Consider the following 277377-nt stretch of genomic DNA (forward strand, 5'->3'; position numbering starts at 1 on the left):
CTCTGACTGCTGTTTACTACCTCTGTAACCTTGCACTGGGGCTCTCTGAACCTTTGTTTCCCCATCGGCAAAGTGGGCAGATTAAGCCCCATTTCACAGGCACGTGGATGCAAGGGGTGGGGTTGAAAAATAATCTGTTAGTAGGTTCCAAATACTGAACCTTGCACAGGGGCGAGTCTGATGGAATGTACATGTATCTTCTGAAAAAAATAACTATGTAAAGTTGCCAAATGTCTTTTCCAGGGGTAGAGACACTGTTCTTTTTTCCCCCTGAGACTGTGTGCTTCCTGCTTTCTGTGTAAAAATTCCTTTTTAACGAAGTGTTGATGATAGTTAATTTTTTCTTAAGTTTGATGATAGGGTGTTTTTTTTAATGTCCTCATTTTGGCACAATAAAACATAAGCAGAGTTAATTCCATCCCAAATTTTATTTTATTTTTTAGTAAAAAGACTTTATTAAGAAGGCTTTGAAGTGGGGCACTTGGATGGCTCAGTGGGTTAAGCCTCTACCTTCGGCTCAGGTCATGATCTCAAGGTCCTAGGATCGAGCCTTTGAACCCCACCTCGAGCTCTCTGCTCAGCGGGGAGCCTGCTTCCCCCGCCCCCCACCTGCCTAATTGTGATCTCTCTCTCTCTCTCTGTTTCTGTCAAATAAATAAATAAAAGAAGGCTTTGAAGTAAAAAAATAAAACTCTTGATACAATTTTCTGAACCCTTAAGTCAGCTCAGCAAATATATAATCAGTAATTTAGCTATGAGATTAAATATCCATTTTTATTTAAAATAAAATGTATTTTAGTTTGGGTTTATTCCATAAAGCAATATTTTCCTATAAATTCCCTTCCTTGATGTGGCCTCTTCTCTCCTTCTAGTTGTGGAGGTTTGTTCTGTCAGTCCTCCAGTTGACTTCTTGGGTATTCAGACTGATTTGATAGTTATCTAGTTTTGTTTGAAGGATAAGCTAGTCTAGGTTCCTCCTACTAAACTGCCATCTCTCCTTCTCAAATTTTAAAACAAACTTATGAGGTTCATGAAATGAGCTCAACAGTTTGGGCAACTCAGATCCATGTGAAGTCATCTCATCTGAGCACAGAGTTCTCAATAAATTTGGTTTCCCCTTCCACTGGCTCCTTGCAGAGGGCATCCTGGCTGTTTCCTGAGAATCCTAAGATCCTGGAATCAAGGGGCTGAGGAGAGAGTATCATTCTCGACCTTCCCCCCACTGCACCCCATCTTGGCAGCTGGAGAACAGAGGCCAAAGAGGGGACTGACTTGAACAAAGATGTGTTGATTCTGCCAAGTAGACTGATCAGCCTAATCCATTTGTACATCATGCAGTAAGTAAGGAAATGTCTCCTGTAATGTACCAGCTCAACACTGCTAGCCCTGGGATGAGATGGTAGGTAAAACAGATGTGGTCCCTCCCCTCCTGGAGCTCACAACTTTTGGGGGAGATAGAAGGTGCTAGGAGGAGGGATCAGGGAAGGGGTCATCCTCAAAGTATCCTTCTGTGGATACTCCTGGTTTGGGTACTATTCTCAACTTAAGTTACTGGAGCCAGAAGCTCCATCTTTTCTCCTTACTCTGCCATGAATTATCACCTTTTTTTTTTTTTCCTATCCTGCTCTGTGAAACCAGGCAGTCTGGGGGGGGAAAAAAAACCTATACAGAAGCCCACTTACCACTCTCAAGGGAAGAACTGGGATTCTTGCAGAGTTGGGCCCTTAGTTCCTCACTGGTTTCTCTATTCCAGCTCTGCAAAGCAAAGCCACCCTGTAGAGATCTGTCCACCATCCATACCGCCTCTGACATTGGTACTTCTTTTCCCCTCATTCAGTCCCTATGTTTGGTGAGATTCACCCCACCACCACCATTATACTCTTCCCCAGAGAGGGGCAAATGATCAGGCCTGGACAATGAGAATACTCCATTGTTCTAAACACAATGATTGGTTCAGAGGTGGGCCCAGAAGCCAACCCAAATAGTTGAGATTGATATCTGGTCATTTGTTAAATTTGCAAGAAAGAGGTGTTGTCTCTCTGTTGAATTTGTTGAGCTAAAAGAATGATAAGCTTCAGCTACTGGGGGCTGTCTTTGACACCCTAAGCAGAGAATTTGTCTAAGAATAATGTGAACAAATAGGAAGGTAAGAAATGGAGAGAGATGGTTCTGATGACACAGTTTGAACACCTGGATCCATCCATGCCTGAAGACCTCCTTCCAGGTTGTTCTGTCTGGTGAGCCAATACATTCAGGTTTTGCTTAAGCCAGTTTGAGTAGGGGTTTTGTCCCTTCCAATCAAAATAGTCCTAAATAACTTAACTATATCTCCCAAAAGAGAGCAGAGCTGGTTTAATGGATTGCTTATATTGTAGAAGGATGCCTGAATAGGGGAGCTACTCCTGACATAATGGAATAAAAAGCCAGAATTTGAGGCCCATCTCTGCTGCTGGATGATGATGCTACTCCTCAGAGCCTTATTTTCTTCTTTTGTAAAATGGAGAAAAACATACTTCCTACCTACAGATGTATTGAGAATTAAAAGAGGTAATGGATGGAAAGGAGCTTTGTAAACTGAACATGGCTTTATAAATGTAAGTGATTGTCATTAAATTTTAATAAGTGGCTTGCCCAAGGATTAGAAATAGCAGCAGTATTGGAAAAGCACTTGCTGAGCTGTGAGTAGGTGGCACAGAATGTCTCCTTGTTTTAAAAACTAACCTTGGAGCAGTTACAGAAAGAAAGATTGAGAACGCTCTACAGAAAGAACCTCTCTTTGACCCCAGGGAGGGGCCGGATCAGAATAGAACAGCTGGGGGAGTAAAATGAGGACTATGGATTATAAGGCAAGGGTGATGCTGGACTGAGCACCTGGATGAGAAGAGAAGACCCCAGGGCACTTCCAGCCAATATCCTAGTAAGAAAAGATAACTTACTGGATACTCTTATGCCCAAATTAAGTGTTCAATTACGTCAAATGTTGGATAAGCTCTTACAACATTCTAAGTCTCCTGATCTTTCTTGACATGTATTGTTTCATTCGATCTTCACAATAGCCCTGTGACATAGTGTTTTGACCTGACCTGAACTATATACCCTTCTCCCCCCAAAATTCATATGTTGAAGTCCTAACCTCCAGTACCTAAGATTGTGACTGTATTTGGAGACAGAGACTTCATTTTTTTTTAGATATTTTGATAACTGTCATTATTATTATTTTATTTCTTTTTTAGAGAGAAAGAGAGAGCAAACATGTATGTGAGGGGAGGAGGGCAGGAGCAAAGGGAGACAGAATCTTTTTTTTGTTTTTGTTTTTTTTTGAGACAGGAGACTTTATTTTTTTTTTTAAGATTTTATTTATTTAACAGAGAGAGATCAGAAGTAGGCAGAGAGACAGGCAAAGAGAGAGGAGGAAGCAGGCTCCCTGCTGAGCAAAGAGCCCGATGCAGGGCTTGATCCCAGGACCCTGGGATCATGACCTGGGCTGAAGGCAGAGGCTTTAACCCACTGAGCCACCCAGGAGCCCCTGGATTTTTTTTTAAAGATTTTACTTATTTATTTGACAGACCGAGATCACAAGTAGGCAGAGAGGCAGGCAGAGAGAGAGGGAGGAATCAGGCTCCCTGCCGAGCAGAGAGCCCGATGCAGGGCTCGATCCCAGGACCCTGAGACCATGACCCAAGCTGAAGGCAGAGGCTTTAACCCACTGAGCCACCCAGGCGCCCTAGGATTTTATTTTTTTTATTTGAGAGAGAGAGGCCAAGCAACAACGGGAGTGATGGTGGGGGAAGCAGAGGTAGACTCCCCACTGAGCAGGGAGCCTGACATGGGCTTGATACCAGGACCCCAGGATCATGACCTAAGCCAAAGGCAGATGCTTAACTCACTGAGCCACTCAGGCATCCTGAGACAGCAACTTTAAAGTGGTGATGAAGGGACGCCTGGGTGGCTCAGTTGGTTGGACGACTGCCTTCGGCTCAGGTCATGATCCCGGAGTCCCGGGATCGAGTCCCGCATCGGGCTCCCAGCTCCATGGGGAGTCTGCTTCGCTCTCTGACGTTCTCCTCGCTCATGCTCTCTCTCACTGTCTCTCTCTCTCTCTCAAATAAATAAATAAAATCTATAAAAAAAATAAAAATAAAAATAAAGTGGTGATGAAGGAGGGGCACCTGGTTGGCTCAGTCTGTTGGAGGAGCATGCAATTCTTAACCTTGGGGTTATGAGTTCGAGCCCCACACTGGGTATAGAGATTACTTAAGAATAAAAAAAAAAAACTTTGAAGAGGTGATGAAGGTAAAATTAGATCATACAGGCGGACCATAATCCAGTATCACTGGTGTCCTTATAAGAGGATATTGGGACACAGACAACACAGGGACCACAGGATGACCGTGGAGGACACAGCAAGAAAGTGGCCATATACAAGCCAAAGAGAGCGGCCTCAGAAGAAACCAAACTTTCTGATGTCTTGATCTTGGATTTCTAGACACCAGAATGGTGAGAAAATTCATCTGTTTGTTTAAGGCACTCAGTCTGTAGTATTTTGTTATGGCAGCCCTGACAAACTAATACAGGTAGGTACTATTATATGCCCATTTTACAGAGGGGTACACTGAAGTTGAGCAATTTGCCCAAAGTCACACCTCTAACAATTAAGAGAGCTGAGATTTCACCTCAGAAGTCCTGCTCCAGAGCCCAGATTCTTAATCAGTTTCCTCATCTGTAAAATGGGGATGATGATAATAGTAGATTCTCCCTCTGAGAGTTTTCAGGAGTCTTGAACGAGATATTGTGCACAAAAAGTGCTGATCACTTGCAGAACATTCAAAAGTGATTTGTCATTATTACCGCATAGCATAAAAGTGGGAGTTCTAGGATTCAAACCTCGGACTACCTTGGTCAATACTCATGCATTTAACACTCGCATTGAACTATCCAAAGTTCCTGAGTACCTGCAGAGAGGCACCAGAACTATGGAGTCAGACAATGGGTAGTGGTACTCTAACCCTGATACCCAATAGCTGTGTGGGTTTGAGTAGTATGTTATGTAAATTCCTTGAACCTCATTTTACTAGTCTATAAAACTGAATAACTCCTTAGCCTCACATTTTTTTAAAAAGATTTTATTTATTTATTTGACAGACAGAGATCACAAGTAGGCAGAGAGCGGGGGGCTGGGGGGGAAGCAGGCTCCCTGCTGAGCAGAGACCCCCCACACACACACCTGAGCTAAAGGCAGAAGCTTAACCCACTGAGCCACGCAGGCGCCCCTTAGCCTCACATGTTTTTGTTTTTCTTTTTGTTTTTAAGATTTTACCCATTTATTCGACAGAGAGAGAGTGATCACAAGTAGGCAGAGAGGCAGGCGGGGGTGGGGTGGGGGGGTGGAAGCAGGCTCCCCGCTGAGCAGAGAGCCCAACGAGGGGCTCAATACAAGGACCCTGAGATCATGACCTGAGCTGAAGGCAGAGGCTTAACCCACTGAGCCACCCAGGCGCCCCAATAAATAAATCTTAAAAAAAAAAAACTGGGGCGCCTGGGTGGCTCAGTGGGTTAAGCCTCTGCCTTCGGCTCGGGTCATGATCCCAGGGGCCTGGGATCGAGTCCCGCATGGGGCTCTCTGCTCAGCGGGGAGCCTGCTTCTCCTCATCTCTCTCTCTGTCTGTCTCTCTGCCTATTTGTGATCTCTCTCTCTGTCAAATAAATAAATAAAATCTTTAAAAAAAAAAAAACTGAGATAGACTAAAGAAAAGGAAAAAATAAAGTCCATTTTCAGATGTGGAGATATTCAGACCTTTCTGCCTTTAAAATCTTACTAATCCGGGGCACCTGGGTGGCTCAGTGGATTAAGGCCTCTGCCTTTGGCTCAGGTCATGATCCCAGGGTCCTTGGGATCGAGCCCCACATCGGGCTCTCTGCTCAGCGGGGAGCCTGCACCAAGCCCCCCCACCCCCGCCTACCTCTCTGCCTACTTGTGATCTGTCGCTCTGTCAAATAAATAAATAAATAAATAAAAATAAAGAATTAAAAAATGAAAAATAATTTTAAAAGATAAATTAAAAAAATAAAATCTTACTAATCCTTTAAAAATGAGGGATATGTGGAAAATTGCAAAGAATTCATATTTACTTGTAGAATTTACTCTTCACTTATCAATAAAGTCTCTAGAGCATTACCACACAAAATAGGTTAATTTATGCTTGTAAAGAATAAAATAAATAGTCAGCTCTTCAGCAGTCAATCCTTAAATGTGTATATAAAGCTTAATGGAGCCAGGGGTGTCTGGTTGGCTCATTCAGAACGGCATGTGACTCTTGACGTCGGGGACATGAATTCAAGCCCCATGTCAGGTGTAGAGCTCACTTGAAAAAAAGAAAGAAAGAAAAAGAAAAGCTAAAATGGAAAATCTGTGGGGTTTTTCTTTTTCTTTTTTAAGATTTTATTTCTTCAAGGAGAGGTCACAAGTAGGCAGAGAGGCAGGCAGAGAGAGAGGAGGAAGCAGGCTCCCTGAGTAGGGAGTTCAGGGAGATCGAGTCCTGTGGCAGGGCTCCATCCCAGGACCCTGAGATCATGACCTGAGCTGAAAGCAGAGGCTTTAACCCACTGAGCCTCCCAGGCGCCCCTCTGTGGGGTTTTTCAGTCGGTCCAGCATTCCCTTTTTCTTTTTTCTGATAAAAGTACTCAGCTTCTTCTTCTTTTTTTTTTTTAAGAGATTTTTAATTTATTTATTAGACAGAAATTGAGAGGGAGCACAAGCAGGGGGAGTGGCAGGCAGAGGGAGAGGGAGAAGCCGGCTCCCAGCCAATCAGGGAGCTCGGTGTGGGACTTGATCCCAGGACCCTGGGATCATGATCTGAGCCAAAGGCAGATGCTTAACTGACTGAGCCATCCAGGCGCCCCATTATTCAGCTTCTTTTAAGAAACTACCTCTCCTCCCGTCTCTGGGCAGAAGTAGATATGGGTCCCAGGCCAGCCAATTATACTGTCTGTTTTAGTCAGCTCAGACTGGTATTACAAAATACCATAGACTCTGTGGCTTAAACATGAAACATTTCTTTCTCAGTTTTGGAGGCTGAAGATCAGGGTGCCCGCATGGTCGGGTTCTGGTGAGGACTCTCCTCCTGAATTACAAATGGCCACCTTCTTTCTCTTTCCACATGTGGCAGAGAGAGAAAGTGAGGGGTAGTCTCTTTTTAGAAGGACACTAATCCTATCGCAAGGGCTCTACCCTCATGACCTCATCTAAATGTAACTACCTCCAAAAGGCCCCACTTTTGGAGGTTAGGGTCTCAATATATGAATTTGGATGGGAAAGCAAACATAAAGTCCATAATACTGCCCCACCCAGCAAGCTTTAATGATTTTGCCTCAGGATGGGCAACTGAACCTATCCTGGTCAAAGGTATTCCCTGGGGAAGTAGAGATGGGGGAATGGGGATGGGCAGAGAGACAGAAAAAGAGATGTTTGGTTCTCCCTTCCTTGGATCATACGCTGTAAAGATGCTACCTTTTGGGTGCCTGGGTGGCTCAGTTGGTTAAGTGACTACCTTTGGCTCAGGTCATGATCCTGGAGTTCCAGGATCAAGTCCCACATTGGGCTCCCTGCTCAGCAGAGAGTCTGTTTCTCCCTCTGACCCTCCCCCCTCTAATGCTTTCTCTCTTTCATTCTCTCTCTCTCAGATAAATAAAATTTTTTTAAGATTTTATTTATTTATTTATTTGACAGACAGAGATCACAAGTAGGCAGAGAGGCAGGCAGAGAGAGAGGGAAGAAGGCTCCCGCCGAGCAGAGAGCCCAATGCAGGGCTCGATCCCAGGACCCCAGGATCTTGACCCAAGCTGAAGGAAGAGGCTTTAACCCACTAAGGAACACAGGCACCCCCTAAAATATTTTTTAATTTGCAAATTACTTTTATTTTTTTCTCTTTATTTTTTTTATTGTGTTACGTTATTCACCATACAGTACATCATTAGTTTTAACCAACAACCCGGGTGTCCCTGGCCTTACTTTTCTCAGGCTCCCCAGTGGGATGGTGAATGTGACCATGTTCAACCTAAAGGCAGCATCTTTTTTTTTTTTTTTTTTAAGATTTTATTTATTTCTGAGAAGGGACCCTGACAGACAGCTCCATTCCAGGACTCTGGGATCATGACCTGAACCAAAGGCAGAGGCTTCACCTTCTGAGCCACCCAAGTGCCCCAAATACCGCCCCCAGCTGCTTTTTTGTTTACAATGGTATGAATTAGCTTTCTCTCCAATGTTCCCTCCCGCAATAATCCTCATAAAAACCCTATCTTGGGGCACCTGGGTGTCTCAGTTGGTTAAGCTTCTGACTCTTGATTTTGGCTCAGGTCATAATCTTAGGGTGATGAGATTGAGTACTGTGTTGGGCTCTGCACTTAGTGCAGAGTCTGCTTGAGATTCTCTCCCTCTCCCCCTATTTGCACTCTCTTTCTATCTCTCTAAAATAAATAAATAAACCCCTCTCTCTGTCAGATAGATAAATAAATAAATAAATAAATGTCTTTATTTATATATATATAAAGATTTTATATATCTTTATAGATATCACAGATATCTATTATATATATAATATAATCTGTGGAATACTCATATTTTGAAATTCATGAAAAATCCCTTTGTAGCCTTGTACATGGTCTATTTTCATAAATGTTCTCTGTGTGCTTGCAAAGAATGTGCATTCTCAGTTAATGGAAGAAAATTCTCTGTATGTTTATTAGCTACAGCCTATTAATTGTCTTGTTCACATTTTATAGATCATTAGTATTTTTTTTTTGTCTAAGAAGTATATTAAAATCTCTCATTATGACTGATTGTGAAAGGACATGAAAGAACTTAATGGAGAGATGGGAACATTCTATATCTTGCTGGGAATCTTGGTTACATAGGTTGGTTTCTCAGCAAATGTACACTAAAGATTTGTGCATTTTATTGCCTGCAAAATTTATTTCAAAAGAAAAACTTGCAACTAGTTAGTCAACTTCAGTTAATAAAGTCTTTAAGGGAAAGGAAACTGATTGCAAATTACTTTGGAATGCATAAAAAATAAGATGGGTTAATCCATGGATAGAAAGACAGAGGGATGGATAGTTACATGTAAAAGACAATAGAGAGGGCACCTGGGTGGCTCAGTGGGTTAAGCCGCTGCCTTTGGCTCAGGTCATGATCTCAGGGTCCTGGGATCAAGTCCCGCATCGGGCTCTCTGCTCAGCGGGCTCTCTGCTCAGCGGGGAGCCTGCTTCTTCCTCTCTGCCTGCCTCTCTGCCTACTTGTGATCTCTCTCTCTCTGTAAAATAAATAAATAAAAAATCTTAAAAAAAAAAAAGCCAATAGAGAATAAAATTTACTAGTAGGATTTGGATATTAAGTACAGGCATGCCTTGTTTTATTGTACTTTGCTTAATGGCACCTTGTAGATAATGCATTTTTTACAAACTGAAAATTTGTGGCAACCCTTTGAGCAACTCTATTGGCACCATTTTTCCACCAGCATTTGCTTGCTTCATGTGTCTATGTCACAGTTTGCTAGTTCTCACAATATTTCAAACTCTTTCATTATTATATTTGTTACAGTGACCTGTCATCAGTGATCTTTGGTGTTACAACTGTAACTGTTTTAGCACCAATGAACTAAGAACCTTTAAGACAATAAACCTAATCAATAAATGTTGTATGTGTTTTGGACTGCTTCATCAACTGGCCATTCCCCATCCCTCTCCCTCTACTCAGGCCTCCCTGTTCCCTGAGACACAACAATATTGAAATTAGGCCAATTAATAACTGTACAAAGACTTTAAAGTGTTTAAATGAAAGGAAGAGTCACACATCTCACTTTAAATCAAAAGCTAGAAATGATTCAGTTAGGGAGGAAGGCATGTCAAAAGCCAAGGCAGGTCAAAAAGCTAGGCATTTTATACCCAACAGTTGTGGATGCAAAGGAAAAATTTTTGAAGAAAAGTCCTACTCCAGTGAACACATGAATGATAAGAAAGTGAAACAGCCTTATTGTTGATACGAGGAAAGCTTTAGTGGTCTGGGTAGAAGACCAAACCAGTCACAACATTTTTTAAACCAAAGCCTAATCCAGAACAAGACCCCATTCCCTTCAATTCTGTGAAGGCTGAGAGAGGTGCGGAAGCTGCAGAAGAGAAGTGTGAAGCCGGCAGGGGTGGTTTGTGAGGATTAAGGGAAGAAGCTGTCTTCTTAACATAAAAGTACAAGGTGACGCAAGTGCTGATACAGAAGCTGCAGCAAGTGCTCCAGCAGATCTTGCTGAGATCATGAATGAAGGCGGCTGCACCTAACAAATTTCCAATGCAGATGAAACAGACTTCTCGTGGAAGAAGAGGCCATCCAGGACTTTCATAGCTAGAGAGAAGTCAGTGCCTGGCTTCAAAGCTTCAAAGCACAGACTGACTCTCTTGTTAGGAGCTAATGCAGATTGTGACCTAAAGTTGAAGCCAGTGCTCACTTACCATTATGAAAATCCTAGGTGCTTAAGAATTATGCTAAATCTACTCTGCCTGTGCTTTATAAATGGAACAACAAAGCCTGGATGACAACACACCTGTTTATAACATGGTCTACTGAATGTTTTAAGCCCACTGTTGAGACATACTGCTCAGAAAAGAAAGACTTCTTCCAAAATATTCCTGCTCGTTGATAATGCATCTGGTTGGCAAGACCACTGATGAAAATATATAAGATTAATATTGTTTTCAGGCCTATGAACACAGCATCCATTCTGCGTTCCTCTCCCTCTCCCCCTCCTCTCTCACCCCACTCATGCTCTCTTTCACTCTCTCTCAAATGGATAAATAAAATCTTTTAATTATTTTTTTAAGATGTTATTTATTTATTTGATAGAGAGACACACAGCAAGAAGGAACACAAGCAGGAGGAGTGGGAGAAGCAGGCTTCCCACCAAGCAAGGAGCCTGATTCGGGGTTCGATCCCAGGACCCCGGGATCATGACCTGAGCTGAAAGCAGACGCTTAACGACTGAGCCACCCAGACACCCTTTTCTACTTTTCTAAAAAAAGATTTCATTTAGGGGCACCTGGGTGGCTCTGTCAGTTAAGTATTTGCCTTCAGCTCTGGTCGTGATCCTGGAGTCCCAGGATGGAGTCCCACATCTTTGGGCTTCCTCCCTCTGCTCCTTCTGCCCCTCCTCCTGCTCCCTCTCTAATTCACTCTCTCTTTCTCAGATAAATAAATAAAATAAAATAAAATAAAATCTTTTATTTATTTATTTGAGAGAGAGAGAGAATGAGAGCGCAAGAGAGAGTGAGCAAGCACGAGCGAGGGGTGGGGGGCGGAGGGAGAAGATCATGACTTGAGCCAAAAGTAGATCCTTAACTGACTGAGCCACAGGTGCCCCTCCAGTAAATTTTTAAAGAGGAATTGATTTTATCATTTACAATAGCCAAGATATGGAAGCAATCCAAATGTCCATCAATTGATGAATGGATAAAGAAAATGTGGTATATTTGGGTTATGGACATTGGGGAAGGTATGTTCTATGGTGAGTGCTGTGAAGTGTGTAAGCCTGATGATTCATAGACCTGTACCCCTGGGGCAAATAATACATTATATGTTAATAAAAAGAATTTTAATAAATAAATAAATGGAAATAAAAATTTTTAAAAAAGAAAATGTGGTGTGTGTATATATATATAGAGAGAGAGAGAGAGAGAGAGAGCAACATTACTCAGCCACAAAAGAGAAAGAAGTCTTGCTATTTGCAATGACATGTATAGAGCTAGAGGGTATTATGCTAAGTGAAGTAAGTCAGAGGAAGACAAATACCATATGATTTCACTCATATGTGGGATTTAAGAAATAAAACAAACAAGCAAAGGGAAAAATAAGAGAAATACAAACCAACAAACAGACTTTTAATTATAGAGAACAAACATGGATGAACTCATGATAGGGATTAAGGGATGTCCTTATCGTGATAAGCACCTGGTGTTGTATGAAAGTGGTAAATCACTGTATTGTACACCTGAAGCTAATATTACACTGTATGTTAACTAACTTGAATTAAAATTAAAACTTTAAAATGATTAAAAAAAAAAAAGAAAGAGGAATTGATTTAACCAGATCTGTGTTTTTCTGGTGCCTGAATAGAGAATGGCTTGGGGAATGGGAGTCAGGCATGAAGTTACAAAGACCAGAGGGGTTTGTAGTCTTCAAGAGAGAGATGATGGGGGCACCTGGGTGGCTCAGTGGGTTAAGCCTCTGCCTTCGGCTCAGGTCATGGTCCCGGGGTCCTGAGATCGAACCCCGTGTCAGGCTCTCTGCTCAGCGGGGAACCTGTTTCCCTTCCTCTCTCTCTGCCTGCCTCTCCCTCTGCCTGCCTCTCTCTCTGCCTGCCTCTCAGCCTACTTGTGATCTCTCTCTGTCAAATAAATAAATAAAATTAAAAAAAAAGAGAGAGAGATGATGGAATAAATGTCTTCTATTTGTCTCTCTGGAGCCGCTCCTCCTTGCTCTCTAGAGCCCTTAGAGATTGACTTACATAGACTACATTAAAGTTCCTGTATCATCTACCCTCTGGTGGTGTTCAGCCAATGGCAGGGGGATAAATGAGAATATGTTGGGGTATTTATTGCTCCAGTTCAATTTCATGAGGTCACCCAGGGCTGGTCGGGCCCCTTAACAGAGATCCTGCCAAGACCTCTCTAAGCAATTCTCTGTTTTGCTCAACCTATTAGCTAGGGAAATGGCAAAAGTTTCCTATCACTAGTCTCAGGGACTACTTAGTCCCTGTATTTTCCTTATACCATGCCCACACCTTTGTAACTAGTTCTTTCATTAGGCTTTTCCCAATTTACCCAGATTTGATGTTCTATCCAGTTTCTACTGGGACCCTGACTAATATGGGTGACAAGGGGCCATTGTTTCAGTATTTACCTTTTTCACTAAAATTTTTGTTTGATTGCTCTTTTATAATATTTCTGTTACAGAATAGAGGAAACTTGCCCTTCAGTGCCCCAAAGGAGAAAGGAAAGTGCTAACTGGATGTCACCTCTGTCACTCATCTTGGGATGTAAAAGGAAGCAGCCACTTCAAAGGGAAGAAGCAGGAAGCTGGTGCAGTTCAGAGTATAGTGAGGAAGAATTTTTCTGTCTAAACATCCTTTAAAGTGTTGAATTGTACCCGTGCAAAAGATACGTTGAAGTCCTAATCCCCCAGTACCTCAGAATATGACCTTATTAGGAAATAAGATTTTTACAGAAGTAATCAAGTTAAAATCATGAGGTCACTGAAACCATAAAACTTCTAGAAGAAAACATAGGCAGTAAGGTCCTTGGCATTTGTCTTGGCAAGGATGTTTTTTGGATTTGACACCAAAAGCAAAGGCAACAAAAGCAAAAGTAAACAAGTGGGACTCTATCAAACTAAAATCTTCTGCATAGCAAAGGAAACCATCAACAAAGTGAAAAGGCAATCTATGGAATGGAATAAAATATTTGCAAGTCATATCTGACAATGGATTAATACACAAAATATATATAGCATTCCTATAACTTGAGAGCAAAAAACTATGCAAACCATTAAAAAGTGGACAGAAAATCTGAAAGGACCTCTTTTTTCAAAGAAGACATACGGGGCACCTGGGTGGCTCAGTGGGTTAAAGCCTCTGCCTTCGGCTCAGGTCATGATCCCGGGGTTCGGGGATCGAGCCCCGCATCGGGCTCTCTGCTCAGCAGGGAGCCTGCTTCCTTTCCTCTCTCTCTGCCTCTCTGCCTCCCTGTGATTTCTGTCTGTCAGAGTAAATAAAATCTTTAAAAAAAAAAAAAAAAGAAGAAGACATACAAATTACCAAACGGTCCATAAAAGGTGTTCAATATGACTAATCATCACAGAAGTGCACATCCAAACCACAATGAGATATCACTTCACACCAGTGAGAACAGCTAGTTAAAAAAAAAAAAAAAAAAAAAAAAAAAACAGGAAATAACAAGTGTTGGTGAAGATGCGGAGAAAAGGGAACCCTCATGCACCATTGGTGGGAATGTAAATTGGCTCAACCACTGTGGAAAACAGAATGGAAGGAGAAGGGCACCTCCCAGTCCAGAAACATAAAATCTCTCTTCTTTAATCTGAGACTTTCTTAATTTCTCAGCACGATATTTGTTGTTTCCAGTGTCGGCAGATTTTCTTGAGGCTCTTTGAACAAGGCTTTCTTCTCCCTGGTACTCTGCCCCCTAAATCCCAGCCATTTGCTAGCCTCAAACTCCAGTCTTTATTTTCTCTGCACATTCTATGCTTGGGTTCTATACCATGCCTCGCAATTTGAAGTGTCCTCAGGGAGAGGACCACTGTGAATGCGGGGATCACGTTGTAGGCTTCTGTCTTCAAGAATCATTGCTTGCAGGGCCCCTGGGTGGCTCAGTCAATTAAGCATCTGCCTTTGCCTCAGGTCATGATCCCAGGGTCCTGGGAGGGAGCCCCATGGTGGGCTCCCTGCTCAGTGGGGAGTCTGCTTCTCCCTCTCCCTCTTCCCCTCCCCCACCTCATGCTCGCTCTCTCTCGCTCTCTCTCTCACTTTCTAGGGGGAAAAAAAAGAATCATTGCTTGCATTAGCTACTATCCAGTGCTGCAGCTAACATTGCCTAGTTTTTACAGTTATGAATGGTGAGAAGCTAAGACTTAACACCAGCTACTCCATCACAGATGAATAGTTTAGAAATGTTGCTGTAGCAGCTACTGTCAGCGCACCGCCATATCTCTAGGTACTCATTGTTCCTTTTAATGCCAACAGCTTCCTACTGAAAGTCCATGGGCTTCCTCTGGGCACAGAAGCATGCCTATGTCTGTTCAGAAAGTTGATGTGCCCGGGAGTTAGTACTCTAGAAGCATCCTTCATCCAATTTTGACATGGTCTTCCAGAAGTCCCCGGAAGAACTGAACCTGTTTCCCACAGCAACCATTTGCTCATTAATGCATTCTGAAATGGCCTTCTTCTTTTATTTCACTTCTCTGTTTCTCTATAGGTTCTTTTTAGGGATCACTTCCTCATTGAACTACTTGCACTCAAACCTTTGTCTCCTGGACTGCTTCTGAGAGAACCAAAACTATGGCATTTGGTCCTGGAAACAGGCCCGGGAAACAGATCTTCAGGATAGTGTTAACAAATTGTATGCCGAGGAATACCCCATTGTTGATGTGAAAGGATGCTTTGTCATGCGGTAGCACCATGATTATACTTGCCTGTAATGAATTGAGATGGAATTCTAGTGGAAGGTAGTGCACTAGCCTAGACAATAGCTTCAGTACTTGGAAGATAAAAGGTAGTTGTAATAATAAGGACCAAGATATTATTTGGCTATTTTTCATTTCTATAGAAGCTCTGAAGAAAGAAAATAACAAGCTCAAGCCAGATAAGCTTTGATACATGCAAAAGCCAGAGGGCCTTCTTGGTAGTACCTAAAAAGATCCTCATTTTCTATAGTAAGAGGCCAGACTGTGTGATTTTGTTAGGGTGGAAGAGTTAAAAAGAAGCTAAATTCCTATCTCTGAAAAATCACCTTCACTGAAGTCAGGAAACTTATAGGAAAGGGGTAGACATTAAGATGTAGACATTTAGGGGCACCTGGGTGGCTCAGTGGGTTAAAGCCTCTGCCTTCGGCTCAGGACATGATCTCAGGGTCCTGGGATCGAGCCCCACATTGGGCTCTCTGCTCAGGAGAGCCTGCTTCTCCTTCTCTCTCTCTGTCTGCCTCTGCCTACTTGTGATCTCTGTCTGTCAAATAAATAAATAAAATCTTAAAAAAAAAAAAAAAAGATGTAGACATTTAGGTACATTCATGCTATGATCTTTGTCCCTCCAAAATTTATATGTTGAGGGGAGCCTGGGTGGCTCAGCGGGTTAAAGCCTCTGCCTTCAGCTCAGGTCATGATCCCAGGGTCCTGGGTTCGAGCATTGGGCTCTCTGCTCAGCGGAGAGCCTGCTTCTTCCTTCTCTCTCTGCCTGCCTCCCTGCCTACTTGTGATCTCTGTCTGTCAAATATATTAATAAAATCTTCTAAGAAAAAGACAAAAAGAAAAACAAAATTTATATGTTGAAATTCTAACCCACGATATGCTGGTATTAGGAGCCTTTGGGAAGTAGTTAGGTCTTAAGAGCAGAACCCTCATGAACAGGATTAGTGCCCTTATGAGACACCCAGTGAGCTCCTCTGCCCCTTTCACCATGTGAGGACACAGCAAAAAGATAGTCTCCATATATACCATCAGGAACTGAGAGAACATGTCAGAGAATGGATCTTGAGGTTTCTAAACCAGGAAAAGATGACTATTAATATAGGAAAGAGAGGCATCTGAGTGGCTCAGTTGGTTAAGTGTCTGCCTTCAACTCAGGTCATGGTCTCAGGGATGGAGTCCTGCAGTGGGCTTCCTGCTCAACAGGGAATCTGCTTCTCCTTCTCCCTCTGCCTCTCTCCCTGCTTGTGCTCTCCTCAAATAAATAAATAAAATCTTTAAAAAATATATAGGGAAGAAATTATAGGTAAGAAGGCACTCTCCCATGATTTAGAAGTCAATATCCTAAAGTCTATCCCACTCATTCCATGGGATCCAGAGAACACATCAACCCCTTCATGAGCATAACTATGACAACTCCCCTCCCTTTCTAGCGCATAAGCTTCCTGAGTTCACCCCTTCCGGGAGCACTCAGGGACTATCTTCCCTGACTGGCAAATAAATACATTTGGCACTTGTCTTGTTGATCATTGTAATGAACTTTGTTTTCCATCAATAGTTGCCTCGACAAAACTTAGCCATCACTGCCCTAAACACCTTTTTCAGGGGTAATTGGTGGCCCAACCAACTTTATGAAGTTTGGGGGTTTTTAGATGAGAAAAATAACAGAAGGATGTATTCTGAGGCAGGAATACAGAATGAATTTGTAGGGATGGGTTGAGTGAACAGTAATCAAGAGAGACAATGGCCTAGAAAAAGTGAATGGGACTCGCACCTGTCAGGAGAAAGCTCATCCCTATTTGAGCTAAAATAATTTAGATTCAGGATTCTGGGTGTGTTTAGCATAGTCCTGTGCCTAGAAAACCCGATAACCCCAACTTGTTCTTTTTACTACAATAGCACTATTTTCAGCCCACTAAATTCTGAAAGAGCCAGGCAATCTCCAGTGGGGATGTTAACTGGACCCTGGTTAATGGCAGTGTACATCAGGGACACCCTGGGAGCCTAGAAAAATGCAGGCTCTTGGGACCCAATCCTGGGCTCCGTTTGATTGGCCAGGTGTGGGGTTCAGGAGTCTGCAATTTTTTTTTTGACGCAGAGCTTGAACTCACGACTCTGAGATCAAGACCTGGGCTGATATCAAGAGTTGGACGCTTAACCAATTGAGCCACCCAGGCATGTCTGGCAATCTGCAATTTAAACAAACTCTCCAATCAGTTTAATACAAGCATCATGTTTCAGAGAAAATTGCTTTCACATACCAATCAGGCAGTAAGTTGTTCCAGGTTGCTCCAATGTAATCTCATCGAGAGGAAGGAGAAGGTCTTATTGATCCCTGTATCCCAGCCTCCGCACAAGACTTGTCATAGATCAGAACTCTTGAAGAATGTTTGATGAATAAATGAGCTGTGGTCTCTGCTCAGTTAGCCACAGGATTGGCACCAAGGCAAGATAGTGCCCAGAGAAAGAGCGTGGGCCCAGGTCTAGCCTCCTTGGATTCAGAGTTCCACTACCTTAGCTGTGCACCCTTACTTCATACTTCATACTTACTTCATACTTCATACTTTTCAAGCCTTGGTTTCTTTAAATAGCTTTCCTTAAAAGCAGAGTCAATTAAGGAGAAGCAAATGAGTTACCCTATGAAAACATTACAAATAGTGCCTGACATGACACATAAGTACGTACATTCTAGATGCAAGTATAAATTATTAATATCATGATTAGTACTCTTTCGGCAGCTTCGGCAGGCACCACATATTGGACACCACTTACGTTTCGGGCACCCTGCTAAATGCTTCACATACATTGCCACATATTGTCTTCCTAACCCTATGAGGCAGAGATTACTATATCTATTAACCAGTGAGGAAACAGCCTCAGGGGAAATAACTTGTCCACAGTCACATATTGATGGAGCCAGACATCTGCCTCATGGTTATGCTATAGCAGCAGTTTTCAAAGTGGCGTTCCTCAATCAGCAGCAGCAGCATCACTGGAAATTTAGAAATACAAACTTGGGGGTCCAACCCATCTCCCCCGCCCTCTTCCTTCTAAAACCCTCAGGTTGTTTCCCAGAGTCCATAGTCTCTTATGGTTCGTCTCCCCCTCTCATTTCCCACACCTTTCATTTTTCTCTTCATTCTCCTGTCCTCCGTGCTATTCCTTATGTTCCACAAGTAAGTGAAACCATATGATAATTGACTTTCTCTGCCTGACTTATTTCACTCAGCATAATCTCCTCCAGTTCCATTCATGTTGATGCAAATGTTGGTTATTCATCCTTTCTGATGGCTGAGTAATATTCCATTGTGTATATAGACCACATCTTCTTTATCCATTCATCTGTTGGAGGGCATCTCGGCTCTTTCCACAGTTTGGCTATTGTGGACGTTGTTGCTCTGAACATTGGCGTGCATATGGCCCTTCTTTCCACTACGTCTGTATCTTTGGGGTAAATATCCAGTAGTGAAAAAAATCTTAAAAGCTTTCTTCAGAAATATTACTAAAAATTTCAAGTCATCTGAATAGGTAACCTTAACTCATTCCATCTGTCAGAAACCAATTTGGTTTCAACTTTTCTTTATAATGTGAGTTTTGCATTATCACACCTGTCTCATGACTAAAATTTTAAAAACAAAAGCTGCAAGATCTCTGTTTCCATATACATGGTTATGCATGTCTGTGTAAGTATGTTATAGATGTGTGATTTATCTATCTCTGGATGGTATTGACAAAATTGATTTGTAGACAGTTCTATTTAATTGACTTAAAGAAAATCAAACATTTATATAAATCAGAAATCTCAGAAATATAGAAAACTAACCCAAATGTTTCTTTCTTTAAATATTTTATTTATTTGAGAGAGAAAGAAAGCACAAGCAGGGTGGAGGGGCAGAGGGAGAGGGATCCCAGGACCCTGAGATCATGACCCAAGCCAAAGTCAGATGGCTAACTGACTGAGCCACCAGTGCCCCTAACCCAAATGTTTTTCAAGTTCACATGATCTAGATAACTTTGGGGAGGCTAAACTAGTTTAAATTTGTTGGTTTAGGGGCAACTGGACAGCTCAGTGGGTTAAGCCTCTCCCTTTGGCTCAGGTTATGGTCCTGGGATCGTCATGGTCTCAGGATCTTGGGATGGAGCCCTGCATCGGGCTCTCTGCTCAGCAGGGAGCCTTCTTCCCCTTCTCTCTCTGCCTGCCTCTCTGTCTACATGTGATCTCTCTGTTAAATAAGTAAATAAAATCTTTAAAAAAATGAGTTTGTTGGTTTAATTAAAAGGTATCGCCTTTAGAGTTATGAGCATTAAAAAGAACGTAGACATATAATTTTTATTCCACGTAGGCTTACCAAAATCAAATAAGCTCATGTTATCTCTGTTACAGAACTTGTCAGCAAGAAAGATAACTGGGGCACCTGGGTGGCTCAGTTGGTTAAGCAGCCAACTCGGGATTTCAACTCCAGTCGTGATGTCAGGGTTCTGAGATCAAGCCCCATTTAAGATCCTCTCTCTGCCTCTTTCCCTGATCCCCACTCACAGGTGTACACTCTCTCTCTTAAAAAAAAAAAATTGAAATCCTGCCATTTGCAACATGGATAGAACTACAGTACATAACGCTAAGCAAAACAGGTCAGTCAGAAAGACAAACACTGTATGGTTTCACTCATACTGTGAAATTTAAGAAACAAAATAAACAAAGGAAATTTAAAAGTGAGGGGGGGTGGCAAACCAAGAAAAAGACTCTTAATTTTAAGTAGAGAACAAACTGATGGTTACCAGAGTGGAGGTTGGTGGGGGGATGAGTGAGATAGAGAAATAGGGTTAAGAGTATATTTACGATGAGCAGTGAGCAATGTATAGAAATTGCTGAATCACTATACTGTATACCTGAAACTAATTTAACAATGTACATTAACTATACTGGAATTAAAATTTTAAAAATTTTAAAAATTTAATATAAAATAAGTATCTGGTACAAAATAAGTATTTGGTTTTCTCTCTATTAAAAGAATAAAGTTTTGTTAGATTACTGGTCTTTAGTAAGAAATCACAGAGGTTTTTCTTTTTCTTTTAATTTTTTAAAAAGATTTTATTTATTCATTTGATAGACAGAGATCACAAGCAGGCAGAGAGGCAGGCAGAGAGAGAGGAAGGGAAGCAGGCTCCCCGCCAAGCAGAGAGCCCGACGTGGGGCTCGATCCCAGGACCCTGGGATCATGACCTGAGCGGAAGGCAGAGGCTTCAACCCACTGAGCCACCCAGGCGGCCCGAGGTTTTTCTTTACCTTTTAAATAAATCTACCTGGGAAGCAAAGATTTTGTGTCTTACCAAAATAATTTACTGTGTTTCATGTCATCTCTATCAGGTCTTTGATTACTAAAGAAAACCTAGTTTTCTCAATATTAAAAGAGCTAAGGGTGTTTTTTTTTAAATATATAAACAACTATGTAACTTTCTGTATTTGCCTTCAAAGTCTTTAATCGCCACATTGATTAAATGGATTTTTCTCAAAATAAAGCTTTACTTGGAGTACCTGGGTAGGTCAGTCGGTTGAGCATTCGACTCTTGATTTTGGCTCAGATCATGATCTCCTAGGTCCTGAGATGGAGTCCCCTGTGGGGCCCCACGTTCAGTGGAAGTCTTCCTGAAGATTCTCTCCCTCTGCCCCTCCCCCTCTCCCACTTGCATGCTAGCATATGCTCACTCTCTCTCAAGTCAATAAATAAATAAATATTTTTTAAAAAATAAAGTTTTACTTATTTAAGTAATCTCTACAACAAAAGTGGGCTCAAACTCATGACCCAGAGATCAAGAGTCACATGCTCCTCTGACTGCGTCAGCCAAGCACCCCTAAAAGGATATTTTTTACAAACTTCCCCCAAATCAAATTCTAAAGGAAGTTTTTTTTTTAACCTTGAACTACCTTTGAGAATTTCAGAGTTCCCTAGAACATCTCAAAAGATTTGTTCACTCTTCCTATAACAAGGGAAAATGTTAAACTAGGTTTGATTTATTAAATTACGAAGGAAGAATGCCAAATAGGAAGTGATGTTTAATCTGCTTAGTTTATATTTGTATGGGTATGTTACTAACGTAAGTGTTTTGGAGCTTGTATAAAGTTCCTAAAAATCTGATAAGCCCTGGCTTAAAGTTACCAATTGAAATTTCAGGTGTAGGTGCACCTGGGTGGCTCAGTCCATTAAGCATCTGCCTTCAGCTCAGGTCATGATCGCAGAATACTGGGATGTATCCCCATCCCCAGTATCAGGCTCCTGGCTCAACAGGGAGTCCGCTTCTTCCTCTCTCTCTGCCCCTCCTCCCTGCTTAAACAACTGAGCCACCCACTCACCTGGGAGCTGTTTTTAAAGGGGGAAGGTAAGGAAGTGTGGCAGCATATGAAATTTTCCCTTTTTTGGTAACTGTGTGTGGTTTTAAGCAGCCCACTGGTTAGTTAGGGCACATGGATATTTTGAGGTGTGTTCTCTGATGGGCCTGTCTGTATTCTGTCGGGGGGTCCCTGTGGTCCCTTTCTATATTCCATTGCTGAAGCTTATTTGCCTAAAAGTGGCCTCTACATTTTATGATTCTTTTCTCCATCTTTTCCCTTCCTCTGACCTGTAAAGGTAATGCCATTGTGCACATATCTCAGGCCATTACAAAGGAGGGTGAATCAGTTGCCGGGTTTGCTATGCTGCTGGTAGTCCTACAGTTCTTTCTGTTGTGACCCATTTCTTTTTTCTTTTTTTTTTTTTTTTAAAGATTTTATTTATTAATTTGACAGAGAGAAATCACAAGTAGACAGAGAGGCAGCCAGAGAGAGAGAGAGAGAGGGAAGCAGGCTCTCTGCTGAGCAGAGAGCCCGATGCGGGACTCGATCCCAGGACTCTGAGATCATGACCTGAGCCGAAGGCAGCGGCTTAACCCACTGAGCCACCCAGGCGCCCCTTGTGACCCATTTCTTTCTGATGTCCAGTGCCTCAGTTTCTCTGGAACAAGCTTGCTGGATAAACACTTCCTGGGAAGTGGAGACATAGTTACAAAAAATACAACAAAATACATAAACAAGTCAACTGGCTTAAAGAAGTATTCTCAGTATTCTAGTTGGTTTGGATCATGGATATTGTTTTGGGGGTGTTTAAAAGATTTTATTTATTTATTTGACAGAGAGAGAGAGAGATTGCAAATAGGTAGAGCAGCAGGCAGAGAGAAGGTGGGGGAAGCAGACTCCCCGCTGGGCAGAGCCACTTCCCGCTGGGTTGAGCCACCAAGGCGCCCCTGATTTTTTTTTCTTTTTAAATTCAAGAGGGGGATCAAAAGGGGGAATAGGTGGGGCACCTGGGTGGCTCAGTGGGTTAAACCTCTGCCTTCAGCTCGGGTCGTGGTCTCAGGGTGCTGGGATGGAGCCCTGCGTCAGGCTCTCTGCTCGGCCGGGAGCCTGCGTCCCTCCCTCTCTCTGCCTGCCTCTCTGCCTACTTGTGATCTCTCCCCTGTGTCAAATAAATAAATAAAATCTTAAAAAAAAAAGGTGGGGGAACAGGTGAATAAATTTTTAGCCCCAAGATAGAGCCATTCCTGACTACCAGGTTAACAAACTGAAACACAGATAATTTGTAAATGCTCTGCCTGAGCATTTACACAGAAGCTTTAGTCAGCCAATCCCCAAACACCAACCCTGAAAGAGGACTTCAACTCTCTCCATTGTGACCTCAAACTTTCAAATTGATTAAGTTCTTCTTTCCTTTTTTTTAAAAAGATTTTATTTATTCCTTTGACAGACAGAGATCATAAGTAGGCAGAGACGCAGGCAGAGAGAGAGGAGAAACCAGGACCCTGGGTTCATGACCCGAGCCCAAGGCAGAGACTTTAACCCACTGAGCCACCTAGGTGCCCCTAAGTTCTTTCTAGCTTATTTCTTAACTTTCAAGCAAAAGATCTTCAGGACAAAGTATCAGATGGTGGGAACTGAAACTATCTCCTCAAGCCATGATGACTGCCCTAGCCAGCCAGACCCCACCCATGACAATGATTGACCACACCTTTACTGTCTTAGGTACCCACTGACCTTTGTCCTACATTTCCTTTATATAAACCTGGAAGTATTTTTTTTGGCATTTTGGAGAGTCTTTGAGATGTTAGTCGGCGGTCTTCCCTGTGTTGGCCTCGCTGAAACCAATTCCTCTCCAGTTTCGCTACCACTGTTCCTCTGCCTTTGGATTTTGTCAGCAGGGAGTGGCTGATCCTAGTCCGGGACCCCCAGAGTCCCGCGCTCTTGCATCCCTATGCCCTGGCTACAAGCCAACTCCAGGCTCTATACTTATTTCCCTGTTCCTTATTCATTTTCGATTTTCCTCTCTTCCTATAAAAGCGTCCTGTCTCCCGCCCCATTTTGCAGTTCTTTCAAACTTTGGACCAGAGACTGCCTGCTTCAGGAGGTATTAAGTAGAGTTTGTTTTTTTTATCACCTGTTAAAAAGAAACAACAGGCCCCAAATGGGGTCACTTTCGCTAGGCACCTTCAAGACTTAAAACCTAAAGTAGCTGCAGTTTCAGCCTCTCCCAGGAGTGTAATTTTAAACCAATTATTTAGGAATTTCCTGATTAGCACTAGTGAGGTAATCTGCACTTCAATAAAAATCCCTGTTTCCCCTATGGAAAGGTAAACTAATGAATGATCCAGTCTTCTAAACTTGTCTCACCTTCCCACCATAAAATCCTTCCATTTTGTACAGTTTTCCAGAGCTCCTTTATATTTGCTACCTGGGATGCTGCTGGGTTCATGAACAATTGATTAAAGTCAAATCTACTTGAATTTTCCTTAACATACACAAACTGACTTAAAAAAAAAATCTTAACCCTACTAATCTTTTAGAGATAAATACTGAAATATTCACAGATGAAATAATGAGATTTGCTTTAAAATTATTCTATTGGCTGAGGTAAAGACTGATGAAGATAGATTGGCATATGTTGAAATTTACTAACGGATGCATGAGGGGATCATTATACTATTCTCTCCACTTTTGTGAATTTTTGAAATGTTCCAATAACAAAAAAGAAAAATATGGTGCTTTTTAATCATAGAATTTCTACAGAAATTCTCCCATTTCCTTCTTTGATAACACAGGTTTACTATAAGAGTACTATAATCATAGGGATGTTGTAAGGAGCAGTGTAAAAAAAAAAAGTGCCTTATGAAATGCTGTTTTATTTTTACTTACTATTATTACTATGATTGCCGACACTAATTAGTTGCCTCCAAGCGTTCCCTTCTTCTCTCCCCGTAATGGTTTATTCCACTCTTCCTCCGGTTATTTCCCATAGTTTCTTCCTCCTAGTTCCTGCACTAACACCCCTCCCGCAGCCCCAATGGTTTAGCCCGGCTTCCCCAGGGGAAACCCCGAGGGGCGGGGCAAGAGTTCTCTGCTAGTGGCCCCAGCTCCCTCTCCCCGGACCATTTGGATCGCTCCACATTTGGGGGTGGGCCGGTAATCACGGGGCAGGGCGCGAGTCCCGTGCTCCGATTGGTCAGGGCTGAAGTAAACATCCGGTAGGGTGGGGCGGGGCCGGAAGTGGAAAGGGAAGGCGGTGGCTGAGGCTGTTCCGGAGGTTCCGGACTCGGAGTCGGTACTCCAGGTGCCATGGGCAGGGGTGGAGCGCGCTGAGGGAGACTTCGGGTGCTGAAGGGGACGTGGGGTTGGGCCATGGCGGGTGCTAGGGCCGCCGCCGCCTCGTCGGCGGGGCCGTCGGCTTCTTCGGGCAACCCGCCGCCGCAGGAGCCGGGGCTCGGGGAGCTGCTAGAGGAGTTCTCCCGGACTCAGTACCGGGCCAAGGACTGCAGCGGGACGGGCGGCTCTAAGGTGAGTTTGGAGTTGAAATGAGCACAAAGATAACTCCTTGGCTTGAAAAGTTACGGAAGAAAGGCGGAGATCAGGGGTCAGAGAAAGGAGAGAGGGAAGTTTCCAGGGTCTGGTCCCAAAGAGTAAGGGTCGGGTTCAAGAACCGAAAAAGGAAGAACTAAGGTCCGAATGAGCCAAGAAAGGACGTCTTTTGGTTTGAGACAAGGCGTTTGGAGGTCAAGGATCAGAGCTGAGAGTCCATGTTCAGACAGTAGAGAGGGGAAGCTGAGAAGTGTTATTCCCGTGCATCAGGTTGTGGGTACAAAACCCCCCAGGTTGAGATGATTTTAAAAAAAAAAAAAGTCTAGATGATTGCTCTAGGTCAGAAGTCAGAATGGAACCAAGACATGGACTGAATGTGTTGCTTCCTTCCACAGTGTGAGTGTGACTTTAGACTAGGCCCATCTCTTTTCTTCCCCTACAGATCAGGAAAAGAGCCCACATCTCCCTCTATTCCTTTATCAAAGCAGGTCTTAGTTCCGTCAGTCTCCTTATTGCTACACCTGGAAGGCAATCCAGCCTGGTAAGGCCATTCCCTAGGCACTGTTTGGCAGTCAAATGGGAATCTTGCGGATCCTCCTATTTCTTATTCCCATGTGCTTTTGGCAGGTTAGCATCAGGCTTTCCAGTGGGATTCTTTTCCGTTCTGGGCCATGAACTCTGGTGTGGCTCCAGGGGATACTTGCTGGAACATAACTGCAGTTGGCATCCTGCTACTCTCTGGAGTAACCTAGGGAAGACTTCAGTAATGATGGGATTTCCCCACTCTCCAAACAGCCAAGTGATTTTCAGATCTTAGCCTGAGGACCACTGTTTCAGCATTGTCTGGGATGCTTGTTAAAAATAAAGGTTCCTTGATCCCATCCAGTTCTACTGAGTCAGAATTTCTGAGGTTGGGAACCTGAAATTTGTATTTTTTAATAGGCTTCTTAATGACATTCATGCATCTTAAAATTTGAGAATTCCTAGTTTAAGCCACTATGAGTTTTTTCCTCTCCATTGGTCTTTTGAGTGGCTGTGAAGGGTTTGCTGATCCCCTCTTCCATCTTACACCCCTGAAGATTAGGGTTGTCTTAAGTTATAGCTGACTTTCACTGTAGCCAGCTTTAAAGCCTCTCCAGGCTTCCTGATCTCTTGTAGATTTCTCAAGATATTACACGTCTTATGCCTTTTTTCTAGTGGAGCTTTCCCTGAATTGTGAACCAAATACGAGCAATGTTAAGGGGAGTTCATCCTTTTATTTGATAAATAAATGGAGTGTGGGGAGACAGCCTTGTCTGCATCTTTTACTCATTACACTAACTAGAGTGTCTGGGTATTTGTGACTAGAGAATGGGGAGTAATCTGGAGCCAGGGGAAGATAATGGATTAACCTAGAGCAAGAATTCATAATATTTTATGGATTGTGGACTGCCTTGAAAATCTAATGAAACTTGTAGCCCTTTCCTTCAAGTGCTTAACAGTTCACTGCAACACTGAGGGGTTCAGAGACCTCCCAAAACATACTGCATATAGATTAATGAAGTACACATCTAGGGCCTGTGTCCCAGCAACGTGTCTCTTCCTAGCATTGCATAATAATCACAGAGGCCCATGTCAATTGCCAGTGACCTCTGAGGTCACGAACTGCCTAATTCTCATACTCAGAATCCCAGAATCTTCTTTATGCTCAGGTCTCCTCCTCTGTGCAGGTTGAAGCGCATTGAGAAGAGATGTCTGGAGCTGTTGGCCGAGACTACTGTTACAGTGTGATCCAAAATGTGAATGGGGATATCTGTGGCCACTACCCCCAGCACATCGTGTTCCTGGAGTATGAAAGTTCTGAGAAGGAGAAAGACACGTGAGCATCTTGTAACTAGAGTGGTGCCTGTCTGGGAGGCTCTGACAGCTCATCCCCAGAGTCAGGAAGTCTGGCAACTGGGTGGGGAACTGGGTGGGGTAGACTCATTTTCCCCAGGTGTGGAAACCTTATCAGACTTTTTGTTTCATTCAGAGTTTGATAAGTTAGATTGACAAAGTAGCCTTGGCATAGAATGAGCGGTTGGAAGTCACTATCCTGGACTTCTGTTTCTTCCCTACCCTAGGGCTCACTTATAAGCCTAAGACAGCTTACTTTACACCTCACCATTCTGAACCTTAGTGCCCTTTTTTAAGAGAGTGGGGTGGGAGCTATGCTCTGTTGTTGACATCTTACAATCACCTAACCATTTATAGGGCTTAAGAGCCTGATGTCTGGAGTCAGACTGCTTTGAGTAACTTGGGCAAATTATGTAATCTCTTTGTCTTTTGGTTATCTCATTGGTCAGTCTCTGTCTCTGTTTAGAAAAGTGGCTAGTGTAATTCCAGATGATAAGTGGGGCTATTACAAGCCTGGCGTGGGTACTGTAAGATAGAAGTAAGAGCTACCATTTATGGAGGCCCTCCTAAGGCCCAAGTACTTCTCTGGGTAACAACAGGTCATATACGAGAATTATATGGATACAACTCAAAGGTAGTCAGTAAATGGTGGCAGTTGTTTGATACTAATAAATCATCACAGCATGGAGGCTCCAGTTGATGCTTTATGTTGATTTCAAAGTTTGTTCCCTTAGTTTCCATGCTTGCTGGTGATTTTAAGAGAACCCAGGAGCTCTTGTCCACAGTGTCTGTGAAAGCACGGCCCTGGGATGTGATATTATGATGAGTGCAGCAGGCCCTCACAGTTGAAGTATGCCCATCCGGAACCAGCTAGAGATTCTGAATCTCTGGCTCCAGAGCCACTGAATCAAAATCACAACCTAACACAATGCCCTAGTGATTCATATGTACATTAAGGTTTAAGAAGCGCTGCTACAGACAAACCAGGGAGAACGGTTAATTCTGCTTGGAGTGTGTGCGTTTAGAAGAGCCTGTGGTAGAAGTCCTCTTCAGCTGGAACTGGAAGGATGAGTAGCAGTCCTGACATGTCCTAAAAGACCAGTTTGTATATGGTCTTGATCATTAGGCCAAGGAGTGTGGACTTGTGGGTGTCAGTGGTTTTATTGTGCTAGTATCCCCTGAGCATTCATTAAAATCACAGATCTTAGGACTGCTGAAGCAGAATTTCCAGAATCTACATTCTTAGAGAGCTCTCTAGATGAGTCTTAACCTACAGTATAGCCTGAGGACCACTGCTGTAGGCCACAGGGAGCCAGAGAAGGCTTTGAAGCAGAGGAATAACCAGATGAGAGGAGTGTAAGAACTAAGCCTTGGATACCTTATCTGTAAAATGTAATTTCTGGAAGTGTGCCATCTCATGAGGTTGTGGTGGGGTTCACTGAGAAAAAGAAAGGGATTAGAAAAACAAATTGTATGTGGATCATAGAAATTATATCATATCCTCAATCATATAACTTAAGAACTCCTGGGATCTCTAACCCTAAAGATTTGGGGTTTGTTATACCTCCGTTATATATGGTTTCTAGCTCTTCCTGACTTCTTCCCAAATTAGGTAGACTCAGCATCTGTAAGCCCTTAAATAAAGTTTCTGAAAAAGATCTCTTCTTCCTTGCCCTTGCCCTCCTGTCCACCCTCTTCAGTGCTGGCTGATGGTTTTATGTTGGTGCCCTGAAGGCATTCTGATACTAAGCTCAGCTGTAGTTAAGATGGTGCTGCTTCAGCTAGACTATGAGTGAATCACCTGTGTTTTAGTGACAAAATAAAATCTGACTCAGTAGGTCTGGAGTGGGGCCCGAGCTTCTGCATTTTCTCACAAGCTCCCTGCTGCTGCCACCCAACCGTATAGTAGAAGTACATTAATGGACTCGGTCTTGGTTGCCCCACAGAAGCTTTTTCCTGGAAGGAAACCAGCTCAGTGCTGATGCAGTCGAGCCCTTAAAGAAGGGAAAGGAATGTTTGCCAAGGGCATACCGTTTGGCGGGTGTTTAGGGTTTCACACACTAGCTCCCTCAAGTCCTGCAACTAGCCAGTGACGTAGGTGGTATCACTCCCATTGTAACAAAGAGAAAGTGAAAACCCAGGAAATAACTTGCCCTTTCATGAAGATCACAGAAGTAGTAAGCAGGGTGGGTTTAAAATTGGAATCTTTCTCACTCTGCTCTGTGCACCTGTTTGTCTTTCTGTCTGTCACCGTCACAGTTCTTCCACGAGCAGGATCACAGCTTCTAGGCCAGGGCCACAGTGGCATATTCGTCACCCTAGAGGAGTTATTGAACTTTTTTTTTTTTTTTTTTACTTTTTACTTTTTACTTCTTGTTAGGCCTTGAAGTAATTCTGAGTGGGCAGTGCCTTTCAGTTGAAGTGAAAGTAGTATATGCATGTGGGAAGAAACAGAACTTTTTGCTTCTTTACATGCCTGGCTTTGGTGTTAATAGGACACTAATTAGACCACATTACACAGGATAGAAGTGGATTCAGGAAGTGGTTTAGTTCTGTTAATCCACCCCCCAACCCCAGTTTAGCCCATCATCTGGGAATAGAAGTCTGGATGGGGTCTATGAACAGCCAAGAGATGTGTTTATTTACAAGCGTCCATTGAGCTGCTGTCATGTGGCAGTCCCGGTGGATCCAGGTGGAAGCCCTACCAGAGAGATGAAGTCCCTGCCCTTAGGTCTTTTGGATAACACAGACCAGTAAATAAGCAATGACCGTGTAACAAGAACCAGAATTAGGGGAAGTACAGATGAGGCACTGGGGGATAATGGTTAAGTTCTGCACCCAATTCCAGCACAGGAGGGGTTTGAGGGGTTCCCTCACATCACCAATTCTCAGCCACCAGCGGGTGTCCTACAATTCAGCTCTATTTTGACACTGTCTACCCAGAGATAGCATCAGATTCCACAGGTTAACAGCTCAGTCCAATAAGACAAACATAAATACACAAGCCTACGTTTATTCATTCAAATCTGAGTATCGTGTCAGGCATAGCTCCGCGCTTAGCACTGTAAGAAAAAGAGCCCAAGGCAAGAAATAATAAAAATAAAAACAGGAAACTACTAAGAATGGAAGCTGAATTGGTTCTCTGAGTAGGGGAACTAGCAAAATAAACCACCAACTAGCCTAACCAGAAGTATGCCTGCTGCCACATTAAAAGACTGCCAGAGCCCCTAGACAGAAATACTGGCATGTTTTCCATCTTGGTTTTATGGAGTTGCCGAATGGAAGCTCTCAGCCTGGGAGAATCAAACACAGTTTCAAGGCATTTAGAACTAGAGGGAGCTGCTTGTGTGACTAAGTGAGATCCTGTTGCAATAGATGATGCTGACCAGATCTGTGAAAATGGCCCGGGGCCACCAAAAGGGCAGAGGAAGAGTACTGTGGACAGTATTGTGTGCACTCTCTGTTTTTATTCTCCTGGCTATCTGAGTTGAATTAGGAGATTATTTTGTACTGAAGTGTCTTTATTTCATGGAGAAACTGAGTGAGGGGAAATGGCAGAACTTGGTGTTCAGTGAGCCATGGACTTCCTAGGGCATGGCTAGGTGAACAGTGCCACTCTATAGGCACCTTGAAGAGGCACTCCAGCCTCTTTTTGCCATTCTTCCTGTCTTAAAAAAAAGAAAAAAAAATTGACTACAAAAGTAACATCTTAAATCAGACCTTTCAGAAAAATATACCATGGAAGTGTAAGATCTGTTTTTTATCCCCTTGTTCTCTTTCCAGATTTAGCAAACCGTTGGTCCAGGTTTTTATTTGAAAATCTCTTTTTAACTTCAATTTCAGCTCCCCACTTGGTAGTAATTATATTTTTAGTAACTGTGGCTTATGAATGTATCTATGAAGACTACTAAGAAATCAGTATTTTTCAAAGACAGCATCCAGGTAGACTTATTTATTTATTTATTTATTTATTTATTTGACAGAGGTCACAAGTAGGCAGAGAGGCAGGCAGAGGGAGAGGGGGAAGCAGGCTTCCCGCTGAGTAGAGAGCCGGATGCGGGGCTCGATCCAGGGCCCTGAGATCATGACCTGAGCTAAAGGCAGAGGCTTAACCCACTGAGCCACCCAGACGCCCCAGCATCCAGGTAGACTTAAAAAGTTACCACAGATGTGTAGGAGTTGCCGAACGTACTCATTTAGAAACAATTATTTATATGTATTTCCTGTGCAAGAACATATGGATACCTAGAAGGATTAAGATGTAGAAGAAATTAAATGCCCTGTAAGACTTGACCTAGAAGCTCAACCTTATAAGGAGGGAACATGAGCATCTTCCCTCTCTTCTGCTCATTTAATCTACATAGTTTCCCACCCTTTTAACTTTCCTGCCTCTCCTTTCTCATGCAACCAGAACCTCTGCCTGGCTGATTTGGGGCATTTTGCTCAGGACTGGTAGGTGAGTCTATAAGAAAAGCCACTGTATTTAGGGTATACTGATTTGATTATGGCTTTGACTTGCTGGAGCTCATCTCTAAACCTGACTCTTTCATGTTCTGGAAGCTCCCTTACCAAACCCAGTGCAGTAACTACTATATTTCTCCATGCCATGAATAGCTGCTTTTTTTTTACCTCATTTGCTCCAGCATTCCTGCCCCTATTTGCTGTTTGGACTGTTAAAGATAGTTGGAATGTTGATGAAATATCAGAAGCTTATCACTTTCTTCTTAGCCTGCTCCCTGCAAGATCACAAAAATGGCCCTGTGATTTCCATAGGGTCCCCAGGGCACCTATCGTCTTACTCCAGGAGTAAAAAAATGTACACTCCAGACATGGTCAGCATCCAGTTTGCTATGTATATTTCTGTATTTTACATACCATGTCTTCAAAGTAGCTCACTTGCTTTTTCATTTTAAGGATTCTAAAATCGGGATGACTTAAATTTTATTACCTATAATAGAGCATTTTTTTTCTTTTCCCGAAAAGCTTAACATATCCATGATCTAGAATTTAGGGATTAAAGCATTTCCTAAATTTCAAATGAGTATTCACGCACACATCTGTAGACCTCTTATGGGGTCTTTGTGAACACACACACACACATATATACAAAATGCCCACTTAGAAGCCAGCCTGACCTGCCTCTTGTCTGTGCCATAGGTTTCAGAGCACTGTGCAGGTGAGCAAGCTGCAAGGACCTCGTCAACCGTAGCAAGACGGCCAGGTGCAGAGGACGGTTTGTCTGTCCAGTGTATCCTGTTCAAGGGCAAGGTAAGAATATACCATAGCCTCACACTCCCTGAGACCCTCTTCTGGGGTAACTGACTTAATGCAAAGTGTGTGGTCATCTTCTTCTCGGCGTTTGCCAGCCAAGTGTTGGGTGATTACTGGGTGCCTGGTGCTGTGCAAAGCAGGCCAGGGAAACAGACCAATTCTTATACCAACTTCCAGGAAGTCTCTCCCCTTCCAGGGGATAGTCACACTGGAGTACCCCACCCTGTGTGTGTGTGTGTGTGTGTGTGTGTGTGTGTGTGTTTTAAGATTATTTATTTATTTGTCAGAGACAGAGAGCAAGCGAGCACAAGCAGGGGGACTGGCAGGCAGAGGGAGAGGCAAGCTCCCTGCTGAGCAAGGATCCTGATGCAGGGCTCCATTCCAGGACCCTGGCGTCATGACCTGAGCGGAAGGCAGATGCTTAAACTGAGCCACTCAGGGGTCCCACCCAGCCCTGTGTTCTGGAGCCAGTCTTCCTACGTTCAGATCCTGGCCCTGTTACTTCCTGCCTATACAAGGCCTCAGTGTCCTTCTCTATAAAATGGGAATAATAATCATGCCTACATCAAAGGTTTATGAACTAGATTAGATCAAGTAATTTAATACATTATTGTTTGTTCGTTCTTTCAGTCTTATAATTTACTGTTTACTGAATGTGTATTATTTTTCAGGCCTTAAATAGGCCTAATACATCAGTGTGTAGACAAAAATCTTTACCTTCATGGAGTTGATACTCTAGTGACATTCGTTAATTTGGCTCCCCAGTGTGGTCTCATTTACCTATCTTTTTTATAATCCTTTGATGTAACTGATGTTCCCATTTTGCAGATGAAACAAAGTAAGTAACTTTCCAAATTTACCAACAGAGCTGGGATTTGAACTGAACCTAGAATTCCCTCAGGCTACTACACTGAAAGATAGGGTCCTCCGGTGTGGTGTAAGAGGAGCTTGGACAACAGTGTGGAGTGACTCACCAGTGGCCTAATTAAGTGAGCAGGCCATGGCTTGAGAGCACTGGAGGAAAAACAGAAACGCTCACTGGCAGACAGGGGAGGGTGTTCCTAGCAGGTGGTGCAGCATGGGAAAAGGCATGGAGACAGGAACCAAAGGGGCCAGGACACCTCCCTGGCTGGTGTGGAAGGTATGTGCCAGGCCAGAGACTGGAAGGGATTGAAGACAGGAAGCCAAATGCTGACCAAGGTGCTCGCATTTGCCAGTAGAGCAGTGTGATTTTTGAGCAGGGAGATACAGGAGGAAAGTAGCTTTTTCAGGAGGATTAGTCTGTGAGGAGCAGATGAAAGTAGGGAGAGCCTGGAGAATGGGAGGGGAGCAGATGCGGTCTCTCTCTCTTTGGTTGGCAGGTACACGAGCATGTGTGCTGTAGCCCCAGTAACATGCAGAATCCAGCTGTGGTTACCCAGTGTGGGTTGTCGAGTGTCCGGGCAGTAAGGAGGAGAGATATGAGGCTTGCCCCCTTTTGCCTTTCTTTCTATAAAATGGGAGAAGGGCAAATGTGAAAGGGGAGTTAGGAAACGGGACTTGAGTGAAGGCTTTCTTGGAGAGGTTGATTGTAGGGAAGAGCTTATATGGAAGTTCCTGTAGCTGATCATCTTACAGCTTTTCTTTTCTTTTCTTTTTTTTTTTTTTTTAAAGATTTTATTTATTTATCTGACAGAGATCACAAGTAGGCAGAGAGGCAGGCAGAGAGAGGACGAAGCAGGCTCCATGCTGAGCAGAGAGCCCGATGCTGGGCTCGATCCCAGGACCTTGGGATCATGACCTGAGCTGAAGGCAGAGGCTTCAACCCACTGAGCCACCCAGGCGCCCCATCTTACAGCTTTTCTTTTCCCCTCCCACTTTGGAAACTTTTCGTGTTCCTGCAAGTTATTGGAACTCCAGTTTAAAGACCACTGCTCTGTGGAGCAGAGTGCTTGTCACTAGAAATCATATAGGTAATACTCAAATCAGTATTTGCCCAAGTGTGTTCCATAGAACAGTAGTTTTAAGGATACACTTGTGTAAAGCATTCCCTGTCCATGAATGAGAAATTCTGCGTACCTGAGTTGGCTTGACCACAGGCCCCACTTTCATAAAGTCCATTGGTACATGTACACTGATCTAACAAAGGCTCTGGAACGTCTTAAAGCAGAGACACCTGTGTAGCTTTGTCAGGTCCGCTGTTTCTCCTTTGTCTGTACACTACAAGTAGGGAACTTTCCTGAATGTGTTTGAGAAGGGCCACACTGAAGAGCTGAACAAGTGGGGTTGCTAAATGGCAGATTGTTCACTTACAGACTAGGCAGGCCTGTGAGAAAATATCCCTAAGCCACTTGATGTCTGAGGAAGACCAGTGAGTTAGAATTATTCTGAGGAGTCCTTGGCATTCATAAGTGTTTATGAGGACTTTCCCATTAATCCTGCTTTCTTCTCCTTTTACACCTTCTTGTCCAGGCAGCATGATACCATTTCATACCTTTTGGCTTCCCCTGACACAATCGGTGTTCACTCACTTTTTACCTCTCTACATGTGCTTCATTCTAATTGTGTGTTTGATATCTGCCATTTCCTCTCTCCCCTAATCCTAATCCCTTTGAGGACAGGGGCCTTGTCTGACTGTTGTCCTGCCAGCACCTAGCAAAGTACCCACCCGGCTTAGAAGTGGAAACTCAGTTCCTGCTTTTGGATAAAGCAGTAGTGGGCCCTGTGCGAGTGTCTGGGGTGACAGAGATGAATAAGGCGGTCCTTGTCCTCATTGAGCTCAGTGAGTGGCAGACAAGTGAACAGGCAACAGAGAGGGAGATTAGAAAAGGTGGGAGAATGTGTTGTGTTTTGAAATGGGGATCTCATCCTTAGATGTGTGGCACACGGCAGGCACTTGGTAACTAGTGCGGTGATAGCGGTGTGAATTACCAATACTTCAGAGGCAATACCTCTGCTAGGTTGGGGAAGGCAGGTGTGTTAGGAAATGCTTGCTTCTTTCAAAACTCAGTTCAGTATGGCTAGTGCGACTGAGGAACTAAATGTTTGATGTTACTGCAGTTAATTATAGCTGTAACAATGTGGAATTTTTTTTGTTAAACACAGGGCTACTTTTTTTCCCCTTTAAATGCTAAAAGTAAATGGGCACCTGGCTGGCTCAGTCAGTATAACATGTGGTTCTTGACTTCAGCATGAGTTCGAGCCCCACATGGGCACAGAGATTACTTAATTTTAAAAATCTTTTTTAATTAGTTAAAAAAAAAAAAAAAAAAAAGGCTAAAAGTAAACCATTCTAGTTGAGATGATGTGCTGAAAGTGTAAAATACAGATAGAATTTTAAAGATTTAGTACAAAAAAAGTTAACTATTAATGATTTATTTTTTATTTTTTATTTTTTTAAAGATTTTATTTATTTATTTGTCAGAGAGGGCGAGAGCGAGCACAGGCAGACAGAGTGGAAGGCAGAGTCAGAGGGAGAGGGAGAAGCAGGCTCCCTGCGGAGCAAGGAGCCGGATGTGGGACTCGATCCCAGGACACTGGGATCATGACCTGAGCCGAAGGCAGCTGCTTAACCAACTGAGCCACCCAGGTGTCCCAACTATTAATGATTTTTAAAGTGATTATATGTTGGCATAATATTTGGGATATAATTGGGTTAAATAAAATATAATATCAAAATTCTTTAAAAACTCAGTTCAAGCATTTAAGGGTAAGGTGTTCTCCTCTGCCATTTTCTACCCCTTGTATTTAACTTTCAGATGATTAAAATTGGGACAGGTCATCTTTCTTTTTTTTACTCCCTTAAGGGATGGAGAGTAAAGGTCTGCCACTTTTATTGGTGTGTCCAACTTGGTTACTAGATAGGCAAATCCTACAGAGCAGTAGTCCTCATGCAGAAGTAGAGGCCACTCACAATTAGATAAATGGAGAGCATTCACAGTGCATCCTGCTTTCTCAGTCAAGAGCTCAGCTTAAAGAAAGAAATGATGGGGCTCTGGTTTAGAGCCATGAGGCTAAGGAGCAGGTCTCAGGAGTTCAAGTCTGTAGTACAGTAGAGCTTCTGCCAGGTACTGCCTGAGGACCTTGCTTCAGAGGAGGCTAGTGCCTTACTTGGGGAATTAGCCAGCTTGCCTTTTCAGTCTCATGAGTCCTCTGGGCTCATGTCTTGCTGCCTGACTTACCAAAAAGGCGGGGCGGATCTAAGGAATATGGGAGGTCTGGGACAGAAAGAAGTATCTGAACCTAGGAAGGAGTTCAAGAAACAGTCTCAAAATCAGGAGCCAAAGATAGTGTGTGTCTCTGCTCTGAAAAGATTTAACAAAATAAATAAATAAGTAAATAAATGCAAAGAGTGAGATTTGGTGTTAGCAACTTAGATGATGGGAATGGGTGGGCATGATAACACACTCCAGTCAAACTCAAACAAGCTTTCCCACATGGATGCTGAAGATGGCGGAGGGGCAGGTCCCTTGTTCAGTGGCAGAGGCTACCTTCTGGGCTGCTGGGTGGCATCGTGGCCAACTAAGTATGGCTAGACTTGAAGTCATGTGCTGTGAGGGCATCAACGTATCTGGCAGTTTCTACAGAAAACAAGTTGAAGTAGCCGGACTTTTCTCTTCAAGTGGGTGCACATCAACCCATTCTGTGGCACCTACCACTTTGAGTGCCCTGCCGCATCTTTTGGTGGACAGTGCGAGGCCTCCTGCTCCTTCAAGACCCAGTAAGGCCAGGCTGTTCTGGACCGCCTCAAGGGATCCTGCCACCTTATGACAAGAAAAAGCAGGTGGTGGTTTTTCCCTGCTCCCAAGGTTGTATTGGAAGCCTACAGTAAAGTTTGCTTGGTTGGAAGTACCGGAGAGTAGCAGCCACCCTAGAGGACCAGAGGAAGGAAAAGGCCAAGATCCATTACTCGAAGAAAAAGCCACTCCTGAGGCTATGGAAACCGGCTGAAAAGAACCTGAAGAAGAAAATTGACAAACGCATAGAAGTCTTCAAGACCCACGGACCACTGGTCTGGTCCCAATAAAATTGATTATTTATTTCAGGGGTTGGGGGACCTCAAAACAAGCTGATGCACCTCTGTTGTCTTGCTGTCAGAAATCAGACTTCCCTCTTAACGGGAGAGTTTCTCAGGTCTAACCCTGGGGATTGACACTTCCCTGCTATAGTTTTCCACTTCCCTGCTCCCCATTCCTGGGATGGTTCCCTTAGAGCAGCTCTTAACAGGGGCTTGAGGTGGGTCCATGGATGGACTTGGGAGAGTCCAGGAACCTCTAAAATGTAAGTTAACTGTGGTGCATACATTTTTTTTCTGGAGATAGTTGATCATTTTAATCAGATTTTCAAAATGCTTTTGGACCCAGAAAAAATTAAGCAGCTCCCACCAGAGTGCATCCTTCTCAGGCCAGCAGGAATCCCAGCCCACATCCTACATCACAGGCTGCTGGGACAACCTTCCCACGAATCTCTTCTTGCCCCCAGCCCTGAAAAAATATCACACCCTGCCTTAGGTTGTATGGAGGTTCCTTTTCTGTTATCCACCCCTCCCCCAGGCTGTCATTACTTCAAGAGAGCTAGAAGGTGACCTGGTGATGCCCACTCACATCCCTTTCCTGTAGCAACAAAACCTTGTTTCTCTTATTATCTAACAGATAGAGAAGAAAAAGAAGGCCTCAGGCAGTATTTTGCACTCTTTCGGGGACCTGCTTTACATTGCCGGTCTGTGTGACCCATTGAGAAATGAACTTCCCCCCTCTCTGTCATGCAGCTGCCCTCCTCTTTAATATAAACTCACAGGCACCTCACTGCCATCCCTAGACTTTAAACTCTGGGTTAGTTGGCCTACCCATTACCACCTATCTCCTCCCATGCCCCCAACCCTACTGGATCTCATCACAGTTTAAAGATACATTCTTTCTTTCTTTCTTTTTTTTTAAGATTATTTATTTATTTACTTGACAGAGAGAGAGAGAGCACAAATAGAGAGGCAGGTGGGGGTGGGGGGGGGAGCAGGCTCTCCTCCGAGCAGAGAGCCCGATGCGGGGCTCAGTCCCAAGACCCCGAGATCGTGACCTGAGCCAAAGGTAGAGGCTCAACCAACTGAGCCACCCAGGCGCCCCTAAAGATACAGTCTTAAAATTAGATTTTGAAGTTCAGTCCAGTTGCCTGGTTTCTAGGAGTCTAGCTCTCAAAGTGATCTTTAAGTAATGAGGCAAAGAGTGAAAAAAAAAAAAAAAAAACTCAGTTACAACTACAGCATTTCCTTGTTGAGGAGAGAGATGTAATGTAATCAGAACAAAACTAAACCAAACCCGAAGGTTTCTCCCTTAATTGATTCCTGCTTCCGAGGTTGCTCATCCCAGTGCTGAACAGTTCCAAATGATGATTAACACAGGCTTTGGAGGTAGATGGGTCTAGATCAAATCCCAGCTTACCCCTCCTTGTATGGCCTTACATATCATGTCACCTCCCTGTGCCTTCTGTGAAGTGGCAGCAGTGCGTGCCACCTGCCACATCTACCTCATGGGCTCGCTGAGAATTCACTGAGAAGGTAGTGTAAATGTCTCAGTGCCATGCCCAGAACACACACGTAGTAACATCGAATCCTACACACATAGACATGGGACAGCCCCTCAGTCTGACTGGTATTCTTAGTAGCATTCTGGTGCCTCTTGTTTGGGAGAGATGCTCCCTTGACAGGGTGTAGATTAATCTGCAGAGTCCTGGGCGTTTCTTCAACTGTGCACACTTAAGAAAATCATCTTGGCCATTGGCCTGAGGGTACAAACTTGAGGATCTCCTGTACAGCAGAGTGATTATAGTATTAATATTGTATTCTGTGCTTGAAAATTGCAAAGAGAGATGATCTTAAATGTTTTTACCACATGAAAGAAATGATAATTGTGATAGAGCTGTTAACTAACGCAATGGTGGTAATGATTTTACAATTTATAAGTGTATCAAATCAGCATTTTGTAAACCTTAAACTTAGACATTTGTATGTCAGTTATATCTCAATAAAGCTGGGAAAAAGAAGAACACAAAAAAACCCAGAAAAGCATCTGAAAATGCTGTTTCTCTCCCAGCACATTTGCAGGTCGGCTACCCTGGCTGGATGGGGGGAGCTGTATGGACGCACTGGCTACAACTATATTTTCTCAGGTGAATATTGAGCTACCTCCTCTGACTAAGAACAAGAGTCCAGATACCGAGAATAGCCACCCACGCTACAGTGGCATAGGTAGAGAGTATGAGCAATCTGGGGGGAGACCGGGACCTTTCTCTCATCACTCAAGGAGATTCTGGGGTAAAGAAGACTGCCAGGCACACAGGACATCTGGTGCCAAAGAGAGGAGGGCTGTCCTTGGGGGTGGTGTCAGAGTGGGGTGGGAGGAGCCTGGTCAGGAAGCCCTGGGGGTGGAGCCCTGTGCAACAGCCTTGGTGCTGACAGGTTTCTCTGGCAGGGGGTGCAGATGATGCCTGGGCAGATTCAGAGGACATCACCGAGGAGGACTGCGCTCTTCGGTCAGTGCCAGATTGTTATGGATCTGGGCTTGTATGGGGGTGGGATATCTGACCAGTGATGGGCATTTTCATACTGTGTTCGCAGTGGTTGCAGGTGAGTGCTTTGGCTCCTTTCCTTCCACTGCTAACTCCATGTCCCGGAAATAGGGTCATTAAGGTCCATCCCATAACTTCTCACCAGAGCTGATTTTAATGGCTGGCTAAGCAATCTCTCTCCCTCCTGGGCAGTCTCTCAGCCCCAGGGTCAGCAGGTCTGAGACAAGGCTCAGACGTCTGTTTGTGTGTTCAAGCCCTGTTGGTTACAGGGTGTGACCAGGATGCTGACAGCCAGCCTGCTGGGTATCATACAGCACACCTGGTACCACGGCACAAGGCAAGGGCTGTAGTCCCCATGGGGAAGCCTAAAGACTATAGATGTTACACAATTCATCAAGTTGTCATTGATTCCATAATAGAACTTGATACAGAGAAGTATTTAGGCCCCCTTAAAGGGAGGAAATGGGTTGGTTCACACTCTTCTACCTCCTTTCCAAACGTTTTTAGAAAATGACCCTCTAGGATATTTTGGAAAAGCTCCTTTGGATGGTCTGTATGGTGGAAAGTCTTTAACTAGTGTCAGGCATCTCTGGAATGCTCACAAGCACCTTAGTAAGATCAGTTGCCCCAAATCATGGTTTGGTGCATGAAAAGGCATCTCACTATGCCCAGTTCTGTCTGTTCCAAGAGCTGCAGGCCTGGCTTGTGCTCAAGAATGTTTGGCTCTTCCCCTGAGATCAGACAACCTCTGCCTCAGCCAGGCCATGTTCCATAGCATGCACTGTTCTTGGCGAGGAGACTGCTGTGGACAGCAAAGCAGTGGGCATTGAAAAATTAATGGTGACTGTGTATTTGTTCCGCTTTTGCCTTTATCTGTATGACTGATCAAAAGACAGCCTGGGGGGATTTGGAAAAATTTTACCTCCTTGCTTCTTAGACCTGCTAAGTAGAGGGAATTCACTTGCTAGTATTTCATGATCAGTTGCTAAAACAGCTCTAAAAAGTCCATCTCCAAACAAGCATTTCACTGTTACATTATGAGCAAATCATGTGGCTAAAAGTGGTCAGAAATGGGGAAAAAGGGGGGGTGGAGGAAGATAAACTCTAATGGAAGCTCAGAGACTCTATCAGCCACCAGCTTGCTGCTTTTTAGAACTCAGATTATCTAGTCTTCGGGCTTAATGTCAAGCAGTGCCAAAAAGCTCTTTCCCAGTTCCTGGCTGCAAATTGCTCCTCTTTGAAATATGTCCCAGAGAGCAGGGTAATCTCTAGAAAGTCACCTTCCCTGAAGCCAGCTGTCCTGTCTTGGCCCTCCCTCCACCTTACAGAGAAGGGAAACAGAAGTTCTTGCCAATGACATCTGTACTTCCTTGAACACGTTCCCTACCCCTCAAACTTCTCTGAATGAATGTGCAGTATAGCTTCTCCCTTCGGCTCTTTGTTTCAGAAGTTCCGACACACATCTTTTTGATAAGGTTAGAGGCTATGACATCAAGCTGCTTCGGTACCTGTCCGTCAAATACATCTGTGACCTGATGGTGGAGAACAAGAAGGTGAAGTTTGGCATGAAGTAAGTACAGGCCACCTCCTGAAATAGGCAGAGGTGATACGTTCATCACTCTTCAGGTCAGTGATGGTATATAAAGTTACCAAGGGCTTGCCACATGCCAGGCCTCGTGCCGAGGGCTTTCTGTACATCTTCTAGCTGTATCTTCAAACATTCTTGCAAGGCAGGTTCTACTGTGCCCCTCTTGCAAATGAGAAACTAAAGCACGGAGAAATTAAGTAACTTGCTCAAAGTTATGGAGATAAGTAACTGAGGGGCCGTGAGTCTCTAACCTGTGCTCTGCTGCCTCCTCCTCTTAGATGTTCTTGAAGATTCATCCCTTGGCTCCAGGTTCTGTACCACGTCTGATAGATTAGAGTCTCCTTCAAGTAGAAAAACAAAAACAGAAATCAGTATATATATACCCAATTTTTACTTTACATATGGATCAGATCTTGATATTTGATAAGGCAAAAATTGAAAATAATGGAAGCTGGGTTGAGGGGATGAGATTGTAGAAGTCCCCCCCCCCCCAATTTTTTTATTTTTTCATAATATTGGCGTTATTTATGCTGAGGTTGTCTTAGAAAATAAGGCATACTGTGGCCTTACAGCTCAGCTGTGTGTAGATACCTGAATATTCCCTTCATCTATCAGAATGTCCTAAGTCTTTCCCTTTCAGATGCCATTTGTCCACCCTGTTTAGGAGTGTCCTCAGTGAATATTGGAGAAGACAGTAGAGGCGACAGTCCCCCTGAAGCCCCCTTTGGACAGTGTCTCAGTTACTTGCTGTCGTGTCATTCCACCCTCTGGGTTGGGGTGGTTGTGCTGCCTTCAATTGTGGGACTCAGCGGGAAGGTTGTTGTGGGTGCCACGGAATTGGAGGGTAACCTCTCTTGCTTGATAAGTTAGAGTAGGGGGCAGAGAAGTTACATTTCTTTTCTTTACTTTTTTTTTTTTTTTTTAAGATTTTATTTACGCACTTGACAGAGAGAGATCATAAGTAGGCAGAAAGGCAGGCAGCGAGAGAGGAGAAAGCAGGCTCCCTGTAGAGCAGAGAGCCCGTTGTGGGGCTTGATCCCAGGACCCTGAGATCATGACCTGAGCTGAAGCAGAGGCTTAACCTACTGAGCCACCCAGGCGCCCCCAAGAAGTTACATTTCTTAATTGTTCAAAGTTAGCACTGCTACAGGGAATCATTCCTAGTTCTGAAGACTAGTTTCTTTAGCAAGAGGTTCATTTTACGTTGTTGTAATACTCATTGGGGAATGGTGCATATGTGTTGTGATGCCATAACACATTATGTCCTGTCTTGTAGTGTAACCTCCTCCGAGAAGGTGGACAAAGCCCAGCGCTATGCCGACTTCACTCTCCTCTCCATCCCATATCCAGGTAGGGAGCTTTTTTCAGGGTCTAGTCTAGTGACAGGTTTCCTAGGACTGGGGGCTCTCAAGAGGCCATCTCTACTTAGGTACATAGGTATCCTAGAGCTTTCCTGGAGGATCTTATGTTTTGTGTTGTCTTGTTTTAAAGTTTTATTTCTTTGAGAGAGAGAGAGGGGGAGAGAGAGGGAAACTAAGCAGACTCCTTGCTGAGCACTGAGCCCAACATGGGTCTCAATCTCATGACCCTGAGATCCAGACCCGAGCTGAAACCGGGAGTCAGACACTTAACCAACTGAGACCCCGGCACCATGCTGCGCCACCATCTGCCCTCTCCCCCAGTGCCCCACCCCCCCCAGAGTATCTTATGCTGATCAGCATAGGACACCATGGCTCTCAGTTTTAAGCTTTCACACTTAGGGTAGGACACTGTCCTGGAAGGCACTTTCTATTTGGGGTCCAGGGATTAACTCCTGGCTCAGGTATTACTACTGCTATAACCCTGAGCAAGTTACTTCACCTCTCCAAGCCTCAGCTTTTCTCAGGTGTCATTTGGAACTTGGAAATGCTTAAACTCAAGGTTTTGTTGTGAAGCTTAGATGGGATCATGTTTGTGAAAGTACTCTGTGCAGATAAAATACTATTTCAGCATAAAACATTACTGGCTACTCTGTGTCAGCAACTAATGATGTTGCGCTGGCCTTTGTGGTTGTGAACCTTTGAATGTCTGTCTTGGGGTGATCAAGTTATTTATGGAAATTGCTCTAAGTGAGGCCCTAGGTGATGAAGAACATGATTGCCGTGTCCCCAGTTGTACACCGTTGGTGACCTCACCATGTTGTAAACACTTTGGTGTACACAGAGCTAGCTGCATTTGTCTCTGGTGCCCTGATATGTGTGAGACCTGTGGCCAGGGCAGTACTGAATGTACTGGATAGTACATTAGTCCAGTTGGTAACATTGAAGCTTTCTGACAATACCTGCTTGTTCAGCAAGGGAGGCCAGAAGAGCCCTAATGTCAGCACAAGACTTTGTCAACAGCAGGAAGTGTTCTCTCTCTCCTTGACATCTCTTTTCTGCTTCTCAGCATCAGCATCCGGCTTCCATCCTATGCTGGACCTTGTCCTCTTATATTGGCACCATAGAGCTAATAGCAAAAGCTGGCCAGTGACAACAGGTTGTTGTACAGCTGGGTCTTCTCATTAGAACTACAGGGTTATCAGTGCCTGGCAGGAGAGGGTATCCTCCCCATTGTGAGCTGGTGGTATTCAAACCATGACCGTTGATAGCCCGGCACTCTTACCGTAGTGGCCTCTCCTGGAATCTCTCTTCACTCTTCTTTGCCAGCTTAATGGTTAGTGCCATATAGAGCAGGGCAAGAGTCTCAGCCTTATAGTTCTGTGTGTCTTTGAACAAGCACCTCAGCCCCATCTCGCAGTGGCTTCATCCTCCATAAAAATGAAGATAATGGTGCTTATTTCAAGGTAAAGTCCCAAATTTATCCCTAACACATGCTCAGTAAACACTAGGCTAAATGATGGGTACACAGGGAGGAAAGGCTCAGGGAAGTTCCTCTTTCCTGAAAGCTGCTGGGGCAGAGGCAAACCATGCTGCTGCTGCTGTGGGCTTGACAGTCTCAGAGCCACATTGTGACAGAGTGCCCCCCCCCCCGCCCCTGGCCCCCCCCCCCCCCCACAGAGTGTCTATGCTGGAGCAGTTAGATTTTCAGACCCAGCTCCCAACTCCCAGGAGATGTTTTGGGGGTCTGCAGGCCAAAGTACTCTGCTGAACAAGAAGAGTCAGTGCTGTGTGAGGAACCACGCGTCGCTTTCTTTATTTATATTTACGTTTTAAGTAGAGCTTGGTTTAGAAAAAATAGTTTTGCTAGAAGTTTGAATACCACTGCCCCAGAACTGTAGCACCATATCCTTTCTGCTGTAGTGTGGCAACTTGCCAGAAGACTCCCCAAATCTTTTTTTTTTTTTTAATTTTTTTTTTTTAATTTATTTATCAGAGAGAGAGAGGGGGAGAGAGCGAGCACAGGCAGACAGAATGGCAGGCAGAGGCAGAGGGAGAAGCAGGCTCCCTGCTGAGCAAGGAGCCCGATGTGGGACTCGATCCCAGGACGCTGGGATCATGACCTGAGCCGAAGGCAGCTGCTTAACCAACTGAGCCACCCAGGCGTCCCGACTCCCCAAATCTTAACACCCGTTGACCCTGTGATGCAGCAGGCCTTAAGGCAGCCAATATGGGGCTGAACATGTTCATCATGATGTCTGTTCATACTAGCAGAACATGAGAAGAAGCATTCTCATTAGTCAGAATGGTGATTACATAGTCATAGAAAAATGCTTAGACTTTTTGATATAGAAATATGCTTAAGATGTGAAGCAGGACACAGAATTGTATAGTACAATGTCAGTGTCAACAATGTAAGGGAAAAAATGCTTTCACAAAAGGGCCAGCAGGAAATAGCCAAAATGGTAAGATGCTACAACCTGTGAATTTTTTTCCCTGTTCTTCCCAAGGTTTCTATGCACTACATCTGATAGTTGTGTGTGTGTGTGTGTATTAGTGGGAGGGAAATCAATAGGATCCAAATCAATAGAAACCATAAAGCCAGAGGTGGGGGAGATGCCATCACACATCCGGGTAAGGGGATGGGGAAGCACTTTTTACCTGCTATGCTTATGTTCTTGAATTTCTTTACAAGTCTGGATTACTTCTTCTCAAGGAGAAGAAACAGTTCGCATTACTGAAACCCCAGTCATGAGCCGCGCTTTGTAGCTGTTCATGGCATCTCAGCTGAGTCCTCTGAAGACCGTGAGGCCAGCCAGGTGCTCTGATGCTCTCAGTTCTAACTCTGTCAGATGAACTTGGATTTGGACTGGCCCTTGACACGGAGAAGTGTTCTGGGAGCACTTCCTTCAACATACCAAAATAGCCGAAGACTCAGCTGCACAAGTCTGATTGGTTTTTTCCTTGAGCCAGTGGCTCTTTTCACCCCCGCTTTTGGTCTTATCCCTCTTGTCTCTCAGTGGGTTCAGGAGCCTGTTCAGGTAATGAATGTCAGGCATTTCCCTGGGTACTGAATCTATTTTAAGTCTATCCATTTCTCCCAAGAAATTGCCTCTGCATCACAGGCTGGCCGGAGCTCAGCCCTGAGCCTGCAGTGTTGATTTGAGCAGGTCGAGTTTGGGGAAAAAAACAGTCCTTCAAAGGAGCTCTGATCAATAATTGGTGGCTTTTCTAAGTCTGGGCTCATAAGCCCAGGGCCTCTGTCTGATATTTGTATTTCTTCTTTCTGCCAGGAGGGCACCCTAGAATAGACTGGAGTGTTAGAGCTGAGGATGGTTTCCTGACTTCTCAGTCAGCAGTGAGGCCTTGAGGGATTAGAGTGCAGAAATGTGTGTGGAATGGAAGCCCAGGATATAGGACATGGGCTGCATTTCCAGACCTCCTTCTCCAAAGGAACCTTTCCTATCTTCCCTGGGGTGGCCTCACACAGGAGGGGAGGTTGGCCCAAGAGTAGCTGGGGAAGTTTCATGTGAATTTCTTTGGCCTGTGGCCCCCTCCCCAGAATTCCAATAGCTCTTTATTGCCATTGGGTGGGGACCTCACTAGACTTGGACCTGTGGCCAAAGGCATGTGGCCTCCAAAGTTTGTATTGGTTCTGGTTGAGGAAGTGAGAATAACTTCAAGAAGCTACGTTGAAGTGCCTTCTCCCACTCTTAAGGTCATAGCAGCCCCAGGATGCTCCCCGTGCTATGGTGGATGAGTGAGCCTCATTGTCTGTGAGGCAAGCAGTTGACCATAAGCAGCAGGGCTGGCTGTGTGGGCCCTTCCTGCAGCAGCAGCAGCAGCAGCAGCATGGTATAATCAGCCACCATTATTTATAACACTAATGGCTGTCATTTGAAAGACATCTGTACCTGTGCTTGCTAGTGTTTTATATGTTATTGTTTCATTTTTAACCATTTCATAAATGAGAAAATCAAGGCTTAGGGAAGTTACACTACCTGCTTGCAGTCACAGAGCTAAGTGAAAGGCTGAGATTTGAAGCCGAGAATGTTGCTGAAACCCTTTCTCTCCACAGTTCCTCTCTGTATTCCTGAGGGCCTACTCTGGCAGAGTTTCTTACAGTTTTCCTAGAGAATGAGACAGGAAAGCACCTCTCAGCGAGGTCTTTTGGAGATAGATATGTCTCTTGAGCACCTGTCACATTTCAGGCACTGTCTGTGGTCTTTTCCACTATGTCACCAGAGGCCTGTGAGGTTGGTGGTAGGAGGGAGAATGATCCTCAGTTACTAGGGAGGTGGCTGAGAAAAGTGCTGTTGACACTCAGATCGTAAACCACGCTTTGTTTGCTGGCCGTTGGCACTTCAGGGACAAGTAAGACAAAGGACCTGAAATCAGGGAGAAGTGACCAGTATCCACTGAGCCCAGATGGAGAAAGATACAAAGAGGTCTGCAGGCTGACAGTACCTTATCAGGAAGGCTTGTAACTGGAAACCTAAGGAGCACTAGCTCTGCCCTGTCCATGCCGGTCCATAGCCGTGTCAGCTGTGGTCACATATGGGGCCCACCAGTATGGAAAAGCTTATGACTTGGTAGCTGCTTTGGTCCTTTAGCACTGAGAGGCATCTCAGGAAACTGGGCTAGCAAAGGTGATGTCTTAACTCTGCCCTTCTTTTCCAGGCTGTGAATTTTTCAAGGAATATAAGGATCGGGATTACATGGCTGAAGGGCTCATTTTTAACTGGAAGCAGGTATGAGCAGTAACAATCATCAACTCGGGTCTTAACATTTCTTTGCAAAGGGAGGGCATGGAGAACAGCTTGCAGTCTTTTTGGGGAAAACAACTACCTTTTCCTTTCTCTTCTCTGCCATGGATGAGTATCATTATTTTCCCTCCCTCTTGTCTTTGTGTGTACATGTTGAAGTTCTCATATATGCTTTCCTCTCCCCTTTTAATTTATCCCTTTCTTCAAAGGTTTCTTTTTTTTCAGGGACAGGATAGGAAATATCCTTCCTCTCTGCTCTACCATCTGCGTAAAAAGTGGGACCAGCATTCTGTTCCTTTCCCAGTCAGCAGAAGCCGGCCACGGGAGCCTGCTGGATGCTGACTATAGATTCATCATGTCTGTTTTGGCAGCAAACGCTAGACTGGCCCACTGGAAAACTCCACTTGGAAGCAGTGTCTAGTCCCTTTGATTTTAAAACTGTCCCTCCGAGGGCAGCATATGTTTCTGGCCCAGAGAAGGCAAGCACTGTGGAGGGATGTTGTGCCTGCCTTTGGTGGCCACAGCTTCAGGGTTATGACCTGCCTGTCACCATGGCTTCTCCTGCTCGCCTCTTGGCATCTCATAAGTGTCTTTATACCCCCAGGACTATGTCGATGCCCCACTGAGCATCCCTGATTTCCTGACTTCCTCTCTGAACATTGACTGGAGCCAATATCAGGTGAGGGGCCTGACTGGAGCAGGGCAGGATAAGGGAGGGGGATGGAGGGGATCCCTGATGCCTGCCCCAGAAGTCCTTCATGCAGATACCAGGTGCCCTGTGACCTCTCACACACAGCCTAGGAAAGAAGGAGCTGCTTATCCATTTAGCTCTCTCCCGATTTGCTCTTGGCCCAGAAAATCAAAGCTTTCTGATCATGACTCACTCAAAGATTTATGTCTACCAGCAGCTTCTGTTTCCAGAGGACCTCATGGAGTCTGTTTTTCCAGCTCTGGGCTTTAGTGACTTTTTTCATTTTTCCTTTTAAATGCATGTTCTGCCAGAGGAAGTGCAGAGCTGTCTGACCTCGTTTGATTATAGGAACTTTAAAATTATTTCTGTGCTCCTCTCCCCTCTCCCCATGGAAGGAGCCCCAGTCTTAAGCATGTTTAGCCCAGTGTAGAAACCTAAAGGCCATCAGCAGTTTCCTTGTCACTTGACTCAGTCAGGACTTGCTCTCCCCACTGCCTTCTCCATGTCTCTTCCTTCTGCCTGACTGCCACGTCTCACCTCATCTTATCTGGCTGCCGCACTGCCTTTAGGATTCAGCTCCAATGTACACTCCAGGTAGACTTCTCCAGTGTACCTCCCTTCCTCTCTCTCCAGAGGGTTGGATGCCTATATCTGCATTTCCATTGACCCTGGGCATATCTGTCATGGAATTTTCCACTGATTTGTAAGCACTGATGTAGAGATCTGCTTTTCCATCTCTGGTAGACTGAGCTCCCAGAGGATGGGGAACCATGGGTTGGGCATCCTCAGCATAGAAACTGGCACGGAGCCTAAAGCCAGACAGGCCAAGCCAGCGCCTACTTAGGAAACAATCTGTTTCCCTCCCTTTTTTTGCCCCTGGGTTTGGGCAGTTCCCATCCAGCCTTGAGGTCTCCCTCTGGCAGAGAGGCCAGGAACACCGATTAGGCAGCTGTGTGCCCCCATATCCCCTTGAGCTTTATGTCCTGGTCTGGTCTGTAAGTGGTCTGTAAAGGCAGAGGCTGTGCTTATCTTTTACACCAGCCCTTGATTACAAAGTTGATAACTGCGTAACTATTCGAATGAGTTAGAGTGATATCAGATGTTCTCTATGCAGGTACTTCTGCAAGAGGGAACTTAGGAAGAAGAGCAAGCCAGTTTTTTGTTGTGCCCCGGAAGCCTAGAGAAGAAATGGTTTAGGGGACCCTATCCCCTGGTCTCAAGTCCTAGGTAGTAGACAGATTGAGTGGCCAAAGGAACTTGCAGATTTCCTTCTTAATTTGTTGTATGCAGAGGTGTCAAGTGGGCCCGACCCCTGGCCACCCTTACTCTTCTTTCTGGCACCATTCTGGTTTTTTTGTTTTGTTTTTAAGATTTTATTTATTTATTTGACATTGACACAGTGAGAGAGGGAATACAAACAGGGGGAGTGGGAGAGGGAGAAGTAGACCCCCCCCCCCAGCCGAGCAGGGAGCCCAATGTGGGGCTCCATTCCAGGACCCTGGGATCGTGACCTGAGCCGAAGGGAGATGGTTAACAACTAAGCCACCCAGGTGCCCCATGTTTTTTAAGATTGATTTATTTTAGAGAGTGCGCAAGCATGTGCATGTGCACACAGGGGACAGAGGGACGGAGGAAGAGCGAGAGGAGAGACAATCTCAGGCACTCCCCACTGAGCACAGACCATGACACAGCATTCAAGCTCATGACCCTGAGATCATGACCTGAGCTGAAACAAAGAGTTGGATGCTCATTCCGGCCAAGCCACCCAGGAGCCCCTCTGGCACTATTCTTCTGATGCATAAACTGGGCTTGATGAACTACTTCACTAAAGGTGCGAATAGGGGTTTAATATGTTGACACTGCTTAGGATGTCTATCTTTTTAGGAAGGAGTCCTGTGCATATGAGGAGTAGTTCTGCTTAGTATCTCAAGGCCCTGGATCTAGGCCTGAGCTTGCTTGGCCCTTCTCTCCAGGCTTTGTGGTTTTGAGCAAGTGGTCTCACTTCCCTCTAAAAGTAGAGTTGACAACACCCATTTCGGAGTTGTGCCAAGGTTCAAGTATGGTCATTCTATGAAAGTGGTTCTTAACTGAAATGCCAGATCAATTTTAATTATGATAATTCAGAAGTGGGCTGCTAGCCTGTTAACTCAAGGGCATGAACACTAATAAAATTCTAGGCACAAAGTAGGAAGGCAGGGCATTGCTCAGCCACGTGGTCTCACTGGGCCTCCTACCATCCTCTTCCTCAGCCAGGTATGTGTTGCTCTGCCTTGTCAGCCCCTTCAGCGTGAGTGTCCAGGACTCCCTGTTACTCCTCCTTATCTCCCCCAGGTGACCTCATCTACTGTCCACTCCGTCAGCCCATTGCTGTCACCTGACCCAGGATTCTGGGCCAAGCCTTTCTTGGGGATCCACATCTACATCACCTCTTACCAGTGTCCCTTCATTCATCCACTTTAAACTCAAGCTGTCTGAAATGGAATTGACCACAACTGACAGCATCACAGGCCCTCAACCTTTTACCTGGATGCTCAAAGTCAAAACTTGAGTTTTTCTCCTCCCATATCCATTGCCAGGTCCCATCAGTTCTCTAAATCTCTGCCCTTGGTGAAACTCTTCACATCTTCTTGCCTTCATTTCCTGTACCACCAGCCTAGTCAGGGCTCCTGTCATCTGGGTGCATCTCATGTCTGAACGGGCGCCACATTGAGGAGGAGCTGGAAACTGTGGATGTAAAGCATTTGAACAGGCCCTGGCAGATAGGAATACTCAAGTGATGGAACAAGATCATCATTGTCACCCCTTCCTGAGATTGCACTGACTGACTTTCCTGTTTTCCTCAGAGTATAGCCAAGTGACCCTTAGTGAGCCACTCAGCTCCACACAGTCCAGCCTTGTGCTTGTGACTAGCCGTCCTTTCCCTCTTCTCCGGCCACACTGACCTCCTTTCAGCCCCTTAGGGAAGAATGCCCTCCAGGTTTGCATGTGCTGTTTGTTCTCTCTGCCAGAAAAAGCTTTTCTCCTTTCCCTCCCCTCTTATATGGATGCCACTACCTTCAAGAAGCTCCCCTACTGGTCCCTGTGGTTCATAATAGGCTCAGCTTGCTGGTTACATGATCCTACAGGATCCCACAGGTCTCCTTTTAGTCAGCACACCTGCAGAAGTTCACTTCTTCCCTCTCCTATGGCCTTTTTAGGCTGGGGCTATCGTGGACACTGCTGTTTCTCAGGGCAGGCCCTCAGTGATGTTCACGAGTGCAGGAACACTTCTGGCAGTACTTGTATGTGTTGCTGCCCTCCATGTAACTGGCGTGAATTTCTTAGAGGTTTGCTCATTCTTTCGGTGCCATAAGACCCGATTCCAGTGTCTGCTTCTCCTCAAGCTGGCCCCTGACCGTGAACAGTCAGAGAAGTAACATCCTACACATGCCTTCTAGTCCCGAAGCTCTAGGCCTTGTAGACGCAGAGATTCTGAAACAGCCTCCGCCCTCACTGAGCTCAGTTTAGGAAAAAAGGCAACAGCATAACCATCGCCTGGGTAGTAGAGGTATTGACCAGTGGCTTCTGAAGTCTCAGTGGGAGATAATGGGGCTGGGCGTTTGAAGGATGAATAGGAGTTTGCCAACCACAGGGAAGAGTACTCTAAGCATAGACACGTAAGCAGTGGTGTGGTGCTGAGTTCTGTCCCCAGAGACTTGTTCGTGGAGCACTTAGGAAGAGAGAATTAGTGCTGAGTCTAGATTTTAGTGCATTTCTCAGATCTTCCTTACTTTCTGCAGTCCCCTCAAACTTTAGTTTCATACTCTGCTATCAGAGAAGTCCCTTTAGTATAGCATGTGACTATAAATGTGAATCTCACAGTCTGGCAGGGCTGGATTCTGCCCCAGGTCAGATTAGCTATATGACTTTGGGAGCCTGCGGTTCCTACCCCAACACTGGGCACAGTGTATCTGCTGCCTCTCCTTGGTCCTTGATGTCCCCTTCCAGTAGCCACCATGGTTATTGGAGCTCTGCAGGCCACAGCTATTGGTCACTTCCTGCCCTCTCCTGGCTGCTGCAGCCTTTCCCTGGCTTACCTGACCTCCCTGGGCTTTGTGCTGCTGCACAGTTCCTGCCTCCCCCCAGTGTCTGCTCCTGCTTTTCCACACCTGCAAGAATCACAGCTCAGAGGAAATTTGTTGGCAATGGTGTGTACGACAGGTTGAGCCAGATGAGGGACAAGACCCCTGTGCTACTATGGGTAATGACTTTATTAGTGCAGTGCTGCAGCGGCCGTCTCTAGAGCTGCTGAAAGTAGGTCATAACTCTCCAGGGACTGTGGGAGGGTCAGGTAAATGAGCCTGTTTTAAATTCCTGGGAAAACCATTCCAATTACAGGTGCCGTGTTCACCTTCCCCCAGGAAATGCTCTCTCACTGGCACGTGCTATCGTGCTATCGTCTCCACATAGCCCCAGGACACTTATAAGCAGTTATGTTGGGAGGCTGTCCCCAGATGGGGGTAAAGGAGCCTCAGAACTGGGTCAGGCCCTTCCATGGAATTCCAAATTCCAGTAGACTTTTTCAGAGCATCTGGTTTAGACTTTTTGTTTGGGCTAGAACAAACTACTATACTATACGTTTTTTGCAATTTTTCTTATTTTTCATTCTCCGCCCCCACAACTCATGGGCCTCCTGTTTTAAAAGATTTTGTCTGCCAATCAGATTGCAATTACTGTTCATTAAAAGACAAGTACAACGGGGCGCCTGGGTGGCGCATTTGGTTGAGGGTCCTATTCTTGGTTTCAGCTCAGTTTGTAATCTTGGTCATGAGATCAAGGCCTGCATGGGGCTCCATGCTTGGGATTCTCTCTTCCTCTCCCCCTCCCACTCATGCTCTTCTCTCTCTCTCTCTCTCTCTCTGTCTAAAATAAATAAATCTGTAAAAAAAAAAAAAAAAAAAAGGAGTATGTAGTGAATAGCAGTAAAAAGTGAATGAAACATGGTTGATGAGGAGGTTGAAGGTTGGTATTTTCTGTGATGTGATAGCAGGTAAAAGAATGGCTCTTTCCATTTGGCACCAGTGGTCACGGGCTCAGGACTCTCTGTTTGCCTCTATCAACTCCCTAGACAGCCTGCTGGGAGCCCAGGGCTTAGATGAGGCTAATGTGTGTCTACTGCTGCTGGGTGTGGGGCTCTGAGTTGCCCAGGCCCCTGCATGGCTTCCTACTCCACCATCACATCATGTTAGAATGCAGGGTAAGGGTGGTCTACAGGGTGAGGGTGCAGAGAGAGGAGGGAGGAGCTCTTGAAGTGGGAGTGAAATCTCAGATTATCTGGGATTTGGGGCCTATGGCTTGTGACCAAGATGCTGGGGTACTTGGTGCCCAAGAATAACCCTTGGATTTTATTTTTTAAATACCTTAAGTTCTCAGTCTGAGTTACATATTGATTCCAAGACCCCTTTTATTGTTCTTTAACAGAGTTGGGACCTGGTGCAACAAACACAAAACTACCTGAAACTGCTGCTTTCCATAATTAACAGCGATGGTGAGTCTGCCTGTGCCTGAGGCCTCAAGTATTGGATCTTCTGGGTATTCCCAGGTCGTGATACCGTGAATATGTTTTTGGGGGGTCATACACCTACCTTTTGCTTTATGGGAGAAGGATTTAAGGATTCCCTTGTCCATTGGCAGCTTTATTCCACGTCCTCAAAACCTAATAAAAAAAAATTGTGAGCTCATTACCATCTGAACTATGCATGGTGTTTCTACAATAGGTCAGCTGACCTTTGATCATCAGTGTTGTGTGTGGGGCCAGAATTGCCTCTTCTAATTCAGGAAGATGAGAGAAAAATCAGTTCTGGTTTCTTAATGGGCATATACAAAAGTCCCTAGAGGGCCTGATCTCTGGCCCAGCTGTTTTGGGTGTTTTGATTGGATGGGTCCATCATGCTCAGGGTCTCTAGGGTGGACTGACTAACTCATCGATACCAATCAAGACTTCTGTGGGGTTGCTCTTGCTTAAAGAAGTGGAAATGTATTAAGCTTACATAACCAAGAAAGCCCCAAAGCAGAGCCAGGTGCCGAAGAAATTTCACAAAGAATCTTCTTGTTTCTCATACCCACCGTCTCATTAGCTTTGTAACCATTCTAGATTTGTTTCCTGCCATCTGACCTCCCCCAGAAGAGAGATAGAGCCTCTCCCAGAGCTCATGCTCATTGACCCAGATTAGGTTAAGTGCCCATCCTTGAAGCTGTTGCTGTGACCAAGTACAAAAAGGGCACATGCCTACCTCTGGGGTTAGGCAGTGGTTCTCTACCTGGGGTAGTACTGCTTCTGGGGAACAGGGTGTTGTAGGAACTAGAGGAAGGGGGCTTCTGGAAAAATGGGTGTTGTAGGAACTGGAGGAAGTCTGCTAACATTTGGTTCATGTTAGCCAAGAGTCCCAAATGTCCTGCAGTTCCTGGGACAGCCCTGCACACTGAAGAATTGTCTTCCTCCAAAATATCTGTAGGGACCCCTGAGAAATGCTGGGTGGGGATGTACATGTCAGCCCCACCTAAATGACTTGGGCAGTACTATCCAAACAGTACTGCTTTTCTAGAAAGTAGCCAGAAAGAAGAAATGTTGTGCACAGAGACAAGTGCCTTCTATCTACCCCTTTCTGGGAGTAGGTGGGAGAAGACTTGTGGGGAGGCCCACCAGGAGGAGGGAGACTGAGGGTGGTATGGCCCTCTGATACCAGACCAGGGTGGTGGCATGCCCTCTTTTCATGCATCCATATTTGCTTTTCCTCTGGGTTTCCTGTTGCGTGGCTCCTGAATAGATGACAGCGGGCTGCTGGTACACTGTATCTCAGGCTGGGATCGGACCCCCCTCTTCATCTCTCTCCTACGCCTTTCCTTGTGGGCTGTGAGTATGGATGGGCTGGGCCGTGGGGTCAAGGATCTACCAAGATCTACTCTGGGAGCAGTAGGACTATCTCCAGAAGTTAAGAGATTTGGAGTGAGGAACCCCAGGTGTTCAGAGCATGTGTTAGGTTTAACACTATTTTGGGGACTGTTGGGCAGCCCGGTTGTCACTGGGTCTGTAGTTGCAGTTCAGCTCATGGGACTAGGAGAGGGCTTTGTCATGGGGAGTCATTTTTCTAATCTTAGCATGTCTCTCTGGTCTCTTCCAGGATGGACTTATCCACACATCCCTGAAGCCTGCTGAGATCCTCTACCTAACCGTGGCCTATGACTGGTTCCTCTTTGGGTAAGCCTTCGGGGAATGTTAGGTTGTTGGGTGGGCACAATGCCTTGGGAACAGTGTTTCTGTGTGTATGTGGGTGTGGTGGCTCCTGTGACAGGGTTAGAGGTAAAGACAATTCTACCTCCTTGGGAAAGACAGAAGGTGCCTATCAGGCCCCACCTGAGATTGTGGTGCCAAAGCCATGGTCTGTCCTCCCTTTTGTCCCCTTTTGCCCTCCTATCTGGTGCGCTGTTCGCTTTGACCTCCTTGCATTCTTGTTGCAGGCACATGTTGGTAGATCGGCTCAGCAAAGGAGAGGAGGTGGGTACCATGAGCAAATGCTGAGGCTCTGAGAGCAACAGCACGACATCCTGCTTGGCGTTCACACATAGTGGGCGGTTCCTTGCCTAGTGCGTGCAGGGATCAGGCAGCATGGCCACAAAAGCATCAGCACAATAGCCCCCTTTCTGAGCCTCTGTTCCTCTCCTGTGCAGTAGAGAATAACGCTTTCCCACATGGCTGCCTTGACCTCCAGCTGTCAGTCCTCTTCTTCTTGGTTTTGCTGCCATCTTTCTCATATGGATGATCTTGTTTTCTGCACTCAGTTATGGAATGAAATTACAAGCCTTTCCTGGGCTCCTCAGCCCTACAGTTACAGCCCAGAGGCTCTTCCCAGTCTCTCTTTCCTATTCACACCATTCAGCAACTTTTAAGCCCCAGGGCTAGCCAAGCAAGCAGGGTCCTGCCCAGCTGCTCCCCGTCGGCCCAGGGAGCAGATCCACACCAGTCACAGACCCAGACCAGGCACAGCCAGCCAGCTTCCAGGATCTCCTTACTCTTTGGGCACTGTCCCTTCTTCCTCTCTCTGCCTTCTCTATACCCCATCCTTTTCTACTTTTTGCAGTCTTTGCCTCTTTGGTATGCTTATTTTTCAGCCTGTTTTCCTTGCATGCAGACCTGGACTCAGACCTGAGTTTGAACCCTGCTTGTCCCACCTATTACTTGGTGACCTTGAGTAATGTGATTCACCTTGAGTCTCCTGGTGTTGATCATGCTTCCTCACAAAGAAGAATGAGTCTAGGTGCCCAGAGTGGGAGCTGTCACATAGCATTAGTGCTTTCTCTTCTGCCCCCTGTCCACACTCCCCCCCCCCCCCCGCCCTGTTTTCCTGAAGCATCTTTCTCACCCTCCTAAGGCTGCCTTCTTTCCAAGCATCTTATCTTGTGCCTCCTCCTTTTGTTCCTCCCTCTCAGCAGCTCCTCTCCCCTTCTAAATCTCTTCTTCTGAGTGCTTATCACATCTGCCAGGGCTGCAGAGCTCATAAGCCTGTTCCTCAGAGGCCTCCATGAACTCTGTCAGAGGCAGTGACTTTGGCATTGAAAACAGCACATAAAGCCCCTTTTCAGCCTCTCATTTGGAGACTGACTGGCACTCCAGAACATTCTGCCCTCCATACCATCTCCCCGACTCTCAGAGCCAGCCAGATTCTGCCTTCAGAAACTGGACAGAGGATGAGGCCAAGTCCATTGGGCTCTGGATTCAGACCCTGGCCACCTCTCAGCATCAACAGGAGGGTCTCCTCAGCTGGAAGGGTTGGTTTTCAGGGTGTGGGCTTTTCTCTTACCTCTACCAGACACCCTAGACGCTGATGCTTTAAAATAAACAAACAAACAAAACAGTTAAATGGCACTCTGTCCTCTTCCCCAGCCCTTGAGGTTCACAGCACGCTAGCATATTAAAGATTAAAGAGTGGGAGAAGTGTGGTGAAGACACCTATTTAATTTTATGTAACCCAACATTTTCATACTGACCTAACCTGGGGTACCCTCCCTCCCTTTTGATGGTGGGGGTGGGGGGTTGGTGTTTGTTTGAGGAAATCATATGGGGTTCTGCGATACCATGTTTGTGTTTATCCAAGTGAGGGTTTGATGGACCACACCTTTCAGAATCACTGGGAAGTTCGTTTAAAAACTGTAGAGACTGCTTTGTGTGCACTTCATGGGGGCCCATTTGATAGGGCACTGGCTGGAAGGGAGGAGAGAGGTGGTGGGACTGCAGCTGGAGGTCAGGAGCCGCCTCTTGCGCCTGCCCATCTCAGACTCTGAGCCAGACCTTGGCTGCCCCCACCCCTGGTTCTTCTGAACTACTATTTCTGGGTGTTCCTCTTAACAAAATCTGATCCCTTTCCTTTCCATCATGTTCAGTGCCCATTAATCTCCTCACCCCCAAATAATCTCTCTCCCAGCTGTTGTTCCCAGTTAGCCTCTCTCCTTGGGATTCTTAGGAAAGGCTGAGCGGGGAAAGCTGCCTTCTCTTTATCCTTTTCAGTGGCTTGAGAACATGCATGTTGAATTTGAAGATGTTTGAAAACTCACTGGCTTACCCTTGTATATTTTTCCTTCCCTCCTTGCCCTAACCCAGGCACATTACCCTGCCTGCCAAACACTCTCCCACCCATTTATACCATTTATAGAGCAGAGCATCCATCAGGGTCCCTGAGGCAGGGCTGTTGTCCATCAGGGGCTGACCAGGTGGCTGGCTCCCCTCTCCTGGGAGCTGAGTCACCTAGATTTCTCTCCTTGGAGAAAGCTGTCTTCTCATGTGTGCTGCTTTTTGGTTTCTTCAGATTTTCTTCTTCTGCTTCAATTTTTTGAAGCATATCATCTCTGAGGAGTTCTCGGCTTTGAAGACACAGAGGTGAGGAGACACCTGTTCTCTCCCACTGGGCAGGGTACTCTGGGAAGGGCCACTATGGGAAGAGTAGGCAGGGTCTCACTCACAGTCTGATTCCCTGCCGGGCTTCCCCGCATGCTTGGCAAGTTAGCGTCTCATCCCTGCCTTCCCTCTGAGGCCAGGGTAGGGATTCCTGGTGACAGCCAGTGGGGAAAGAGGCTCTTCTGCCTGTGAGGCAGGGCTGGGGCCAGCCTGCACTCATGTGAACAGAAAGGCTTTGGGACAAAGGAGTGGTCTCTGGTGACTAGGAGAGCAGGGCACATGGCTGCAGTGAAAAGCCAGCCTAGGGATAGGAGGACTCCCAGCACCCCAGCTCTGGCTGAGACAGCAGATTCTTCTGCCTGTCCTCCTGCTGGTCCTGCAGAGGTGTGTCTGCATCTCTTTGCAGCCCACCACCATGGAACAGAGTTTGCCTCCAGCCTGGGAAACACAGGAGTCTTGTCTGGCAGTTCCCTTACAAACTCTCTGAGAGTTGGTGTCTTTGAATTGACTTGCCTTCCAAATCCAAGCTCCTAGGTGTGTTGGGCCAGATTGAATGCCGAGGGGCCAAGGTGAAAGGAAGGAGTCAGGCTTTGCTGGCCTTTCAGTAGTGGCCTGACATTTTGCAGCACTTTAGGTAGGACTTGATTTGCCAGTGAGTTGGAGCTTCTTTCCCAGGCATGCAGCATGCTGGGCATGGAGACGACAAAGAAGACCCCAGCCCAGAATGTAATTCAGTATTCTGGTTTCTGTTTACAGGAGGAAGAGTTTGCCAGCCCGTGATGCAGGCTTCACTCTGGAAGATATCTGTATGCTGAGTGAGTTATAGGCCCCAAGAGATTTTCTTGCGTATGTGCATCTTTCTGAGTATAGACCATGCAGGAACTGTTTGTTCTAGAAACTTCTCTTTCCAGCTGTATGGTGTGGAAGAGCTAGGGGACCAGTAGTTTGAGAAGATAATGTGATGACTGATGACACTTGCTTCTTTCAGGACGAAAGGACCGTGGCAGCACTACCAGCCTTGGCAGTGACTTCTCTCTGGTCATGGAGAGCTCCCCAGGAGCTGCCGGGAGTTTCACCTATGAGGCTGTGGAGCTGCTCCCTGCAGGAGCACAGACTCAGGCATCTTGGTGAGGGGCCAGGCTGGAACTAAGCTTGCTCACAGCTGTGGCCCAGGGCCACGAGCTCCAGGGAGCCCCAAGTACAAAGGGAGCCCCTGACAGTAGGGCTGAGAGCACAGCTCCATGCCCTGCTGTCTCTCCTAGACCTCAGAGGCCAGCCATCTGGTTGGTGAGGGGCACTGTCTGCGGTGGCCTGGGAACATAAAGGGCTGGGGCTCCCTGTGGGATTAAGAAAGAAGCCTCAAGGCTGGGCAGACAGGGTGGGGTGAGAGGAAGCTGGTGTTAAAAGAGATTCCCTGGGGGAGCTCCCTTGTATCATTTGCTTGGGGGTGTGGGGCCAGTTAGAAAAAAGAAGAAAACAGTGAGTTCAATATGATGATTATGAATTGGGAACTTGTTTGAGGGTGAAGTCCTCTGAGAATCTGATGACTCTGTCTCTAGACAGATGATTCAAACTTTTGTATTACAAGGAGAGGCAGTTATTGAGCTGTTAGGAATCTAGTGTGTTCTCCGAGGCCAGTAGTATAGCGTTTTATTTGGATGTAACATTCCCTCTTATGAAGACCCAATCCTTGCTGCTCATAGCTGAGCCTGAGGGAATGCTAATGTGTACCCATCTCCATATGGCATTTTCCCAGTGGAGGTAAGGACTGGGCCCTGACATTTGGTAAAAGTGGGCAGAGGGCTTGCCTGGGGTTGCGCCTTGGCTAACAGCCCTACTCTTTCTACTGCAGGAGGAAGAGCCACTCATCCTCTCCACAGAGTGTGCTCTGGAATCGGCCACAGCTCTCGGAGGACCGCCTGCCTTCCCACCAGGGGCTGGGGGAAGCCAAGTCTTCCAGCTCCTCATCCTCAAACCATTCTGACTTTTTCAGGATGGGTAGCAGTCCCCTGGAGGTCCCCAAACCCAGGTGAGGAGCTCCAAAGCCTCTAATGGTGGAAGTGGTTAGCCTTTCCCTTTTAATAAGCCTGGAGAGTGGGGTTCCGGCCCATGAGCTGGTGTCTAAGATGGTGTCTTGGGACAGAGTTCCTTGGCATGCAGCCTGGTGGGGAGTGTACCTAGGAGGCAGAGGGGTTTAACAAGCTTGCAGGCCTACCCCTGTCCAGAGGATGCATTAATGTTTGAGTAAGAGCTGGTTTGTAGAATGATTTGAGACTCCTTCCCAGAGCCCTAGCAGATGAGGAATCTAGAAGGTGTACTGATGGCAGTGTGATGGGCAGAGGGTGAGGGCTGCCTCCCCCTATTGCCTTTGATGGGTCTCAGCCTTCATGGCCCTCACATTCTGCTTAACAAGATGGATCCAAATCCTCAAAGTCCTTGGTTCTCGAATTCCATGTCTGGATTGGCGAGGCAGTGAGGAGAAAAGACAGGGAGTTAGGCTAGATATGTGTGGCTCAGGCAAACCTTGGGAGACTCTGTACACCTGAGAAGTGCTCAGTCAGATGGACAGGTGTGGCTGGAGTGTACTTCAGGAATAGTGTTCCCTAAAAGAGAGTAAAGCTGAATACTGGGCAGGGCCTTAGGGTTGAGGGATGGTCTGGCACTTGGGAAAAGCATTTCCTGGCTGACCCTGTACCACTTTTTCTATGTGATACCCACAAGGAAAGAATCCTGTGAATTGCTTTGTTTTCTCAAGTCTTGAGAATGTCTGCCCCTTCTGGAGAGAACAAAGCAGTCTGTGACTTATGAGTCCCTTGATAAATTCCAAGGAGAAAGAAGCATTTAGCATAAAGAGTATGAGCTGTGGAGTCTACCTCAGTTTGAACAGGCTCTGAAATGGACTGTTCCAAAAGTTTCAGGTCTTTTCCTCGTAGCAGGTCTGTTAACGGTGAGGAAACTGAGCCCCAAAGTCGTAGGCCTATTACAAGAAAAGACCTGAAATTTCTGGAACCCTCTCCCTATCCCTACCTTCTGGCTTTTCTCCATGGGTAAAAGCAGGCAGTGGAGGAAGAGCACCCTCCCCATGCTAGCAAAGCAGTTCAACTCTAGGCCGGTAGGAGTCCCACTCAGTGCACTGACCAGGGGAGTCCTGTGTGCTCACCTCTGAAGGTGAGCCCTTCAACCTGGAGTGCTGCTGTGTCTGCCAGTGGTGTAGCTGAGTCTACTAGATACTAAACAAAGACCATGACCCCTCTGGCCCCACAGGGGGTTTGATGAAGACAGCTGGGTACATATGGTGCCAGGCTAACAAGGCCACATGCCTGTGCTCGGTCCTGTCCTCTGTGTGTGCCGACTGCCATGCCACCCTTGTCTGCATGCCTGGCTTTCCTCAGGGCTACCCTGGGGCTGGGGCACCATGACCTAACCCTCGCAGTTCTGGGCTGGAACTCTTGTTCAATGTCCCCACCTCCTTTCCTGCCTGAGCAACATTGCTGAACAGTGGGGAAGGAGTCCAGAGAGTCCTCCTATCCTCTTGGGTCCTGCTGTAGCCTTAACTGTCCAACTGCTAGGGCTTCCCGCTGAGGCTGTACTCACCTCTTTGCGTACCCCAGCTTTTTATTATCACCTTCTTCCTGCCAAGAGATCCTACTTCCCAATCTTGTGATCATTTCCTTCAGTCTCACCAGTGGTTCTCTGCCTGCACTGGGTGGCTCAGACTCCTAGGGCTGGCCCAGGAGAGCTACAAAGGGCCCTGCCTAAGAAGACAGAGGAGAGTTGGGGGTGTCCTCTGGCCTTTCAGCCCTGTGTGCTTAGCCTAGTCGAGGCTGGGATAGCTGGACCAAAGTGGGGCACAAGGCCTTGAAGAGGCGTGGGCTGGGCTGCTTTGAAGTGTTTGGCTCTGCCTGTCTATTCTGGGAATGCCCGCTTGGAGCCCGGCTGGTCTGGCCAGGCAACAAGGTTCTGGACTGGCTGCCTGTTTGCCAGAGCTTCTGAAAGACAAGATTATTCAGATTTGGAGCATTCTAATTATGTATTTCCATTAACATTAAAATTAATTTAGTCTCTTTTATCTTAAAAGTGCCTGAGGGATCCTGTCATTAGCTTCCCTGCCTCTCTTAGGTAACAACAGCCAATCAGCTTTTTAATGCAGTAGGGGGAACTGTTATGGAAAGAAACCTTTTAGTAAAGCTATCTGTGACAGCTGAAATTCCCCTCATTATGTGAATTCTTGGGGTTTTGAATGCTCCAAATTCTATAAGCGGATCTCTCTTAAAGCAGGACTTCCCTAGGAAGGGAGCCAGTAAAGCTTTATTTGAAGTTAAGAAGTAGGTGTTGGGCTGGGAAAAAAGTTCTGTGGGGTGCTAATTCTTACGAGTCCCAAGCTCATCCTCCTCTATGAGAAGGCTGGTGGCTTTTTGCTTTATTAGCTGCTACTGCGACAGCTTCTCATCGAGCTGCATTTCTGGACCATTTTAAATCTCTAATCAGCTGCAGGGCTGGGGGCTGAGAAGAGGCAGGGCCAATGCTCTGAGCTCACATGCCTCCCAAGGTCCTGGTTAGTAAGTGGCTCAGCCCCGTGTGGCCTTGGTCTCTACTCCAGAGTAGACATCTTTAGGGGTGGGAGGTTGCTAGCACAGCACTATTCTTGCCTGAGGAGGGATGGTGCCACCACTGAGCCCAGCTTGAAGCTAAGCTGCCTAAAGAGCAGATCAACTTGGCTAAGGGACACCTAGCAGTCTGGTTGAATAGCTAAGTAGAAACACAGGAACCAACTTTTGTTGCCCAGCTAACTTCTCTTTCCCCATCTTCCACCACATATCAACTGCTAATTATAAGCAGTGATCTCTGTCCTAGGTTGTGTTTAATGAGGCAGAGAAACCAGATTGCTTTCTGCAACACATAGGGTTCCTGTCCCATGTTTGACATTGTCTTGCATAGCATCATGGCTTCAAACCAAGGGTGAGTGGTAAGAAGCCTAAAGGCATTGCTAGCTTAAGACCCAGAAAAGGACACTTAGAATCCTAAAATATTTCTTGAGCTGCTGTGGGAATGCGGATGTTCCCTACCTCTTTCTCTCTCTCCCTCCCTTCTTTCTCTCTCTCACACACACACACACCAGTGTTTAAAGGTTTAAAGTCTGGGCTGGGGAATACTGACATTTTTTCCTTTTTTTTTTCTTCCCAAATGTGATAAGAAATCCTGTCCTAACCATCTCTGAAATCAGTTGCTCTGTGAGTTCAGGAACTTGTTGAATTGAAGGAATCTTCCCTAAAGCCCCATTCCTGGAAGCATTCACTTAGGCGGAAGTTACAGGACCATCATCTAAAGGCTTGGGGGTTGGCAGGTATAAATGTAGATTAGAGGTGACATCCAGGCCCCCTCAAAGTTTGGGATTTTAGGTCTTGGATCAAACATTCATTCCTTACATGACTTCAGACATGTCACTTGATGGCTTTGAATTTTTGTTTTCTCATCTATGTAATCAGAGGTTTAGACAGGCAACTTCCACGTTCTTCCTAGTTGTGTACCTTCAAGCCTTCTGTGTCAGCTCAGGTGCTTCCAGATGCAATTAACAAAAACCCCATCTCAAGAGGTTTAAGTAGTAAGGGAACACTGTTGGTTCTTATGGAAAAGTCCAGTGGAAAATACAACCTTCAGGTGTAGTCTGGTCAAGGTTCCAGCTCCATTTTCCTGTGGTTCTTTTCCCTTGCCTCCTTCCACATGCTAGCTCTGTCATCTGCCCAGCTTTCCTAATGGTGAACAGCCACTCCTGAGCACCCTGCTTCCTTTCTTACATCCAGGGATCACATGAGGACCTCCCTTCCAACCACGAACCACAAGTTCTGTGCTTTATGCCAGTTGAAAATTATGTGCCCATTCCTGAACCAGTCCCTGAAGCCCCTACCACCCCTTATCAGGAAGGAAGATCAGTATACTATGGGGCTAGTTTGGGCCAAGTTTCAGTCCTAGCTTTGCCACTCCTAGCTATGTGTGACTTGGAAAAATCACTTCCCTCCTGAGCTCAGTTTTTTCATTCCACCTTCAATGATCAAATGATTGATGATCCTGGCTTCCATAAATTTGGGTGTAAATGAGTTAATAGAACTAAGTATCTGGCACATTGTAAATACTCATCCTTTCCACAAATGCTCAGTAAACTGTAGTTGTAGTGAAGGACCTGTCCTTATTCACCTGTCTGAGGGCCATTTCAGGGCACTAGGCATCTGGGTAAAAGGCCAGGCCAGGCACTGCAAGACAGACCTGTTTATTCATGCCTCAGCTCTGTGGGTTGGGACAGCTCTGCTTGTGTGGGTATTCTTGTATCTTTTTCCATAAAGGACTAACTAAAAGATAACCTGCCTGAGTCCTACCCACACTGGGTATCTGGCAGAACATGGTTTTGGTGGGGGGGAGGGGAGTGGGAGTTGCAGCTCTTTTGGTGCTATAAAGAGGGGCCTAAGTAGTATCCAGATAAGGGAATGAAATGTTGCCCAAAATCCAGTCTCCTAGGCAGAAGTGTGAGCCCTCCAAGCCCTGGGGATGTGGACAAATGACCTTGGAAGCACCATCAGCTCCACAGTTCTCCAGTTTGAGGGAAGCTTGGCCCTATGTTCCCTCTGGCTCTGTAGATATATTTAGGAGCTAGAACTCAGACCTCTCTCTCTCTCCCTTTTCTTTTTCCTGCCTTTTTTATACTTGAGTAAAGACACAGGGCAGTAGAGTGTGGGGTCTTAAAAAGCTGATGAAGTTACCTATGTACTGAGAATATCTTGAAAGTATTCCTTCTTTCATTTGGCAGGTGCAGGTACTACTTCTGGTGACTGTTGCTTTCTTTCATCTTTAGGTGTCCCCTCCAGACAGCTAATCCAGACTGGCACTTAGGAGCACCTCTCTGCTTAGCATAGTCCCTTGCTGTCAAACCCAGGAGCTGAACAATTGTTTTGCAGCCCTTTCTTTGACAAAAGCCTCAAACAGGAAGATTTGTCTGCAGCCAGTTGCTTGCTGAGATGGCTTTATGTCCCCTGGGATCACACACCCTGTTGCTATCTGTGCTGCCTACTTCATTCCACAGTATCCCCTGGCTCCCCCAGATGCATTTCTTGCCTGGTGGTGCTAACTTCTGGATGCTAGGGAAGCGACTAGCCTAAGGGGACCAGGAATCCTCATATCCCATCTTTCTGTCCTTCTTCCATTGGTAGTTTGAGTCTCTAATAGCCTGGGCAGGGGTTGGCTGGAGAACATAAGAAACCTCTATGTTCCCAGCCCCAGGAGTGCCCCATCCTACTCAGCATCCCTTCCATTCCCTCAATACTCTGGTGTTTAGCCATTGTTTTCCTACAGACTGCTAAAACTGGAAGAGGAAATCTGCCCTTAAAGTTTGAACAGTAGATGAGATTTGGGGAGCCAGGGTGACCTGGGTCGAGTTATGGGGACTGAAGGCCCAGCAAAACCTGGAGGAAGCACAGGGAAACTACCAGGCTGTGGATGTGATTTGCCTTCTCCTGGGCAGCTGTCTCTTTGATTTACAGACTGCTTAAGTCCTGCCAAGTTTAGAAACAAGGAAATCCTGCTTTGTGGGACCTGAGGGGGCTTCCACCAGGTAGCAGACCATGTCCTATCTTCCTCCCTAATGCTGCTGTTGCACACCTTCCAGAGTTTAGCAGGAATGATGAATGTGGAAGTCTCTGTGTTGCAGGGGGTTCCTATTCATGGCAGCTTTAACATAGAAAACCATCTGTTTTCCCGGTCTCAAGGTGGTTCTGTTGTAGGACAAATCTGTAATCAAACTTGGCTTTAAAAATCTCTTCTTGCACTCACTAGCTACGGGACCTTGAGTAAGTGTCTTCACCTGTCTGGACTGTCATTTTTCTCTGTCTCTAAGATAAGGGTGGTTAAAGATTACCAGAGATGTAGTACTTGGTCAGAGCATCACTCAGGTGGCAGCTGCTTGAGGATGAGGCTGGGATGGCTACTCATGAGGGCTGTTGCCTCAAACTTGGAGACATTGATGCCAGCTAACTGGGTGGGCCAAGGTCAATGAATGTCTTTCTCTATTTCCGACCCCCTGTACCACTCATGCTTCTGTGTTACTGGGTTCCTATAGAAGTACTTTCTGCTGTTCTTGAATTAAAGAATAAAGGGTCAAACATCAAAGATGCTTTACCCCTGGGGATGGAGACCTGGAGTAGCCGACCAGAGGGCCTTGTTTGATGTCTTACTATCTCCTCCCTTCCTCCTCCACCCCCAGTGACTGGGCTACTGCCCTGAGACAGTAGAGAGAGGTTAGCTATCAGCCAGAAGGTGATGGCAGCAGTAGATTGCCAGTACAACTTTCCTCTCCCTGCACTGCCCAAACCTCCATCTGAAAAAGGCCTAATAAAGCTGTCAGGTTGCCTGCCTGATTCATCCCTTCCCTTTAGGGTATAACCATTAAGGTCACTGGGTTGATGCATGTGAATACAAACTATGGCTCCTGGAAGGTGCTGCAGAGAAAGCATATGTGTGTGGGGTGGGAGGTGCCTTAGGGCTCCCATCACCTCACTTTTCAGTCTAGGTCACCACCCTCCACTGTCCCCAAGAAGCTTATTCTCCCATTGCTCTGATAAGAGTTCAGTGGCCCCAGGGTTGTGCCTTGCCCACCCAGCCAATCTGCATGCCAGGGGGTATGCGGTGATCCTGTCTCCCTGTTTCCTGGGGCATCCAGCCTTGTTCCTCCTTTTGGTGCTGCTGAGATTGTACTTGCTCTGTCAGCCACCAGGGCAGGCTTGCCCTGACCTGAGGCTTTGGTTGATGGCTCACCTCTTCTCATTCTGCTTTGCTCTTGTTCTTTTGCTTCTGTAAGTCTTTGCATAAAGCATTGTCCTCACAGCTGAGCCTGCCTTATGGTCTATACTCTTCTTTCTCAGTCACAGCCTATCCAGCCTGTTTTGGTACTTTTGAAGAAAGTGGTTGACTTTACAGAAGCTCCACCAACAGAAGCTTGCGGCTATGGCCCAGGACCACCATAGCCCCACCCCCAGCCCTCCAAAGGGCCTCCCCTGTCAGGCATATGACTGACTGTGCATCATCTCCCTCTCTCTCCTCTCTGCCCCAGATCAGTGGACCATCCCCTGCCCGGATCCTCTCTCTCCACAGACTTTGGCAGCTGGCAGATGGTAACAGGCTGTGGCAGTATTCAGGAACGGGCTGTCCTGCACACAGACTCCTCTCTCCCTTTCAGCTTCCCGGATGAGCTCCCTAACAGTTGTCTGTAAGTGTCTTGCTTGAGAAGGCAGGATACTCCCCTGCCCATATCAGAAGCTGGTGAGCAATCAAGAGTGTTGGTTAAGGAGTGAAGCAGCAGCTGGCTCGGGATTCCTGCCCCTCCCCAGTCTCAGCTAAGTATACCTCACTGTTTCTGGACTCCTGAGGTATGGAAGAGGCTTCATGGGCTGTTCAGGATGTGTGTTGCAGTGTGTGTTCACTCCCTTGAGCCTCCAAAACTCATCCACAGGTGCCTTGGGGCACACCCTGAGGGAAAGCTGTCGGACTGTAACTATAGAAGGTTCTATTTCTGTCCAAGGCTTTGCCTGACATGAGAATCCTTTGAAATCAGAACAGTGGGGTAGTGAAGGTAGGTGTATGGTCGAGACCACAGCCAGAATGGAGCTGGGTCAGCTCAAGGGATGTGCTCCTCTGAGCAGAACCAAGGGTTCCTTGCCATCCCCTTCTTCCTTTTGTCTTCTGCTTTTGCCTCTAGTCAGGAAAGAAAATTGGATGGGGATACCAGATCTCAGGCCTGTAAAATCCTCTTGCTTTAAGGCTCCAGTACTGGGCTTCCAACTCTTAAATGTATCTGCTTGAGTGGCTGCCTCTGTGGCAGCCCCCTGCCCCCTGCCTGCTTTACTGCTTCATGGATGTCAGGCAGGGTAGAGCCTCTAGTGGCCTGGGGAGCAGGGCACGCTCCTCCCCACGATGGGCTGAATGAACTTCAGGTGCTGGGGGTTCATTGTCACCACCAGAATCTGGCTTATAGCCACCAGAGCTGACTGGTCAGAGGTGAGTTGCCCTGGGGAGTTAGGAAGGATCTGGGGCACCTGGGTGGCTCAGTTGGTTAAGCAAATGCCTTTGGCTCGAGTCATGATCCCAGGCTCCTGGGAGGGAGCCATGTCAAGCTCCTTACTCAGCAGGGCGCCTGCTTCTCCCTCTCCCTTTGCCTGCTACTCCGCCTGCTTGTGCTCTCTCTCTATCAAATAAATAAAATTTTAAAAAAGAAGAAGAAGAAGAAGGATCCCTACTGAGGGCAGACAGAAGCCAGACCTTGGGATTACAGGATGGAATAGGCCTAAGAGTCATCTCTGGAGGACGCAAACATCTCTGCCCCTGCTTGATAGCACCCCTCACTTAACTGGCATTAGCCACTGAAACAGGCAGCTCTCTGAGCTCCCAGCCAACCCTCAGGATCTGGCAGGTTGCCAGAGGAAAGCTAGGTTCTCTGCGATCTCAAGACCTCCAAAATTGCAGTGTAGGGATGGAGTCAGGGTTGCTTCCTGCTGAGGTCATACAGTATGTGGATTTAGTGCTTGGACTTTGTTATCAGAGAAATTTAGTCAAACTCTTGGCTGCTCTGCCTTACCAGCTATGTCTTGTGGTGTCAGCCCTGACTTCTCCGAGCCTGCTAATTCATCTCTTTGAGAGGGAATGGCACTAGAGTATCTCTGACTTCCTACTCCTTACCTGCTGTGTATCCTCAGGTGGATCACTTATCCTCTCTGGGCTCCAGTTTTTTTATCTCTAAATAGGCTGATTCCTCCTCCTGCCTCCCAGAAATAAGGGGCAGTGAGAACACACACGTATGGACCTTTGGATATTCCCTGTGAATGAATACAAACTACTAATCTGAATTTCTCATTACATGTTCTAAGGAAAAGCAGAAAAATACATGGCCTCCAGCCTATGTGAAATCCAGTTAGAGAGTAAAGAAGATCTAGGGCCATGTGTCTCCCCCAAATGGCAAGAGAGACTTTGGAGTTCTTCATGGTATTGCAGCTGATACTGATCAGCTCCATTTTCCTACTGCTGCTGCGAGAGCTGCTCACCCTAGTACCTGCTGCTTCTCTCTCTCTTCCACACTTAGTCACCCACTCATACCCACCACTCCCACCAGTCTACTTCCCTTCAGTCTGTTCTCCCCATACCTACCCCAGGACTGTCATTTATCCTCATATCTCCATCTGTTTCCCCCAGGCCCTGCAGTACAAGTCATTTGCACTGGGGAATTAGAGACATTGCTGCTACTTTGACAAATTCCCAGGAGGGATTACACAGGGATTGGTCTGTTGGGGGAAGTTTCGGTATAAGTTAGTGGTCAGAGTTAGTCTTAATTTTTAGGTAGATGGGAACCTGAGGGCCTGAGTCATATAGGTTTGTGATCCCTGGAGAAAGCCCTCCAGGGGACAGTTAGGAATACCATGTGAGTTCCTGACCTGTCCTCTGATTCCATGTCCCTCTCACCCCCAGACTGTGTACCTTTTAGCCATAGGTTGGGTGTGGCTGGTATCTCAGGTCTCTTCTCCTCTTCTGTTAAAGACCTTTCAAAGTGTCAAATAGCCTCATGGAATTCATTCTTTGATAAGCCTGAGTTTTCATGCACTTGTCACTTTAGGGTTTGTTTGTTTGTTTGTTTGTTTGTTTTACTTGCTCCCCTTCACGACTTGTATTTCCAGGCCAAGGAGAGAAGAGGGACTTCTCGTCTTCTGTGATCAGTTTCTGTAGAGGCCAGGGAAGGAAAAGCAAATAGAATCAGATCAGGAATCCTGCTAGAGAAGTCAGAACCCTCATAGCTGTTTCCCTAGGGACGACAGTTGACTAAAGATGTAGCTGGACCCTCAAGGGTTTCTGGTTGAGGACCCTGGCCTCTTTAGGACACTGCCAAGAACTTTCTCCCTGAGTGCTCCAGGTCCTGGCCTCAAGAAGGTGGAGGTCTTTGGTCAGCCAAGGCTTGATGTCTCATCTTGTGGCCTCTCCGTAAGTCTCAGATTTGTGCCTCACATTATTCTCACGGAGGAATGGAAGCCAACAGTTGGCAAACTCCTTCCTGCTCACCTTCTCCCCCCACCCCAGTGTGCCATTAAAACATGCTGGTTCTAGGTAGGAACAGTAGCCTGAGAGCTGAGAGGAATGGTTTTTTGAGGGGAACAAAGCCAAATGTTTAGGACCTGAACTGCAGGGGTAGTATGGCTACAGGACATGTGCTGGCCTATGCTAGCAAAGGCAGAAGGATAGGTAGTATGGTGAGGATGAGGATGTTGGATTCTGCCCCAGGGTAATGCATTCATTCCATTCTCCCTCCTTCCCTTCCTCCCCATAGGCTTGCAGCCCTGAGTGAGCGGGAGACTCGGTTGCAGGAAGTACGCTCAGCTTTCTTGGCCGCATACAGCAGCACAGTGGGGCTTCGAGCAGCAGCCCCCAGTCCCTCTGGTGCCATTGGAGGCCTGCTGGAGCAGTTTGTCCGTGGTGTTGGACTCCGAAGCACCAGCAGCAACAGCACCTTATGAAGTAGCCAGCCCACAACAATTTCCTGTTCCTCTCACCTGAGCCCTGAGCAGAATTAAAGCCATGCCCAGACAAGGGTGCTTCAAGATAGAAGAGAAATCTCCTCACTTCTCCTTTTCCATCATGCACATGGCCAGCCCCAAAGCAGAGCAGGTCTAAGGACAGGGTTCTCCAACCCCCAGCTTCCTGACTGGTGACCACCACCCCTCTTCACCGACCCTAGTCTTTGTTGGGATTCCCATCAACTTTCAGAACTGTTGGGGTTTCCTTAGGGCCTTGTGGAGGCTGAGACCTCACGAAAGACTCCCCTCTTTCCATTCTTGTTTCCTGGAGAGGAGGGATCACCTGCACTGAGAATGAGGCAGTTTGACACAGATCACAAAATAAAATCTTTTTGAACAACTGCTGTCTTGCATCCTCATTTGGTTGCTGTCTTTGTGGAATTGTTTGGAAGGTTCTTAATGTTCTTCCTTGTGCCAGAAGGGGTTAGGATGGGGGTCAGATAAAGCAGAAAGACAACTGAAGACTGGGTTGTGCCTCTTACCTCTTGAGCCATGACAGTGAGATGGTGACAACTAGTCAGAGGTTGTTAAGGTGGGAGCAGTTGTCCTCCTGTGTCAATGGGCCTTAGTCACCTAGGAACCTACTTATTCACACGGATTCCCAGGGCTGCCTGAAATTTAGACCTCAGGTTGCTGAGATCTTCATTTAGCTAAGAAATGGCAGAGGTGGTGGGGGATACTTCATTTTTAACAAGTTCTGCAGGTAGCACAGTTCTGGTACAGGTGACTTGCAGCCCTTAGCTATGGAGCCCTGACTTTGGTGGAGGGACTGGCTTCTGGGGCTTTGGAGGCAGTAATTGGTGTGGGGAGAATGGATCTGGCTGACTACCACCCTCATCTGCAGTGTGACCTAGATAGGACAGATTGCATCCTCACAGTATGTCTGCATCTCTATCACCATAAGTCAGAGTTCAAAGACATGGGCAAAGGGCTTTTCAGAGTGCTATCACAGCTGCCATTTAGTGAGTTCTGGCTCAACACAAAAGAGGTCATCGATGTGATTGCCCAGAGGAAGGAAATAATACTGGTGAACATTTCTTTAGTACTTACTGTGTACAATCTCCCTGAGCTAAGCCCTTTATGTGGATTATCTCAAAATTTTACAACACCTCAAGTAGATGCTATTCTGGCCTTTCACTGATGAGACTGAGCCACAGAGATGTTGAGTAACTTGCCCAAGGTCACACAGCTAATAAGAATAAACGAAAAACTCTTTCTATTTGGAGACCTAGGTGGGGCGGAAGTGGGAAGAGGAAAAAGCAGATTGTTAAGGGAGCAGCTCAGGAAGAGGAAGTGTCCCCAACGCCCACCAGACGCCCCAAACCCTTCAGCACCGCGGACAGTTCTGGGGGGGTGTTTGTTTGTTTTCGCCAGGGTGAAACGGGCTGGGAGGAGTTTCCCAAGGTATGGGCTGGATTTAGGGTTGGGGTAAGGTTCCCCGCCGGCTGAGGCTGCTCCAATGGGGCGGGGGCCGCCTGCAGGGCCGGGCGGGGCTAGGTTACCATCTGGAGTCGCTGCCGCCCGGCGGCCACAGTCAAGGCGCAATCCGCGGGAGTGCAAGCAGGGCTGGAGGAGTGCAGACGCCGCCGCTGCCGCCGCCACCGCCGCCGCTACTGCGGCGGCACCTGAACCAACCCCACCGCTGCCGCCGCCCCTAGCCCTGGCAGCCCCTGTCTCACAGCCTCCAGCAGCTCCGGCCACTCGACCAGCCATGTCTCTCAGTGGAGCCTCTGAGCGCAGCGTCCCGGCCACCAAGATTGAAATTACCGTGTCCTGCCGGTGAGCCACCACGCTGGGGAGGGCGTAGGCACTGCCCCTGCCCCAATCGGCTCTGGGGCTTAGAGCGGGCAAGGGCCAGATCCCAGGGGGAAAGAAGCATCCAGGGCCGGAAAATCTCAGATTCAGACTTAGGGGAGACTCTGGAGGGTTCAGGGAGGGGGTTTCTTTGAACAGCTCCACCCGCAAATAAAAGCTCAGCCTGCGGGTTCAAGGAACGGGTCGCGGGGATCCAATAGGATCTAGGTTCCAGGAGGACAAAGTTCTGGGGCTAACCCTCTTTCCTGGACCCTTGAAGACAGTGCGGAAGCATAGATAATAAGTCTTGAGCCGATATTTTTTGGTGCTGTCCAGGGTGCTGACAACGCGGACCACCTCCCCATCCCACCCCTAACAACTCTCCACTGGGTGTAGTAATGGGGGAAGGAGATGCGATTTGAGCCCCATGTCTCCCTCGGGTGCCCAGCTCAGGTCAGAGTCCAAGCACTGGGCTCCAGAATGACCCATCCTCTGTCCGTCTGTCTGTTGCCTTTTCTAGGAACCTGCTGGACCTCGACACCTTCTCCAAGTCTGACCCCAGTAGGAGGCGCCAGGGAAGGGAGGGGGAACTAGGGTCCGGGCGCGACTGAGGGGTGGGGAGAGGTTCAGGCCAACCTGACTTCCTACCTTCCCCGCCTCCACTCTCGCCTGCAGTGGTGGTGCTTTACACGCAGAGCCGGGCCAGCCAGGAGTGGCGAGAGGTGAGTCCAAGAGCCCTCTCTTAGCCAAGAGCTGCCCCCAACCCACCCCATCACTTGCCTGCTGGTTGGCCCCATGCTTACTCTCCGCCCCCTATCCAGTTTGGCCGGACAGAGGTGATCGACAACACGCTGAACCCAGACTTTGTGCGCAAATTCGTCCTCGACTACTTCTTTGAGGAAAAGCAAAACCTGCGCTTTGATGTGTGAGCCCCGCCCAGAATCCTGGGTTGGATTTCCCCCTCCCCCGAAACTGGATCTACACAAGATTCTGGCAGGCTCCTCCCCAACCCTGCCTCCCAGCCTGGCTCCTCCACCAGGCCTTTAGTCCCACTCTGAAGGCCTTCACTCTAGTCTTAGCTCTGTCCCCAACTCTAGCTTGGCCCTGTCCTTAGGTCAGATCCAATCCAGTTCACTTCCCAAACCTGGCTGGGCCCAAAGCTTTGCACCCTAATTTAGCTCAGGCTCCATCAAGAGGCCCTGGTATAACTCCACCCCCAGCAGGCCCCAGACTTAGCCTTGTCCCTGACTCTCTGTGACCCTGACTCCTGCCCTAAAGGAGAACCTGACTGAATTTGGATCCAAGGCTGCCCCTCACAATTTTAAACAGGATTCAAAACTCGACCACTTTTCTAGACTGTCTCTCACCAGCCCCGGCTTATGCTGGTTCTACTCTCTTCCCAGATACAACGTTGACTCCAAAACCAACATCTCCAAACCGGTGAGCGAATATCCCCTCGCAGGCTGGCCAGGCACACAGGAGGCGCTCAGTGTGTTAAACGACCTTCCTTAGAACCCTCCTACACCTCAACCCCAACTCTAACTTCTTGGGCCCCAAATCCAGCTTCCTGCCCTTCCTCCCCTGCTCTTGCCTCTTGGTTTCCCACCCATGCCTTTTACTCATTGTTCCTCTTCCCTCTTGGCCACCTTTGGAACGCACAGAAGGTGAGGCTGAACGGGGCTGGCTTTGGGAGGGTGGGGTGTGGAATGGAAGGTGAGGTGTGGGATGGCATTGTGGAGAGCAACTTAAACTGACAGCAGAAACAAGAAGCAGAATTGGCCTGGGGACCCCCTTCCCCCTTCCCTCTTCTTTAAAGCACGGGCAGGGTGATGTTTCTAGGGTTCTGCCATCCTGGAACACACTGGTTGGTGCAGCAGTATCACCAGGGCTAGGCTGGGACTCTGCATCCCCAGCCCCTCCTGGCCTTCTTGACTCCATGTCCTGGTGCAGGATTTCCTGGGACAAGCATTCCTGGCCCTGGGAGAGGTGATCGGAGGCCAGGGCAGCCGTGTAGAGCGAACCCTCACGTAAGCTGAACAAAAAGGGGTGCTGGGGAAAGGGTGGGTACCTCCAAATTTTCCTCCCAAAGATGCTGCTGACCTAATAGCAGTGAAGGCTGAGATTCCCCCTGGTCAGGAGCCTTCAGTGGCTCTCATCACCCTCCTGGGAAAGACCAATGTCCAGGGTTCCATTCAAGTCAGTCTCAGGACTGATACGTCTTGTTTTGTCCTCTCTCTGTCTCTGTCTTTATCTGTCTGTCTCTGTCTCTGTCTCTCTCATCTCAGTCTTTTTCTACGTCTGAATCTACCCTTAAGGTCCACTTCTAAGCTTTTTTCCTCTGGGAAGATTCCTCTCACTTAATCAATACCCCTGGAATTTCCATTACATTTACTCACTAAATATTTATCAACATGTTTTGTATGTCATACCCTGTGCTAGGCACTAGAGACTCATCCATTCCATAAATACTACTGGGCATATACTCTATGTCAGCGACTGTTCAAGGGACTTGGTTTGTAATGATGAACATAACAAAGGTTCCTGCCCTCAGGGAACTTATACTATAGAAGGTGGGGGAGAAACTGTACAAAATTGACACAACAAGTGAGTAAATTATATAATATATTGGAAGACATCAAGTGCTATGGGAAAAAGGCAAAGTAGAGCAGAATTAGGAAGATCGTAAAGGCTGAGTGGTGGGACTTGCAATATTCTGCAGAGTGGTTGAGTAGGTTTTATGGAGAGGTAACTTTAGAGCAAATACCTGGACGAAGTAAGGAAATGAGCTATGCAGATACCTGGATATGGGATGTTCCAAGCAGAGGAAGCTGCCAGGGCAAAAGCCTGATATGTTCAGAGAGCAGCAGAGAGGCCAGTGTGGCTATACCCAAGTGTGAGCAGGAGGAAGGAAGAGATGAGATTGGAGAGTTAACAGTTTAGGGCCTTGTGGCCACTGTAAGGATTTTAGCTTTTACTCTGAGTTGGGAGTCACTGGAAGGCTCTGAAGAAAGGAGTGACATGATCTGACTATGTTTTCAAAAAATGAAAATGCTGGATTGAGAATAAACCTTGGGCAGGTGAAGAGAGTAGCATGTATCCCACTGGAAAGCCATTACAGTAATCCAGGGTGGCAGCAGTAAAGGAGAGAAATGGTCAGATCTGGATATAACTTGAAAGTATAGCCAACTGATTCCTGGCAGGTTGAATATGGATGTGAGAGGAGAAGAGGAGTCATGGATGACACCAAACCCTTTGGCCTGAACACCTGGAAGGATAGAGTTGCCATAAATGAGATGGTTAAAAAAAAAAAAAGAAAAGAAAAAAGGAGGGAGATGTATATTGTGGGGGGATTTAATCAGGAGTTCTGTCTGACTCCTGTTGAATTTGATAATTTTTTTAGACATCCTGTCAGATATGTCAAATAGGCAGTAAAATACATGAGTTGTAGATGCTCTTTCAGACCCGGAGACTAGATGAAATCACCAAGGTAGTGAGCAGAGAAAGAAAGGACCAAACACCAAGACTCCATGAAATGGAACTAGAAAAGAAGACTGAGAAGGAGCATTTATGAAGTAGGAGGAGGACCAAAAGAAGGGGTGTTATCTTAGAGGCAAAGTGAAGGTCGTGTATTGAGGAGAGAGTGACCAACCATGTCAAATGCTGCTGCAGGTCTGAAGGAAGAGGTGGGGGTGATCGCCTGGTTGGAGAGGTTTAGAATAGAGTGGAAGAGAGGAATGAAAGTCAAGAAATCTTTCAAGGGGTTTTGCTGCAACGAAAAGAGAAAAAGAGGTGTGGTTAGGGAAGGAAGTGAGGTCAGAATAGGTTTGCATTCTTTTTTTTTTTTTTTTCAAAGATTTTATTTATTTTTCAGAGACAGAGGGAGAGAGCGCGAGCGAGCACAAGCAGACAGAGAGGCAGGCAGAGGCAGAGGGAGAAGCAGGCTCCCTGCCGAGCAAGGAGCCCGATGTGGGACTCGATCCCAGGACCCTGGGATCATGACCTGAGCCGAAGGCAGCTGCTTAACCAACTGAGCCACCCAGGCATCCCTTTTTTTTTTTTTTTAACGATTTTATTTATTTGTTTGACAGACAGATCACAAGCAGGTAGAGAGGCAGGCAGAGAGGGAGGGGAGAAGCAGGCCCCCTGCTGAGCAGAGAGCCCCATGCAGGGCTTGATCCCAGGACCCTGAGATCATGACCTGAGCCGAAGGCAGAGGTTTTAACCCACTGAGTCACCCAGGCGCCCCTAGGTTTGCATTTTTTAACATGAGAAAAATTATACCACATTTGTATGTTAAGGGGAATGACCCAGTATAAACTGAAAAAATTGACATAATAAAAAAAAAAAAAGGAGAGAATTGCTGGAATGATGTCCATGTACAGGCAAGAGGGTGTAGAATGTAGCACACAGTAGAGGGATAAATAGGCACACGGATAGTCATTTATAGCAACAGTTGCGTGGGTGAAGATACTGAAGGCAAGGTAGGTGTGGTGGTAGGTCTGTGGACATTCTCTTCTGGTTGCTTCAGTTTTGTCAGTGAAGTAGGAAACAAGGTCATTGGCTAAGTAAGGATGGGGGAGGAGGCTTTCCGGGTTTGTGGAGAGAGGAGGAGTGAAACTGCCCTCTAGCAGAACTGGAGAGTGAAGTATGATTAAGGACCCTCTTGAGGTTTTCGGTCATGCATTTAAAATGAGACCAGTTGGGGGCACCTGGCTGGCTCAGTCAGTAGAGCATGTGATTCTTGATCTCAGGGTCATGAGTTTGAGCCCCATGCTTGGTGTAGAGATAACTCAAATAAATAAGAAGTAAAAAAAAAAAAAAGAAAGAAAGAAAGAAAAAAGTGAGACCTGTTAACAAGATTGTGTGTTTTCCTCTGGCCTTATTCAGCTGCACATGTGCAGTACAGGTTAGGCAGAGAACTGGATTTAACTAGGGCTGTGGTTCTGCCAATAAGTATACTGAAGTGACAGAAAGGCAGTAGATAAAGGGTAGGTTGCAAAGAAGCAATTATAATCATTGACTGGAACTCACACTGGGTAAGGAGGTGAGGGAAAACATTAGGGAGACAATAGAGAGAAAGCAGTAAGACTTGGTCCTGGGTGTGCAGGTGAAGAGTCCCTATACTCCTCACACTCTTTTTAAAGCACAAGGAGTCAAAAATTAAAGTAGTGAAAGAAATAGTTCCACAATTCATGTCAAAGATGAGAAAAATCACTTAGTAAGTTGGAACCAGGTCTTGAACCCAGAACACTCCTGACCTAGCTTCCTCTCTGCCACACTTGGGACCCTTTGGAGTCAGGATTCACAGGCTCATATCAGCAAGGTCCCTGACCACTTGGAGATCCAAGGCAAGGCAAGTTGGGGATGAGTGTCCTAATATGTACTTTTCAAATACATGGAAGTGTCCCTTCTTGGGTCAGGAGAGGATAAGGCTTCCCTTGTCTTTTTTATTTCACTCTTCACATTTTATTTCACTCTTCAGAAAGCACATCATCTTTGATCTAACAAAACAGCCTTTTGCTCTGGGTCTGATTAGAAATTCTTCTCCCTCATTCAGCACTGCTACATCATACTCTACTTGCCTATTGCCTTTGACATCCCACCTCCCTCTGGAAGCTCCCTGAGGAAACAGTCTAGCAGAAATAGAGAGAGTGCCAACTAGCTAGTTCATACCTAACACAGTGCCTGACATATAGTAGATACCAAGGTCTGCTTTGAGAAATTTAATCACCTTCATATCAATAACACTTCCCAATTGCTTGTCCTTCCATGCACTCATTCAAATCTTTTCACAACCCCAAGAAGTTGGCGTGATTCCCATTTCATAGTAGAGGGAACTAGGACCCCAAAAGAGGAAATAAATTACTCAGGACTTTAAATCCTATGTCTTCCCCACACTACCATTATAACATATCCACCTAGGCCAGATTAGCCCCTGTCTTTCAGACTGCAGACCCCTTCCCTATCAAAGTCAGGCCCTTCCCCACAAGGAACCACACAGGGCAGAAAGAGATACATTTAGGAAACTGTTAGGAAACAGCATAGTGAATCCCCTGTCCCACCTAATCCCAGATTGGCTACCCCATTCTTCATTGCCTACTCTCCCTCCCCTCACAAAGAGGCTTTTTCTGCTTCCAGGGGTGTACCAGGCAAGAAGTGTGGGACCATATTGCTGACTGCAGAGGAGCTTAGCAATTGTCGGGTTAGTAAGGGCCATATGCTAGACCCACAAGGCTTCCTTCTCTCCTAAACTATCTTCAGTGGACTGTTTGAGGCTATGAACAATTTGGGTGTCAACAGCCAAATTTCATCCCTAGGACATTGCCACCATGCAACTGTGTGCAAACAAGCTGGACAAGAAGGATTTCTTTGGGAAGTCAGACCCTTTCCTTGTGTTCTATAGGAGCAATGAAGATGGCACGTGAGTCGATGTCTTCTCCAGTGGCACCCACCCCTGCCCTACTGTGCCCATGGGCCCATTATGGCTCTCAGGCTGGAGGTGGGGCATCTTAGGACCTGAGTTCAGAATTTACTCAAGGCAGCACACAATATGTGCTCAACAAGTGGGGAAATCCCAGGAATCTCCAAGAGTATGAGGTCCTATCTCTGGGCTCAGTCCTGCCCCCAAGGCAGGTTCCAGTCCTCTTGTTCCTCTCCAGGTTCACCATTTGCCACAAGACAGAGGTTGTGAAAAACACACTGAATCCTGTGTGGCAACCCTTCAGCATCCCTGTGCGGGCACTGTGCAATGGAGACTATGACAGGTCTGCTTCAGTGTAAATTAGGGAGTAAGGGAACAAGGGCATGAGAATGGGATTCCTGAGGCCCAATATGCTGGCAGAAGTGTCACAATAGTTTTGGAGGATCCTTCTTGGTGAGACAGAGTTTTGGGCATAGAGATAGGTAGATGGGGAAGCAAATGGATGGCCACATAGATGGATAAGATGGATGGGTTGATGGGTAGATGAAAGGGCAAATGAACAAAGGAATACACAAGATACATGGATGGAGAGTCAGATGGTTGGATAAGCTGGTGAATGGATGGATAGGTATATGGAGGGCTGTGTACAAGGACTGGTGGATGGGTAGAAGGGGAGATGGATGAATGGATAACAGATAAGTGGATAAGTGAACTCATGGGAAGATCATTACATGGACAAATGATGGATGGATTAATGGATGAACAAACAGATGGATGGGTATATGAGAGATTATTAGATGGTTGGAGAGGCAGAGGGATGACTGAAAAAGCAGGAGGATAAATAGGTAGAGCAAAAGGTAGATTTGTAAATGGATGGTAGATGGATGGAAGGGTCAGTAGATTAATTAGTTGATTAATGAAAGTGAAGTAGATGGATAGGCTGACCATATGAATTAATAAATGGACAGTATGAAGACAGGTGAGTAGGTGGAAGGATGGATGGGCACACAGATGGATGGTTATTGTAAATGAATGGATGATCATATGGACAAATGTGATAGATGGGTATTTGGTTAGAGAGCTGAATGGACACAGAGATGGATGCTTGGGTACATCAGTAAGTCAGTGAATGCCTGGACGTATAGTTAGATGGGTAGATAAAGAAAGGGATTAAAAGGTTTTTAGATTGGCAAATGTATGGGTAAATGGGTGGCTACATGGATAGAGAGTTGTAACTGCAACACAGATATATGGACATACAGGAGGACTTAGGCATAGTACTTTAGAACAAAGTCTTTGGAACCAGGATATCTGAGTTTAAATCTCAGCTCAATCATTTACTAGTTATGGTCCTTAGTCAAGTTACTGGTTTTTGGTATCCCAGTTTCCTTATCCAAAAATAAGAATAAAAGTACTTACTTTATAGTAAGTACTTACTTTATAGGATGGTTCCTAAATCAAATGAGTCAATCTACACAAGCACTGGTAGCAATGCCTAGAATATAGTAAGACTCAACAAGTAGTAAAGAATAGTAATAGTGGTACAAAGAGCAATAGAAGAAACAATGGCAGCAGCAATATAGTTGGGTATGTGCAGGGACTGATGAATGAATAAATAGGATGGATGGACTGGTGGGAGAAAGGTTAAAGGAAAAACAGGTGGGTGTATGGAAGGATGATTTGTGTGTGTTTAAGTAGGTGAGGGTGTCTCTAGGATTTATCATACACGCTAGCCTATGTTTATCTCCTGCATTGCAGAACAGTGAAGATTGATGTGTACGACTGGGACCGGGATGGAAGGTAGAACTGCCCCACATAGTACTGTCTTCTCTTGCAGTTAATTCAAACTGTTTTCTCTAATACATAGTACATTCATTAGGAACCCAAAGTGGCCTTAGGAGTCAAGAAGGGTGATAATAGATGCCAGGACCTTGAGTACAACTGACCCTCTCAGTTGCATCTTCCTTCTTTCGCCCTTAACTTGGCCTCTCTTCTGGCCCCAACCCCAGTGCCCTGAAGCCCAAGTAGAGGCAGGAGATAGTGGGAACAAAAGACTAGTTTCAGGGCTGGCTCCAAGTCAACAGTAGCTACTGCTCACCCACCCCTGGCCTCACTGCAGCCATGACTTCATCGGTGAGTTCACCACCAGCTACCGGGAGCTGAGCAAGGCCCAGAACCAGTTCACAGTGTATGAGGTGAGAACTCCAGCCCTGTCCAGGTTGCCCAGGCCTTCCATTCTGGTATGCTTAGTCTGTAGTTCCCTTCCTCTGTTTCCCACCTTCACTGTTCTCTTCTTTACCTAGGTACTTAACCCTCGGAAGAAATGTAAGAAGAAGAAATATGTCAATTCAGGAACTGTGAGTACTCCCTGGAGCTCTGGCCCTCCCTAGATTCTTCTGTTTCTATTCCCATTGACATTACATATGACAAATGTTGGGGGAAGGCTGTGAGCACAGATTACTTGGATATAGTAATGTTGGGTCCAAGGACTTCATTTAAGTTTCTTTTTTCTTTTGATTTCTCACCTGAGGAAAACTGTTTGCTTATTACTGTTTTGCAGAATTAAAAAAAAAAACTTAAGTTGTATTTCCCAATTTAATACACTTTTGGAAATCAAAATCTGCTTCTGACAGCTTCCTCTTTTTTGCCCTTTCAGAAATTAGATAGGGTTGGGGAGTGTGGGGTAGGGGGTGGAATCATGTGCCTCTCTGCCTTCTGCCACCCAACTGCCCTTTCCAAAATAGCAGGGCTGTCTCTTTGTTCCAGGTGACACTGCTCTCCTTCTCTGTGGACTCTGAATTCACTTTTGTTGACTACATCAAGGGAGGGTGAGTCACAGGCCAAGTTCTGGGCTGAAAGATCAGCATTGAGTTACTTCCAGTTCCAAGCCTCAGTTTTCTTATTTATGAATGGTTAGGGTCCGTGGAGATAAACTTTTAAACGTTTGGCAAACTATAAAGTGCTCTGTAAAATGAATAATGTTCTCCCTCTTAGTTTTCTTCATGAGGCTGACTTTTATACCTAGCTTCCAGTCCTCTTCCCTCCCATGGGAAGATGCGGGACAATGGCCCCAAGAACCTGATTGCAGTCCAGATAAAAATCATGGCCAGGCAACAGGAAAAGTGCAAGAGAGAGGGAAAACCCAAGCAGACCAAAGGGGACATTCCATTTGGCTCAGTAGTGGTAGGCAGGCCTGGCAAAAGTACTTTGCTTCTCTGAAGCTCACTTTTCTCTGATGCAAAATGGAGATGTTAAATACTACTTCAGGGCTATAGTAAGGATTAAGTTAAATGACATAAATTACAGATACTTGTCACAGAGTAGGTTCTGCTACTGATAATGTGTGCTTTATGGACCATAGGATCTGCATCATCTGGGAGTTTGTTAGAAATGTAGAATTTCAGGCTCCACACAGACCATCCAGATCAGAATCTGCATTTTAACACTATCTCCAGGTGATTCATATGCACACTAGTGTTTGAGAAATCCTGATATAATATGTATTTGTCCCTCACTTCTCAATCCATCTATTTCCCCAACAGGACACAGCTGAACTTCACTGTAGCCATTGACTTCACAGCATCTAATGGTGAGGCATGGATGGGGGGGATGGCGTATGGAGGAATTCTAAGGAATTCATTAGAGATTAGCCTGGATTCTGACCTGGGGATAAGAATTCACCTACCCAGTGGCACCTGGGTGACTCAGTTGGTCAAGAGTTCACCTACCCAGTAAGCCCAGGCTTAAGGCAAAGCCTAGCCAGGCTGGTACTGGGACAGGAGTTTCAGGGAGAGATTATTGGGTATAATAGGGGATGGAAGGTAAAAGAAAATAGGGCTTCAATTTTAAAAAGTTGAAAGGAGAAATACCTCAGGAAGTGGATGAGTAAATGAATGGATGGGAGATAATAGAGGTATAAGGAGAAATGAAGCAGTAAATGAGTGAGTAATAACTGGGTAGGTAAATAGATGAATAAAACAAGTAGGTAGATGGGTTAGTGAGTGAGTACAGTAGGTTGAACAAGTGGATGAATGACTAGGTATGCAGGTGGACAAATGGACTGATGATTAAGTTGGAGAAATAACAGGTAAATAGAATAATGAATGAGTGGATAGGTGGATGAATCCATTTGAAGACAGAATGAATTAAAATGAATAGTAATGATGGGTGGGTGGTAGTTGGATAGATACTGGATATGAGAATGGAGAGGAAGATGGACAGAAATAGGTCAGTAGATTGAAAGATGAATTTATGCTCAGTGGATGGGAGAATGGATATGTGTGTAAGTGGATAAATTGATGGATAGTTATAGGGGTTGGTAGATGGATGGAGGGGAAAATGAACATACGGATGACTGGGAAAAATAATGAGGGAGTACATTGGGTAAAGAGTGAGTGAATGGATAGGTGGAAAGATAAATGATCAAGGTGACCATAAGGCTGGGGGTCCTCTGTCCCTACAGGGAATCCTCTGCAGCCCACCTCCCTGCACTACATGAGTCCCTACCAACTCAGCGCCTACGCCATGGCCCTCAAGGCAGTAGGAGAAATCATCCAGGACTATGACAGTGACAAGCTCTTTCCAGCTTATGGCTTTGGGGCCAAAGTGCCTCCAGAGGGACGGATCTCCCACCAGTTTCCCCTGGTATAGTATAGGCCAGAGTCTACACTCCATGCCTTGGCATCTGGTCCACTCAAATTGGTGAATTTCTTCTCAGGGTCAAGTGCCTGCAGAGGACCAGGAAACTATGAGAGGGGAGCAGAGCAGGGAGGGGAGCAGGACTGGAGTTTGGAGGGGAGCATGAGAGAGAAAGATGGGGAAAAAAAGGAGTGAGTTGGGATCACAGTACTCCTGGATATACCCTGCATGGCTCAGCCCAACAAAGCATCTTCCCCGACAGAACAACAATGATGAGGATCCCAACTGTGCAGGGATTGAAGGTGTGTTGGAGAGCTACTTTCAGAGCCTGCGCACAGTGCAGCTCTATGGGCCCACCTACTTTGCTCCTGTCATCAACCAGGTGGCCAGGTAAGGAAACTGGGTGGGGGCTGGAAGGAATGAGGGGACCCAGGCAGGGGACTGATTTTCCAAGGACAGTTAAGACCACTCTTGGGTGAACCTGGGCTTTGGGGAAAGAGTAAAATTTTCAGTGTTGTCCAGGCTCTGATAATAAAGAGATAAATGCCTTATTCTGGGGTAGTAAGGTGTCAACAAACTACACCAACCCCACTCTCTGGCATCAACAATTGAGGCCTCAAGTTTGGGGCAAAGAAAGATGGTCCTATAGCACAATGGTTAAGGCACAAGCTTTGGCATCACACCTGGCTCCACCCCTCACTAACCATGTGACCTTAAGCAACTCAGCCTAAGTCCCCATTTTATCCCTATAAATGGGTATAATAATAGAAAACAATAGCACTTCTTCATAGGATTATTGGGAGGTTAAAATTAGATAACAAAGTAAGAATTATTAGCACAGTGTCTGGCCCATAGTAAGTGCTCAATAAATGGTAGATTTAAAAAAATAGAAAAGTAACTTCTAAAAATAGAAGACTAACTCCAGGGTTCCTGGATGGCTCAGTCAGAAGTATGTGACTCTTGATCTCAGGGTTGTGAGTTTAAGCTCCACGTTGGGTGTATAGATTATTTAAATGGATAAATAAATAAAAACTTTTAAAAAACTCCAAATTTTTAGAATAAAAAAAACAAGATCACATATCAAGTCACTTTTTTAAATGCAAATAAAATAAAATGACAGAACTAAAACTAAACATATGTCATTAAATATAAATTGGGTAAGTTCACCTATTAAAAGAAATAGATTCTCTGATTGAATAAAACAATGAAATAATAACCCCTACAAAATGCTGAATGGAAGAGACCCAGCTACAACAAAGTACTTCAGAAAGCTTGAAAGTAAAAAGATTAAACAAAAAAAGAGAATACAAATGGAAGGATTTCAAGGAGATTTATATGCCTATAGACTTCCCTTTTCCCTAATAAAGATTGTTTATGTAATTCATAACAAGGATAATAGTTTCTTTCAATTATGAAAGTAACATAACATTGCTGTAAAAAAATTTCAAGGATGGAGAAATGAAATAAGAAATCACCCAGAATATGGCTCATGGGAATAAGGATGTATATACAGTTCTTGACAGTATTTTTCCTTATGAGTCCATAATTGCAGTCAAGTTACATGCAAGGGCGCCTGGCTGGCTCAGTCAGAAGAACATGTGACTCTTGGCCTCTGGGTTCTGAATTCAAGACCCACACTGGGTGTAGAGATTACTAAAAATGTTAATTAATTAAAAAGTACATTTAATATTTCACTACTGATCTTTTCACTTAATATTGGAGATCGAGCATATTTTTGTTATTATCAAACAGATTTCTTAATTTTATCTTAGTTCATTCATTCGTTCATTGAATAAACATTCAATAAAGAGGCAATGTAGCATGAATGTGGGCTGTGGAGCCAGATTAGCTAAGTCAATATACCCACTCTACCACTCCCTAGCTGTGTGAATTTGAGCAAGACCCTGAACCTCTCTATGCCTGTTTCCTCAATTGTAAAATGGCAATAATAATAGCAATATCATAGGGCTCTTGTGAGGGTTAACTAAGTTAATATATGTTAAGCACTTAGTGCCTGACACATCATAACTGCTATAACCGTTAGCTGTTACTGTTACTATTATTATCATTATTACTATTCAAAGGGCATCTGCTGTATGCTCAGTTCTCTGCTGGGGCACTGGAGACTTACAGATGAATCACATCTAGTCTCTGCCCTTGGGAGCTCCTGCCTTGGAGCAGGAGACAGAAATATAAATAAATCATTACTTTCCATAGGCTAGAGCTTCCCAGACTTTTCCACCAAGTTGCCTGTTGGCAAAGGCAAGTGATTGCTTCCCTCAGGGGACTCTTAGGGGCACAGCTGAAAGCAACAAGGCTGAAAATGTCTTTGAAGCCACCATATTTATCTTAAAAATCAGGCAAATTTTACATTTTCCTCATTCTGTGTCCATGTGTGCTTTAATTTAGAGGGGGGAAAAAAGGTGTTTTAAGTATATGTCGAGTCATCTAGCTTTATCCACCAGATCATACAGCAGAATGGATGCTCCAGGTATCCTGTGAACTTGGGTCTCCCTGGGCACACGTGCTGGTACCCTCATGGGTGTGAAAACCCATGTGGAAGGGCTGATAGCCTATCTTGGTGGGTGGTATCCTAGAAGGCAGAGGGAGAAGAGGGGTGGGTATAACCTAGTCTGAAAGACCCAAGGAGCCTAACTTTCAGAGGGGAATGGGTCTAGAGGGCAAGTTGGACTTTATCAGAGAAAGAGATGCAGAGTAGGCCTGGCAGAAGGAACAGCATGTGAAAAACACAGAGTTACAGAAGGGCAAGCTCAGGAAACAGTAAACAGTATATTACAACCAGAATGTACAATGTCTATGGAGTGTATCCAAAGAAAAGGCCAGGAACCGAGAGTGAAGGAATCAAGAGCGCAGGCTTTAGGCTTAGTTGTGTTCTTTTACTGAGCACTTGAAATGGAGCTTGGGTCAGTAAGAAACCAAATATTTACTTCTATTTTTTTAAAAGATTTTATTTATTTATTTGACAGAGATCACAAGTAGGCAGAGAGGAAGGCAGAGAGAGGGGTAAGGAGGCTCTCTGCTGAGCAGAGAGCCCAATGTGGGGCTGGATCCCAGGACCTGACTTCATGACCTGAGCTAAAGGCAGAGGCTTAACCCACTGAGCCACCCAGGTGCCCCTATTTACTTCTATTTAATGTAATTTAAATTTCAGTAGTCCCAATATGGCCAGGGTCTGCCTTACTGGATAGTGCAACTCTGTCCTTTCCAACCTAAGGGCCTAAGACTAAAAGTTAAGAGACCAGGAGGTACCATGACCTTTGTGCTCTCTGAAGGTCTCATTTTTCTTATATTTAAAATAAGGGACTGAACTCAATTACTTCTGAATCCTTTTCAGATAGACAAATCTTGGATTCAAAGATTAATGGTGAGAGAAGGAAAAAGGAGCTTAGGAGCAGCTGTTAGTCTGGCTAAGGACCCAGCAGCATAGGCAATGGGAGGTGGCCAGCAGAGAGGAGAAGGAAGAAAGAGGAAATGGGTGAAAAAGGGAAGAAAGAAGGCCTTTAGCCTTTGGTCTTGCCCTTGTATAAAAACCAAATCTTTCTAGGGTCTGTCAAAGCCCTGTGTGATCTGGCCCCTACCCCATCTCAGCCACATGGTCCACTTTGCTTTCTGGGCTCCAGACACAGTGGGCTTCCTTCAGTCCCATCACAAGGCCCTTTTCTGTGCTGTTCCCTTTGTTTTTCCCCTTTGCTTAGCCTCTCCTTCATCCTTAGACATTATTTCCTTAAAGACACCTTCATTGACCTGCTGGACAATGTCAGGACCCCCTACTAGACACTGTTACAGCAGTGTTCCTGTCCATTACAGTATTCATCACAAGAGTAATTACAGCTATTTCTGTGATTCTGGGATTCATGTCCTCCCTCGAGATGGCTGGGATGAATTTGTTTTTTCTCATTGTGTACCTCTGGTGCCTACTATAACACAGTAACTACCATAGTAAGTTCTCCATAAATGTTACTGGAGGGATATCAGATAGGGGCAGGCGTCCATGTCTGGGGAAGGAGCATGAGCTTCAGAAACCCCAATCCTTGCCTACTGCTTATACACTGGTGGTGGAAGGTTTAGGAGTAGGGTGTTCCCTTGGCCTGTCTGGGCTTTCAGCTGGATTCTGATCATGGACTCTCAACCAGGGCTGCAGCCAAGATCTCTGATGGTTCCCAGTACTACGTTCTACTCATCATCACCGATGGGGTCATCTCTGACATGACACAGACCAAGGAGGCCATTGTCAGTGTGAGTCTAAGGAGGAGGGCTTGGCAAAAAGGGGCACTGTTAATAACTGTGAACAGTTTGAGATTTTACTCTACTTGCAAGCCAACAAATTAGCCTTTTAGTTTAATGGATGCTAGCAGAAGACATAAGACTCCTGGATCAGAGACAAAGAACTGTGTTATTCTCAGACATAGTAGTAGCTCAATTATCAGTATTTACTTTGATTGTAAGTCCCAGTTCCCACAAAATGATGTGAAGAGGGTTGAATGACACCTGGACCCACAGTGGGATGCATTATAGGTCAGAAATCCTAGCTTAGGGTATCTGAATCTTTTATAATGGGCAGTAAGCATGCCTGCCTTTGTTCTAGTGTGAGAAACAAAACTGCCCTTTGTTCCAAAGGAAGACACTATATCTTTCAAGGCTGTTTGATATGCAGACATCCTTGAAAAGATACTTTGGAAAAAAGGGAATCAGTGCTTCCGCTTGCAAGATGTGCAGAAACATGATACATGCACAGAGAATTGTCCCCAGCAGGCACCTCCATTGTTATGACTGTTCACCCCAACCATTCAACCTCTTTCCCTCACAGGCCTCCTCACTGCCCATGTCTATCATTATTGTTGGTGTGGGACCAGCCATGTTTGAAGGTGAGTAGGATCAATGGTGTCCATGAATGAGACCAAGAACTGGGGAAAATATGGGAGGATCTGGGCACCCAGGTCCAAATCACATAAAGGAGAAAATGGGTGCCTGTGTTGGACCTTGGCCAAGTCAAAGACCTTCTCTGAACCTATTTCCTTATTATAACCAAGGCTGTTGATATGAATACTTCCTTCTTGGGGTTCCTTGGTGGGTAGAATGCATAGTAAGGCATAGTAACAACTCCATAACAATGCCTAAAATTTGTTAGCACTCAAAAAAACCCACGAACTATTCCATGATGACCCCAAAGTAGAGCTAACAAGGAACGGGGTAGCATGGGCAGGAATGGGAGAGGGCGATCAGTTAAAGGGTGTCTTCTCTGCAGCAATGGAAGAGCTGGATGGCGATGATGTGCGCGTGTCCTCCAGGGGACGCTATGCAGAACGGGACATCGTTCAGGTAGATCTAACCAGGGAGAGGAAGTCATGGAGCCAAAAGGCACAGTGGGAAAGACAGGCTAAGTTGGAAGCCACTCTTCCATACTGTCTCCTTAGTCATCTACCTTTCTCCCCATTACTCTTTCAGCCGTTCTGCATTCATTGAACAAATTGTTTTTGAGGAACAGGCAGGTTGCTGCAGCCTTTCTGGATCCATAGTATTGGAGATCCTCAAAGCCCCCGCCCTCTAGTGGAGACAACTAATAATCACACAGCTAAATAGCTTACTAGATTGTGTTAAGTGCTCCAGAGGAGCAGCAAATGCCAATATGAAAGCCTATAACAGGGACCTGACTTAGCAGGGTAGTCAGGGAAAGCTTCTATAAGGAAATGACATTTGAGCTAAAACCTAAAGGAGAGTTGCTCTACCTAAACATTGTAGGTAGAGAAGGAGCACATGCAAAGGCCCTGGGGCTCAGAAGAATTAGCCCAAACATGGAAAAGGCAATAGCCAGGGTGGCAGGATCCCAGGAAATGTGAAGAAGAGGGGGCCAAGGCCTTGCTGGTTATGATGAAGATTTGTAGTTTTGTACTAAAGAATTAGAAACCTCTTGAAGGATTTTACCTAGGGGACTGAGATGGTCAGACTTGCATTTTAAGAGCTCTGCTGCATGGAGGATCAACAGCAGCAGGTTGAGAAAGAAAGCAAGTAGACAGACCTGTCAGTGAGGAAACCTCTAAAATAGTAGAGGAGAGATGACAGGGATCTGGACAGGAATGGAAGCAGTGAGGATGGAGAGAAGCAGTTTCAACAGATTGTTTAAGAAAATTTTAAAAGAGTTGATGCGTCGATCAAATTGTTATGGGGAGGGAGGAAGACTGCAAGGATGACTCTGTTTTCTAGCTTGAGCAACTGACTGAGTGATAGTCCCACTTAATGGGAAAGGAAAACCTTCCCTTGGGGAGGGGGAGGAACAGATTTGGAAAAAAGGGCCAGAATTCAGTTGCGAACACATTGGGTTTGAGATATCTAAGACAAGTGAATGGAAATGTGATATGGGCAACTAAATATGTGGCTCTAGACCTTTAAAAAAAGGCCAGGGATGGGAGTATAAATTTGGAAGTCATCAGAGTACAGTTTTTAAAGTCATGGAAGTATATGAAATCACCCAGGAGAGAAATGAGAGAAGTGACCAGGTTTAGGATCAGGTAGACCCAGAGGAATGGGGGTGAGGGGGAGGAGCATCCAGAAAGGAATGAAAAAATCCAGAAGAGTGTGGTATGTCAAGAGTGGGATGTGTCTAGGAAGATTATAGTCAAATGTAATGAAAAGCTAAAGAGGAGTCAAGCAAGACGAAGACTGACAATTATTGCCCACTGGACTGATTTGGTAACATAAGGCCAATTACATTGGCGAGAGCAGTGTCAGTACTGTGTGAAGCCAAACAGGAGTGGGTTGAAGGTATATAGAAGGTGAATAGAAAAGGGATGGGGAGAAAGCAAATGTAGAAAGCTGTCCGAGATAGGGGTGGGAAGAGATAGTGTTATATTTGGAAAGAGATGTTAGGAGTCAAAGAGGAAACCTCCTTAGTGCTCCCCTTCCCATTCCTCTCTTCCCTGGCCATTACCCACACCTGATTGTCTGTGCCTGTCCCAGTTCGTCCCATTCCGAGATTATGTTGACCGGTCAGGAAACCAGGTGCTGAGTATGGCCCGACTAGCCAAGGACGTGCTGGCTGAGATCCCAGAGCAGCTGCTGTCCTACATGCGCACCAGGGATATCCAACCTCGCCCCCCACCTCCTGCCAACTCCAGCCCAACCCCAGCTCCAGAACAGTCCTGAGGAGCCTACCTATTCAGTAACTAGCAGTCTGCCTACCTGCCCACCCACTGCTTCTGCTGAAAGCCAGAGGCACCTGGAGCCCTGGACCTTACTGAGTCCAGCTTGAAGGATCAGTGCTAGCTAGTTGAGCCTTCTGTCCCCTCACCCACAGAAGGGCCTGGCACTGTCACCACTTCCCTGCCTTTGTGCCAATAATAAAGTTGATCTTTACTCCACTTCTGTCTCATGGTTCTCAGGGAAGGAGCCTGGGGGAACTGGGGAACTGGGGCCATACCAAGAGAAGTGTGCAAAAACTGCTTCAGTTAAGGTTCATCCCCATCCTATCACCCATCCATCCAATCACTTCTTTTTTTTTTTCCCATCCAATCACTTCTTCAGACATTCTTCAAGCACCTTAAGAAATGATAAATGAAACTTTGTGCGCTTGTTTTTTTTCTGAAGAGAGGCCCATAGCTTTCGTCAGGTTCTCAAAGGGGTTCCTGACCTCAAAAGGGGTCAGCTTTACAATGACTCTAACTCTGTTCTGATCCATGTATTCTGAATATTTTGTTTTGTTTTTAGATTTTTATTTATTTATTTGACAGAGAGAGAGAGAGAGAGAGAGAGAGAGAGGGAGCATGGGAGCAAAGAAGCACACAAGCAAGAGGAGAGCAGACAGAGGGAGAGGGAGAAGCAGGCTCCCCACTGAGCAGGAAGCCCAATGCAGGACTCAATCCCAGGACTCCCAGATCATGACCTGAGCGGAAGGCAGTCGCTTAACAAACTGAGCCACACAGGCACCCCATTCTGAATATTTTAATGAGGATAATAAAAACAGCTAAATACTTGAGTATTCGGTACATATGGAGGTGATTTACAAGCATACTCTTATTTAATCCTCACAAAAATCCTGTAAGGTAAGCACTATATTTTATCTCCACTTTATAAATCAGGAAACTGAGGCTCAGAGAGGTTAAATCACTTTTTGAAAAGAACTCATCAGTTTCACTCCAGATCCCAAGATCTTAACCAGCAAACAGCTTCCTGGAGTGTTGCTTCTATTAGGATGTTTTTCAAAAAACATTATTTATGAAAATTCATACATTATAGTAGGTCGAATGCAAGGTTTGCATTAAGATATAGTAGAAGCTTCCACTTACTTTGAGCATTGCCCCAGAACCCTGGAAGACCCTTTCACGCTCTTCTTTGGATGGCAAAGCTGAAGAGGCTCAACAAGCATTGCTTAACAAGTGGACTCTTCCCAGGACACAAGTTCACCAAAACCCCCAAGAACTGACAGTAGTTTTTGAGATCTCTTTTATAAACATGGAATTTTACGTAGGAAGAATCTTACAACTTGCTACTTGTTCACATAGCTATCAAATGGCCCAGTCATATTAAAACCAATAATCTGTATTGAGTCTTCCAACTTTCCACCCACAGCCATGAGCATTTCCCCGCCAACCCTACAGGGTTCCCAGCATCTGAATCCCATTTTACCGTGCACAAGTCTTTTCACCAGCCTTTTACACTTCCCCAAATTCGGTCCCTTCCTTCAGATCCATACCTTTCCTTCAGTCTGCTCCTTTGCCTTGCCCAAGCTCCTTCCCTTTCTTTCAGCCACTCCCGTTATACTTAACCTGGTCCCGCCCTTTCCTTTCAGCCCCGCCCCTTTACCTTCTCCACGCCCCGCCCTTTCACTTCAGTCTCGCGTCGTTTTTCCCGGCTCCGTCCTTTCTCCCCAGCCCAACTCCTTCCAGGCCCAACTAAAGCCCCTCCTTTTCTTTCCTGAGGCCCACTCTTCTGTTTAGCCCCACCCTTTCACCCCTGTTCATCCTCTCTTCTCCTTACCCGGGCCCGCTTTACAAATGTCCCCGCCCATTCCCCGCAAACTCCGCCCCATGGACTGGTTTATTCTCTGCTAGACCCGCCCCACCCCTACCCATAACTCCAAGCCCTTCCTCTGGCTCCAGCCTGCGTCCCTCTTGCTCCCGGCCCTGCCCCCGGCCCCGCCCCGTGGCTCCAGCCCCGCCTCGCCGCCTTTCTCGGAGACCAAGGCCAGGTCCCTACTGCAGCCGCGGCGCCAGCAGGAGGGAGGGAGGAGGCAGAGGGGGAAGGGAGAAGGGCGGGCTCCTCAAGCCCAGCCCCGTGCTCACCGTCCGTGTCCGCAGATTCGCCACAAACGGCCCGACCACTCCGGATCCCGAATATCGCGTCTTCCGTCTACCGAAACTCAACTCTAAGATGGAGGTGCTAGAGAAGCCATGTGGGGTGTCCAGGAGCTCTTCTGAGTCTCAGAGAATGGCCTCTCGAGACTCAGCAGACGGGCGGGGATCTGTGGCGAAAGTGCAGCTTGACAGCGCCGAGGCGCCGAGTTTACCCTGCGCAGACGCCGTCGCCGCCGCTGCCGCCGCCGCCGCTGCCACTGCCTTTGCCGCCACGGTCTTCGCCGCCGCCGTCCCCGCGCTGCCTCCGGGAGGCTCCATTGTTTCGGCGGTGTCGGGTCCCGAGGCCGGACAACCTAGTGGCTTTCGAAACGGGCGGCGGCCGACAGAGTTGAGACACCAGGGCGCCGGCGGGACCGGGAGCGGCAGGGGTCAGCGCGGGAATCCCGGGGAGCCGGGGCCAGAGCGTGGGGCGGCAGGGGGCCGGGGTGGCGAGATCTGCGGTCTCCGGAGTTGGGGCTCTCTCTCCCCGGCCCGTCTTTCCCCGCCGGCCTCCCCAAGTGGGGTCGGAGCCCCGGCGGGCGCCCCCGGCGATGAGCCCGGACTCGAGGTGGCCGGTAAGTGCGGGCCTGGGACCAGGGCGGGAGTGGCCAACGGGAGAGGACTAGACTACTTTCGTGGGGCGTGCACTGAGCTGCCTGGCCCGGCTGCCCCTTGGGCTACTCCAGCCGGGAGAACTGACAGTGCATTAGCTCCCAGCCCGCGTCCCAGGGCAACAGAGTATCTTCCACGGTTGCCTGGGCCAATAGCAGGAGGGGAGCCTTGTTTAACATGTTACACTTCGACAAAAGGGAAACGTCGCCGCATCCGGGAGAGGGCTGCGGGCACAGCCTGGGCCGGGCCTGATCGCTCCGGCCCCCGCCCTCTACTTCCTCCAGCCCCCTGAGCTCTGCCGCCATACCCCTGTGGGCCCTGGGGCTTCCTCACGGGCTTCCAGTCTAAGTTCTTGTCTCCACCCGTGTGCCTCTGGCGCTTAGTCCCAGCGGGACATCTGCCCGGGGCTCTGTGCTACTTTGAGAGCCAGGGCCACAGAGCAGCAGCATACACCAGGGACCCATCACTGAAAAGGAAGAGCTTGCTTGTTCCTCTGATTGGTTTGTGTTTAAAGACACAGCTGCAGGTAAAGGAAGTAAAAGTTGGAGTAGTTTTACCAGTGCAGAAGTCAGGGGCTTTGACAGAGGCTGGAGCAGCCCACTTGGCTTGGCTAAGTAGCCGGAGAGAGGCCAAGAGGGGTCACTGTTTGTCTGGGAGCTCAGGGTTGCTTTGCCTGGAATGATGCCAATACCCTAGCTGAATTGTTGAACTCAACTAGGCCTGGAGAAACTGGGGCAATCTCTGACCAAGCTGGGCTTTCTGGGGGCTGATGCCATCGGCTGTCACTACTCACCCAGGAACACTGGAGAGGAGGAAGGGGAAGGCCCTGAGGACCATCATGGAGCTGAGTGTGCCTAGATTGTCATGTTCCTATTTGTATCTTAGTACCTAGTATCATTCCCAGGGTCAGGGTCTGGTACCTCTCCCAGAGCCAGGGCCAGGGCATAGCCTTCCCCTAAAGACCTCAGAAATGAACCGCTTGTTTCTGTAATGGAATGATTTCTGCTGGTGCCCAGGATTAAATTGCAGGCTGCCCATTCAAGCAAGCTTCCATATGGGTTAACACTAGCCTTCATCCATCTGTCAGCTCCAAATCTGATGATCCCCTCATTTAGCTATTTATTCAATAAGTTCTTCATTCATATGCCAAAAACTGAGTGTCCACTACATGCCAGGTACTGAGGATATATAGAGGTGGGCAGGCTCTGATGTCTGCACCGCATAGCACCTAGTCTAGTGGGAGGAAACAAAGAACGTCCAGTGTGGTACGTGCCATGCCACTATGATGGAATGATGAGAATGGAATGCTGTAGAAACATAGCTCCCCATGGGAAAGACAGATCATAACAAGAAGTGGTATTTGAGTTGGGTTTTGAAGAATGAGTAGGAGCTCGCCAGTCAGGATGGAAGCCATTTCAAATAGAGATCATCTTGCAGGAATGAGAGGTTATAACATTCAGGGAATGGCAAGTTGTCCTGGGTATACAGAAGCACAGCTGTAACTAGTAAGAAGAGTCTGGAAAGGAGGACTAGGGCCAGAAAATGAAAGGAGTACCTTGAATGTCATCATAGGGAATTTGGATATTATCCTGAAATAAGTGGGGAGCATCAGGAAGTTTTAAAGCAAAAGACTGATGTGATTGTTCCTACTCTGGCCACATTATGTGAGATTAGGCTAGAAGAGTCGAGATATAGGGCAGGATGATCAGGCAGGAGGTGATGAGGTCCAGACTGTGGCCATAGTGTAGAGCTGATGGTATTTGAAGTTACTGTAGAGGTGAGCTGGCCAGGCCCCTTGAGGAGAAGGAGGGCTGGAGAGAATAGAGTGGATGGCCAGGAGCTTGTCCTCAGGCCTATGCTAACTGATCTGTACATTCTAGATGTGACAGCATGGGGGTGGACTTTGATGTGAAGACTTTCTGCCACAACTTGCGGGCAACTAAGCCACCGTATGAATGCCCTGTGGAGACCTGCCGCAAGGTCTACAAGAGTTACAGTGGTATCGAGTACCACCTATATCACTATGACCACGACAACCCACCGCCCCCCCAGCAGACTCCACTCCGTAAGCACAAGAAGAAGGGGCGCCAATCACGCCCAGCCAACAAGCAGTCACCCAGCCCCTCAGAGGTATCCCAGTCACCGGGCCGTGAGGTGATGAGCTACGCACAGGCCCAACGCATGGTGGAGGTGGACCTGCATGGCCGTGTCCACCGCATTAGCATTTTTGACAACCTGGATGTGGTGTCAGAGGATGAGGAGGCCCCTGAGGAGGCTCCTGAGAATGGCAGCAATAAGGAGAACACTGAGACACCGGCTGCTACTCCCAAGTCAGGCAAGCATAAGAATAAGGAGAAGCGCAAGGACTCCAACCATCACCATCACCATAATGCTTCTGTGAGCACCACTCCCAAACTGCCAGAGGTGGTATACCGGGAGTTGGAGCAGGACACCCCGGATGCCCCGCCCCGGCCAACTTCCTATTACCGGTAAGGCTACCTCTACCTGCCCATTCTGGAAAACTGCTCAAGCAGGGCTTAGGAGCTGGAGAGGTAATGGGCACCAGAGAGGAGAGTGGCAGAGATAAAGGGTAGCAGAAGCACACTGGTCCTGTCCAGGCAATAAGAAGAATAGTGCCCCAGCTAATGATGGTGGCACTTACTATGTACTGCCACATGCCAGGCCCTGCACTGGGTACTTTACAGCCAGTCCCTTCCATTTTATTCTCACAATTCTCTCAGGCAGGTATTTTTCTCATTTCGCAGATGAGGAGCCCACAGTCCAGAAAGGGGACCCAAAGTCACATGTTAGTGGATTTGAACTGGGATTCAAATCCAGGTTACTCTGACTCCAAAGCTATACTGTTTCCACTGTATCAAAACATCATGTGTCTGGTTGCTGACCCTCCACTCCATCACTGTGTAGCCTTGAGAAAAGCTTCAGGCTTTCTAATGACCTGATCTGCAGAGCATGTATAATATTCCTTTGTCAGCCTAGAGGAAGAAGACTAGGCACACTGATTTTATAAGGTCCTGAAAGCAATTGGTAAATCTGCAGAGGTAATTTCCCCATTATTCTGTTACTGTCACCCATCCTTTAGCATGTATAAGCAACATTTTCATCACCTATGTTTTGTACTCTTCTGTTGGCCCTTTTATTTATTTCATTTAATTGTTTTTTTGGCAGCCCATTTCCTTCCAAAATTAGTCACGGTGGCTCCTAACAAAGTCACGGGCATAAAGCTAAATTCCTTTAACACAAGGTAAAAAATGAAGGGATGGGACAGTATGGTGGTGAAGCTACACAGAAACCTTAGCTGAAGGATTGTACAAAAACAAAATGTAAAGCTTCTGAGTCTTGGCATTCAAGGTAAAGAAAGCATTTGGAAAAATTAAGGAACAGTGTTCAGTGTCCGCTAATCAGAAGGCTTGATCTCTTATAAATGTTTTTATATAAATGTTTTTATATAAAAGGTGGTTTTTACAAAAAATGCAATCATGTGATGGTATACTGAGTCTCAGTTCTTTAAAATCAAGTCTGTGAGGGGGTGGAATATATATATCTAAAAAAAATAAAATTAAGCCTGAGGGAACTCAAGCAATTTGGCCTAGTAAGACACTTTGGTCTCACCCCTGTTCACATGTTAGTCAGTCTCCTCTTCCTCTCTTCTTTTATTTTAACTGTCCAGCCCAGCTCCACCCCCTTCTGGCTTTCTACTGCTTCTCTTTTATGTTAACACTCACTGCTGTGCCCGTCCCCCAAAACACAGACCCCTACCTGGGCTCTTCAGCACTCTGCTCTGATAGGCAGTTCAGACCAGTTCATCCCACCCCATTTCTTCCTCCCTCTGCTTTTTCACTCTTCTTCCTGGCGTTCAAATTTGTTCTCCAGGGGAGCAGTTCTTAGGTGCACTGCATCATCTGGGGAGTATTTTCCATGTCATTTATTACTACTGTTGGCAGAACTGTCCAAGTTTTGTAAATGATATATATATAGTTTTTAAAGATTTTATTTATTTGACAGAGAGAGAGATCACAGGTAAGCAGAGAGGCAGGCAGAGAGAGAGGAGGAAGCAGGCTCCCTGCTGAGCAGAGAGCCTGATGCAGTGCTTGATCCCAGGACCCTGAGATCATGACCTGAGCTGAAGGCAGAGGCTTAACCCACTGAGCCACCCAGGTGCCCCTGTAAATGATATTTTTTGTATATAAATTTGAGAAGATTTGAGGTCATCTCTCTAAGAACACCATTTTCTCTTTCTTGCATCTGATATGCTTTCTTGAGGGGGAAAGCGGGTGGAGTGTAGGCTGGTGTGCCAGGAATTGTACATGACATGCAGCCTACATTATCTATCTGTGCCACAGCCTATAATCTGGGTACACTGTGGGAGTGTGTTATGCACCATCGCGTAATGTCACATGTGTTGTGGCAGAGAAAAGGTTGAGAACAGGTGCAAAGGCCTGGAAGTGGCTGGATGGTTCATACAAGCTCTGAGCCACACCCTTTTTCAACGATGAGGACATTGTGGTCACTTTGGGGAAGGAGTAAAGGGCTAAGAAGGAAACTGCTTCCTGTAGACACAGTATTTTAGTTTCTCTCCTCCATTCCACCCCCAAAATGCCTTTGAAATGAACAACACTGTGCCTATTTCTGCATAGTGAATCAGACATGGTCCTTGCCTCTAGCCTAGAGTGGAGGAGTTAGATACATAAATAGTTAGAACACAAGGCAAGATAGGTCAGGGCTGTACAAAAGCTAATACTAAAGCTAATGTTTATTGAGTACTTGCATCATGCCAGGTACTGTTCTAAGTTCTTTACCTGTATAACTCATTTAATGCTCACAACAGTTGTGTGAAATGGGTTCAAGTTAGCATCACCACTTTTCAGATGAGGAAACAGAGACCAGGGAGGTTACCTTATTTACCTACTGGCATACAGAGCATGACTCCAGAGCCTGTGCTCACCTGGCCTGCTCTTAGCATCCAGAACCCCACTTCCCTTTGGGAGAGGGGAGGAGAGGGATAGAAACTAACATTGATGTAGGGCCTGCTATGTTGTGCAACTTCATTTAGCCCATTCATTTTTTAAATTCCATTTAATCCTGGTAAGTGTCTTTGGGAGAAAATGGTAGCATCCTCATCTTATCATCAATAATACTGAAGTCAGGAAAGAGCAGTAATGACTTGAAGATCACAAAGTGGTAGAGCCAGGCTTTAGATCCATGTTTGTCAGAAGTTAAAGCCCCATTCTTTCCATTGTAGCTCCCTGTAGCTTTGTAATACCAGAGTCCAGGCATCCTAGAGCATAGCAGGGGGCATGGGAGCCTGCTCTGCGTGCCAGGAACCTGGAGCAGCCCTCGGCTCTAGTCCTGCCGGTCCAATGAGTGCTGTAGGGTAGAGTATGAATTGTAGCTTTTCCACTTCTGGTTGTATGATCTATTTGCGTTGGGCAGTTAATTAACTTCTCAAAGCTTTGTCTTCCTCATCGACAAAATAAGGCCAATGAGAACATTAATACTATGGCTATGGTGAGAATATATGTGTAACAGTAAATGCTCAGTAAATCTTAGTTCTGTTATCTTCCAAGGCTATCCAGAGAACAAACACAGTACCTAGAGTCTAAGGGAGTCCTGAGCTGCACCAGCTGACAGAAGGCCCATGGCAGCTTGATTCAGGACACTGCCAGCTGGTGCTAAAAATGATATATAATTTGCAAGTGACACATGAGGACCTTCCTTCAGACGCTTTGCACCATCATCCAGACCAATCCAGTAGATCCTAGCTGCCTCACCCTCCTCCCTTCAGGAGTTTGATTGAGCTTGTGCACCTCAGAGGAGGTGGTGTAGTAGCTAGTACACAAGCTTCCTAACTCACTAAACCTTAGGTTTCCTTTTATGCAAAACCAGAATAATTATAAAGCCTGGGGTTAAGATGACAGTGGAATGAGACAGTAATAAATAAAGGCACAGGCCTGGCTTTGAGTAAGTATCCAGCAATTGTAGCTCATTGTCTTCAAAGGAAGAAAGGCTCAAGCATATGCTGAGCTGCCTATGTGCACTGCAGGTACATTGAGAAGTCGGCAGAGGAGCTGGATGAGGAAGTAGAGTATGACATGGATGAGGAGGACTACATCTGGTTGGATATCATGAACGAGCGGCGGAAGACCGAGGGTGTGAGTCCCATCCCACAGGAAATCTTTGAGTACTTAATGGATCGGCTGGAGAAGGAGTCCTACTTTGAAAGCCACAATAAAGGTGACCCCAATGCACTAGTGGATGAGGATGCCGTGTGCTGTATCTGCAATGATGGTGAGTGCCAGAACAGCAATGTCATTCTGTTCTGTGACATGTGCAACCTGGCTGTGCACCAAGAGTGCTATGGTGTCCCCTACATCCCTGAGGGCCAGTGGCTATGCCGCCGCTGCCTCCAGTCACCCTCCCGCGCTGTGGACTGTGCCCTGTGCCCCAACAAGGGTGGTGCCTTCAAGCAGACAGATGACGGGCGCTGGGCCCATGTGGTGTGTGCCCTGTGGATCCCTGAAGTCTGCTTTGCCAACACAGTCTTCCTGGAGCCTATCGACAGCATCGAGCACATCCCGCCAGCTCGCTGGAAGCTGACCTGTTATATTTGTAAACAGCGGGGCTCAGGAGCCTGCATCCAGTGCCATAAGGCCAACTGCTACACAGCCTTCCACGTGACATGTGCCCAGCAGGCTGGCCTTTACATGAAGATGGAGCCTGTGCGGGAGACGGGTGCCAATGGCACCTCTTTCAGCGTCCGCAAGACGGCCTACTGTGACATCCACACACCCCCGGGCTCAGCACGCCGCCTGCCTGCCCTGTCCCACAGTGAGGGTGAGGAGGATGAGGATGAGGAGGAGGATGAGGGAAAGAGTTGGAGCTCAGAGAAGGTCAAGAAGGCCAAGGCCAAGTCCCGGATCAAGATGAAGAAGGCAAGGAAGATCCTGGCAGAGAAGCGGGCAGCAGCACCTGTGGTGTCAGTGCCTTGCATCCCACCACACAGGTATGTGGGGAGTGGATGGATAGGCTGGTAAGGAAAGAAGAAGCCTGCATAGAGAATGGATAGTCCTGAGTGGAGTGACAGGGCTCGGTTATCTTAACAGGAGCTATAAAGATGTTAAAAAAAAAAAAAAAAAAACACACCAGATTCCAAAAGAAGTTAGCTCTAGCAGGTCACCTCACTTTTACATTAGGAGCCAGAAATGTCAACTTTTATCTGGTAGATCCAATAAGTGTTTCCAGCTGCCGTTCATTTTGATGGTTTGGTTTAAGTTAGGAAGAAAGAAGATGGAGTAGCAACCAGCCATAGTAGCAGAAATGGTCTGACCCAGAAGGGAGAAAGGGAACGAAAAATGGGGAAGGAAATGCTTAAGAAGTTGCAAAGTGGTCACTGCCCCTAATGACTCCAGATGAGGGCTACCATCATTAGTTATTTTTAACTCTCTTGTGCTATCTAGTTGATTTTCTATAGTTTACTGCTTTACAATTGTACTTTGTCCTAAAACCTGCCAAGGCTCAATCTGAGCAGGTTCTCCAGGGTCAAATAACACTCCAGGCTGCAGTGACAAGAGCATTCTTAGGGGCCAAGCTTCCTGATATCCCTCCCCCACCCAACTTCATGAACAAGGTTGGGATCTGGCTTCATGCTGGGAGCTTGGCTTCTTGTCTGGTACCATTTGCTCTTCTTTGCATTAAGCCAAGTGTCGGGCCTTTTTGACGATAGACTTATTCCCGATTCAGCCCCATTCAGGAATTTTCCCTAGCCAGAGACCCCTGTTCTGCTTAAGAAAAGCATGGCTCAGTGGGTTTTTCTCTTTATTCCCCACTTTCCAGGCTCAGTAAAATCACCAACCGCCTGACCATCCAAAGGAAGAGCCAGTTTATGCAGAGGTTACACAGCTACTGGACGCTGAAACGGCAGTCCCGAAATGGAGTCCCACTGCTACGTCGTCTACAGACACACCTGCAGTCTCAGAGGAATTGTGACCAAGTTGGGGTACTGTATCAGATTCCCTGTGGGCTCTGGGAACATGGGCCAGGAACACAAGGACTGAGATTTGTGACTACTGCTTTCAGCGTCCGAGGACTTAGGCTATTTCCTCCTTTAAGCTAGCCCTCAAACCAGGCTCAGGATGAAATCCTTATAGATTATCTGCTCACAAGAAGGGCACTGTTCCTGTGTGTTCATTCATCCATTCACTCAACAAGCATATACCAAGCATTGATTCTGTACCAGGTCTGGGGTCACATATGTTGAGGAACTCCCACTTTAGCTAGCAAGCCTGCCAATAAATGACTGTGCTCCCTCTTTAAGCTTTAACTGCCCTTGACCCAGGCTTCCTGGGCTCTCCTCTTTTTGGCCTTTCTTCTGGCTCCCTCATCATCTCCTGATCTCCTTTTTGCCTCTACAGAGAGATTCTGAGGATAAGAACTGGGCCCTCAAAGAACAGCTCAAGTCTTGGCAGCGACTCCGGCATGACCTGGAGCGAGCTCGGCTGTTGGTGGAGCTTATCCGCAAGCGGGAGAAACTCAAAAGGGAGACGGTGAGTGCTCCTCGGCCAACTCTATCTTACATAAGAAAAAGCAGTCCTGGGACGAGGAAGAGCATGTATCCCCTGGCTAGAAAGTAACAGGGCTGATGCTGGAGTCAGGTTTCCTGGCTCCCAGTGTGTTCTCTAGCTCACTACAAACAGAATGTCACAGAAGAGTATGAAAGAGACCCTAGATTATGTGATATAGGTAGCTGGCACTGGAAGTTCAAGGAAAGGAAAGGCCAGCCAGAATAGATGGGCCTTTTTATAAGTTGACTTGAGTGAGTACACCCAGCTTTCGGCTGGAGAAGGAAGGCAATGTCCCAGACCAGCTGCTGCCATCCCCTCAGACCTCTGCCAAGGGACTGGCACGGGCCTGGCTGATTGGGCCTTTATGTGTGTCAGATCAAGGTCCAGCAGATCGCCATGGAGATGCAGCTGACCCCTTTCCTCATCCTTCTTCGCAAAACTTTGGAGCAGCTCCAAGAAAAGGACACAGGCAACATCTTCAGCGAGCCGGTCCCTCTGTCTGAGGTAACCGAATTGGACGAAGTAAGAATCCCTTCCCCTCACTCCACCTTCTTTCTGTTCCTCTCCCAGTTGGACCCCTGCTGCAGGTCTGGGCCAGGGACTAGGAGGGGACCATGAAGAGAGGGGCTGGTGGCTCTGGGGCTCCAGGATGAACTGGAGCCATATGCATCACCTGGACTCTGTCTTGTCCCTGTCATATCCCAAGGGCCCAGAATGGGAGGCAATCTGCACTCCTTCCCCAGAGGCAGGGACTGAGTCTGCCAAATGAATAATCCCAGGGCAGGAAGACACTTTCGGGGTGCTGAACCCTAGAACGGAGACTTTAGAAGGCTCAGCACCTAAAGAACCAGCTCTGAAGCTCTAGGTCCTGACTGGCAGTCTCTTCTCTCTAAAAGGTATAAAATGAGAGGCCTGAGGCAGTAGCCTTCTTAAAAGTCTTAATGATAGGTAAAAAGAACTATAGGAATGCAAGATGGTGTTCTTTCCAGAGGATTGCCGTAGCCATTTTCTTACTGAAGCCTCAGATGGCTGTAGGAAGTAAATTTGACTGTAATTTCATCACCGTTTTCCAGGCAAGGAAGAGAAGGCCCACAGAGGTTAAGAGACTTGCCATGGTCACACAGCTTGTGACTGGTAAAGTCAAGACTAGAATCCAGCTTTCTTTTCCCCTGTGTTATATGCCTGCCTCTAACTGTGGTGGGAGGAGATTGCTGGATGCATTTCAGGGGGTGGGGGTGTTAGGAGCAAGGGTTCAGGGGCAATGAGGAGCATATTTCCACTTAGCCACACCTATCCTATTCTCCAGGTACCTGACTACCTAGATCACATCAAAAAGCCCATGGACTTTTTCACCATGAAGCAGAACTTGGAGGCTTACCGCTACCTGAACTTTGATGATTTTGAGGAGGACTTCAACCTTATCGTCAGCAACTGCCTCAAGTATAACGCCAAGGATACCATCTTCTACCGGGCAGCAGTGCGGCTCCGCGAACAGGGTGGCGCTGTGCTCCGCCAGGCCCGGCGCCAGGCAGAAAAAATGGGCATTGACTTTGAGACGGGCATGCATATCCCCCACAACCTGGCTGGAGATGAAGCCCCACAACACGCTGAAGATGGTGGGTGATAAGTCATGCTACACACATAGAGGCCAATGCCAGGGATGAACAGCTTTCCAAAAGTCCCCTACCGGGAACAGGCAGTGTAGGCAGGAAGTAGCTAGGCTGAGCAGTGGCAAGCTATCCCCAGGAATGCTCCCCAAGAAGCCAGACTGGGTGAATGGATAGCAGTGCCCGCCATCCCACATCTTGGTGCTGCTGTTATACAGCTGTTCCTGGTGAGAAGCCCAGGGGAAAAGAGTGGTTTCTTGCTGCCTCTCAGGTTCAGGAGGCCCAGAGGGCTGCACTGAGTCTGACCTTTCCCCAACCCCCATGTCCATCCCTAGCAGCAGAGGAAGAGCGGCTGGTCCTGCTGGAGAACCAGAAGCACCTGCCAGTAGAAGAGCAGCTAAAGCTGTTGCTGGAGCGGCTGGATGAGGTGAATGCCAGCAAGCAGAGTGTGGGCCGTTCACGGCGTGCAAAGATGATCAAGAAAGAGATGACAGCACTGCGGCGGAAGCTTGCCCACCAGCGGGAAACTGGAAGGGATGGGCCTGAGCGGCACGGACCCACGAGCCGGGGCAGCCTGACACCTCACCCAGCAGCCTGTGACAAGGATGGGCAGACAGACAGTGCCGCTGAGGAGAGCAGCAGCCAGGAGACAAGCAAAGGTCTGAACCCCCTAGCAAGGTGGACTCCAAAAGCAAGCCAGACTTGACTCTGCAGCACACATTCAGCCCCTGCCATTCCCCAGGCAGAGGTTTCTCCTACACAGCTAGCTGTACTTTCTCCCTCATTCCCCATACAGGGGCCTCTCAGCTGCCTCTCTGGCTATTTGTATAAGAGATGATGTTCCCAATTCCATACCCCCTAGATCATCTCCCAACTCTAGCTGAAGTAATGGTCCTACAGATCCAGGGCATACCCTGGGCATCTACCCTTCCCACATCAGGCCCCTCACCAACTCTCCTTCTCTCTTTCTCTGCTCCAGGCCTGGGTCCCAACATGTCCTCAACCCCCGCACATGAGGTGGGCAGGAGAACCTCAGTTCTGTTCTCCAAAAAGAACCCGAAGACAGCTGGACCGCCCAAGAGGCCGGGCCGGCCCCCCAAAAACCGGGAGAGCCAGATGACCCCCAGCCACGGAGGCAGTCCTGTGGGGCCCCCCCAGCTCCCCATCATGGGCTCCTTACGTCAGCGCAAGCGGGGTAGGAGCCCCCGGCCCAGTTCGAGCTCAGACAGCGACAGTGATAAATCCACAGAAGACCCCCCAATGGGTGAGCCTCACCATCACCCAGCACCCCTGCCCCAAGAGAGTGAGCTAAGCTGCCATCGTCCCCAACATAACTCTCACCTATCCCTTCATTTGCCCAAAATATATCAGAGCTGGAAGCGCCCTTAGGGATCCTTTAATTCAGTCCCCTCATTTTACAGATGGGGAAACTGAAGTCCAGAAACACTGACCCAGCTAGATTCCTGTCCAGGATCCCCTCCATTATATCACTTCACTTTTTCTCTTCTCCCCCTCCTTGGGGATTTCCTGCCCTTTAAGCCATTTGTGTCTTAAGGCCAGTAACTGCCAAGGGAAGTACAAGGGGTGGGGCAGGACTATGGCCAACTGTGGCAGACACTGCCCAGAGTTGGCTCTGTTGACCATAGTTGGGGGAATATTCCAGCATAGAAGGGAAAGCTAACTAAGCTCCTAGTCCCCCTTACCCCCATGCCATCTCTGATCTACATCTTCCTGACGGATTCCTTCCCTCCTCCCCCTCCCGCCAACCAAGACTTACCAGCCAATGGCTTCAGCGGTGGAAATCAGCCAGTGAAGAAGAGTTTCTTGGTATATCGTAATGACTGCAGCCTTCCCCGGAGCAGCTCTGACTCTGAGTCCAGCAGCAGTAGCAGCAGTAGCGCTGCCTCCGACCGAACCAGGTACCAGCCCTCCAGATCAAGGCCTGTCTCCAGGATCCCCTTCCAGGTTTCCCAATGGGAAGTGGGGTGGCAGCCACCTCAGCCTAGATTAAGATGGCTCAGACCCAAGGTTCTCTGCAAAATAAATGGCATATATAAGAATGTCACCGTAATGGAATAGTGGGAACCATCCTGGGTTAAGCTGACATAGAGCAGAGTATAAACTGATGCCTTGGGGCCTGGATTTGGCCTGCATACATACTTTGTTCGACCAGCATGGTGTTTTTAAAAAAATGAATCTAGTACTACCACATAAAATTCCTAGTGTCTGTATTCTCTTTAAAAATCAGATCTGGTAAATCTAGCTAGTGCTTCCTTTAGACGGGGTGTATTCATCACTACCACAGCTAAATCCAGCCCATGTCCATTATGTCACTGCCAACCCCTTGAAGGCATTTGGGTTTGAAATTTTTCAAGTGACCTCAGCTTTCAATGATTCTTGGACCCCGGGGACCAGTTTAAAAGAGGACGTCTACCATGCCATTACCTACTCTTCCCCTCCTTTAAGCTGAGTTCTTATTGTCTTATCCATAGCACAACACCCTCAAAACAAGGCCGGGGCAAGCCCTCCTTCTCTCGGGGCACATTCCCGGAAGATAGCAGTGAAGATACCTCAGGCACTGAGAATGAGGCCTACTCCGTGGGCACTGGCCGCGGCGTGGGCCACAGCAGTAAGTACCCTCACCCAAGGCCAGGGATGCCGGGGGCCCAGTGTCAGGGCCTTGCCAGCCCCCTGGCTGCTGATCCGCCTCCTCTCTCCCATTCCTGTGAAGTGGTAAGGAAGAGTCTGGGACGGGGAGCTGGCTGGCTGTCAGAGGATGAGGACTCGCCCCTGGATGCTCTGGACCTGGTGTGGGCCAAATGCCGAGGGTATCCATCATACCCAGCTCTGGTAGGCTTCCCCTTTTCTTATCATACCCCTTGTCTCCCAACACCAGCTGGCAGACACAGTTTGTACTGCAGAGAACAAGGGTCTTTGGCAGATAGACACTTAAGAGGTTCCTGGTTAGTTGTTCCATGTCTCCTTTTTCCTTCCCATTGCACCCTGGGGTCTCAAATAGTTCATCATTAGAAGCAGCCAAGGGTCAGCATTGCAGCCTTGTGGCATAATAACCTTTCTCTGTCCCCACTTTAGAGATAGCTCCCAATTCTTAGGTAGTGTAAGCTGTGCAGAAGAAGGGGACTGAACCAAACAAAGGTCTTATTACACCCTCAGATAATTGATCCAAAGATGCCCCGGGAAGGTATGTTCCACCATGGGGTTCCCATCCCTGTGCCCCCACTGGAGGTGCTGAAACTTGGGGAGCAGATGACCCAGGAAGCCCGAGAGCATCTCTACCTCGTCCTCTTCTTTGACAACAAGCGAACCTGGTAAGGGAGGAGGGAAGCATCTGGTGTGACTCACAGCCACAGATGCAACCCTGGGTATAGGGGCAGGCTGCCAGGAAATTCCAGCAACAGACAGACTGGGCTATCACAAATCAGAGGGGGAGGGACTTAGATCTTTGAGCAGAAGGGTTGTGTTGACCATGAGTCTGAGTGGGCAGAGGCTGACAACCAGCTGTAGCTAGATGTCAAAGGGCCGTTAGTGACTGTGACAAGTGTGCTCCCCACCCAGATTTAGATGGCTTCTAGACTTCATTTTCCTACCTCTGCCTTCATGGTGACAAGATGGAGATAAAACAGGCATGAATGTTCACGCCTGAGTCTCTGTTCTGTCACATGTGGGTAATATGTTTTTGTGCATTGTCTGCAGAGGATATTTAATGTCAAGTCTGCCAGGAGCCTATGGGACAGGGTACCTGTTTCAGGTTAGGTTATGGCTCTGCCTATTTTGCACTCAGAAATACCCTGTTGTTACCCCGTAGTAGGTCTTTTGGCTGGACTCTTTTCATCACTAGATTATGAGCCATTCCTTGAGGGCAGGGATTATTTCTCTTAGTCTCAGTAACCCCACTGCCCACAAGAGCCTGGCTCAGAGTGGGCACTCAAGAGGTGTTTTTGAATGAGTGTGTGATGAAGGCTGCTGCTTTCCCAGAGATGACTTATGTGACCCTCACCTTGTCCTACAGGCAGTGGCTGCCGAGAACTAAGCTGGTTCCTTTGGGCGTGAACCAGGACCTCGACAAGGAAAAGATGCTGGAGGGCCGCAAATCCAACATCCGGAAGTCAGTGCAGATTGCCTACCACAGGGCTCTGCAGCACCGCAGCAAGGTGCAGGGCGAGCAGAGCAGTGAGACCAGTGATAGTGACTGATAATGCCCAGCACAGCCCAACCTACAGTGCCCTGCCACCTCTCTCCTCCCCCTTTGCTCACTGTCCTGGAGTGGCACCGGCCTCTGCACTGACTCATTCCTGGTCTTGGGGCCAGTCTCAGGGGAAGCTGGGTGGGGGAGGTCCCTCCCGCCCTGAGTGCAGCTGGACTGTACAGAACACTCCAAGGGCCCATAGTGGCTCTGTGCAAGGAGAGGGGAGGTCCCACTGGCCAGAAAGCTCCAGAGACCTCACAGCATTGTAGTGCAGGATGGTGGGCCAAGGTTAGGACACTGCATAAAACTGGCCATCCCACCACCTCTGCCTGCTCTGCTTGTTCCAGGAGAATCTGTAACTGCCTAGTGGCCTGAGGCCCCCCGCAGGTGGTGAGGTGAGCGGGCATCTGCCCAGCCTAGCAGTGGGATTGATGTCTGTCCAGCCTGGAAGAGGGGCACTAGGTGACCCCCTCCCCTGCTGTTGTAAATACTGTAATTAGCGGAGAATTTAAATTATTCTCATTTGTAACTGCGTTTCCGGGTCGCGCCAGAGTCATTTGGTACTAAAAAAGACTGGGGCCTGTCCCCACTTCCCTTTTTCCCATAGATTCCCCCACCTTTCAAACTGGTTTGTATTTATTTCAAAGGAAGAAAATATATTGATTCTTAGAAAATAAATGTCTGTTTGGAATTCTTGGGTTCTTACCTCCTGCCAGGGAGAGGGATAAAAAGGGAAGCTTCGTCCCCCAGGAATGGTAAATAATTGGGCTCGAGAGGTTGCTGGTTGCTGTGCCTGCTGCATTTGTAAGACAACAACAGAGAGAATATAACAGCTCCCATTTCCGAGGCACTTAACTGAGTGGCAGGCCTTGTTCTAAGCATTTTTAGATAAATAATTTCATGTAATCTTTGCAGTAACTCTGGGGCAAGTTAATAATAGGATGTTTATCTCCACAAGGACACTAAGGTTAAGAAAAACTAAGTAACTTGCCTAAATTTCCACAACTAGGAAGTCGCAGAGCTAGAAATGAACTCAGGTTATTTGTCTGCCAAGCTGGCTCTTTAACAAGTATGAACTGTTGGAGGAAGAGTCTATACTGCCCATCCCTTCATCAACTTCAGATGCTTCAAAGTCTTTTGCCAGTACAATAGTCCCAAGTGTTTCAGAGTCACTTCAGCTGTGACCTTCACCCAGAGCAGGCCTGTAGAGGATTGTTCTTCACTCATTCTCAACCTTGGCACCCCCTTTACAGATTCAGACAGTTATTGAACGATTGCCTTCCAAGTGCTAGGCACCTGTGGGCTGGACTGTCTAGAGAGGAGACAGGCACAGGCGGTAGTTGCCCAAAGGGCGCTGCAGCTGTTGAGGAGTGGAGCAGACAAAAATACCATTTGATGATAACCATGCTTCTGGTGCTCCCTACCAGGTACTGTGGGTGGGACACAAAGAAGTCAGCTGCAGATCTTGCCCTTGAGGAATCTGCAGTCTATTCACTCAGACAAAGTAACTCCCAATCACTGCACTACAAGGTAAAAAGTGGCCCAGATAAAAGTTCCTCCTAGCTCCTTGCTCAGGTCTTCCTCTGCAAGGAAGAAATGACTTAAAACATTTTTCCTCGGCCCAGGCAGCCAGCCCTGGAAACTGGGCGAGGCAGACAGGCCACCTGAGGGCCACAGACCCCACTGGGCACGAGTGTGACATGACGGTGTGCTGCTGAAGGACTGAAGGGAGCAGCTGGGAGGCGCCGCCGGCGGGCTGCGGCCAGGGCGCGGCAGTCCGAGGAGCCCGGCCTCTGACGGAGTGAAGTCTGTGGGGAGGCCTGCGGAGTCGAGGCTCCGTGAGGCCTTTTGGAGGGGAGCGGCCCAGACGGCGAGTGCGAAGACAGAATCCGCAGGCGACAGACGCTGTGGAGACGCCTCACGGGGCCTCGCAGGGCCCGAGCTGTGTTCGGGTCGATTCTCGGTCAAGAGAGCGAATATCTGACTGGAGAAGCTCGGTGGAGAAAGGCTTTCTGAGGACGGTGAGGGACAGGATTTGGCTCTGCGGGCGGGCAAGAAACCACGGGGCTCTGAGGAGATCTGGCCGTGAGGATGGGGCCCGAGGGCGCATTCTGCGACCGGTCCGCGGGGCGCGGAGATTGGACACCCTGGCTTGCCGAGCGCACACATCCACAGAGCAAAGGCCGAAAGCGGGCAGCGAGCCCAGCGCGCGCCAACCGCTGCCGCGCCTCGGAGAGGCCCGCCCACCCGCCACCACACCCTGTTCTCATTGGCACCTCTTCTCCGCGGATTGGCTACCTCCGATCCAATAAACCAGGCCTGAGTCTTACTTCCGGGGAGAGTGAGGTCGGCCTCCTGAGAAGCCGGAAGAGTGCGTTTGCGCGCGCTTCCCAATGTGTCGCGGCTTCCTGGAGGTCCTTGGTGCGCGCCAGGAGGCGGGGGCCGGGGAGGATACGTAAGGAGGAAGGGCGGAGGGTTGGGGGTTCCCTGGCGGACCGTAAGGGGCGGGGCCTACGGGGAGCGGAGGAATTAAAAGAAACTGGGCGGGCCTTAAGTAAACTTGGGAGCTTGGGTTTGGTGGGCGAGGTCTTAAGGAGCGAGTAGCAGGTGTGGGAGCGGTCTTTTGGCCGCGGGAGAGCTGGTACCGAGTGGGCGGGGCCATTGTGAGGGGAGACCGGCGTGGAATTGTTAGCTCGCTCACTTATGCTGTGCAGCATGGAGCATCGAACTCTAGCTTCTTTCCCGGCACTGTGGGCCTCCATCCCCTGTCCACGTTCGGAGCTGCGCCTGGACCTGGTTCTGGCTTCCGGACAGTCTTTCCGGTGAGTGACCCTGACTCCTGAACCCTCGACACTGCAGGTCTGGAGTGTAAAGGAATGTTGGGGGTGATGGAAGAAACCTCAGGGTACAAAAGAGGAAACTGAGGCACGGGTGGTGAGCCTGTTTACCTCCTTTCTAAAGTGGAGGTAAAAAACCAGTGCAGGGGCACCTGGGTGGCCGCGTCGGTTAAGTATACGGCTCTTGATTTCTGCTCAGTTCTTGATCTCAGGAACGTGAGTTCAAACCCTGCGCTGGGCTCCACGCTGGATATGGAGCCTAATTTTAAAAAAAAAAAAAAAAAAGCCAGTGCAGTGTTGTGACGATCAAATGACTCTGCATTTCCTAAGTCAGTTTTGTGTATGAAGCTGTTGTAGAATGGGAGGGCCCCAAAGGGTGCAAGAAGGAAAATTGAGTACCGGGGCTGCTGTGTGCCTGGGGACTCAGGTGGAGGGAACAAAACCCGGCGCACTGGACTGGCGTGCTGGCGAACCAGGTATGGACACTGACTCAGACTGAGGAGCAGCTCTACTGTACTGTGTACCGAGGCGACAAGGGATGGGTTGGCCGACCCACACCAGAAGAGCTAAAGACTGTGTACCAGTACTTCCAGCTGGATGTCAGCCTGGCTCAACTTTATCACCATTGGAGTTCCGTGGACCCCCACTTTCAAGAGGTGGCTCAGAAATTCCAAGGTGAGTTCAGTGTTGGAGTTCTTGCAATTTGGTTAAATTACACAGTTTCACCATCTATAAAATGGGGATTATATCCACCTTATAGAATTTTACAAGGATTAAAGGAGCTAATATATGTAAAGCTTTGCTTACAGTAGTGCCTGACACAGTAATTATTATTACTATTATTGTTCTGCTGCTTACCACGGTGTAGTGACAAGGATATTGAGCCAAATCCTGGCTATGTGACCTGGGGCAGGTGACATCATTCATTCTGTAAATATTTACATAGCATCTGCTATGTGACTGGGGATATAGCAGTGAACAAAACAGACGCAAATCCCCATCCTCATAGTGTTTACATTGTGGCTTCTATATCAGTGGAATGTAATGTTAATCCAGACCTCACAGATGCTGTGAGGAATGAGAGCTCTGGTGTTCCCCTCTCTAACAATGCTGTCCCTCATTCCCTTGGGATACTTCTAGATCTTTGGTGCCTAGGATCTAAGAGGCCACTCCTGACAACAGGTCTGTATCCTATTCCCTACCTTTCCTCAGGTGTGCGACTCCTACAACAGGACCCCATCGAGTGCCTTTTCTCCTTCATCTGTTCCTCCAACAACAACATTGCTCGCATAACTGGCATGGTAGAACGACTCTGTGAGGCCTTTGGACCTCGGCTCATCCAGCTTGATGATGTCACCTACCATGGCTTCCCTAGCCTGCAGGCCCTGGCTGGTGAGTAGATGGGTCCCAGCCCTCAGACCCTCCAATAGCTTTCAGGGTCTCTTCAGTTCTCCCCTGGTCACCATCTTCCATCTCAAAGCTTTCTGCCTTCTTTTTTTTGTGTGCGTGTGTGGTTTTAAATTTTTTATTTTTTATAAACATATATATATATATATATATATATTTTTTTTTTTTTAAGATTTTATTTATTTGACAGAGATCACAAGTAGGCAGAGAGGCAGGCAGAGAGAGAGGAGGAAGCAGGCTCCCCAGAGCAGAGAGCCCGATGCGGGGCTCAATCCCAGGACGCTGGGATCACGACCTGAGCCGAAGGCAGAGGCTTTAACCCACTGAGCCACCCAGGCGCCCCTATAAACATATATTTTTATCCCCAGGGGTACATACAGGTCCATGAATGGCCAGGTCCACACACCCCACTTTTTTTTTTTTTTTTAGATTTTTATTTATTTGACAGATCACAAGTAGGCAGAGAGGCAGGCAGAGAGAGAGAGGAGGAAGCAGGCTCCCCACCAAGCAGAGAGTCCGATGCAGGGCTCGCTCCCAGGACCCTGGGATCACGACCCGAGCGGAAGGCAGAGGCTTTAACCCACTGAGCCACCCAGGTGCCCCGCTTTCTGCCTTCTCAAACACTGTTCTCTTCCAGAACCACCTTGCCTAGTCTGATCCACTCCACCAATTCCTTCCCGTCTGTCCCTGAAATGTCAACACCTCACTAGTCTTCGCTTTGTACCCCAGGGGTTCAGTGCTTCATCAAAAAAACCCAAAAAACAAAACCCCACAACTATATGTAGTATGCAGTACTTTGGCATTAAGAGCACTCATTGTGGAGACAGACTGCCTAGGTCTGAATTCTGCCTTTGGCACTTGATGTCTAGCTATATGACCTTGAGTGTGTTATTCAGTCTATGTCAGCGTTTTCATCTGTGGAACAGGATAATGGCACCTACCTATCAGAGTTGCCACAAGAGTGAAGTAGAGAAATACACATGCTGCACCTAGGTCAGTATTTCACATGCAAGAATTGTGCAGAAAATCTAAGTTCCCATCTTTACAGCAAACCCAGCAATTTTATCTCAGGTCTCAGTTTCCAGTTTAGTAGTCATAAGACCAAAAGCATTCATTTACCTATCCAAGCTTCTCTTGTTTGTAGGATGGGAATAAGAGTTTCTATCCAGAAGGGTTTGAGTGATGAATAAAACAGTCATGAGGCAGGGTGATCTAATGGTCTAAGAGCACAGGATTTGGTTTCCCAGACCTGGGTGCAAGATCCCATTTCCAGCATGTCCTTTCTTGAGCCAGTTATTATCTAAATAAGAATACTGTCATCAGGGTCCTTGAGAAAAGCATGATAAAGTACCTAAAGCACTTTGCCTGCACCTGATGCCTAGCACTTGATAATAGAAGCTATTGTTATTATGGTTATTATTTGAGATCATAGGTGTGAGTGCACTTTGGAAAGATTAAAGAACTCACCTGGGGAGTTCCTCCACAGCAGCAAGTCCTTCTCAGTCCCTGCTTCAGTGCCCAACACTGGGTAGTAGGTGGTCAGGAAACATTTGTAGAGGGGTAGAACCCAGGCTTTAGCCCTTACCTTTGTATAAGCAAGTGCCCTGGGGTCTCCCAAAGGGCGATGAGGTGGGAGAGAGGTGCTCAGGGAAAGCATTCCTCTGGGGCAGAGAGCTCACACAGTAGGTTGAAGACAGGAAGTATTTGAAGATGACTGACCCCTACTCTCCCTAACCCCCAAAAGGGCCAGAGGTAGAGGTGCAGCTCAGGACGCTGGGCCTGGGGTACCGTGCCCGCTATGTGAGTGCCAGTGCCCGAGCCATCCTAGAAGAACAGGGCGGGCTGCCCTGGCTGCAGCAGCTGCGCAAGGCCCCCTACGAGGAGACCCACAAGGCCCTCTGCACGTTGCCCGGGGTGGGCACCAAGGTGAGGTCCCAAGGGAATAGGAGCTACCCTCACCACCCATGCACAGAGTAGCAGGGAAGGAGACAAGGCAGGCCTCAGAGCTGGGTGCATGCAGAGCAAGAGGAGAAAGGATACACACAGATGTTTTATTAGGGAAAATGCGAAGTGCAGAAGGAATATAAAGGATATGGTCCCTTGAGTGCTTTTTTTTTTAAAGGCTATTCATTCAGATGCCCATAAACACTGCTCTATGTATGCAAAAATTTCCAGAAGGAACCACGGGAAACTTAATAGTGGTTATCTTTGGGAAGACAAATGGAAGGATGCTTCTCCTTTTCATGTTGTTCTTATCTTGAAATTATATGTACTTATAAAAGTTTTTGTTTAATATCAATAAGGTCTGCTAGCAGTAAGATGATTGGGGATTGAGCATTTATTGTTTTCTTCTTTATACTTCTCTGTAGTTTAAAAAAAAATGGATTTTTGTTTAAAAAACTTCTTTTAATGGGCTCTGAACTTCAGCCTAACAGTAAATCTTGGCTCTGCCTCTACTTAGCCGTGTAATCTTGGCCAAGTCATTTCACCTTTCTGAACCTCAGTTCTCTTGTTTACAGAATGGATAGAGTACTCCCTTCTTCCCAGGTTATGATGAGAAGCTGGCCCACATAGATGTTTGTGCAGTAGAAATCTCATCATAGCTATTTTTAAAGTTATTACAAGAAGGTGTATATTGATGGAGAATAGAAAATAACAGTAACCTCAGAGTGGAGAAGAAAACAGCCAGCTTTGGGACCAGAAGCAGACTGCTGGCTTCCTCTTCTGTGGCTCGTTCTTTTTCTTTCAAAGGTGGCTGACTGCATCTGCTTGATGGCCCTAGACAAGCCCCAGGCCGTGCCTGTAGATGTCCACATGTGGCAGATCGCCCAGCGTGACTATAGCTGGCACCCCACCACATCTCAGGCCAAGGGTCCAAGCCCCCAGGCTAACAAGGAACTGGGTAAGGAGAGAGGGGGGATGCGGGAGCCGGTAGTGGGCTGAGGTGGTAGAAACTTTTCCCACCTCTCCATAAAATCCCTCTCCTGTGGATAGGGAATAGGAGGGCCAATTAATTTCACCTTATCACTTCTGGCATAGGAAACTTTTTCCGGAGCCTGTGGGGACCTTATGCTGGCTGGGCACAAGCAGTAAGTGCACTGTAGCTTCCCCTCCTCCTTCTCCTCTGGCCCGGACCCCTTAGGACTCTCCCCAACCCTCACCCAAGCCCTGACCCAGTCGTTTCCTCCACCACCACCGCCATTCCAGGTGGTTCTTCAGGACTCTTCACCCACCCCAGCCTGACTCCAGTGGGTGCCCCTTGCCCTGACCCTGCTCCCCGTGAACTCTTATACCTCTCCACACTGCCACCAGCCCCACCAGCCCTGACTCCGTGTACCCTGACCCCCCAGAGTAACCTCCCCATTGCCCCCAGGTACTGTTCAGTGCTGACCTGCGCCAACCTCACCGAGCTCAGGAGCCACCAGCAAAGCGCAGGAGATCTACAGACCCAGAAGTCTAGGTGGGGGGTACTGCACAATGGGGTTCCCAGGTAGTTTTCCCCACTGCTGTCCCCCATCCAGTCTTGCATTGGGAAGGGGGCTTCCTGCAACTACCTCAGGGGCCAGGTACTCTAAGATTCAGTAATTTGCACAGCAATGTGGGGTGGGGATTATCTGGAGAGACAGAGCTACCTACGTTTTTATCTCTTCCCTTTATTACAAGAAAGAACAATAAAATAGAAACATTTGTATGGAAAATGCAGTGGAGGAGTGATAGGGAAAGGGGTGGGGAGGTGGCAGGGCAGAGTAACTCTCAAATTCAGGGAGGGAAGGGGAGCAGGCTGCCCCAGTGCCTCCCACACAAGGGGTTTGGATCCTGGATCTGGGGCCCTAGAGCTGTGGGGGCAATGTAGGGGACAGTTCCGGGCCTGGCTCCACGCAGCCGTCTCGACAGCAGCAGCCAGCCGCAGGCCCTACATGGGGAGAGAGAACCGAGTTGGCCATAGCAGACCATCACTCCAGCCTGGCTGCCTCTTCATGGACCACTCACGCCCTTCCACAGAGGACAGGTCCTCACCCCCAGCTGCCGGTGTCAGCAGCTCCCCGTGGCTCGCTGTTGGTCCTTGCCCCTCCTGGCTGGTGCCCAGCTGGAGCTTCCTCATGTGCCGCACCACGGCCGTGGCATTGAACGCTTGCTGTGGGGAGGAGGAGAAGGGACTTCTGAGAGTGGGATATCATGTGACAGGGTCTAGTGGTGGGATTCTTGTGGTGGTTTTGTTATTTTCATTCAGGTGTTACTGGTTGATCGCCTAAAGCCCCTGAAACCTCTACAGGACTTTATTAAATGACACCCAGCTGTATTATATATTTATGCAGACATACGTGCATATATATATAATGTGTATATGTGAACAAGTATATATAACCCTATATGTATAATTAATTTCTGTTCACATCATTGCAAACACCTAATATAGCATTATGTATCAGGCACTGTTCTAAGCACTTTATTTAGCAATTTATTTGATCTTCACAAAGGTGTTTGAGGTGAGCACTGCTAGTGTCACCATTACTACAGGAGAAAACTGAGGCAGAGGGAGGTTGAATAATTTGCCCACATGTGTGTGTATCATTCTCCATTTAACATACCCACCAAGGTGTTCCGCACATCCCTCATATCACCATGTCCAAAACCAAAATCATCCCCTGCCAAGACAAGTGTATATGCCTGGGATCCCCATCTCAGTGATAGTACCACCATTCACCATTTCCCCAACCAAAATATTGGGCCAGCCCTTAACATCTCTCTCTGCCGACATCTCTCCTACCATCACTTCTTGTCAGTTCTACCTCCTAAAGGACTCCTGAGCCATCCCCTGTTCTCTGGTCCAAGCCCTCACCATCTCCTGCCCACATCTCTGCTGCGGCCTCCCAGCCATGAGTCCATGCCTCTCTCTGCACCCTAAGAGCCCCTTCTGGAAGGCAGGTTACTGCTGAAAATCCTTCTGGGGCTTCCCCAGTATCTTCAGGGCTGAGTCTGTTCTGTGTGGCACTTGAGGCCTCTACCTGCATTTCCAACCTGGGCTCCCTCCCACAGCCCCTCGAGTCCCTCCGGGCTTACTGAACACTTGCACTTCCCTGAATGGCCACATTCTCTCTCTCTTGCCCCTGGCCTGTGGTATGCCAGTTCCCTCTGCCTCAGACCTGATTATCTGTACCTGGCTAATTCCTACTCAGCTGTCGAGTCTGATAGGTCTGTCAGGCCATCAGCACCCCTACGCCTCTTCTAGGACCCATAGATTGGAGCAGGTGTCCCTAAGAGTTATACTGTTCTCCCTTTAGACCTGGAGGTCAGGGCCTCTCACTGGGATAGAGTAGGTGTCAGGGAGCCTTGAGTGAATGAGTGAAGGAATGAACGAGGTTCTTTAGTAAGCATCCCTGAGCAGTTACTGTGTGCTTGACTTGATGTTAGGTGCTATGGGATCTGAGGTCTGGAGTAGGGTGGGGAGGAGGCCTGGGGAGGCTGGGATCCAGGATCAGGAACGTGTGCTCACCTTCCATTTGCTCTTGGCAAAGTTCTTCTTGATCTGCTCGCTCACTGACTGGTGAATATTCTTATCTAGAGCCGTATCTCCTGCAATCCTAGGATGGGGTGTGTGGAGGGTTGTCTGTGAAGGCAGAGGCAGGCTTGAGACCCCCAGACCCCACCCCAGCTTGCACCTTGTGGGAGCTCTCACCATGGGTGCTGCAAGGCTTGTTCACAGGTGAACCTTTTTTCTGGATCTTTCTCCATCAAGTGTCGGATGAAGTCTTTGGCTGAGCCCCCAAGACAAGAGCAAAGACAAAAACAGCATGGTGGTGCCTGTGGACACCCCCAAGACAAAGCCCACCCCCTCAGGTCTGGCTTGGCATTTCAGCAAGACAAGAGGCCAGATCTGTCCATGCACCACCCGACCCTACTTGTACTCTTTCTCTAAGCCCCCCGCCCACCACAGCCTTCCAGCTCTTTCCTTTTTCTCTTATGAAAAACTTGCTCTTAAAGAAGATTCTACTCAGTGTATTCACACTGATGTAGAAGTGACTGATCATGGCTTCACAAGTTTGCCTCCTAATAGGAGGCACAAAAGGACAGATGAAAACCTTTATGATGGTGTTTTAGGTGATAGGAAGTCAATGGATGAGGTATTTTCAAAAATGCTATTTTTGAAGGCTGAATGAACGCATGCCTTCAAGCTTCTCAGACCAGGGGCCAGGCAGAGGGAAGCACCTGGGGTGGGATGTCTGATCTTAAAGACAGCTCTTAGTTTGGGGCTGGGGAATCTGACCACAGGCAGGCAGTGAAGAGACCCCAAAGCAGATGTGAAAGGCACCAGAGGTAGGGCCCAGGGGAAGAAGGCAAAGCCTCAAATACCAGAGTCAGAGATGTCGTCCCAGTAAGGAGAGTCAAACTCGTACTCGGCCTTCAAAATCTGTTCAAAGAGTTTGGCATCATTCTCGTCATAGAAGGGGGGGTAACCGCAGAGCCTGGGCAGGGAGAAACTCATCCTCATATCCACTTCCAGTGCACTCATTGGCTCCAGGATGGAGCTTTGGGGCAGTCTCAGGTCAGGCAGTACCCACAGGAAGGAGTTCCCCCTTTTACAAAGAGGGGAAATCTGCCCCTCTGATTTTTTTCATTCCTGTCCAGCCTTTCTGTTTCTTAATTTGCTACCATCTTTCCTTCCTCAACGCCTTTACACTTGCTGTTTCTTCTGCCTAAACCATTCTTCCCCCACACCTCAAATGTCTGGCTCCCTCACTTCATTTAGAAGGCTATTCAGATGTCACCTAAGAAAGGACTTTCCTGACCTCCTTATCTAAAATGGCATCCATCCCCTTCTCCCTACCCTGCATGATTTTTCTTCATGTTTATTACCTGACATTATTTTATGGATTTATTTACTTGTTTATTATCTATTTCCCCTACTAGAGTTTTTGCTCCCTCAGGGCAGGCATTTTGTTTTGTTCTCTGCTAAATCCCCAGTGCTTAGCATACTGCCAGAAACATGGCATGTATTGAATGAAGTAATCTTCCTCATTAGTTGGTAGATATAAACATGGATGGCAGGAAGGAAGAAATAGCAGAGAGGAGGAAGAGAGCAAAGTAGGGGAGAGGAGAATGCTGGAGCCACATGCCCCAAGGGCCAAGTCCCCACTCACAGAATGTAGGCGATGACCCCAATGGACCAGCAATCCACGGCCTTGCTGTAGGGCTTCTGGGCCAGGACCTCAGGGGCTATGGAGGGAAAGGGACATGGTGGTGACAAATCTCTGCCCCACAGCTCCCAATTCCTCCCCTACCCATGGCCCCAGCCTAGGATGCTCCATACCCACGTATCCCGGGGTTCCACAGGCTGTGGAGAGCACACTGCCAGGGTCCTCCATCTTGGAGAGACCGAAATCGGAGATCATGATCTTGGAGTCTTCATCCAGGCTGTAGTACAACAGATTCTCTGGCTTGGAAGGGGGAGGGAAAGGAAGAGGCAGAGATAGCCAGAGACTGGCAGAACCTTCTGCCTCCCCAAGCACCACATCTCAGAAACTGGAGCCTCACAAGAGCCCCTGGGCCTCATGACTGCCATCTTGGTTGAAGGCACATGAAACTCAAGGAAGTTCTTAAGGAGGTTAAAAGTACCAGAAAGGACAAGGGCCTTGGGAATGAGAGAGGGAAATTTCTATAAACTTCACGTTTATATTGTGAAGCCCTAAAGGATTTTTGAGGACATACTGTGTGCCAGATCCTGTGCTAATGCTTGCTTTCATTTTATCCTTACCACATGCCTGTCAGGCCAGTCTGAAAAATCCCACGTTATAGATGAGAAAACTGATGGCTTGAGAGGCAAAGTGACTTGCCTGAGAACCTAGGGACAGAATTCAAGCCCAGATCTGTCTCACACCAGCACTTTTCTAGACCGAAGGAGTTGTAGTACAAAATGTGAATCCATCATAGTCTCTGAGGTGTAGGATTTCAGGCTTCCTTCTTCATGTTTTGCTGTCCCCTCCAAGTTTTCCACAAAGAGCAAGGGGGCTTTTATTATGAGAAAAAGACCTAGATGTTTATGAATTAAATACTAGCACCATTCACCTCTGTATCCATTTGAGTGTCCAGACTGGAAAGGGAAGTGGAGGAGGCAGTTTAGGGTTTACTGGGTATATTTTGCAGATGGGAGGCCAGAGCTCAGGGAGGGGCTAAGAGTTGCCCCAGGCTGTACAGTGAGGGGTTTGTGGAGGCCCCCCCGGCACCGCAGCTCACCACACACCCTCCCAGCCCACCTTGAGGTCTCTGTGTACAATGCCCAGATCATGTAGGTACTTGACGGCATCCAGCACCTGGAAGATGAGGCGGCTGGCATCCCGCTCCGTGTAGAAGCCTTTCTCCACAATGCGGTCAAACAGCTCCCCGCCGGACACCCTACAGCCAGGGGAAAGGGCAGTCTGGCCACAGAGGCTAGGGAGGGGCAGCAGGGAGAGGTGTGAGCAAGGGGTGAAGCCACTCACAGCTGCATGATGAGGTAGAGGTGACCCCCACTCTCATAGATGTCATTCAGGGCTACAATGTTGGGGTGCTTGATCCTGAAAAGGAGAAATGAGATAGTTCAGAGCTGAGGACAGCTCAGCTACTTTCCTCCCCTCACCTTGAAGAACCACCACTGCAGACCTGGGCAGGACAAACCAGAGTTCTGGGTCCCAAAAGGAAAAGCCAATTTACCACAATTTATTGATAGAATGGAAGGTAGGCGAGCACAGAGATAAACAAACACTGGGCCCTGACCTCGGACCCATCAGGCTGGGTCTCACCTGCCTCTAGTGCATGCTATTTGGGGACAAATCTTCTTACCTCTCAGCACTGTTCAATACACAATTTTAAAATATTTTTGTGTTTATAAGTCTGTCAGCCTCTGCCACCAGAACACCAGTTCTGGGAAACCAGGGGCTTTATCTTACCATTGTTCCTGCCACACCTGGTGTAGAGTAAGTGCTCACTTATTCACTGAATATTAAGCCTCAGGTTCCTCATCTCTTAATATGAAGCCAATGATCTCAAAGAGTTGGGCTAAGGATCACATAAAAAATATAAGAAAGAATCTCAGCACAATGCCTGGTACACGGTGAATGCTTGGTAAATGAACCAATGATGGTGACTGAGCTTGACAGAAGCCATGGCTCTGCCACCACAAAGTTGTTGTGTGACCTTGGGCAAATCCCTTACCCTCCCTGGGCCTCAGTCCCCTTCCCCCACCCAGTAGTGGAACTGATCATTTCATCCCTGCCCACCGTCGTTGGAAAGCTCAGGGGAGAGGGTGGAAGTGAAGATTCTCTATAAGCTTTCCAATGAGGGCAGCAGGTTTCACATTAGGGTGAGCAAATCATAGACCAGTTGGTTATTTAGTCAAGGGATCGTGAGACAGGCATTTTTAAACTTCCGGAGTGGCTTTAATATATGGGGGGAACTGGAGGTAGGTCTATGATACATAGCATCAGTTGAGATACGTTATTTCGAGCCACATTCAAGGATTGGCTTTTAGATCTGACTGAACAGATTAAACCATTCTAAATAAGCTGTGGCATTTCAGTCACATTTGTCATGTTAGCTGCTGCACCAGACACATGAAATAAAGGAGCCTCTAATGCTCCCCACGGCCCTACCAAGTGGAGATTACCCCATTTTATAAATGAGCAATTTGAGGCTCACAGGTTAGAAGATATGCCCAAAGCAGAGGTAGGAAGAGAATGGGAGGAGTCAAGGCAGGGTCACCCTAGGCAGAAACCCTGTGGCCTACGCACTTGTGCAGGACAGCGATCTCATTCTCCATGCTCCCCTCCTTGCCCTCCAGAGCCTTCTTGGCGATGCATTTGATGGCCACCAGCTTGTGTGTTCTCTTATCTTCTGCCAGGATTACCTCTGAGAAGGCCCCCCTGCAGAGAGAGTGTATTCATGAGCTGGGGAACTGGAACCTTAAGTTCCCTTCAGCCCCTCCTCCATACCCCGATGGGTTAGGTGACCACCTGTGAACAGAAGGATGTGGGACAAACCTCCCTCCATCACTCTTCCACCCCCTGGTCTGTGTGGTGGTCACATTTCCCAGGTCCAGCCATTCAGTGTAGTCTATCCCTGGTCACAGTAATTGGGTCTTGTGATGCAAGCCAGATGCCTGGTACTTTGAGAATGAGCTGCTCTTTCCTGCCAAGCTGGTAAAATGCGAGCCTAGAGTTAATGGTGGTTATCTTTGCCACTGCTTGAGAAGAGCCTGCTTGAGAATGAAGGTAACACAAAGGAAATCAGAGCTAAGAAATTCCTGATGACAATTTCCTGATAACATCATGTGAGTCTCTGAATCCAGCTATGCCTGACATTTATGCCCTCGGCTTTTTGATTTATACATAATTGATTCATTTCTTTTTCTGCTACAGTCAACTTGAGTCATGGTTTATTAACACCTTTTATAACCTTGAAGAACCATCAGCATCACTTGGGAACTTTTTAGAAGTGCAGAATCTCAGGCCTCAAACCCAGACCCACTAAATTAGAATCTGCATTTTAACAAGATCTTCAGATAATCTGTATGATCACTGAAATTTGAGAAGCAATATTTTACAACAAGCTCTTAGAAAAGAACAAACTCATTTGCATTTGAGCACTGATAAGGAGGATTTATTGGAGTATTTTTTCTAGGACTTTGTGCTTTCTCTAGGATAAGAGGAAGTCATAGGTCAAAAGAATCTCTCGTGGTGAAATCTCAATAATCAGAATAACTAGTGACTGTGGGGGTGCCTGTGTGGTTCAGTTGGCTGGGCATCGCCTTTGGCTCGGGTTGTGGTCTCGGTTTCTTGGGGTCAAGCCCTGTGTCAGGCTCCCTGCTCCATGGGGAGCCTACTTCTCCCTCCGCCTCTCCCCCAGTTTGTGCTCTCTCTCTCTCAAATAAATAAATAAAATCTTAAAAACAACAACAACAACCTAGTGACTGTGGTAGCCTTATTGCTGGTTTCCAGTCTTGTTCTTCTCCAATTTATCCTCCATGCTTTGGCCAGAGTAACCATCCTAAATTGCAAGCCTGTGAAAATGTCTTAAATGCCTTCCTATGGCTCATGAGATAGCTTGGCTTTCAAGGCCTTACATGACCTGTGCTCTCTTCTCAGCCACCTCTTCCACTGTTCCCCCAGCATCTGATTATAAGCTGTATCATTGTTAACCTCTTTCTGCACATAGCCTGCTTCTCAGCCTTTGCCTATGCTCTTCCTTCTGCCTGGAATGCTCTTCTCCCTGTCTGACAAGTGCATTTCTGCTTATCCTTCAGTCCCTAACTCGAACACCCGCTTCTCCAGAAAGGTTTCTCCAGGCAGAAGCCAGCATTCTGGGCTCTACAAAGTCCTCATTCCTGACTCTAATGGAAGTGCACCCTACACCCTGCTGTCATTTTCCCTGGGTATGTTTCCCTCACATGTTAAGGATCAACTTGAGGGGCAGAGATCAGGTTTGAGTTATTTCTGGGTTCCCACCACTGAGAAGAGAGCCATGCCCAGCATCAGTTCCTAAACCTAGGCCAAAACCCCCAGCTCTTGGCCAAAAGAGCCCCTTCATTCTCCCCTACTTTGTTCTCTTCACAGGAACCCAGAGCTGCCACCAAGAGCAGTGTCTGTTCCACCCACTGTTGGCCAGAAGTGAAAAGATGGGCCAGACTGGGCTATGGCAAGTCTGCCACGGGGCTGGAACTCTAGGAAACAGGAAGCAGTGATCAACTGACCAGAGGAAGTACCACCCTGGATTCAGCTTCCCCAGCCAGCCAGTCCCAAGAGTAAGAACCTTCCCAACCCACACCCCAGCTCAGGGACAGCCTCCCCATCCACCCTCTGCCCCACCACATGCCCAGAGACTCACGTTCCCAGAACATCACGGAAGTCGTAAATGTCCCTAATGTCCTCCACCTGCTTCCAGCTGGGGCCGTCCACTGCCCCCGGCATGGCCCACTGCCCCCTGGCCACAGCCAGGGCTCCTAAGAAGGGGAATGGAGGGAAAAGACTCAGTAGGGCCCAGCCTTCCATGTTGGAACTTGGGGAACTGAGGCCCCATTCGGTCATTCAGCCTGCATTTATTCATTCCTTGGTTCATTCATTTGACAAAGTTATTCAGCAGATTCATTCATTCACCAGTCATTTGTTCCTCCCAAAGTCCTCATGCCTAGAGGAAAATCCTTCAAGGTGGCAGCAGAAGTCTTTTTTCAACAAAGTCATTCATTCATTCATTTATTCAGCCTGCCTCCCAGTTTCTCCCTCTCCAAATCCAAACACTCAGGCTGACACTGACTCCCAGGAGGACAGCAGAGAAGACCCCCAGAGCAGACTGTAGAAGCACATGGTCCTGGAGGGTCCTCCTATCCTCAGAACCAGCAATGTCTCAGCCCCACCTTGGGAATTGCTGGGGTGTCTCCTCTCCTTCCTCTTTCTTCTCCCACCCAGCCTCTCGGAAATCAGGTTTCCGGCAGCCTGGGCTTCCAGCAATATCTCAGCCACGTTTTTAAATAGCTCCTTCTGCACTGTTACCACGGCAACAGCAGCCACAGCTGGAGCTCCCCAGGCCTCCTATTACCCCCTCTCCCTCCTGGCTCCCTGTTTGGGTCCCAGAAGCCTGAGAAATTGTACCACCCAGCCTGTCCCCTCCTGGCTTTTTCTCACTCTGATCCAGCCTGTACCTTTCTCCACTGAGACCTCTGTCTCACCCTCAGTAGGAGGGTGGGCTTTCTCTCCCCATTTATCAGATGGACAATGGAGAGACTGAGGTTAGTGATGGATAGGACTGGGTCCATCTCTGCCCAAATGATGATTGTATGGGGTCCAGCTAAGCTAGCTAAAGGCAAAGGATTTTGATGAGTCCCCCTCAGCTTGTCTTTCCAACACATAGTCAGACTGGGGTCCATTCAGAGCCCACCATGCTGTGTGACCTCAAGGAAGGCACTTTCCCTTTCTATTTCTTCTGAGGAAGGATGAGAGATGGTGTCCTGCCTAGAGGCCCTGGTGTGAGATCCCACTCCTTGGATTGGACCTGGTTCCCAGGAGGGGCCTGACCACCCATCCCAGAGGAAGAAACTTCTAGGAAAGGAGACATGGTAAGTTCTAGAGGCAGAGGTTTTTTTTTTTTTTTTTTTTTTTTTTTAAGATTTCATTCATTTATCTGACAGAGAGAGATCACAAGTAGGCAGAGAGGCAGGCAGAGAGAGGGGAAGGGAAGCAGGCCCCCCGCCGAGCAGAGAGCCCGATGCGGGACTCGATCCCAGGACCCCAAGACCATGACCCGAGCCGAAGGCAGCGGCCCAATCCACTGAGCCACCCAGGCGCCCTAGAGGCAGAGTTTTAAACCCCACCTGGAGGCTTGGCAAATAAAGCCCTCACAGGTCCACAGACACACCCAGACACACCAATCTCCACCCTACCTCTGAGCCAAAATACCTGCCCCCAGATTCAGTATATTCCATACCCAGATACCCCAACACCTGATCATACATGTACACCCAGACATCAGCATACATGTCCACACACACACTCCCCCAGACAGCCTCACAGCCAAACATCCCTCCCACAGTTCCCTCTTACACCGCTCCAAAACACACACCTGCACACACACACACACACACACACACACTCCTCACCTATGTACCGGACATCCCAGATTCACTCATACCCTCCATCCTGTTTCTGTATACCCTACAAACTCCTGTGCTCCAAACCGCTCCCCAATTCCTTACACACCTAACTTCGGACACCCTCAATACACAATCATATAGCCTCAACTCTTAGTACCCTTGAGCCAGATACCAGCATGCCCAACACCTGGACACACATTTAAAACAAAAACACTGACTCCCAGACACCCCCACCCATAAAGATGCCCTTACACTGCAACTCCATATCTGGTCTGCATGCCAGTGCTAAGATATTAGCACAATCCAACATAGCCGCCACACATCTCTAGCTCCAAACGCCAAGTCCGTCCATATTCAGGCCCAGCCGAGCACAGGCGTGGGTGTGGGTGTGTGCGCGCGCGCGCGTGCTCGTGTACACACACACACACACCCTTCCCACATTCCTCTAGTACCCTCTGGGTTCCCCACAGCCGCCTGGCACCTGCTGGGCCTCAGGTCAAGGCTGGAGAGAAAGGCCCTCTCCTGCCCTGCCCATGCAGAGTCCAGCCCGTCCGGGCACCCACTCGCATTCTTGGGGGAGGGTATCCAGCGACTGAGGGGATCTGGCCACCCCTCCCCGGCGCCCGGGAGCACCGATGGGGCGGCCCCTGGGCTGTACCTGCGGCTGCCCCGCCGCGGGGCTGGCTGGGAGGCCCGAGGTGTCTGGCGCCGAGCTCTGGCTGCTGGTTGCCGACCGCCGCCGCGCCGCTCCTGACTCGCCAGCCCGCCCGCTCTCTAGCTGGGGTTCGGCTCGGGCTCTGCTGGCCCCCTCCGCCCGCCTGCGGCTCTGATGTCAGTGGAGGAGGAGCCTGCGGCGGACGGACGAGGGACTGGGAGGCTCCGCGGCGCTCCCGGGCTGGGGAAGGGGCGCGGTGGTTGAGGAGGAACCCCGTAGTTCAGGTCAGGTCCTCTTCTGGACTCTTCCCTCCCCTCCTCTCTCCTGGGGCCCCCACTGCACAGAGGGGCAACTGAAGCCCTGAGAGATGAAGGATTCAAAATCAGCAAGTGGTCAGAGGCCAAATCGAATTCGAGGCCAGGTTTGTGTGATGTCAGAGTCTGGCGGGTTCCGCCCAGTCATCTTTGGGAGTTTCAGACCAGTTCTGGGAGCTCCCTTGGGAATCTTGGGCTTTTTCTCCCTATTCCCACTCACCCCCGCCCCTTTCCCTCACTGCCCAGAAGGGAATTAGGCCCTCAAAAGGGCTCTGGAGACTGATGGGGGCGGGGGGGATGAAGGGGTAGAGAAAGGGCAAAGCTAGAGTAGATATTGAAGATAATGGAGGCAGTTATAGGGAGGTGGCCCCAGTTGACAGGCAGGAAAACAGACCCGGTGTCCCCTGCACCTGCCCTTCAAAATAGGTGTGGTGCCCTGAGGGACTGGGAGGAGTGGGAGTTAAATCGGGATCCGGAAGGAAGCCGGCCAAAGAAGACCAAAGTGCCACGTGACTGGGCGGGTGCCAGGGGCTGATGGCAAGGGGCCAGGTTTGGGGTGAGGGGGGGAGAACAAACTGCTCCTGGGGTGCAGGCAGGGGGCCAAGGGATCTGACCGAAGATCTCTTGCGCAAGTCTTTCCTTGGGAAGAAATTTGGCGCAGGGGAAGAGGGGGAGCAACTCAAAGGAAGTGCAGTTGGGCTGGACTGTGGCCAGTCAGAGGAGGCACATTGCTGTGACCCCCACTCCACCTCCATCACTTCCCACTGCCCAAATTTCTGCATCTTTCAGAGGGACACGGGAAAAGAACAGTGCTTACCCTAACTCAATTTCCATTGGCTTTTTACCTCTTTTATCCTTGGGACTAGATCCCAAGGGGTGGTGGTTGTATTATGCCCATTTTACAGGGAGATGATGATGGCTGAGGTTCCTAGAAAGGCTTTAAAGACTGACTTACCTGAGTCACACTTCACTTCTCTGAGACTCCATTTTTTCATCTGGAATATGGGAATATTGATGACCAACTCAGAATTCTCCTGAGAATTCTATGAGATAATGAATGTGAAGTGTCTGGAATATTGTAGGGGTTCAAATATGAGAGCTAGACTTAGTGTAAACTGAGTCTCTGAGAAGGGACCTGATTTGTCCAGAGGCAAGGGACTAAGAGGCAATTTCCCTCCCCTGAATCTCAGTATCTCAGACTTCCTAGTTCATGGAAAATCATATTTCCTGCCCAGGGCTGAGCCCCTACTCTTCCCAGTACCAACCCATTGAGCTAGAATTGTTTCACCACAAATTCCTGTCTATCTCAATGACAACATTCCTGAGGTGATAAAGTGGCCTCTGTCCTGAGGACTCGTACAACTGTTATGCTCTGTTTTACATTTTGCCTGCTTTTGATCATGTCCGAGGGCACTTATACTTTTCTTTTTTAAACAAATAAATTCTCTGTCTCTTTAAAAGAATATCTCTACTAAACCAATAATTACGTCCGATACTAAAAACACTCAAAGACCATCCTTGTCACTAATCAGATTCTTTTCACTTGCCAGGTAACAGAATCCCAGCCTTCATCAGAGAGGAACTGTGACTCCAGCAGCTGATTGCAAGACTGAAGGAAGAACATCATGGATCAGGATCTTGGCATAGGATTTGCTTTCTTGCATCTCTCCTTGTCTCGATTTCTCTGCACGTTGGCTTCCCTTCTACTGCAGGGTGATCACTCTGCCTGGCAGAAAACGTGATGTGAGGCAGACCCAGCTTTCCAAATGAACCCAGCATGAGAGCTATACCCAGTTTCATGTATCAGTCTCAGGGAAGGACTCTGACGAGTTGTGTTAGAGTAACATGCCTACTGCTTGGCCCCAAATAAACTATTGCCAAGGAAATGAGATACTATATTAGGCAAATGTACTGCCATGGGCAGCCACACTGTGGGATGAAGAACGATATGTTGCCGAAAGGAAATAAGGGTGCCGGACACCCTTTGAATAACGAATTCATCCCAGCCCTACTCCCATCAACTGGAAATAACCAATATTAGTATTTTTGGTACATATTTCTCCAGACTTTTTGGGACACATATACATATTCACATTTCCTACCAGAGTACCCACTCCCAAAGAGCATATTTTAAGGTACTAAAAAAGTCAAGAAAAGTCAAATGTATGAAGGAAAAAAGAAATAATTCTTTTTAGGTCCCCTTTGTTATTAAAAAGATGACAAAAAGCTCAGACATCTCCATCAGTTCTCGAACCTGACACTGGAGGTTTTCTGTGAATGGTTTTTTAAGATTAGAGAAAATGAAAGAATTCTTCTTATTTTTTTTTTTTAAGATTTTTATTTATTTGAGAGAGTGACCAGGAACAGGGGGATGGGCAGAGGGAGAGGGAGAGAGACAAGCACACTCCCTGTTGAGTGGGGAGACCGATGTGGGGGTGGGGGTTAGGGGGCTCAATCCCAGGACCCTGGGATCACAACCTGAGCTGAAGGCAGCTGCTTAACCCACTGAGCTACCCAGGTACCCAAAAATGGAAAAATTCTTATGGAAAAGATGGACAGGGTTATTTACAAAACAAAAACATTCTTTAACTTCTATTGTTAGAAACAAACCCCCAAAAACCTATCCTACTCCAAAATCATACCCAGCATTAAAAGGCAAACTTCAGACTAGGAAAATGTCTTACAGACAATGGGTTAATTCTTCTATTATGTGAAGAACGCCTAACGTTGATAACAGACTAAGGACCCAATAACTAGTCAGTGGAGAGAGATAAAACACAATAAACACGGGACATTTTCCACCTCACAGGAGTAATCAAAGCAGTGCAAACTAAAAGGCCATTTATAGTTTGTGAGGGTGATCTGGCTGTGACATCTGTCACCCCATTGATTGCCAGGGTTGATCTGGCTGGCTAGGCGGGTGTCCCCTTCCTCCCTCACCGCTCCATGTGCGTCCCTCCCGAAACTGCGTGCTCGGTGGAAGAGGATGATCTTCCCCGATAGAGGAGAGGACTATTCTTCAGTCAAGGGTATACAAGTAGCTGTGCTCCCCTTTTATAACCTCCTCTGCTATAACAAGCTCTTAAGGTCCATTTGTAGGAGAACATCGGGTAGTCAAGCTTCCAAGACTCCAGACACATCCAAAATGAGGTGCTGCACATGGCAGTCTGCCTTTCTTAAAAAAAAGGCCATTTATAGCTTTTTGATTTTGAAGTTTAAAAAACTGGTGACACAAGACTGTTGTCCATGTGAGCAACAGATACTTTTACATATCTGGTGGAAAAACGACTTGCTAAAATTTTTTGGAAAGCCATTTGGCAACATGCACCAAAGACTTAAATAATGCCCAGATCTTTTTTTTTTTTTTAAGATTTTATTTATTTATTTAAGAGAGAGAGAGATCACAAGCAAGAGTGGAGGGGTAGAGAGAGAAGCAGACTCCCCACTAAGCAGGAAGCCTGATGTGGGACTCGATCTCAGGACCCTAGGATCATGACCTGAGCTAAAGGCAGATGCTTAATTGAATGTCCAGGCCTTTTGACCCAGACATTCCTCTTCTGGGAACTAACTTAAGGGAAATAGTACTAAATTAAGACAAAGATATATGCTCCAAGATATTTGAAGAAATATTTTTCTAACAGCAAAATTTAGAAGGAATCACAAAGGGAACAGTTAAAAACACAAGGTACACCTATGAGATGTAATAATTAACAGTTCATAAACTGATGACAATGTAACTTAATAAAAGGATAAAGATGCTTGTAATATCAAGCAGGTACACAGTTTGGTAACTTTAGTGTAAAATGTGAACCACACATTATTCATAGCAAAGAGCAGAAAGGAACACCTTACATGATAATAATGGTCCAAAAATTACCCAATTTTGTTTTGTTTCTTCTATTTCTCTCTATAGGTCTGTATTCTCCAAATTTTGTTGAATATGTTCAAACTTTCTGGTCAAAAAGTCACTTCAAAAAAACTATGCTAAAAGATGGTTGGGCGTGTACCAGCTTAGTGTTCAATTTTTAAAATTTTATTTAAAAAATAACACGGGGCGCCTGGGTGGCTCAGTGGGTTAAAGCCTCTGTCTTCGGCTCAGGTCACGATCCCAGGGTCCTGGGAGCCCCCCCACATCGGACTCTCTGCTCGGCGGGGAGCCTGCTTCCCCTCCTTCTCTCTCTGCATGCCTCTCTGCCTGCTTGTGATCTCTGTCTGTCAAATAAATAAATAAAAATCTTTTAAAAAAAAGTCTAAAAATAAAAAAATAATAAATAAATAAAAAATAAAAAACAACAAAGAAATAGAATGGACTTAAATGTCATACCCATCAACTCTTTTCTCTCTTACTACTGAAACCGTGATGGTGCATTAAAAGAAGTTTTGGAGTCACACAGACGGAGTTTAAACTCTGTCTCTAACCTTTACCAGCCTTACCAGCTATTTCACTGTTCTGAGTCTCAGTTTCTTCATCTATAACATGGCATAATCATACCGATAAGCATACCTACTTAGTATGGTTATTTTGAGAATGAGACAGAAAGTGACTTTCAGCCATACATGGGTTTCCAGCATGTATCTGGTTTTTCATAATAGATGCTCAGTAAGAAATGAGACAGAAGAGAGGAGGTTTCTTCTCCTTTTATAGACATCAGCTGCCCTGGGACAGCTGCTTTTAATGTTATTTTTCCTTCCATTCTTGAAGCCCCACATGTTCCAGTCAAGCTCCAAATTTGGGGTTTCCTTTTTGCCCTTATGGTGCCTACCACTACTTCTCATCCAATCAGGAGGAGCCCATCTCAGGAGACTCAGAGGTCCCTCCAATATTTACCAGATCTCACTGATTTCTCTTGGCTAACAGGCATATTCTGGGGCAATGATTCTTGTGCTTTTCTCTGATAATCAACCTATAATTTTGTATGTGGTAGTGCTGGCAGGCCCAGAGGGGGACACTTAGAATAGGGCCTCTGGAGTCTAAAAAACTGGCTTACAAAACTGGCTTCCCACCAGCTATCTGATCTGGCACTTCCCCTTTCTGTATGCTAGTTTCCTCATCTGTAAAACAAGGTAATGGCCTTGCCTGCTCTGATACAGAGCTGTTGAAAGAACAAATGGGAGAATTCATGTAAAATGCTTGGTGCCACCCTATTTGGTCCCTTGCAGAAGTATCCTCCCAGAGTTGTGTTGTAACAATGTAACCTGAGCTTTCATCAAAAGTTGTGATAAGAGGGGCGCCTGGGTGGCTCAGTGGGTTAAAGCTTCTGCCTTCGGCTCAGGTCATGATCTCAGGGTAAGCCCCGCATCGGGCTCTCTGCTCAGCAGGGAGCCTGCTTCCCTCTCTCTCTCTGCCTACTTGTGATCTTTCTCTCTCGGTCAAATAAATAAAATCTTTAAAAAAAAAAAAAAGTTGGGATAAGAAATCGCCATGTGAGGGGCGCCTGGGTGGCTCAGTCAGCCTTCTGCTCAGGTCCTGATCCCAGGGTCCCGAGATCCAGCCCCGGATCAGGATCCCTGCTCAGTGGGAAGGCTGCTTTTCCCTCTCCCGCTCTCCCTGCTTGTGTTCCCTCTCTTGCTGTCCCTCTCTCTGTCAAATAATAAATAAAATCTTAAGGAAAAAACAAAAGAAAAGAAATCACCAAATGAAACTCAGTTTCTACTTGTCAAATGTGTGGAGAATATTATCAATATATGACTTTAGTGGATAAATTTTTCCAGCATGAGAAATTAGTGGAATTTTTGTCAGGAAAACTGGAAAATGCCCTTTCCTTTGATATCAAATGTTCTGATACGGATTCATCTTATCTCCATTTTTGTCTTGGCTTCCAGGAAGTTAGAGCTACATCTGTTGCTTAATGAAAACAGCTCCATTAAACCTGATGGGCTTAATTTTATATTTGTATTTCATGAAACTCACTGTACACATCCTCAATTATAAGCTTTCTCAAATTCTTTTGAGGAAGGAAGAGGGAGGGAGGAAGGAAAAAAGGAAAGGAAGGAAGGAAGGAAAGAAGAAAGGGAGAGAGAGAGAGAAAGGAGGGAGGGGGGAAGGAAAGAAGGAAGGAAGGAAGGAAAGAAGGAAGAGAGAAAAAGGAAGGGAGGAAAGAAGGGAAGGAATCAGGTATACTTTGAAAAGAGTACTTGGTTCACTGTAGCAGCTAAAATATATGTTTGGTTTCCCTAATAGAAACTCAAAATAGTTGTGATTTTTAAAAAAATGGAAGTGTATACCAATCTGGCCATCATAAGTAGTCTGAGGCTAGCATGATGACTCTAAGATAGGAGGTATCTTGGCTTCTTACCTTGTTTCTCATTGTTCCCATGGGGTTATCTCTGACCACAATGTTTCAGGATGGCTTGCCACCATGTCTCATCCCAGCCAGGGAAATGGGAACACAGAAGGTATACACTTTGAGACTCATGACCTCATAGTTACACACATTTCCTCCACTCACTCCATACTGGCCAAAACTTCATCACATGACCACACCTAAGTGCAGGAGAAGGTGGGATATTTAGTCTTTGAGGCATATGTCCCAGTAAAAACCAGGGGTTCTATTAACTATCCAGGGAGAACGGATTTTGGAGGACATCTACCAGTTTCTGCAGCATCCACCGTCTCAGATGTATTCCTTTGCACATGAGTCCAGTCTGCCCTGTTTCATTCTCACCCTTCCAAATCAGTCTGGTTTCCATGTTGCTATCAATGTGCTTTTCAATTCAGAGTGCTATTATGGCACTCCTCTGCTTGCACTCTACCCCTGAATCCCTACTATGTAGAAAAGTGATTCTCAAATTTTAATATGCATTAGGAATCATCTGGAGAGCATGTTAACACAGAGATGGCTGGAGCCTGGACCAGAGTTCCTGATTCAGTAGGTCTAGGACCCGAGAATTTGCATCTTTAGTAAGGTGCTAGGTGATGCTGTTGCTACTGGCCCAAGGACCACACTTTTTTTTTTTTTTTTTTTTTAAGATTTTATTTATAAGTCGGGACGCCTGGGTGGCTCAGTTGGTTAAGCGGCTGCCTTCGGCTCAGGTCATGATCCCAGCGTCCTGGGATCGAGTCCCACATCGGGCTCCTTGCTTGGCAGGGAGCCTGCTTCTCCTTCTCCCTCTGCCTCTGCCTGCCACTCTGTCTGCCTGTGCTTGCTCTCGCTTCTCTCTCTATGACAAATAAATAAATTAAATCTTTAAAAAAAAAAGATTTTATTTATAAGTAATCTCTACATCCAATGTCAGGCTCAAACTCACCACCTTGAGATCAAGAGTCAAATGGTCTACCGTCTGAGCCAGCCAGGTGCCCCCATCCTCCAAGGACCACACTTGGAGAACCACTGACCTTGAGAATAGAGTCCATGCTCCTTAACCTGCCATTCACAGCCAGCCTGGTCTCAACCTACTTTCCAGCTTCATCTCTTATCCTTCCCCTCCCCCTCCACACACCTAGGTCTCCAGTCACAGTGATGTTCTCACCTCTCTCTAAGCAGGCCAGCTGTTCACACCTCTGTACCTCACTGTTCCTTTTGTCTGCAATGTCTTCTGCCTGGCAACTTCCCTTCCACAACCTCCCTGAAGCTCTTCTGACCCTATAAACTGTTGGTAAATCATTCTGTGCCCCACGTCCCTGCAGACTATGTACATTCTTCTCTTATTGCTGTTAGCGCCTTGTGTTTTGTCTTTCCAGCTGTCTCCCTGTCTCTGGAGACTTAGTCATGTACAGAGCTCTCAGCCATGGCAACAGGGTCACTGAGTGAGAAAACAAAAGTATGAATGAGGAAGGGAGACAAGTAGATGGAATAAAAAAAACAAAGGAGGTGAGTGAAGAGAAGAAATGGCCAGTCAATTAGTATGTGAACGAGTGAGTTATATGGTCCCTTTGTGTTTGGTTCGCTCCATTAAGTTCTGAGCTCCATAGCAGGAAGGGAATTTATTCTCTGACCACATTGCCACAAAGTTCCAGCCATAATTTCCTTCTTAACAGGAGTTAACTGGGACCCAGCATCCAACAAGTCAATTCCTCCAACCCCCCACCCCTGGAATGTTTGGGAGCTGGGAGGGGCTGGGGACCTATACTGGATTACAATCCTGACATCAGGGCTTAACCTTCACTCAATTCTCCCTGTTCTCATGCACACTGGTGTTTCTGAAAGTCAGTTGTAAGACATTTGGGAGACTGGAGAAATAAGGATGGTGGATGCCCCTCAGGGCCTGTACATAGTCTGCAGGGACCTGGGGCACAGAATGATTTACCAACAGTTTATAGGGTCAGAAGAACTTCAGGGAGGTTGTGGAAAGGAAGTTGCCAGGCAGAAGACATTGCAGACAAAAGGCTTTTTCACCCAACTAGTGATAAGGTGTCAGGATTGTTTCACATTAAAATTTTAAGCTTGAGGTACTGAAACTACTATCCCCCCTCCTCATAGGGAACCCAGCTTCCTCCAAACCACATAAAGGAGGCCTCCTCTGGCTCCAGCAGACACAGATGTGGCATAAAAAAGGACTCAGCCATGGTGCTGTCTCAGTTGTTCCTGCATCAACTTTGTATAGGCTCAGAAGCCATTGCACTTCTGAGCTTCATGTCCTGTTCTACAGGGTAGGAATATTCCTATTCACCTCAGAGGTGTGTGGTGAGCATCAAATAAAACATGGGAGTAGAGAGTCCAGCACAGTACTAGGCAGATAAGCAGGTGTGCAATAGAGAGTAACTAGTGTTCTCACAACTGATCCTTGAAAGTCTTTCCCCTAATGAATCAGGTCCACGCAGACTTCTAGGGTTCTTCCCCCACCCTTTTTTTAAAAAAAAAAAAACTTTTTTGAAAAGATTAATATATAATGTATTATTTGCTTCAGGAGTACAAGTCTGTGAATCATCAGTCTTACACAATTCACAACACTCACAATTCACAACAACACTAGCACATACCCTCCCCAATGTCCATAACCCAGCCACCCTATGCCTTCCCCTTCACCCCCTAGCAACCCTCAGTTTGTTTCACAAGATTAAGAGTTTCTTATGGTTTGTCTCCCTCCCCTGTCCCATCTTGTTTCATTTTTTCCTTCCCTACCCCCTACAACCCCCCACCCTGCTTCTCAAATTCCTCATATCAGAGAGATCATATGATAATTATCTTTCTTTGATTGACTTATTTCACTTAGCAAAATACCCTCTAGTTCTATCCACGTCTTTGCAAATGGCAGGATTTCATTTTTCTTGATGGCTACATAGTATTCCATTGTATATGTATACCACATCTTCTTTATCCATTCATCTTTGATGGACATCTAGGCTCTTTCCATAGTTTGGCTATTGTGGACATTGCTGCTACAAATGTTCGGGTGCATGTGCCCCTTCAGATTACTACATCTGAATGCTATAGTGTCGAATGTTGCATAGCAAATGCTGGGTCCTAGGGTAGCTCTATTTTCAACCTTTTGAGGAACCTGCATATGCAGTCTTTTGGTACCAGTTGAGACCTGATTTATGACCCAGGATGTGATCTATTCTGGAGAATGTTCCATGTGCAGTAGAGAAGAATGTGTATTCTGTTGCTTTGGGATGGAATATTCTAAATATATCTGTGATGTCCATCTGGTCCAGTGTGTCACTTAAAGCCTTTATTTCCTTGTTGATCTTTTGCTTAGAAGATCTGTCCATTTCAGTGAGCGGGGTGTTAAAGTCCTCTACTATTATTATATTACTGTCGATGTGTTTCATTGATTTTGATTTTGTTATTAATTGGTTTATATAATTGGCTGCTTCCATGTTAGGGGAATAGATATTTAAAATTATTAACTCTTCTTTTTGGACAGACCCTTTAAATATGATATAGTGTCCTTCCTCATCTCTTATTATAGTCTTTGGCTTAAAATCTAATTGATCTGATATAAGGATTGCCACCCCAGCTTTCTTTTGATGTCCATTAGTGTGGTAAATTATTTTCCTTCCCCTCACTTTAAATCTGGAGGTGTCTTTGGGTCTAAAATGAGTTTCGTGCAGACAGCATATCAATGTGTCTTGTTTTTTGATCCATTCTGATACCCTATATCTTTTGATTGGAGCATTTAGCCCATTTACATTTAGGGTAACTACTGAAAGATATTAATTTGGTGCCATTGTATTGCCTGTAAAGTGACTCTTCCTGTATATTGTCTTGGTTCCTTTCTCATCTGTTACTTTTAGGCTCTCTCTTTGTTCAGAGGACACCTTTCAATATTTCCTGTAGGGCTGGTTTGGTGTTTGCAAATTCTTTTAGTTTTTGTTTTTCCTGGAAGGTTTTTATTGCTCCTTCTATTTTCAATGACAGCCTAGCTGGATATAGTATTCTTGGCTGCATATTTTTCTCATTTAGTGCTCTGAATATATCATGCCAGTCCCTTCTGGCCCTTCTGTGGATAGGTTTGCTGCCAATCTAATTTTTCTACTGTTGTATGTTACAGACCTCTTGTCCTGAGCTGCTTTTAGGATTTTCTCTTTGTCACTGAGAATTGTTAAGTTTTACTATTAGATGACAGGGTGTGGACCTATTCTTACTGATTTTGTTTTTTTTTTTTTTTTAAAGATTTTGTTTATTTATTTATTTGACAGACAGAGATCACAAGTAGGCAGAGAGGCAGGCAGAGAGAGAGGAGGAGGCAGGCTCTCTGCCAAGCAGAGAGCCCGATGTGGGGCTCGATCCCAGGACTCTGGGATCATGACCTGAGCCGAAGGCAGAGGCTTTAACCCACTGAGCCACCCAGGCGCCCCTTCTTACTGATTTTGAAGGGGGTTCCCTGTACCTCCTGGATTTTGATGCTTCTTTCCTTAGCTGAATTAGGGGAATTCTCTGCTATAATTTGCTCCAATATGCTTTCTGCCCCCCTCTCTCTTTCTTCATCTGGGATCCCAAGTATTCTAATATTGTTTCATCTTATGTTATCACTTATCTCTCAAATTCTCCCCTTGTGGTCCAATAGTTGTCTCTCTTTCGCTCAGCTTCTTTATTCTCCATCATTTGGTCTTCTAGATCACTATTTCTCTCTTCTGCTTCCTTTATTCTAGCAGTAAGAGCCTACTTTTTTTATTGCACATCATTAATAGCATTTTTATTTCAACTTGGTTAGATTTTAGTTGTTTTATTTCTCCAGAAAGGGATTTTATTTCTCCAGAAAGGGATTCTCTAGTATCTTCCATGCTGGACTCTAGTCCAGACATATTACTAATGTCCATATTGATTAGGTCCCTAGCTGCCAGTACTGCCTCTTGTTCTTTTTTTTTTTTTTTTTTTTTGAGGTGAGGTGAGTTTTTCTGCCTTGTCATTTTATCCAGATAAGAATGGATGAATGAGAGAACAAGATACTGAAAGGGTAGCAACAGCCCCAGAAAAACATGTACTAACCAAATCAGAAGAGACCCAAAAGTGGGGAGGAGAAGAAAGGGGGGGGGATATATATATATGAATGACTGGTGAATAGAACAAAGCACACTCTTGATTTTTGGTGTATTTTTGGTCCGCTAGAAGAAACTGCCTCCAAAATGTTTAAAGAAAGAAAAACATATATATATGTGTATATATACACACATATATATATATACACAAAAAATAAGGGTAAACATGATGAAGGGATGGAATATGACTATAAAGTTGAAAATTTAAAAAGATTCTAAAAAAGGAATTGATAAGATAAGAAGTTGGTTGGAAAAGGAAAAAAAAAAGAGCAAAGAATGTGATCAGGCTGGAGACTAGAAAAAAGCTGTGCACTAGATTTAGGGTATATTTTGATGTTACAAGAAACTGTATCCCAAAATTTTAAAGAAAGAAAAACCTGTATGTGTACAAAAAATAAGATTAAATACAATCAAGGGATAGAATATGACTATAACAATGAAAATTTTAAAAAGATTTTTTAAAAAGGTATTGATAAAATGTTCAAGAACATTAAAATAGGAAAGAGGAAAAATTTTAAAAATAGAATAAGAAAAAAAAATTAAAAAATTTAACTTTGAAAGACTAAAGAATCTTGGGAAAAAAAGCCATCAATTCTATGTGCTGTATTCCTGTAGCTCTTAAGTTTTGCAGTTCTCATTGATTGGTGAACTTGGTCTTGGTTGTTCAAGAACAAGGATGTTCTTGCTGATCTTCTGGGGGAGGAGCCTGTTGCCTGTGATTTTCAAATGCCTTTGCACAAGGCGGATTGCACTGCCCTTGCCAGGGCGGCAGGCTAAGTAATGTGCTCCGGTTCGCTCTCAGAGCTTTTGTTCCTTGGATGCTTTCTGTACAGCTTTGGAGGATGGGAATGAAGATGGCGGCCTCCCAATCTCCGGCCCAGAGCGGCTGAGAGCTTGGGACCCCACTCCTCAGTGCACCCTTAGAGAAAAGCAGTCAATCCCTCCTGTCTCCCTGGTCTCCCGCTGTGCTCTGAGCTCACTCAGCCTGTGACCAAGCATTTCTATCTCTGGCGCACTGCCCCGTTTGCAGGGACCTGCACTGCACTCCCGTGCTGCTTCTCCTGGAGGAGGAAGGTGAGTCTCCCCAGATCTGCCACTTGTGGGGTCGCTGCTCCAAGAACAGTGGCCTGACTGTGCCTCAGATCATGGTTTAAGGTAACCCCGACCTGAGAGCCCCCTCCTCGGCTCCATCTCTGCAGTCAGCTTCCCCACTCTGTTACCTGGGGATTCTGCCACACTTACGCACCCTGGGTCTTTGTGTGACCCCGTGGGTCCTGAGATCACACTGTCCCTGTGAGGTCTCCACCCCCCACTTAGTCTCTGGAGTGACGTCCCTCAGTGGAGCAGACTTCTAAAAGTTCTGATTTTGCACTCCGCTGCTCTACCGCTTGCTGGGAGCTGGCCTCTCCCCCTAGGTCTATCTTCCTGTGTATCTCCTCAGATTCACTTCTCCGCACACCCTACCTTCCAGAAGGTGGTCGCTTTTCTGTTCCTAGAATTGCTGCTCTTCTTCTCTTCGATCTCCTGTTGGTTTGTAGGTGTTCAGAATGGTTTGATGACTATCAAGCTGAACTCCTGGGACCGGATGATATTTAGGTCTCCTACTCCTCCACCATCTTGCTCCTCCCCCCCCCAACCTCCCCCAACCTGCCTCTTTTTTAAAGTAGGCTCTGCCCCCAGCATGGAGCCCAATATGGGGCTGGAACTTACGACCCTGTGATCAAGAACTGAGCTGAGATCAAGAGTCAGACACTTAACTGACGGAGACACCCAGGTGCCTGTAGGGTTCGTCCTTCTGTTTATAATACCTGCCTTCTCCCCTCACAATTCTACCTACTTTGGGGATCTCAACTCTCATCCAACCTCCTCCACAGAACTGTCTCTGCTCCTGGAACTTGCTACCAATGATGCCTACCTTACTTGTGGTCTGGCTTAATAATGAACATGGAAGTGAATGGCTAGTCAAAAGCAAGGGGTCTGCAAACAGAGTGGCGATGTATGGCTGCACAGGTTGTACAGTGCCCAAACCTAGGAGTACCCTTCATATATAGACTGCAAGGGAGTGGGCCCCCGATGAGTTGCATAATGAAGGGGCTCTGTCTGCAAGGGAAATAGACTAAGTTGGAATCTTGGCTCAACCACTTATCAATTGTTTGACCAAGCAAGGTATGTAATCACCTAAGAGTCAGTTTCCTCATCTGTGAATGGGATGTTATTAGTATCTACCACATGGGGTAGCTGAGATTTGTTAAACTAAGGAGTTTAGAATGGCACCTGGTACAGAGCTAACACTTAATAAGCACTTAATTTCATTAATTCATTAATCAAATTCATTAATGAAATTAGGTGTAGGTGTTTTTTCTGAGAAGGTATGAGTTACTGGAGAACTGCAACGACTAGGTTCTGCACCTAGTGGGAGGCAGGGCCTCTGCTGTCCTCTCTCACAACTCCACTCCAGCCTTCTTTTGGCCGAAGTCCACTTTCATCAGTCAGCCTTTTTTTAGTTGACAAATGATGAAACTCCAAAGGGAACCAGATTAAGCCAAAGGCAGCACTTGTGGGCTGATATAACTGGAAGGTCCAGTGGAGGACATGAGGCTCCAGCTACATCACGAGGACTTTGCCTCCTTTTCCGTCTCCTGGCTCAGCTCTTCTGAGTTGGCTTTGTTCTGAGGCAGGTTCTTCCACATGGCAAGAGAGTGGGTCAGCAGGTAGTCTAATTATGATTACATCCTCAGGCTTTTGATCCAAAAGAAAAACCCTCCTCTGTCAGCATCACTACAGTAAGCTTATGGAAGGCCTCTGATTGACCCAGCCTAAGTCACATACATGTCCACTTTTGGACCAATTATCATGGCTAAAAAACAGGGTACTGTGACTGGGCAAGCTGGGGTCATGTATCCATCCTAGTATGACAGCCCCACTAAGAGCTACATGGAATGGGGAAGGGGCAGTTCTCTTAACACAAGTGCTGCACATTTAAGAATGTTGGCTGTACTTGTCATCTTTATGGCTCAGTTCACAGGTCACTTCCTCAGGGAACCTTCTCTTCCCTTCTCCCATGTGGACTTCAACCTTCCCACAGTAAATTGCAGATTATTTTCCGACTCCCTGACTAGTGTGGGAACAACTTGAGGTAGGGACAAGAGCACATTTGCTCATCTGTATCGCCTAGGCCTAGTTTCTCGCTCGGGTTGAGGAAGGGCTATTACTGGTGGCCTATCCAGCATCCACTTCCCCTTCCTACTCAGATTTTTGTTGGGTTCCCCCATTTCTCCCCACTGCCTTGGGCTTGGTGGAGCAGACTCTACTCGCACCAGTTAAATGACAGTAGAGGCATCCCTTGCTTTAGTGACTGGTTCAAGAATGGACATGCAGGCCTTAGTGTGGGCCAGGTGAGACATAATGGTATTTGGGAAAGGCATTGTGCTCTTGTGGGTGGGCCAGGAATGCCAGCTGGCTCCTTCCTGCTCTCTCCTGTGCTAGACATCAATTTCGCCTCTGTCCGCTGCTACTGGCTGCACAGCTGGAGGAAAACCTATTTCAGGCAAAAGCTGATACGGTAGCTTTCTGTGTCAGGCCTGACACAGTACAGAGGTAGCTGGACCCTTGATGGTCCTGTTGAGTTGCTGGCTTGGCTAACCCTGGAGGCCACCCTGCCCCAGGACCACCAAGACCCCAACCAACACATTTCCTTGTTATGAATCCACAAGTATCCTCAGGGAGTTCTTCCTGAATAAATGACATGGGTGAATGGCCAAAGGCTGAGAGCCCCCAAGCATACCCTCCTTTGCCACCCACACCAGTTCTTTTCTACCCCACAATAACAGACATTCAAAGATTCTGGATACTTTTTAAAAAACCACAGCAGTCACTTTACTTTCAGGTTTGCACTTTACAAAACCACAAGAGAGAAGTCCTTGAGGGAGAGAGGGGTGGGAGTGGGGGATAGTAAAGAGGGGGAAGCATAGACTAGGCCCCAGGCCAGCCCAACAGAGCCTCCCATATCCTGGCTCTACAGAGCTAGGCCAAAAGAATTCAGGGAAAGGCCACAGTCCTCTAGAGACTGTCACAATTTGACATTTTCAGGCAGCCACAGGCCTATGGTTCGGGTAGCCCAAAGAAGGAAGTGGGCTTCCCACCCCTCCTTCCCCCAGGCCAGAGGAAGGCAGCATGAGGCAGGAGTGAGGGCTACCCATCCAGCAGCTTTAGGATGCTTTCACGCTCCTTCAGAGTCTTCCAGGCCTGGTCCTTCTCCTTCTTGGTGGGGGTCCGCTTCTTCTGCCGGGCAGCCATGATCTTCCGGAAGGCATCCATGACCTCATTGTCTGCCATGCGGACCCGCTGCCTCAGCTCTTGCCGGCTAACCTCCTCCTTTGCCAGCCTGTGGGGACCAGCCAGCCAGGTGCCCTGGGAAGCCCACCTCCACAGTGGGGCCCCCCTCCCTCTTCCAGACTGAACCTACACACCACCCCAGGCTGGCACTCCTGTGGATGTTTCATACCAAAAAGCAAAGTTATTGAACCACATTTGTATGGTACTATACACTAGGTACAATCTCAAGCTCTTCAAACATGTCAGCAGAATTAAGCCTCGTAACAGCGATGTTACCAGTGATGAAATGGAAGTCAAGAAGAGTAAAAAACACCCCAAAATCCCACAAGTGGTGAGTAGGAGACCTGAATTAAGGCAGGTTGGCTCCAATCTTCTTTAAAAGGTGTTCTAGGGCGCCTGGGTGGCTCAGTGGGTTAAGCCACTGCCTTCGGCTCAGGTCATGATCTCAGGGTCCTGAGATCGAGTCCCACATCGGGCTCTCTGCTCAGCAGGGAGCCTGCTTCCTCCTCTCTCTCTCTCTGCCTGCCTCTCTGCCTACTTGTGATCTCTCTCTGTCAAATAAATAAATAAAATCTTAAAAAAAAAAAAAAAAAAAGGTGTTCTAGTGTCAGCAGACCTCCTTATTTCCGTATCCAAATTCCAAAGCAACCTAAGGGTCTAGGCAGCCTGGGGTCTACATGAAGAGCACAGAGGCAGAACCAACCCCTGTAAATGGAATCCGACCTATAAATTCCACTGTTGGTGGAGCTGGAAGGTGGTTCAGAGATCTGACCTAGTCCAACCTGTTAATTTTCCAGAAGGGAAAGCTGCTGCTCGGGGCAGGAGATACCTTACTTAAGGCCCGGCAGCTGGTCCACAGCAGGACTGAAGGCTGGATTCTGGTCTCCTGACAACCCAAGCTAGTTCGTTCACTGTCCACTACCTCTATATCTGCATATCCTTGCTTTTCCCTATCACTCTCTCCCCTCTACCCTACTCACTCAGTGCCTCTTTCATCTTTTATTTTCCTCTTTTTGTTCTTGCATGAAATGGAACTAGAAAGAGGCTGTGCATTTAGCCTTGGGCTCAAGTTGCACCTCCTCTCTTTTTTTTTTTTTTTTTTTTTTTTTTAAAGATTTTATTTATTTATTTGACAGAGAGAGATCACAGTAGGAGAGAGGAAGGGAAGCAGGCCCCCTGCTGAGCAGAGAGCCCGATGCGGGACTCGATCCCAGGACCCTGAGATCATGACCTGAGCCGAAGGCAGCGGCTCAACCCACTGAGCCACCCAGGCGCCCCGCACCTCCTCTCTTTATTGGCTATATGACCTTCAGGAGAGCACTCACTTCACTGGCCCTTTACTTCCTTATCTAGGAAACAGGGAAAATACCAACTATCCCCTGGGATGTAGTCCAGATTAAACAGCATAGTGTATATAAAGCCCCTGGTACACTGTAGGCACTCAATGTACCCTCATCCTTAAGCACCCCCTTAGCAGCTTGTCAGCAGTTTCCTCTCCTTTTAATGGCGCACCAATCATCCACCTATAGACCACAAGCCTTTTGCTCTGCCTCTCTTGCTAGCCCCCAGTACAACGTGTAAGAGATAGGCAGAGCTGGCCAAATGAATGAGTACACCCAGCCCTGTTGGGGCTCTGTTAGGGGAAGACACACCTGTCAGTGAAGCTGCTTCCCTACTTTTCCCCGAAGATGGCAACAATATAATCTCCCTCTAGATGTCACCTATACTTTTGTCATGACCAACTCAGGGCAAGATGGTTGGGAGTAAATATAAAAGGAAAGATCTTGTGACCAGTTCCTTAAAGAACTGATACTAAAATGCTGGGCAATTTCCAATGAAGGGCCAGTAATAACCACAGATGTCCAAACTGTTAATAGTTGATAAATCCAGTTAGGTAGTATATTGGTGTTTATCATACTACTCTTTCAGACACTCTATGTTTATGAAATTTGTTGTAAAAACATATTGGAAAATGAAAGTAAGTATGAACATTTAAAAAAATAAATCACACAACAATGTGAATATAGTTAATACCACTGAACTGTACACTTAAAAATGACTGAAAGAATCAATTTTATATGTTTTTTTGACCGTAATTCCAAATAAGTCAATAAATCAATCATAGGTGCCTGAGCCCTAGAGTCTGTGGTGCCTGGCAATGGTAATTTTTCCAAGGCTCTCCAGGTGATTTAGAGGCCCTACAGGGTTTGGGAACACTGTTATAAAGCCCCCAGAAGGCAACCAGCAGCGGCCTAGGCCTCCTCAGCCACTCCCTGACCCACATCACCTGTCCACACTCACCTCAGCAGGTCATGCTTCTTGGTGCGGTTGTGGGCACTGAGCGCCTTCAGCTCAGCCTGCCGTTTGCGCAGCTCTGCGAGGACCTCATCCTCCGAGTCCTCTGCAGGGCGGTCCTCCGACTCCAGCAGGCCCTGGGCAATCAGCTCCTCCTTGATGCGGCTCTCCAGGGACTTGGTATGTGGCACACTACAGAGTAAGGGAGTCCTTAGCTCAAGGCCCAGCTTACAGGCTAGTGAACACATTCTTTTCTCTTTGGGCACCCCCTATCTATCTAGGTATAAAAATACAAAGAAAATGTTAAAAGCTAAGCTCCTTGACATAGGTCTTGGCAATGACTTTTTGGCTTTGACACCTAAAGCACAAGCAACAAAATAAAACCTAAACAAGCAGGACAACATCAAAAAATTATTTCTGCATAGCAAAAGAAATCATCAACAAAGTGAAAAGATAACTTATGGAATGGGAAAAGTATCTACAAATGATTTATCTGATGAGAAGTTAATATCCATCATATATAAAGAACTCATATAACTCAAAAGCAATAAACCCACCCAATTAAAAAAAAGGGCAAAGTTCCTAAATAGACATTTCTCCAAAGAAGATATATAAAAGACCAACAGGAACATGAAAAGATGCTCAACATCCCTACTTATTACAGAAATGCAAATTAAAGCCACGATGAATTATCACTGCTGGCCTGTTAGAATGGCTATCATCAAAAAGACGAGATAACAAATGTTGGCGAGGATCTGGAGAAAAGGGAACCCTCTTGCACTGTTGGTGGGAACATAAGTTAGTGCAGCCACCGTGGAACACAGTGTGGAGGATCCTTAAGGAATTAAAAACAGAACTACCATACGATCCAGCTACTCCAATTCTGGGAATATGCACAAAGGAAATGTAAATACTAACTTGAAAACACATCTGTATCCCCATGTTCACAGCAGCATTATTTACAATAGTCAAGATATAGAAGCAACCTTGGTGTCCATCGATGGATGAAGGAATAAAGAAATTGTGGTATAGGGGCACCTGGGTGGCTCAGTGGGTTAAGCCTCTGCCTTCGGCTCAGGTCATGATCCCAGGGTCCTGGGATTGGGCCCCACATCGGGCTCTCTGCTCAGCAGGGAGCCTGCTTCCTCCTCTCTCCCTGCCTGCCTCTCTTGCCTACTTGTAATCTCTGTCTGTCAAATAAATAAATAAAATCTTAAAAAAAAATTGTGGTATATATACAATGGATTATTATTCAGCCTTAAAAAAACAAGGAAATCCTACCATTTGTGACAACATGGATGGACTCTGAATGCATTATGCTAAATGACATAAGTCAGAGAGAGAAAAACAAATAACACATAATCTCACTTATATGTGGAATCTAAAAAACCCACAAATTCATAGAAAAAGAGATCAGACTTTCCATTACTAGAATCAAGGACGAGGAGGGGGGCGCAGAACTGGAGGAAGGTGATCAAAAGGTAGACTTCCACTTACAAGATAAGTCCCAGGATGTTCTATACAACACAATGACCTTAGCTAACACTACTGTATGATACAAAGTGTAAATCCTAAGAGTTTTCATCACAAGGAGAAATATTTTTCCTTTTTTTTTTATTGTATCTATGTGAGAAGATGGATGTTAGCTGAACCTATTGTGGTAATCATTTCACAACATATGTAAATCAGACCACATACATGTTTTGTACACATACACCTTAAACTCATACAGGAATATATGTCAATTATTGCTCAATATGCTGGGAAATACAGAGACAGACACATCTGGTCTTATTTCAAACACAAGCCGACACATATCCACTGTCAAAAAATATAGAAAAACCTGTAATGCCAACAACTTGGAGAGAACCACGATTATTTTCTGTTACTACTAAAAATACTACTGTTATTTTGCTGTTAGTGACATTACACATACAAAAGCATAAATATTTTATATTACTTATATGCTATACACATTACAGATTTTGTTACCTGTTATTTCCAATCTTTTATTACACATTATTTTGTTTTTTCCCCTACATGCACAAATTTAAATATATACTGAGTAAAACCAAGATCATTTGTATCATGCTCAACTGATATTTTCTCCATTTAACACTCTACTGTTTCCATCTTTTCGTGTCAATTAACTAGGTTTCCCTAAGATGATTAATAGTTACAGGTTATTTCATCATGTGGAATTGCAACTGTTTAGCCAACCAATCCTCTTCAGTTGCTCATTTAGATCATTTACAGTAAGAACAGTGTTATGATGAACAACCTTGTACTTGAGTCTGTGCATGTAGAAATGCTGGGTGAGCATGCATGGTTGAAACTTTCACTGGGCTTCATCAAAATGCCCTCAATCTCTCTTTTAATGAAGACCTCCCATGCTGGGATGGAAAGAAGTCAACAGAGGCAGGGGCCAGATAGTAGGATATGAACAGAGTTGTCACTTACCTGAAGGGCTTGTTCTGGTTGCGGGGAGAGGTGCTTGCCCCATCGGCCCCTGATTCTTTCCCAGACATGTCAGGAATAGGAGAGTCCTCCATAGGGGAAATAATATTTTCCTAGAAAACCACAGGAATGGGATGGAAGGAGTAAGAGCCATAGTATTTCCATTTTCTTGCTCCTTTCTGACCTTCAGTCAGAATCTTCAGTCTTCACAGACCAGAAATACTTTTATTATTCCCATCCCTCTGGGAAGCCTTCCCAAACTGATTCCAGAAAACTCTGATCATTTTAGGAATCCTTTTTTGTACTGATACCAAAAGAAGGGAGCACAGAAGAGCAATGATAATCTCAACAATAGTAAAAAGAAGAGCTAAGCGTTGCATTGTACCGGACACTGTGCTAAGCATGTTGTGGCAAGGGCAGCTGGCTGTCCAAAAGCCATTCTCACCTTTCTGTAGCTGGCTTTATGGCTGCCCAGCTATTCCATAATTCCCAGCTTCCTTTGTAGTTATATGTGGTCATGTGACAAATTCTCTCCAGTGAAAAGTGATCAGAAGAGATAAGAGCCACAGGCAGTCACAGCCCATAAACCTTCCTTCACACATTTTCCCTTGCTCTTTCTCTGTGGGCTTGGAGTAGCAATCACACCCAGAATGACCCTGTGCAGAGTACATGTTTAGGGTGGCAAAGCCACCACAGCTGGGGGTCCTTGTTTGATGGTGGGAGGCTGAGATCTCCCCTCACTCCCACCTTAGCCAACTCGGAACATGAGTCCCCAGATTATTACATGAGAGAAAAACACTACTGTATTTGAGTCAGGGAGAAAACTAAGACTCAGGGAAGTGAAGAGATGTGCCTAAGGCCAGATAGTAGGTATTAAAAAAAGGGACTCTGTACCTAGGGTTTGTGTCCTGCTTCTATTTATTAGCTATACAACCTCAAGCAAACGGTTCTCTTTTCTGAGCTTCAATTTTCTAGTATGCAACACGGGGCTAACCACTGCCCTTGCCTCCAACAAGAGGATGTGTGGAAAGCCCTTGCACAGAGCTCAGCTCTTAGCTAATACTCAACAAAATTAACTGTGGTGTAGTGGCCACTTTGGGGGGAGGTTAGAATCTGGGAGGGGTATGAGAGGCTTTAAGACACTGGCAACACTTTGTTTTGTGATCATAAGGCCAAATATACAAGTGTGCTCAGATGTGAAAATTTATCAATCTATACATTCAAGATCTGTATAACTTTCTAAATGTATGACATATCTCAACACAAAATAAAACATCAGAACAGAAAGTAAGCGTATTTCCTGTTGAGTTAGGGTGCTCACCTCCACCAGGGCCTGTAGGAGGCGCTGCGTCAGAGCACCAAAGGGGCACCCATCTTCTGGCTGCTCATGCTGGGCCTCAGACTTCTTCAGCAGGGCATCCACATCTAAAGTGGGCAGAGAAATGGTAGACAGGTGGGCTGAGAGCTGGGAACTCAAGTCCTGGCCTGTGGTGGGCAAGGGAGACAAGGGCCTACCTTACCTTTAGTGTCCAGTTCAGTCAGTGGTCCCATGAGACCTTTCTTCTTGTCAGCCACAGCTGCTGCCCGGGCCCCGTCCTTTTGTTCCTCCAGCAGGTCCTCTTGTGCCCATCGCTGGGAGTAGTGCTTCCCCAAGGGTGGGATCTGTGGGGCGATGCCACCCGGCCAAAAGGGGGTAAACACTGGCAAGCCATGCCTGGAGTAAGTGGGGGCTCTCTGTGCACTTGGACACTGCGAATAGGCTCATCATTCACTCCTTCACTTATGGGTCTCCCAAGTACCCCCCCCAGGGCTAAGGCCCATGCCGTGCATAGGTAGGAAGAAATAAAGGAGATAAAAATCTCTATGCTCACAGTCTAGTAAGGGAGACAGGTACATAACCAACTAAGACACACATGGGAGCCAGTATGAAACAATTTCCAAGATAGAGGTGCAGAAAGATGTATGTACCTGGACCATCTCAGGTCATAGGTGTGGTCCCTAGAGAGATCTAGGAGCCTTAGTGTCAGGACAGGAAATTCTCATTTGTATTACCTGAATTTACTACTGCCTATATGGATTAACTCTTCAAATAATTTTTTTTCCCAATAATTTTTTTAAAAAAATTCAAAGAACTGAAGTGTTAGAGGTAGGTCTAGGTACTGTGTATATGAAAAAGAAACTTACTGTGGGGAGTGTGCAAAGGCATTCTGGTGGAGATAACAAGGCATCAGTGCTTTGAAGGACAAGTTAGTTTGCTAAGGGAAAAAGAGCATGTGCAGAGGCCCAGAGACCAGCAAAGAGTCTGCGTGGGCCTGGGGTGAGGGCAAGCTGCTTGGCAGGGCTGGTAAATGCAGCAGTGACAAGGGGGCATGGCTGAGGAAACTGGAGAGGGGCAGTAGGGCTGTGTCACCAAGGACCACGATGCTTGGACTTCATCTTGTGCAGGAGTCAGGGGAGGCCTAGGAACAGAGCTTTGTCACTTCCTAACACAACAGCGACCTAGAGGAGAGTGCTCCCTGACACTATTCTGTATTTTCTACAACTTCTTTAATGGAATCGGTTTTATGTACATGATAAGTAAAGTTTTATATATTAAAAAAAAAAAAGGAAAACAGGGCGCCTGGGTGGCTCAGTGGGTTAGGGCCTCTGCCTTTGGCTCAGGTCATGATCTCAGGGTCCTGGGATCGAGTCCTCCATTGGGCCCTCTCCTCGGCAGGGAGCCTGCTTCCTCCTCTCTCTCTGCCTGCCTCTCTGCCTACTTGTGATCTTTCTCTGTGTATCAAATAAATAAATAAAATCTTTAAAAAAAAAAAAAAAAGGAAAACAAAAAGTCCATCTGGAAGCAAGGAAGTATTAACAGACCATTTGGGTGAAATCCAATGAAGGCCAGAATCAAAGCAGAGGTGATGGAGATGTTGGGACAAAGGACAGTGTCATTGAAGTAGATGCCTTAGGATGTATGTGATCATTTGGATGAGGTAGAGAGGAGACAATGGAAGAAGAGAGCTGAGAATTAAAGCCTGTGTATCTGGATGGGTAGAGTAGGGGCAGAGTAGGGGAAGGAAGATGATACATGATTTTGGGATCTTTGTTTCAGAGGCACCTCTGAGCCCTCTTGTTCACCACCCTGTCAACCAAGGCCCAGAGTTTCTACCTTATAATGTTCAGCCTCATCTTCTGGGGGTTTCAGTAGTTCCTCTAGTGTGCGCACTTCCTCACTGGTGATATCAGCACAGTAGGGCTCTACGGAAGCCCAGAACCTGCAAAGAGAAGCAGATCCTGAATGGACACCTCCTATGCCACCATCCTCAGCTCCAGGCCCCTCCAGCCTCTACTGCCTAAATCCCAAGGCCCCTCTATACTCTCTGGCCCAGAACCTGTTGGGGGCATCATTCTTGGGGATCCGTGGCACGTCAATTGGGTCATCAGTGAATTCATATTCCTGGATCTTGGGCTGAAGGTTTTTGGATTTGGGCCGGCCAGGCCCAGGGCCTGGCCCATGTCCCGCCTTCCCTTCCAGTTTCTGTTTCTTCGGCTTTCCATGTTTTGGGGGAGCTCCAAGCTCATGGTCTCGACCCAGCTTCAGGAATCGTCGATCACCTTTCTTATCCTGCCAGTCAGTGAGGATCTGAAATTTATAGAGACTATCACTGAGGGGGAGAAGGGAAGTCAGAAGGACAAGTTTTTCTCCTAGTGAAGAATTAGGATCTAGACTTGAGAAGGCTCCAAAGTCTATTTATCCATTCCCTTTTTATTTAGTAAACTCTTACTCATCCTTCAAAACTCAGTTCCTTTTCTGTTCCTACCTCATAGGATTTTATTCATATACTTCTCATCATTCTATTTATTTGTACTGATTCACCTCTGTATCACTCAACCCAGTCACACAGTATTTAGGTCAAATAAATGCTCATGCCCAGTGCATATTAATACTGGAATATGCTGCTGGTAACATTTTGGTGAATGCAAACAAGCTTCCCAGCAAACCTTCACTTCAAATGTCACCACAACTGGGAAGCCTTTTCCACATCAGTTACCCAGCTTCTTACATGCTAAAATAAAACAATATGCCACAGCCCTGCTCAAAAAGCTTCAGTGCACAGGGACCACAGGTTAACCATTCATCTTCTTAAAATGGTATCTTGGTCCTTTCTGGGTCTCTTACACTTTGTACCTCCATCGCAGGCCTAAATGTGTTGTTTGATCATCCCTGAATGAATAGTATACCTGTCTTTTCAACTAGACTATAAGCTATTGGAGATCATGAAATTCATCTTAACTATCCGTTCGCCAGGATTTGGCATAGCATCTGACACACACTGCTCAGGGGATGTTTACATAGTGAACAGAAATAATCAAGAGTAGTACCTATAATTAATATCTGAAATACTTAGTGTTAGATATTGGGCTGAGGCTTTGCAAAAAACAAAACAAAACAAAAAACCTCTTTTTTATCTCACAAAAGCTCAAAGGTAGCTCCTATTATTCATCCCAGTTTGCGTATAGGGAACTGACGCTCAGTGACAGGAGGCAACTTTACCAAAGTCACATAGATAGGAAACAGCAGCACTAAGCAAGTACTTAGGCCAGGATTCAAATCCAGGTCTTCTCAATTCAGTTCCCTTATACTTCTAACCATAATACAATATCACCTGGTATTTGTCTGACCTCCCCCTCCCCTTAGTTGGCAAACACCCTGAAGGCCAGAAGTATCCTAATTACCTCTCTCTAACGCCTAGCACAGGACCCAGAACATAATGGGGGTTGGGGTCAATAAATGCTCAGTAAATTGGAAATCTTGTCATTTATGAGGATCATGCATGTGTTACATGAGCCCAGCTTGGGACTCTCCTTTCCCCGCTAAGCTCCTGTACCCCAAGCCTCAGCAGATGCGGCTAACTCAATGACCCATCCCATAACTCATCAGAGTCCACCCCTGATGATATCCTCTCCATAGGGTATCACCTGGGTTTCAGCCTCGAGAACCCGCAGACGCCGGCTGGCAGAGGAAAGCAGAGTTTCAAGCTCCAGCTGCAAAGTGTCCAGCTCCTCGATGCCGATGCCATCATCCTCAGAGCGGGCTAGCACGGCTGTGTAGCGTGGACAGACCTTCAGGTGGTCCACAGACTTGAAGTCATGGAACTGCAAGGGGCAGTCCTTCAGTTCACTCATGGCCCAGGATACGGGACCCTGTTGAACTGGAGAGGAGAGAGCCATTGATAGGAGATAAACTGGCACAACAAAAGTCCAAGAGCTCCCTTCATCCAGGAACAGAATCAAGGAGAAAGCCCAGCTTCAGTACCTTGTTGACAAGGTTGATGGCGCTGCCCCACTCACAGAGCACTTACTGTACATCAAGCTAAGTACAGATATTTTACTGGCTTCTCACTGAATTCCTCACCCAACCCTGTAAGAAGGGACAATGGTGATCTACACTTTACAGACAAGGAAACTCAGACTCTGTAAAGGTGGGTACCTGCCCAAGGTTACTAAGATGCAATCTGAATCCAGGTAGTTGTGAGTCTGTGCCACTAATTTCTGTGATATGCTATGCCCTACCTTCCTGATGCTTTTCTATTCTACTCCTCCCGAGTTCTGCAAATCCCCTGAGCTCCAAACATCCCATTCTTACAATGTTAATGTTCTCCGTGCTTCCCTGCTTCTCCTTGTCTGACCCCCCTCCCATCTTTGTCCCACCTCTTTGCCCCTGACAGTGGTTAAAAATGTGGGCTGGTAGGCTAGACATACCTGGTTCAAGTCCAGCCTTTACCATTCTCTATTTATGTAGCTCTGAACATACTATTTAACCTTCCTGAGTCTCGGTTTTTCCATCTACAAAATGGGGACAAAACAAATCTTGAATCTGTTTCCCCATAAGAAGTCTCTATCTGTAAAATGGGGATCACAATAGTACCTACCTCCCTGGGATGTTCTGAGGATTAAGAGAGGATGCTTGTCAAGAGCCCAGTTCAGTGCCTGGCACAGAAGTGCGCCTGTGTAATGGCTGGCCCCTCCCGTGGGTCGCCCCAGTGACTTGCCTTCAGGGTCCCCGTCCTCTAGGGACCCCCTAACGCGGCCCCCACCCCCTCTACCTCCTCACTGCAGCCTCCTGCTGCCTCCTACGGCCCCCAGGCCACGGGAGGGGGCGGGGAGTTCCGGTTAGTGGGAGCAACCGCCCCGGAACTGGCTAGGGGCGGGCTCCCTGCAGAGGACGCGGGGGTGGGAGACGCGAGGGAGAGCCCAATATGGCTTGCGGGGAAGGTTGTACAGGCCGCGAGCGAGCCCACTGCAGGTGGGCGGGGGGGAGGGGTATGCCTCAGGCTTACTCTGGGGAACAGCCCGAGGCTGGGGGCGGGGCTCGACAGCCGAGTTGTCTGCCCGGCGGTTAGTCCCGCTGAGCCCAAGGGGCTGCAAGTAGGAGGGGCCCAAAGAAAGGATAGGGGCGCAGAACCGGAAGGAACGAAGGACTCCTCCGCCTCGCCTTGTCCTAATATGGTGCCCAACCTGAGGCCGGGCTGCACCATTGCTTGATTATGGGGAAAGACTATGACAAAGACAAGAAGGCCAAAGTCACAAGGGAGAGCTGCATGGATAACGGGATAAGCTTGAGTGTCTATTGAAACTTAAGGAGCTTAAAAATGTCAAGAAAGTCCTAGCGGGGAAACTTCCAAAGGACCAAGTGTTCCTGGGCTCCCCCTTCTCCGTTCGGATCATAGATGGTACCGTCCGGAAGTTCGGGCGGAGACTGAGGCTGCGCTTCTCGCGAAAAGGCAGGCGTCGCGGGGCTGGCCACTTCCGCACTTCCGCTTTCCGGCCCAGCCAGCGCCCGCGATGGTGAGAGAGCCGGGCCCCGGGCCAGGGACCCCCGCGGTTTTGCCTCAAAGCTGTGGGTCTGGGGGAGATGCGGCTTAGCAGGGGAGAGGCCCGGGGCTGAGGGATACTGCGGGGTGTTGGGACACGAGGGGACTGGAGGAGAGAGGGCGGGGCTGGAGCCGAAGTGAGGAAGGGGCGAGCGGGGGACGCCCTCTTACGAAGCAGGACTTGCAGCTTCAAGGTTTGGCTTTCGGTCCAGGTGGGGAATTGTGAGGGTAGAGGACTTCAGAAGTGGGATCTCCTAGGCTGGTGGAAGCGCCGTGAAGGCACTTAGTAGGCCTCATTGCCCGTAGTAGGGCCGCTGAGGCGCATAGTAAGGTCTTCTCACTCAGAGGAGAACTTGAGTGAGAACTTCCCTAAGTACACGGTCTTGTCCTCTCCTGCCCGCTTGACCCCGGTTTCCCAGAGGAAGCGTCTACACTTCCTTATCCCACTCTTCTCTTTACTCCCTGCCTTGCTTCTACCCCACAGAAGGATCGCTTTTATGCTGCCACCACCCAGACCTCTTCCTGGTCAGAATTCAGCCGTGTTAACCGTGAGCTCTGCTACTACTGATCCCTCCCTTCCTGGCAGTACTCCCATTTGATAGATGTGGGTGTTCCTGGGAGTTGAGGCTTGGGCTCACCACCTTCGTCTTTGCATTTTTCCTAGTGGCACCTGTCGAGTCCTGGCTTTGATGACCTTGTGTGTTCTGGTGGCTCTTGAATCTGTCTTCCTAGTTCTTTTTTAAGGTTTGCCTGGAAATCTTAAAGACACCTTCAAATTAGATCTCCGGGTCAAAAATCATTTTCTCTCCTATACTTGCTTTTCTTTTTATGTTACTTGTCCTGGCTTTGTGTCTTCTTACCTCAGGTAGAAGCCTGGATTTTCTTCTAATTGAGGCTATATCACCTGTATTTTTTAAAAGTCAACTTTATTGAGGTATTACATGAGAATGCATTTTATTTGTGAAAAGGCAGGTGTCAGGGGCTTGTCACCTAAAAATCACCGTTTTTAAGTTTATCATCTGTGGATTTTGACAAACACAATAATGTAATCACTACTACAACCAAGATAACAGAATGTTTCCTCAAAAAGTGCCCTCAAATCCCTCTGTTATCAGTCCTGTCTTCTCCCCATTCCAGGCAACCAGATTTTTTTTTTCTCCTATAGTTTTGCCTTTTCAGTGTTGTCATACAAATAGAATTCTTCAGGATGTAGGCCTTTGGATGTGGCTTTTTAAAAACTTAACTTTAGGGGCGCCTGGGTGGCCCAGTGTGTTAAAGCCTCTGCCTTTGGCTCAGGTCATGATCTCAGGATCCTGGGATTGAGCCCCATGTTGGGCTCTCTGCTCAGCAGGGAGCCTGTTTCCCTTCCTCTCTCTCTGCCTGCCTCTCTGCCTACTTGTGATCTTTGCCTGTCAAATGAATAAGTAAAATCTTAAAAAAAAAAAAAAAGACTTAACTTTATTTACTTATTTGTTTTTGTATTTTCTACATCCATCTTGGGGCTTGAACCCGCGACTCTGAGATCAAGAGTCACAGACTCTTCAGACTGGACTAGCCAGTCGTCCCAATGTGGCTTTTTAACCATAATGCATTTGAGATTAATCTATGTTGCATGTATCACTAGTTACTCCTTTTTATTGTTGAGTAGTAGTTCATCGTCTGGGTGAACCACAGTTTGTTGGGAGGTGTTTTTTGATTCCATATTCTCTACATCTTATATGACAGTCTGACTGTTGTGATACCCTCCCTCTGCTTGTCCTCTCCACTGCCCCAGGCTCAGTGTTCCTTGAATAACCCTATCTGCCTTTTGTCTCACTTCCTTGTCCAGTCCATTCTCTGCAGAGCCACCACGCAACTCGTGAAGTCATACAACTTCCTCCTCAGAAAATCCCAGCAGTTCCTTACTACCTTAAAAGAAAAGCTAAAGTTAACAGCCTGGAATTTGAGATTACCTGTGAATCTTTAGACTACCATTCCAGCATTATCTACTGAATCTAAAATGCTTTCTGTATACAGCAACCCTGTACTCATCATTACTTCTGGAACTCTTAAATGCCTTTTTGCATTGTTCTTTTTTTTTTTTTTTTTAAAGATTTTATTTATTTGACAAAGATCACAAGTGGGCAGAGAGGCAGGCAGAGAGAGAGGGAGAAGCAGGGTCCCTTCTGAGCAGAGAGCCGGATGCGGGGCTCATCCCAGGACCTTGAGATCATGACCTGAACTGAGGCAGAGGCTTAAGCCACTGAGCCACCCAGGCGCCCCTTTTTGGTGTTGTTCTAATCTTGGTTGTGGTATTATACATAATGTTGTATAGAAAAAGAGTAAGACATTGCATATGTTAAGTACCGAGTGAGGAGCAGGGTATATAGATTTGAATAAAGAGACATGGTCTATTGACCATGAAGCTTACAGTCTAGCGAAGAAGAAATCACTTTACTAAAGAAATATGAAGGTTGTGTTATTGTAACTTATAATAAATACTATGAAGGGGGGGACGCCTGGGTGGCTCAGTTGGTTAAGCAGCTGCCTTCGGCTCAGATCATGATCCCAGCGTCCTGGGATCGAGTCCCGCATCGGGCTTCTTGCTCGGCAGGGAGCCTGCTTCTCCCTCTGCCTCTGCCTGCCTCTCTGTCTGCCTGTGCTCGCTCGCTCGCTCTCCCTCTGTCTCTGACAAATAAATAAATAAAATCTCACTAAATAAATAAATAAATAAATAAATACTATGAAGGGGGAAGTCAAGAATGGTCTCTCTGAGGAAGGAAGGGGCCTTCCCTGAATAAGTCAGGGTCTGAGGGATGACTTGGGTCAAGCGAGGGAAGAAAAGCCTGTAGATAGATGGATCAGCATGTGTAAAGCCCTGAGGTAAGAAAGACTTAGTTAATACAACTGAAGATAAGCCAGTGTAGGTAGAAGCTGATCCCTCTAATGGGAATGTCCTTAGTTTACTTTTTATGAATTATAAAATCTGTTTTCATCTTTACTTCCAAACTAGTTTCTTTTGGAAATGTAACTTGTGAATCAAACTCTATCCCTTTTCATTCTTCCTTAGAATATCATAGTTGTTTTTTGTCTTCTGTAACCAGTTGAGCTACTTAAAGGTAGAGATTGTCTTTAGAATCTTAACATTTAGATCATCGTCTAACACATATTGTTACCCATTGTTGGCTCAAAAGACAGATTTGAGAATAGTCATTGTCACCTGTATGCCTTTAGACCAGAATTTTTCAACATCAGCACTATTTGGGGTTTTCTTTCTTTTTTCTTTTTTATCTATTTATTTAGAGAGAGAACACACGCAGATAGAGGGAGGGGCAGAGGAAGGGGGAGAGAATCAGACTCAGCGCTGAGCATGCAGCACTTTGCGGGGCTAGATCTCACAACTCTTGAGATCATGACCCAATTCAAAATCAAGAAGCCTGACTGAGCCACCCACATGCCCCTGAATAATTCATTTTTGTGAGTTGTAGGATGTTTAGCAGTATGCCAGGCCTCTACTCTCTGCCAGTAGCACTCCTACCCCACTCCAAGTCCTGTCAATGAAAAATGTCCCTACATTGCTGAATGTCTCCTGGCAGGAAGAATGGTCTTCTGTTGAGAACTACTGCTCTAGACTTAGAATGAAAGGCACCTTGAAGGCCTAGACTGTTTTGTTCACTGTGGTATGTGAGAGCCAGATATTCTCAGTACCGCCGGGCTCCCATGTAGTTGGAGTAGAGGGCTAATGGGTTTGCTAAGACAGATTCTGATTTTCCCTTGTGTTTTTTCCTACAGACTGCCACTCTCCGTCCCTACCTGAGTGCCGTGCGGGCCACACTGCAGGCTGCCCTCTGCCTGGAGAATTTCTCCTCCCAGGTTGTAGAACGGCACAACAAGCCGGAAGTAGAAGTCAGGTAGGGAAGAGAAAGATCAGGGTGGGTGATGGGTTCAGCCCCAAAGATGGCAGTTGTCTGGAGGCTGTCATGAATTTCCATCCTGGAGTTGTCAAGACAACTATAGTTCACATACTTTGTCTTACTGCTCGATGAGCAGTGGTTCCCAATTTGCAGTTCCAGAAATAGGGTCAGTGGGTTGGCAGGACAAAACCCAGGGGAGAAGCTAAACTCTGGAGCCAAGATTGCTTGACACAAGGTGTGACGTCTCAGAGTAGGGCTGTTCAGTAAGTATCTCCTGTGTCATTGTTGAACCCAGTTTAAGGAGAGAGTGGAGAATTTTGTTAGAAGCCATCTCTGCCCTCTTGTAATTTAAAGATCAAAGAATGTTCTTTTCCCCACCAACTTGTACTCTCATTCCTTACTCCAAATTTTCCATGCTTTGGGTTATTTTCTCTTATCTAGTTTATGTTTTGTTAAATTTTTCTGTTCTCCTCTAAAGTTTAATTTGAGACACCTATAACTGAGATAAACTGTTACCACACCGTGTTGGAATGATTTGAATTTAAAAATACTGACAAAATGTTAGCATGTTTCGTGTTGCTGTACTTAACATAACATGATTTCTGCTGGGCATTTTAATTACCATTACAAATACCTAGAGATTCAGAGGCATCAAAATGGGAGCTGACCTGAGAGGAGTCTTAATGCCGAATAAGTGAATCATTCTGGATTGATAATTAAAGGAGGCCAAACTGTTTGATTTTAGCTTGTCCTTATTCTTACGGCAGCCTCTCTCTTCTCATTCCCTAAATGGTATATGGGTTTGCCCGTAGTTATTAAAATAAGAGCTCTCGTTTGTAAAGCTCCTGCCATGTGCCAGGCACTCTATTAGACAATTGACCCTTTTTGATCTCTCTCAATCCTTGCCAGTGAAATAGGAATCAGTCATTTTACAGATGAGGAAATTAAGATTCCGACAGGGTAACTTGTCCAAGGAAAGTAACAGAGGAGGCTGGATTTCAAAACCTTATCGCCCTGACTCCAGAGCTTGCTCCTTCTGTTGGAGAACACACTTGCTGGCCCCCATCTTGGAGCACCCCTACTTGTTAGTCTCCTGTTCCTTGGACTCTGGTCTCAGAGATTCCAGGGCCGCTGTGGGGTCTCCCTGAGCATTCTGTTCCTCTATAGTACAGAGGCCTCTGTGACATTGTGTTTTCAGGAGTAGCAAAGAGCTCCTGTTACAACCTGTGACCATCAGCAGGAATGAGAAGGAAAAGGTTCTGATTGAGGGCTCCATCAACTCTGTCCGGGTCAGCATTGCTGTGAAACAGGTGAGCTCACCACTGAGCCCCTGCCTCCTCAGGAGGCCAGGGATCCCCATCCAAGAGACGTCGTGCCAGATTCGAGGTGCAAGGAAACCCAGGTGTACCCAAGGAATGATTTGCCAGGTCAGCAAAGTAGAGAGAGCAACCCTGTTTTGTAAGCCTTGCTCTAGGTTAGAAGTTAGGAAAAGTAGCAGCCAAGGCCATGGCCATTTTGGTGTCAGGTCAAAGAATCATTTATAAGGAAGGGGGGGAATAAGGCCAGTTCATAGAAATAAATAGTACCAATACCAGTTTGACAACCATAAACCTTGAAAAAGAGATTTAAGGTAAAAAAAATGTAATTTCTTATGTTTTCTTAGATGACATTGATATTCCCATCACTCTTATAATTTTTGCCATATTTATGTACCACCTAGGTAGTTATTTGTTTAATGGATTTCCTTAACTTATTTTCTTTTACTTAAATTTGTTTGAAACAGAAACCTTATGCCGTAGTGGAAAACAGTATCACTTGTCAGATAGGGGGAACTCTAAAGAAGTGAAAGAAAGCAGATAGGGGGAACTCTAAAGCAGTGAAAGAAAACAAAACTGTTATTTAGTGTAGGCCCTGTTGCTTACAGAAAGCTCTGTCCTTGGTCCCTGCTCTGTTAAAAAGGGAGATTAACAAGTGTTAGAAGGTGTTAAGGGCATATATACCAGCACCTGGCTGCAAAATTCTTTCATTAGAATTAATGAGAATTCAGCATGGTTGAAGTTTGGGGATTATTTAATGTTCATTGTTACTAAAGCAGAGACCACCTAGGTTTATCTCTGATAATTCCAGATGGTATATATTTCATAGACTTTGAGAAATACAGCACTAGTGAAATGGGAAAGGAAGAGACAGCTTTGAATGTAGATACAGGCTCTGGAAGGAGCAGATAAAAGATGTTCGTTTGCCAGAATTATCTTTGGAATGGGTGAAAATGAGATCATAATAATGTCTTATTGAGTTGAAGAGGTTCTAATATAGTAGACATTCAGTTGGCAACCAGATGCCCCATGTTTCAGGCAGTGCCCCTGATGTGAAACCCCACTACCTACAGTGAGTCTGGGGGAAACTGAGGTCAGAAGACCAGGGTACAGGTTTCTGTTGGCCTGTGATGTCAGATTTAGGGAGCCCTGTTTATCTTTCACTCTTACTAGGCTGATGAAATTGAGAAGATTTTATGCCACAAGTTCATGCGCTTCATGATGATGCGAGCAGAGAACTTTTTTATTCTTCGAAGGAAACCAGTGGAGGTGAGACTGTGTGATCCACATGTTCATAATATTCAAGATTCTTCCACCAATTCTACTGTCACTGGTCTGGGATTGTTTGAAGAACAGGATTGCTGCTCCTCCAGCCATAGGACCCACACTGCCTGAGTTGAGAGTTGGCCTTCATTTCAGCTGGAGTGAGAATAAGGGGGATCAGAAACTTGGGAAAAGTTGGGTCTCCCTCAGCTATGGAAAAGGCAAAAAATATGAGATGTGTTGCTCATCTTCCCAGAGCCTACAGTCTAATGGCACAAAGGGTATAATGAATCAGAAATCCTAAGCTGTGTCACCAACTAAATCATTGTCTCTCAGGGCCATAGTTGACATTGGCTTGGTGGTTGTCTGATTTTGTACTCGAGTCCTCTCCATAGACTCCCTGCCAAATCAACTTAAATAATCCCAGTGACTAAGCAAGTACTGTGCAGAGCAGCGTGCACCATCAGATGTGTTGGCCAAGCTCATCCTCATTCTGAGCTAAAATCATTCTTCCTGGTCCTAGATCTAGCCTCCGGGGCCACCCAGAACACATAAGATTACTCTTCGACACATGCACAGCCCAGTCCCATCCTTCTCCCGAAGCATCTCTTCTCTCTGTTTCATTAGATTCTTCTGTGAACAAGATTTCAAGTTCCTTTACTCTTCCCATGACTCATCCTAAATGCAGCTGTGTATCACAGGTAGTTTTCCAGAGATGCCTGTCAGACACAAAATTCTCACCTGGGTCAGTTACTTGGACCCGGCGTAGACACCCTACCAGAGCAGGCAACTGCTGCCTGAAGGTCATGAGACTTGGGAGAAGATCATGGCCAGTAGGAAGCATGTAGCTGAGTGACCATAGAGGACATGGCCTACTGAGTGCCCTGGGATGCTAATTCTCTCCTGTTTCTTCTTTTTCTCTTTTCTGCTGTCTTCCCTCCCCAGGGATATGACATCAGTTTTCTGATCACCAACTTCCACACAGAACAGATGTACAAACACAAGTTGGTGGACTTTGTGATCCACTTCATGGAGGAGATTGACAAGGAGATCAGTGAAATGAAGCTGTCGGTTAACGCTCGTGCGCGCATCGTGGCTGAGGAGTTCCTCAAGAATGTAAGTGGCGGCCTTCTTGGTGTCCCTCCAGAGGTAGGATGAGCTGTGGGTTGAGAACTTAGCATCTGGTGGCAAAGTGGTGCCAGCAGTGTGAATATTTCCTGAGGCCTATAGGACCTGCTGGTGGGTGGCATGTCAGCCACTTGGGGCTGGGGGACCCAAGGGTGATCTTTGGGACCTGCAGTGCATTTTCTGTAACTCAAGGACCTCCCTTAGTCTCTCATGGGGACTTAGATGCTGCTTTCTACATCTCAAAATGTACTTAGTCCTTCCCTATATCTAGCTCAGACCTCAGGTGAGGCAAGTTAAATGTACATGGGAATATTCCAAGAATGTAGGACAGTTAATCAATGTAATTCTACTTATCAAACAGATTTGAATGTTTTCAGTGTCCCTTTCTCAGGCTTATAGTCATGGTGTTTTCGACCTGTTTCTCATTACTTTCATGGCTTCAGTCCCTCCAGATCCCTCTTCAGTTGTTTGTGTTCCCAACTGAAGGGACTGCAGCCCTCTGAAGAGGAGAAATTATTTACACTGATGAGCTGATGACACAGTTGTTCTTATTTAGATATTCAGGACATGGCCTTCTTTTTTTCTCCTCTTCTTCCAAACAGTTTTTGGTTTGTTGACATGTTCTGCTTTGCATTAACTATAATCCCTAGATGGTAGATTTAGTGTTTACTCCTACCAGTGCATACAGATCCAGCCCAGAAGGAGCTCAGATTCCTAAAAATAGAAATTACCCCTCTTCCCCCTGGGCTTTAATTATACTGAGCACAGTCAGTGTACAAAAGTCAGTGCACAGTGTACTGTGCACGCAGGGTAGCATACTCGTTCAGATCACACAGGCTGTGGGGTCATACTGCCTGTGTGTGCATCCAGCTTCGCTGCCCACTTGGGCATGTTATTGAATCTCTCGATACGAAGCCTCGGTTTCCTCAGCTGTGAAATGAGACTATTCATTAATATGTACTTTCTAGTATGGTTGAGCATTAAATGAGAAGAGGTATTCAAAGCAAATCATTTGGTACATAGTAAGTTTTCCAGGTATTGTAGCACCAAAGTTTTATGGCCAAGGCACTACAAGGCCTAACATTTAACTGCAAAGGAAAACTCTTCTTTTTTTTTTTTTTTTAAACAATTTTTATGTATTTATTTGACAGAGAGAGAGAGATCACAAGTAGGCAGAGAGAGAGAGGGGGGAAGCAGGCTCCCTGCTGAGCAGGGAGTCCAATGCGGGGCTCGGTCCCAGGACCCTGAGATCATGACCTGAGCTGAAGGCAGAGGCTTAACCCACTGAGCCACCCAGGCACCCCTGCAAAGGAAAATAGTTCTTGTCCTAATTTAATATTTGGCTCATTAACCATTTAATTACAGTAACTGCATTTCTTTCTTTTTCTTAATTTAAATTCAGTTAGCTAACATATAGTATACTGTTAGTTTCAGATGCTAACTATATTTCTATAATTACACAGCTAAGAACGTTTATCTATCTCATTCAATCCCTGAAACAATCTTTGAGTCATGGGTTATCCCTGTTTTATGAGTGAGTGAACTGGGCTCCGAAAGTCAAGTCACCTGCCTAAGGGCCCTCAGCCTGCAAGAGGAGGAACTGGGACTTAGAGCTTGGTTTTCAGATTCAAAGATCAAGATGGCACCATAGCGTTTGGCAGGGGTCACATACTCGGGTGCATGAGGGGCGTAGGCAGGTAATGCATGGGAGTGAAGTGGGCCATTGGGGATATGGTAAGCACATGGCTCTTCTGAAGAGGGTGACTACTACTACAGAGCTCCTGCCCATGACGGTTTCATTGTTCAGCTTTTCAAAAGAAGCCCCAAATCTGGATTTGTATGCGACATCTCTGATATTTTCAAGGTTGGCAATGAATTCATATTTTTTTAAAGACTTAGTGGACCAGACAGTGTTCGTTATTGGGCTGGGTCCCGTCTGTGGGCCACTGGGCCACAGTTGCTGATCTGTAAGATGTGTGCAGCTCCTCTGGGCACCACTGGGGATACTTGAGGGCAGAAGATATTTCCAAGGGCATATTATGGCTGGAGAACCACCCAGAGCTTGACAGAAAGTACCAGATCATGGGTCCTGCTGCTCTTGGCCCCCTAATCCCCATGCCCTTGCACGCAAGCTCCCATCTCAGTTCAAGCAAGGCACTGACAGCTGTATAGCAGTCACCATGACATGGTTAAAGGGAGCTTTGGAAGAGCCTGCTTCACCCTTAATTTTTCTGTCTTGTCTAGTGCTAGGTTTAATAATAGTTAAACTAGTTAGTAACACTAGTTAAACTAGTTAGCCCTGAAGGTCACTGCTGAATGCAGGCTGAATTAGAAAGAGGGTGCCTACAAGGTGTGCTGGGACCCAACCTATCCCTCAGAAATCTGAGCACAGTAGCAGCTCTCAGATCAGCCTACCTCCCCGGAGCAGGCCTATCAGGATACACTAATAACCGCCATTCACTGCCTCTTGGTTCTTTTGACAGTTTTAACCATCTGGCTGGATCTCAAGGCCTTCCCCCTCAGACTCCCCTGTGTCTCTGCGAAGGCATCCTGGAGTTACTCCCCAGAGCAGCAGCAGCGGCGGCAGCAACAGCGGCGGCAGAGCGGGGGAGCTGGGTCGGGGTGGGTATTAGATGCGGGAGGTGGGTGGTATGCTTGCTAGCTGGGCAACAAAGCAGCAGTGGACCTGCCCCAAGGCACATGCTTCCCCAAGGCCACATGTGCCTGGTCAGGCTGGCTTCTGATGTTCAGTCCCCTGGGCTGGGACAGAATTTTTTTTAACGTCTTGAAACTTAAATTCTGTGCTTGTAGGAGACTGTAACCTTTTTGTCTTTTTTTTTTTTTTTTTTTTTTTTTTACACGAAACAACCTCCACCTCCAGTGGCTGTGACTGGTCCCAGTGATTGTACCATATTGGTCGCTGTGGGTCTGGGCGGGCCTGGAGCCAGAAGGCGACTATTGTGTGTGTCCCCCCCTCTCCCCACCCCACCTCCAGGAAGTCCCAGGTTGGGAGAGGGGGAGGGAAGGAGAAAGGTTTCAGACTCCAGTTCCTTTCCTTTGCCCTCTTACTCCTGAGCCTCCTTGGGCCCAGTGGAAGTTGTTCGGACTCTCTGCCAGCTTCCTGAGCTCTGCCTGAAGATAAGCCACCCAGCACTGGTTGGAAACAAGGGCTTAATTGGTGGCCACCGGCCATGCCTCAAAGCTGGGCACTGAAAGCCAGGTGCCTCTGGCCACAAGGGCCTCTTTGTGCCCTCCCAGCTGAGAGGGGCCACTGATTTGCCTTGTCTATCAGTGCAGTGCCTGTGCTAGAGTTGGAGGGGTGAGTCTTCCAGAGCTTCCTGAGCTGGGTCTCTTCTGCCTGCTCTGGCTCCTCTGCTCCCACGCTCGCTGTACCTTTTCTTATTCTGGTGGATCCCGCCTCCTCTCCTGATTAAAGTCTCTCCTTGCCCCTTTGGGGCTGCATGAGGTCTGTGCACTGTGTATATGAAAGGTGGGGGTGCAGTGGGGCTTTTTCTTCCCAGGACAATGTAGTTGGTACTTGGGGGGCCTGGGCGGCCCCATCAGTAGTCGTCTTCCCGATTGGTTTCTGATGTTATCTGTGCCAAGGGCCACGACCCAGGGACCCCTATTACAGTCCAAGCACCATTCATTTCTGAAGCTGCTCTGTGCCTGTACGGAGCTTTGATCCTACTCACATAAAGAGCTCATTTGGGCTAAAAGGTAACCTAAGGGAAATGATGATTCCTTATCATGGCTAAGGAAACTGTGATTCCTTGCGATGTAGCAGCTTGCTTCAAAACCCCCAGCTTGTGACCAAGAGAGTAGGCTTCAAATCTAAGGCTTCTGGCTCTGTCTATAATCCTTAGCCACATGTGGCTATTTAAATTATTAAAGTTAAACATTTAAAATTCACTTCCTCATTCCCACCAGAGGTGTTTCAGGTGCTCAATAAATACAAATGACTAATTCCTACCATGTCAGAGAGTACATAAATAGAACATTTCCATCACTGGAGAAAGTTCTGTTGGACAGCACTAGACCTTGGTGACTCCTTAAAGTTAAAAAAAAAAAAACAAACACGGTGCTCAAGTCCTGACTCTTGAGGCTGAATTTGTGTGAGTTCCTAATGTTCTGTGCACTTGTTTCTTATTCCATAAAGTGGAGATACTGTGAACAGGCCAACATGGTACTGTGTTATAGGTACTGAATAAACAACAGCTGATTTTTCCACCAGCGCAATATCCAAACTGAAAATTTCCATTGCACTAGGCTTGGGGGTTGGTGGAGTGACCTTATCCCTGTCTTGGAGAGACTTGGGGGTTGGATAGTGAAAGCTGAATGTGTAAATAGGTGCACTGAAGTGTTTTATATTTGCAAACTGATTCTGTGGTAGCCTACCCAGGAGGGGAGGTGGTGTATTTATGGAAGTGGGTGACAGGAAAAGTTTCAGCCTTTGAGCTGAGCTTTTCAAAAGGTTTTCCAGACCACCAAAGAAGTCTCTTGAAGTGGAGGACAGGTAATGTTAAAGGGAGGAGGGGTTGGGGTGGGGGCAACTTGGACAGCTATCATCCCCTTTGTGACACTACCTGTGACGGCCTCCTCCTGCCTTACAGAATTAGGTGTGTCCTCCGGGGGCACGGGTATGTTTTAACTTTGCAGTGAATGTTAAAGGTGCTCACGGTGAAGCTGGTGGTTCAAAAGAGTATGGCATCTGCTCACTCAACCCACACAGGACGGCATTGCCTGGGTGAGCCAGCTGTTTGTCACAGATCCATCTCCGAGGATCCAGAGCCCTTAACAACCACATTTGCAGGCTGATGAGAAGGACTGGATGGTTGCCAATCAGCCTACCCTCTTCTGGGGGCATGTCTTTTGGGAAGCCCAGTCTCCAACAAGGTGTGGTCAGGAGTTGAGAAGAGCGATCTCAGATTGAGATTGGCTGAACAGTGAGGTTGAGGACCCACCCTCACTCTACGGGCAGATCTACCCGATAACAAAGCTGGGTTCTCAGACCAGAGTACTTTCTTACCTGCACTCTGAATGAGCACTGCTGGAATTTTTCACCTCAAATTGTTCTTGGGGTGCTTTTATGACCCATTACCTGAGTGGTAATATATAGTTATGTTAAATAATGTTTATGTTGAAGAGTGGGATTTTGCGGTCAGAACTGAATTCCAGTGCTGGCTCTGCTATGTGATTTTAGGCGAATTAACATTTTGGAGCTTTATGTTACGACTTTGGAAGATCATACTTTGCTACTGCCTCCAAAAAGTTTACTTACAGTCTTGAGGGCTGCACCTAACTGTTCCGTTACATTTTTCTGCGATTGGCTCAAGCAATCTGTTTTTCTATTTTTAGTTATGGAGGGCAGGGGGAGTGTGCTGCACTCTACTTTCTCATTGTTTCCCCATACACTGCCCTGGTTTTCAGATCAGCCCCAAGGAACCTTACCCTAGGCCCATCCGCCAGGTCCTGCAGATCTAGCGCACCCTCACCAGGCTCCAGCCACACTGCCTACATCTTAGTTCCAGGGAAGGATTCTTACCCTTCTCAGGGGTGTTGCTGAGACTTACCTGTCTGGATTGATATTCCTACCCCTCTTCACTAGCCAATTTCTGAGCTCCTTTGCATAGGCTTCAGCCTAAATGTCACCTCTTCAGAAAGGTCATTTTTTTCTTAAGTATGTCCCTTTTCTGGTTGGTTTGCTGCTTGTTCATTGCCCTTACCTACAGCTCTTTTATTCCTTTGTTGCTTGCTTTTTTGTCTCCCCTCCACTGGGCTGTAAGCAACATGAGGTCAGGGATCATTTCTAGCTTCTAGTCTCCAGCCCCTAGCCCACTGCCTAGCACGGTTGCTCTCCATAAATACGATGGAATGACTCAAGCCACAGGAACCATGATGCTGAAATTAACTGGCAGCACAGTGCTCCAGGCTTCCACCTTAGGTACCCTTGCTTAGCGGTCCGGATTTAAGCCCGCTGGAGGGAGTACCCGAACCCACTCTCCGATTGTGCCAAGGGAATGGTTTCCTGGGCAACAGCAAACAGGAGGCGGGGCCTCGGAACGGAGGGCCCAGCTACCCGGAGAGGAGGCAGCGCGCAGAGGGGGAGGAGGGCTCTCACGCGCTGGGGGCGGGGGCGCGTGCAGCGAGGGGCGCATGCAGGGCCCCGGCGCGCCGCTGCTCCTGAGCGCGGGGGAGCTGGGGGTCGCACATCAGGGTTCCGCCGCCTGGTACCGTCAAGAGGGCGGCCGCACCAGTTCCCCAGCCCCATGGCCCTGGGCGTGCCACTCCGAGTTCCCGCCTGCCGACCCGCTGCCTTGGCCGGGGCCCGCCTCTGCCTGTCCCGAGGGGGTTCGCGCAGGAGGTAAACGCCGGGCCCGCAGCCTAGCCTCTGCCCGCCGCCTAGGCCACGCCTTCGAGTCTCAGGCCCAAGGCACCCACGCCCAGAGCGCCGCGGATCTCTGCCCCCTCGAGTCCCTGCACACCCCGGCCCCAGATTATGGCCAGTCGCCGGACGGTGAGGCCCGTTGCCGCCCGCCCATCGTGGCCGGAGGTGGTTGCAAGAAAAAGAAGACTTGGGTTGGAGGGAATAAGAGGTCGGGAGAGTGTGGGCTCCGGATGAAGAGCGGAGAAAGGAGTGTGGTCATCGGAGGCCGGGAAAGACTCTAGGCTGAGCCTCCAGCCTGCCCCATCCCTACTCTGCATCTTTCTGCAGGTTCCCTTGTCCTCTGGCGAGGATTCTCCAAGTCATCTCACCACATGGGCCGGCTCAGAAACGCCAGAATGCACGTGGAGAGAGCTGTCAAGGTTGGAGGGTGCTGGGGGGTGTCTTGAAAGGGCCCGCAGAGTGGCTTAGCCTGCCTCCCTGAACTGTCTTCTTACATCCTTTAAAAACAGAGAAAACCAAAAACCTTGATCCCACACCCATTTTAAAATATTCCAAAGTTTTCAGTACCCTTTCTGGCGGAATTGTGTAACTAACTTCTTTACCTGGCATTCACCCCTTCAGCTCTTACCACTCTGGTTCCTAGCCTTTCCCATTACCATGGGGAACCACTCTAGTCAAGGTCACTCATGACCTCCAAGGAGGCAAATCCAGCAGCCCCTTTTCTGTCCTAATCTCGGTCTGGTACCTCGTGTCACTCTACACTATTGCCTTACATACTCTTACCCCTTGGCTGTCTGAATACACCTAGTTTTCCTTTCTCCCTCCCTGGCTGCTGCTTTACAGTTGCCTTTGAAGGATCCTTGGAGCTTTCCTGGATCCCTCCCCACACCTGTCTCCTTGACTGTGAGTCCAGTAAATGTGCTGTGCCCTCTAGGTGCCCCTTCCAGCCCAGTCTCTCCATTAACTACACATTGCTTAGATCTAGCCCCCTACTTGATATCTTCACCCAGAGAGAACTTAGAACCATTTGAAACCTATGCCTCAAACCATACTTTTGATTTTCCTGCCTAAATCTGTCATTCTCCCTAATCTCCCATTTTTCTCGTCAACCAGTTGCTCAAGTTGGAAATACGATTTTTCTGTCCATTCACCCACACATCTAGACAGTCATGATTTTTTTTTTTAAAGTAACCTCTATGCCCAACATGGGGCTTGAACTACAATCCCAAGATCGAGAGTCACATACTATATTGACTGAGCCAGCCAGGCGCTCTGTTCACCTTCTACACATCTAATTCCATCAGCAAAACCAGTCACCTCTATTTCCAAAACAAGTCTCTACTCTGTCACATTCTCCACATTTTCACCCTCATTTTAGCTATTGAGGTTTTTCTCCTGCACAAATCACAACAGCCTTTTATTTTATTTAATTTTATTAATTTTTATCTTATTTATTTAATTGTATTTAATTAATTTATTTATTTAATTTTATTTAATTTTGTAACAGCTTTCTAACCCTTCTCTCTGCTTCATGCTGCTCTTAATATAAAATCCCAGTCTGTTCAAGGCCTGCAGAGCCTTCCACAGTCTAGCTGCTACCAGCTTCCTCAGTCGTCCCCTTGTTTTTCACACCCCATTCTCACTGGCTTCCTTCCAATTTCTTCTGACCTTAAAGACTCAAGATCTTTGCACATGCTTTTTCCTCTGCCAGAACTGCCATTTGCCCAACTCTGTATACTCCTGGTTGCTTTTTACCCTTCCCATGTATGTACTTTTATTGTGAGTCCCCATTAAGTATCCAGTTGTGGGAGCAACCCAATCTGGATTTTAGTCCTTGCTCTTTCACTTAATCACTGTGTAGCCAAACTACTCAACCTCTCTATGCCTCTGTTTCATAATAAATTAAATGGGGAGATAGCATCTATTAAAAATACATATTAGGGGCGCCTGGGTGGCTCAGTGGGTTAAAGCCTCTGCCTTCAGCTCAGGTCGTGATCTCAGGGTCCTGGGATCGAGCCCCACATCGGGCTCTCTGCTCAGCAGGGAGCCTGCTTCCCCCTCTCTCTCTGCCTGCCTCTCTGCCTACTTGTGATGTCTGTCTGTCAAATAAATAAAGAAAATCCTTAAAAAAAAATACATACTATGGGGGCACCTGGGTGGTGCATCAGTTAAGTGTCCAACTCTTGGTTTCAGCTCAGGTCATGATCTCAGTGTCGTGAGACTGAACCCCACATTGGGCTTCAGACTCAGTGCAGAGTCCGCTTGAGATTCTTTCCCTTTCCCTCTGTACCCCTGCTCATGCTTTCTCTGTCTCTCTCTCTCTCAAATAAATAAATTTTTAAAAAGATTTTATTTATTTATTTGATAGAGGGAGATCACAAGTAGGCAGAGAAGCAGGCAGAGAGAGAAGAGGAAGCAGGCTCCCTGCTGAGCAGAGAGCCCGACGTGGGGCTCGATCCCAGGACTCTGGGATCATGACCTGAGCTGAAGGCAGAGGCTTTAACCCAATGAGCCACCCAGGCGCCCCTCAAATAAATAAATCTTTTTAAAAAATACATATTATTGAAGTGCCTGGGTGGCTCAGTCGTTAAGCGTCTGCCTTCGGTTCAGGTCATGATCCCAGGGTCGTGGGATTGAGCCACACATCGGGCTCCTTGATCAGTGAGAAGCCTGCTTATCCCTATCCCATTCCCCCTGCTTGTATTCCCTCTCTCGCTGTCAAATAAATAAATAAAATCTTTTAAAAAAATAATAAAAAATACATATCATTGTTAGTAGTATATATAAACTAAGCAGTGTACAGTAGGTACACAATAATTGTTAGCTCTTACCATTATAACTATTAACTATTCGTGTTTATTTTCCCTGTTCAGCTATAATCTATCTTCCCTGCTGGAATGTAAAAATTTCCTGAAGGCAGAAACCAGAACTTGTTCACCACTATATCCCATGGTCTGGAGCTTGGATGATACTGACCAAGTGTCCTTCTCTCACCTTACAGCAGAAAAAGATCTTTATGATCCAAGGGCGCTACCCAGTGATACGGTGCCTCTTGCGCCGGAGAGGCTGGGTGGAGAAGAAGATGGTCCATCACTCGGGCACCGTTCTGCCACCACCCCAGAAGGATCTGGATAGCTCGGTAATCGGTGACAGTGACACCACTGAGGATGGTAAGCAGTTCCCTCCCTTTCTACAGGATGCCCCTCCTGAATCCCTTTCCTTTGGTTCTTGCTCTCCCAGGGTTGAGACTTTGGTATGGGTCTATGGGGCAGGGACAGGAGCCTCACCAGGCCGGGGCTCTACATCCACAGAGGATGAAGAAGAGGACGAGGCATTTCGGCCACCACAGCTGTTTGACTTTGATGATTTCCTGGAATTTGATGACCTAGATGGGACACATGCTCTGATGGTGAGGGCCCCCGGGGGGCTGGTAGGGAGGGGCTGAGAGGGTGAGGAGTTCTCTGGTCCTCATTTTCCCTATCCGCACTAAAAACGGATTGCTTCTATAAGGACTGGATGGGCCAGGAGAGTGGTGAGGGGCACAGAGGAGCTCAGACAAGGCTGGCCTGGGATCAGAATCCTGCTAGGTTATACCAGAAGCTAGCATAACCTCCACACCTGGTAATTCCCCCTTCTAAATAAAACCCTATATTTCACATCCTTCCTCTGCCCTTGGCAAGTGAAGCCTGGAAGGAAGGGCTTAAAAAGCTCTGAAAGGGCTGATGTGATGATGTGGAGGTGAGGACACCTCTGTATCAAAGTGAGGACACTTAGCTTTGGATCTTGGCACCACCACTTACTAAGCTGAACATACCAAATTACCATTTTTGTATGTCAGAAAAGACTGTACACTGGCAATTTTATATGGCTCAACTGTGTGGGCTCTTGGACAAGTCACCTGCCCTCCCAGTGCCTCAATTCCCTTATCTGTGAAAGGGGATAATAGTAGCACCTACTTCGTGCTGAGGATTAAGTGAATTGATGTCAAAAGCACTTAAAAGGAGGGTTGCCTTGGTGGCTCTTTGAGTTAAGCTTCTGCCTTCGGCTCAGGTCATGATCCCAGGGTCCTGGGATCGAGCCCTGCATCCGTCTCTCTGCTCAGGAGGGAGCCTGCCTCTGCCCCTGCTCTCTGCCTGCCTCTCTGCCTACTTGTGATCTCTGTCTGTCAAATAAATAAATAAAATCTTAAAAAAAAAAAAAGCATTTAAAAGAAAGGAAGAAAAGCACTTAGAACAGGGCCTGGCATGTAATGTCATTGCCTGTGAGTAATCCTACCTCTCAGAGCTGTGGGAATGATAGGGGTGGAAGAACCCTGAGAGAACCTTTGTCACATGTGCCCATCAGCCTGGAGTCACTGTCCTGCCACTGAGCAAGTCACTGATAGCCATGGGCCAAAACAAAGGGGCGGCATTCAGTTGTATGGCTTAGTCACTGTAGGGGCACCTGGCCAAAAGGAGTCCTGTAAGTCAGCCTCTTTTCTGCTCACAAGTGTGAGCTCTGGAGGAAGAGATGTCTTCTTAACACATGTAAAGATGGGGTGGGGGCTAGAGGCCACCTCGGAAGCATCTTCTCCTTCCATACTCCCACCCTACTCAACAGGCCGGGGAGAAGTTTCCTCAGGCCCTGCGCTGCCCACCCCAGCCTCCCCTGTCTCCTTGGCTCTCCTTAGTCCCGCATGGTTCGGAATGAGGTTCCCTATTTCATCTGGACCACTCGGCGGGATGTGCTGGACTGTCGCTTCCTCTCCAAGGATCAAATGATAAACCACTATGCCCGGGCTGGCTCCTTTACCACAAAGGTGGGTTCCCCAGGGGAGTGGGCATGGCAGCTTCTAACCCATTAGCCCTTGGGCTGACAACTCCACTGCCTGCTTTCCTTGTCAGGAAAAGAGAGTTCTCAGGAGGCAGAGAGGTATATGATTCAGTGGGATTTGGAATTAGGCAGCCTTAGTTCGAATCCAGCCCCTGCAGCATGTCTGGCACATGTAGGCATAATGATTAAAATAGACTCCAGGATCCAAATAGGATCTGGAGCCAGAAAAACACCAAGTCTAATGACCGTAAACAATAGAGTCCTTACCACCTAAGCAAGGGATATCTGGCTGCTGGATCCATTCTGTCCCATCTGGGTTTATTAACAAGTGACTTCACTTCTGACCTTAGTTTCCTTGTCTTTAAATGAGAACACCAGTAGGACTTACCTTATAGGGTTGTGGCAAGAATGAAGGGCTTTATTATTGGAACATGCTATTATGTTATTGTTGTGGGCTGGGGAGGCTTCCCAGAGGAGGCAGTTCTTTAAGAATGTGAAAGGATGGATAGGAGGGGTGTGGGGCATTCTTGGTAGGGCAAACTGCGTGGGCATACACATGGAGACAGATATGAGTGAGTCAGGCCTATCAAGTGTGGCAGAGGCTCTGAGAACACTCAAGCAGAGTCGCCCTGAGCTGTCTGGGTGTGTACTGAATGTGGGGAGTCCCTTGGAGGTGTCTGGGCAAGTCCCACTATGCCCCCTCAGCAGCTAACTCCATAGGTGGGTCTATGTCTCAATCTCCGGAATTTGCCGTGGTTTGATGAGGCTGATGCTGACTCCTTCTTTCCACGCTGCTACCGCCTGGGGGCTGAGGATGACAAAAAGGCCTTCATAGGTAAGGAGAAGCCAGCCCCATGCCTGGACTCCCAGGCCGAAGCATGAGGGCTAAAACGTGTTCACGTTAGAGAGCAGAGAGCCTCTCTTTATGCCCTCATCAAACCCAGCAGATTTCCTCCTCCGACCCTACCCTACCCTAATATGCCTCCCTTAATGAACTATCTAACTTGGTCAATCCAGACCTCCAGAAGAGCTTAGATAGCTTAGACTGCATCCTAACGCAGGTTCTAAAAGTTGGTGAATGGATTGAGTTTGGAGCCCACAGTATGTTCCAGGCCTATGTCAAATTCCACTGGCTAGACAGGGTTCCAAATCTAGAAAAGGGTCTAAACTTTGGGTTCCTAAAGGTGGAAGAGTTTCCATTCTAAAATTCAGGTCAGAATTTGTGTACAGATTAGATATTAGGTCTAAATTAATCTCCAAACCTGACATAGTTTTTATGCTCAGGTCTGGTTCTCAGGCTAGAATAAGTTATCAAAAGTGGATCAGGAACAGAAGGGGGAAATGAGACAACAGGTTCAGGCAAGATTCTGAAGGCAGAATATGAGCCATGTCAGATTCTAGGCCTGGTTCTACAACTGAACAGGAGCCAGGTTCTAACCCCAGAGTGTAGAGTCAGAAGGTAGTTAGGTTCCGGATCCAAAATGGGGCAGGTTATGATCAGGTTCCGGAACCAGAACAGGCTTCGAGCCTAGGGGCTGAGCAGGGTATCCCCTGCCCTGGGAGCAGAGGACTTCTGGCTGACAGCTGCCCGCAACGTTCTCAAGCTGGTGGTAAAGTCCGAATGGAAGTCATACTCTATCCAGGCAGAAGAGGAAGAGGCCCCAGGCAAGTACTACAGTTACCCTCACTCCCCACCTATTATTTTTATCTTCTCACCCATCCACCTGTTTATGTATACATCTATCTCTGTATGAGCCACAATGATCTCCTTCATGACCCCTTCCCACCCACCCATCCCTACACCTACCCCCTCCCTCCAATTGTCCGTCCATCCATCTTCTCATCCATCTAACTTCCTATTCACCTATTCCTACTCACTCGGCTCACATTCACCCCCTGCCATCCATCCATCCAGTCACCCATCACCCCACCTATCCCCCTACTATTGATCTCTTCATTCACATACCTTCTCTCAGCTCCACACTCCACACTCCTCATGAATCTGTCTACTCCTCCATCTTTGTACCTACCCTCCCACAAATCCACCTACCCATCTGTCCCGCTGCTTTTAGGGATTCTCCTATCCACTGCCCATGTATCTTCCAGCCCACCCATTCATCTCTTCTCCCAGCCACCCTCCCACCTGTCTTCTGATTCATTTGTTAATCAATCCTTTGCATCATTCAGCCCTCCATGGGCCTGGCATGTTGTGGCCGAGCACTATGGAGAGGACAGACTAAGAAGACGTGGTCCATCCCTGCCTGTGGGGAGCTCACATCTCTGAGGAGGAAGAAGTAGTGGAACCATGTAGTTTCACTTGGCCTGAGGACCCCTTGTGCCTTGTGAAGGGGGACACAGAGAATCCCCTACTGCATGTTGTCCCAACCCATTGCTTGCTCTCCCTTTCTGTCTCTGAACTTAGCTCCTACCTCAGAGTTCCCATCCTATAATCTAAGGGCCATGGTGTCAGGGGAAATAAGGGACAGCTCTACTGGATGGAGGAAAATCCTGCCTCTTCCAGAGAGAGACCTCTCCATTGCTATCTCCTGGGTGTGTCAGGTACAAAGAAGACTGTTGTGTGCCAGGATCAGGGACCCAAGGGCCTCAGGTGTGTCAGAGGTCCCAGGAACAGAGAGGCTGCAGGTGTGTGCTGGGGCTACAGGGGCTGAGAATCTCTGGGATATTTAGGGTGGAACCTCAAGTGGATGACAGGCCCTGGGACAGTGAGGGCCAAGGGTGAGTACTAGGGTCATGGGGGAATTTAGAACAAACCCTCAGGTAAGTGACAGGTCCCAGGACAGTAGGAGATACAGGTGTGTGATGAGCCTCAGGTGTATGCAAGGTAAGGCCTCATGTAAATGACAGGCCTTGGAGCAGTGGGGGCTGTGGCATGTGTCATGTTCTATGCCTTGTCTGTCGGTTAGTGACAGGTCCCTTCCTATCTTCAGGAGACAAGCAGCCCAAGAAACAGGAGAAAAAGCCAGTGATGGTGTCCCCGGAGTTTGTGGACGAGGCTCTGTGTGCCTGTGAAGAGCACCTTAGTAACCTGGCTCACATGGACATCGACAAGGACCTGGGGGCGCCGCTGTACCTCAGCCCTGAGGGCTGGTCCATCTTCCTCCAGCGCTACTACCAAGTGGTTCAGTGAGTACCTCTGCCACTAGGACAGTGGGATGTGGGCTGGTTCCCCTTTTTCTCAGGGCTTCTGCATTCTGAGCTGATGCATATGTAGTGTAGCCCCTCTCTCTTCCACAGACCTACCCCTTTTGTTTGCCCTGCCGCTTCTGCTCAAGAATTCTCAGGGAATCCCACTGCCTTCATGGTAGATTCTTCTAAGATTCTTCTGAGATTCTTCCTGAATCTCAGTTTAGCATAATGACTAAGATCATGGCCAGCCCTATCAGATAGTCCTGACTTGGCAGCTTTCAAGTTCTTTGACCTTGGCAACATCACTAATCTTTCTGAGCTTTACTTTGCACATGGAAAATAGATTTTAAAATAATGCCTGACTCAAAGGTAGGATTAGACAGGATAATCTGTGTTATGTGCTCTGCATAGACTCAGTATTTACTCACAAAATGAGAATCTATTAAGTTGTTTGGGTTTTATTCTGGAGGCCAGTGTTTCCCAAAGTGTGTTGCATGGGATACTTAGTTCTGCAGGACAGAAATCGATTTTATGAAAGAAAGACTTTTGTGGTCCATTGCATTTGGAACACATTGGGTTAAGCAAAGTTAATTAATTCCTTGATGCAGGACTTACCAGAACCTGTGGGTGGTGTTAACCTCCAAGAGAGATATGGGTACAATATATATCCTGTTATTATGTGACCCCCCCCCACCCCCCCCACCCCTCCACAGGCATCCTGAGGGACTATATTTTCGGAAGACACTCTGGGAAAAGGTTCTTGATCAGAGGAAGGGAATTGAGACTGGGATTCCATTTAGCAGAGGTGTGCAGGAGAGAGAAGGGAAGAAGTGCTCAGAAGGCAAGAGAACATCCAGCATTTATTGAGCACTTCCTATATGCCCAGCATGGTGCCAGGCTCCAGAAATAAAGTATAATCCCTGCCCTCAAGGGGATAAACAGCCAAGTGGGGAGGCTTGCGGCAAGCCAGGTGGGAGTGCTAAGGGCCTGCGGTAGTAATAGGAAGGAATGGGCAGACTTGCTGGTTTTGATAGGAGAGACTAAAGAACTGATAAGTGAACTTTGAATGAATGACATGCTGAGCAAACCTGCATCATTGATAAATAATTCATTTGTATCTTTTTAAATGTTAGAAATTAAAAACTAGATGACCCTATACTTTCCCCTTAACTATCAGAAAAATACCAGAAAAGCTACCCTTCTTAAACTAAGAATTACAAGACTGAGTTAGAACATTAGGTGTAAAGAACATGAATCCTTTGTAGTTGTAGATGGGGGGGCCAAGTTCTAGAGGGCCATAGGCACTTCTCAAAAGTCGGGATACATAAAATACTACATCTTATAAGGATGCCTGGCTGGCTCAGTTGCTAGAGCATGTGACTCTTGGTCTTGGGGCTGTGAGTTCAAGCCCCATGGTGAGCACAGAGCTTACTTGAAAAAAAAAATTTGCTTTGGGAACATTTGTCAAACATAGATTTTAGGAGCACCTGGGTGGCTCAGTTGGTTAAGCGTCTGCCTTCAGCTTTTTTTTTTTTTTTTTTTTAAAGATTTTATTTATTTGACAGAGAGAGAGAAATCACAAGTAGGCAGAGAGGCAGGCAGAGAGAGGGGAGAAAGCAGGTTCCCTGTGGAGCAGAGAGCCCAACGTGGGGCTCGATCCCAGGACCCTGGGATCATGACCTGAGCTGAAGGCAGAGGCTTTAACCCACTGAGCCACCCAGGTGCCCCTGCCTTCAGCTTTTGTCATGATCCTAGGGTCCTGGGATAGAGTCCCACATTGGGCTCCCTGCTCAGCAGGGAGTCTGCTTTCCCCTCTGCCTCTGCTGCTCTTCCTGCTTGTGCTCTCTCAGTCTCTCTCTGTCAAATAAGTAAATAAAATCTATTAAAAAAATTTTAAATTACATCATATGACATGTATAGTGTTAAGTGATTCACTCACAGAAGTTATAGATGATTAGTTTTTGTTAATTCATTCAATATTTACTGCTGTGTTTTCACTTTTGAAACAAATCCATGACTCACCAGTCAGGTTTTTATCAAGATTGACTTCCCACAAACATACTGATTGCTTGTTTCATTGTTGTTAAATACAAAAATCACATTGTCATATCTTATGTATTTTTTCAAATTGCACATACCCCTGCCATCCTCATATGACAGTTTCCTGGGCCAAATCACAGGTTTACTGAGTAGATTCTCTATGTCATGGCCCACAGAAAGGTTTCCAGCATACCCTCTGGAAATCGAAGGGTCAGGGCTTAGGTGCGAGTATTCCTAAGAGCCCTTGACAAGTCCCCCTCCATCTGGCTGCTGTCACTGCTCCTGGTGCTGCCCCACTGGGTGCTGCTGCCTCCTTAGTATAAGAACTGGAAGTTCTTCGTGCTGGAACATTCTTAAGGCTAAGATGTGAAGGGGGATTAGCATCTAGTAGAAGCTTCCTGCCTATTCAGTCAGAGGGAGAGGAATGGGAGGGTGTGGATGAGGCTGCCCTCTAGGGTATTCCATGACTTAGTTTAGGTCAGGACATTTGTGTCCTGTAGGGAACAGAGTCCCTCTTTGTCCATGAACCTTTATCTGACAGCCCAGTGCTGAGGCAGGCAACCATTCATCCAGCCAACAGACTTCATCGAGAACACGTAACAGTATACTGCTGGGGGAAGGGAAACGCTTACCAATGTTCCTACTCTTCTGGAGCTTAGACTCTAGTGAAGGGAGACAGACAGCAGCCAAATAAGCATAGGTGTGGGTGGTAAGTGATGAGAAGAGAGACAAGGCAAGGGGCTGTGTGATGCAGATGTGCTTGGAAAGAATTAGAACAGGAAAGGATCCACCTATCAACCAGTTGTCAGCCCAGATTTGGAGGGGAAATGAACCCCAAAAAGTACCTATGGTTGGAGGAATCAGGCAGGACAGAGTTTGCATCCTGGCTCAGCCACTGAACTCAGTATGTGGCCTTGAACGAATCTCTGAACCTTTCCAGCTTCAGTTGACACTTCTCCAAAATGGGACCAGTAATGCCTCCTTGGCAGGGCCATAGGGAGGGTTAGTGATGATGTATGTGAAGCCCCTAGCACGGTGCCTGGCAGATAGTGGTGCCTCATGATCAGATGCTGGTGTGATTAAATTCTGCCAAAAGGCAGTTTTATGGTAATAGAAGGGAGGTGACAGATGGTGGAGTGGGACAGCATGTGAAATGTGGAATGTTCCCTGTCTCTTCTATTTCAGCACTCTCAGATGGCTCCCTGGGCTGGTTAGAATTTGCGGGACAGCTTGAGGGTGGGATGAAGGTTTAGAGGAGACCTATCTGCATCTGTTAGGGAAAGGTGTGACCCTGGCTTGGACCATGGCCGGGGGTTGGGTTCTTGTCTCCTCTTGCCTTGTCCACCAGACTGCCCCCAGACTCAGCCCTGCCCATGTCCCATCATCTTCTCACAGCGAGGGGGCAGAACTCAGGCACCTTGACGCTCAGGTCCAGCGCTGTGAGGACATCCTGCAGCGGCTGCGGGCTGTGGTGCCCCAGATGGACATGGAAGGAGATCGCAACATCTGGATCGTGAAGCCGGGAGCCAAGTCCCGAGGACGAGGTGGGAGTAAGCCCCTGCTTCCTACACCAGTGCCCTACAGCCTGCCTATCCAACTAAAGGCCAGGGAGGTTAATAGTGCAAGCTGTATTGGGGCCAAACTGCATGGGTTTGAATCCCAGCTTTGCTACTAACATGCTGTGTGACCTTGAACAAGTTACATCACCTCTCTGAATCTCAGTTCCTTCACCTGTGAGGGATGATCATAACCTGTGAGGTGAGGATTAAATGAGGTGGTGTGTCTAAAGCTCAGCATGGTCCCTAACACAGAGTAATCACCCCATAAATGTTGGCTGCTGTGATGATATTGTCGTCTCCTCTCCTGCTGTCAGAGTTGGGTTAATGCTTTAAGTGGGTCTGGTGATACTTGTAGCCTGTCATCTAAGGGCTCGCTGATTTGACCAGTGCATCCTTGTGAAGTAGCATAGTATTAAGGATATGGATGCTGAGAGCCAGACTACATCAGGTCAAGTCCAGACTTTGCCTCCTACTATCTGTAAGACTTTGGGCAGGATAGTTAACCTCTTCTCTACCTCATTTCATCACTTGGTAAATGGAACTAGTATTACCTAGTTTTAAGTAAGTATAATACGTGCTTTTCCATAGTAACTGCTATGTCAGTGCTATTATTTTTAGCTATTATTCTGGCTGCTCAGCCCAATGGGAGGAGTTATAACAGGAGAGCCAGCAAGCTGGGGTGCTGCACTAGCCCAGCCTGAAAAATCTGGTTAAGGACTCATAAGATGTGTAAAAGAGAGTTCCAGATTCTTCCAAATACTATTTTTGGATGAATTGGTTCATGTCCAAGTGAAAGGTCCAGACACTGAGACTTTTGGGGATGTCACTTCAAAATCATCATGTTGGTCTTTTCTTTTCCTATCTTGAAAATATTTGTGTGGTTTTCTTCCAGTTATGAAAATATGCATTTATTATTTAAAAAAAAAGAAAGGGGACATCTGGGTGGCTCAGTGGGTTAAGCCTCTGCCTTCGGCTCAGGTCATGATCTCAGGGTCCTGGGATTGAGCCCCACATTGGGCTCTCTGCTCAGTGGGGAGCCTGCTTTCCCCCCCCTCTCTGCCTGCCTCTCTGCCTACTTGTGATCTCTCTCTATCAAATAAATAAAATCTTTTAAAAAAATAAAAAATAGGGGCGCCTGGGTGGCTCAGTGGGTTAAGCCGCTGCCTTCGGCTCAGGTCATGATCTCAGGGTCCTGGGATCGAGTCCCGCATCGGGCTCTCTGCTCGGCAGGGAGCCTGCTTCCCTCTCTCTCTCTCTCTGCCTGCCTCTCCATCTACTTGTGATTTCCCTCTGTCAAATAAATAAATAAAATCTTAAAAAAAAATCTTTAAAAAAATAAATAAAAATAAAAAATAAAAAAAAGAAAGACTGGGGATGCCTGAGTGGCTCAGTCATAAGATCAGGCCCCGCACTGGGCTCTGTGCTTAGCAGGGAACCTGCTTGAGATCCTCTATCTCCCTCTCCCTCTACCCTACCTCCATCTCCCCATCCCACTCTGGCCTCTGGCATGTGCATGTGAGCACTCGCTTGCTCTCCAAAAGAAAAGAAAGAAAAAAAGACCAGAAAATACAGGAAAGTAGAAAGAAAAAAGCAAAAGCCACTCTTAGTTTTACTGAGATAACTACTATTAACTGTTGAGTGTGTTTCTTTACTTTCTTCTATGCATTTGAGGAGAGAGATGGAAAGGGTTGTGTGTATGTGTGTGTTTTAGTTTATTTTTAAGATTTTTATTTCTTTGAAAGAGAGAGCATGAGAGAGAGTACAAGCAGGGGGAGTGGGAGAAGCAGACTCCCTGCCAAGCGGGGAACCCGACACGGCACTTGATCCCAGGACCCTAAAATCAGGACCTGAGCAGAAGGCAGACGCTTAACCAACTGAGCCACCCAGGCACCCCCTAGGTGTTTTATTTTAAACAACATATATTATTCTGTAGCCTTTTCTCACTTCTATCTTTCCATATCAGTTAGTATTACTCATTTCTTTTTTGTACTTTTCTTTTTCTTAACGATAGATCTTAGAGATCAGTTCATTTCAGTACATCTAGATCTGTCTTTTTCTTTTTTTTTTTTTTTCCTGTTTTTAACTTATTGTTATGGGTACTCTTCTTCTTCTTTTTTTTTTTTTTTTTAAAGATTATTTATTTGAGGGGCACCTTGGTGGCTCAGCCATTAAGTGTCTGCCTTCAGCTCAGGTCATGATCCCAGGGTCCTGGGATCGAGTCCCACATTGGGCTCCCTGCTCAATGGGAAGCCTGCTTCTCCCTCTCACACTCCCCCACTTGTGTTCCCTGTCTGTCTATCTGTCAAATGAATAAATAACTCTTAAAAAAAAAAGATTTATTTGAGAGAGAGAGAGTGAGCTGTGCACTTGTGAGTGGAGTGGTAGGGCAGAGGGAGAGAATCTTCAGGCTGACTCTCTGCTTAGTATGGGGCCAGCACCAGGCTCTATCACACAACACTTGAGATCATGACCTGAGCTGAAACCAAGAGTCAGATGCTCAACCAACTGAGCCACACAGGTTTCCCATGGACATTTTCAAAATACACAAAACTAGAGAGAGTAACACAGTGAATCCCCATGTATCTTGTACCAAATTTCAACATTCTATCTCTGGTTCTTAAGAAAAGCTGAAATGTGTATGTGATACTCCTTTGAAAAGGGTATATACATGTGTAAATACACAACTCAAAAAATTATCACAAAGTGAACACACTTGTGAAAATAGGAACCAGATCATGAAATAAAATATTACCTATACCTTAGAGGGACCCTTCCAAGCCCCTTCCCATCTCTATGTACCCCCACAATGGTAACCCCTATTCTAATTTATAATATAGTAGATTAGTGGTGTTTAGTTTGGGATATTATATTAAAGAACAGTATGTGCTGTCTTATCTCATTCTGTTCTACAGCTGCATACTCCACTCTTATTTATATATACTGTCATGGATTTACCTAATTCATTTCTGATGGATATTTAGATGGCAGCCAGTTTTTTCCCCTGTTTGTTTGTTTACTGACTAATTGCTGTTAACAAGGAAAACTATCATCAGCATCCTATGCAGACAGCTTAGTGGCCTTTCATTTCCTTGGGATATATTTCTAAAAACAAAATTGCTGTGTCTAAGGATATGAACAGCCTTAATTTTTGTTATGCAGGGCATCCTATTCTTGGGAATCTTGGTGATCACTCTGGCCATTTGAGAAAGGCTCTGGCTTGGGAACAAGGCACAGGTTATTCTGTGCCATTAGCAGGTGATTGGGCTGCTTTGGGGACCAAAGAATGAAGGAATGAGATTGATTTGTGAATATGTATGTTTGCAACATGACTCTGATCATTATCAGTATTAAAATGATGCTTTATATATATAAGATACTTAATGTCACTTGTTATAAAAGAGATAAAATAAGATAACCATTTTCTACTTAGAAGAATAGCCAAAATAATCAATAATGTTGGGTAGGATGTGGGCAGATACATAATCTCTTACACTTTTACTGGGAGTGCAAATTGGTAGAACATCTTGGGTAGTATAGAATGAAAGCATGTAAATATCCCTGGAGCCAGGAAATCTACAGCTAGATATTTATTCTACAGATAACTAATAATAATGGTAGGAATTAATGTTTACTGAATGCTCACTATGGGCCAAGAACTATTTTAAATTTTTAACATGTTTAGATATAGAATCCTAACAAACGGAGGCACATAAACTCTCCCATAACTTGGAAGGATATACACTGGACCCAGAAGCAGCAGTTGGCTGCCTGCTTTTTGTTTTTGTTATTTTATATTCTGTTAATTATTGGGAAAAAACTAATCAAAGTCATAAATGCACATGGTTTTTTAAAAAGCCCAATATGGGGGCACCTGGGTGGCTCAGTGGGTTAAGCTTCTGCCTTTGACTTAGGTCATGATCTCAGGGTACCAGGATCAAGCCCCACATTGGGCTCCCTGCTCAGCTGGGAGCCTGCTTACCCCCCCCCCCCCGCCTGCTGCTCTGCCTACTTGTGATCTCTCTCTCTCTGTCAAATAAATAAAATCTTTTTTAAAAAATAAAATAAGGGGCGCCTGGGTGGCTCAGTGGATTAAGCCGCTGCCTTTGGCTCAGGTCATGATCTCAGTGTCCTGGGATCGAGCCCCGCATCGGGCTCTTTGCTCAGCGGGAGCCTGCTTCTCTCTCTCTCTCTGCCTGACTCTCCGCCTACTTGTGATTTCTCTCTCTGTCAAATAAATAAATAAAATCTTTAAAAAAAAATAATAAAATAAAATAAAATAAAAAGCCCAATATGGTTTGATTTTTTTTTCTGTGCATATATTACTTTTCAGTCAAACAGAAGTGGTTAATAAAAAAAAAATGTTTTAATCTTCAGCAGATTCTCAGCTTTCCCAAAGGGAACAGGGTTCCGAGGGAAGCAGCCTTACCTACTTGGCCCTATCCGTTCTATGGGAACGAGGGCTTAAGATGAGCTGTTTGTGGTCCCCTGGTCCTTCTCCTCACCCAAGCCTGACCTGATCTCTGACCACCCTGTTTCTCCACGTAGGCATCATGTGTATGGACCACCTGGAGGAGATGCTGAAGCTTGTAGATGGCAATCCCATGATGATGAAGGACGGCAAGTGGGTGGTACAGAAGTATATTGAACGGCCTCTGCTCATCTTTGGCACCAAATTTGACCTGAGACAGTGGTTCCTGGTGACCGACTGGAACCCACTTACTGTGTGGTTCTATCGTGACAGCTACATCCGCTTCTCCACACAGCCCTTCTCTTTAAAGAACCTTGACAAGTGAGCCTCTCCCTTACCTTCTCTGAGCTGCTGGTCTAGCTGGGGAGCTGGCAAGGAAGAGGTGGATCCCCCATGCCACACTGGGCTCCAAACACAGACTGCAGGCAGTCAGGGCCTCCATCCATCCAACAGCTACCTACCAAGGGTGTTCTAAGCACTTGGGATACAGCAATGACCAAAATAAGAGCCCAGTTCTCGAGAGTTCACAATTCCCACACATAAGCTGGGCATATATAAAATGATCTGCCCGCATCCTACCCAACAATGTTGATTATTTTTGCCATTAAGTCAAAAATGGTTATCTTATTTTAATTTTACCTCTTTTATAATGAGTGAAGTTAAATACTTTATGCTTATAAGGCATCATTTTAATGCTGTTTCTTATAGATAAGCAATGAACATAAGTAAAATTATCTAATAGGTTTAAAGATGGTACATGTTATTTAAAAAAAAGGAACATAGAGCAGGGTAAGAGGGCTCAGGAGACATACAAAAAGAGAGAGGCAAGTTGCAGTGTTAACTCGGGGGATGAGAAAAAAGCCTTGTTGAGTCCTGGGTTCAAATTTCATTGCTGTAGCTGCTAAGCTGGGTGACTTTGGTCACGTGAAACCTATTGAGGCTTCACTTCTCACATCTGAAGAATGGAGGCATTATTATGAAACTCATAGCTATCGGTTACTGAATTCTTCGTATGTGACAGGTGCTAAGCACTTCATGCATTTTGTCTCACTCATTCATGAAATCCCGGTGAAGTGGGTTCTAGTACGACCCCCATTTTACAGATGTGAAGGAGCATTTGGGTGAAAAGATCTCAACTAGTCAGTGGTGATGGTAGGCCTTGAGCAGTCTTGTTTTTTTGTTTTTGTTTTTGTTTTTGTGTTGAGCAGTCTTGTTGACTACAGGGCCCACACTCCTACCCACCTTAATACCTTCCAGGCGCTGGGAGGGCTAACTGAGACTAAAGCACATAGTTCTGTGGCCCCACAGGGAGTGCCCTCAGAGGGATGAGACTGGTTCTGGCTCTGCAAGAATATAGCAGGGCCCAGGCCTTTGTCCTTCTTGCCCTTCCTCACAGAGTCCCATCTCAAGGTAAATGATCTGGGATGGCCCACGGGTGGTTCCAGGGTCTGCCTGCCCTCCCCACATTTGGGTGGGAAAGGCTCAGGGAGCCAGACCCCAGCTTTCTGCTCTCTGCCCCAGCTCAGTGCACCTGTGCAACAACTCCATTCAGAAGCACCTGGAGAATTCATGCCATCGGCACCCACTCCTGCCCTCGGACAACATGTGGTCGAGCCAGAAGTTCCAGGCCCACCTGAAGGAGATGGGGGCCCCAGACGCTTGGTCCACCGTCATTGTGCCCGGCATGAAGGCTGCTGTGATCCATGCCCTGCAGACCTCCCAGGACACCGTGCAGTGTCGGAAGGCCAGCTTTGAGCTCTACGGTGCTGACTTTGTGTTTGGTGAGGACTTCCAGCCCTGGCTGATCGAGATCAATGCCAGCCCCACCATGGCCCCCTCCACTGCTGTCACTGCCCGGCTGTGTGCAGGTGTGCAAGCTGACACCCTGCGCGTGGTCATCGACCGGCGGCTAGACCGCAACTGTGACACAGGAGCCTTTGAGCTCATCTACAAGCAGGTGAGGTAGAGCCCAGACAAGACCCTGGGGAGTCTGCACCCCTTTCCAGGCGTCCCTAATGTGAAACATAGGGCATTGCAGTTGGACAGAACTGGTTCAAGTTCTGGTCCTGCTACGCTGTCTCAGTAACACCACTTCTACCCTTGAGCCTCCGTTTCCTCATCTGTAAAATGGAGATGCCATTACCATCTTTCTCATAGGGTTTGGGAGGATGAAGATGAGTTAATATGTGTGGATCATCCCTATGATCCGGTCATTGCACTACTGGGTATTTACCCAAAGAATACAAAAACACTAATTTGAAGGGATATATATGCACCCTCTGTTCACTGCAGCATTATTTACAATGGCCAAATTATGGATATAGCCTAAGTGTCCATCGATAGATAAAGAAAGTGTAGTATATACAGTGAAACATTATTCAGCCATAAAGATGAAATCTTGCCATTTATAACAACATGGATGAAGCTAGAGAGTATAATGCTAAGTAAAATAAGCCTGTAAGAGAAAGGCAAATACCATATGATTTCACTCATATGTGGAATTTAAGAAACAAAAACTAAGGGAAGAAAAAAAAATAAACCCAAAACCAGATGCTTAACTATGGAGAATAAACTGATGGTTAGGGAGGGGAGGCAGGTGGTGGATGGGTGAAACAGGTGATGGGGATTAAGGAGGGTTGTGATGAGCAAGGGGTGATGCATGGAAGGGCTGAATCACTATATTGCTATATCGAAGACCTGAAACTGATGTAACATGGTATGTTAACTATGCTGGAATTTAAGAAAATTAATTGTAACACTAACAACAACAAAAATATACACGTGAGCCATATTTCTGGAGAGGTATATAGCAAAGTGTTAAAAGCAAAACCTCCCTGGGTTCAAATTCCTACTCAGTAACTATGAGCTGTTTGGCTTGGGACAGTTTCCTGACCCCTGTGGCACTCAGTCTCCTGATCTGTAAAGTAAGACTGCAAATAGTCCCTACTTCATAAGGTTTTGATAATTAAATGAGTTGACATAAGTAAAGCCCTTTAAAACAATGCTAGAACATAGTGCTACAGATTTTTTTTTTTAAGATTTTATTTATTTATCAGAGAGAGAGAGCACAGGCAGACAGAATGGCAGGCAGAGGCAGAGGGAGAAGCAGGCTCCCCGCTGAGCAAGGAGCCCGATGTGGGACTCGATCCCAGGACGCTGGGATCATGACCTGAGCCAAAGGCAGCTGCTTAACCAACTGAGCCACCCAGGCGTCCCAGTGCTACAGATTTTAGCTACTGTTACTACCTAATAAGATTGTTGGGTGTTTCACAATGGCGTCACATATAAGGTCTGGATGTGGGGTAAGAGTCAGTAGAAGCTGCTGCTGCTACTGCTGTTAATATTATTATTATTATTTTACTCCTTTGTAATAATTTTACTACCCTTGTTCCAGAAAGAGATTTGAGTCTACTTATTGGAATGGAATAAGATTTTTAGAAGTCAGAAAACCAATTTCAAGGGTTTCTGAACTCTGCAAGTAGTCTTTTGACAGTTAAATTAAGTATCATAATCCTAGGTATCATTCTGACCGCGATTCAGCTTTCTACCAAAGTTTGGCCTCAGGTAGAGAATGTGCTGATCACATGACCCAAGTGTCCTGGTCTTGTCACCATTACTGACCATAAATTAATACTGGCACTTTGTTTTCAAAAAACATAAGTGAGGGGATGCCTGGGTGGCTCGGTTGTTAAGCATCTGCCTTTGGCTCGGGTCATGATCCCAGGGTCCTGGGGTAGAGTTCCACATCGGGCTCCCTGCTCAGTGGGGAGCCTGCTTCTCCCTCTGCCAGCTGCTCCCCCTGCTTATGCGTGCTCTCGCTCTCTCTCTGACAAATAAATAAATAAAATCTTAAAAAGCAAAAAACATGGCACTCCTGGGTGGCTCACTCAGTTAAGCACCTGCCTTCAGCTCAGGTCAGGATCTCAGGATCCTGGGATCGAGCCCCACACAGGGCTCTCCGATCAGCAGGGAGCCTGTTTCTCCCTCTCTCCCTGTCTGCTGCTTTGTCTGCACTTGCTCTTTCTCTCTCTTCTCTGTCAAATAAATCTATTAAAAAAAAAAGTGAAGAAATATAAGGGCAGGAAAGTAAGACAAAACCAAAGGGAAGGGAATGTTCTAGCACAGTGGTTCCCAAATGCTGGTTCACAGGCCAGAATCGCCTGGCAAGCTTTCCAAAGATACAGGTGTCAGGAAGCCACGCCCCCAGAGATTGATCTGAAATGTTTGGTTTAGGGACTACACATCTGCATTTTTCAGATGTCCTAGTTGTCCCAAAAATCTTTTATTGCTTATTTGTTTTTGTTTTTTTTGTTGTTATCCTTTTAAGATTTTATTTAATTCCTTTAGAGAGAAAATGAGCAGGGGGAAGAGCAGAGGGAGAAAGAGAGAGAGAGATTCTCAAGCAGATTCTCAAGCAGACCCTGCACTGAGTATGGAGCCGATGCAGAGCTCAATCCCATGGCTCCAAGACCACAACCCAAGCCCAAATCAAGAATCAGACATTCAATAGGCAGACCACCCCCCAGGCACCCCTGTTTTTTTTTTTTTAAGATTTTATTTATTTATCAGAGAGAGGGTGGGGGAGAGAGCGAGCACAGGCAGACAGAATGGCAGGCAGAGGCAGAGGGAGAAGCAGGCTCCCTGCTGAGCAAGGAGCCCGATGTGGGACTCAATCCCAGGATGCTGGGATCATGACCTGAGCCGAAGGCAGCTGCTTAACCAACTGAGCCACCCAGGCGTCCCCTGTTTTTGTTTTTTAAACAAACATGTAATCAAGATACACACTTGGCATTGGTTGTTTAATTTGTCTTACTTTTTTACTTTTATACATAACCCCACTGAAGAAGGAGAGGCAGGGTAGGAGGTACACAGGAAGCATTGGGCCATAGCAACTCTGAAATCTAGCCTCGCACATATTTCCAGTTTAGCGATTAGAAGCCATTGTTACTTCCTAGGAGTTCTCTGTGGCTCTTGGTTCCATCCATTGGGATCTCCGTTCAGCCCTGAATCATCCTTCCTTTTCCATGAACATCCACAATAGTTCTTAGTCTGTTACATACTCATAGAAATTTGGGGGTACAGAAGCCGCTTTCATTTCACATTGTATCTGTCCCTTTTAGACCAAGTGGATTTTTTTTAAAGATTTTATTTATTTATTTGACAAAGATCACAAGTAGGTAGAGAGGCAGGCAGAGAGAGAGAGAGGAGGAGGAAGCAGGCTCCCTGCAGAGCAGAGAGCCAGATGCAGGACTCGATCCCAGGACCCTGAGATCATGACCTGAGTTGAAGGCAGAGGCTTTCACCCACTAAGCCACCCAGGCACCCCAAGTGGATATTTTAAAAAAACCATTGTGGGTTTCTTATGTATCAATTTATAATCTGTTCTATTACACAATAGCCATATTCACAAACCTTAGAACTCTTTTCTCTGTGACCCTGCCATAGGACAATAGTCCTCACAAAAAAGCCCTGCTGTTAACAGAGAGAGTGCCTATAACCCTCTCTGTTAACTTAAAATGTCTTGAAGATTTAAACATAAGACCTATGGATATACCTTGGGCTGCTTAAAAGATCTGTAGCTGCTTTGAAGGACTTAGATCAGTCTTAGATCTCTCTTACTGAGACATAACTGACTTGTAAGTATTATATTTACTTAAAGTATACAATATTTGTATATGTATATATTTGATATTTGTTTTTATTTATTTATTTATTTGACAGATAGAAATCACAAGTAGGCAGAGAGGCAGGCAGAGAGAAAGGAGGAAGTAGGCTCCCTGCTGAGCAGAGAGCCCAACACCAGGCTCGATCCCAGGACCCTGAGATCATGACCTGAGCCGAAGGCAGAGGCTTTAACCCACTGAGCCATCCAGGCGCCCCTATATTTGATATTTAAATATGTTGTGAAATGATCACCACAATAAGTCTAGTTAACATCCATTACCACACATAGTTATAATTTTATTTTCTTCTGATGAAAACTTTTAAGATCTACTTTCTTAGCAACTTTCAAATATGCAATACAGTATCAACTGTAGTTACCATGCTGTACATGACATCCATGATTTACTTTTTTTTTTTCTTTTTTAAGAGATGGGGAGAGAGCAGGGTGGGGAGGGCTAGAAGAAGAGGAAGAGAGAGAATCTTAAGCAGGTTCCATAGCCTGAGAAGGGTCTCGATCTCATAACCCTTGGTTCATGACTTGAGCTGAAATCAAGAGTTGGCCACTTAACTGACTGAGCCACCCAGGCGCCCCCATGATTTGCTTATTTTATAACTGGATGTTTGTACCTTTTGACCCCCTTCATCCATTTCACCACTGCCTCTGGCAACTGCTAATTGGCTCTCTATGAGTTAAGAGTTGAAGGTTTTGTTTTTGTTTTTATTTTTATTTTAGATTTCACATATAATTTATATCATGAAATATTTGTCTTTCTGACTTATTTCACTTAGTGTGATGCTCTCAAAGCCCAACCATTTTATCACAAAAGGCAATATTTCCTTCTTTTTTATGTCTAAATAATATTCCATGATAGCTAGTTAGCTAGCTAGCTAAACAGACAGTCACATTTTCTTTATTCATTCATCCATTGATGGGCTGCCATGCACATGGGGGTACAGATATTCAAGATAGGAATACTTTCTTTCCCTTCAGATAAATACTCAGAAGTGGAATTGCTGGATCATATGATAATTCTATTTTTAATTTTTTGAGGAAGCTCCATGCTATTTCCCACAGTGGCTGCACCAGTTCTTACTAACAGTTCACAAGTGTTCCCTTTTCTTTACATCCTTACCAACACTTGTTTCTTACCTTTTTGAAAATAGCCATTTTACATGTGTGGTTTTGACTTGGAGTTCCCCCAAGATTAGTGTGACGTTGAGCACCTTTTCATGTGCCTGTTGGCCATCTGTCTGTCATCTTTGGAAAAATGTCTGTTCAGATCCTCTGCCCATTTTTAAATCAGATTACTTGTGTTTTTGCCATTGACTTGTAGGAGTTCTTTATATATTTTAGATATTAGCCCCTTATCAGATATATGATTTGCAAATACTTTCTCCCATTTGGTGAGTTGCCTTTTCACTTTGTTGATGGTTTCCTTTGTTGTGCAGAAGCTTTTTAGTTATAGTCCCATGTTTTTATTTTTGCTTTTTTTTTTTTTAAAGATTTATTTATTAATTTGACAGAGAGAAATCACAAGTAGACGGAGAGGCAGCCAGAGAGAGAGAGAGAGGGAAGCAGGCTCTCCGCTGAGCAGAGAGCCCGATGTGGGACTCGATCCCAGGACTCTGAGATCATGACCTGAGCCGAAGGCAGCGGCTTAACCCACTGAGCCACCCAGGCGCCCTATTTTTGCTTTTATTGCCTTTACTTTTGGTATCAAATCCAAAAAAATCATTGCTAAGATTGATGGCAAGGAGCTTAGTACTGCCAGTGTTTTCTTCTAAGGGTTTTATGGTTTCAGGTCTTAAATTCACTTTAATCTATTTTGAGTTGGTTTTTATGTGTGCTATAAATTGTGGTCTGAGTTCGTTCTTTTGCATGTGGCTTCTAGTTTTCCTAGTACCATTTATTGAAGAGACTGAAGGAGATACTTTTTATATCCCCTTTGTCACAAATTAATTCACCTTGTATGTGTGACTTTATTTCTGGGCAGTTCTATATTCTGTTCATTTGATCTAGGTGTCTGCTTTTATGCCAGTACCATACTGTTTGATTGCTACAGCTTTGTAATACAGTTTGAAGTCAGTAAGTGTGATGCTTCCAGCTTTGTTCTCCTTTCTCAGAATTGTTTTGAGGGCTCCTAGCTGGCTCAGTTGGTGGAGTATGTGACTCTTAATCTCAGGGTCATGATTCTGAGCCCCACGTTGGGTATAAAGATGGCTTAAAAATCTTAAAAAAAAAAAAAAAGATTGTTTGGACTGTGCAGGGTCTTTTGTGGTTCCATACAGGATATAGGATTAATTTTTCTATTTTTGTGAAAAATGCCATTGGAATTTTGATAGAGATTGCATTGAATCTATAGATTGCTTTGGGTCATGTGGACATTTTAATAACATTAATTCTTCCAATCCATGAGCCGAGAATATCTTTCCATTTATTTGTGTCTTCAGTTTTTTTCATTGGTATCTTAGTTTCCAATGTACAGGTCTTTCACTTCCTTGATTCCATTTGTCACAGGTTTTATTCCTTTGGGTGATCTTTAATTTCTTTTAATCTAGAGCAGCAGCACTGCTTTTTCTTCCTCCATAGTTTGTTTGGAACTTTTGAAGGGACCAGGCTGGTTGTTTTGTAGAACTGCCCCACATTTTGGATTTATCTGATTGTTTCTTCGTGGTGCTGTTTAGCTTGTTCTTCTGTTATCTCAATGTCCTGTAAACTAGAAGTTAGGCCAAACAGCTTGGTGAGGTTCAGGTTAAACATTTTTGGCAAGAACACTTGAGAGGTGATACTGAGTGCCTTATATGCTATCACAAGGCACATACTGTTGGACTGTCTCCTGATTAGTGATGCTAAGTCTGACCACAGGGTTAGGGCAGTGGCTACCAGATCTCTCCATTGTCACTTGGCTCCTCCCTCTGGCAATGATCACTTACTCTGTAAAGTGATGCCGAGGCTGTGTGCACATGACACATTTTCCTGTCATCCTTTTCACCAACTTGTTTTGATACCCAGTTTTGATTCTTGCCTCCTTTGATCAGTTGGGTTTTGTGGGCTTGGTTATTTTTAACAAGATCCAAGTGATTCTGATGTTTAGATTCTAATCAGGTTATTCTACTGACACAGAAAATACCTCAGAGTACCTCAAGGTTAAAGGGGGGGGTCATAGCAAGATACAGGGGGCTTTTCTGGAGCCTAGCTACAGGGTGTACAGCTGGCTTAATAGGAACTGAAAATTGTACAGGAGCTCCTCTCTTGGACCTTTTTCTCTGCCTCCTGCAAATTTGCTACTTCAGTCTCTTAGTAGAATGCCTTCATTAAAGCTCTTAATTTCTGCTTCCCCATAATGGGTTCATGCAGGGCTCCAGACAGGCTCCAAGCCTCTTATCTGTCTGGGTGACACAACTCAAATTCTGTCTGCAGAGACTCTGGCTTAACTCAGGAAGCTGTCTGTCAGCAGTGGCCTGTGGAGCAGAGCCATACACATTTCAGCAGGGGCTGGGAGAACTTAGGGGAGGGTAAAAGGTAGGGAGTGCTGGTGATAGCATGGCTAAGGCTCTCTGACTCCACTGAGTTACTAATCCCAGGGACTCTGTGACTTTCTAGGGTTTTGTTTGTTTGTTTTTTAACTTTCTAGGTATTGATTCAGGCCTCCGGAGCCAGAATCCTTAGAGGACAGAGGTGGGCTTCCTGTTTCTTAGCCCAGAGATTAATTTCATCCATCTCTGTCCTGATTCCTTCTGGGCCTAGGATTCCAGCAACCAGCATCACTGTCTGAACAGGCCTCATCTCCTCTTCTTTTCCACAGCCTGCCGTGGAGGTACCTCAGTATGTGGGTATCCGGCTCCTAGTAGAGGGCTCCACCATCAAGAAGCCCCTGGCAATGTGTCACCGGCGGATGGGGGTCCGCCCAGCACTCCCTCACCTGCTGACCCAGAGAGGCTCTGGGGAAGGCAAGGACTCGGGGACCCTTACCCACAAGTCAGCTCCTAGGAAAGTTGCTGGGGCCAGGAGTCTGGGGCACACTGAGAAGCCAACCTTCACTGCCACCACCTCGGCCCCCGGAAAGGGGAAGAAAGGCAAGGCGAAAAGTGCCACAGCCCTGGTCTACCCCAACCTCCGGAAGTGGGAGCCCCCCAGCACCAGGATGGGCTGCATTTTCACCATGACCTTTGCTAGTGGGGACAGGCAACCCCACCCCTTGAACAGATTGCCATTGAGTCCGAAGAACCCCCAGGCCCTGGGTAAGATCATTCCCGCAAAACACCCTGGGGTCCCAAGGCAATTTCTTCCTGCTCTTCACGCCCCCCCGTCCTAACCACCTGGATTTGCAACCCCACCATTGCCCCACCTAGAAGACACTAGTAGCAAGGAAAAGCCACCACTTCCAAAGTATTTTTTTTTAAATGCACGTCCAAATGAGTATTGTTCTCTCCCAAAGTAGCCACCCTGCAAAGCAGCTGGACTTATTTCAAATGCCAGGACTCAATCCCGGGTCCATCTCTCTCCAGAGCCCAAGATTTGCCTGCTGCAGTATTCTGCCTTTGCCTCCATGCAGAGTTGCCTCTGGGGGAAAGGGGCTAATTACAGCATTTAACAGTTTGCACTGTGCTGCTACCTAACCAGCTCCTTTAGTCCTCACAACCTAGCAAGGTAGGTGCTATTATCCCCATTTTCCAGCCGAGGTATCAGGAAGTATAAGGAAGTTGCCCGAGGTTGCACATCTCAGAAGGGGCAGAGCTGGGATGCAGACCCAGGTCTGTTGGACTCCAAATCCTGTGTTCTTCCCATGGCCTCTGGAGGAGGAACTGGGAGGGCTCCATCTGTCATCTCAAACCCCAAGCCTTCCTCTTCCCCCACCTCCCCACCCTTCATGCTCTCCCTGAGGGGCAGCTTGTCGGCCTTGGACCTTCCCCAGGCCCTCATGGCCCCTTTTGCTCCCACAGCCCCTTCCCACTTCCCCAGCGTCCACACCAAGGCCCGGCTGCCTTCTCCCCATGTTCTCCGATCCCAGGGGCGGGTCCTCAGACTGCAACACAGCAAGCTGGTGGGCTCTCAGGCCCTGTCGACCACAGGCAAGGCCTTGATGACTCTACCTACTGCCAAGGTTTTGATTTCCTTCCCACCTAACTCTGAGCTCAAGCTGGCATCCAGCGTCCTAAAACCAAGAAAGGTGGGCCTTGAACTGTGACTTGCACCCTGGTGGGCAGTGCTGAATACAGGGCTCTAGGGTCAGGGCTGGAGGGCACAGGCAAGGGCAGGTCTCAGGCAGGCTGGAGCCAGAAGGGAAGGGCTTTTTTCCCTCAGAACCCCCTTCCTGAACAGATTTCTTGATCATCTCTTCCACCTCTTCCCCCCTTTCACACCGAGGCTGTTGCTTCCCAGCGCCTTCGTGGTCCCCATCCTGGAAGTACCTTGTGGCCTCTACCTTTTGAAGTTGGAAATCTTCCTAGCACCCACAGGAAGATCAAAGCCAAAGGCAAGTTCAAGACCAGACTCTGTGACAAACCCAAGGCTGAGGCATGCCTCATGAAAACACTGAGCCTTCCAGGAACCCTGCCCTTTATCAAAGCATACCAGGAACTAGGGGGCATGTGGGACGTGAGGCCAGAGAAGCCCTTGCTTTGGTCGTCACTGCCCCTGTCCTGGATGCAGCGCCAAATAAAAAGGAGCAAGTGAAGTTTCCTGGGCTTGGCTCCATTTCTGTTGGATGGTGAAGAGAGAGTAGGCTGAGGCCCTGTGCCCCAACATCCAGAGTGAGAGCTAGAGGCTGTCAGACACCCTTCCACAAAGCAAAGGGCCAGAATTCCACCCCATAGCAACAGGCATGGAGTTTCCTATGTAGTGTCTCTCTGGCATCTCTGATCTTGGATTGGGGGATAAGCCTCACTTTGTAGATGAAGAAACAGGAGTCTGAAGGAGGAGACATGTCTTGCCCAAGATCATGTGGCAATGAGAAGGCTAGGACGTACTGCCAGACTGCTCACCACTGGGAGATCCCCAAGGCCCAAGTCCAGGGGAGAACCTGGCCCAGCAGCAGAGTAACATCTAACAGGTGTCAGATTTACACCACGAGATGGGGGAAGGATGGACCTCATCTAAACACCAGCCCTTCTCCAGAGCGAGTTGGTCTGTCCCTTCCTCAGCAAGAGCCCATGGTCTCCTAGAAAGAAATATCCGACCAGCCACACCCATCTGAAAAACTGGTATTTCTTAGTTGTAGTAAGTTGAATGTTAGCCTCCCTTCCCCCAAAAGATATATCTGCCTGGAACCTGTGAATAAGTTAATTTGGAAAAATGGTCTTCATAGATGTGATTAAGTTAAAGATCTTGAGATGAGAGTACTCTGGATTATCCAGGTGAGCCCTAAATGCAATGACAAGTGTCCTTAGAAGACGCAGACATGAGAAGACCATGTGAAGAAGAGAGCAGACTGATGTGATGTGGCCATAAGTCAAGGCTTGCAGCCACCAGGAGCTGGAAGAGGCAAGGATTCATCCCTAGAGACTTCAGAGAGCACAGCCCTGTTGACACCTTCATCTCAGACTTTTGGCCTCCAGACAGATCTCTGAGAAAATCAGTTTCTGTTATCTTAAGCCACTCAGGTTGTGGTAATTTTGTTACAGCAGTCCTAGGAAACCAATACACTAGTCAAGTGAAGATACATACACTCTGCCAGCATCTCTGACATAACTGAACCAGGAAATGCACATGAGCAGCTTCACACCAGTGTTGTGCTAAGAGCTGAATGATGATGTTAACAGTAGAATGGATCAACTGGGAGAGTCATGCACTGGAATTCAAACCCACAGCACACAACACAGATGCATTTCACAGTGTGGAACAAGAACAAATCGCTGAAGAGTATATACATAGATAGCACGACTCCATTTACAGAAACTTTAGAATTGGGCTAAACAAAATATGTTGTTTAGGGATGTATATTTGGTGGAAAAACTTAAGACAAACAAGGAAAGCTCCCATGTCAGGGGAGGGGCCTCCAACCTAGACTGAACAGTAGAACCCCTCCGGGAGATTCAAAAAAGATCGATGCCAGAATCTCCAGCCCAGACTGATTAAATTGGTATCTTTAGGGTGCAGAATCCCAGGGAAGGAAGGGGCTTTTTAAAAGTTTCACTGAGGGGGTTCTAATGTGGGGCCAGGGTTGAGAACTGCTACCCTAACAGGGAAGGAGAGGTATGTTTCTATTTCGTGCCAAGTGGTGCTTATATGGGAGTCGCCTTATAATTATTCTTTAAATCACAGAACTATTTATGTACTCTTCATATGTTTGATATATTTCACAATTTTTTCACGTAAAAGGTCTAAGGTCTTGACTTATATGAAGTCCCTGGAGTAATCAGATTCATAGACACAGAGGAGAATGGGGCTACTGGGAGGTGGAAGGATGGGGTGTCAGTGTTTAATGGAGCAGAGTTTCAGTTCTGCAGGCTGATGGGATGTGACAGTTGCACTACAATGTGAACATACTTAATGCCACTGAACTGCTCACTTAAAAATGGTTAAGATGGCTGGGGCACCTGGGTGGGTCAGTGGGTTAAGCCTCTGCCTTCGGCTCAGGTCATGATCTCGGGGTCCTGGAATTGAGTCCCATATCAGGCTCTCTGCTCAGCAGCGAGCCTGCTTCCCCCTCTCTCTCTGCCTGCCTCTCTGCCTACTTGTGATCTGTCTGTCAAATAAATAAATAAATAATCTTAAAAAAAATGTTTAAAACAAATGGTTAAGATGGTAAATTTTGTTATATGTATTTTAGCACAACTAAATGCCAAAAAGCTAGATATTTCCTCTCAGCTAGAACTGGGACAGAAACAGCCAAATAAAATCGCATACTGAACTCAGCAGAAAGTATGCTCCATGATAAATGTTTACTTTCTCAGCAAATCCTCAAAACCATACTATGAGGTAGGTACTTTTATTAACTCAGCAGAGAGGTGAAGTCATTTGCCTAACACCATACAGCAAGTGGCCTAGCCAGGCCCTGATCTTAAGTTTGTCCGAATGCAGAGCCCAGGATCTTAAAGCATGGCCTTAGTGCATGTTGAGCACTGACCTCATTCTCCTCAGGCCTGATCGTAGGTTCATCCTCCTCTCCCCTCACCTCCATCCCCACTGTTTGCCAGTGGAAACAGAAGGAACAGAAGGAGGACTATTGTTGGCGGAGCCCCAGGCACTGTAGGGTCCTGGAGAAATAAGGGGGTAGCGGTGCCAGAAGCTTCATGGGGGCCTCCCTGGGCCTCATGCCTGGAAGATGGAGACAGCGCAGGTGGAGATGCAAGGGCAGTTGGGCAGCCTGAGCCGGGGTCAGGCAGAGGCGTCTGAGGAGGGCTTCGTCCAGGACCTGGGGTGGGAGAGGCATGTCAGCATTCAGCCAGGTTGAGTTCCAACCAGCTCTAACCAAAAATGGAAGTAAGGCAGGTCTTCCCTCCCCTGCTCCCTCCCTGACAATAGTTTCTTATTTGTATTCTCTACACAAACACACACTCACATATACCATCACACTATAGCAGAGACTGGCTAGCGTTCATCAAATCAGTTCCCACCTGGCACACAGCTAAACATTTTTGAGTCCCTCTTGCAGTTTTATTAACTGTATGCCACGTGATAGTTTTAGCCAATGGAACAGCCAATGGAACTTTAGCAAGTATAAGCAAGCCACTGCCAGACCTGACTCATGAAAACCTCCCAAATGGACCTGCACTGTACTGTCTCCCTTCATCTGCTGGCTGCATGGCAATGCCTGGGTCCCTGAGTGACCTTGGGGTAAAGCCCATCCCTACCCCACCCCCATTCATTAGATTTAATGGGAGGGAAACTGTTGTGTTAAACTCTGGGACTTTGGGGTAACTCTGTTAGAGCACATAGAGTAACCGTAACCCACACACAATTATGTTTAGTCCTTACACCAGGGACATAAAGAACAACGGACTTAAAAGGGCCTTGAGAAATCAGCTGGTTCAAGTCCCTTATTGAACAGATGGGCAGAACAAGGCCTAAGAGAGGGGATGTTACTTGCTCAAGGCACACAGTAAGACAGGGCTTATAGATAGCTCTGGAAGCCAAGAGGGCTGCCATTCAGTCCTAGACTTCATAGCTAATGTCTGAAGGTGCTGCCCACCCTCACCCCACAGCCCACCCCCCGAAACAATAGGTAGGTGGGTGTGGGTACCTGTCTTTGGGGCTTGGTGCTCTCAGCTGGCAGTAGAAAGCGCTGGCCCAGGACAGTGCCCACACGGGCAGAGTATGTGTGATCCCCAAGCACAGGGCAGAGCTGTAGTACCATGTGTACCTGGAGTTGACTGGGGAACACTGGGGGACAGGAGACAGAGGACAGATGGTAGGCAGTTGCTCTTTCTGTCCCACCCAGGATCATCATCCCTCCTCTCCTCTGGGGAAACACCACCACTCTGCTCCCATTTACAGATCACGTGGTTTTAGTGAGGTCAATGCTACCGCCCGAGTCCAGAGCAGGGTGCAAGAGCAGGTCAGCACCGTCATAACCATCAATCTACCCAGCCTGTAAGATTCGCTCATGAAGAGATGCAACCCTGAATTTACTGCTGAAGCTACTGGAAACAAGGAATGCTTTTTCCTTCTAGGGTACTAAACTGGTGGGTGCAGGCCTGGAGCGGCCAGAGCCTCTGGCCATCTCTACCGTGCCCAGAGGAGAGCCTGTGGGAGGGAGAAGCCAATATGCAGGAGGCAAAAAGAAATGAAGAAAGAACATCCCGAGGACATCCTCTGAGCCTCAAGATCTAGCCATGCCTAAACTTTAAGTTATGGGAGCCAATACCTTCCCTGTTTTTAGCTTACCCCAATTTGAACAGGTTTTGGGGAAACCTGACAAAGAAATGGGGAGCTATGTGCTAGGCATGGTACAAAGTGCTTCACATACGTAAATTTATTTAATCCTCATAACAGCCTGATAAGGGGGTCCTATCATCATTCCCATCTTCACACAGGAAAACTGAAGCTCAAAAAGAAGTGACTTGCCCACTACCATTAGCTGGGATTCAAACCCAGGAGCTACTACTCTGCTTCCATGTCTAGCAATATGGTGGACTGGATAATCTAAAAAATTTCTTGCTCTAAACCACCTAGAAATACCAGAAAAATATAAGAACCATTCTTTTAAATATAGAGCTGGGCAGAGGAAATTAAGGTCCCCAAGACCAAAGCCAGTAGAAAACAAATCCACAGTACACAAGTGCCAACGTTTCATCTATTCCAGGGATGCTGCAAATCTTGGTATCCAGGGGTCTTGGGTTTAAGTAGCTACCTAGGGGCCAGGGCTGAGGCCTTGGTACCCAAATGAAATTCTAGAGGAGCTACATCTTCAGTAAAGGGGTGAACCAGGAGAAAAAGCTAGCCACCGATGAAGACAGGTCATCACCTTAGGTATGGGTGAAGGGAGTGAAGTTTTCCCCTGAGAATTCACAACCATGAGCCCACTCTCACACAGGTTTGGGACTCAATACCAGCGTAATCTGTGAACTTCCAACCAAGACATTAATATTCAAAGAGATCTTGAAACAGTGATAGCTCTGGGGCATTTGGCAGAACCAATGGCAGAACCACTCCGGAGGGCCCTACCTACAGTGAGGCAACAAAAGATTTCCACAGATAAAGGCCCAGCTGAACGTGAATCCACATTCCTGAATCACAGAGCAATGAAAATCTACCAAGTATGAGAGTCAGCATGAAACACCATAGGATTAGGCCCTCCAGAACTTCAGACAATGAAAATACAGAAATACATATAGAATTGAAATATAGAAATATCAGTATGTTTAACTTGAAAAAATATGAGAAAAAAAGATGCTCTATATTTTTCAGGGCCATTTTTATTTGTAAAACAACCAAATAGGACTCCTAGAAATGAAAGAAAAATAGTCAATGGATGGGCTGAATTGGCAGATCCAACTGAAAAGAAAACTATTCACCTGGAAAATAGATCTAAAGAAATTACCCAGATGAAGAATTACCCGGGATGAAGAAATGAAAAACATGAAAGAAAAGAGACCTAGTAAGTAGAATGAGAAGGTCAGACACCTCTCTTAGGCATTCAGAAGGAAGAGAACAGAGAAAATGCAAGAGGTGCAACATTTGAAGAGAAAGAACTTTCTAGGATTGATGACATATATTCATTTTCAGACTGAGGAAACAAAGTGAATTCTAAGCAAGATAAATAAAACTGAGCCCACACACCTAGATTAGGCACAGTGAAACCACAGAACAAAACTTAGAGATCAAAAACTTAGAGAAAAAAAAAAATAGATGGGCTACAAAGGAATGACCATCAGACTGGCAGCAGAAGCGCTGTCTCCTCCAGCTGTGTCTGACTACTTCCTTCTTAGAGACCATCAAATGCTCCCTAAGCTGCCATTACCACCACCACCACCTTCTTCCCACTCCCCCTCCCCACGCCCCAGCCAAATACAGTTGTGAGGGCTGGCAAGGTTCCAGACCCACCTGTCAGTGGCTGCAGCTGGACCAGGGCACAGCCAGAGCCCATGGCCACCACATGGAAGTGGCTGAAGGTCCTCTTGACACCTTCTTGGAAGTCTTTCCGGGATGGGGACTTCACTGGAATTACCTGTGGTGTCAGCCCCCAAGAATGAACAAGCTTCACACATATCTGGCAGCTCACCCAGACCCTCTCTGCTCCCAACAGATGGAGCCAGAGTATAAGCAGTGGTCACTTGCCTGTTTTAGGGGACAATTGAGACAGCCACCCCAAGTCTATACACTTGACTCCTCTTTAGGGATCATATATTTGGAGAGTCCCCTCCCGTTCCCTCCCAGACCTGACTTACTAGATCAACACCATCAATGTGTTCCAGTTTCAGAGTTGCCTGGATATCCCCCTCAGAAGTAGCTGGAATCCCATCAGTGACAGCACTGAGAAAGAGGCAGGAAGAGGTCACAGGACGGCTTGCCAGGACCTTCCGACTGCCCCGGGGAGCCTCCCATCCCCTCTCACCAGTAGGTGGCTGTGGGTCTCTGGGCTCTCCGTGAGTGGATGAAGAACTTCTGCAGGCGGCTTGCTGTCTGAGGACAGCTGGAGAGGAGTACAAGCCCAGAGGTGTCTCTGGAGAAAGAGGATAAATCACAGAAGTTAAAGTCTTCTGGGCTCACCTACAAAAAAGGGAGACCCCTTGGAAGGAACACAGGCCTGCTTAAGGCCAAGAGGTCACACCAGTACTATAACCCTGACTTCCTCATGTTTAATAATAAGACTACATAATTTAATGAGTTTCTCATTCTCCGCTGGTTCCCAAGGAGCTCACAGCCAAATGTTGTAACAATTACCATCCACTGCTGAATGCCTACAGCGCTGGGCACTGTAGTAGGAATTTTGTATATATTGGCTTATAAATAATTAAATTCCCCAAAAGCATATTTCATCTCAAGTACCAGCTCTAATTGATGGCAGTTAGAAGAAAGAATATTGTGGATCAACCAGCAATGCCTGCCATGATTATGGGATTGGAGAAGTGACTGCACACAAAGCACTGCTCTACTTTATGATTAAGGGAACTGAGGTTCAGTGAGGTTTCATGCTTTGCCTAAGATCACAGTTTGTGCACACGGATTCGAACCCAGATCTGTCCGCTCCCTCCTTTTCCTTGCATCCTTCCTCTGTGATCCCAAACCAGCCTAGGGAACATGTCTCAGCCTATTTCCAAGCAACTGCTCCCTCACCCAAGATGGAGCCCTGTCCTGCTATTCTCCCATCACCACCCACCACTTACTTCCCAGATGCCTGGACAACCTGGAGCTCCCGATCCTTAAGCCCCAGCGACTGGCTCAGCTCTGGCAGCACCGAGAACAATGTCAGCTCCCCTGGTTTTCCTGGGGGGAAAAAAAAAAAAAAGGAAAAGTACAAGTTGCTCTCAGAGGCCTTTGGCTTCATGCCACCATCTCCTTCTTTTCATTATCCAATCCCTCAGAGCCATCAAACCCTATTCCACTACCTCCCCTCCCCCCGACCATACCTGTCACTGGTAGACCTGGTGGCTTATTCAGCGTAACAAGAGGTCCTAGAACATACAGTATGTGAGCATCAGTGACACAAAAGCAGCAACTGGAGTTTATAAAGTACTTTCTCAATTCAACTTCTCTTGTGTCCCCACTACAACTCTCAGACATGAGTTATCAACCACACCCTAAACAGAAATTCTTTCAGTCCTTGGCATATGCTAAGCTTGTTGCCACTTTAGGCTTTTATACCTGCTGTTTCCTCAGTCCCTGATTTTCACCTGTCTGGCTTTTTCACATCATGTTGGCTCAAATGTCACTACCACAGAGAGGCCTGAATCTCCATCTAATGTCAGCCACACGGTTATAACACCCTGTTTTACTCATCACACTGATCAGTAATAAGTACCTTGTCCATTTATTTCTGGTTAACCCATTTCTCCCACTCAAATATTGGCTCCCTCAGAGTAGGAACCATATTTATCTTGTTCAGCACGGTATAACTGTCTGGAACAGTGGAATAGAACCTATGCTCAGTAAATAGCTGAGAAAATTAAATCACTGGCGACTTGGGTCCACAGAAATTATTTTCCTAAAGTCACACAGTAAGGTGATTACAGAGCTTAGATCTGACTTCAAAGCCTACGTTTTGTCCCTAAATAATTTATTATGACAATTCTTATTACCAAGTGCCTACCATGTTCAAGGCTCTCTAGTTATTTGCACCCTCACACCCCTATTCCCATGATGCTGAGGCTCGGGCAGATTACGTGGCTGGTTCCAGGTCATACCACTAGTGGGAGGCAGAACCCGGATATGACCCCCAAAGATTTTGTTACGGAGCCCAGTCAGCCTGCAGAAGGCTCTGAGCCGCAGGCTGCCCTCCCAGATCTCTGTGCAGCTGCCCCTCCCAGCCCTCACCTCTCTGGTCCACTATGGCTGCCCTCAGCGCATCAACCAGCCCTTCCCGGGTGAGATTCTCTAGCTGCAGCACCCCCGCGAATGGCTGGTCCCCCAACGGCCCCGACCGCTTGCTGGATCCTCCTCGGCGCAGCTGATGTCTGGAAAAGGTGGGGTAAGCAACAGGGAGATCACTGTTTCCTGAGGTGTGTCCATTCTTATCTTCACACATCTTAAATCCTGCCACCTCCTACAAATGCCTGAAAATGCCTGGATGAGCCTCCCGAAAATTCATAAACAACGGCGCCCATTTTGCAGGAGGGACGTGAAGCTCAGAGAAACCAAATGAGTAGTTCAGGGTCACATAGTAGTATCGGAATTAGAATCCGTGCCCACCTAAATCCAGATCCCACACACACCTTACCCCGGCCCCAACGTCCAACCCACACAAAGAGGCAGAGGGAGGCCTAATCACCCGGCTTTGGTGCCAAAGCTTGAGGCCTGGGACCCTGGGCGGACCCCCGGCCCCCGCCGGCAGCCACACCAGACTTGGCGCAAAACCCGACAGCTAGCCATCTCCCCAGCGGCGACAGTGCGCATGTGTACAGAAAGGCCGACACGCTCAGCTACAGTGCGCTGATTGGTCAGATTGCCTGTCAATCGGAATAGCGAGGAGGCGGACTCAGGGCCCTGAAAAGGCGGAGCTTTGCCTTCGCCGGGAAAGAAAGTGCTTCGCCTCACTTCGGTGCTTTTGGGGAAATTGAGGCACGGGGCTGAGAAGGAATTTACTCGGGATCATAGGACCTCTCCTAAGGCAAAACAGGAACGAAAGGTACTCTGATAACCATTCCAATTCGTAGGAGCCTCTGACTTCAAAAAACCACTACTGTGCCCAATTTTATAAGGCAAATTGAGAAGAAATAACAAAAACACCCAAGACAGGTGCATAATCAATCCAAAAGGAGAAAGCCCGAGGGAGAATGACATTCACTACAGTATTATTTATCAAAACAAATCTCAAAACTGGAAACGTATTGTCGTCCCGGGTTAGCACTATAGGGGAAATAAATCTAAATCATCACCGATTCAACATTTTTAAAATGTTAACTCTATGCCAGACCCTGGCATTTTTGAGCTAGAAATATAGATCAACAAGACTGAGGCCCTGCCCACAAGATCACCGAGTGCACACAGGTCACATTGTCACAGCCCATCTTGCTTAAACCCTGTGCAGATATTGAGAGGGTGAAGGGAGAGGAGCTAGTCCTAGCATGCGATGTGATGGAAGGGCTGTGAAAAACGAATAGAAATTCACCGGGAGCAAAAAGTATTGGGAGATGGGAGGCAGAGGCAGGGACCAACAGGAGAAACGAGGTGTTCTGTGAAAAAAATAGCAAGGAACAAAATGGGTTCTATCCTATAATCACAACTATAGAAAAGTTACCGTGCAACCTGCATATTACTTTATTTATTTACTAAGAGCACTGTAACTTTCAATTCACTGTTTGCATTAGGAAAATACTGAAATTAACCTAAATTCATCAATAAAGGAGTGCTAAGTCAACTGTAACATATCCATACCATCCAGCCATTATGGAATGTGTATGTCTGTATGTGCTAATATGAATCAGTCTCTAAATAGATATTAAAGCAAAAAAGGAAAGAAAAGGACGGTGTGACTTGAAGATGCATATGTGTGTGTGATTTACATATATTTATTGCATTTTAGGTCTCTGATTTCTTTTTTTTAATCTTTTTTTAAAAGATTTTATTTTTATTTTTTTATTTTTTATTTATTTGACAGACAGAGATCACAAGTAGGCAGAGAGGCAGGCAGAGAGAGAGGAGGAAGCAGGCTCCCTGCTGAGCAGAGAGCCCAACACTGGGCTCCATCCCAGGACCCTGTGATCACGACCTGAGCCGAAGGCAGAGGCTTTAACCCACTGAGCCACCCAGGCGCCCCAAGATTTTATTTATTTATTTATTTGACAGAGAAAGATCACAAATAGGCAGAGAGGCAGGCAGAGGGAGAGGGGGAAGCAGAGCAGAGGGCCCGGTGCGAGGCTGGGTCCCAGGACCCTGGGATCATGACCTGAGCCGAAGGCAGCAGCTTAACCCACTGGGTATCTGCATTTCTTAAAGGACACACAAAAATGAGTTGTGTTTGCTTCTGGAGAAAGAATCAGACGTGAGAAGATGAATAGTGATTTTCACCCTCTGGAATTGTGTAAGTTGCTTTTTTTTTATTTCATTGCTATATTTCATCTACATACACACATGCAAATCTGGTTTAAAAATTGAGGCAAATATGAAAGACTGTATGGTTCATCAAATGTTTTCAATAATAAAAAATTTATATAAAAATAAGTAGAAATAATTTTTTTAAAAGACTATATGATTCTACTTACATGACATTTTAGAAAAGGCAAACTATATTGGCAGAAAAGAGTCAGAGGTTGCTGGGGCTTGGGGTGGGTGGTGATGGGGATTAGAAGGGGCATAAGGGAACTTCTCTGTAGGCTGGGAATGGTGGTTAAATAACTTTATAGATTTGCCAAAACTTGGGCGCCTGTGTGGCTCAGTTGGTTGGGGGTCTGACTCTTGATTTTGGCTCAGATAATGATCTCAGGATCATGATTCTGGCTTGTGCTCAGTGCAGAGTCTGCTTGAGAGTCTCTCTCCCTCTCCTACTCTTCTCCCCAAGCATGTGCATGGGTGTGTACATGTGCACGTGTGTGCTCTCTCAATCTCTCTAAATAAATAAATAAAATCCTTTTAAAAAATTGCCAAAAACTAAAAAAAAAAAAAAAAAGCAAAAAACATTGCCCAAACTTAATTATATATACCTTAAAAGAGAAAATATTATTGTATGTAAGTTATACCTCAAGGAACTTATTTTTTTAATTCAAAGATTTAAGCAATCAATTTTTGAGTAGATATACACAGATAGAGACAGAACTGGCAAGACTTTTGGCAAGAATACAAGTGGTTTTTATCCTGTTTTGGGCTCAGACAGTACTATGCTTTGTCATAAGGCCACATGGCATTTTAGTACTCCTCTTCTGAAAGGTCTCCTGTGCTTTCGTAAGTACCAGCTTGAGCAAAAGTGGAAAGACTAAGGCCTAGGGGCAGGAACACAGTGTGCCCTAACTGCAAAAGACCTTTCCTCCACTATGGCACTTGGCCACAAGCGGGGCCATCCCCCCACTTGGACTGGTCTCTGGCTCTCCTGAGGTCCTATGCTCTCTGGAATTTTCCTTTCATATATCCCAGCCTCACTAAAGCCTGCCCTCTCCCGTTCACTGCTGACAGCTGGTCAGTCTCCAAGTTCCTGGAAGAAAAAAAAAAACAAAACAAATTTCCCTGGGCCGAGAGGGCTCGGTGCCAAGAGATCATGGTCAGTCACTCAAGACTCAAGGTGTGACACTCTCAATTATAGGAGGAGGGACATTTGGACAAATTCCAGACTTCTGGACCCCCAGCCCAACTCAGTTTATGCGTAACTTCACAAGAGGGGCAGATAGCTTACTTAAAAAAAAATTTTTTAAAGGGACCCCTGGGTGGCTCAGTTGGTTAAATGTCTACCTTTGGCTCAGGTCATGATCCTGGGGTCCTGGGATCGAGTCCTGTATCAGGCTCCCTGCTCAGCAGAGAGACTGCTTCTGTCTGTCTGCCACTCCTCCTTCTCGTACATTATCTCTCTCTCTAAAATAAATAAATAAAATCTAAAAAATTTTTAAAAAGGATTTTTTTTAAAATAAAAGGGCTGCTGGCTCAATTGGTAGAGCATGTGACTCTTGATCTTGGGGTTGTGAGTGCGAGCCCCACACTGAGCACTGGGTGTAGCATTTACCTTAAAAGTAAAACTTAAATGTAAAAAAGGGAGGGGACGGCAGGTAGGCTGCAGCCTCTACAAGTGTTGAGCAGGAAAATCTTCTGTGTTGATGTAAACATCATGCCTCCATGGGAAAGGCCTACCCCATGCAGCAAGGATAACACTGAGCCAGGCCTCAGCCTTAAATGTAGGAGCAGGAGAAAGCCCAGAATAGTAAGTATGTTTTTGCTAGCTCTGCAGCTCCTCCCACACATGGCTGCAGGTTTGGATCGGCTGCCAGCAAAAACTTTGCAGACTCTAGGTTTGGTAAGGCAGGAGTCTGTATTTAAAACCCAAAAAGGCTTTATATTCAGGGGCAGAAATGACATATTTTTGGATCTGAGAGCCACACACTAAAGCACAGTCACCTACAAACTTGGCCTTCCATGCTTACCTTGTTTGAGTTGCTCTAGGTCGAAAAATCCCAGCTCTCACTGATGAGAAACTAATATTCTTTGTGGCTAAGTAACAGCTCATTTTGAAATCCTGAAGCTGATAGTGCTGAACATGAAAGATAAGCTTCTGACAAGCTAGGGAGAGCTTTGCATTGACAGGGAGGGTTGTGTTACACCCTGATGAGTCCTTTCCCAACTAAACACTTAAAATGTTGTAATAAAATGCAACACTGAGAAATTAGAAGAGTGCCTTAGTCCCACCCTGCCATTCAAAGCCCTTCTGGTAGACAGATTTATTTTGGAAATTGTCCTTTATCATATCAATTACCTGGTCTGCTCAAGTCTCTGATTAAGCAGACATTAGTTCCAGAATCAAATGTTTTTTTGTTGGTAGAAGAAATCCCATTTCCTGTAACCCCACATTTTGAAAAACGGTTTGACAATAGATCCCTCTCCTCCCTCCTTTCCAACCCTCCAGATAGAGCCCCACCCTCAGCCCCAAAGAACACAAGCAAAGATGTATCAGCATAAATAATATAATGTGAGCTCTCTAATATCATACACTAGCAGACTTGGTGGTTCACTCAGGAGTATTAGGGCTGGGAGGCCAGGAGGTGGGGAGCGTGTGAAGACAGTAAGTGAGGGGCAGACTTTGTGCCTAGCCTCCTGGTGACCTTTCTTGGTCAGCTAAGCCACCCTGGACAGGAAGGAGCTGGGCCAGGGTAAGAACCCTCAGGTTTCCAGCCTTTCCCCCGGGCAGGCTGCTTCCTTCATGGTCCTGCGTGGGTGAGGAGGATGTGTCTAGCTGCCAGCCTGTGGTGGCTACTAGCTGAGCATGGGGACCACAGTCTGGTCTTTGGGGAGTGCCTCCAGGGACTGGAGGTGTCACTGCAGTGTCTTTAGACAGGCTGGGATGAGAGATTGGGCCTTGCTCTCAGGGGGTTGCCCTCCCTCTGTGGCATCCAGGAGCTGCTGCATATAACAGGAGGTGCCGAGCAGCACATGGCCTGTGGTCTGCATGCTGAGGAGGGCCCAACGAAGAACTTCCCTGGGTGGAAGAAAAAGGCACTGGAGTCAAACCACAAAGAAAACCTCTCTCTGCGTCCTCTAAATGTCTCCCCCTCCATGCTACCTCCACAGTTTCATAAACCGTAGCACAGTGTGTCAACAGGAGTGGATGCTATCCTCCCTCAGCAAATGGGAGATGGTCTGCAGGCATTGCCTGGCATCATACTTTCATTGAGATGTCCAAAACCTCGCTATTTTCTCATGCAAAGTTCAAGCTCATTTAATAAGACCTTTACTTTTTGTAATACTACTTTGGGCCAGCCACATGAATCTCCATACCGTGGTGCTGTCCTTCATGACCTTTGTTCTAGATTTCCAAGTCATGTGTGGTCTAGCTAATTTTCAGGGTACTGGACATGAAGATCCCCTATGCCTAGTGTTGTGATGTACTGAGAACAGGACTCGAGTCAGGCCAGCATTCTAATCCGGTCTTCTCAGCTATGTGAAGCATGGCCAACCACTAGAGTCTGAGCTTCTGCTTTTCCATCCATCAAATAGGATCATACCATTTCGATGCCTCACAGGGTTATGAGGTTGAAACAATATGAGATCACTTCATTGGGAGCCTAACAAGTAGATGAGTAGGGCAAAACAAGAGTAACTGGTAGAATGTTTGACCACTTTAACCATGTTCTTATCCAGATCTGTTTAAAAAAGATTACTAGTCCTGGGTGGGGATTTTAGGGAGTGGGGGGAAAAAGAAAATAAAGACTTTCTGGCTGGTATTAAAACTCTCAAACTAGGAGCACCTGGGTGGCTCAGTGGGTTAAAGCCTCTGCTTTCGGCTCAGGTCATAATCCCAGGGTCCTGGGATTGAGCCCTGCATCAGGCTCTCTGCTTAGCAGGAAGCCTGCTTCCTCCTCTCTCTCTCTCTCTGCCTGCCTCTCTGCCTACTTGTGAACTCTGTCAAATAAATAAATAAAATATTTAAAAAAAAAACTTTCAAAGTATTAACCTTTATTCGATAAATGAACTTATGGTTGAGGTATGGGGAGGCAGAAAGATAATTAGAACTATAAACATCTACACATGAAAATTCTCTAAATATTTATTTTTTTAAAGATTTATTTATTTTAAGGAGAAAGAGGAAGGGGGAGAATGAGAGAGAATAAATGGGGGAGAGGACAGAAGGAGGAGAAAATCTCCAGCAGACTCCCTGCCCCATCACAGATCTTCCCCAACTCCCCAAGCCAATAAGGGGCTTGATCTCACGACCGTGAGATCATGACCTGAGCTGAAACCAAGAGTTGGATGCTCAACCAACTGAGCCACCCAGGCTCCCCATTTTTAAAATTTTCAAGGCTGTACCTCAAATTACAGAACAGAAGCTTAAAACCAGCTGTCCAGCCATAAATAAGAATGAAGTTCTGACAACTTTTTACAACATGGATGAACCTTGGTAACATTATGCTCAGTGATATAAACCAGTCACAAAAGAACAAACACTGTGTAAGATATCTAGAGTAGGCAAATTAACAGAGAAAGAAAGTAACACACAGGTTACCAGGGACTGGAAGAAGAGGGAGTGGAAAGTTAGTGTTTAATGGGGACAGAGTTTCAGTTTAAGATGATGAAAAGGTTCTGGAAATTGATAGTGGTAACTCTTATACAACATTGTGAATGTACTTAATGCCACTGAACTGTACACTTCAAAATGGTTAAAGTGGTAAATTTTATGTATGTTTTACTACAACAGTAATAATAAAACTAGCTGACACCACTAAGTCACCACACCCAATCCAGCTTACTGTTTTCTTGATACCAACATATCTACTGTGTTTAGGTCTGAGAGTCATACTTCCCCTAAATGCGCTGAGTTTAAAAGCTGCAGCTTCTTGCTCTAGATTTTGAAATTTGCAAACTACCAGCAGCAAGCCCAGATCAACATGGGGCATGATATAGTATAGGAGGAATATGGAACTTTTAGCCACAGAACTAGGTGCAAGCCTGACATTGGGAGTCATCTCTGGCAAACAGAATCACACACCTCAGGTCCCTCATCTCCAGACTGGCTATGCACAGAAGAAGCTCAGAAAGCCAAGAAGGGGGTGCCTGGGTGGCTCAGTCCGTTAAACATCTGCCTTCAGCTCAGATCATGATCCCAGGATCCTGGGATCGGTACCATATGGGGCTCCTTGCTTAGTGGGGAGCCTGCTTCTCCCTCTGCCTGCTATGTCTGTGGCTCCTCCTGCTTGTGCTCTCTCTCACATAAACAAATAAAATCTTTTTTTTTAAGATTTTATTTATTTGACAGAGAGAGATCACAAGTGGACAGAGAGGCAAGCAGAGAGAGAGAGAGAGGAGGAAGCAGAGAGAGATCAAGGAGGACTCGATCCCAGGACCCTGAGATCATGACCTGAGCTGAAGGCAGAGGCTTAACCCACTGAGCCACCCAGGTGCCCCCAACAAATAAAATATTAAACACACACACACAAACACACACACACACACACACACACACACTGATTAAAAAAAAAAAAAGTCAAGAAGGTTTGGTCTACTCTAGCTATGTTCTGGCAGAACTCTGGGGACCCTGAGCAGGACTTCTCAGAAGGCCTCTAAGAACAAGGATCAGATGCATCTTCATTCATTCTGCAGTGATCTGAATTACTGCTATGTGTCAGCATTCACCAAGGTACTGGAGGCAATAAAAAGTCTTGCCATCATGGAACTTGTTCTGACATCTTATCTCTGGATCTTTAGCTTACATCATAGGGCCAGGCACCCAGTGGGTGCCCAGTAGACACTAAGTGAAGCAATTGGAGAGGAGTAGAACATGTGTTAGAAGAAACTGGCGAGAGGCCATGCTCTGCTATTCCCTAGATTTGTGGCTTTGGAAGAGGTGGATGTCTCTGCCTCAGTGGCTGCCTCCACCTGATAGGGTTAAGAATTCACTTGAATGCCAGTGGAACAGCTGAAATTGGGAGACATCACCATAATGGTACTTGTCTTACGACTTAACATGTTCTCATGCTTCCTGTGTTACTTGATTAAACTTTCAAAAATAAAGTAAAATGTTGAAAAGAAGTTCATTAGATAATACAAGTGACTATTGTCCATAGACGTGCAAATTATTTCCATCTGTGGAAGGACATTTTTGTCCCTCCCACCCACAGGGAGAAATCCAATTTTGTAACTATGAAGTTATCTCATTCTTTTTTCTTTCTTTTTTTTTTAAATATGTATTTCTTTTTTTTTTAAGATTTTATCTATTTGACAGACAGAGTTCACAAGTAGGCAGAGAGGCAGGCAGAGAGAGAGGAGGAAGCAGGCTCCCCGCTGATCAGAGAGCCCGATGTGGCGCTCGATCCCAGGACCCTGGGATCATGACCTGAGGTGAAGGCAGAGATTTTAACCCATTGAGCCACCCAGGCGCCCTCATTCTTTTTTCTTTTAAGATTTATTTATTTATGAGGGAGAGGGGAGGGACAGAAGCAGATGGAGAGAGAAAATCCCAAGCAGACTCCCCAGGCAGAGGGCAGAGCCCAACATGGGGCTTGATCCCATCACCCTGAGATCATGACCTGAGCTGAAACCAAGAGTTGGCAACTCAACTGACTGAGCTACCCAGGCGCTCAGTTATTTCAGCATTCTTTTTGTTTTGTTTTGTTTTGTTTTTGACAGAGATCACAAGGAGGCAGAAAGGCAGGCAGAGAGAGAGGGGGGAAGCAGGCTCCCCGCTGAGCAGGGAGCCCGATGCGGGGCTTGATCCCAGGACCCTGGGATCATGACCTGAGCTGAAGGCAGAGGCTTCAACCCACTGAGCCACCCAGGCCCCCCTATCTCAGCATTCTTGATGCACCTGTATGTATTGGTGTTTTTTTTAATTCTCTGAACTGATTGTAACTTCTTGCTGGTTCTCTCCTTAATTAATGAGTTCAGTAAAATCTTTGACACATGTTCACTTTTTAAAAATTGATTAGAAAACTACTTACTATTTTAGGTGGAAAAAAAGTAGTTGTTATAGTGGAAGGTAATTAGAAAAATAATATATCCCAATTCCACCTGGAGGAGTATGTGTATCCCTTTGGCATACTCTAAAGCACTAATTCAACCATAACATTCTAGACAAATGCTAATTCTCATGCCTTGTGAACACAGTCCCGGGCTCATGTGAGCAGAGCGGAGTTCCCTCATTGCTGAATACCCACCCTATCCCCAGCAAATCCCAATTCACTCACTTCATGATGTGCTTGGCCCGGTAGCAGTGCAGGTTATAGGAAAGGGAGTATGTGCCATACAGAGTGGCCTTCACATTCAGGCAACCAATGAAGTCCTGTGGGTTCATCTTATACAGGTCAAAGGTTACGCGAGCCACATCAATCTTCTTGGCAGGCTTACAGGAGAGGGAAAGTTGGTGCCTAGTACCCTGTATCAAGACAAGACGGTGGTTGGCACCCTCCCAAGGACTTCTTCCAGATTCCCCAATGTTCTCCCCCCTACACACGTGGAAACTCACCTGTCTGGATGGGGGCTGCCATTTCTGCCCCTTCTGGAGAACCATGAACACTGTATCATCTGCCAGGGCTTGGAAATACTCTTCTGTCTCTACAGTTGTACCATCTTCCTCCAGCACCAGAAGGAAGGGCTTGTCTGCCAGCATCAGGGTGTCCCGGACCTGGAAAATAAAGCCAGTGAAGCTTCTGCCATCCCCATGCAGCCACAGAGCATGAGGAAGACCCATATTGCATCATCTCAGCTGCCAGGGAAAGAACAAGTGCTAACGATCTATGGGAAATGGGACTGGAACCCAGGCTCTTGCTATGGGATCACCACCCAAAGATTTTATATTATGGTCTTTCTTGGTACCTGGATTCATGGTTATGTTCTAGAACAATGCTGTTCGGTAAAAAATATAGTGGGAGTCACATACATACCTTTTTATTAAGATACAATTCACATGCCATAAAGTTCATCCTTTTAAAATATATAATTCAGTGTTTTTTAGTACATTCTCAAAGTTGTACAACCATCACAACTATCCAATTTCAGAACATTTTCATCATCCCAAAAGAAACCCATTATCCATTTGCCCTCATTTCCCATTCCCCAACCCATGGCAACCTTTACTGTTTGTCTCTTTTTGGATTTGCCCATTCTGGACATTTCATATAAATGGAATCATATGTGGGTTTTTTAGACTGACTTCTTTCCCTCAGTATGTTTTCATTGTTCATCTATGTTGTAATATGACTCATTTCTTTTTATGGCTGAATAATATTCACATTTTTTAAAAGATTTCATTTATTTATTTGAAAGAGAGTGAAAGAGCACAAGCAGGAGGAGTGGCAGGCAGAAGGAAAAGCAGACTCCCCACTGAGCTGGGACCCCCCCCCCCCCCAACGTGGGGCTTGATCCCAGGACCTTGGGATCATGACCTGAGCAGAAGGAATACACTTTTTTTTTAAAAAAAGATTTTATTTATTTATTTGACAGACAGAGATCACAAGTAGGCAGAGAGGCAGGTAAAGAGGGGTGAGGGTGGATAGCAGGCTCCCTGCTGAGCAGAGAGCCCGATGCGGGGTTCAATCCCAGGACCCTAAGATCATGACCTGAGCTGAAGGCAGAGGCTTAACCCACTGAGCCACCCAGGTGCCCCAGAAGGAAGACACTGAACTGACTGAGCCACCCAGGTGCTTCAATATATCACTTTTTATTTTTTTAAAGATTTTATTTATTTATTTGTCAGAGATTGCAAGTAGGCAAAGAGGCAGGCAGAGAGAGAGGAGGAAGCAGGCTCCCTGCTGAGCAGAGAGCCCGATGCGGGGCTCAATCCCAGGACCCTGAGATCATGACCGGAGCCTAAGGCAGAGGCTTTAACCCACTGAGCCACCCAGGTGCCCCTGTTAAAGTTATTCTTAAACATTCTATTCTTATTGATGCAATTATGAATAAACTCATTTTTTTTGAAGATAGGCTCCACATCCAGCATGGAATTTGACATAGGACCTTAATTCACGACCCTGAGATCAAGACCTGAGCCGAGATCAAGAGTTGGATGCTTAACCAATTGAGCCACTCAGGTGCCCCCTCATTTTTTCCCCCTCATTTTCTTAATTTTACTTTCAGATTATTTGTTGGTAGTGTATAGAAATACAATTTATTTTTATATATTGATCTTATATCTTGCAACCCTATATCATGCAAACTTGCTGAACCCATTTATTAGCTGTGTGTGTGTGTGTGTGTGTGTGTGTGTGTGTGTTCTGTAGGGTTTTATATCTGCAAATAGATATAGTTTTACCCCTTCCCTTCCAATCAGGGTGCCTTTTATTTTATTTTCTTGTTGATTAGCCTGGATAGAACCTCCAGCATCATGTTGTGTAGAAGTGGCAAGAACAGATACCCTTATCTCACTCTTGATCTTAAGGGGAAAGTTTTCAGAATTTCCCATTAAGCATGTTGTTAGCTGTGAGTTTTTCATAGATGCTCTGTATCACATATATGTAATTTTAAATTTTCTAATAGTTGCGTGATACTTGTAATATATTTAATTCCATCTAAAATATGATTTCAACATAAAATTGGGATAAAATTTAGGATTTTACATTTTTTCATATTAAGTCTTCAAAATATTGTGTGTTACTTATACTTAAGCTCATCTCAGTTTCAACTAGCCTCATTTCAAGAGTTCAGTAACCACATGGATCTAGTAACTACTGCTTTGGATAGTGTAGCTCTAGAGTTAAAGAGACCTGCATCTGAATTCTAGCTCCCTTACATTATTCTGAATGGTAGGAAAGTTATCTCATTTATCTGAGCTCATTTCATCATCCAAATAGTTGAGGCAAGTATAGTCTTAGAGTCCTCACAATGGTTAAATGCAAAAGTGTATGACAAGACAGCCTGGGTTTAAATCCCAGTATATTTCAATTATATAGGAGAATATTCTTGTTTGTAGAAAAGATACACTGAAGTATCCAAGAATAAGAAGCATCAGGTTGGCAACCTCCTCTCAAGTGATTTAGGAAGCCTCGTATTATTCTTGCAACTTCTGTTAGAGACTCTTTCAAAATTACTTTAAAAAAAAAAATCCTCCAAAGGCTTACTGTGGTCTTTTAAAATGAAACCCCTCTGTTCTTTGCCATGGCCAATAGGGACTAATAATCTAGTCACTGCCAACTGTATCACTTTGCTCTTTTTCCCTCATTCTCTTTGCTCCTTTCTTCACATTGTCAAACTTGGAAAAGCAGTCTACATAGGTTGATGTCCCCCTCCACTTGATCAGTAAGATTCATTTTTAACCTTTGTTCCATGCTGAAAAGATGAATTCTCACTATTGTACCTCCCTGCATCCTTTGGAGTTAGGACTCTAACTTGGGGTCCCCAAACTCAGTGGATAAGAATGTCCTGAAGAACCTTCTAAAGGGGCGCCTGGGTGGCTCAGTGGGTTAAGCCGCTGCCTTCGGCTCAGGTCATGATCTCAGGGTCCTGGGATCGAGTCCCGCATCGGGTTCTCTCTGCTCAGCAGGGAGCCTGCTTCCCTCTCTCTCTCTCTCTCTGCCTGCCTCTCTGCCTCCTTGTGATCTCTGCCTGTCAAATAAATAAATAAATAAAATCTTAAAAAAAAAAAAATGAACCTTCTAAAAATGACAACCCGGGGCACCTGGGTGGCTCAGTGGGTTAAAGCCTCTGCCTTCGGCTCAGGTCATGGTCTCAGGGTCCTGGGATCGAGCCCCGCATCGGGTTCTCTCTGCTCAGCAGGGAACCTGCTTCCCCCTCTCTCTCTGCCTGCCTCTCTACTTGTGATCTCTTTCTGTCAAATAAATAAATAAAATCTTAAAAAAAAAATAAAAATGACAACCCCTGAGCCTCACTCATATCCCAGGGACTGCAGTCTGGGAAGTCATGTGCAACAAATCCATTTTGGTACAGGAGGTGGTCCCCAGACCTCAGGTGAAAAACATTAGCAAGTCTAGACTCAAGTGTAAAAGAGACCTTTTGATTCAGGTGATAAGAAATGGTATGTCCCAGCCACAAGCCTCATAAGAGAGGGGAAATGGGCTCCCATGAAGAAGAACAGACCTAATTCACAGAAACAGGGGAAGGACTCTGGAATAGAGGCTTAGGTCAGCTATGATTTCTCTATGTTAAACTGTAGACTGTAGTAATCAGAAGCCTAATCCAAATGTATGATCTGTGCCAGGCAACTGGGCTTGGATAGCAGCAGGGGTCCCATCACCTTCAGCTGATAAGCTAATGGGGCAGTGAAGCACAAGATTAATATGGAGCCAGATTAGATGAGGCTGTAGGAGAGGCAGTGGGAAAGAAGAATAAATGGGGGGGCGCCTGGGTGGCTCAGTGGGTTAAGCCGCTGCCTTCAGCTCAGGTCATGATCTCAGGGTCCTGGGATCGAGCCCCGCATCAGGCTCTCTGTTCAGCAGGGAGCCTGCTTCCTCCTCTCTCTCTCTGCCTGCCTCTCTGCCTACTTGTGATCTCTCTCTGTCAAATAAATAAATAAAAATCTTTAAAAAAAAAAAAAAAGAAGAAGAAATGGGGAAGGGTGTCATTCTTGCCTGCTGTTAACTGCTGTCCACAAGAGCCATGTGTCTTTGGTTTCCTGCTCTGGATGCTTACCTGATCGATAGTCTTCCACAGTGATTAACGTCTTCCACAGTGATTAACAAAGCCTTCCTTGGAAAGCCAGCGTAGGAGATGGATTGAAGACCTGCCCTGGCTGAAGGGAGGAGATGAGGAAGAGAGTCTCTAAAATCTTGCCTATTTCCCCAACTTCCAGGTGTGTGTACAATGGAAAAGGGAATCTAAGGGTCCTTCTAACAAGAAAAATAGACTCTGAAAATACCACTGGCCTATTGTTAGTATAGGATGGCAATATTCTGCCTTTCCCCCGGTCACTAATCCAGTGGACAGCACTCCAGGCAGGCCCTACCAACTCATTAGAGCTGGCATCAGGAAGGAAATATTTCACCATCTAACTCATGAAGTCCATCCTGGCTGAACTCCCGGCTCATGACCTGGAGGACAGAGGCAGCTGGCATGGTCAGCTCTCAGCCATAGTCCCAGCGATTGGGCTGTGCTGAGGGCAGTCCTGTCCCTCACCTTGTGCAGAAGGTCCTTGAGACTGTGCGCCATGATCCCCTTCCGTATGCTCCGGTCAGCAGTGCTTACTCTGCAGGGCCGGGCCTTGGGGGCCTCCCGGCTGGACTCAGACAAGAACTGCTGGGTCACCACCGAGGTGCTCATGGCCACATGCCTGGGGACAATTTAGAGCATCAGAATGAGTTGTCTGCTGCCTCCCAGCCCTTACCCCACTGCAAGACACTCGCTTCCCTTCCCCTGTAGTTTGATCTCATATTTTTTCTCCTCCACTACCACCAGCCCTGCTCTAAATCTTACTAGTGTTGCTCAAAGGCCTTGTTAGATCAGTACATCTCAAACGTTAACGAACATGTATTTCCTCTGGGGATCTCAATCTGATTCAGAGTCTGGGATTCCAAATGTCTAATAAATTTCCAAGTGGCATTGGTGCTGTTCATTGGCGCTGACCATGATGAGTAGCAAGGTGATAGGGGACCCATCCCATATCCCCCCCAGTTCCACTTTCCTCTCTTGGCCTCTCTTCCCATCTGTAAAGTGAAATGAAGTGGTGAAGGGGCCTGGGTTTTTGAGTCAGACCCAAGCCTGAATCCTGGCTCCACTACCTATTGGCCAGGTGACTGAGAGCACCCAATCTGTGCCTCAGTGCCCCCATCTATTAATTTGGTGTCCTAATCCCCACTTCTAAAAGTTGTGATCAAGTTTAAATGAGATCCAGAATGGGGGCGCCTGGTGGCTTGGTTGGTTAAATGTCCAACTCTTGATTTCAGCTCTGCTCATGATCTCAGGGTCCTGAGACTGAGCCCTGCTTTGGGCTCTGCACTGAGTATGGAGCCTGCTTAAGATTCTCTCTCCCTCTTGTGCCCCCCACCCCTACTCAAGAGTTCCACTCTCTCTCTCTAATTAAGAAAAAAGAAGTGCAAAACCTTGGGCCCCACTCCAGACCTACTAAATCGGCATCTGCATTTAACAAAATGCCCAGGGAACTTATAAGCTCTTTGAAGTTTGAAAAGGTCTGCCGTACCACTCCCAAGTGGATCCCCTTTGCTTCCACCCTTGGCTCTCCTCACCTGGACAAGGACTTGGGGTAGAGAAGGCTGAGGGACTTCATGGCATATTCCATCCTTGTCACCTGGATAGTTTTGGACCTGGGAAGGAAGCAGAAAGTTAGTTAGAGTAGGAATACAAGGCTCCCTGTCACTCATCATTTGACACAGTGCAACCCCACCCTCATCCAGCTAACCTCCACTCTGGTCTCTCCTCGAAACTCCCACACACACTTTTCTAGCCCTTCTCCTGTCCCATCCCACACATGCCAACTGGGACCAAGCTGGAAACCCCCTCAGGGCCCAAGCTTAACCCCACTCAGCAGCTGCCCCCCCTCCCCAGGACTACTCACTCCATGTTTCTCTGACTCTGGCTCTGATCACACTGATCAGGGATCCCCAGCTGGGGCTGAAGAGGCCCTGCCTAGTTGGGTCCTGTCCCTGGGGGCAGAGTCCATTTCATGCTGGCAGGAGGTGAGTCACACCACCCCCCTCTTCTGGAGACTCTTTCCTCACCTATAGCCCAGACACCTCCCAGGCCAGGCTCACACAGGCCAGGCATCCCAGTCCACAAAGGCTCTCTCCTGCACCCTTGAACAATCCAGACCCCTTCTGAGGCTTCCCACTGGCCAAAAGGACTTTCTGTGATGAAGGATGTTGGAGATGTTCTATATCCTTTCTCCCAAGTACCACAACTGCTAGCTTCATGTGGCTACCAAGCACTTGAAATGTGGCTAGTACAACGGAGGAGTTGGATTTTTAATTTTGTTTAATGTTAACTAATTTGAATTGAAATAGCCACTTTGGCTTATGGCTACTAGTAACCATCCTGAACCCAAAGATCTAGCTGATAGCCCTGGGCTCACCTGCCACTTTCTCTTCTTAAACCTGTCTGCCTTGGGTCTTACATGCTCCAAGCCTTTGCGTTGACAGGTCCCACCACCTGCAGTGTCCTCTACCAGCCCAGGGCTAACCATATGCAGCTTTGAAGCCCCAACTTCATTATTTTTCACTCTTTGGAAAGCCTTTTTGTTTATTTTATTTTTTTATTTACTGATGAGAAAAGTTTTAGGTGGACAACACAGACTGGACAAGAACATTATAAATGGGGGAAACAGAGGCTCTGGAAAGCCTTTTTAGATGGCTCACACAGTTCCCCCTTTATCTTGCCCTTCCTACATCCAAGCCAAGTGTGCCTCAGTGTCTGTGTCTGCCTTAGCCCCACCAATCCTTGGGTTCCTCGCCCTCGGATGTTCTCTCTATTTCCAGTGCAGAGGCACAAGTCTGGGGGCCCAGGGGGTGGTCATGGAGCAAGGAACCCCCTCCCCAGTTGGGTATCTCTTTCCTTTTAACAATTAGGGGGACTTCCTAGGCTAGCCTATCTGTGAACTCCCCCATTTAGGACTACCCAAGTCCACCTGTCTCAGCCTTACTCCTCACTCCCCATGCTGAGCCCACCTCACCTGTTCTCCAGGAGCCCTTCCCCCCACAAAATCCCAAAAGAAAACACTTACCTCCTCCTTACAGCCTCTAGTAAGATAACTCCGGTAAGATAACTAACTGCTCAGCACAGCACAGCACAGCCCTCCCTCCATTTTATTTCCAGCTCCCAGGGAAGCCCCTCCCCTGGCCTTCAGCCCCAGCTGGGGAAAAGAGCATGGGGAGTGAGTATGTAGCTCTCACCCTTGGGACTTCAGGCCAGCCAAACTTTCAGAAAAGGCCCAAAAGGAGGGGAAGAGGCAAGTTTCGAAAACTTTGGGACAGGGTATGGCTCAGGACGTGATATCAGGCACAGAGGGCACAGAAAATAGGCACATGTAGGTTGTGGTCCCAGCCCCGCTCACGGTCACTGAGTGTAGACAAGCTGTCTCACTTCTGTGAGCCCCAGTTTCTCTCACCTGTATAACAGCAATAATAATTCCTGTGTTAGGGAATTGAGGTGAGGATTTGTGATAATGAAAATAAAGGACTTTGCAACAAAGACAGCTCATAGATGGAAGTGAATATGGGTGTTATAATTAATAATAGTAGAGACTAAGACTAGCTGAAATGTGTAGTGGTGAATAGTGTAAGATCTTACCCTTGACCCAGCAATCCTACTCCTGTATATATTATCCAAGAGAAATGAAAACATATGTCCATGGTTTTCATAGTGTTGTTCACAATAGGTAAAAGACAGAAATGAATGTTCATCAATTGATGAATGGATTCTTTAAATGTGACATATCCATAAATGGAATATTATTTGTCAATTAAAAAGGATTACGTGCTACTACATGGATAAATTTTGAAAACATGCAAAGTGAAAGAAGCCAGTCACAAAAGATCACATACATATTTGTATGAAATGTCCAAACAGGCAAAACTATAAAAATAAAAAATAAATTAGTGATTGCTTATAGCTAGGGAGGGAGAAGAAATGGGGAATGATTCTAATGGGGACTGATGGGGTTTCTTTTAGGAGAGACAAAAATGTTCTAATCAATTATTCTAATCACAGTCCATTTTGACAATGGTTGAACAACACTTAAAATATGCTAAAAGACATTTGACTGTTATTTGTTTATTTCTACTTTTACAAGTGATTCATAAAGCTGTTTAAAAAAAAGAGAGTTCAAGGTCATCTTGTTTCAGCTCAAGGTGTTTCACACTGTGTATTATCACCTGGAAAGCTTGTTAAAATTCAGATTTCTGGGCCCCATTCCAGAGTTTCTGACTCAGTCTGACTGGGGTGGATTCTAAGGAACCATTTCTAAGAGCTTCCTAGGTGATCCTGAAGATGTGACTGCTCAGGAACCCCACTCGAGAGCTAGAGGTCTAGCATTGGCTGTGTGATGTAACTCTTCTAAGCCTCAGTTGGATCTGACAAATAGAGATTAAAAATAGCTCCTGGGCGCCTGGGTGGCTCAGTGGGTTAAGCTGCTGCCTTCGACTCAGGTCACGATCTCAGGGTCCTGGGATCGAGTACCACTCTCTGCTCAGCAGGGAGCCTGCTTCCCTTCCTCTCTCTCTGCCTGCCTCTCTGCCTACTTGTGATCTCTCTCTGTCAAATAAATAAATAAAATCTTTAAAAAAAAGAAAAAGCTCCTACCCCATTGGGTTGTCATGAAGGTTGAATGAGATAATCATGAAATGCCTGCTGCAGAATTTAGTGCATCCTTGGGGCTCAGTAAATCACTATTGCTATTATTATTATTTTAAAGATTAATTAATTAATTAATTTGAGAGAGTGAGGACTCATGTGCACAAGCGAGTGAGCAAGGGGAGAGGCAAAGGGAGAGGGAGAGAAGCAGACTCCCCGCTGAGTGCGGAGCCTGATCCCAGGAACCGGAGATCACGACCTGAAGCAGAATCAAGAGTCAGACACCCAACCAAGCCACCCAGGTGCCCCTATTATTAATATCTAAATCCCTCCCTGGCAGAGCTCCCAGACAGCCATCATTTATTTACTCATTCATTCATTCATTCAACAAATATTTATTAGGCACTTACTATGTGCCAGCCCTCAGAGGGGCTGAGAATACAGCAGGAAAGAAGACAGCCTTGTCCCACACTTCAAGAAGCTGACATTCCTAGGGCAGAGGGGAACTCAGGTCTTGTTCAAATATGCAAATAAACAAAAGGATTTCAGATAATGACATTTGAGGGGGGGTAAAAACCAAAGTGGTATGATAACAAATGGCTGAAGAGCTATACTGGCGTGTAGGTTTGGGCAAGGCCTCAAAGGCGGTGAGCTTCAAGCTAAATCCTACTGCTGAGAAACCAATCTTTTGAAGTCCTGGGGGAACATTCAAGGCAAAGGAAATATCAGTGCAAAGGATCTGGGATAGGAATGAGCAGGGTGAGGAGACAGGAACACAAGTCATTAAACTTGAAGGCAGTCCAAGAGCCAGAAGAGAAGTACAAACAAGTACTTCAGAGAAGAAGTTCTGGGGAACAGGTTGGACCCCTCCCTTGGACATTCATGCCTTAAACATTTATTGAACATCTAACACGTGATTGTGCATCAGTGGATGACTCAGAGGCAATCTGTCCCTGGTGACGAACTCCCAGGGCACCATGGGAAGCAGACACAGATTAAAAAAAGAAGAAGAAGAAGAAAAAAAAAGTAACTGCAAGCTAAAACCAAAGATCATCTGCCTTGCGGTGGAGGATGGCTCCATGAGCCTGAGGATTCTTCACAGTCCTTAGGAGAGGACGGTGTTGAACCGCTGGGATTTCCTTATTCAACAAGCATTTTCTTGAGCAGTTATGCTATGCCAGGCACTATGGACTGCTAGGGACATAGATGCCTTAGTTCTTGCCCCAGTCTGGGGACCTTACATTCTAGTGGGAGAGACAGATGTCTGAGCATGGTTCTCAAACTCTGAAGTGCCTAGAAATCATTTGAGATAATTTGGAGTGGAGAAGGACTCTACTGTGTGACTCAAAATTGAGAAACCATAAAAGAAAAGATTATGTATTCAGCTATATTTTAAAAGTATTCTGGGGGCACTTGGGTGGCTCAGTTGGTTAACCATCTCATTCTTGATCTATGCTCAGGTCTTGATCTCAGGGTTGTGAGTTCAAGCCCCGCATTGGGCTCCATACTGGGCATGGAGCCTAGTTTAAAAAAAAAAAAAAAGTGTTCTGCATGTTCAGCTTGTCATACCTGAACAGAGTCAAATGACATACAGAAAGAAAGCTATATTGGAGCTACAGTAGGCAAGATGCTTACCTCCTCTCTCTCTTTCCCCAACTCTCTCCTTCTTTCCCTCTCTCTCTCTCTGCATCTGTCTCTCTCTCCCTCTGTTCTCTCTCCTCTCTGTATAAACTGAGACCAACAAAATGGTAGAAAATTGGGCAAAGAATATGAACATAGTTCAGGTAAATGAAATACAAATGAGCCTTAAGTATGTAAAAAGACATTTAATCCCACTTATAGAAATTAATAAAAGAAATAGAAATAAAACACAAAACTATGCAGAGATGTGATTCTTCACCCATCAGATTAGCAAATGTTGTTGGCAAAGCTGTGGGAAAGCAAAGAGTCAGACACACTCACACATTGTTGGTGAGAATGTAATTGATCTAACCTCTGTGGAAGGCAATGTGTCCAGATCGATCAAAATTACAGACACTGTATATTCTTTGACCCAGCAATACCACTTCTGGGATTCCAGAATATAGATCTACTTGCCCACGAATGAAATGAAGCTAGGTTTGTAATAGCAAAATATTGGAAATGATCCAAATGTACTACAAGAGAGACAGGTTAAGTAAATTATCTTATATTCATACAATGGAATAACCCTAAGAAACAAACAAAAAAATGAGGATATTCCTTATGTACTGATCTAGGGAAAATCTCCAAGATATATTGTTACATGGAAACAGAAAGCAAGGTCTTTACTAAGTGTATATAATACAGTACCCTCTGTATTTAAGAAAGGGTAAAATAAGAATATAACTTTATTTTTTATAACTTTATTTTTTTAAAGATTTTATTTATTTATCTGACAGAGAGAGAGGGAACACAAGCAGGGGAGTGGGAGAGGGAGAAGCAGGCTTCCCGCTGAGCAGGGAAGCAGGGTCCTGGGATCATGACCTGAGCCGAAGGCAGCCGCTTAACTGACTGAGCCACCCAGGTGTCCCAGAATGTAACTTTACATTTGTTTGTATGTACTTAAAGAAACTCTGGAAATACATACAATTACATTTTAAAAACCCACCACAAAGTGTTTCCTTAGTTGGATGGAGTCGGGTAGACTGGATGGAGACCTAGGAGGTTAGGGAGCAGAGTTGAGAGGAGGAGTGTTCAGTGCGTATATATTTTTTTAAATTGGAGAACTTTATTTTGATACAATTTGCTTTCACTGTAATCTTATATAATTTATTTTGTACATCCAAAAACTTCATTCTTAGAAGGGTTCCCCAGGCTGCCAAAGATGTCCATGGCACAAAAGCAGTTACAAATCACTGCTCTAGGGGGGCCTGGCTGACTCAGTCATATAGTGTGCGACTCTTGATCTTGGGGTTGTGAGTTCAAGCCCCATGTTGGGCACGGAAGCCTACGTAAAAAAAACTAAAACAAACAAAAACTCACTGCTGTAAGTGATCACACTTTCCCATTATTGCCCTTCCCTCATGACCATTTGCATTTTAAAATAACAGCTTTGGGCCACTAGGGTGGCTCAGTTGTTAGGCATCTGCTTTTGGGTCAGGTCATGATCCCAGAGTTATGGGATTGAGCCCCCAGTCGGGTTCCCTGTTCAGTGGAGAGCCTGCTTCTCCCTCTGCTCCTCATCCAGGTCATGCTTGCTCTCTCTCTCTTTCTCAAATGAATAAGTAAAATATTTAAAAAAATAAAATAACAGCTTTATTGAGATATAATGCCTATATGATTAAGTTCACCCTTTTGAGATGTACAATTCAGTGGTTTTTAGTATATTCACGAAGTTGTCCGACGATCATTACTATGTAATTATAGAATATTTTTATTGCCCTCAGAAAGAAACTGCATACCTATTACAATTACTCCGTATTTCCTCCTGTCAACCACTACTCTACTTTTGGTCTTTATGGCTTGGTCAATTCCAAATATTTCATATAAATAGAATTATACCATATGGGGTCCTTTTATACAAACTTTTCACTTGGCAGTAGTATGTATCCTTCTTCATTGCCAAATAATATTCCATTTATGGAGATGCCAAATTTTTTTTATCCACTCATCAGCTGATGAAGATAGGGTTGTTTCTACATTTTAACTATTATGAGTAATGCTGCTATGAATGTTTGTGTACATTTTTTTAAAAGATTTTATTTATTTATTTGACAGACAGGGATCACAAGTAGGCAGAGAGGCAGGGCAGAGAGGGAGGAAAGAAAGCAGGCTCCCTGCTGAGCAGAGAGCCGGATGTGGGGCTTGATCCCAGGACCCTGGAGTCATGACCTGAGCTGAAGGCAGAAGCTTTAACCCACTGAGCCACCCAGGCGCCCCATGTGTACAAGTTTTTTAAAAGATTTTATTCATTTATTTGTCAGAGTGGGAGAGAGCACAAGTGGGGGAGTGGCAGGCAGAAGGAGAACCAGGCTCCCCACTAAGTAGGGAGCCCAATGCAAGGGTTGATCCCAGGACCCTGGGATCATGACCTGAGCTGAAGGCAGATACTTAACTGACTGAGCCACCTGGCGTCCCTGTGTACAAGACATATATCCTTGTGTGGATATATATTGTCACTTCCGTTGGGTATATATCTAGGAATGGAATTGCTGGGCCATATTAGTAACTCTAATTTTTTAAGGTACTGCCAAACTATTTTTCCAAAGTAGCTGCACCATTTTGCATTCCTACCAGCAATATTTGAGGGTTCCATTTCCTCCATATCCATGGGAACACTTGTTATGGTCTGTCTTTTTCATTTTAGCCATCCTACTGGGTGTGAAGTGGTATCTTGTAGAGATTTCAAAATGCATTTCCCTAATGACTAACAGTGCTGAACATCTTTTCATGTACTCATTGTGCATAAATTTATTATATTTTTTTATTTCTAAACCACATAAATGCATTGCCTAGTCAACATTTTAGATTAAAAATAAAGGTCTCGGGCCCAGTTTAGAAGAATGATTTATTTGGGTGAGGGTAAGACCCAGAAATATATGGGTTTTTTTTTTTTTTAATATTTTTTCTTTATTTATTTGACAGAGAGAGAGATCACAAGCAGGAGGAGCAACAAGCAGAGGGAGAGGGAAAAGCCGACTTTCTGCGGAGCAGGGAGCCTGACACAGAGCTCTATCCCAGGACCCTGGGATCACGACCTGAGCCCTGAGTGAAAAGCAAAATGCTCAACTGACTGAGCCACTCAGGTGCCCCTTTGCGTGTGTGTGGTTTTTTTTTTTTTTTTAAGATTTATTTATTTGAGAGAGAGAAAGAGCATGCACAAATGAGGGGAGGGCTGGAGGGAGAGGGAGAGAGAATCCTCAAGCCAACTCCCAACTGAATGCGGGGCCCCAGAGGGGCTTGATCCCAGGACTCTGAGATCATGACCTGAGCCAAAATCAAGAGCCGGCCACTTAACTGACTGAATTACCTAGGTGCCCCAGAAATATATGCTTTTATTTTTACTCATTTTTTAAACAATAATTTATTGCTCTTTCTTTCCAAATCTTTGTGAATTTACAAAGAAAAAAAAAAGGATTAGAGTTTTCAGATTGCTCTCAGTTAAGAATGCCGAGAGGTGAGAGCCTGGACCACCATGGCCACTGGGTGTTTACCAACAGATGTGCACATACTTCTGCAACAAGCCCCCTCAGATTAGTTTTCTACCTTTAGAGATGTTGTGTCCCTTACCCACCATCTCTCAGGACCTTCGTGGGTCACTAGTCAAGTCACTGGGATGGAACAGAGGGTTTTGGGATTTGGTTTTGTTTTTTGACCCCTCCAGCTATAAAATGAAATTTTCAGTTCATTTCTGAAAAATAAATTGGTCAATAAATTAATTTTGTTCTGCTTCTGTTTTACACAAAGCTTCCTATTCAACCCGATACCTTCCAAGCTGCATTTTCTGTTCTGCTGTCAGTGCTTGCAGTGGCTGCTGTGGAGCTTCTCTCGGTTTTGCTATAGATTTGAACAAGTTCCGAGCACCAATGGCCTTCATCTTCTCATTTTTGCTTCTTTTGCAAGTTGGTCACCAAGCTCAAATAAACCACCGACTATTTTATGAAACTGGCCAATTTTGTCCACAGAGTCCTTGTACCCTTCCTTGAGCTCTGTGGTCTGCTGGGTGACCTTAGGGTCCCACACGTGCAGCTTGTCCAGCTCATCAAAGTGCAGCCTTCTTCACCCAGGATCTCCTTGACCACAGCTGCCAGCCCCGTATCAGGGAAGCTTCAGAAGAAGCTGATTCTGGCAGCAGCTTCTCTCCTGGGTCAGCTGCATCCTACCTTGCCCGCAGTGGCCTCAGCTGCTGCCACTGAAAAATATGCTTGTAATAAGAATCCTGGGTGATTAAAAAAAAAAAATCCTGGGTGATTCTGTCACAGATGGTCTTTTAAAAAATTATTTATTTATTTGACAGAGAGAGAGAGAGAGAAAAAGAGAGAGAGACAGCAAAAGAGGGAACATAAGCAGGGGAAGTGGGAGAGGGAGAAGCAGACACCACCCCCCCAACACCTGAGCAGGGACTCTGATGTGGGACCCGATCCCAGAACACTGGGATCCTGACCTGAGCCAAAAGGAGATGTTTAATGACTGAGCCACCCAGGCGCTTCTAGCACAGATGGTTTTAAACCAGGTTTAACAAACACTGCGGGGCGCCTGGGTAGCTCAGTGGGTTAAGCCTCTGCCTTCAGCTCAGGTCATGATCTCAGGGTCCTGGGATTGAGACCCACATCAGGCCCTCTGCTCAGAGGGGAGCCTGCTTCTCCCTCTCCCTCTGCCTGCCTCTCTGCCTACTTGTGATCTCTGTCTGTCAAGTAAATAAGTAAAATCTTAAAAACAAACAAACACTGCAACTCACTGAGCAAGAGCTATAGGATCTGATGTTGGAGAGGTGATTTTTGCTGGAGTAGTAAGATGGATTCAAAAGAGTCAGCAGAGTTTGCAGAGGGCAAGAAAAGATGTTCTGGAGAGTGTGGGAGGAGACAGACACAGGCTTATTTTACTTCACTGTGTTTCGCTTTATGATGCTTCACTTTATTGAGATCCACAGACAGTGCATTTTTCATAAATTGAAGGCTTGTGGCAACCCTACACTGAGCAAGTCTATCTGTGCCATTTTTCCAACAGCATTTGTTCGCTTCATGTCTCTTTGTCACATTTTGGTAATTCTTGTGATTTCAATTTTTTTCATTATTACTTTACAAATTAAAGTAAAAAATTAAAAAAAATTTGTCTTACTTACAAATTTTTTCATTATTACTTTACTTATTATTATTATATAATATACATTATTACTTTACTTTACTTTACTTTACTTATTGTGGTGATCTGTGATCAGTGATCTTTAACATTACTATTATAATTACTTGGCACCACCATGAGCTATGCCTTAATAAGACAGAGAACTTCATTGACAAATGTGTGTCTTGTGACTGCTCACCACTTGGCCATTTCTCTCGCCATCTCCCTCCTTCTCCTCAGGCCTCCATATTTCCTCCATATTTCCTAAGACACAATAATATTGAAATTAGGCCAATTAATAATCCTACAATGGCCTCTAAGTGTTCAAGTGAAAGGAAGAACCACAAGTCTCCCACTTTAAATCAAAAGCTAAAAATGGTTCAGCTTAGTGAGGAAGGTGTGTTGACAGTTGAGACAGGCCGAAAGCTAGGCCTCTTGCACCAAACAGCCAAATTTGGGGTGCAAAGAAAAAGGTGCAAAGGAAAGTAAGAGTGCTACCTCAGTGAATACACAAATGGTAAGAAAGTGAAACAGTCTTATTGCTGATAAAGGGAAAGTTCTAGTAGTCTGGATAAAAGATCAGACCAGCCACAACATTCCCTCAAAAACTAATTGAGAGCAAGGCCCTAACTCTTTTCAGTTCTGTGAAGGCTGAGTGAGGTGCGGAAGCTGCAGAAGAAAAGTGTGAAGCTGGCAGAGGTGGTTTGTGAGGCTTAAAGAATCTATAACATCGAAGTGCAAGATAAAGCAGCAAGTAGAAGCTGCAGCAAGTTACCCAGATCTAGCTAAGATCATTAATGAAGGTGGCTACACTAAACAACAGATTTTCAGTGTAGATTTAACAGTCTTCTACTGGAAGAAGATACCATCTAGGACTTTCAGATCTAGAGAGAAGTCAATGCCTGACTTCAAAGCTTCACAGGACAGACTGACTCTCTTGTTAGAGATGAGTGCAGCTGGTGACTTGCAGTTGAAGCCAGTGCTTTTTTGCCATTCCGAAAGTCCCAGGGCCCTTAAAAGTTATACTAAATCTACTCTGACTATGCTCTATACATGGAACAGTAAATCTTGGATGACAGCATGTCTGTTTATAATGTGGTTTACTGAATATTTTAAGCCCACTGTTGAGAAGTACTGCTTTAAAAAAAAAAAAAAAAGATTCCTTTCAAAATGTTACTGCTCATTGACAGTGGACCTGGTCACCCAAGAGCTCTCTTGGAGATGTATAATGAGAATAAGGTTGTTTTCATGCCTACTATCACAACATTCATTCTGCAGCTCTTGGATCAAATGGTCATTTCGACTTTCAAGTCTTATTATTTAAGAAATACAACTTTTGGGGCACCTGGGTGGCTCAGTGGGTTAAAGCCTCTGCCTTTAGTTCAGGTCATGGTCTCGGGATCCTGGGATCAAGCCCCACATCAGGTTCTCTGCTCAGCGGGGAGCCTGCTTCCCCCTCCCTCTCTGCCTGCCTCTCTGCCTACTTGTGATCTCAGTCTGAAAAAAAAAAAAATACAACTTTCTTTTCTTTTTAAAAAAGATTTTATTTATTTATTTGAGAGAGAGTGAGAGCCTGCGCATAAGTTCGGGGAGGGGCGGGAGAGGGAGAAGCAGACTCCCGGCTAAGTAGGACTCAATCCCTGTACTCCGGGATCATAACCAGGCCAAAGGCAGATGCTTAACTGAGCCACCCAGGTTCCCCATAATTTTTTTTTTCTTTCATAGCTTTGACATTTTTATTTTTTAAATAGGCTCTACACCAACTCGGGAGGCACCACAGGGCTTGAACTATCTACTCTGAAACCAAGATCTTAGTGGCTAAGAACAGTCAAGACACTCTGCTAACTGAGCCACCCAGCACCCCCATAGCCTTGACATATTAAAAAATATAGTCTAGTTATCTTATAGAATGTCCTTCAATTTATCTATCATTGCTTCATGATTAGATTCAGGTTGAATGTTTTTGGCAGAAATATCACAGAAGTGATGCTGTGTCCTCAGTGTAACAGAAGATGGGAGATGTCAGTTTGTCTCATTACTGATCAAGTTAACTTTGATTACTTCGTTAAGGGGGTGTTCCCCAGGTTTCTTCACTGTAAAGTTACTATTTTCTCTTTGCAATGATTAAGTAAGTAATCAATGGGGAGATATTTTGAGACTGTCAATCAGGTGTCCTATTGGGAGTTACAGAACCCTTTTTAAGTATCACTTCCCCATCTGTGAAGTGGGGACAGCGGTGTCTTAAACTCTTAAAGTTTAAGAAGGTAAAAGTACTCAACACTCTAAGAGATACGGTCCAGGCAGAAGGCAAAAAGATGCCATCCACGAGGACTAATTCCTTGGGCAGTCAAGCGGGAAAGGGAGGCCACGGCGGGCCGCGAGAGCGTGCACGTGCGCGTGCGCGAGGGCGTGACCACAGAGTCGGTCCTCCAGAGACAGAGAGGCCGGAAGTTGTCCTCAGAACTGCGCGACTGTTAGGGTAGCAAGCTGAGGCGGCGCTAACCGGGTGTGCGGGCAGCTGGCCCGGTAGTCCCGGTGGTGGGTCGGCGTGCGGGGATCTGGGGTTCTGGGCAGGGATAATGGCATCTCGGGCAGGCCCGCGAGCGGCCGGTACCGACGGCAGCGACTTTCAGCACCGGGAGCGCGTCGCCATGCACTACCAGATGAGGTATGAAGTGAGGCGAGGAGCACGGAGGCCTTCTCCCCAGCCAGAGCCCGGAGGGCCTGGAAAGCGACACCGGCCGGTCCTCCCGGGCTTACCCACCCCAGCCGGCCCTCACGCATCTCCTCCCGTGACGGCCCAGGGCCTGTCCCCAATTTCGGGAAGCCCCTTCGCCACCCGGTGATCCGCCCTGTTCCTGGAAGGGTCCAGTCCCTGCCTTCTAGGCTCCAGAGTCCGGAGCGATGCTGGCCTCGCTATGACCTCGGAAACCCAGTTTTTAATTAAAACCCACTTTCCTCATCTGTGAAGGGAAAAAACCAATCCATTATTTAGGTTTTGGTGAAGAATTAGTGAGGTAGTAATTCGTGTAAAGAGCCTGCCCAATACATGGTAGCTTTGTATTTCGGGTCATTTTGGAGAATGTGGACGATAAAGCCCATCCTTTCCTCGCCTACAGGGAATTTTAGGAACACTCCCATGTAAGGGTTATTTCCACCTTCGTTTATTCGTCCGACAAGTATTTATTGAGTTTCTACCCATCGGGCATTGTGCTAGGCACTGAGGATATAATAGTAAGCAAAACAGACCTGGTCTTTGTATGCATGTTACACCTTAAAAAAAAAAAAAAAAAGTTTCTTTAAAAAAGACAAAAGCTGGTCCCTGCCTTCATGGATCATGAAGTCTACAGGTGACTGACTTTTTCCCCCTTACCTTTCCACGTTTTCTATAATGAATATTTTTAAAATAAAATTTTTGGGAAAAAAAGATTTTCTTTTCCTAAACCCATCAAACTCTCCCAGAATGTTTTCCACATGTTTCCAGAGTTTTGAAGAAAGACAAGCTCTTTGGACCTTTTTCTCATTCTTATCCTTAGACCCCAGACTAAGAGGATTTGACAGTCCAAGCAAGTGTTTTGATAACTGTCCAGAGCAGAAACTGCCCTCAGGGGTGAGGAGAATACATTGAGGACCTGAGAGAATTAGAATAATAAGAGAAATATATGTGCTTGCTTTGGCTGTAACATCTATTTTAGCTGGGGAAATACGGGCAGCCTGAGTTTATTTCCTTGCTGCCAGTATCTCCTTTCTCTAGGCTATATTCTTATGGTGCAATCAAAGTCATCTCTCTAAACACAGCTCTGAGTTACTCTTTTGCCTATAATATGACTCATGCCTTGCAGCTTCATATACTGCTCTTTCCCTTCCCACTGCAAAATATTCCTGCCACACTACCTGCTTTCCTGGAACACAGTGCTTATGTCTTTTTGACTGCATGCTATTACCTCTGATGGCAATCCCTGCTGAGCCACCCTTCAGAGCCTATCTCAAATATCACTGTCCTCTAGATAACCTCAGACATCCCATCCTAAGCTGAATTGATTACTCCTTCCTGTCATCTCATATATCTGGCAACATATATTTACTAGAGTTCTTCCAGTTCATTTTCCAATTATTTTTTCTTTTTCTTTTTTAAAGTAGACACCACACCTAGCATGGAGCCCAGCGTGGGGCTTAAGCTCACAACCCTGAGATCAAGACCTGAGCTGAAATCAAGAGTCAGATGTTTAACTGACTGAGTCACTCAGACACCCTTTATTTTTTATTTTTGTTCCTTGTCCCCAAGAATCCAGGCAGGGACTATATCTTACTCACGTTTGTATCCCAGTGTCCAGTATAATTGCTTGGCATATAGTTGGTCAGAAAATTTGAATGAAAGGTACTTCTTCCTCTGCTCTGCCCCACAGTGTGACCCTCAAGTATGAAATCAAGAAGCTGATCTACGTGCATCTGGTCATTTGGCTGCTGCTGGTTGCCAAGATGAGTGTGGGACACCTTAGGCTATTGTCACATGATCAGGTGGCCATGCCTTATCAGTGGGAATACCCCTATTTGCTGAGCATTGTGCCCTCTCTTTTGGGCCTCCTCTCCTTCCCTCGCAACAACATTAGCTACCTGGTGCTCTCCATGATCAGCATGGGGCTCTTTTCCATAGCTCCTCTCATTTATGGCAGCATGGAGATGTTCCCCGCTGCACAGCAACTCTACCGCCATGGAAAAGCTTACCGCTTTCTCTTTGGTTTTTCTGCTGTCTCTGTCATGTATCTGGTGTTGGTGCTGGCGGTTCAAGTACATGCCTGGCAGTTGTACTACAGCAAGAAGCTCCTAGACTCTTGGTTCACCAGCACACAGGAGAAGAAGCGTAAATGAAGCCTGCCTGTTCCTGTGTGGTGAAGCCTGGGCCTCCCATTGAGCCAAGTGAGAAGGTAGAGGAGCTGTTCTGAAATTGTTGGTGATTTTGGCAGCTGGTGCAAACTAGGCCCACGTTCTGGAAAGCCCCTCCTGTTGCTATAGCTGAGGTGACAAAACTATATTTAATTTATTCCTGGTTGAAAAAAAAAAAAAAAAAATTTATTCCTGGTTGGCTGGAACTGGATGATCAACAACTATAAAGCCGACTTCAACTGGTTGAAGTTGAGGCCCTTCAGGGTTTTTCAAGACAAAGCCTCATCCTTGCCTCATCTTGGTCATTCTTTCTGCTTGCATCCATTACCCCTTAGCCATCAAGACTGAAAGAGATAGGGAATAAATCAAATTCTACTTCAGTCTGTAGGTGGTGGGGCAGGAAACATTTGGGAGGCTCCCCCTGCAGGCTGTGGTCTCTACTAAGAATTTTAATTAAAAAGAGCTTCAATAAAGTTAAAACTGTCTTGTCCACCCTCTGCCTTGTGTTGGAATTTGATAAACTGTGACAGGTATGTTGCTTGAGTGGCTGTAGACACAGGAGGTAGCTGGAAGTTTCCCACGAAAACTGGAAGTAGCAGGAGAAAAGTGAACTGGCCGCAGGGAAACTTAAGTCATCGTGGGAGCCCTGCATCTGATTGACAGAAACTACCACTGGCCAAACATTTAATCTCCCCACCTGTAAAATGGCCCATTCTCACTTATCCTGCTTGGGTTATGGCCTCTTCTTTTGGTAGGATATTCATGTTTATCATTCAGGGTTAACACTTTGTCCTTTATGTGTCTAATAATATGATATCCAAATAATTTTAAGGTATCCCTGCCTGTAGTCTGGGTGAAAGATGGTATACATGTGAAACAACTTATAAACTCAGTATCTAATAGTGTGGAGCAGATGAATTAAAAATGGAAGTGGGAAAGAAGTCTGTGAAATAAAGGCCGTTTTCATACCTAAAAGTCTGACATAGTAAATATGTACTGCAGGAAAGATGCATGTCCCTTTGGTCTTGTCCACTTGACTTTATTGTCTCTGGATGCTGTCCAGATCTCTGTTTGTAGACCTCTGCCCTCTCCAGAGTTCTAGTCATTTTTTTTTTTTTTAGTCCTTTTATTCTATAAACATTAAGTATATACTCAGTCATTGTTAGATGCTGATCGTATTTAACACTGCCAAACCTCTTCCTCCACGTGTCCTGACTATCCTCTCAAGCTCCATGTGTCCCAAACTTAACTCCTTGTCTTCTACCTCCTACCCATACCTCTTCCTGTATCCCTGTTTGCAATTGAGTATACCAAAAGCACAGTTCTAGATCTGTGGGATACAAATAGAATTGAGATACAAATAGCACAAGTCAATTACTATATGCTATTGTTTTTTGAACTGCCAAGATACCTTTCTCTCAGGTGTTTTCGAGGTGTGACTTCAGTACACCAGTCTTACATTATCTCCCAATACTCTCAGACTCATCAGTAGAACTTCATGAATCCCCATATTGCTTTCATATTTTCCCAGTTTGTTGAAAAATTCCCCTTTTAGACCTTTATATGACTTTATTACTTATCCTTCAGGATTCAGTTTATATGGTAATTCAGGAGCCTTCTGGTTGCTTCAAAGAATAAGAGTTCTTTCTTTAGGGGTGCCTGGGTGGCTCAGTGGGTTAAAGCCTCTGCCTTCTGCTCAGGTCATGATCCTGGGGTCCTGGGATCGAGCCCTGCATCAGGCTCTCTTTGAAGCAGGGAGCCTGCTTCCCTTCCTCTCTCTCTGCCTGCCTCTCTGCCTACTTGTGATCTCTGTCAAATAAATAAATAAAATCTTCAAAAAAAAAAAAAGTTCTTTCTTTGAATCTGTGTGGCATTTTTATTTTACCTCTTATGGACAGAATTATTTGTCTACATGTCTTTTCCTCACCCCTTGCTCAGTACCTAAACATAGTGTGTGCTCTACTGAATGAAATAACTTGTGCTACTGTAGAGTGAAGACAGGATATATTGCACAGAGGAAAGAATTAGACTGAGGCAGGCATAGAATTTGAAGAGCAAAAGAAAGGAGATGGAAATGTGTGAGTAATGGAATTATGTGCACCAGGCACAGATTGCTAATTTTTAAAGAATTGGGATGCAAAATAAAAAAATTTTAAGTTCAACTTTTCTTTGATAATTGGAATGATACTTCACAGACTTAGAGTGCTTTTAAAGACCCATTATGGGGGGCACCTGGGTGGCTTAGTGGGTTAAAGCCTCTGCCTTCGGTTCCCAGGGTCCTGGGATTGAGCCCCACATCGGGCTCTCAGCTCAGCAGGGAGCCTGCTTCCTCCTCTCTCTCTGCCTGCTTCTCTGCCTACTTGTGATCTCTGTCTGTCAAATAAATAAATAAAATCTTAAAAAAAAAAAAAGACCCATTATGGAAATTACTGTCAATGAAAAAAAAAAAGCCATTTGGTTTATTTTCATTTTCTACTTTTTGGGTTATTGGGGTTCTGCTTTTCAAATCATTTTTCTCCTGCCTCATGGTTGTAGCAAACAAGATCTCCTTTGAACGAAATCTTGATTTAGTGGGAAGAGCACTGTATTTGGATGGTAGAAGATGGGTTCGAGTACCAGCACACCTAATCATATGGCTAAAATCAACCCTGCCTATTTCACAGGACTGTTTTGAAGATCAAATAAGGCGAAGAATTACGAAGGTGCTTTGTGAATTATGTAACACTATATAAATGGGAGAACTGGCTATTTCCTCATGTTTGCAGATCTAGGCTATAGGCATTGGAGGGACCCTTAAGAGAGCATCTAGTCTATGAGAAAGGCAGTGTGGCATAGTGGAATGAATACAGCTTCTTATCCTAGACTGACTTAGGTTGGAATTCTGCCTTTTGCCTTGAGCAAGATCTCTGATTTTTTTCTTAAGATTTTATTTATTTGACAGAGGTCACAAGTAGGTAGAGAGGCAGGCAGAGAGAGAGAGGGGAAAGCAGTCTCCCCGCTGAGCAGAGAGTCCGATGTGGGGCTCAATCCCAGGACCCTAGAATCATGACCTGAGCCGAAGGCAGAGGCTTTAATCCACTGAGCTACCCAGGCACCCCTGGGAGTCCCTATCTCTTAAGCATAATCTCTTGCCTTGGAATTCTGGAGGTTGATCCCTTCTGGAAGAGCAGAAGTAAGGAAGGAACACCCATCCATTCTTGGTTTACACTGGTCTAATGCGTTGGCCCTTCCTGCCTAAGGTGCCCTAACAGTAGGCGCCGTTGCCCCAAGAGACTTTCAGAATCAGCCATTATAGAAAGAGCCTGGAGATGCTGGTGCGTGGTCTGACCAGAGTCCATGTAAGGGGGAAGGCTCAAGAAAAACAGCTGTCCAAGGCCTCCACAGTGTGCTCTCTATCTGAGCATGTGCAGGGGCCTGCCACAATTTCCTGGCTCCTGGGTTAGTCCCCAAGTAAAGGTTATTAGAGCATGAAGTCTGGGTTAGCTCATTTAGACACAAACCACAGGTAAGACAGGCTTCAGCCGTCTTCTAAGAAGACAGGGCCTCTGTGCTGCAGTTGGCTTTTACTCCAGTTGGCTACCTTGAATTCCAGCCACAGTTACTCCTCCCCTGTTGACTCTTGCCAAACAATCCCTACTAGTCTGGAAGTCTGAACCACTAACTCACTGTCATAAGACCTACCTTCCCTTTGTTCTTTCCAACTATTCCAAATTCTTCCTTCATACTGTTAACCCTACCAACTACATTGCACTGCTAAATCTAGTAATTCTGTGGATCCCAGAGCCCATAAACCCCTTAACTTCTCACAGATCTTCCCAAGCAGTATGTTCTGGCAGAAAGACATGGTGGTGAGACCCAGATCTCCATTTTTGTGCTTGGACAAGTTACTTAATCTTCTTAGTGTGTTCAAGTCTGTAAAATGGTTTAAAAAGACTTCAAGGGTTGTAGTACTAATAAAATGAGATAATGTAGGCAAATCATATGGCCTCGAGTCTGATAGTAAGAATTTAGCAAATCTTGAACTGATTCCCTACTCTTTACTAGATGTGCTTGAGTTTGCCTGCAGTGCTCCCTACCCTAAATCTTTTTTTTTAGGCTCCACAATCAATAGGCAAACCAGCAAGACAATAAATAAAACACAACCTTCTTTTCTCTGTTCTTTCCCCCTTTCTTCCCCACCTTAATTCTTTTTCCTTTTCTATGCTGTCATTTTCTTCCCTTTCTATTTTTTTCTTTTGTATGTGTGAATGTGGGTCCTTTTATTTCTTTTCTGCTTCTCCTACCATATCTTAGCCTCAGGGTCAGGGAGCAATTAAGGAAATATTTTCACTATGATAGATCAGAAAATATAAGAGGTCAAGAAATAGAAGTATTCTAGGGATGCCTGGGTGGCTCAGTTGGTTAAGCATCTGCCTTTGGCTTGGGTCATGATCCCAGGGTCCTGGGATTGAGCCCCATGCTGGCTCCCTGCTCAGTGTGGAGCCTGGTCCCTCTCCCTCTGCCCCTTCACCCCTGCTTGTGCTCTCTCCCCTCTCTCCCTCTCTCCCTCTCTCTCTCTCTCTCTCTCAAATAGAAGGATGAAATCTTTAAAAAAAAGAAAAGAAAAGGAAAAAATAGAAGTATTTTAGAATGGAACCAAGCTTCTCACTTCATGCCCTCAGCATTGGAAAATGCATTATTTATATAGATCTAAACCACTGTAAGCTAGGTAAAAATTGGGGGGGAAGAACTCCCTAACCTATCTTTAATATGGCCAGCCCACCCTTGGCTTCCTTCATATCTTACTGATCTGTTTTCGCAGTGATGGGTTCCTAGGCCAAAACCCAGGACTGTGCCAGGCAAACCCTTTTGGGTCTCCAAGAGTAGAAGGAGATGAGGCAGTGGGAAGAGAAACCATAGGCTGGTAGAAAGAGGAATGAATTATGAGAAGTGGCAAATTGGAGCTCCCTGGTCTAGAGTCCTTTGATGGAATCACTCTTCTTTCTCTTTCCCTATTTCTCTCTTTACGAAATGAAAATAATTCGCACTTACCTGTCTCTTGAGATGATTAGGTAGATCAAATACGGAAGTGCTTGTAAAATGTGAAGCAGGTGAACTGCTGCTTAAATGAAATGTATCATTATTTAGTTATTCAATTACAAAACCACCTATTTCTTAAAATCAATGGCTAGACATTGGAGAACGTAAAGTATAGGCAAAACTCAAAAGCTTGAGCGTATTTTTAGGATTATGGGTCGGATGGGTCTTCAGACAGTGGACCTAGAATTGGCTGCAAGGCTAGGATCAGGCTGCTGAAAGGTGCAGAGGGACAATAACAATATCAAGATGACTTGATCCCTTCAGTGTGCCCCAAACTTGCTTTCTATGTGTGTCACCAAGGTAAGGACTGAAGCAGCTCAAATGCTCCATGAGCAGGAGGAAGCTGTGGGATGATGGGCAGGGTCCCCACAAAGCCTGGAGCCTCGTCAGCATCGGAAACCACAGGAAACCAGGTCAGTGCGTGGGGCCTGCTCCTTCGGCTCCAGGGCTCAGCTATGCGCTCTGGGGCTTCCTGAGCAGACTGTACTGATTAGAGGATCCTTGAAACTGGAGACCCCTTTGGCATGGAGCCCTTTGTCCAGAAGAGCTGGCTGGCGAGAGAAAGCTGGGCTATATAGTGTTGAGGGTCAGCTAGGTGGGGAGTAGTATGTGTATGGGGGCATGTGAGGTTCACGTGCATCCTACAGTGACTGTTGTTCTGTTCAACTCTAAATGGTGCCTCAGTCACCTCTGTCTCCAGACCCTATTGCAGAATAGTTCTTAATAGTTGTTAATTCTCTAAGTAAGGGGATAAAGCACATCTCCAAGTCAGCTCCAAGTCCAAGAGCATTAGTGGGTGAGTCAAATCTGCAGGGTGTTGCAGGAGTAGGAGGGGTTAAGAAGTGGGGACAGCCCTCCATCCCCTTAACCCTGCGCTGGCCTCTTTCCTGTTATTTCTCTGCCAGAGCAGGAGCCCCTTGCCCTCCAGGGGAGCAGTAGGGTTTTCTGGGGGCGGGGGGGGGGGGAGGGATAGGGGGGCTTGCAGCAACTGTCCTTCTGTCCCTCCGCTAGGAGAAGGAATGTGGCCTGGCTGGCTGGTTAGGATCTAGGATCGAGGAGGAGCTTTGGGGCAGGGCGGGGCAGGGGCTGGCAGGGGAGAAGACTCTGGCTCCCTGCACTCCCTGGGGCTGCACAGCAAGGGCCTGCTGCCCACCTACAGACTGTGCAGCCATGGTCTGGGTGCTCTGACCCCACGGAAGCCCATGGGGAGCCCCAGATTGGCAGCTCCACTCCTGCTTCTCCTCCTGCTGTTCATTGGGCTCTCTGCCTCCGCCAGGATTGGCTGCCCCTACCTGCCCCGCTGGAGCACGCACTGTCTGCTGGCCTCCCACATGGTAAGGTAATGCTGCGGCTGCCCAGTAGGGACTTCTCCCTGCCACAGGCTGGTAAAGTTCCCCACTTTTCTGCCTGTCCTCTCATGTCTCCCAAGTCCCTAGGCCTTGCTTGCAGCCCCAGTGTGTCCCCTATATGGTCTTGCAGGGGTAGCCAAGGTTCTGGAGTGCTGAGGGCCTGGGCAGGGTTGAGCTGGGAAGACAAGAGCCAGAGTGGATGGGCTATTGGGATATGGGCCTTGGAATTAGGTGATTTGAGTCAAAGACCCCAGGGAGAATGCTCCCCTGGCCCACCATAGGAATCCCTACTAATAATTCTTCTCTTCTTTCTTGCCCCTGCTGGGCACTTGTCTTCAGGAAGATACTCTCACTGGTGAGTCTAATTCCCTGCCCTGCTTCTCTTCTGTGTCCCTTTTGTTCCAGATCCCTAGGGAGATTTCCATTCAAATTTTTGTCTCCCAACTTGGGAAGTTAGTGTATCAAGGAGAAAACACAGGATTTAGAATCAAGGCAAGCCTGGATTTGCATTGCAATTCCACCACATACTTCACATGTGGCCACAGGCAGTGCCTTTAGCCCCTCTGACTCCCTGTTTCTGAGGGGCAGTTTCTGAGGGCTAGAGAAGGGTGGTAGAAATGATTGTAGGATGAAAGCCGCTGCTCCTGAGCTGTGGGAGGATTAAAGGAGAGACGCAGGATAACCTCTAGGCACTCACCTTAACTATTCCCTCCCTCCTGTCAGTGCCACAACAACGATCTTTCATATCTAATAGTATCTGGTTTATGGATCATTTTCCCACACGTTATCTCACCTGATCTTGACAACAGTCCTACTTTATGAACGAGGAAGCTGAGGCTTAGAGAGAAGTCCATAAATTGCCCAAAGCTGCACATCTCAGCCTCCAGTCCACCTTGTCTGAGGCAGGAGGGGCTGCCTGGGACCCTACCGTGTGATTTACTTTTTATCTTTACCAGGAAGGTCTGCCCATATTCCTTGCCATACCCAGCTGGCCCTTGCTGTGTCCCCAAGGCCTGAGTATGCTCAGCTCTGGCTCTGCCGCTATTTGTGCCTGCATCTGGTGTCAGATCCTCCAGGTATGAGAAAGAGCCCTTTGGGCTGTTCTCAGTGGAGATGTGAATTAGGGTGTTTGGGGGTGCCCAGGCTGAGGAAAGTGGGACTAATCATGTCTCTCCTATTGTCAACCTCAATAGAGACAGGTCATCCTACAATAGCATACCACAACTGATGTTTAAGGCTCAGTTGTATCATTTTGTGAAGGTGTTTCTCCTTTCCACTGGTACCAATGCTTGAGATTAAATTGTTCTAGTTCTGCGAGTTTACTAGTATTACCTTCTATTTGCAAAGTAAGATCTTTCTTATTCTCTGTATTTTCATTGCCTAGTTCAGTGCCCAGCACTTCCTAAATGCCCAAACACCACTTAAGAATTCAGTTTCTAATTTTTCACTGTTTTAAATAATGCTACAATGGATATTTTTGCACATATATATATATATATATACACATATACGTGTGTGTGTGTGTGTGTGTGTGTGTGTGTGTGTATGACTTTTTATCTACTTAAGAAATTAATCCTTTTTGACTATATCATAACTTTCAGGACTAAAAAAGCTTGATACAATTACCCTCCATGATTTGAAATGACTTACTATCTAAAATCAGGCCACATTTCCAGGCAGCAGAGGGGCAGTGAAGGGCTGGATAGTAAATATGTCCTTTCCTGCACAGGCCTGCAGGGGGGCTGGTTCCACCTCCTGGTGCAGAAATACAAAAAGTCATGTAAGTTCCAGTTCTGTAGGAGACACAAGATGCCAGCATCTGCTCAGGTACTCCCCCTGCCTTTTCCAGCTCTGCCCTACGCCCCACAGCGCTTTTGTTCCTAGCCTTTGTTCCTCTCCTTTGTACTCTAGTCATGTGGTGAAGGAAAGATAGAAAGCGTGGTGATGAAGTGGACTGTTTTGTCCATTACACACTTAGGGAAACCAAGGCCTAAAGACTGAATGACTTGCCTGTGGGGCCCCAGGTTCCAGAAGCAGCAACAAAAGCCTGATTCCTGGCCCAAGGCCAACCATGTTCTCTGCCTACAGAGGAAGCTGCTGAGTGGCTGTTGCCTGTCTGGGAAGGGTCATCACATCGCTGTCCCCTCCCCAGACATCTCTCACAAGGGGTTGCGCACTAAAAGAGCCCAACCTTCAGATCCGAAGGCATTGGAAGTTCTCCCCAGACCCAGCTCACAAAGGCATGAAGGTAAGCGTGGGGTGTGACCAGAGATGGGTGCAGCCAAGTATTGGTGCATGTGCCCAAGCCAAGAGACAAGGGGTCCCCCTTCTCCCCAGGGCCTGAGTTCTCCTTTGATTTGCTGCCTGAGGCACGGACTATTCAAGTGACCATTCCTCCGGGACCTGAGGTCAGCGTGCGTCTTTGTCACCAGTGGGTACTAGAATGTGAGGAGCTAAGCAGTCCCTTCGACACGCAGGTATGGAATATTGTCTCCCTTCAAAAAGCCAGATCACATAGTTCTGGAGCAAAAAAGATCTCCCCATTGTATACATGGGGAGACTGAGGCCTAGAGAGGGATAGTCATTGTCTAGGACCTACCTACAAGTCTGAAGTACCTAGCATTTAAGCCTTCTTTGGATTAGACAGAAAGTGCAGGGGTCCCTGTCAGCTGGGAGGAGAGGAAGGCAGAGGGCAAATAGAGACTTGGAGCAACCATGAATGCCCAGCAGAGAAATGAATACAGCATATACCCCCAGCAAGAAGACTCTCAGCGAGATTCAGGTTGCATTAAGAAGGCTTTTCAGGGGGCGCCTGGGTGGCTCAGTGGGTTGGGCCGCTGCCTTCGGCTCAGGTCATGATCTCAGAGTCCTGGGATCGAGTCCCGCATCGGGCTCTCTGCTCAGCGGGGAGCCTGCTTCCTCCTCTCTCTCTGCCTGCCTCTCTGCCTGCTTGTGATCTCTCTCTGTCAAATAAATAAATAAAATCTTTAAAAAAAAAAAAAAAAAAAAAAAGAAGGCTTTTCAGTTCCCTCCAAGAAGTGGTTACATCTTTCTTGGTACCCTTCCATCTCCCTCCTTTTGCTGCTGCCCCTCAGAGAATGAGATGTTCCCCATTTCCTCAGGCCGGGCCTCATATCCCCCTTCAACCTCCAGTTGCTGTCGATGCCCTGGTATGCGGTTGGTACCATTTGTGGGACTGAAGCTGTACCTCTGAGGGCCTCAGCTCTCTTCATTTCTCAAATGAAGATCACTGTGATGCTAGTGTTCAGTTCATTGAGTTAATGCTTCTAGCACCTAGCACCCTCCCTGGCATACAGCAGAGGCTCCAAAAATGTTTAATCCTCTCCTTATTTCCTCCCTGTTCCCACCTCATATGTTGAGACACCTAGATCAAATAGACTATAGAGCAGGGACGACCCACCACCCCAAAAGGAAATTTCGCAGTGGAAGAAGTAAGTCTCAGATAAGAGGAAAAACAGGGTGTGTTGGCCAAGGTTTCCACTTTTTACTGCTCTTGTCCAGGGTGCCTAAGCTCTTTCTCAGGCATTTCTTCTCTCCTTTTGCTGCTTTGTCAACAGAAAATTGTGTCTGGAGGCCACACTGTAGACCTGCCTTATGAATTCTTTCTGCCCTGTCTGTGCATAGAGGTGAGCAGAGGAAAAGGTCTGGGTTGTCCCCGGCTCCACTTATAGGCCTCCCAGAGGCACAGTTGGTCAAGTGTATCTTTAGTGAGTCAGGTCTTAAAAAGACTGAGTGTTGACGAGATGCTTGGGAAGATGGTTGCCAGCTTGACTGTGAGCCACGTGCTGGGCCAGAGACGGAAGCGTCCTGCCGAACAGGAGGTATTTTGGGGGGCGGGGGGGGTGATTCCAACCTCAGTCCAACTAAACCCAGCTTTTCTAGGTTCAGACTGGCCTTAGCGCACAGAAACGGAACACACAGTTACCTTTACTGTGTGTTCTGAGCAATCATGACGAGGGTACGTGGGGCCACTGGCAGGTTCCATATGGCTTCAAAAGTCTTGTCATCATGAGCCTGCCCTGGCAGTTCTCTGCTCCTTACAAAGCCGAGGTGCCTAGCATTAAGACTTCTTTGGACTAGACAGAAAATGCAGGGGACCTTGTTGACCAGGAGGAGGCAAAAGGGGAGGTACAGAAGGACAACGTGGGGCAGGGAGCAGCTGCTGGGGTGGACAATCCCTATTTGGGTGGTCCAGAGGGAGGGGTCTGTGCAGGGCATTCTTTGGGAAGCCAGGAAAGTTAAAAGTGGAGGAATGTGAACTTCCCCTTTTTCTGGGGGGAGCATAGGTTCTCCTGTCCAGGGAGAAGAGGACTCAGCCTCCCTGGGTGTGACCTTGCTCCTAGACTCTGGTCATGCCCCACCGACCCTTGCCCATACCCTTCACTGATTCCTCTCCTACATGCCCCGTCCTGGCTTGGGCAGCTGGCATCAGGGCAAGGTCAAGCCAGGAGTTCCATGTCTGAGTGAGAGAGGAGAAGCCGTTCCTATGACCCTCCCTGACTGTTCGATTTTCCCCCCAGGTATCCTACCTGCAAGAGGACACAGTGAGGCGCAAAAAATGTCCCTTCCAGAACTGGCCTGAAGCCTGTGAGTGCTGCATATGTGCATTCATAGCCCTCAGTGTCTTACACACACACACATACCACACACATACACACACACACAATTCACACCTATGTTGTGGAGGAAGACCCCAGAAGGCATGCAGGCACTTTCCCTGGAGTTGGTAGCGGGAAAGGGTTAGCGTATCTACCATTCACCTCCCAACAAATCAGAGTATTAAACATGGTGCTAGGCACTGTGAGAGGTTCAGAAGCGGGAGACCCAAGAGGTAGTGTCCTAAGAGGATGGGCCTGAAGTCCTGAGGTCCCATCTCACTTTTTATTCTCTGAACCTTAATTTCTTCATCAGCAAAGTAGTGATACTTGCCCAGCCTTCCTTTCCAACTGTGGATGAGACTTACATTCAATTTTATATGTGAAAGTGCCTGGTGATGTCTGAAATGCTGTATGCATGTTGTCATCCCCAAATCAAAGAGACAGGACCCTGAAACACAGCAAATGAATAGTGCAAAGCAGCCCAAAGTCCAGGGCACCTTTAGAACGGTGGGCTAGCCTATAGGCCATGAACTCAGGAAAGGGAGAAGCCCATGGAGTCTGTCAGATCATAGGGTCTCTTACAGGAGGGGACACCTGAGCTGGGCTGAGAAAAGGGACAGTATTTCAAAAGGAGACTAGCGAGGGGAACATCCCTGGTTCTGAGAGGAACCTACCAAAGATATGCAGATTTTTAGTTTGGGGAGCAGCAGAGAACTGGTCAGAATGGAGGCACAGGCAGGAGATGAGACAGCAAAGTGGAAATGGTCATAAAAGGTCTGGAGAAGGCATGCTTATTTATAGGATCACCTAGACACGCCAGCAAATGTGCTGGGTATCTTCATAAAGTCATCCCCCGGTGCCCCCAGGGATGGGGATACAAAGCGAGGCTGAGGCCAAAGCAGGGCCCAGGCCTCAGCGGGCCTCATTCTCTGCCCCTGCCTGCCGCATGCCCAGATGGCTCAGACTTCTGGAAGTCAGTGCACTTTACCGACTACAGCCAGCACAGTCAGATGGTCATGGCCCTGACCCTCCGCTGCCCACTGAAGCTGGAGGCCTCCCTCTGCCAGAAGTGGGGCTGGAATACCCTCTGTGAAGACCTCCCCAATGCCACGGCTCAAGAGTCAGAGGGGGTGAGCCCGCCACCCCCCGCCCCTGGACTTGAGCAGGCAGGGCTGGGGCCCAGAGCCCTGCTCCCTGACTAACTCTCTTCTCCTACCACAGTGGTATGTCTTGGAGGGAATAGACCTGCATCCCCAGCTTTGCTTCAAGGTACAAGTGTGGGGGACAGTGGATGGGGAGGGGTATGGATGGTGCCTGGAGCTTGCTGACTTGCCATTCTTGGATTTCTCAGTTCTCATTTGGAAATAGCAGCCATGTTGAATGCCCCCACCAGACGGGTGAGCTGATAAGTGACCCTGGCTGGGACGCCCTTCCACCACTGAACCCTTACCCAACTGGGACCAAACCAGGCTCAAGCCCTGTTCTGACTTCTCTGGCAACCACAACCCAAATCCTATCGCCTCCTGCAAACAGAATGTCTCCCATGATACCCTTTCCCACCCTGGCAGCCCCATCCTGGAATGTGAGCATGGATACCCAGGGCCAGCAGCTGGTCCTTCACTTCTCCTCAAGGATACACGCCACCTTCAGTGCTGCCTGGAGCCACCCAAGCTTGGGGCAGGAAAGCTTGGTGCCCCCTGTGTACAGCATCAGCCAGGTATGGCCCAGCCAGGGCTCCTACCCTCTCCCCCGCCCACCTCCACTGTCTTGTTGCTCAGAGCACAGCAAGTGGAGGCAGACAAATATCTAACTTATATCATCTGGCTATTTATTTACTTGACCAGTCTTTGTTCAGCTGGTTCTTCAGTCAGTGGAGGGTTCATGGAGCAGTTTCTAATCCTTTTAGTTTCTGAACTTACCCCAGATAAAGTGGCAAGAGACCAGCGCTCCCACATCCAGCTGTCCTCTGACCACTCGGTCTGCTGCCACATTTTATACCAAGGCCCTCTCTCGGACCCAGCTGTCCTCTACCCCTGTTTGTCTCCACAAGGCACTTGGCAGACGTTCCCTATCTTAGGAGGCAGAGCCCCTAGAAGCTGAGGAACTCTTCACAGAATACTGTGAACTACTGACAGATTTAACTTTATTATGTGAACTAGGAACAGTCTGACAAGAAGACTCTCTTCTGTGTATCTGATATAAAAACCACAATCATATATGTCCATCAAACCATAGCACCAATCTGACTAAGCATGAGTAGCTCCTTCCAATTCTTAAACACTCACTTGTAGCTTGCTTATTTGTCTTGCATTCTATGAGGGCTCGCAAGCATACAGGTGGTAACAAGTGTTTAAAATTTGGGACGCCTGGGTGGCTCAGTCGTTGGGTGTCTGCCTTGGGCTCAGGTCATATTCCCAGGGTCCTGGGATCGAGCCCCACATCAGGCTCTCTGCTCAGCAGGAATCCTGCTTCTCCCTCCCCCACCCCCCTGCTTGTGTTCCCTCTCTCTCTGTCAAATAATTAATAAAATCTTAAAAGAAAAAAAAAAGATAGTTGGGAGCTTCCTGGAGGAACATTACACTTTAAAAGAAAATGTTTAAAATTTAATACCGAGCCATGCTTAAGATTTAAGACCAAGTCCCATGGGATAACCTAAAATTGATAGCTAAATCCATGGACTCATTTGTTTCTGTGAGCTGGGGAAAGACCACCTTCATTGAGTTCAGCTCAATTTTATTATGCTGAGAAAGAGAGCACAATATTATGTGAACTAGGAACAGTCTGACAAGAAGACTGTGTCAGCGGGTGCTGACAGCTGGCTGAAGAATGGGGTCTGGGACAGGGGTGGTATGGGCGTTGGAGATAGAGGGAGTTCCAGAAGGATGGAGATGCTGGTCAATTCCCTAACCAACACCCAGAACATAGGGTGGAGCCGTATTCTGCCTATATACAGATGGCAATCAATTCTGTCCAATTTAGCATGCATTTCTTGAATCCCTACTCTGTGCCTACCCTGTACTGGGCCCTGGGAGATACAAGAAAAGTATATAACACAGTGTCTGCCCCTAAGGAGTCCACAGTGTAATAATAACTACTACTACTGAAGGAATTCACCCGGCACCATGTATTGTAGGGGGTGTAACATGCATATTCCCATGTGATGCTCTCAATAACCCAGTAAAAGAAAGATTATTAGTCCTCGTGTACAAATGAAGAAACTGAGGGTCAGGGAGGGAGGTAACCTATCCCTATGCAAAGATCATACAGCTAGGAACCACAAAGGCAATAGTTAAGCCTGGTGTTAGCTGTGGTCACTTCACAACTTAGGTTCTTTCCAGTGGACAAGCCATCCCTTCAGATGTGTGGGACAGAGAAGAGAGGCAGGTTATATAGTTAGGTTCCTTGGTTTATGAGATGCTGGAGGACAGAGACAACATCTGTGTCTTCTTTCCTCAGAGCTTGACACAAAGTAGACACCCAGAGCACTTTTGTTGATGAGTGTCTGATCGCCTGATTAATGTGTATCTGTGCAACAGTTCCGCTCTGGGAATAATCAGTGGGATGCTTGAGAATGAAGCAGGAGGAAGACTTCTTTTTTTTTTTTTTTAAGATTTTTAAAATTTGTCAGAGAGAGAAAGAGAGCACAAGCAGGGGGAACAGCAGGCAGAGAGAGAAACAGACTCCCCTCTGAGCAAGGAGCCTGATGCGGGACTCGATCCTAGGACTTTGGGATCATGACCTGAGCGAAAGGCAGACACTTAACCAAATAAGCCACCCAGGCATCCCAGGAGACTTCTTTTTTGTCAGCAGTGGCACTTGGCCTTAATCCTGGGTAGGATTTCTGTGGGGTGGGAGGGTAGAAAGGAAGAAGAGTGTGGGCAAAGACTCAGACTGGACAGAGCCAGATTTGACACTATGGAGACATTCTGCTCTTTGTTCCCACAGACTCAGGGCTCAAGCCCAGTGACACTAGAGCTCATCATTCCCTTCCTGAAGCCAGGGAGCTGTGTCCTGGTAAGGTGTCCTGCCCTCACTCTGTACATACTCCCCTAGCATCTACTCTACAGGGAGCTCATGGGGCAAATGCAGTCTGCAAAAATGTTTGGTTTGGCCAGCCTGGTATTTGAAATTGGAATGAGTTGCTACCATTTAAATACTGGAGAAGTCATATTTTAAAAAGCTGATTTCTGCCTTCTCCTGGGAAGAATCATTCAGGCATGGTGACAGTGGGCTTGAGCTCCATGGCACCTGATTATTTCATTCAGGGCCTCTGCCCTCCTGGTCTTCCTGGATGCCCTGGCCAGCTTCAAGTTTATTTTTTGGGTTGCCACTCTTGACCTGTTGCCTGCCCAACCACAGTTGGAGCAAACACAAACCCTGTGCTGCAGAAATTCCCTATACCCTTCTCTTGCCCTATTCAGCTTCCCCTGGGAGAAGGGGCTACCCTGGCTCACAGGGGTGGGGTGCTCTCTGCCCTCAGGTGTGGAGGTCAGATGTTCAGTTTTCCTGGAAGCACCTCTTGTGTCCAGATGGTGAGTTCTTGGGAGAGAAGGGGTGGGGTTGGGAGAAGGTTGGGCACTGAGGAGCCTGGCTTGGCCTCACTCTGCTTGACTCAGTTTCTCATAGACACCTGGGGCTCTTGATACTGGCACTGCTGGCGCTCACCACCCTATTGGGCATTGTTCTGGTCTTCATCCGCCGGCGTCCACTGTCAGGTAAGCTCACTCTGGGGTAACCTGAGGATTCAGATCTGCACAGAGCCTAAGCTAGTTGCCCCCCACCCTTCCCTTGCCTAGGCTCCCTTCCAGAAGAGCCATGGCCCTCTTGGTGCGCGGAGTTCTCTGCTACCCAAAGTGGTGAGCCTCAGGCCCCCTAGTGGTCAGGAATGGTTAAGGCAGAGCAAAGGTCCCTCTGTGCAGATGGTTCACTGTTAGTGGTCTCTGGGAAGAGACCCGTGGGGCGGAAATCCAGCCTGCGCTGCACCTGCCAAACCTGGCGCCCTAGACCTGACCCCTTCCGGGTGTTTTTATCTAATTAGCCCAATGACACCCTATAGGCTAAAGTTGCCTTAAGTACTTACCCCCAGTGCAGATAAGGAACCAGGTGGGGCACTCGATGAGTTAGCCCCAAGGCAGGGAAAAGGAGAGTCAGGGTGTAATAGGGGAGGGGAAGTTGCTGGGCTCTCGGTTAGCGGCCCACCCTTTCACCTGCTACTCTCCCCCCCACGCCCCGCAGGCCCTGGCCGAGCGCGGCCGGTGTTGCTCCTGCACGTGGCCGACTCGGAGGCGCAGCGGCGCCTGGTGGGAGCGCTGGCTGAACTGCTGCGGGCATCGCTGGGCGGCGGGCGCGACGTGATCGTGGACCTGTGGGAGGGGACGCGCGTGGCGCGCGTGGGCCCGCTGCCGTGGCTGTGGGCTGCACTGGCGCGCGTCGCGCAGGAGCGGGGCACCGTGCTGCTTCTGTGGAGCAGTGCCGGCCCCAGTCCAGCCCAAGGCCGGGATCCCCACTCCGCACCCCTGCGCGCCCTGCTCCGCGCCGCCCCGCGCCCGCTGCTGCTGCTTGCTTACTTCAGTCGCCTCTGTGCCAAGGGTGACATTCCCCCGCCCCTGCGCGACCTGCCACGCTACCGCCTCCTGCGCGACCTGCCACGCCTACTGCGGGCTCTAGACGCGCAGCCTTCCACCGAAGCCGCCAGCGGAGGCCTCCTCTGCCTGCGGGGTCGCCTGGAGCTGTGCCACCGGCTGGAACTCGAGGCCGCCAAATTTTGCCCACCGAGGCTGAGCAGAGACAGGCATAGGGGTACTGGCTGGAACCCCTGAATGAGCCTTCTACCCTAGAACCCTTGGGGTGCTTCCTCAGGACTACTGGCCAAAAATTCTTACTGCTCTGTTTGCTGGCCTGGGAGTAGAGCACCTCCCTCTCTGTCCCAGCCCCTTCCTTAAGCATCTGGCTTCTTCCTCGTGTTTACCCTTTAGGAACCAGCAGGGAGAGTCGCTGTTTGATGAGGGCTCCAGTGACCCCAGTTCTGTTGGGGGTGGGGAACTCCTCACACTTCTTTTCTTCAAAATTGCAGAAAGAGCAGTCTGCACACGCTCCAGTCCAGGCCGGAGAGGTGTGGGACAGAGGTAGAGGAGGCAGGAGCCATGCCAATTCTGAGCAAGGGGTAACTCTGTTGCGGGGTGGGGGGAGTGGAGAAAAACCCTTTCTGAGGCAGGGATACTGCTTTCCCAGAAGGGAGCCCTGTCCAGAGGATGGAGGGAGGAAGGGAGGGCGCCTGACCCAGGGAAAGAGGTTTTGGCCTTGGGTGTCCAGGGCAAAGGTGGGACAGTAGAAACCAAGATCAAAAGAAGATTAATAAAGGCAAACATAATGGATAAGCTAAGAGACATGGTGTGCTTCTCTAGGGTGCCCAGGATACTGAGTTGGAGGAGGGGTCAGCACAGCCCTGCCTGGGGGTTGTTATGCATCATTTGTGGGCCCAGATCTTCCATGTCCATACCCACAACCATATCCTTCACATTCTCACAAGCAAAGCCTCTGAAAGCCAAAAGAGGACCTGGAAGTCTTTTTTTGTTTGTTTTAATTTTATTAATTTTATTTATTTGACAGACACACACACACACACACACACACACACACACACACAGTGAGAGAGGGAACGCAAACAGGGGAAGTGGGAGAGGGACAAGCAGGCTTCCTGCTGAGCAGGGAGCCCGATGTGGGGCCCCATTCCAGGACCCTGGATCATGACCTGAGCTGAAGCCAGATGCTTAATGACTGAGCCACCCAGGTGCCCCAGGACCTGGAAATCTTAATCCTTACTGTGAACAGGTTCAGAAAGGTCCATCTATCATGCAACATGGCAACAGCACAAATGGGGCCCTGTCTTCCTGCCTCTGAGTCCTGAGTTCCTTCCCACCCTTGAGCAGAGGCCAGGAAGGGGTGAAAAGCCCACTTTCTGATGCCCTTTGTCCCTCCCTTTAGAGCTCCTGCCCCACAAAGGGTCACTGAGTCCCAAGGCAGATGTGTGAAGGGACAAGGGGTGCCCTGTATGAGGGGACCTAATGGGCAGCAAAATCCCAGATTCACATGGGAAATGGAGATGACCGTGTATTGCCCAGGCCCTCTTTCTTAGGGATTCCCAGGGTGAGTAACGCTCCCTTACTCAGCGGTGATGCCACTACCCTCTTCAGGGGCCCCTCCCAGCCAGGTGTCAGCAGAGAAGGAGGAGGACGAGAGAGGGAGAAGAGAGGAGGCAACCACCCCAGTCCAAGGCTGCTGGCTCCCAGGCCTGGTGTTGGTGGGAGGGACAGGGCGGGGCGGGAACAGTCAGCCGCCTGCCGGGAGCCAAACCGAAAGGAAAGCACTCCCGGCTGGCCTGGGACAGGATTCAGGGCTCCCAGGAGAGGGAGTGCTCAAGACAGCACTGGGACCCCAGGCTGAAGAGGGATTCTGGCGCCTAGTGCCCACAAGCTTGGGGCTGATTAGGAACGGAGGTACGGTCTCTGCCCCCCCCTTGGGGGGGCAGGACAGGGCCTTGGGCCTTGGTGCCTCCTGGTACATGGAAGATGCCTGTGCCTTGGTTCCTGTTGTCCTTGGCACTGGGCCGAAGCCCCATGGTCCTCTCTTTAGAGAAGCTTATGGGGCCTCAGGACACTGCCCGCTGCTCTCCGGTAAGTCTGGGGTAATGGGAGGGTTGGGGGCAAGCTCAGGATTCGGTCTGCCGCCTATTGGAGGCCCTGGCCTGGCTCCTGTCACTGTCACCAGAACTGCCCTGGCTGGTTTGTCTGGTGCTGATGGGATAAGAGAAGAACGGGGAGGGGGCAAGAGCTGGGTTTGTCTTCTCCTGGGAGGGGCTTGAATGGGGAGCCCCAGAAGGTTGGCCAGGGTTATCAGGCAGGGGAAAAATGGCTAGGTTCGGTGGTATAAACTCTGATTCATCTTTCCCTCCTTTCTAGGGCCTTTCCTGCCATCTCTGGGGTGAGTAGCCCTACTTTTAGAAAGAAAAGAACTGCTCAGGTTGGCAGAAGGGAGGGGAGATGTTCCAATTCTCTGCCCTGACCACCCACCCCTAGCCCAGGAAGAACCCAAAGCTTCTTGGCCCTCTGGGGGTGTCAGGTGCAACTAAACTCTGGATTATGAACAGCTTTAGCTCCCCCTGACCCTTGATGCACAGATGGTGACGTGCTCTGCCTGCCCGGGAGCATTGTGTCCGCCCCGGGCCCTGTGCTGGTGCCCACACGCCTGCAGACAGAGCTGGTGCTGAGGTGCCACCAGGAGACTGACTGTGACCTCTGTGTGCGTGTCGCCATCCATCTGGCTGTGCATGGTGAGCATTTCATCCCCTAGCTGTATGTGCACATGTCAGCATGTCTGGGATGGGCACAAGGCTTGGGGAGTCCGCCAAGCAGTCCTGTGCATCCTCAGTGTTCACCTGGAGAACACTGGCCAAAGGACCTCCGGGTCAGCCTGGTCTCCCTGTCTCCGTCATCCCAACCCCGGCCCCAGGCCTGGCCCCTGCTTCTCAGCCTTCAGGAGGGAAGCCAAGCCCAAAGCCAGCCCAGAGCCTGGGCCTGACCTAGGCCTTGTTCTTGGGTGATTCCAGGGCACTGGGAAGAACCTAAAGATGAGGACAGGTCTGGAAGAGCCACTGATCTGGAGCTCGAGGAGCCTAGGAATGGTGAGGGGAACCTGGCTGGCCCAACCGCCCCTAGCCAGGGCCTGGCCGGAGGCCCTGGAGCCTGACCAGTGCCCCACCCCATTGCTCACAGCCTTTCTCCAGGCCCAGGTGGTGCTCTCCTTCCAGGCCTACCCTACCGCCCGCTGTGTCCTGCTGGAGGTGCAAGTGCCTGCTGCCCTCGTGCAGCCTGGTCATTCTGTGGTATGCAAAATCCTAATCCTAGCAGTAGCCATCTTCTCAATATGGCGTCTCTGAAGTGCTCTTGTGTGTGTGTTATCTCTGTGCGCTGACTCTGGCAGGGCTGTGCACAAGACCTTCCAGCCCTTTATGCCTCTGTTTTCCTGTCTGTAAAATGGGACTAAGAATAGTCCTACCTCATGTGGCTGTTGTGAGAAAAAGATGAGTTGGTATGTGTAAAACACCTCGTGTAATGCCCAGCAGTGAAGGATCTCAAGAGAGTTAATTCTCCTTTTCTTTCTTTCTTTCTTTCTTTCTTTCTTTCTTTCTTTCTTTCTTTCTTTCTAAGATTTTATTTATTTATTTGACAGGCAGAGATCACAAGTAGGCAGAGAGGCAGGCAGATAGAGAGGTGGAAGCAGGCTCCCTGCTGAGCAGAGAGCCCGATGTGGGGTTCAATCCCAGGACCCTGAGATCATGACCTGAGCTGAAGGCAGAGGCTTTAACCCACTGAGCCACCCAGGCGCCCCTAATTCTCCCTTTCTTCTGTAATTCTCAGAAGTACACATGAACTAGGCATTATTATTACCCTCATTTTCCAGAGAGAAACTGAGATTGGAGAGGGGAAGTCTGTGCTCTGGATCTACTTCTCTGGACTTTCTATACCATGTCTGCCCTGTGTGTAGACCATGGTGCAGGGAGTTGGGGCTTCTCCCCACTTCAGGATGCCACATGTATTTGGAAGATGTAGCTCCACTTGGGCCAAATCACTGAAACCCTTTGACTCCCCCTCCTGCCTGCAGCTCCCAGCCAATATCCTCTTGCCTGGAAAATTGTAGAATGGGAGAGAATCTGCTGGCCTACCTCAGTGGGCAGTTGTGAGGACCACTGAGGCACTGGGTGTGGGAAGGGGTGTCTCACATTTGTGTTGGCGTATCTGATCACCTTAGCTTTGGCCATGGGATGGGGGACAGCAGGAATGGGAGCAGGGACTCAAATAGCTAGAGCCCTTATCCCTGCCCTGCTGACACCCTTACTGAGAGTGTGTGCTTTAGAACTGGGGGCCTTTAAAGGAAACACTAATGGGAGAATTTCGGGCCCTACAGTATAGAGTCATTGGTTGGGGGAGGAGGCAAGTGGAGTGGTCCCCAGAGGAGCTCAGAGCCCTTGGCCTGTATTCCGAGCCCTATACCACCAGCCTTCCACCACCCCTCTCCTCACAGGGCTCTGTAGTATTTGACTGCTTCGAGGCTGCTCTGGGGGCTGAGGTGCGACTCTGGTCCTACACTCAGCCCAGGTACCAGAAGGAACTCAATCTCACACAACAGTTGCCTGGTAAGTGGCTCCGGAGCCTCAGGGGCCCCAAGTCCTGTCCCCTGGTCTCTTTCCCCTCCGGCTACTACCATTCTGCTTTCACTCCCTTCCTAGTCCCATCCACTCACAGGCAGGGGTCTGAGCTCCCATCTTCCCTAGTGTCTGTCCCTCTTGTCTCCTCTCCCCAGGTGATATAGCTTCCCAGTGCCTGAGAAGGGTGCTTTGGGCCCTGGATAGATGGGATGGTATTTAAGGAACAAGGAGCCCTTCCCAGTGCTCCCCATGGGTTGGATTGCCCCCCTTTTTTCTTTGGCCCCCAGCCCCACTGGAGGCTTTTCTGTGATCTCTCCCCAGACTGCAAGGGGCTTGAAGTCCAGGACAGCATCCAGAGCTGCTGGGGTACGGGCTATGGCCAGCAGGGCTGGAAGGAGGGAGGGGCAGGGTCTGGAGTATGAGGGATGCTTGGAGGTGGCTTCAGGTCTGGGTTTGCCACAATCCAGATGCTCGTAGCTCATTCATTCATCACACATGAACTGCAGTAGCTCCTACTCTGTGCCAGGCATTGGGAATATGAAGGTGAATCTCTCACTCTTTATAACAAATTTATTTATTAGTACCAAGGACATCTAGAGGCCCAAAGCATTGTCAAGATATTGGTACACCCCACTACCACCATATACCAAAATACAAACAATATTAATCCATAAAATAAGGGCTAGGAAGGTCAAGGTTCTGATGATTTTTCCCAGGCAATGTTTGAATTTTATTTTCACTTTGTTTATTTTTTCATATTGTATTTTTTTTTACTGTGGTATAACACACATATAGAAAAGTGTGTAAAGTGCACTAATTTTAAGGTCCAGTTCAGTTAATTTTTACATATGTATACACTTGCATAACTGTCACCCAGATCAAGATATTAGCAGTGATATTTTTGAACCCTTAAATTTTTTCTTTTTTAAAAATATTTTATTTATTTGTCGGAGAGAGAAAGAACTCAAGTAGAGGGAACAGCAGGCAGAGGGAGAAGTAGGCTGAGCAAGAAGCCTGACCTGGGACTCGATCCCAGGACCCTAGGATCATGACCTCAGCCCAAGGCAGATCCCCAACCAACTGAGCCACCCAAATGCCCTGAACTCTTAAATTTTTTCAATTTTATTTCCTTTTCGGTTCCTTAAGTTTGGGCCTGCCTCTTTGGTAATTCATTAGAGACTACTCAGCACCGGAGCTTTGAGGACACAGATACACATCATGCATTTCATGTCTTCATTCATTCAGTAGACACTGTTCCACTTTTTCAACAGATATTTATTGAGTAACTACTCTGCCCAAGAAATAGTCCTAGGCACTTGAGATTAGTCAACAAACAACTGACAAAAATCCTTGCCTTACAGAGCTGATATTCTAGATGGGAGTCAGGGTCAGCATAGGGGTGATGGAGGACACAATAAACACATGGAGATGTGAACTATGCAATAAAATGTGATTAGTGCCATGAAAAAAATTGGGGGAAGGGGAAGGAGGAGAAGGGATTTGGGAGTTTGCAGAAGTCAGGGATGGCTTCACTCTGGTGAGCAAACACCTGAAGGAGGTATGGGAGGAGCCCTGTGTGTATCTGAGGGAAAAGTGTTCCATATGCAGAAGGAACAGCCAGTGCAAAGGGCCTGAGGCAGGAGTGTGTCTGGTGTGTTTAAGTATTAGCAAAGAGGGCAGTGTGTCCGCAACAATTAAGGGCAAGAGTGCTAGGAAACGAGGATAAAGTGGGTAAGGTCTTGCAAGCCGTCATAAGGACTCTGCCTTTTACTCTGAGAGTAACCAGGGAGGGGTCATCAGAAGGTTCTGAGCAGAGGAAGATGGTTTATCTTACAGTGGTTATAGGATCCTCCTGGCTGCAGAGGGAGAAGAGTTGGGTCAGGATACTGGGCTGGCTGCTAGGGACAAAGTCTGGTCAGTGATGAGGACACAGGCTCTGCCGTCCAGGGGCCTTCCAGTCTCAGGGATATGAAGGAAACTAAAGGATCAGTCGGAGGGGTATGGCCAGGGGTGGGTATGCAGAAGAGATGAAGGAAGTCTCTCTCTCTTCACCTTGCCCACAGCCCTGCCCTGGCTCAGTGTGTCTGCCGACGGCGATGATGTGCACCTCGTGCTGGACGTCTCTGAGGAGCAGCACTTTGGCCTCTCCCTGTACTGGAACCAGGTCCAGGGCCCTACAAAACCATGGTGGCATAGCAACCTGGTGAGGCCTCCCCTTCCCCAAGTCCATTCCCACTCGAGGCTGATGCCCAGGCTAAGGATGCAAGCGCATTATCAAAGGAGACCCTTGAGGAGAATATAGCGACCCATGCCCCAAGCAAGGAACATTGGTGGGGTCACTGCTGCCTGCCTGATTTCCTCAGCTTTGGCTTCCAGTCTTCCTCCTCCTCATATTCTCCAACTTCTCGTCTTCTGCTTGTCCACAGACTGGGCCACGGAACATTACCTTGAACCACACAGACCTGTTTCCCTGCCTTTGTATTCAGGTAAGAGAAGAGTCTAGCTAGCTGCCAGGGCAAGGGGATTGAGGAATTGAGAAGGGGGGTAGCCCTTACTTTTTTTGTCTTGCCATCCACTGTATTCCTCTTTGGGGTGGGAACTATTGCTCCCTAAAGTGACTAGCCCTTTCCTGACATTTGCTGTCCTGTCTTCTGCCTGTTGCAGGCTCTGAATGCTTTTCCTGATCCTCTGTCCAAAGGACTCCTACTCATTCTTCATAGTCCCATTCAAATGTCAACTCCTCCTTGAAGCCTTTCCCTACTCCTCCAATTGCCTCTTTGTACTCCTCTGGAAAGTAGAGTATATGCTGTGAACTCAGACAGTTTGAATACTGACTCTTGCCATTTGCTAGCTATGTGAACTTGTACAAGTCATTTCACCTCTCTGAGCCTGTTTTTTATCTGTAAAATGGGAATAACAATACCAGCCTCATAGAACTGTTACAAAAAGGGGCGCCTGGGTGGCTCAGTGGGTTGAGCCGCTGTCTTCGGCTCGGGTCATGATCTCAGGGTCCTGGGATCGAGTCCCGCATCGGGCTCTCTGCTCAGCGGGGAGCCTGCTTCCTCCTCTCTCTCTCTCTCTGCCTGCCTCTCTGCCTATTTGTGATCTCTCTCTGTCAAATAAATAAATAAAATCTTAAAAAAAAAAGAACTGTTACAAAAGGAAGTATCCAAGCTTCTATATGTTGGTTCTTTCCTCTTCTTTTATTTTTTTTAAGATTTTATTTATTTATTTGGTGGGCAGAAATCACAAGTAGGCAGAGAGGCAGGCAGATAGAGAGGAGGGAGCAGTTTCCCCTCTGAGCAGAGAGCCAGATGTGGGGTTTGATCCCAGGACCCTGAGATCATGACCTGAGCCAAAGGCAGAGGCTTTAACCCACTGAGCCACCCAGGCACCCCTTCTTTTTTTTAAGATTTTATTTTTAAGTAATCTCTACAACCAATGTGGGGCTCAAAGTTAACAACCTTGAGGTCAAGAGTCACATGTTCTACCAACTGAGCCAGCTAGACACCCCTCTTTCCTCTTCTGATTGCACATTTAAATGGTGATCAGGTCCCGTCAATTTTATCTCTGACATCAATGCCTGTTATTTCCACTGCCTGAAATACCCTCATTTCTTTTCTATATAGCCATATCCTTCCAGCTCTGGTATTACCTCTTTCCCAAAGCTTTTCCTCAACTGTCTGGCCTCTCCTGCCTTCCAAACTTCTTACACTTCTGTCTTTTCTTGTTCATTTATCACTTCCTTTCTTATTTGGGCACCTGTCTCCTTTTTTCTTGCACACAACAGATGCTCAATAAATGAGTCACCAGTTTATTAATTTATACACATGTTTTATCTTTACTAAAACTGACTTTGTAATTTCCTGAAGGCAAGGAAGTAATACCTAATTCAAATTTAGTAACTCCCCCAGAGCCTTGTGCAATGCCTGGCATGTAATGGGTGCTAATTAAGTCTGTTAAAGGAATGAATGAATGAATGAATGAATGAATGAAACTCTACTAACTAGCACTGTGATAGACACATAACAGATGTTCATGAAATGTTTGCTGTGATATAAACATCTTTACTGTCAAGCACAATGCCTGCCACATAGTAGGTGGTCTTAATTAAAAGTTTGCTGAATACTATTTTTGGGGCGCCTGGGTGGCTCAGTGGGTTAAAGCCTCTGCCTTCAGCTCAGGTCATGATCCCAGGATCCTCGGATCAAGCCCCACATCAGGCTCTCTGCTCGGCAGGGAGCCTGCTTCCTCCTCTCTCTCTGCCTGCCTCTCTGCCTACTTGTGATCTCTGTCTGTCAAATGAATAAATTAAATCTTTTAAAAAAAAGTTTGCTGAATAAATTAATATACTATCTCTACTGCTTACCATAGGGCTAAGCACAGAATAGATGTGTTTTAAAAGCTTTTTGAAAGAAATGGGAAGCCTGGCGGGTTCAGTTCATAGAGCATGTGACTCTTGATCTCAGGGTCATGAGTTTGAGCCCAACACTGCGTAGAGTTTACTTAAAACAATATACATAGGGGCGCCTGGGTGGCTTAGTGGGTTGAAGCCTCTGCCTTCGGCTCGGGTCATGATCCTGGGGTCCTGGAATCGAGCCCCACATCAGGCTCAGCGCTCAGTGGGGAGCCTGCTTCCCTTCCTCTCTCTCTGCCTGCTTGTGATCTCTGTCAAATAAATAAATAAAATCCTTTTTAAAATCTTTAAAAAATATACATATATTTGTTATATATAGTATATATTACATATTTTATATATTATATAATGTTTAGAAATATATTATGGAATATAAACATGTGGATATATATTCATATATTTATATTATATATTATGTAAATATATAATAGAATATATTTATATTATATATAATATATAATTATATAATATAATGATCATATATGATATTTAATAATATATAAATATATACTGTTTATATTATATAAGACAATATATAATATTATATATTGTTATATAATATAAAATATATGTGTAATATACTATGTATTATGCATACTATATATAATATATATGACACAGGACAGATAAATTTATATATATTAATGTATGTTAACACTTAGCACAGTACCTGGCATATAGTAGGTTCACACACAGTGATTGGATTTCATTATCAACGTCCATAGTGCCAACCATGGTGCTAAGATGCAGAGTAGGTCTTCATTAAAAATCTGTTGAATGAAGGTGTTGCCAGATACTGGTATAGGGTCTGCTGGAAGAATCAATGCATGCAATGCTAGGGCTTTACAAAGAGCAAAAAGACTGGGCAAGTGTTGATGAAATATTAGTTGAATGAATGCATCCCAGTGCTTGGCAGAGGGCCTGGCACATACTTTTGGAGGGCAGCTGGGTTGAATGGACTAATAGAACCCTGTTTCTTTTCCAGGTGTGGCCTCTAGAGCCCGACTCTGTCAGGACGAGCCTCTGCCCCTTTAAGGAGGGTGAGAAGACCAGGGCTGGGGCCAGGGTGGGAAGGGTGCAGGTGGACGCATGCTGGGTGCCCAGTGACGCAGCCCTCTTCTTGCAGACCCCCGGGCACACCGGAACCTCTGGCGTGCAGCCCGGCTGCGGCTACTGTCCCCCCAGGGCTGGCAGCTAAATGCACCCTGCTTGCTGCTTGCTGAGGCCACTCTGTGTTGGCAGGCACCAGGTGGGGGTCCCTGCCTGTCGCTGGTCCCACCGCTGTCCCGAGAAAATGTCACTGTAAATGTAAGTGAAGCTGTGGGAGGCTCCTGGGATCAAGAAATGACAGGGAGCTTGGGGGGCCTATTTCCTGACCTCACCCATTACCCTTTTCCCACAGAAGACACTTGAGTTGCCATTGCTGAATGCCCACCCCAACCTCTGTGTTCAGGTAAGAAGGGCACAAGAGCTCTGGGCTAGGGGAGGACCCCAAGTGGATCCTACCAGATAATTCACTGTCTTCTGGACCCACTTTATCCCTTGGGTCATGGAAGCAAGGTTGTTTTGGGCTACCTCTGGGAGTTGTACTATTTATTTAGCAGTACTATGGGACTCTGAGCAAGTCACTTCACCACTCTGAACATCAGTCTCCTAATCTGTTTAATGGGGATGATAATAACTACTTCACAGTAGTGAATAAAACCAATCAATGTTACCACCCTATAGATCTTATTTTCTAATGGAGAAAGAGAGGGATGCAGGGGTGGCTTAGTTGGTTGAGCGTCTGCCTTCAGCTCAGGTCATGATCCCAGGGTTCTGGGATGAGTCCTGCATCAGGCTCCTTGCTCAGCGGGGAGCCTGCTTCTCCCTCTGCCTCCTGATCCCCCTGCTTGTGCTTGCTCTCTCTCTGACAAATAAATAAAATCTTAAAAAAAAATAATGGAGGAAGACACAGACTGAATGAATTAATACAGTATACAAGTGGAGTGGTCAGATGAGGCCTCTTGGTGAAGGTGGTTAGATGAGAAGGGAACATAGAAAGTGCTTTCTCAGACATGAAAAGAACTAATTTAGGGTCATAAGGCTCTTTAGCACAGATGCCCTCGCAAGGCTGGGGCTGAGAAAAATAAAGTATCTCTTAAACATCTAGCCTTGAATCCTGATCTGCTTAATATTAGGTCCAGGATGCAGATCCCCTACTCCAACCAAACAGACCTCCCCTTACTGTCCTTCTCTTCAGTTCTTTGCGGCCTTGCCTCTTGCTTTTCCTTGTGGCCCTAACCTTGGCTCCTTCTAAGCAGGTGAGCAGCTGGGAGAAGCTGCAGCTACAGGAGTGCTTGTGGGCTGGTGAGTGGAGCCTAGGAAAGGCTGGGGCAGGGCCATTGCAATAGAGGTGAACCCTGCAAGTGCCACCTCATGGGGGTGAAGATCAGGCATGGGAAGGGGTGGGGGCAAGTGACAGCCTCCAGCATGCTTGGGTATTGCTCAGAGTGGGCTCTCACCCCTTTCAGATTCCCTCGGGGCCCTCAAGGATGATATGCTGCTGCTAGAGACACGTGGCCCCCAGGACAACAGATCACTCTGTGCCTTGGAACCCAGTGGCTGCACCCCACTACTCAGCCAGGCCTCCACGGTGAGGACAAGGGGGTCCTCCTCCATGTACCTTTCCAGTTCCATCTCAAACCTGGCCTCAGATTTTCACTGCATTCAATTTCCCCTCCTTTGTGCCAGACCCTGCAGTGCTCTCTGGGAATGTGGGGGTTACTCAGACCTAGGCCCTGTTCTTAGTGACCTCTTAGAAGTCTCCAGCCACTCCCCTTCCCTTCCCCAACTATTCTGCAAGCTGAAGCTTGGTGGTCTCCTAAGTATGATGCCCCTAGGTGACAACCTCCCTTTGGTTTGGCAGAGGGCAGCTCGCCTCGGAGAGCAGTTACTACAGGACCTGCAGTCAGGCCAGTGCCTGCAGGTGAGTGGGTGGCAGGAGGGCCCTGCCCCAGTGCCCAAGGCCAATAGGTCTAAAACTCTGTATTTAACTTCTTCCATCTCTTCCTGTGCCTAGCAGAGGGTATCAGGGAAACTCTCACTCCTCCTAGACAGGGGCCTCTTCATTGTACCTCTAGTACCCACTCACCATCTATTTCTGCTTATTTTGTGTCCAGCCCTGGGGAAGCCAAGAATTGAAGAAGCATAGCTGCTGTTCCCAAGTTGCTCACTTCTGGCTAGAAAACAGTACACAGATAACCAAATTTATATGCACTAAGCACTGGGTTCCAGGGAGAGCATCAAGAAAGGGTGATTTCACATGGGCCAGTTCCGGCATGGAGTAGGCAAAGCGTGAACAAAGGCAGAACAGCTTGCGGCCTACTGTGTGTGTGTGTGTGTGTGTGTGTGTGTGTGTGTGTGTGTGTGTGAAGTATGCATGCATAGCTGAGGCTGGGAATTTGGAGATCAGGCTGGCCAGAACTTGGTGGGTGTTCTGGGCTGTGGCCTTGGCTTTGTTTGTGTCTTACAGCTCTGGGAAGATGACCTGAGAGCACTATGGGCCTGCCCCATGGACAAGTGTGAGTATTAAAAATCTGCCCTTCCCCTCCACCAAGGGCTGGAATCTAGACATTTTTAGGGAGCTCATGCAATGGCCTTTCCTTCCCTGGCTCAGATCAATCAGACAGACATTCCTTCCTTCATTCAAAAATCAAAAAGAGAGCTTACAGGGATTCAAGCATCACCAAAAAGACACAATCCCTGCCTCCTCCACAGCCATAGAAGGCTAGAAAGACCTTAGCTAAATAATTGCTTTCATTTAGTAAATGTGAGCTATTGAAGCATTCACTTATAAAGTGTCCAGATCCATAAATGCATATATTGGGAAACTGACTTAGGTGGGGTAGGGCCAGGAAAAGGTTCTGACTGTTCTGAAGGCTGAGCTAGTTAAAGGGGGGAGAGATGCTTTTTTGAGGAACTCCAAGGTAGCCAGTGTGGCTGGAGGGTCTTGGAAGGCAGGCCTCTATCACAAGGATGCAAGGGTCATCTAGGGCCTTGATGGAAGGAATTAGATTTTTTTTTTTTTTTAAAGAGTGGGTAGGGGCAGAGAGAGAATCTTAAGCAGACTCCACACCTTGATCTCACAACCCTGACATCATGACCTGAGCCAAAATCAAGAGTAATAAAACCCTTAACCAACTGAGTCACCCAGGTGCCCCCTAGGAAATTGGATTTTATGTTAAGAGCAATGGGAGCCTCCTGAAAGGCTAAAATCAAATTTGTATTTTATTTTTTTTTAAAGATTTTTTATTTATTTATCAGAGAGAGAGGGAGAAAGCAAGCACAGGCAGACAGAATGCCAGGCAGAGGCAGAGGGAGAAGCAGGCTCCCTGCTGAGCAAGGAGCCCGATGTGGGACTCGATCCCAGGATGCTGGGATCATGACCTGAGCCGAAGGCAGCTGCTTAACCAACTGAGCCACCCAGGTGTCCCTCAAATTTGTATTTTAAAAAGATCTCTGGGACTGCCATGTAGTGAAGGACTTGGAAGCAAAAAAGAGGTTTAGGGACACCAGTTAGAAGGCTTTTGGAGTCATCAAGAGAATGAGGTCAAGGGCCCAGGAACCCTATGCTTAGGAGACATTATTAGCTGACATTTGAGCACTTGCTAGGCCCAGTGTAAGTGCTTTGTGTGTATTAATATTTGTAATCTTCAAACAACCCTAGTAAGTAGGTACTTGTTGTGAACCCAGTTTTACAAAAGTGAAAACTGAGGTAAAAGATTAAGTGACTTATCTGAGGTCACTCAAGTAGATGGATCTATGTCCATATGTTGACTCTGACACTATATGCGGTGGATTTGCGGCAGATCTTTCCATTCCCCTGAGCCAGTTCAGTCACCACACGGCAGCCCCAGAGATCTTTTAAACGAGTTTTTCTCCTATGTGAAGTAGGGTGAAAGTGTTAGGTATCTAACTAGCCTGTCCTCTCCCCTGGGTCTCCTAGACGTTCACCAGCGCTGGGCCCTGGTGTGGCTGGCCTGCCTACTCTTGGCCTCTGCACTTTTCCTTCTCTTCCTTGTCAAAAAGAACCAAGTGAAAGGTGAGCATTTCCCGACACCCCACTCCCCAAGGGCAGGGCTGGGAGTTCCCCCTCGAGAGGGTGGCGGCTGAGCTCATGGGCTGCCCCCGCCCCTCTCCCCTAACAGGGTGGCTGAGGCTCTTGAAGGAGGACCTCCGCGCGGGGGGTGAGTGTGAGCAAGTGCCGGGCGGGGGGCCGCCCTCAGGGGGCCGGGCCTCGGGCCTTCTCACGTCTTCCTTTCCCCTCTATTCTCTCCCGCAGCTGTCGCCAGGGGCCGCGCGACTCTCCTCGTCTACTCAGCGGAGGACTCCGGTTTCGAGCGCCTAGTGGGCGCCCTGGCCTCAGCGCTGTGTCAGCTGCCCCTGCGGGTGGCCGTGGACCTCTGGAGCCGTCGTGAACTGAGCGCGCAGGGCCCCCTGGCCTGGTTCCACGCGCAGCGGCGTCAGACCCTTCAGGAAGGGGGCGTGGTGGTCCTGCTCTTCTCGCCGGGGGCCGTGGCGCTATGCCACGAGTGGCTGCAGGACGGGGCGTCAGCGTCCGCCCCGCACGGCCCGCACGACGCCTTTGCCGCCTCGCTCAGCTGCGTGCTGCCTGACTTCCTGCAGGGCCGGGCGCCCGGCCGCTACGTGGGGGCCTACTTCGAAGGACTGCTCCACTCGGAGGCCGTGCCCGCCCTTTTCCGCAGCGTACCCGTCTTCTCCCTGCCCTCCCAGTTGCCCGACTTCCTGAGGACCCTGCAGGGGCCTGGCACCCTCCGTCCCGGGCGGCTCGGGGAGAGGGCGAAGCGAGTGTCCCGGGCCCTGCAGCCCACCCTGGACCAGCTGCTTCAGCCTCCCAGGGATCCCGGGGATCCCGAGGACGGCACGCGGGTTGGCACGTGAGGCACGGGCGACGGCTCGAATAAAGGCAGACGCTATTTTTCTACCGGTGACTCCGCCTGTGTCCGTGACCGCCTCGCTGGCCTAGCACGACGCCCGCGGCCCTTTAACACCCGGACAGGTGCAGCCTGGCACCGCCTGCGGGTGGCTGACGTAAGGTGACGCAATGGCACATGGACTGCCACCATTGGCTGAGGGTGGGCCCTGCTCCGCCCCCCAGGCTGCGGAGCCGGCGGAGGCCGCACGTCTTACGCCGGCAGCCGCTGCTGCGGCGTTGGGGAGGCTGAGCGGTCGGCGCCAACGGGCTGGGTGGGTCGGCTCTTCCTCCCACGCAGCCTACGCGGGTCTGGATCCTCCCCTGCCTGCTAGAGGCCGCGCCTTTGCAGCCTGCGGGCCCGCAAACCTGACCCCCTTCTCTTCATATCCGGATATGGGCTCCACCCCCCTAGACCTGGGTTCCGTTCCAGACTCCTCCCCCCCGAGACCGCCCATCCGGACTCTACTACCCTAATACTTGGACTCTGACCCGTTCTCCCAAATTCCGCTGATCCTGGCCCTAATAACAATCCATATTCAGACCTTAAAACAATGAGTTGACTTCTCCCTTGCTAAGGATTCAGGCCACCTCTCCCACGGTGACGAGGATAACTTACTCCCGTCTTGGAACTGCTGAACAGGCTCCTTTCTCACCACTTCCCCTCCCCCGGTCGTCCCCCTAGTCTAGCCTCCTATTAATAACACAGATCCGGGCTCCCAGACCCGCGGCACCTCCGAACCAACCCTTTTTTTCTCACTTGACTCCTCCAGTGAGTCATTCCCATTCCCTCTTATCTACAGGTTCCCGACCTGGGAAAAGATGGCCTCACTGCCCCGGAGGGGCCTGGTCCCACCTCTACTCTGGGGCCTGAGTCTCTTCCTTAGCCTCCCAGGTCCCGTCTGGCTCCAGCCTTCTCCACCTCCCCAGTCTTCTCTCCCAACTGAGCTCCATCCATGTCATACCTGCCGGGGACTGGTCGACAGCTTCAACAAGGTGGGTGCCCGAGCAGCCTTGTGGGAGATGGCCTAACCATGATAGCACAAGGGTTAAGAAGAGTTCTGGGATGCAAGTCTGCATGAGTCAAGTACCAGCTTGGTTGCTTACTAGTTGTATGACCTTGGGCAGGTTGCCTTTCTGTGCCTCAGTGCCCTGGGCAGTGAAACACAGAAGTGCTAGAATGTGCCAGGCACTGTACTTAGCTATTACTAATGTTCTCTGTTTCCAGGGCCTGGAGAGAACAATCCGGGACAACTTTGGAGGTGGAAATACTGCCTGGGAGGAAGAGAAATTGTCCAAATACAAAGACAGGTAAGGGGCTGGAGAGGTGGGTTTATATACCTCACCTCCCAGTCTTGGCTCTACTGGTGGAGGCCTTGAAACTCTTGAGACTCAAATATCACTGACCATCTCTAGTACAGCAGTAAATTAGGCAAGCAAAATCCCATCTGCAAGGTGCTTAAATTCCAGTTGAAGAGACAGTGAATAAGTAAATAAATAATGTCACATCAAATGAAGAACAGGAAAGCAGGATAGACTACGGAAGGGTGGGAGGCATGGAGTTCAAGGTGTGACATTTGAACCGAAACCTGAAGCAAAGAAGCAAGCTATGTGACAGGGAAGGGATTTGGACAGAGTGGGACTGAGCTTGGTGTATTGGAGAAGAGGCTGGATGGGAGTGAGCAGACGAGAGTGATCGAACATGAAGCCAGGGTGCCTTGAAGGTCACAGAATGGTGTTTAGATTTCATTCTGAGTGTAATGGGAAATCATTGGAAAGTTTGGAGCTGAGAGGTGATGTCTTGTTTTTACCTTGAGAAGATCACTCACTGCGATGTAGCAAAACGACTGTAGGGACTGGAGTGGAGGAAGCAAGGAGACCATTTGGGAGGCTAGTCTAAGTACGACAGCAGCATGAGCAGGTGTCGTCCAGTTCTGGGTATATTTTGCAGATGGACTGATAGGGCTTGATGACAGAATCATTATGGGGTAGGAGAGAAAAAGAATAAAAAGTACTTATAGGTTTGGGGCCTGAGCAACTGGGTGAATAAGTGGGGCTGTTTTCTGGTATGGGTAAATGTGAAGCAGGAGAGGATATAATATAGGGAAGGGGTGGGATTAGGTGTCCTTGAACATATTAGGCTGGGATGTCCCTTAAACAGGTTCAGGGGAAAAGTAGGAGCTGGAAACCTGAATTGGGGGGTCATCAGCATATAGTCAGTATTATAAAGCCATGGGATGACATGAGACCATGAGACAAAAGGCCTGAGTGCTAGGCCCTCCCACTTTTCAAAGTCAAGTTAAGAAGGAATCAGCAATACTTGGAGTTAGATAGATCTGGTTGTCAGTTCTGACCCTGTGTACCCTTGGGAAGGTCACTTAACCATTCTGAACCTTAGTTTCTTCATCAGTAAAATGGGGACATTGATACTTGCTTTGCCTATTTCATAGGATCGTGGTAAGGATTAAACTGTGATGCCCACTAGAAACAAAAGATTTTGTTATTATGTAACGTTGGTTGTTTTCCTTTCCCTTAATGGGCCTCAGTTTCCTCATTTAGGAGTGAGGGGATCGGCCAAGATAACCTGAAGGACACTTCTAGCTCCTGTTTTCTGTTTGTTTGGTTTTTGTTTTTTAAGTACTCTCCTTCTTTATGCCAGGCACATGCCAGACCCTTTAAATACAGAATATATGTGTGTATGTGTATGTATTTTTAAAAAAATTATTGGGGTAAAAAATAAATAAATAAATAAATAAATAAATAAAATATATAATTATATAATATATTTTTATATATTATATATAATATAACAACATATATAAATATATATATAATATAAACTTTGTCACTAGAGACATTTAGTACATTTACAGTGTTTTGCAACCTTTACCACTATCTCGTTCCAGAGCATTTTTATCAGCCCACAATGGAACTCCATACCTATGAAGCAGTCACTCCCCCTTCTCCCCTTTCCCCAGCCCCTGGCAACCATTACTCTGCTATCTGTGTGGATTTGCAGATTTTACTGGAATCTATATGTGTCTGGCTTCTTTCAGTTAGTGTATTGTTTTCAAGGTTTGTTCATAATATAACATTAATATATGTCAGTAGTTCATTCCTTTTTAAAGCTTAATAATATTTCATTGTATGGCTTTACCACATTTTGCTTACCCATTCTTCAGTTGATGAACATCTGGATTGTTTCTACCTTTTGGCTATTGTATATAGAATTGCTATTTTCCATTCTTTGGGGCATGTGACCAGAAGTGGAATTACTGATTCTTGGGGTAATTCCATGTTTAACTGAACTGCCAAACTGTTTTCCACAGTGACTGCACCATTTTTCTTTCCCACCTTCAATGTAGGAGGCTTCCAGTTTCTCCACAGCCTTGCCAACACTTGTTATGTGATGTATTTTTAATCACATATTCCCAGTAAGGGTATTACATTTCATTGCGCAAATGCAGGAACTGAGGCATCTTACAACACATCTGCAGGATGGGTTATTGTCTCCATTTTACAGATGAGAAAACAGAGGTTTGGGAGAGGTTAAGTGACTTGCCCAAGGTCACTCAACTAGATTCAAACCCAGGTCTATCTGACTCCCCAACTGAGTACCCTTTCCGTTACACCCTCTCGCCTTTCCTTTGGTGTCATGGCACAAGCTGGGTGGGAGAGGAGACCTTAAGGAGGGTGGTGGATGGGGTAGAACATAGTCCTGCCACCCCTACCCTGTCCGGGCAGTGAGACCCGCCTGGTAGAGGTGCTCGAGAGCGTGTGCAGCAAGTCGGACTTTGAGTGCCACCGCCTACTGGAGCTGAGTGAGGAACTGGTGGAGAGCTGGTGGTTTCACAAGTGAGTTGTTGGGGGCCTTCCCAGGGAGGGGGCCACAGGCAGGGCCTGGTGGTAGAAGAGGGGGTTGCATGCTTGGGTCTGTGTCCTGGTTTGGCTCTTTCTTCCAAACCTAGATCTACTAAGGACTTGGTTGGGGGGACCCAAGTTCTCACTGTGAGCTTCAGTTTACTCCTCTGCCAAATAGGGAGAGGGTGTTGGTCAGGTAGCCTTGTGGGTCTTATGTCCAAGGTAGTAGTAGCACAGATATTTGGGGAGGCTGGGGGGTGGGCAGCACCTCTGGCACTGTCTCAGCCCCCCTTACTGTCATCCCCACCCCAACCCCTTTAGGCAGCAGGAAGCCCCAGACCTCTTCCAGTGGCTCTGCTCAGACTCCCTGAAGCTCTGCTGCCCATCAGGCACCTTCGGGCCCTCCTGCCTTCGTGAGTTTTCAAGCTCTTCTCGGGGGATAAGCAGGCATTGCCAAAGCCAGGGATCCAGTCCTGGTTCTGTCCCACAGCTCGCTGTGTGAGCTCAGGTTGCTCAGATAATTCCTCTGGACCTTAGGTTCTCCTCTGCCTCACAGGGCTGTTGAGATGAGCAGATCAGTGGGGAATGGCTGTGAGAAAAAGGTAATAGGGCTAGACAGTCAGATGGGGCTGTGGTTTTTCTCATGTGCATGAGAAGTGCCCTCACCCACACCCCCATTTCCTGTGCCTGGATCAGATCAGACCCATCCCCTGAACTAAGGTGACCTAGGGACAGGCAGGTGCTGCACTGAAGCCCCCATTTTCACCTTTTTCTACACACAGTCCTGAGGGAGGAGCTGTACCTACCACCAGCCCCTTTTAGAAAAATCTCTCTGGATGCTTCAGATAAAGACTTACTGACCCGAAGAATAAAAAATAAATAAATTGAAAACAAAAAGGGGAGTTAGTGACAAAGATGATTAATTCAGTCTTTATGAAAAGGAAAGATTTGTAAGTAATCTGTTCTACAGGAGGGTATCAGTTAAGTACATGTCCCGTGAGGTATTATGTGGCCCTGAAAATTAAGTTTCTTCCCCCAAAATGTTTAATGGTATGGGGGAATATTCTCTGTGTTCACGATTGTATTTGTGATGTTACCTGGTTTGGTGTCTGCCCACAGCCTGTCCTGGGGGCACAGAGAAGCCCTGCGGTGGCTACGGGCAGTGTGAAGGGGAAGGGACTCGAGGGGGCAGCGGGCGCTGTGACTGCCAAGCCGGCTACGGGGGCGAGGCCTGTGGCCAGTGTGGCCTTGGCTACTTTGAGGCAGAGCGCAACGCCAGCCATCTGGTATGTTCGGGTAGGTAGCCAAGAGGCATGGGGCTGGTCAGGAACCGATGGGGTGCCTGCCTGCCCATCCTCACACTTTCTCCATTCCCCCCAGCTTGTTTTGGCCCCTGTGCCCGCTGCTCAGGCCCTGAGGAATCAAACTGCCTCCAGTGCAAGAAGGGCTGGGCCTTGCATCACCTTAAGTGTGTAGGTGAGTGAGGCCTGCCCTCGGTGTGGGAAGGTGGTCCCCATCAACACGCACACCTCTGGGCTAGACCAGTACAGTCCCCATCTTCATGGAGATCTCAACCTGGTTGGAAAGGCAGAAGAATAACCATGCAGTTATTGGCCTGGAGAATGGATCTCTGTGCTGTTAGAGATGTCCCTGAGCCAGCTCTGGGGCGGGGGGTGGGGGGGATGGGATCAGGAAAGGCTTCTTGGAGGAGGTACCACTTAGGCCAAGTCTTGAAAATTGAGAAAGGATTAGCCAGGGAAATGAAATACTTAACTTGGGGTCAGGAAGCCTGGGTTCAAGCTTGGTTTGGTCTCTGTCCTGCTATTTATGTAGATGAGGATAAAGGCTAAGCTGCTATAACAAAGATCATCAAAGACTGTGGCTTAAAGAATATAGAGTTTTATTTTTATCTCTATCACAGTCTCAAAACAATTGGTCCAAGCCAGGCAGGGAAGTTCTGCTTGTCACAATCATTCTGGGACCTAGTACTGCCTGTATTACTGTGTGGTCATCCCCTTGGGATGGTTCTGTTGTTTGAGGTTGGGTGACAGGTACCTCCGTGTTCCATGACCCGACACTCAGGAAGTGAGAATGGGAAGAAAGTGCATGGAGGAGTCCAATTCTGCCATTTTAAGGCCAAGCTAAAAGTGGGGCACATCACTCCTGTTTACATCCTGTTGGCCAGAACTCAGTTTCAGGTCATGCTTAGCTTTGAGGCAGATTGGAAAACGCAGTCTCTGGCTGGGCAGCCCTGAGTCCCGCAGCACCTGTGCCTCTGGCACACGGCCTGCGGTCTCTGGCCCATTGTCTGAGTGGGGGCAGGTCTGTTCCCCAACAACCCTGGCCTCGGCTTCCCTGCTAGTGCAGTAGGGACTGAAATTCCCGCCCTGCCGGCCTCTCTGCAGACATTGACGAGTGTGGCACAGAGCGAGCCAGCTGTGGAGCCAACCAGTTCTGTGTGAACACGGAAGGCTCCTATGAGTGCCGAGGTAAGTGCCAGTCCCAGAGTGGAGGGTGGTGGGGAAGGTAGGAGGAGCTGCTCCATGCCTTTCCCCCTAATTTCTTCAGAAGTGGGGCTTCCCCCCTCCATAATCCACCCTGAGCCTAAGGGCAGCTCTCACTCATCTGTCCTCTCACTTCTCCAGACTGTGCCAAGGCCTGCCTGGGCTGCATGGGGGCGGGCCCGGGCCGCTGTAAGAAGTGTAGCCCTGGCTACCAGCAGGTGGGCTCCAAGTGTCTCGGTGAGTCTCCTGCTACTGGGGCATAGACGCAGTGGAGTGTTTTGTCCACCATGAACTGAGAACGGCTGGGGGGATATGGACAGGGCAGGAGAAGGAAGGGTGGAATGTTGTTTGGGCAAGGGCAGAGGGGAGTGTCTGGATCTGAGTGAGATGGGAATCAGGGTTGCTGTATGTGGGACTCTGGCAGTGGGGGCCTGACCCTGGCTCATCCTCCCTTAAGATGTGGACGAATGTGAGACAGAGGTGTGTCCAGGAGAGAACCAGCAGTGCGAGAACACCGAGGGAAGCTATCGCTGTGTCTGTGCCGAGGGCTACAAACAGATCGAGGGCATCTGTGTGAAGGAGCACATCCCAGGTGAGCCTCCTAGTGGCCCCCAGAAACCTGAGGAGGGGAGGTGCTCATCCGGGGGAGGACAGGCAAGACCCTTCTCCAGGCACCCACAGGCCCTTCCCCATGCCCCTGGGCACTGTCTGCATGAGGCTGCACTGAGCCTCAAACCCTACATCTTATCTCCAGGCCGACTTCTAGCCATCTCACACCTCCCAGGATAGAAAGAAAATCACACTTGGTGTCAAATCACTCTGCCTCCATTCTCATCTGTCCAATGGGACCAATTCTTGCCTGGGGCTGCTGAGAGCTGCGCAGGCTGTAGGTGTGATGAGGTGAAGGACAGTCACACTGATGACAATAGGGACCACATGCATAGCTCTGGCCGTGTGTCAGATGCTCTCCCGAGCATGTGGCATGTATTAATTTCTTTTGCTTCTAAAACAAATCCAGTGCTGTTGGTATTACTCTCATCCCCATTTTACACAGTGGAAACTAGGATGCAGAGATGAAATAACTTGCCCAGGGCCACGTGACAAGCAGATCACAGAGACAAGAGTCAAAGCCAGGCAGTCCGGCTCTGAAGCTGGGCTAGTACACACGCTGTGTCCTGATGTGTCCACCACAGGGCCTTGGGCAAACCTCTTTAACTCTTTGATCCTTAGTTTCCCACTCAGTGAGATAGGACTGCCCTGTTGGAGTTGTTCTCAGTGGCAAATGACATCGTTTGCCAGGCAGGCAGGCATGCGGCGTGGGGAGCTCCAGGAACAGGGGAGGAGTAACAGGTGCGTCTCTTGCTCTTCAGAGTCAGCAGGCTTCTTCTCAGAGATGACAGAGGACGAGCTAGTGGTGCTGCAGCAGATGTTCTTCGGGGTCATCATCTGTGCGCTGGCTACACTGGCTGCCAAGGGCGACTTGGTCTTCACCGCCATCTTCATCGGGGCTGTGGCGGCCATGACCGGCTACTGGTTGTCAGAGCGCAGTGACCGCGTGCTGGAGGGCTTCATCAAGGGCAGATAATCTCTGCCACACCTGCAGGATCTCTTCCTATCCAGACTGTCCCCAGAGGTTAGCCTCTCTCCTGCCTGGACACTTGAGGCAGCTTGCTTTATTTTTGAATAGGGTAAGCACCCTCTATCCACTAGGCCTGGGCAGGTGAGGCTCTTGGAGTGAAAAAGTAGCTCTGAATATGGATGCCATGAGATCTTGGCCTGGGGGAGCTGGGCAGACTTCACAATGTGTGTGAATTTTTAAAAAGTATCTCCTTGTGGTGACTGCTAATGGGCTTTAGCCCCCACTCAGGATGGGGGGGGTTCTCTGCGGGGGTGGGCCCATCACAGCCCCCTCCTGCCAGCTGCATGCTGCCAGTTCCTGTTCCGTACTCATGCCCCTGCCCCTCAGCCACTGATTATTTATTCATCTCAGGAAATAAAGGTTGGAAAGTAGAGAAGCTTCAGTCTCATCACCTGCCTCCTACTCCCCATGGGTTGGCTTGAGCTACTGAGAGCCCCCAGCCCTTGGGGAAATATTCTAAAACCCTAGGAAATTGAGGGTTACCCTGATGGAGGAGCAGTAGAGGGAGAATCAAGAGGCTTCGACCTAAGTAGTGTTAGGAGTTGGAGGGGTGGAGGAACTAGGCTTTGGAGTGGAACTTCCTGGGTTCAGTGCCAGCTATCATTTGCCAAAAGACCCTGGACAAATGACTTTTTCTCCGAACTTCACTCTTCCCATCTGTAAAATGGGCATGATAGTGCTTTTCACTCCGGCTTAATATGAGAAGTAAGATGATGGATATGAAGAGCTGAAGACCGTGCACAACAGACAAGAGATGCTACAAATTATTGGTAGCCATTATTCCTAAAGCCTCTGTTGGAAGAATCAAGTGCCCTTTCCTTTTTAAGTCCTCTCCTCCCCAACATACACAGGACTTGGGGCTCCTGGGGGGCGGGGACTGCTACCTCCTCTCTGAACAGGATCCTCTCATGGCCAGAGGGAGGCATAAGCCAACTCCTAAGGGTTTATTTCTTTGGCACAAAGAGGACAGTCAGTCTGGACAAGCAAGCCTCATCTCTCCACACTGGGGAGTCTGGAGGGGTGTCTGGGGGTAACTGGACCCCATATCCCACACCCAAATCCATGCATGTCCACCCTGTATTCCGCGTAAGTCACAGCCTCTGTGCAAAATACCCGTTGGGGAAAAAAAAATATATTAAAAAAAAACAACAACAAAAAAAAGGGGGTAGGTTCATGCCCCACTGTTTTCAAGTGACTGTCAGGTGGTAGCCCAGGTATGCCAGTTTTTCAAATGTTCAGCTGTCCCAATGGGCCATGCCCTATGGCCATGGAGGGTAGGGCCCTGGTCCTGCATTCCTCGATTGCTCAGAGCTCAATGGTGTCACTGGAGGCGCTGCGGGAGTCCCCAGGCTTGCTGCGAGGCTGGACCTCACTCTGAGGTTCCCCGGGCCGGTCGGGGGGTGGGGCTGGGGCTGGGGCAGGCAATAGCTGCACGGTGCTGGGCAGCTCATCCAGGGGCAGACTGTCCACCGATGACAACCCGTGACGCCACGGGTTCCAGCTGATCTTGAGCGAGCCCCGGGAAAAGCTGTCCATGGAGCTGCGAGAGGGCGCCCCCTCAGGGTCGTCCGCGACGTGCGGTGGGACCGGGCCGCGCACACGCACGTCGCTGAGCGACCGACAGCGGCCCCGCATAAGAGAAGAGCCGGCGCCGTCGAGCTCGGCGTCGGGGTGGCTGCCCCGCCGCGGCCGCAGCGCGCCCCCAGGCGGCGAGGAGGCCAGGCCGCGCAGGCCACAACGCCGGAAAACGCTGTCTCGCACCAGGTGCTCTCGAAAGAGCGCGGCGTCGATGCTGCGGCTCAGGTTGATGGGCGATGGCGGCCGCAGATCCAGCTCGCTCATCGACGGCGCCGGCCCCACGCTGTTGCGGGACAGTCCCGGGCCACCCTGGGGGCCTCGGCCCAAAGACGCAGCGGAGCCCCAGGCGCCTGAACTGGGCGTGGCGGGCGGCCCACCCTCCGCCGGGTTGCGGATGAGACTCTTGCTGATGTCCAGGCTGCCTGCACCGAGGCCACTGGGCCCTGCATAGCAGTTGTTGGGTCGCTCAGGCACCTCGCTCTTGCCTGAGGGCGTGGGGCACGCCAGGCGTAGCAACTTAGCCCAGCAAGCGTGCTCCGTGGGCGGCCGGGGCCGTGCGGCGGCCACAGCAGCCAGCGCTAGGGCCAGGGCCCAGGTCAGCTCCAGCAGGCGCAGCCAGAAGTGGACACCCCACCAGGCCCACGAAAAGCGACCCACCCGGCCTGGGCCTGGGTATAGCCAGAGCGCGGCCGCCAGCTGCAAGCCACTGGCCAGCAGCCCCAGCGCGCCGGCCACGGCCAGCAGCCGCGGGCCCGGGCTGGCATCCCAGCCCCGAGGCCCGTCCAGCAGGCGGCGACGGCAAAGGCAGAGCGTGCCCAGAGACACGGTCGCGCCCCAGGCGCACGACAAGCCCTGAGCCAGGAGGTTGAGCGCAGGCCGCACCGACAGCAAGTCAGTAGTCAGCAACCCCACGCCGTGCACCAACGCCAGCGCTCCCAGCAGGAGCGGGTTCTGCAGCTGCTGGGGCAGCCCCACGCCTAGACCGAGCAGGGTCAGGGCCGCCAGCGCAGTGAGCAGCAAGGGGAAGGGCAGGTTGTAGAGTACCAGGCCGGCGCGTAAGCCCAGCCGTGCCTGAGAGCCGTAAGGGTCGGCGAGCATGTAGGCTGATCGAAGCCCGGATGCTACGAGCACCAGCACCGCTGCCACCAGAGCCAGCCGGGGCCCCGCAGGGGCGGCTGCCAGGGAGGCCAGTGCCAACAATGCGGGCAAGAGGAAGAGCACCCCCACCCCATAGACGTGCAGCTCCCAGGAAAAGCTCAGCACCCGCCGGAGGGGACCCCAGCGCAGAGGAGGTGCGGTAGCATTGGCGGGGGGGCTGGTGGCTGGGGCTGATGGTACGGAGCTGGCTGAGGGCTCCGGAGGGGGTGGCTGGCCCAGGGCGCGCTGCGTGGTGACCCGAATGAGGCCCCGGCGTGACGTTGAGGGGGCCTGGACTGGGGGTGCTGGGGGATGGCTTTGGGGGCGCCCCGGCCACTCCTCGGCTTCATCTGAAATAACAATATCAAAATAGCCCTTTGAAAAGTGCTTTTTGATTTTCCACATTCTCTAGTGTGGTGGGCAAGTTATTAAACTTTTCTAAGCACATCTATAAAATGGGGATGGTAATAGCACCTACCTCATTGGGGTGTGGGCAGGATTAAGGCCTTAGCATAGTGCCCAACACCCAATAATGTTAAATGATATGACCTATCGCTCTTACTAATAAAATACCAGCAGTTCTCAGCATTGGCTGCCCATTCGAATCACCTGGAGACCAAGTGAATCAGATTTCCTTGCGATGGTGCCTGGGTATTGGAATTTTTAAAAATCTCCACTGATTTGCAGGAGTTGGAGAAACTGCACTAAATATATCCAAGTCACATTTAAGAATATTCTAGCCCCCAAAGGACAAATGACTTGTCCCAGAGTACCCAATGAGCATTAGTTTATTATCCTGAGTTTTTTGAAGGAGGTCCTGGTGAGTTCCTTTAAGCAGGTGCTCGTGCCCATTCACTCCTCCCAAATACCTCACACAGGTTTTTAGTTATTAGACAGAGTACCCACTCCCTCCCAGAGCCTAGCCATGGCCTCACCTGGCTGCAGGGCCCCCACGGGGCTCTCTGTTCGATTTGTAGCTGGGCCAGGGTCCAAGGGGCCAGGAATGAGGGACTTGGGGGTACCTGGGGTCTCCAATGCTCCTCTCACCCGCTGGGGGGAGATGGGGTCTGCTCCATTCATTGCCGCTATCTCTGAAACAACAAAAGCA

The 277377-nt window shown here is 47.0% G+C and overlaps 16 protein-coding genes, 1 long non-coding RNA gene and 1 pseudogene across 65 annotated transcripts in view; 12 read left to right on the forward strand and 6 right to left on the reverse strand.

Annotated features, from left to right (window-relative positions):
- The first annotated feature begins 24790 nt into the window (after positions 1–24790).
- On the forward strand, positions 24791–71068 carry MTMR14 (myotubularin related protein 14). The gene is given in 22 exon segments (XM_032326512.1): positions 24791–25102; positions 26822–26853; positions 26856–26970; positions 32145–32178; positions 32180–32236; positions 32238–32255; positions 39323–39398; positions 39701–39761; positions 41245–41367; positions 42662–42735; positions 47424–47494; positions 48114–48188; positions 53661–53727; positions 55007–55092; positions 55361–55437; positions 55698–55734; positions 58040–58110; positions 58885–58943; positions 59117–59255; positions 59981–60157; positions 67223–67378; positions 70478–71068. Coding segments are annotated over 22 exon segments (1959 nt in total). The 5' UTR covers positions 24791–24935; the 3' UTR covers positions 70665–71068.
- A 928-nt stretch (positions 71069–71996) lies between these two features.
- CPNE9 (copine family member 9) lies at positions 71997–90971 on the forward strand. 3 transcript variants are annotated; one of them, XM_032326403.1, is made up of 21 exons: positions 72000–72503; positions 73039–73079; positions 73194–73240; positions 73340–73443; positions 73922–73958; positions 74180–74182; positions 74469–74545; positions 78657–78720; positions 78836–78939; positions 79178–79282; positions 80698–80739; positions 81059–81134; positions 81243–81296; positions 81706–81767; positions 82482–82528; positions 83402–83583; positions 83840–83967; positions 87732–87834; positions 88406–88463; positions 88844–88917; positions 90553–90971. In XM_032326403.1, exons 1-21 carry the CDS (start codon positions 72184–72186, stop codon positions 90736–90738), a joined length of 1914 nt encoding a protein of 637 aa, XP_032182294.1. In that variant the 5' UTR covers positions 72000–72183; the 3' UTR covers positions 90739–90971. The 3 variants fall into 3 exon arrangements, with proteins under 3 accessions (XP_032182303.1, XP_032182294.1, XP_032182312.1); XM_032326412.1 differs by lacking the exon at positions 79178–79282 and having other exon boundaries at positions 71997–72503; XM_032326421.1 differs by lacking the exons at positions 72000–72503; positions 73039–73079; positions 73194–73240; ... (2 more) ...; positions 74180–74182; positions 78657–78720.
- Positions 90972–92654: 1683 nt separating this feature from the next.
- On the forward strand, positions 92655–94394 carry LOC116589101 (collagen alpha-1(III) chain-like). The gene is made up of 3 exons (XM_032341020.1): positions 92655–92779; positions 92889–93499; positions 94255–94394. The coding sequence occupies exons 2-3, from the start codon at positions 92962–92964 to the stop codon at positions 94392–94394; spliced, it is 678 nt and encodes a 225-aa protein (XP_032196911.1). The 5' UTR covers positions 92655–92779; positions 92889–92961.
- BRPF1 (bromodomain and PHD finger containing 1) lies at positions 93388–108609 on the forward strand. 11 transcript variants are annotated; one of them, XM_032326349.1, is made up of 14 exons: positions 93388–93499; positions 95417–96025; positions 99598–100557; positions 101388–101550; positions 101966–102097; positions 102491–102637; positions 103422–103731; positions 104058–104381; positions 104702–104986; positions 105494–105641; positions 106215–106351; positions 106454–106572; positions 106897–107051; positions 107753–108609. In XM_032326349.1, exons 2-14 carry the CDS (start codon positions 95427–95429, stop codon positions 107934–107936), a joined length of 3663 nt encoding a protein of 1220 aa, XP_032182240.1. In that variant the 5' UTR covers positions 93388–93499; positions 95417–95426; the 3' UTR covers positions 107937–108609. The 11 variants fall into 11 exon arrangements, with proteins under 11 accessions (XP_032182240.1, XP_032182246.1, XP_032182253.1 ...); XM_032326355.1 differs by having other exon boundaries at positions 104061–104381; XM_032326362.1 differs by having other exon boundaries at positions 102491–102619.
- A 1655-nt stretch (positions 108610–110264) lies between these two features.
- On the forward strand, positions 110265–128646 carry OGG1 (8-oxoguanine DNA glycosylase). 10 transcript variants are annotated; one of them, XR_004281574.1, is made up of 11 exons: positions 110265–110384; positions 110644–110751; positions 111194–111441; positions 111979–112158; positions 113918–114099; positions 114925–115075; positions 115213–115262; positions 123759–123946; positions 125131–125273; positions 125497–126864; positions 128308–128646. XR_004281574.1 is itself a non-coding variant. In XM_032326475.1 (8 exons), the coding sequence occupies exons 1-8, from the start codon at positions 110323–110325 to the stop codon at positions 115631–115633; spliced, it is 1068 nt and encodes a 355-aa protein (XP_032182366.1). In that variant the 5' UTR covers positions 110265–110322; the 3' UTR covers positions 115634–115698. The 10 variants fall into 10 exon arrangements, 2 of the variants coding, with proteins under 2 accessions (XP_032182366.1, XP_032182390.1); XR_004281573.1 differs by having other exon boundaries at positions 125497–126727; XR_004281586.1 differs by having other exon boundaries at positions 110275–110350; positions 125497–126727.
- CAMK1 (calcium/calmodulin dependent protein kinase I) lies at positions 115811–126552 on the reverse strand. 2 transcript variants are annotated; one of them, XM_032326443.1, is made up of 12 exons: positions 126447–126552; positions 124030–124144; positions 121938–122069; positions 120651–120725; positions 120426–120564; positions 119483–119609; positions 119313–119388; positions 118525–118637; positions 117851–117929; positions 117668–117755; positions 116191–116308; positions 115811–116086 (listed from the first exon to the last, which is right to left on the reverse strand). In XM_032326443.1, exons 2-12 carry the CDS (start codon positions 124110–124112, stop codon positions 116004–116006), a joined length of 1113 nt encoding a protein of 370 aa, XP_032182334.1. In that variant the 5' UTR covers positions 124113–124144; positions 126447–126552; the 3' UTR covers positions 115811–116003. The 2 variants fall into 2 exon arrangements, with proteins under 2 accessions (XP_032182334.1, XP_032182323.1); XM_032326432.1 differs by having other exon boundaries at positions 115811–116308.
- Positions 128647–142027: 13381 nt separating the features above from the next.
- TADA3 (transcriptional adaptor 3) lies at positions 142028–153747 on the reverse strand. Its single transcript, XM_032326525.1, has 9 exons — positions 153185–153747; positions 152232–152464; positions 150644–150894; positions 150421–150526; positions 148787–148928; positions 148588–148691; positions 147270–147379; positions 144816–145001; positions 142028–142563 (listed from the first exon to the last, which is right to left on the reverse strand). Exons 2-9 carry the CDS (start codon positions 152436–152438, stop codon positions 142371–142373), a joined length of 1299 nt encoding a protein of 432 aa, XP_032182416.1. The 5' UTR covers positions 152439–152464; positions 153185–153747; the 3' UTR covers positions 142028–142370.
- Positions 153748–153903: 156 nt separating this feature from the next.
- Positions 153904–164582, forward strand: ARPC4 (actin related protein 2/3 complex subunit 4). Of its 2 annotated transcripts, XM_032326602.1 has the most exons (6): positions 153904–154100; positions 157898–158016; positions 159218–159329; positions 160509–160604; positions 161544–161714; positions 164210–164582. In XM_032326602.1, exons 1-6 carry the CDS (start codon positions 154098–154100, stop codon positions 164213–164215), a joined length of 507 nt encoding a protein of 168 aa, XP_032182493.1. In that variant the 5' UTR covers positions 153904–154097; the 3' UTR covers positions 164216–164582. The 2 variants fall into 2 exon arrangements, with proteins under 2 accessions (XP_032182493.1, XP_032182483.1); XM_032326592.1 differs by lacking the exons at positions 153904–154100; positions 157898–158016 and adding an exon at positions 158471–159103.
- Positions 164583–165387: 805 nt separating this feature from the next.
- TTLL3 (tubulin tyrosine ligase like 3) lies at positions 165388–197365 on the forward strand. The gene is given in 16 exon segments (XM_032326613.1): positions 165388–168243; positions 168442–168533; positions 171116–171284; positions 171426–171523; positions 172784–172912; positions 173647–173761; positions 174493–174591; positions 175875–176070; positions 179509–179657; positions 184218–184461; positions 185662–186097; positions 193611–193755; positions 194749–194989; positions 195188–195299; positions 195302–195425; positions 195428–197365. Coding segments are annotated over 16 exon segments (2802 nt in total). The 5' UTR covers positions 165388–167882; the 3' UTR covers positions 195520–197365.
- Positions 192234–204316, reverse strand: RPUSD3 (RNA pseudouridine synthase D3). Of its 4 annotated transcripts, XM_032326535.1 has the most exons (9): positions 204177–204316; positions 203723–203862; positions 202819–202863; positions 202576–202675; positions 201804–201911; positions 201637–201721; positions 201293–201416; positions 198990–199129; positions 197719–198161 (listed from the first exon to the last, which is right to left on the reverse strand). In XM_032326535.1, exons 1-9 carry the CDS (start codon positions 204299–204301, stop codon positions 197970–197972), a joined length of 1059 nt encoding a protein of 352 aa, XP_032182426.1. In that variant the 5' UTR covers positions 204302–204316; the 3' UTR covers positions 197719–197969. The 4 variants fall into 4 exon arrangements, with proteins under 4 accessions (XP_032182440.1, XP_032182426.1, XP_032182447.1 ...); XM_032326549.1 differs by lacking the exons at positions 197719–198161; positions 198990–199129 and adding an exon at positions 192234–192521; XM_032326556.1 differs by lacking the exon at positions 197719–198161 and having other exon boundaries at positions 199012–199129; positions 201293–201458; positions 201633–201721.
- LOC116580343 lies at positions 204287–214993 on the forward strand. Its single transcript, XR_004281604.1, has 3 exons — positions 204287–204533; positions 205844–205928; positions 214955–214993. It is a non-coding gene; the product is annotated as an uncharacterized LOC116580343 (long non-coding RNA).
- CIDEC (cell death inducing DFFA like effector c) lies at positions 208491–220756 on the reverse strand. 2 transcript variants are annotated; one of them, XM_032326577.1, is made up of 6 exons: positions 220656–220756; positions 219166–219243; positions 218099–218252; positions 213498–213656; positions 213220–213407; positions 208491–209018 (listed from the first exon to the last, which is right to left on the reverse strand). In XM_032326577.1, the coding sequence occupies exons 2-6, from the start codon at positions 219216–219218 to the stop codon at positions 208856–208858; spliced, it is 717 nt and encodes a 238-aa protein (XP_032182468.1). In that variant the 5' UTR covers positions 219219–219243; positions 220656–220756; the 3' UTR covers positions 208491–208855. The 2 variants fall into 2 exon arrangements, with proteins under 2 accessions (XP_032182468.1, XP_032182460.1); XM_032326569.1 differs by lacking the exon at positions 220656–220756 and adding an exon at positions 219495–219527.
- A 6831-nt stretch (positions 220757–227587) lies between these two features.
- On the reverse strand, positions 227588–229246 carry LOC116589110 (annotated as a pseudogene).
- A 2211-nt stretch (positions 229247–231457) lies between these two features.
- Positions 231458–234069, forward strand: JAGN1 (jagunal homolog 1). The gene is made up of 2 exons (XM_032326808.1): positions 231458–231692; positions 233431–234069. The coding sequence occupies exons 1-2, from the start codon at positions 231604–231606 to the stop codon at positions 233891–233893; spliced, it is 552 nt and encodes a 183-aa protein (XP_032182699.1). The 5' UTR covers positions 231458–231603; the 3' UTR covers positions 233894–234069.
- A 5415-nt stretch (positions 234070–239484) lies between these two features.
- Positions 239485–251579, forward strand: IL17RE (interleukin 17 receptor E). 8 transcript variants are annotated; one of them, XM_032326633.1, is made up of 16 exons: positions 239485–240321; positions 240676–240691; positions 241293–241412; positions 242066–242163; positions 242425–242584; positions 242674–242813; positions 243915–243983; positions 244878–244944; positions 245910–246085; positions 246177–246224; positions 246307–246672; positions 248901–248969; positions 249436–249487; positions 249572–249670; positions 249752–249811; positions 250191–251579. In XM_032326633.1, the coding sequence occupies exons 1-16, from the start codon at positions 240190–240192 to the stop codon at positions 250772–250774; spliced, it is 2256 nt and encodes a 751-aa protein (XP_032182524.1). In that variant the 5' UTR covers positions 239485–240189; the 3' UTR covers positions 250775–251579. The 8 variants fall into 8 exon arrangements, with proteins under 8 accessions (XP_032182524.1, XP_032182525.1, XP_032182526.1 ...); XM_032326634.1 differs by lacking the exon at positions 249752–249811 and having other exon boundaries at positions 239632–240321; positions 242401–242584; positions 250191–251578; XM_032326672.1 differs by lacking the exon at positions 249752–249811 and having other exon boundaries at positions 240039–240321; positions 240676–240695; positions 241297–241412; positions 250191–251578.
- Positions 251580–251695: 116 nt separating this feature from the next.
- On the forward strand, positions 251696–265567 carry IL17RC (interleukin 17 receptor C). Of its 8 annotated transcripts, none has more exons than XM_032326701.1 (19): positions 251696–252628; positions 252914–252935; positions 253132–253284; positions 253561–253635; positions 253727–253836; positions 255036–255147; positions 255481–255525; positions 257223–257323; positions 257586–257645; positions 260562–260616; positions 260703–260884; positions 260979–261029; positions 261880–261925; positions 262090–262211; positions 262485–262544; positions 263091–263139; positions 264564–264659; positions 264766–264804; positions 264900–265567. In XM_032326701.1, exons 1-19 carry the CDS (start codon positions 252524–252526, stop codon positions 265517–265519), a joined length of 2103 nt encoding a protein of 700 aa, XP_032182592.1. In that variant the 5' UTR covers positions 251696–252523; the 3' UTR covers positions 265520–265567. The 8 variants fall into 8 exon arrangements, with proteins under 8 accessions (XP_032182592.1, XP_032182610.1, XP_032182573.1 ...); XM_032326682.1 differs by having other exon boundaries at positions 251697–252628; positions 257223–257362; XM_032326719.1 differs by lacking the exon at positions 264766–264804.
- Positions 265568–265704: 137 nt separating this feature from the next.
- Positions 265705–273925, forward strand: CRELD1 (cysteine rich with EGF like domains 1). Of its 5 annotated transcripts, none has more exons than XM_032326761.1 (11): positions 265705–265825; positions 266354–266546; positions 266779–266861; positions 269295–269405; positions 269733–269824; positions 270531–270707; positions 270792–270887; positions 271817–271900; positions 272057–272152; positions 272373–272507; positions 273286–273925. In XM_032326761.1, exons 2-11 carry the CDS (start codon positions 266373–266375, stop codon positions 273498–273500), a joined length of 1263 nt encoding a protein of 420 aa, XP_032182652.1. In that variant the 5' UTR covers positions 265705–265825; positions 266354–266372; the 3' UTR covers positions 273501–273925. The 5 variants fall into 5 exon arrangements, with proteins under 5 accessions (XP_032182652.1, XP_032182659.1, XP_032182684.1 ...); XM_032326784.1 differs by lacking the exon at positions 265705–265825 and adding an exon at positions 265844–265860; XM_032326776.1 differs by lacking the exon at positions 265705–265825 and adding an exon at positions 265885–266151.
- The window catches only part of PRRT3 (proline rich transmembrane protein 3), an 8308-nt gene continuing 4790 nt past the window's right edge, over positions 273860–277377 (reverse strand). For all 4 annotated transcript variants that reach the window (XM_032326631.1, XM_032326629.1, XM_032326632.1 and 1 more), the window contains 2 exons: positions 277205–277360; positions 273860–276619 (listed from right to left, as the gene is read on the reverse strand). In XM_032326631.1, the coding sequence (XP_032182522.1) occupies positions 274860–276619; positions 277205–277360 (1916 nt within the window). In that variant the 3' untranslated portion in view covers positions 273860–274859. The remainder of the gene's footprint in view (positions 276620–277204; positions 277361–277377) is intronic.

The sequence above is a fragment of the Mustela erminea genome, chromosome 1 (assembly GCF_009829155.1).
Source record: "Mustela erminea isolate mMusErm1 chromosome 1, mMusErm1.Pri, whole genome shotgun sequence".
Classification (NCBI taxonomy): Eukaryota; Metazoa; Chordata; class Mammalia; order Carnivora; family Mustelidae; genus Mustela; species Mustela erminea.

Bases quoted from the DNA above. Each gene is read 5' to 3' on its own strand.
- CPNE9 (XM_032326403.1), top strand. From the start codon at position 72,184: ATGGGGCGGGGGCCGCCTGCAGGGCCGGGCGGGGCTAGGTTACCATCT. The intron at 74,546-78,656 runs GTAAGCTGAACA...TTCTGCTTCCAG, and splicing joins CGTGTAGAGCGAACCCTCAC to GGGTGTACCAGGCAAGAAGT. The intron at 82,529-83,401 runs GTGAGGCATGGA...CTGTCCCTACAG, and splicing joins TGACTTCACAGCATCTAATG to GGAATCCTCTGCAGCCCACC.
- LOC116589101 (XM_032341020.1), top strand. From the start codon at position 92,962: ATGGAGGTGCTAGAGAAGCCATGTGGGGTGTCCAGGAGCTCTTCTGAG. The intron at 93,500-94,254 runs GTAAGTGCGGGC...GAACTCAACTAG, and splicing joins GCCCGGACTCGAGGTGGCCG to GCCTGGAGAAACTGGGGCAA.
- BRPF1 (XM_032326316.1), top strand. From the start codon at position 95,427: ATGGGGGTGGACTTTGATGTGAAGACTTTCTGCCACAACTTGCGGGCA. The intron at 96,026-99,597 runs GTAAGGCTACCT...TGTGCACTGCAG, and splicing joins CGGCCAACTTCCTATTACCG to GTACATTGAGAAGTCGGCAG. The intron at 100,558-101,387 runs GTATGTGGGGAG...CCCACTTTCCAG, and splicing joins CCTTGCATCCCACCACACAG to GCTCAGTAAAATCACCAACC.
- OGG1 (XM_032326475.1), top strand. From the start codon at position 110,323: ATGTGTCGCGGCTTCCTGGAGGTCCTTGGTGCGCGCCAGGAGGCGGGG. The intron at 110,385-110,643 runs GTAAGGAGGAAG...TATGCTGTGCAG, and splicing joins GCGGGGGCCGGGGAGGATAC to CATGGAGCATCGAACTCTAG. The intron at 112,159-113,917 runs GTGAGTAGATGG...AACCCCCAAAAG, and splicing joins TAGCCTGCAGGCCCTGGCTG to GGCCAGAGGTAGAGGTGCAG.
- CAMK1 (XM_032326432.1), bottom strand. From the start codon at position 124,112: ATGCCGGGGGCAGTGGACGGCCCCAGCTGGAAGCAGGTGGAGGACATT. The intron at 122,070-124,029 runs GTGAGTCTCTGG...CTCTCTCTGCAG, and splicing joins TTCCGTGATGTTCTGGGAAC to GGGGGCCTTCTCAGAGGTAA. The intron at 116,309-117,667 runs GTGAGCACACGT...TCCTCCCCACAG, and splicing joins TTGCCAAGAGCAAATGGAAG to CAAGCGTTCAATGCCACGGC.
- TADA3 (XM_032326525.1), bottom strand. From the start codon at position 152,438: ATGAGTGAACTGAAGGACTGCCCCTTGCAGTTCCATGACTTCAAGTCT. The intron at 150,527-150,643 runs GTTCTGGGCCAG...TTCTCTTTGCAG, and splicing joins AAGAATGATGCCCCCAACAG to GTTCTGGGCTTCCGTAGAGC. The intron at 145,002-147,269 runs GTAAGTGACAAC...CTTACTCTGTAG, and splicing joins AACCAGAACAAGCCCTTCAG to TGTGCCACATACCAAGTCCC.
- ARPC4 (XM_032326592.1), top strand. From the start codon at position 158,955: ATGAGGAAATTAAGATTCCGACAGGGTAACTTGTCCAAGGAAAGTAAC. The intron at 159,104-159,217 runs GTTAGTCTCCTG...TTGTGTTTTCAG, and splicing joins ATCTTGGAGCACCCCTACTT to GAGTAGCAAAGAGCTCCTGT. The intron at 160,605-161,543 runs GTGAGACTGTGT...TTCCCTCCCCAG, and splicing joins TTCGAAGGAAACCAGTGGAG to GGATATGACATCAGTTTTCT.
- RPUSD3 (XM_032326535.1), bottom strand. From the start codon at position 204,301: ATGCGCACTGTCGCCGCTGGGGAGATGGCTAGCTGTCGGGTTTTGCGC. The intron at 202,864-203,722 runs GTGAGGGCTGGG...TGTATGTTCTAG, and splicing joins AGCCATAGTGGACCAGAGAG to GACCTCTTGTTACGCTGAAT. The intron at 199,130-201,292 runs GTGGGTCTGGAA...CCTGTCCCCCAG, and splicing joins CCAGCTGCAGCCACTGACAG to TGTTCCCCAGTCAACTCCAG.
- CIDEC (XM_032326569.1), bottom strand. The intron at 218,253-219,165 runs GTGAGGAGAGCC...AATTGTCCCCAG, and splicing joins TACCCCAAGTCCTTGTCCAG to GCATGTGGCCATGAGCACCT. The intron at 213,657-218,098 runs GTGAGGGACAGG...TTTATTTTCCAG, and splicing joins TCAAGGACCTTCTGCACAAG to GTCCGGGACACCCTGATGCT.
- JAGN1 (XM_032326808.1), top strand. From the start codon at position 231,604: ATGGCATCTCGGGCAGGCCCGCGAGCGGCCGGTACCGACGGCAGCGAC. The intron at 231,693-233,430 runs GTATGAAGTGAG...TCTGCCCCACAG, and splicing joins GCCATGCACTACCAGATGAG to TGTGACCCTCAAGTATGAAA.
- IL17RE (XM_032326633.1), top strand. From the start codon at position 240,190: ATGGGGAGCCCCAGATTGGCAGCTCCACTCCTGCTTCTCCTCCTGCTG. The intron at 246,673-248,900 runs GTATGGCCCAGC...TTGTTCCCACAG, and splicing joins CTGTGTACAGCATCAGCCAG to ACTCAGGGCTCAAGCCCAGT. The intron at 249,671-249,751 runs GTAAGCTCACTC...TCCCTTGCCTAG, and splicing joins CCGCCGGCGTCCACTGTCAG to GCTCCCTTCCAGAAGAGCCA.
- IL17RC (XM_032326682.1), top strand. From the start codon at position 252,524: ATGCCTGTGCCTTGGTTCCTGTTGTCCTTGGCACTGGGCCGAAGCCCC. The intron at 262,545-263,090 runs GTGAGTGGGTGG...TGTGTCTTACAG, and splicing joins AGTCAGGCCAGTGCCTGCAG to CTCTGGGAAGATGACCTGAG. The intron at 263,140-264,563 runs GTGAGTATTAAA...TGGGTCTCCTAG, and splicing joins GGCCTGCCCCATGGACAAGT to ACGTTCACCAGCGCTGGGCC.
- CRELD1 (XM_032326761.1), top strand. From the start codon at position 266,373: ATGGCCTCACTGCCCCGGAGGGGCCTGGTCCCACCTCTACTCTGGGGC. The intron at 266,547-266,778 runs GTGGGTGCCCGA...CTCTGTTTCCAG, and splicing joins TGGTCGACAGCTTCAACAAG to GGCCTGGAGAGAACAATCCG. The intron at 266,862-269,294 runs GTAAGGGGCTGG...CTGTCCGGGCAG, and splicing joins TTGTCCAAATACAAAGACAG to TGAGACCCGCCTGGTAGAGG.